Below are 228,879 nucleotides of genomic sequence, written 5' to 3' on the forward strand. Positions count from 1 at the left end.
TTTCCAGCTTGTTGGCATATAGGTTTTCATAGTAATCTTTAATAATTCTTTGTATTTCTGTAGGGTCTGTCATGATTTTTCCATTCTCATTTCTGATTATGTTGATTTGTGTTGACTCTCTTTTTCTCTTAATAAGTTGGGCTAGAGGCTTATCTATTTTGTTTATTTTCTCAAAGAACCAGCTCTTGGTTTCGTTGATTTTTGCTATTGTTTTATTCTTCTCAATTTTGTTTATTTCTTCTCTGATCTTTATTATGTCCCTCCTTCTGCTGACTTTAGGCCTCCTTTGTTCTTCTTTTTCCAGTTTTAATAATTGTGATGTTAGACTATTCATTTGGGATTGTTCTTCCTTCTTCACGTGTGCCTGGATCACTATATACTTTCCTCTTAAGACTGCTTTCGCTGCATCCAACAGAAGTTGGGGCTTAGTGTTGTTGTCATTTGTTTCTATATATTCCTTGATCTCTATTTTGATTTGTTCATTGATCCATTGATTATTTAGTAGCATGTTGATAAGCCTCCATGTGTTTGTGAGCCTTTTTGTTTTCTTTGTAGAATTTATTTCTACTTTCATACCTTTGTGGTCTGAAAAATTGGTTGGTAGAATTTCAATATTTTGGAATTTACTGAGGCTCATTTTGTGAGCTAGTATGTGGTCTATTCTGGAGAATGTTCCATGTGCACTTGAGAAGAATGTATATCCTGTTGCTTTTGGATGTAGAGTTCTATAGATGTCTGTTACGTCCATCTGTTCTAGTGTATTGTTCAATGCCTGTGTGTTCTTAATTATTTTCTGCCTGGTGGATCTATCCTTTGGGGTGAGTGGTGTGTTGAAGTCTCCTAAGATGAATGCATTGCAGTCTATTTCCCTGTTTAGTTCTGTTAGTATTTGTTTCACATATGCTGGTGCTCCTGTGTTGGGTGCATATATATTTAGAATGGTTATATCCTCTTGTTGGACTGAGCCCTTTATCATTATGTAGTGGCGTTCTTTATCTCTTGTTACTTTCTTTGTTTTGAAGTCTATTTTGTCTGATATTAGTACTGCAACCCCTGCTTTCTTCTCACTGTTGTTTGCCTGAAATATGTTTTTCCATCCTTTGACTTTTAGTCTGTGCTTGTCTTTGGGTTTGAGGTGAGTTTCTTGTAAGCAGCATATAGATGGGTCTTGCTTTTTTATCCATTCTATTACTCTATGTCTTTTGATTGGTGCATTAAGTCCATTTACATTTAGGGTGACTATTGAGAGATATGTACTTATTGCCATTGCAGGCTTTAGAGTCGTGGTTACCAAAGGTTCAAGGTTAGCTTCTTTAGTATCTTACTGCCTAACTTAGCTCGCTTATTGAGCTGTTATATACACTGTCTGGAGATTCTTTTCTTCTCTCCCTTCTTATTCCTCCTCCTCCATTCTTCATATGTTGTGTGTTTTGTTCTGTGCTCTTTTTAGGAGTGCTCCCATCTAGAGCCGTCCCTGTAAGATGCCCTGTAGAGGTGGTTTGTGGGAAGCAAATTCCCTCAGCTTTTGCTTGTCTGGGAATTGTTTAATCCCACCATCATATTTAAATGATAGTCGTGCTGGGTACAGTATCCTTGGTTCAAGGCCCTTCTGTTTCATTGCATTAAATATATTATGCCATTCTCTTTTGGCCTGTAGGGTTTCTGTCGAGAAGTCTGATGTTAGCCTGATGGGTTTTCCTTTATAGGTGACCTTTTTCTCTCTAGCTGCCTTTAAAACTCTTTCCTTGTCCTTGATCCTTGCCATTTTAATTATTATGTGTCTTGGTGTTGTCCTCCTAGGATCCTTTCTGTTGGGGGTTCTGTGTAATTCCATGGTCTGTTCGATTATTTCCTCCCCCAGTTTGGGGAAGTTTTCAGCAATTATTTCTTCAAGGACACTTTCTATCCCTTTTCCTCTTTCTTCTTCTTCTGGTACCCCTATAATACGAATGTTATTCCTTTTGGCTTGGTCACATAGTTCTCTTAGTGTTGTTTCGTTCCTGGAGATCCTTTTTTCTCTCTCTATGTCAACTTCTATACGTTCCTGTTCTCTGGTTTCTATTCCTTTAATGGCCTCTTGCGTCTTATCCATTCTGCTTATAAATCCTTCCAGGGATTGTTTCACTTCTGTGATCTCTTTCCTGACATCTGTGATCTCCCTCCGGACTTCATCCCATTGCTCTTGCATTTTTCTCTGCATCTCTGTCAGCTTGTTCATGATTTTTATTTTGAATTCTTTTTCAGGAGGACTGGTTAGGTCTGTCTCCTTCTCAGGTGTTGTCTCTGTGATCTTTGTCTGCCTGTAGTTTTGCCTTTTCATTGTGATAGACATAGTTTGCAGAGCTGGTACGAGTGACAGCTGGAAGAGCTTTCCTTCTTGTTGGTTTGTGGCCTTCCTCTCCTGGGAGAATAGCGATCTCTAGTGGCTTATGCTTGGCAGCTGTGCGGAGACAGGGCTTCTGCTACCTGCCCGGTTGCTATGGATTTTATCTCCACTGTTGCTGTGGGCATGGCCTGGCTGGGGCTGCTCCTCCAAAATGGTGGATCCCCGTTGGAGGGGAAGCGGCCGGGAGGCTATTTATCTCCGTAATGGGCCTCTGTGCTCCCTGTTGCCCAGGGGGTTAGAGTCCCCATAGATCCCCAGATTCCCTGCCTCTGGGCTAAGTGTCCTGTCCTGCCCCTTTAAGACTTCCAAAAAGCACTCTCCAAACCAAAACAACAACAGCAACAACGAAAGAGGAAAAAAAAAAAAAAAGGAAAAAACGCGCAATTTTCTTTGTCCTCAGGCGCCGGTCTCAGGCACCCGCTCACCAGTCTTGCTGCCTTGTTTCCCTAGTATTGGGGTCCCTGTCCCTTTAAGGCTTCCAAAAAGCACTTGCCAAAAAAAAAGTGAAAAACCCGCAATATTCTTTGTCCTCACGCGCCAGTCTCAGGCACCTGCTCACCGGTCTTGCTGCCCTGTTTCCCTGGTATTGGCATCCCTGTCCCTTTAAGGCTTCCAAAAAGCACTTGCCAAAAAAAAAAAAGGGAAAAAAGCGTGATTTTCTTTGTCCTCAGGCACCAGTCTCAAGCACCTGCTCACTGGTCTTGCTGCCTTTTTTCCCTAGTATTGGGGTCCTTGTCCCTTTAAGGCTTCCAAAAAGCACTCGCCAAAAAAAGAAAAAAAAACCTGCTCCGGTTTCTTTCCACCCGCCGGGAGCCGGGGGGAGGTGTGCTCGGGTCCCGCCAGGCTGGGGCTTGTATCTTACCCCCTTCGCGAGGCGCTGGGTTCTCGCAGGTGTGGATGTGGTCTGGATGTTGTCCTGTGTCCTCTGGTCTCTATTTTAGGAAGAGTTATCTTTGTTATATTTTCATAATTCTTTGTGGTTTTCGGAGGAGAGTTCTGCTGCTCTACTCATGCTGCCATCCTGTCTCCTCCCCCCTCAGTAGGTCTTTTAACACATTTTCTAACACATAATCAAAAATTATGAGGGGGCGGAGCCAGGATGGCGGCGTGAGTAGAGCAGTGGAAATCTCCTCCCAAAAACATATAGAGCTATGAAAATATAACAAAGAAAAATCTTCCGAAAATAAAGACCACAGGACACAGGACAACATCCAGACCACATCCACACCTGCAAGAACCCAGCGCCTTGCGAAGGGGGTAAGATACAAGCCCCGGCTCGGCGGGACCCGAGCGCCCCTCCCCCCGGCTCCCGGCGGGTGGAAAGAAACCGGAGCGGTTTTTTTTTTTTTTGGCGAGTGCTTTTTGGAAGCCTTAAAGGGACGGGCTCCCGTTGCTAGGGAGGCAGGGTGGCGGGACCGGCGGGTGGGTGCCTGAGACCGGCGCCTGAGGACGGAGGAAATCGTGCGTTTTTCCCTTTTTTTTTCTCTTTTTGGCAAGCACTTTTTGGAAGCCTTAAAGGGACAGGGACCCCGGTGCTAGGGAGGCAGGGTGGCAGGACTGGTGAGCGGGTGCCTGGGACCAGCACCTGAGGACAAAGAATATCCCACATTTTTCCGTGCGGGACCGGTGGGCGGGTGCCTGAGACTGGCACTTGAGGACAGAGGAAATCGCGTGTTTTTCCCCTTTTTTTTTCTCTTTTCTGTGAGTGCTTTTTGGAAGCCTAAAAGGGACAGGGACCCCGGTGCTAGGGAGGCAGGGCGGAGGGACTGGTGAGCGGGTGCCTGGGACCGGCACCTGAGGACAAAGAATATCCCGCGTTTTTCCCTGTGGGACCGGTGGGTGGGTGCCTGAGACCGGCACCTGAGGACAGAGGAAATCGCATGTTTTTCCCCTTTTTTTCTCTCTTTTTGGTGAGTGCTTTTTGGAAGCCTTAAAGGGACAGGGACCCCGGTGCTAGGGAGGCAGGGCGGCGGGACTGGGGAGCGGGTGCCTGGGACCAGCGCCTGAGGACAAGGAATATTGAGCGTTCCTTCCCTGCGGGACCAGTGGGTGGGTGCTTTTTGGAAGCCTTGAAAGGACAGGGACCCTGGTGCTAGGGAGACAGGGCAGCAGGACCAGTGAGCGGGTGCCTGGGACAGGCAAATGAGGACAAAAAAAATAATAATAATAATAGCGTGTTTTTTCCTTTTTTTTTTCTTTCTGTTCCCTCTCTCATTGTTGCTGTTGTTGTTTTGGTTTGGAGAGTGCTTTTTGGAAGTCTTAAAGGAGCAGGACAGGTCACTTAGACCAGAGGCAGGGAATCTGGGGATCTCTGGGCACTCTAACCCCCTGGGCAGCAGGGAGCACAGAGGCCCCTTACAGAGATAAATAGCCTCCCGGCCACTCCCCCTCCAACGGGGCTCCACCATTTTGGAGGAACAGCCCCAGCCAGGCCAAGCCCACAGCAACAGAGGAGATAAACCCCAAAGCAACTGGGCAGGAAGCAGAAGCCCTGTCTGCGCACAGCTGCCCAGCACAAGCCACTAGAGGTCGCTATTCTCCCAGGAAAAGGCTACAAACCAACAAGAAGGGAACCTCTTCCAGCGGTCACTTGTACCAGCTCTGCAAACTATCTCTATCACCATGAAAAGGCAAAACTACAGGCAGACAAAGATCACAGAGACAACACCTGAGAAGGAGACAGACCTAACTAGTCCTCCTGAAAAAGAATTCAAAATAAAAATCATGAACATGCTGACAGAGATGCAGAGAAAAATGCAAGAGCAGTGGGATGAAGTCCGGAAGGAGATCACAGATGTCAGGAAAGAGATCACAGAAGTGAAACAATCCCTGGAAGGATTTATAAGCAGAATGGATAAGATGCAAGAGGCCATTGAAGGAATAGAAGCCAGAGAACAGGAACGTATAGAGGCTGACATAGAGAGAGATAAAAGGATCTCCAGGAATGAAACAACACTAAGAGAAATATGTGACCAATACAAAAGGAATAATATTCGTATTATAGGGGTACCAGAAGAAGAAGAAAGAGGAAAAGGGATAGAAAGTGTCCTTGAAGAAATAATTGCTGAAAACTTCCCCAAACTGGGGGAGGAAATAATCGAACAGACCATGGAATTACACAGAACCTCCAACAGAAAGGATCCAAGGAGGACAACACCAAGACACATAGTAATTAAAATGGCAAGGATCAAGGACAAGGAAAGAGTTTTAAAGGCAGCTAGAGAGAAAAAGGTCACCTATAAAGGAAAACCAATCAGGCTAACATCAGACTTCTCAACAGAAACCCTACACGCCAGAAGAGAATGGCATGATATACTTAATGCAATGAAACAGAAGGGCCTTGAACCAAGGATACTGTATCCAGCACGACTATCATTTAAATATGATGGTGGGATTAAACAATTCCCAGACAAGCAAAAGCTGAGGGAATTTGCTTCCCACAAACCACCTCTACAGGGCATCCTACAGGGACTGCTCTAGATGGTAGCACCCCTAAAAAGAGCATAAAACAAAACACACAACATATGTAGAATGGAGGAGGAGGAATAAGAAGGGAGAGAAGAAAAGAATCTCCAGACAGTGTATATAATAGCTCAATAAGCGAGCTAAGTTAGGCAGTAAGATACTAAAGAAGCTAACCTTGAACCTTTGGTAACCACGACTCTAAAGCCTGCAATGGCAATAAGTACATATCTCTCAATAGTCACCCTAAATGTAAATGGACTTAATGCACCAATCAAAAGACATAGAGTAATAGAATGGATAAAAAAGCAAGACCCATCTATATGCTGCTTACAAGAAACTCACCTTAAACCCAAAGATAAGCATAGACTAAAAGTCAAGGGATGGAAAAACATATTTCAGGCAAACAACAGTGAGAAGAAAGCAGGGGTTGCAGTACTAATATCAGACAAAATAGACTTCAAAACAAAGAAAGTAACAAGAGATAAAGAAGGCCACTACATAATGATAAAGGGCTCAGTCCAACAAGAGGATATAACCATTCTAAATATATATGCAACCAACACAGGAGCACCAGCATATGTGAAGCAAATACTAACAGAACTAAACAGGGAAATAGACTGCAATGCATTCATCTTAGGAGACTTCAACACACCACTCACCCCAAAGAATAGATCCACCAGGCAGAAAATAAGTAAAGACACACAGGCACTGAACAACACACTAGAACAGATGGACCTAATAGACATCTATAGAACTCTACATCCAAAAGCAACAGGATATACATTCTTCTCAAGTGCACATGGAACATTCTCCAGAATAGACCACATACTAGCTCACAAAAAGAGCCTCAGTAAATTCCAAAATATTGAAATTCTACCAACCAATTTTTCAGACCACAAAGGTATGAAAGTAGAAATAAATTCTACAAAGAAAACAAAAAGGCTCACAAACACATGGAGGCTTAACAACATGCTACTAAATAATCAATGGATCAATGAACAAATCAAAATAGAGATCAAGGAATATATAGAAACAAATGACAACAACAACACTAAGCCCCAACTTCTGTTGGATGCAGCGAAAGCAGTCTTAAGAGGAAAGTATATAGTGATCCAGGCACACGTGAAGAAGGAAGAACAATCCCAAATGAATAGTCTAACATCACAATTATTAAAACTGGAAAAAGAAGAACAAAGGAGGCCTAAAGTCAGCAGAAGGAGGGACATAATAAAGATCAGAGAAGAAATAAACAAAATTGAGAAGAATAAAACAATAGCAAAAATCAACGAAACCAAGAGCTGGTTCTTTGAGAAAATAAACAAAATAGATAAGCCTCTAGCCCAACTTATTAAGAGAAAAAGAGAGTCAACACAAATCAACATAATCAGAAATGAGAATGGAAAAATCACGACAGACTCCACAGAAATACAAAGAATTATTAAAGACTACTATGAAAACCTATATGCCAACAAGCTGGAAAACCTAGAAGAAATGGACAACTTCCTAGAAAAATAAAACCTCCCAAGACTGACCAAGGAAGAAACACAAAAGTTAAACAAACCAATTACAAGCAAAGAAATTGAAACAGTAATCAAAAAACTACCCAAGAACAAAACCCCGGGGCCGGACGGATTTACCTCCGAATTTTATCAGACACACAGAGGAGACATAATACCCATTATCCTTAAAGTGTTCCACGAAATAGAAGAAGAGGGAATACTCCCAAACTCATTCTATGAGGCCAACATCACCCTAATACCAAAACCAGGCAAAGACCCCACCAAAAAAGAAAATTACAGACCAATATCCCTGATGAATGTAGATGCAAAAATACTCAATAAAATATTAGCAAACAGAATTCAACAGTATATCAAAAGGATCATACACCATGACCAAGTGGGGTTCATCCCAGGGATGCAAGGATGGTACAACATTTGAAAATCCATCAACATCATCCACCACATCAACAAAAAGAAAGACAAAAACCACATGATCATCTCCATAGATGCTGAAAAAGCATTTGACAAAATTCAACATCCATTCATGATAAAAACTCTCAGCAAAATGGGAATAGAGGGCAAGTACCTCAACATAATAAAGGCCATATATGATAAACCCACAGCCAGCATTATACTGAACAGCGAGAAGCTGAAAGCATTTCCACTGAGATCGGGAACCAGACAGGGATGCCCACTCTCCCCACTGTTATTTAACATAGTACTGGAGGTCCTAGCCACGGCAATCAGACAAAACAAAGAAATACAAGGAATCCAGATTGGTAAAGAAGAAGTTAAACTGTCACTATTTGCAGGTGATATGATACTGTACATAAAAAACCCTAAAGACTCCGCTCCAAAACTAATAGAACTGATATCGGAATACAGCAAAGTTGCAGGATACAAAATTAACACACAGAAATCTGTAGCTTTCCTATACACTAACAATGAACCAATAGAAAGAGAAATCAGGAAAACAATTCCATTCACCATTGCATCAAAAAGAATAAAATACCTAGGAATAAACCTAACCAAAGAAGTGAAAGACATACTCTGAAAACTACAAGTCACTTCTTAAGAGAAATTAAAGGGGACACTAATAAATGGAAACTCATCCCATGCTCATGGCTAGGAAGAATTAATATCGTCAAAATGGCCATCCTGCCTAAAGCAATATACAGATTTGATGCAATCCCTCTCAAATTACCAGCAACATTCTTCAATGAATTGGAACATATAATTCAAAAATTCATATGGAAACACCAAAGGCCCCGAATAGCCAAAGCAATCCTGAAAAAGAAGAATAAAGTAGGGGGGATCTCATTCCCCAACTTCTAGCTCTACTACAAAGCCATAGTAATCAAGACAATTTGGTACTGGCACAAGAACAGAGCCACAGACCAGTGGAACAGATTAGAGACCCCAGAAATTAACCCAAACATATATGGTCAATTAATATTTGATAAAGGAGCCATGGACATACAATGGCAAAATGACAGTCTCTTCAACAGATGGTGCTGGCAAAACTGGACAGCTACATGTAGGAGAATGAAACTGGACCATTGTCTAACCCCATATACAAAGGTAAACTCAAAATGGATCAAAGACCTGAATGTAAGTCATGAAACCATTAAACTCTTGGAAAAAAACATAGGCAAAAACCTCTTAGACATAAACATGAGTGATCTCTTCTTGAACATATCTCCCCGGGCAAGGAAAACAACAGCAAAAATGAGCAAGTGGTACTACATTAAGCTGAAAAGCTTCTGTACAGCGAAATACACCATCAATAGAACAAAAAGGAACCCTACAGTATGGGAGAATATATTTGAAAATGACAGATCCGATAAAGGCTTGACGTCCAGAATATATAAAGAGCTCACACGCCTCAACAAACAAAAAACAAATAACCCAATTAAAAAATGGGCAGAGGAACTGAACAGACAGTTCTCCAAAAAAGAAATACAGATGGCCAAGAGATACATGAAAAGATGCTCCACATCGCTAATAATCAGAGAAATGCAAATTAAAACTACAATGAGGTATCACCTCACACCAGTAAGGATAGCTGCCATCCAAAAGACAAACAACAACAAATGTTGGCGAGGCTGTGGAGAAAGGGGAACCCTCCTACACTGCTGGTGGGAATGTAAATTAGTTCAACCATTGTGGAAAGCAGTATGGAGGTGCATCAAAATGCTCAAAACAGACCTACCATTTGACCCAGGAATTCCACTCCTAGGAATTTACCCTAAGAACGCAGCAATCTAGTTTGAGAAAGACAGATGCACTCCTATGTTTATCGCAGCACTATTTACAATAGCCAAGAATTGGAAGCAACCTAAAGGTCCATCAGTAGATGAATGGATAAAGAAAATGTGGTACATATACACAATGGAATACTACTTAGCCATTAGAAGTGGAAAAATCCAACCATTTGCAGCAACATGGATGGAGCTGGAGAGTATTATGCTCAGTGAAATAAGCCAAGCGGAGAAAGAGAAATACCAAATGATGTCACTCATCTGAGGAGTATAGGAACAAAGGAAAAACTGAAGGAACAAAACAGCAGCAGAATTACAGAACCCAAAAATGGACTAACAGGTACCAGAGGGAAAGGAACTGGGGAGGATGGGTGGGCAGGGAGGGATAAGGGGGGGAAGAAGAAGGGGGGGTATTAAGATTAGCATGCATGGGGGGGAGGGAGAAAGGGGAGGGTGGGCTGCACAACACAGAGGGGACAAGTAGTGACTCTACAACATTTTGCTAAGCTGATGGACAGTAACCGTAATGTGGTTGTTAGGGGGGACCTGATATAGGGGAGAGCATAGTAAACATAGTATTCTTCATGTAAGTGTAGATTAAAAATTTAAAAAAAAAAAAAAAGAAAGAAAGAAAAGGGGGATTACTCCTTGACAGGATAAAACTATTGGTAAATCAAAGATCAACGCATGCTTTAAATATCCTTAATGTTGATCAGTTAAAGGGTGTCAGATGATCAGCTATGGAGGTACTCTTTTCTGATAATATTCCTTTCTCTTAATTAAAAAAAAAAAAAAAAAGCAGTTACTGTGTGCTGACCTCCAATGAGTTCTGCACAGTGGTATAGAGGGCATGTCAAAGTGTGGGCAAAGGGTCTGTTTGTTTCTACGCAGAAGATCAAGGCCTAGCTTGGATACCCAGAAAATGAACTAAGATACGATATGAGGAGGAGCTTCTGGCATCAGCACTCTCTGGAGGACTTGTGCCGGGGGATGATCATCAAAAAGCCTCCACAGGGATCCGGACGATGCTGCGGTTGTGGCTGCATCCAGCCCACCGTCTCCTGGACTTGCCATAAGAATGAGGAGAGAGATGTCTAGGCTGGCATGTGCATACAGTGAGACAATGAATTTGACCGGATCTGTACTGTTGGAACTCAACCAGGAGTTGGGAGGGGTGCAAGTTGTAGCACTCCAAAATCTCATGACTATAGACTATCTATGGTTAAAAGAACATATGGGATGTGAACAGATCCCAGAAATGGGCTGCTTTAATTTGTCTGATGGTTCAAGTACAGTTGGACAATATCCATCATATCATAGATAAATTTTCACAAATGCCTAGGGTGCCTAAATGGTTTTCTTGGCTTCACTGGAGATGGATGGTAATTATAGATTTGCTTTGTTTATGTCACCGTATTCCTATTATGTTAATATGTGTGTGCAAATTAGTTAGTAGTTTAAAACCTATACATACTTAAGGTACTATACAAGAAGATATGTCAAAGAAATAATCAATCCTCCCATGTTTCCTTCATATGCTACATCTATAGCTTTTCTTCTTCCTTCCTAATTACAACCCTTAAATAGAATTCGTGCCTCATATTGAATTTACCGAGTATCATAATTCCTCCAGGTGGTAAAGATACCTCGAGACAAGTGCTGGGCATAGAAGCCACAGGGCATAAATCTGCAAAGAAGTAAAAAGCTAACCTTTGCAAACAATATGGCTTCTCTCTCACTTACCAACTTTACATTTCCCTGTATGGCCACGGAAGATGACTGGTTAGCCAGAGACGGGTAAGATTCCTCAAGGGAGGAACAACCTAAGACAGGCACAGTCGCAGGGGGGCCATCAGGTGAGAATTTGGGGATCAACAGAGGTGAGTCTCAGATCCTCACCCACCCTGCTTTGAGAGAAATCTTCTGCATCCGTGGATGTCTTGCTGCCCTTGTCTAGCCTGGATTAATACTTAGTCCATAGGCACACACCTGATCATCTGATCATCTACATTTGCCTTCTTACAGCACTAAACTATGTTTTCTACCTTTATCTTGCATCTACCTACCACTTCAGCATTTTATTAAAAATAAAAATAATAATAATAATAGGAGAAATGTGGGATCAACATATAAATCAAGTACAAACATCAAACGAATATTCATATTTGACCTGATTGTTTATAGGTCATATTGCATGATCAAAACCGAAAGTTTCTGTGATGAATGCCCTTGTACTGTTCACCATGTAAGAATTTATTCACTATGTAAGTATTCGTTCACCATGTAAGAACTTGTTCGTTATGCTTCAGAAGATTGGAGACTGACGAGAATTAGGCTTGAGATGGATTAATGATTGTACATTGAGCGTTGACCCCCCTATACTGAATTTTATTGTTGTTAACAACCATTTGATCAATAAATATGAGAGATGCCCTCTCAAAAAAAAAATTATGAAAAATTTAGATGATCAAGAAAATTTCACCTATGATCAAAAGAAGAAATGGTCGGTAGAAACAGACCCAGAGGTGATCCAGATGTTAGAATCATCAGGTCCTAAAAACACAAGATGATTACTGTATTAAAGGGTTTAGTGGAGCACATGCAGGAACATATGGGGAATTTCAGCAGAAAAATCAAGATTATTGAAAAACATGAAAATGAAATGAGAAAAATCAAAGATTTGTTTAAATGTGATTTCAGCAGACTAGACACAGCAGGGAAAAAGCAAACTTGTAGACAGGTCAATAGAAATTACTCAAACTAAAATACAAAAATAAAAAGAGTAGGAAAAAATGGATAAGAGAATCTGATATCTGTGAAACAAAATCAAGTAGCATCTATAATTGGAGTTCCAGAAGAAGAGAAAGAAAATGGGACAGAAGACATATGTAAAGAGATAATAGAATTTTCCACAGTTAGTAAGAGATGTCAATTGACAGATTCAAGAATGATCACCTCCACCATTCTTTACTAGTCAAAGGAACATAAGCCTGCCCAAAGTCAGGGTGAGGTAAACATAGACTTCACCCCTTAATGGACAGGTTGCAAGGCCACACTGTATAAGAGCACATAGGATGGGAGATACTGTACTGTATCTTTGGAAAATCAGATCTGCCATAGCTAATGTCCTTTTTCCATATCATGCCTCCATGTTGCCCCTTTTTTGACAAATTGCTTTTTTTTAATGTACAGAAAAGATTAGAACTTTGGACTCAGTTATACTGGAAACGAAACTAAGAGACTGTATTTTGTTATATGGAAGAGGAAGTTTTATGTTTACACAATAAATCTATCTTTGTCCATAAAATCAATAGAATGGATAATTGAAATTTAATTTTTAAAAATTGGGGCTCCTCATACAGTTAATGATTCTGTAACATCTTACTATGTTGATAGATCGTGACCGCTAGAGGGGATGATGATTTAATACTATGGGTAACTTTTGAGCCTCTGTGTTTTATATTTGAAACCAACGTAAGATTGTATATCAACAGTACTTTAATAAAAAAAAAAAGTTGGGTCTCCTAAGCAAATTGTTTTTAAAGCTTTTAAATAGGAAGAACAAGGCAAAGTAAATCTAATCTGATTTACATATTATTTCTTTAATACAAGATGAAGTTCTAATAATTTAGGCAATTACTACACTTTCTTCTTCTCTTTTGTTTCAATATTTTTTTGAGCCACGGCAAACAGAATTCTTGTGCATTAGTCCAGCTCCTCTGAGAAGGAGACACCAAGACAGGTTTTGATATACAAGAGATTTATTGGGAGAAATACCTGTGAGGGAAAACAGGAAAGGATCTGTGGAGGCTGGAAGAGCTAAAAGAAAACAAACAATTCAGGTCTGATCTCTGTGCAGGAGAGAGGGAAGGAAGAAAAGGAGAAAAAGAGGTAAATAAGGAGAGAGGGAGGAAGAAAGGTCTTAGACTGCAGTGCAGTTTTAAGATTTGGCAAGGCCAGCAGAGGCTTTGAGCCAAAGTCAGATGTGGGAGAAATCTGGTTCCCCATCCACTCAGTGACCTGCATGTGGCATTGGGTGGGAACATCAGCACAAATGCAGTGATGGTTGTCAAAGTATAACATTGAAGCTGGCTTCAGTTATACTCCCTAGAATAATCCAAGTATAGTGTTCTCTGTGTCCTAAAACCGTATCTATAGTCACATCTCAAACCATCTTTAAATTTTTCAGTCCTTATCATTTTATCAGGGAAGGAAATTCCTTAACTTCAGCTGGATAATCCATTTCAGGTTTTAAATCAATATTTAAAAATTCTTCATGGCTTAGGTTTAGGTTGACATTATCTTAAATTCTTTAATTCTTTTTTTTCTAATCATTCAAATATAAGGTCAACTTTTTTTAAATAAAATTCAACACCAGGATTTCATTGTGTTCAGTCAATCGTAAGTAAAATCGCTCCTACGATATTGTACAGCACTGATAACTACCCTAACAAAAGACTGTCTAGATTTCTAATAAAATGTAAATGTGAACAAAATTATTTGATAAACATGAGCATTTGATATTCTATAAATATAAAATTGTTCATGTACAATTTATAGTCACATAAAATATCAGTGATATAGCAAATTTTAAATCACTTCAACCACAGTACACCTTGCCATAGCTAAAACAGAGTATATTTTCTTATCAAATAAGATATTATTATTAAATAAATTAAATGCCAATATTTATAATGTCTGTCAATGATTTATGCTAAAATTGATCCAGTTAAATTATTTCTAATGATGAATTTTTTTATTGCAAATTTTTATGGCCATCATTTCTCTGATATTCTTCTGTTTCCTGGGCAAATAAAGAACTGTAGAAACTTTCTTTTGTAATGATTTGCAATCTTTCAGATTCAATGAAGTGTGAGAAGGAAGTTTCTTGGCCAGAATAAGACAAAGAAGCTGATCAATAGCTGCTTCTCTCTTTCCAAGCCTATCTCTTGCTCTATTTTCTCTGTGCTATCCTTTTTGGTGTTTTGCCAAACTTCAGCAATTAAATACAACACATTCTTCCTCCTACAATAATATCCAATCTCCCTTGTGCTATGCAGGATGTTTCATTATTCATGCCAAGAACTTCAAATCATAATTCAATTTTAGAAAATGTTTTTCTTCCAATTACAAATTAAATTTCAAGTTTTCTCTTGCTTTTACCAGATTCTCTTTTTTCTTTCCCTCCATATGATGCCAATGATACTAAAACATGCATATATATGACTATCTTGTCATATGATATGGCACCGAAGCCTCAATTCTGAATTTCCATAAATGAATCTGATAGTGGCATATTCAGCTATTACTGCATTATATACAATTCCAGGGCCAAATGGGCAAATCCAGCTGAATGGCCAGACCACTGATCAGCTGACTTTAATGAGGGGGGACAATCAGCTTACATGACAGGATACTCTGGTCTTCTTTCTCCACATCTTCCCTTCCAATTGTTTTTTATTCACTGTCTTCACACTGTACCAATGAGATTAAAGAGTCAATTGATAATACTTTTAATGTTCCATCACACCTAAAAATACTATTTCAATTCTGAAACATAAGGTCTGAGTCTGTTCCCATTTTTAGTATTACAGATCAATATGTGTTTAGAACTACAGATCAATATGTGTTGTATTTATTTAGTCTAATGGCTACTTCAGCAAAAACATTATTTTTTTTGTATCTCAAAGATAATAATACTGCCTTAGAACATGTATATCAGAGAGCAATAGGTGAAAATGAACATGAGAAAGTGCAATTAAAGTGGTCAATTAAAGAATTTATTTAAATGAGCTGTCATTATGTTTAAGAAAACTGAAGGAAACCTGGCATTTATAAAGGTGACTAATGTTCTTAAATATAATTAAAAATGTATCTTTCTGCCCCTTCTCTATAAAGTTCATGAGTTCTAAACTTAGGTGAGATTGATAAAGTTTAATGCATCTCCTGGTGCACTGGAAATCATCCAAGCTGGAAGCTACTCAGGTATCCTTCAATACCAGAAATGGGTAACTAAATCATGGTCAATTAATAAAATGGAAACCTTTCCAAAACCTAAAAAGAACAAAATGCAGCTACCTCAACATGTGTCTTACAAACATGGAGTTGAAAAAAAGAAACCAGAAATACAAAAATGTGTATTGTATGATTCCATTTATATGAAACTCAAAAACATACATTTCGACAGTATTTGGAGAAGAATGTGAGAGAGTGAATCTCTACATAAAAGTGAGAGATTGTAAGGGTCAAGAGTCATGTCCGTGCGGAGGCGGGTTTGGAAATAGAGAAAGGGTGAGAGGGAACTCCTGGATGTCCATAATGTCCTTGGATGATCACTTTATAGTTAAACTGTAACAGAGTTGCTAAAGAAGAGAGATACACTTATATCCTTAAGTACCAGTAATTTGAGGTTTTACATTATATAAGCAGTGTTATACAGAAAAAATAGTAAAACCATCTGTGTACCTTTCAAACTTAGTTTCTTGCACAAATTTGTCTTTAGGATGGTAGTTGTTTATTTGGGAATTTCAGCTGATAAGGCGACCTTTGCCATTTCATTTCAGAGGGCTTTGTATATTAGCTGTTACTGCCATAAAGTGCCAATTGTGTTTTTATCATAGTAGTTTTGGCGAAGTCTACCAGTAACAATTTAGGGCAAAGAGACATAGTTTTTGGAAATAAAAGTGTTGTGGAGTTAAGTGATTTCCTGTTTATACAAGTTCAAATATACTGGAACATACTGTTTAGTGCTTTCCTGAAATAAGGAGCATGGTAAATTTTTTGAGCCTTTATGCACTGGTCATAAAATACTGCAGTTTCAATCTTCTTTCTCACTCTGTTGACTCTCATTATATTGAATTCTAGGTTAGAAATTATTTCTCCTTACATGTTTGAAGGTCTTTCTCTAATAAATTTTATCTTGAAGTGCTATTGAAAAGTCCAGCATCATTCTGATTTCTGATACTTCCTGACAATTTGTATTTTTTGTTCTGCTTGTTGGAAGCTTGTAGAATCTTCTCTTTGACCTCAGTGACCTGAAAATTTGGAGGAGCTCTTTAAGAAAAAGTATACCACAGTACAGAAAAGAAGAAATTAGGTACAAAAATAAGTATTTGCCTAAAAGGCAAAAAGAAACCCAAAAAGTACAAAATTTAAAAATTAATAATATTCACTACAAATCTCACAAAATTCCAAAAATAGTCATATACTTTTTATTAATTAACTGCCTTATATAATCCTATAATACATTTTTGGCTGCTTGTTCTTGGATCTCTTCTTTATGACAACAATTTTGTAATATTTTCCACAGAGAGAATGGAAAAGGTAATTGAGTCTTTCCTCCAGCTTGGTTGATTGAAATCTAGTTTTTATTATCAATAATTTAGATTAGCTCTTTTCCTCTTTACAACTTAAGAGTCATATAACATTTTCTTCTTTACAACTTATATAGTCACAATTCATTATTGGTAATGCTATATAAATTTAGAAAAACCTCTAATCTCCATTATCTATTTCTGCATAAAATATTACCCCTAAATTTAGTAGCTTCAAACAATAACCATTATATTATATCTTACATTTTTGTAGGTCAAGAATTTGAGCAGGGCTAGGCTGACAAGTTCTTCTGCTCCCTATGGTCTTGACAGGGTTATTTGGCGATATTCAGGAGGCAGCCAGGCTGGTGTGGAGGGTCCATTCTCACGTGCCAGGGTTCATTTAATGGGACATTCCCTCTCTGTAATCTCAGGCCCACTCCATGAGCTGAGAATGTACCACATGGTGGCTCAGTGCTCTAAGAGACAAGGTGGAAGCTGACAATTCTCTTTAAGACAGGCCTTAGAACTGGCACAGGCTCACTTCTTCTGTACTTACTGGGCAGAGCAGTCATAGGCCAGGCCAAATTGAAGGGGAGAGGAAATAGATCCAATCTCTTGATAGGAGTGTGGCAAAGATTGAGTGACTGTCTTTACTGCACCACTGTGATTCTTCTCAGTTATCTACTGCTACCTAACAAACTGCCCCCAAAATAGAGGCTTCAAAAGCAATAATTTGTTATCATCTCTCATGGTTCTGTGGCTTTTCTGGACCCAGCTTGACATTTCTCATGGGAGGTTTCTCATTCTGTTGCAATCAAATGAAGGCTTAATGTTGAAGTCATCTGAAGGTTCAAAATTGGTTGGACATTCAAATGGCTTCCTCACCACATGTGTAGAGCCTCAGGTAGGATGGCTGAAACAGGTGGAATGCAGGCCTCTCCCATGACTAGCTGGAGCTTCCTCATAGCATGGCAATCTCAGGGTAATTGGGTTTCTTATACAATGGATTGATTCCCCTATAGTACATGTTCAAAGAGATCCAGGCAGAACTGTAAGACTTGTCAGGAATTAGCTGCAGAAGTTCACCTATATCACTTCTACCACAATTTATTGATCAAAATCAGGTATTATGGTCAAACCAGATTTAAGGGGCAGTCTATACAAGGACAAGAACACCAGGTGACACTGGGGGCTATCTTTGGTGCCAGCTGCCACACCCTAACAAAATTCTTTCATATATGTGCTCTTCCTTTCAAAGCATTTCACAATCTATTTTACTCTTGAATTGACAACACTCAATTAAGTTTGCATTGGTGTCCATATGTAGTGAAATATTACAAGTTATATGTAATTCTGATATGGGAAAACATCCCTTTTGAGGAAATGTGTTTGGACAGAATCTCCGATTTATAATTTTACACATCTAATGATTGAAAGCATTTTCCAGAGTTCTTTCTGGCCCTGTAAATCACAAAACTTTCTCCATATTTGTTTTGTGTTAGGTTTGATAGGATACATTCATAACACATTATGACTTCTGGCACTAGACCTTCATGTTTCATGGAATGAACTGACACAGTAGCAATATGAATTTTCCTGGATGCCAATCCTACATAGGACTAGCTAAACTGTATATGGAAGATATATAGCATAACTAACTATAAATGGAAATTATTGCAGGCTTTATAACTGTATCACACTAAACTCAAACTAGATATATTCCCAGCTTGATTTACCATAAATGAATACAAACATGCTGACAGCCCCTACAAAGCCACCTGATAGGAGGGAGAAGCATGACAGGGAAAGTTGGAATAGAGACAGCTGATTAGGGTTAAAATACCTTGTTTGCAAATTTTACAAAAACAGTGGACTACCCAAACACATTGCTAGGTCTATTTATACATTTCTCCTCTTTCCTTGACCTTCACCCCTAGTCCCCCCACCAGTTCAGGATAGCTTTCCTCTGGCATGCTGCTATAAGTCTCTATAACTAGCTTTCTTACCTCAAGTTTCAGCTGCTTCAATCTATTCCCTATCCCACAACAGGAGTCATCATTGCAAAACATGAAATTGACTTGATTGTTATTCTAGCTTAAAATCCTCAGTGGCCATTTGTCAAATTCCTTAATGTGGTTTACAAGGTTTTCCAAAGCCTGGACCACACTTACCTTTCATCCTAATTCTTTTCACTGCCTTTCAAGCTCTTTAATCCAATCACACTGACTACCTTAACTTCCTGATATTCTTTTCACTCTGGGCCTTCCTAACTCCTAGGTCTGGGTTAGGACTGTATTAGTCAGACATGGCAGACTACACAGCAATAAAAATTTGACCATGGAATTCATAATTATAACAATACAAATGTTTATTCTTTACAAGTGCAAAACTGAAAGAACAGTTTTCCTCCATGCAGTGAACAGCAGCCCAAGCAGCTATCTTATCACACCACGGAGAAAGCTTGGAGAATACACACTTGCTCTTAAAGCCTCCATTCCAAGGGGATCCATGTCACTCCAGCTCACACTCCCTTGCTAGAATGAATCCAATTGCTGGAACAATTGGTGAGCACCACTAACAGGGCCACATTGCTCATCTAAGCTATTCCTATCACATCTGCCAACCACATCTTCACCTGTATCACACCTTTTGCCCAAGTTGCTTTCCTTATCTCTCTACCCTTTATTAATATGTAATAAATCCTGTGAGAGCCAGAAGCATGTTTGTATGGTTTAATATTCTATTCTGTCCTAGCATCCAGCAAATTCTAGGCACTCAGTGAATGTTTATTGAATGAATAAATAAGTGCATAAAATATTAACACTATCAAATGTCTATTACAAGGCTCCTAGCCTCTACTTTCCATAATCACCTAAATAAATTATAAAACTCATTAATATGTATCCCTTTACTTGTTTTTTATTAGACTCAAATTAGATCATTGCTTTCTTATGCTATTGACTCCATTTTAAGGATCATAACTTTGAGGCTGAAGGATCACAAAGGATTCGTTGGCTTTGTTTGAATTCCAGGTCCCATTTGATTTCTAGGCACAAAAAAGTTTCACTATTTTTTTTTAAGCAGGACTGAGTTGTTCAAACACTGCACATTTCAAAGAGAGGCTAATCTGTAGGACCACCCTTGATCAGTTCCTGGGAGATGACCAGAGCTCTTGGAATATGTTCCCTGGTAAGTGTCTTTGTATGCCTGAGGCCTTGGGCCATGCTGGTTTTATGGTGAATGCCCATTTTGTTATGGGCTTGGGAACACAGGAGGGACTGGAGTCCAGTTATGGTCAGTCACACTGAGATGTATGCTTACACGACTGACTTCCAATAAAACTCTGGACATCAAGGTTAAGGTGAGCTTCCAAGGTTTGCAACAGGGTGCTCATGCTGTCACACAGCATTGCTGGGAGAATCAAGCGTGCCCTTGTGAGACTCCACGGGGAGGGAACACCTGAAACCTGCACCTGGTTACTCCCGGACCTCTCCATGTGTACCTTTTCGCTTTGTTGATTTTAATCTCTATCTTTTCGCTGTAATAAACTGTAACCATGCATAAAATAAAATAGCTTTTCTGAGTCCTAGTGGATCATCAAGCCTGAAGGTGGACTTGGGGATGGGACCTCTAGCACAATATCTAATATACTATGATATCTGCCTTGCCAGGTTCTGAAGTATGTTCATTAGCAACTTGAGTTTCAGCAGGAAAATAAATGTTTTTTATAATTAACTTCTTTATAATAAAACATTCCCAGGCTGTTTTCCAGAGATACATACTTTTAGACCTGGAGCTGGTAAAGAAACTCACTGAACAGCACAAATAGAGAGTTTTAAATTATTCTTGCATTTCTGGGCAAGGGTTAAATAAACATCCAGGTCTAACCAATTATCTTGTGGCAAAATACAGTGAATTCGTTTATGCCCTTAAAAGTGATTGATACTGCCTTATTTTATTTATTTTATTTTTAGAAAATCATAGGAAATATGACCATTGTATTTATTCAAAGAAGTGGTTTTGACATGTTATGATATAAAAAGCACTGATTTGGGAATCTATAAATCTTGTTTTAACCATGGCTTAGACCTTACAGAGTCTGACCCTCAGCTTACTTATCTGTGACCTGCAGTGATACAACTTTCCAATACCTCATTAAGATAGAATGAAGAGGAACAGAGATGAAACAATGAAAAAAATCTGGAAACATTTAAGCAGTATGTGAATATGACACATTGTTATACATTCCCAATTCAGAAACAACAAAGCAATAGTGTCAATGTAGCTCATATGCACTTTTAAAGGAACTGCTTTTAAGTGGACCCTTTTATAATAGCTATTTAAATACTTAACAAAGAGACTCATGCTTAAAAGCTTAACAATTTTACTCATATAACTAATGTATACTCAAGTTGTTAACCTATAGGTCCAGTAGCACAGTTGGGTAAGGAAAGGCATTTTTCATATACTAATTTACAGCCCTGAAAGAGACTAAGATTAAACCGTAAAGAAAAAATCATTTCAATAAATCAGCAGTCAACACCCACCAATATAAATATTACTTATAAACTGAGATAAAAGCACTTGAAATTTATATTAGTGCTCAAATAATCCCAAATATGGCATAATAATGTAAATCATCTCATCAGGATAGGCTAGGTTATGATTTGGCAAAGTTAAGCCTAAAATCATATGCATTAACAAAACCAAACTTTGTTTCTTGCTTATGATGTTTCATCAGAGATGGCGGGGACTTCTGCTCTGTATTGCCACCCAATTTGGGCTGATGGAGGCTCTACCATCCAGTGATGTGAATATCTCAGTGTGAGGCATCTAAAGTTGTCATATCATGGGAAGGGGGAGAATGGCAAGCTTACACCTGTTCTTAAGTGTAGAAGTCACTCCTTACAGGTCATTTTCTGAAGTAATTATTGCAAGAGACTGTGAAGCCTTTCAGAGATACCAATATAGGTAGCATTATTCATCTTTACCACAGTCATCTCACGGGGTAATGAATCACTGCTAGTGTGATAATATGAGTATGAGAAGATTTGCAAAGCAGGTGCACTCAGAGTCTTCTCTAGCACCAAACTAAGTCATGGGTGCCTGGGTAGATTAGACATTGTACAGTTTTGTGTAACAGACGTATTGGGTTGGGCATCTGCACAGTGTCCATTTACTCCAGCTCCCTTCTCCTTTGCTAAAAGTATGCACTAATTTTCCAAACAGCCCATGTAATGCTAAGGAATCTGATCTAACCCTGTCCACAAGGATGTGTCTTAGATGGTTTAGTGGTCTTCCCTTGGCCACAGGCTTTGATTCAGGTATAGCATGAGAACTAAGTGGTCCGATTATGGAGACTCTCAGGAGTCTTGTTTGGAATATTGAGGCAAAAAGTTTCCCCTCATAGTAGGCAGATATAAAGCATAGAAAATACCATGATAAGGGAAACCAGCCTGAGGATGATGAAAACACAAAGAAGAAACAGCCAGTAGAATAAAAGGGAAATGGAGTCTGACCCACGGGATTTTGCCAGTCACAAAGCCATGTCCTTCCTCTAAATGTGCAGACACAAGAGCCAATGTATGCGTTTATGAGGGTATTGAGTGGAATATTCTCTTAATGTGTGACCAAAGATATTTTAATAGATTAAATGCCTAAGTACTGAAAATACCTGCAGAGGTACAACATATACAATAAATTCAAATATATGTAGTGAGATGACCAGTGAAACTTCATTCAAAGGTCTGGATAACACTAAGTTTATATGAGAGCACGTGTGTTTGTGATCTTAAGTGAGTTAAACTGAGAACTGCAGGAACACTGTGATGAGTCCCATTAGTTAGGGTTCCCCAGAGACACAGAAGAGGAGAGAAGGAGAGTGGGAGATATATTTATAGGAACTGGTTCAACAATTATAGAGGCCAAGAAGTCCCATGATTTGCTATCTGAAAGCTGGAGAACTGGGAAAACCACCGGTGTAATTCAGTTTGAGTCTGAAGGCCTGAGCAACAGGGGAGCCAGCGGTGTGGGACTGAGTCTCAAGGCCTGAAAATCAGAGTGGAACTAGTTCGGACAAGTCAAGGTCCATGTCTGAAAGCCAGAGAACCGGGAGCACTGATATCCAAGGGCAGAGAAAAGTGGATGTCCAAGCTCAAGCAGAAAGAGCAAATTGGTTCTACCTCTGTTGTTTTGTTCTATTCAGGTCCCCAACCATTGGAAACCACCCACCCACATTAGTGAGGGAGATCTCTTTACCCAGTCTACCAAGTTAGATGGTAATCTCTTCTGGAAACAGTTCACAGACACACCAGGAAACAATGTGTTACCAGCTATCTGGGCATTCCAGAGCCCAGTCAAGTTAACACACAAAATTAACATTCTTCACACTCTTTAATACAATAATCTCTTGAGCTTGCTTTGCTCTAATACCTTTCTTTCTCTCTTTAGCTTTTGCTATTGACTTTAGAAAGATTCTTGTTTATCTTTTCTTCTTTCAAATTCATCAGATTTCTCTCCACAACCCCACCCCAGAAGCCTCTGACTTGTACAGCAATATTTAAGGAGTATACATATTACTTTTACAAGTGACACCTACCAACAGCCCATACATTATAGAAGTTAATTTAACATTAACTGAAATTTATCACTGGCAAACAAAAATTTGAGAAGAAGAGAGTTAAAAATCAGCAGAACTTTATCTTTTAAATGTGGCTACTATTCCCTGGTATAAATTTTGAGGAAATAAAATTAAAAACAAAATCTTCTCTTAACCCAGAAATCCTCTCCACCAAGGTAATAAAGAAAGAAATACATCTTCTTCTTTTTTTTTACTTGAATAAACATTAACCCAGAATGTAATGTGCATCACAGGCAGCCCTCTGAGAGACTGCAAGAACAGAAAGGAATCTCACCTTTTTATAAAGTCAAACATGTAGCTATCATATGCATATTTGCAGGATAAATAATAAGTAGTTCTCAAGAAAGGACTTGGCAGCACCATTTATGTATCCCACCCAACTTTACCTGGTAATTGGTAGATCACTTACGTTAGCTAATCATCTTTATCAAGAAGAAAAACAAACTCTTCATATCTTTATGAGAGGAGGTAGTTTTGCAGCTTGGAGCAAGGTGCCCACCTACGGTAGGCTACCATCCTCCAGAAACTGGGAGATAGCAGTGCTATCTCCCTTGATGTTCACATGTCAAACAGATGGCTCCCAGGTCCTTGAGAAACACGTTCTGGGTCATGGAGCTGACCAAAGGCCAATCTATTATTGAAAACGATACATACACATCTCAAAGAGAGGAAAAAGTACTTTTAATTACAAGTTTTCTAGAGTAAATGCTCAAAGAAAAAGGAGGAAAAACTCATTTTTAACAGGGAGAATTGAGCCTCTTCTTTTTCATTTATATTTGTCCTTAGATGATTTTGATTTTATTTTGATTTTATTCGAGGTGTCCAAGACAAGTACGTGGAATTTTATTCAACAAATATTTCTAAGAGTGCCCACCATGTGCAAGGTACGTGTTAGGCAAGTCCCACATCCTTTATCCTTATTCTAAAATTTAAAAGCTATGAAAATTGTGGTTTTTTTTGTAAATCTAGTGTCTCCAAGTATAGCAAACTTGACCTAAACTGACATGAGACTGAGTATAATCTTTATTCCACTTGATGTGAATAATCTTAATATATCTTAATGAGAATTACTAAAGTACTTGAATACTGGAAAATATCCCAGCCTCTACTCAGTTAGGTTCAGTTATTGTGTGATTTTTGAAGGAAAAGAGCATTAAAATGTAGGACAGTGGGAAATTAGATTCAATATATATATATATATATATATATATATACACACACACACACACACATATATATAAGTTGCATTTTTGAAAAATATAATTCCAATTTATAGCCAGTTACTGGAGATCAAAGAAGTAGAAAGAAAAATAATGGAAAAGCAGACAGACTGAAGGAAAGGGAAAATACAAACATGATATATGTACATATGAGGTCAAGGATCATATTTGCTTCATTTTTTTGTTAAATACCCAGAATTTAGCATACAGCCTAATACAAAGTAGAAGGTCAATAAATATTTGCTTAAGAGAAACACAGGAGGAAGGACAGCTGGACGAGCACAGAAAATAGAAAAAGACAATCAGAAAAATCATCAAGGGAAAGGGAATGGAGAGAGACTGGCGATGGTGGGTGGGCAGAAGGGGAAGCCCACAGAACAGAGAGCAAGAGGAGACAGGAAGGACAGAGAGGGACCAGAGTGGCTGGACTATCAGCCTGGTGACAGCTCTATAGGGCTGAGAGATACTTCAAGGCCTATTATCTTTGACCTTTGAAATGCTAATTCATTGATTGAAGACTTTCTGCCACTTGATTTATACTTAAATTTTCAGCTCAGGGCAGCTCACCAGGCTGGAAATTGCTTTCGGTGTCTCCGACAGTGACTGCAGGGCCAAGGAGATGGGACGCAGTCCTGCCCAGGTCTGAGGCTGTGCAGCCTTTCTTTCGAATGAGTAAAAGATACCCCCGCATCTGATGTGTCTGCGTTTGAAAAGAGATGTGCAGTATTGCAATAGCACTGTTTTTTTTTTTCACTTGATTCTTTTTGTTTGGTAATGTCATCCAGGTCATTCCCTAGGGAGACTTCTGAATATTAACTTTTCAGATTACTCAGATCCTTAAACCTTCAAATTGTTCCATGGATGATGTTTCCCCTTTTGATGTTTCTCATTGTAAAAATTTGTTGTTCTTGTTAGAACCCCAGGAGATTTAATCTGTGCAATAAGGAAAAGCAACGACTGAGGTATAGGAAAAATATAGACAAAAGGAATGGTCTGTGAAGAAGTGATCATCAGTTAAGTGATGTTCACACTAACATTCACAAGAACAAGAGGATTTGAATGTAGGGTGAGAAACAATTTAATTTTAGCTTTTCCTTAGCCAGTAATTCTTAATTTGGATTGCTTATTAGAATCATCTGAAGTAGCTTTTTAAACATGCTGATTTCTTGGACTTACTTCAACAAATTTTGATCCAATTACTTCAGACTGGATCCTGGACATACATATTAAACACACACACACACACACACACACACATGCCCTTCTTTCCAGGTGATTTTTATGAAAAATCAGAATTGAGTACCTCTGTCCCACATGATCTGTTGTATTAGATACTATCTGTTATTACAATTCTCTTCTGAATTACACACGTGTAACTTCATGTGTTATTTTACTTCAAACTTAACTCTTGATATTTATATTCACCTCCCCAAAATTCAAGTTCATTCTTCTTCAATGTTCACCCTCTCCTCCAAGGTACCTTCTTCACTGCAAACAAATATCACCACTCACTCATGTGATAAACTTCCTGACACTTCCCTGTACCTCACGCTATCCTTATATTCAGTCGGGTTCTGCTGATTTTATTTCTAGGAAATCTGTCCACTTGTCTGTATCTCCACTGCCTTCACAGTGCTCCAATCCCCCTCAGATGCACCTGGGTTACCAGGATGGTCTCTGAACCATCTCCCCTTCTACTCTTGTTCTCCTACATTTCATCCTCCACGTAAATTTGTTTATGACACACTCTTGCTGAAGAGCTTTCAAGATCTTTCTAGAGTGGTGTGGTGGTTAGCAGGATCTGGATAAGGGAAATGGGGCAATACTAGCCAAAGGGTACAAACTGCCATCTTTAACATCAACAAGTTCTGGGGATCTATCTAATGCTTAGCATGGTGATTATAGCTAATAATACTGTATTATATACACCTCTCCCTCACTTTTCAAAAGTTCACATTGATTCTATGAAAAACCTACATTAGTATCTGTTTTCACTAACTGAAATAAATCTGAAGGGGATTTTCACTTTTGCTAAAAAGGCAAAATGTGAAAATTTGTTTTCCAGTGAGCCATTGTATAGGCAGCGCCCCCCAATTCCTTCCCTGGGAACTACACTCAGCATCTCAGCACAAAGCCATATATGCTCTGAATGTGTGTGAGCATCTATGCTTATCTCTATTTATTATTAGTTTCTATTTAATTTGAATAGTTGAATCATTTTTATATCAGAGTCCACTTAATGAAATATATAATGCTTCTGCCAGTCTTGTGCTGGCCCAAGGATATGTGCCAGATATTAAAATCATCAAAGAACAATCTACTCTTTTTTGGAGATCATCCAATCTTCTAATTAAAATTTTTAAAAAACCTACTTTTGATGGCAATCGATCAAAAAAAAAGTGAGCTCATAGTACCTACAACCATGAAGGAAAATAGCACAGGCATAATTTCTTATATCTCTGGCTTTAAGTTCAGTAGGCTCTAGAACTCACCATGGAAATTTCTGGAGACTTCTGAAGATATTACCCAGCAGAGGTACTCATAGCCTTCATCCTTCCAGGCATCTGATATGAGCTCAGTCTGCATGAGAACTTGTAAATTTCAATATATGTAGCATTTCCAGGCAGCAAATAATGCACAGGAAGCAATTTCAGGGCAGTCAATTAATGGAGTCATCCATATCTCATAGACCTATTTTCTGGTCCCAGAGGAGCCTTGCAGAATAAGACTCAGGTCATGAAATATCTGTAGGTACCAAGCACAACTGCAATTTAGGCACCATTATTCCCTCAAGGTCCCCATGAGCAATCTGGGTCTCTTTGCTTAACTTTCTGGGGTATCCCTACTGATAAATAGGTATAATTATTAAAGGTATGGAGGTATGAAGAAAAAAAATATTTTTGTGTGTTTTAATATATAGAGCATAGGCAAAATAACTATTTTCAATTTTTGTTTACCATTCATTTGTTAGCTATTATCAGTGTGTACATGATAATTACCCATTATTATAACATAAATCTCTGTATTCACTATTAAAACAATCTTATTTTGTTATTATTATTAACTAATATGTAGTCAGTGATTACTATGTGCCTGACAATGTGCTAAACATACTGTCTGCATTAACTATTCTAATTGTGACTACAATTTTGTGAGACTAACTTGCATAATCTTATATATGAGATTATTTGTATTAATAACTTTCACCTCATTCAATTGTGATGGCAAGCCTGTGAGAAGTTACTAAACTTTTGTAATAGGGGATATAATAATATTAATAAAAGAAGGCTTGGGAATATTGGTAACAAGTGAAAAGGTAATAACTGTGGTAAAACTTTAGATAAGAGCATTGTTTCAATGTCTTGTTTCAACTGTGAGAAGTTACTAAACGTTTGTAATAGGGGATATAATAATATTAATAAAAGAAGGCTTGGGAATATTGGTAACAAGTGAAAAGGTAATAACTGGTAAAACTTTAGATAAGAGCATTGTTTCAATGTCTTGTTTCAACTGTGAGAAGTTACTAAACGTTTGTAATAGGGGATATAATAATATTAATAAAAGAAGGCTTGGGAATATTGGTAACAAGTGAAAAGGTAATAACTGTGGTAAAACTTTAGATAAGAGCATTGTTTCAATGTCTTGGTAGGGTTAGATAATGGATCTTAAGTAGAACATAAGAATAGAACATAAGAACATCCTCTATTAGGATGACACTTAAAAACCTAAATATAAGACCTGGAACCATAAAACTACTAGAAGAAAAACATAGGTAGTAAACTCTTAAACACTGGCAGGAGCAATTTTTTTCCTGGATATGTCTCCCCAGACAAGGGAAACAAAAGCAAAAACAAACAAGTGGGAATATATCAAACTAAAAAGCTTCTGCACAGCAAAATACCATCAACAAATGAGCATACACCCTAATGAATAAGAGAATGTATTTGCAAATGATATTCCAATAAGGAGTTAATATCTAAAATATATAAAGAACTCACAGAACTCAACATCAAAACAAATAATACACTTTAAAAATGGGCAGAGGACCTGAATAGACATTTTTCAAAAGAATTCATATAGATGGCAACAGATACATGAAAAGACGCTAAACATCACTCATTGTGAGGGAAATGCAAATCAAAACTACAATGAGACAGCACCACACACCAGTCAGAATGGCTAGTATCAAAAAGACAAAAAATAACAAGTGTTGGAGAGGATGTGGAGAAAAGGGAACCCTCATGTACTTGGTGGGAATTTAAAAGGGCACAGCCAGTATGGAAAATAGTATGGAGTTTCCTCAAAAAATTAAAATTAGAAATACCATATGATCTAATAATTCTACTTCTGGTCATTTATCTGAGGAAAACAAAAACACTAATTTGAAAAGATATATGTACACCTTATATTGCAGCATTATTTACAATAGCCAAGATATGGAAGCAACCTAAGTGTCCATTGATAGAAGAATGGAAAAAAAAGTAATACATATATACAATGGAATACTACTCAGCCATAAAAAAGAATAAAATATTTCCATTTGTGACAACATAGAGGGACCTAGAGAATATTATGCTAAGTGAAATAAGACAGAAAATTTGTTTTCCAGTGAGCCATTGTATAGGCAGCGCCCCCTATAGATAAATACCACAGTATTTCACTTATATGTGAAACCTAAAACATAAAACCTATTTAAAAAAGCAGAAATAAACTCATAAATATGGAAAACAAACTGGTGATTGCCATAGGGGAGAGAGTGGGAGATAGACAAAATTGGCAAAGGGGATACAGAGGTATTAACTTCCAATTACAAAATAAATAAGTCACAGGGATGAAAAGTACATAATAAGAAATACAGTCAATAATATTGCAATACCTTTGTATGGTTACAGTTGGTAACTACACTTATCCTAGTGAAACACTTTCTAATATATATAAATGTTGAATTACTATGTTGCACGACTGAAACCAATATAATATTGTATATCAACTATACTTCATTGAAAAGGATAATGCTGATATTCTATTGTCTCAGTCATAAAAAATAGAACTTTATACTTGTGAAGCAAATTTTAGTTCCATCCTATATAATTTTCAAAACACTAGATGGAAAAAATAAGGCACAGATCCTAAGTTAGATTCTCTTTAAGACTCCATAAGAAATATAAATCCGACCAACAGTGAACTTAAAAACTTCCTTTAGCTATCTACCTAAAAAAATCATACTGAGATAATACATTTAAATATACTTTAGTCATGTAAATAAATCACAATAAATATAATCTCATAGTTTTAAAGATGGTAAATTCCATGGATAAGTTCAATTTCTAAGTTTTTTAATGGAAATAATGATAGATTTGTAAAATAAACTTACTAGAATTTTTATTTTGAAATTTAGGCATTTTCTTTAAGGGTGGTATAGCATGTAAGTATTCATATCTAGAAGTTGGGCTTCCATGACTTGCTATCTGTAAAAATTTGGATGGGTACTTTACCTTTGCTAAGCTGGCTCACCAGTCCTAATGTCAGGTTAATAATAGCTCTAACTTACAGGGTTGTTTTAAAGATCAAAAGAAAACTGATTATTTGGCTTTACAGAATTCAGAATTATTACTGAAATGACCATTACATTTGCCTAGTCACATGTACAGAAGCCTGTTAACTTGATTACTATGTTTTAATTTACTAAAGGTTTTAATCAGTTCTGAGTGGCAAGACCCCCAATATCGGAGCCTTTTAGAACACAGTATGGCACTGCATTCTTAATGATATTCACTATATTCGTCTTTCTCTAAAAGCAATTACTGTTCAATTATAGAATGCTCAATATTTTGACATCTAATCATAATTATCCTCAGTACTTTAAAATAAATGTTTATGTAAACTTGACTTCAGACAACCAGCTGAGCCACTTGTGCTTCACGCTCAACCTGGTGTATAGGCGGGCATCTTGGTCAGCTCAGGCTATTAGTATTAAATACCATGCACTGGGTGGTTTAAGTAAGACATTGATTTCTCACGCAGATCTGGGTCTGGGAATTCCAAGATCAAGGTGCCAGCACAGCTGGGTTCTGATGAGTGCTCTCCTGTCGGCTTACAAATGGCCCCCTTCTCGCTGTGTCCTCACAGGGTAGAGAGAGAGTGCAAGCTCTTCAATGTCTCTTTTTATAAAGACACTAAACCATCATGAGGGCCCCACTATCACGACCTCATTTCAAGCTAATTACCTCCCAAAAGCCCTGGTTCCAAATACCATCACATGAGAGCCTAGGACTTCAACATCTGAAATTGGAAGGACACAAACATTTAGTCTGTAACATTTGGCTAGGGCTGCCATGACAAAGTACCACACACTGGGCAGTGTAAACCATAGAAATGTGTTGTCTCACAGTTCTGGAGGCTGGAAGTCTGAAATCAATGGCAGTAGGGGTGGATCCCGCTGAGAGTTGTGCAGGAGAATCTGTTCCAATGTCACTTTCTCATCCTCTGGTGAGGTTTCCTGGCAACCGTTGGCATTTCTTGGCTTCTGCTACATCACCCTGATCTCTGTCCTCATCTTCACATGGTGTTCTCCTGTGTCTCTGTGTTCAGTTTTCTCCTTCAAAATACAAATTCGCCTGTGTTCGTATTGGATTAGGAGCCTACTCCATTCCAGAATGACTTTGTGTTAGCTTATTGTATCTGCAATGATCCTATTTCCAGGTAAGGTAACTTTCTAAGGTGTTGGGGGTTAGGACACTAATATATTGGAGGGGGACACAAATCAATCCATATGCCTAGTTACCTTTAAGATCTATAAAACTCAAAGATATGAAACATATTATTTAGCTCCCAAGTATTCATAGGCTGTATTATTTTTTGGCATTAGTATAAAATATTATTTAATATATTATGTGGTCTGTGTTTTCTTGTTATCTTCTCAACTATGGGAAATATTGGCAATACTGAAATAAAATTCCAAGCATTGTGAACAGAAAGAAAGACTCATTTATAAAAAAAAAAACAACAAAAAAACTGGATCATGTCATCTGAAAACACTTTACTAAATCAGATTAGCAATTTGCTCAGTTTCCTGGTATTTTACACTGGTACTTCCAGTGTTTAAAAGTGGTTTCTAAATTAGCTACTAAAAAGCATTTAATTTTGCATAAAGCAGCTTTCACTACAGAGCCTTGATTAAAAGTCACTATTTAATTATTTATGTATGACTCAGGGTATTCAAATAATTTAGAAGGAACTAGCGAGTAACACTTTACAGTTTGGGCCCACTGGCATCCAATAACTCAGGGTTAAGTTCAAAATACCATTCTGACTATCCTTTGGGTCTATATCCATTAGCCTTCAGAGACCTATCAGCTCATGCAATCTCTGATGAGATTAAAAGTCATGAAGATTCTGGAAGCATTCTGAATATATACTTGAAAGTACAGAAAATTATGAAGTTCAAAAGTTTTATCAGCTTACAGGAGAATGATTAGGTTGACAATACAAACAAATTCTTAAGAGCTAAATATAACCACAATGAAAGAAAGACTTGGTCATCTACTGGAATGGGACATCTGCAGCTCCTTGGTAACCAGGCAGGCTCTAGGGGTGTTGGAGTTCTCAGTTGGGTGACCTCTAGTCCTGGTCAGTAGCCTTAGGAGCTCTTAAAGAAGAGTTTAAGGACATGTCCATGGTCACCCAAAACAGTGAGCAAAATGAGTGACATGGGCACTCACCACTCCTGTTTGATATGTTGAGGATGCTCAAGAGGCATTCTGCCACTTTGTATCTACTGCAGTGGGCAGCTACAGAGGTCGTGCTGCTCATCATGGAAAAGCAACCCAGGATGGAGCTCTAGGAGTTGTAGTCAAGTAGCTCCAAGTGGGGCTCTTTAGGGGCATGAAGCCCAGAGGTGCAGTGGGGGCTCTGGCCATGTACAGCTTCAAATGAGAACCCAAATCTTTATGGTATCCTGGAAATCTTGGTTAAGTTTTAAATTTTAACATCTTCAGTATTACGGATGTTACAAACTTGCAAAATGAACATCATTTGGAAAACTATTTGATTTCTCTACACTAACTTAGTTCTGAAATATTTGAAAAATTAACATTTAATTTTTTGTTTTAGTTGCTCTGAAGATGGTAGACATTGACTAAAATTAAAAATTAAAAATGTATTGTTTGACTAAACTATGTTTTCTACCTTTATCTTGCATCTACCTACCACTTCAGCATTTTATTAAAAATAAAAATAATAATAATGAAGGGAGAAATGTGGGATCCACATATAAATCAAGTATAAAAATCAAACAAATATTCATATTTGACCTGATTGTTTATAGTTCATAATGCGTGATCAAAACCGAAAGTTTCTGTGATGACTGCCCTTGTACTGTTCACCATGTAAGAACTCATTCACTATGTAAGAATTTGTTCATCATGTAAGAACTTGTTCATTATGCTTCAGAAGATTGGAGACTGACGAGAATTAGGCTTGGGGTGTATTAATGATTGTGCATTGATCATTGACTTCCCTATACAGAATTTTATTGTTGTTAACAACCATTTGATCAATAAATATGAGAGATGCCCTCTCAAAAAAAAAATGTATTGTTTGGCCAACATGGATATGAAAAGATGCTCAACATCATTCATCATTAGGAAGTTACAAATCAAAACCACAGTGGTATATTATATATCACCTCACATCTGATAGGCTACTAAAAAAAAAAGAAAATAACAAGTGTTGGTAAGAATGTGGAAAAATTAGAACCCTTGTACACTGTTGTATAATGTAAAATGATGAGTCTGTTGTGGAAAACAGTACGACAATTCCTCAAATAAAAAAAAATAGAATGCCCATATAATCCAGCAATCTCATTTCTGGACCTATATCCAGAAGAATTAAAAAGCCAGATCTCAAAGCAATATTTGTAACCCATGTTCATGGCAGCATTATTCACAACAGCCAGGAGGTGGAAGCAACCCAAATGCCCATTGATGGATGAAATGATAAACAAAATGTAGAATATACACTCAATGGAATGCTATTTAGTCTTTTGAAAATGAAGGAAAGTCTGTCATATGCTACAATATGGATAAACCTCAAGGACATTACACTATGTCAAATAAGCCAGTCACAAAAGGACAAATAATGTATGATTCTACTAATAAAAGGTATCTTGACTAGTCAAACTCATAAAAATATAAAGTAGAAGGGAAGTTGCCAGGAGCTTGGGAGAGAGGGGAATAGAGAGTTATCTAGTGGGTATAAAGTTTTAGTTTTGCAAGAGGAAAATGTTCTGGTGACTGCATAGCAGTGTGACTGTACTTAATACTACTAACTGTACATTAAGAAATGGTTAAGATGGTAAATTTTTGTGGTTCTTTTTATCATAATAAAAAAATCTATTATTCAAACTCAAAATTGCTTGAGTGTAATGAATGTAAATTACATTTTCAAATGATTTTTTAAAATTTTGAAGCATTTATAGTTCTGAGATGATTAAAACTTAAATTTTCACTAAGCCTTCTGAGATCTATGTTTTGCCTCTTCCCTCTATGTCTGGCTGATGGGGAGGTGTGTACTGCTGGGTTTAGGTTAGCTGAAGTGATACGGCGTAAAATCCATGTTGTAAATAAAAACTTCAATCTTATTTTGAAATACTTGATATTTAAAAAGCTTGTATGGGCTTGAAATCCACTTGCTTCATCACAGAAAAACTTCAATGTTACAGTTGGCAATGCCACTAGATTCTAACATATAATTTCAAATATAGATTATACAGTAGTTGCAAGGATTTTTTTTCACTTTTAATCAGGAAATATTTCAAATATGTAAAAAAAGAAGAGAAATGCAGGGACAACTGAACACCTACCTGAATTTAAGGTTCAATTGCACATTACTAAGAGTTGAAAGAAGGATCACAAGACTTACAAAAATCCTGTGCTACTGAGGAATGAAGAATTTTATGTTGTGTTTGTTAAAAAACAAGAAAGTAGTTACTTGCAAAATCAAGTTTTACAAAAAGGCCATAGACACTCTTCTAAATTAAATGACTAATTTTAGTTTTTTCTATTGACTGAGTTGCTTCCAACTGGATCACTATGAAGTCACAGTGATCACGAGGCTAGTGAATAAATTCAACCTCCTAAGACACACTGTTTACAACTTAAAGTGAGCAAACACTATTCCCCCAAATAAATATTTTCATATTTCCATAAAACAAAGTAGTTCTAAGGTAACAGCACTTAAAGCACATCTAATAAAACAAAAATTAAATATAAATATAAAAAAATAAAAAATTTTATTAGGGGGAAGTTCCCTTCCCCTGTCAGTAAATAAAGATCCCTCTTTAAGATGATAAGGAACAGATTAAATGTAAATTTAACTTATTTTTTAAAATTGTAAATAAAGGCTAAATATTCTTTGTTCTTTATTTTTCTTCCTTATCTCTTTAAACATCGTAATGACTAGCCTAGTGGTTTGAGTTCATGGAGTCAATCGTTTCCACATCTTTTTATTTTTCCTTCCAGGTTTCACTTTGGGAATCTTTGTCTAGTGACTTCTTTTCCAGGTTTAATTAAAGCATCTGAGCTAATAATTTCTTCTTCCTCTTATATAGTAGTCCACCTTAACCAGCAGGGATACATTCCAAGACCCCCTGTGGATGCCTGAAACTGCAAATAGTACCCAACCCTATATATACTTTTTTTTCCTTATACATACATACTTGCGATAAAGTTTTATTTATTAACCATGCACAGTAAGAGATTAGCAGCAATAACTGATAAAAATAGAACTGCAACAATAAACTGTAATAAAATTAATGTGAATGTGGTGTCTCTCAAAATATCCTGTGATGCCATACTCATCCTTCTTGGGATGCTGTAAGATGATAAAATGCCTGTGTGATGAGATGAAGCGAGGTGAGACAAAGCATTATGACATAGCATCGGGCTACTATTGACCTGATACATCAAAAGGATGATCATTTGTTTAAACTGAAAGCTGCAGAAATTGAAACTACAGACAAGGGGGAACTACTGTAATAGGTCATTGTAAATGAGCATTATAACCAAGCTTGTTTATACTCTGATTGACATTTTGGTAATTGTTGTAGGTTGAATAATGTGCCCTTTCCCAGCAAAGGTACCCACGTCTTAATCTCTAGATCCTTTGAATCTTTCACTTTACATGGCAAAGGGGTTCTGCAGATGTGCTTAAATTAAGGATTTTGAGATGGGGAGATTATCCTGGATTATCCAAGTATATGTACATGATCGCAGGAGTCCTACGTGAGGGAGAGCAGGCATGCACAGGAGAGGCTGTACTGCAGGCTTTTGAAGATGGGGAAAGGGCCACAGGTCAGAGAATGCAAAAATGCAGAAAGCTGAAAAAGGCAAGAGCCTACACAAGGAACCCAGCACTGCTGACCCATTTTAGAATTCTGACTTTCAGAAAGTAAGATAATAAACTTTTGTGGTTTTAAACCACGAGGTTTCTGGTGATTTGTCATAGTGCCAATAAAAAACTAGTATGATTATCTATAAGCACTCATCTCCTTTGTGGACCCACATGCTGCCTGCAGTGTACTGTTAGGTTTGTGAGGTTACTGTTGCTTACCCCAGTGTGTCTGGTTACTGGCTGAAATGACGGTTAAAACCCTAGGTGAATGGTGTTGTCCCAGCTGCCTTATAATAAATAGCTAGGTTTCTCCTATGTGTGACTGACTACCTAAGATATAGATTAGAAAGCTATGCACTGTCACAAAAACACTAGCAAGTTAATTTTAAATAAGAGAAACAATCTAGAGGAAGATTTAAGAAAATGCCAATACCTAAGCCCAGTTAGTGACTCTAACAAGTTTTAACTGTTCTTCATCAGTTTAATCTAATTTGAGTTTCTTGTAAATGAGTAGGATAAACTCATCTTGAACCCTCACTGTTTTGAGACAAATCTGGAATTATCAGATCAAACTGATATAAAAAAAATGTTTCCCAACTGCAGTACTTTTATTCTCCTTAATTAAATATCGATTTTCTGAGGTTTTCTCTGATTATGCTCTCCCTCATTTGGTTCAGAGCCCAGATTGTCTATGGCTTGCTTCTGCTTCCACACACAGAATTAAGACTATTGTTCTGTTTCCCTTCATTCTCTAGGGCTGGATTCTGTGATTGCTTTTTTATTTTAGCCCTCATTTAAGTTCCAAGATAATAACCTCAAAGCTCTGTGTCTATGTGTCCATGTCCTCCAGTATTTTCTGATGTTCTGCCAAAATCCTGCTGAAAGATGGCCTGTAAGAGATCATATTTTTAAAAAGACAAGACATAAAGTTACATTTGGTCCACACAGGGTATTGTAGCTCTGGAGGCTAGCACCACCTCTAATTATTCCGATCAAGTTTCAAAAATTAGATCTTTGTAAACCTGTTTAATCATCACCTTTAAGTGCTTTGAATAAGTTGCCAGTAGAAGCAATATTAAAACTACCAGGTATTTTTAAGTTAAAATTACCAATGTTCGTAATTTTTCATTCTTCTTATCAACTAGAGCATAGGAAGGTACAACAGATTAAAGGTGTCTATAAGCATACAAAATAAACAGAGGCCTGATAACTGCTCCCTTCTCCCATGGCATATATTGATGCTCATTCACTGTGTGATATAATTTTGCGATATAAATTATGACCTAAGGGAATAATTCTCTCTTCCTCACAGCAGCGTAAATTCCCTGTCCTTTATCAATTCTTCTGTTTTTTCTTATTGTGGTGAGCATAGCTGCCTTCCTGATTAAGTTTTAGTAGAGATTTTTGTCCAATAATAATTTTTTTAAATCATCTTTTTCTTGCTTTTGCCATGATAGCTAATATCTGACAGAGATGGTAATCTAAAGTGAAGGAGGATTTCTAGAATCAGAATCTTCTCTTTGCAGCTGTGAGCAGTCAAGTTGAACTTTCTGCTCTATGACACAGGCTCTCCTTTGTCATCTCCTAGATCTCTAACTTTGGGGCAAATTGAACTCTACTGTGAGCCATTAACAATAATATGATAAATTGTTCCTAAAGTTAGCTCTCCAGATGTGGAAGCCACAGGGTTTTCTTTCAGGTTTTTCAAAGAGATAAATGTAGCAGAGTCAAAAAAAAAAAAAGTTTACTTCTAATAAATACATAAATGAACAAGGGTATGTATGTGGATTATGTGGCTATAGCTACAAGCTAGAATGCTGGGCTGGTCAATAAGTGCCTAAGAGAATCCATTGTCCATTGTTTAAGGTCCTGCTTCTGATAATGGCCGAGTAGTTTCCGTAAGACCAAACCCTCCATAGGTAACAATTATAAACTTGAAACACAATAGGAAAAACAATTACTTGAAAGCAATGGAGAGTGGCCAAAAATTAGGCAGACACTGGAGCAGGGGAAACAATGGGAGGAGTTGACATAATGTGTGTGTGCATGTGTTTGTCTTTTAGCATGGGGGCAGTTCCTGGACAATGACTTGAATTCCCCCACCCAGCCACCCTCTACCCACCTCTTATCAAAAAAAAAAATGGAAGCCACAATACAAGTGGAACGAAATATTTGAAGCACTGAAAGATTAAAACTGCAAACCCAGAGCACTATATCCAGCAAAGTGTTCTATAATAAAGCAAAATAAAGATATTTTCAATAAAAGTAAATGAAGATAATATGTCTAAAGATCTCTACCTCCAAAATCCTAAAAATAGGGGTTTTTGTTTTATAATGAAGAAAAATGATACCAGGTAAAAAAACTAAAATTTTCAGCAAAGTGGAGGGTCACCAGAAATGGTAAATAAATGGGTAGGTATGAAACATGGTTTTCTTTGTTTAAAAAATAAATAAACAAAACAAAACTGTTTAAAACCAAAACTATACTCTGGAGTGTATAATGTTCATAGCTATAACATATATAACAACTATTATATAAAGGATGGGGAGAGGGTAAATAAATCTATACAGCTATAACATACTTATACTTTATGCAAAGGATTACAATATTAACTCTAACTAGACTAAACATTTAAAATTGTCCATTATAATCCCTAGAGCAACCACCAAAAAGATAATATAAGGAGCTAGAAGACAATAGGTAAATTAAAATAGAATTCCAAAAAATATTCAATTAATTCTAAAAATAGCAGGAATGCATGGACAGAGGAATAAAAAATAGAGAGACAAGTAGGGAAAAAATTGTAGAATTGTAGATTTAAATCCAACTTTGTCAGTGATGGACCAAAGACACATTTTTAAAGGTAGAGATTATCAGGATGGAGATTTTTTTAAAAAGCAAGACTCACTTATGTATTGTGTACAAGAGTACAAGTGTCAATATTTTATATATAAAGACAGAGGTTTCAAGTACACAAATAAAAAAAATGTATACAGACAGTATGTCTAAAAAGAGTGGAAGGGCTATACCACCAGATAATGTAAACTTCAAGACAAAGATTATTATTAGAGATAAAGAGAGACAGTTCATAATGAAAAATTGGCCAATTCATGAGGAAGAAATAACAATAAATATGCATCATATGAAAACAGAGCTCCCAGATACATGAAGCAAAATTGGTCAAATTAAACAGAGAAATGAGCAGTCTAAAATTAGGGCTGTTTTTAATACCCCTTGCTCAGCAATTGATAAAGCTACTGGGCAAAGAAATCACTTAAGGCAGAGTCTCTGAGCAATACCATCAACCAACATGACCTCAGTGATATTTAAAGAACACTTAACCCATCAACTGCAGAGGACACATTATTATCAAGTACACATGGTACATTCACCAAAACAAACCATATGCTGAGCTATAAAACACATCTCAATAAACTTAAAAAGCTTTGACATCTACTGTGTATGTTCTCTAACCAGTGAGACTAGAAAGCCATAACTATAAATCAATTATAATAACATGTTGGAAAATTCAAATGTCTGGAAATATCAAAATCCACTTGTCCATAGGCCATTGTCATTGTTCGTAGTATTTCAGAAGGTATGCAGTATTCACATGCTATGATGTGAACCAGGTTTTGATGTGAACCAAAGATTAAAGATAAAAGCTTTTCTAAAATCCATGGAAAAACTTTAAAGTTTGGCCAAAAAAAGTTACAATGTTATTTTATCCCCAGCATTAATGCAGCATCAGAATTCTAATATCTTTGGTTACAAGTTAGTTAGCCTAAATGTAATCCTGTCTCGACTCTTATATGCATGTACACATATAAAATTCATTTTTTACTACTGTCACCCCTATGTTCCTCTTTATTATTAAGTCTATTTTGAGACACGCTGAGAAAGCATCTTCCAGATTCCATTGTATTTAGAAAAGCTGCTGCTTGTTACAACAAAAGCTGTCGCTGATGGGTATACTAGAGAGAAGAAAAAAACACGTTTTTCCCTTCACTAGTCAGGAAGAAGATAAGAAATTGAGAAAACCAGTTTTTAGATGAACTGTTACTTTGCATAAGGTGTCCCCATGCAGTTGGGAAAGAGTTTTTACTAATTACCAGCTGCTTTCATAGCCTGATGTGAGTCATATAGCTACAGGGCATCTTTTATCCTCTTAAATCAGGTAAAAACCACTGAAGCAGGTCAGATCATCTGGCCCCCAGAGATAAATTTCAGTCTCTGATCAGTCTTCAAAATAAGTGAAATCTAGGCTCACTAACACTTTATCTTGTGTCAAAGCCTGACCCTGCTTCTCTTCAAACTGTCCTCCTATTCTTATGTCTTTTGGCCATGTGCCCCAAGATGGTCTGACACCTGAAGCTTAGGTTAGGCCAGTGGTTCTTAAACCTATGCATGCATCAGCATTGCCAGGACAACTTGTTAAACGGTTTGGCCCCAGAGCTTCCGATTCAGCAGGTCTGGCAGAGATCCTGACAATGCTCATTTCTACCTAGCTCCCAGGTGATGCCTGTACTGCTTGCTAATCTGGGCTCTCCACTTAGAAAACCATTGGGTTTTCCTGTTCAAGAGGAAAGAGAATGCTAAGAAAAGTCCCAGAACTTACTGAACGGATTTTTTCTATTACAAGAAATCAAGACGGTCTGAACTGAGATAATACCTCTGAAACATACTTTAGGATTTCAGAGAAAAAAGGAGTTTGAGAGAGCTAGGGAAGAAATTACAGAAATACAGTAGCTTTTGAGCTAGTCTAAGCCACTGTCCCCTTATATGGAACTGCATTGCTTCAAAATACCTGTTACTAAGGGATCAGAAAACATCTAGCCCAGTGGTTCTCTGTGCGTGGTCACTGGACCAGAAGCAGCAACAGGATCTGAGGACTTGCTAGAAATGCAAATCCTCAGGCCCCACCCCAGGGGTATGTATGAGTCAGAAACTCTGGGGCTTTTGTAAGCAACCTGTAATTAACAAGTCTCCCAGGTGGCGGCTCCAATGCACACTCGAGTTTGAGACCTAGTGATAGAGCTCAGTGATACTTTCCCTTTCTGTTCCAGGATGGAGGAGGTAGGCTGAGAGGCTCATTGTTGGTCAGTATTATGTGATCAACACCCACAAAGTTCTGTTACAGAGCCTGCCTACAAGCAAGTATTTTTGCTTCTTTTGGAAACAAATAGGGATAGTGTCAGGATCATTTTATAAATTATAAACCTACATTTTATTGGCTCTGCTTCAGATTATGACAATCAATAATGATGTGTTTCTCTGTGGTGCATTAATCCAAATTCTAAGTAGCAGGCAGGCTGTGGTCCCAATGCTGACTTTTTTGAAGAAGGTATAGGAACACATCAGGATGAATTTATGATTAGCCCTTTAAAAAGGAATTCACAATGCATGTTTGCTCATTTATTCATTCAAACATTTACTGAACACCAGCTTCCTGTCAAGCTTTGCATTGTGCTGAATGGCGATCAGATATAGTTGAGTAAGATACAACCCACCTCCTTTATTGAAGACATAACAGACTGCAGAAGAATGAACCTTGGTAACCATCTGGCCCAGTGGTTCTGAGTGTGGCCCTGACACCAGGAGGATCTTTATCACCAAGAATTTGTCCTCAGAGAGATGGGAGGGATGGGGAGAGCTGTGACCTGCAGTCAATTTTAAACCCCTTGGGAGATCCTGACGCACACGCTGAGGTTTGAGAACTAGCAGTCAAGGCTATTTATATTTTACCTTTCTTAGCTCACTGAGAATCTGTTAAAAACAGTATTGCTTATAACTTTGGGTAGTGTGAACTGAGAAGTCGCAGTTTAAGACTTATCTTGTCCAGGCCCTAATTTTACAATTAAGCCAAGTAAATACTAACAGCTAAATGACTTGCTAATTTGCTAAACAGCTAATTAATCGCAAAATGGTGCCTCCAAGCTCAAGCCAACCAATTCCAAGTTCATCTATTTCTTTGCTTACACAGCAGCAAAAGCAAAACATAGGAGGAAGTACACATAGATGAAGCCATGGTAATCGATGATTTAACTAAAAAATCTTTCTTGCTCATATAAAATGGGGCTACTCTTTCAGAGACACCAGGAATTTCCTTTTTAGCAGTTACTGCTATGAGGAAATGCTTGTGTTCTAAAACTCTTTGGAAAACAGGTATGTGCCTAGAAATTCTTCTCTGTGCCCAAAGAGAATAGTGCAATATTTGGCCCATTAAAAAATAATGTGTTCATGTTTCATATGTTCTTGTTGAAAGAGATGGGTATCATTGTTGGTACATCAACTGTTTGCTTAATCATGGAGGAGAAAGGAAAAGGAAATAAAGGAAGTTGAATGAAAGAGGCATTAACAAAGTAATACTATATCCATCTACTTCAAACATAGGCAAAATGACTCCAGGCTGTCAGAACTCAGGATAATGACTTACATTGAGGGGGTAGGGATGGAGGTCAGGAGGTGGAATAAAGGGCTTCTGGGACTTTGCTAATGTTCACTTTCTTCACCTGATTGCTGGCTACACCGGTGTGCTCAATTTCTATTCATGCCATAGATAATCCATGTGTCTTGTTATACATCCATCAATGTTGAAACACAGAGACACACACACAAAAAACCCCAAGGTGTAGAGATTTAAATATATGGAGTTTTAAAAAGACATTTTTCATGGAAGAAATGTTTTACTCTGTGGAGAAAGTGAAAGTTTCAATGGCCAGGATTCTCACCCCACCCTGGTCCGCTTGCTCACTATACAGGTGTGGGGAATAGGTTGTTATTGACTCTATATAAAAGAGTTCCGCCAAGTGCTCTGGGCTGCAGGCTGCAGGCTGCAGGCTGCAGGCGAGCACAGGAAGGAGGGGTGGCAGCGCCAAGGACAGAGACTGAGACGGCTGCAGGAGAAGAGAGGCCCAGAGGCAGGGACCAGCTTGTTGCATGGAGACTCGCTCTGAGTGGACAGGATTCTAGTGATTGACCTGCCACGGTGGGAATAAAGTTGGATATAAACACTTTCCTGTCATTTTTCCAGTCTCACCAAATCAAGAGGGAACTTGCCAGGGGCTGAAGCTCACTGGCAAGACATACTCCCATCTATTCCACAGGCAGAGCGAGGGCCATGGCAGTTGAAGGGGCATCTATCAGGAGGGACCTTGAGGCCTACCTTATTTCAAAAGTAGAGTAGAAAGAAATACTTGAAATTAGCTCAGAGACAGAAAGGCCAGAGTTGCTGAATCAGCTGAAGTAGAGACAACACATTGGTTCAAACCAGATGATTCTATAGCCATGCAGGACCTGATGTATTTTCAGACTGCTGGTTTTCTTGGCTTGAAAATGAAGTATTTAAATTTTCCCCCACTTTTACAATTTTACAAGTAGGATCTGCTGAGTTTCAGTTTATTTATAAATTTCTTACTGAAATGATACTGCCTTAAACTATGCCAGAAATGGAAGTACAATGCATTTAAAATGTATAAATGCAAATTCAGAAAATAAGACAATGTTTTAAAAACATTCAAATCCTTTGACCCAGATTCCATTTCTATTTTTTTCTAAATAACAAAGATTTGTTAGAATATTTAAATGGTTATTTTTAAAAGCAGAAAGTCATAAAATAACTCATAATAAATTATGCCTCATTCATACCAAGAACAATTATATATATTTTAAAGTCATGTTTTTGAAGACTAGGTATTGATATTGTAAAATGTTATATGATACTATTTAATAAAGAGCAGGATATAAAACAGAATGGGCCAAGTTTTTAAGGAATTAAGCAAACCATATTTGTAAAAATATAAAAACATAAGATGTGCTCACCTCTGTGGCAGAATACTATGTAATGTTTAGTTTCTTCCAAAAGCTTTTATATTTTCCAAAATAAACATGTATTTTTAGATTATAAACACATTGCATGCTCTTTCTAAAGAAATTTAAGTAGAGCAAATAGAAAATTCTCCTCTCCTCTTCTCAGTCCTGCCCCAAACTTACACAGAAATAACAATTGGAAAATATTGTTCCTTCTCTATGTATTTGTAAAAGCATATTGCATACATAGCTTTCAGTAATGGAAAAAATATATTCGTTTTAACTTTCATTTTCCTTTAGTGACTTTTATGAACATTTTAAGGCTAATCTCATTCCCTGATAAGGCTTTATCATAACTTATTTGAGTAGTCCCTTTCTCAGAAACATTTTAAGAATGTGTTAGTACATTCCAGTCTTATCATTAAGTGATCATTGCACATATGTCTGTGAGAATAAATGAGTGATTTCTAGAATGGAAGTACTTAAAGAACATGCATTTTAAAAATACTATTTGTTGTCAAATTTTAACTGTAAAGGCTACGTGCAAAAGGAAAGTACCCATTTTTAACACACCACCATTGATTACTGATTTTAGTAATTCTTTCCCAATCCAGTGAATACATTATTTTACACATCGCCAGTTAACGGTAAACTTGAGAATCTTTCCATGAACTATTTTTATAATTAGGACAGCTTTTATTTTTAAAAAGATACTTGTCTTCAGAGAAATAAAGGGCTTTTGTCTTGGCGATTCATTATTAAGTCCTTGGTGTTTGAGAATTCCCACCCTTTTAATGCTTGTTTACCTTAAAATCATCATCTCAAATTCAGTTTGGAAAAAATATTCTGCACTAGAAAATGTTAAATATTTAGTATTCTATAATTGCCACAGTGTATAGATTAGAACTTCCCAGATGCGTATTCAATAGATGTGCCAGTTGAAAAAAGTTGTTTGAACTGTACATTTACATTCTCATTATAATTTGACAGCAGAACGTAGGAAAAAGAGCATAGGTGTGGGAATCAGATGGTGGGACTTCTGGTTCCATCTCAGTCACTAGCTACATGACCTGGACAATTCCGCGCTTTTCTAGGTCTTTTGGTCACGTTTGAAATAGTGGGACAAGTCAAATATCCTCTAACACGGTGCCCTTTACACTTTTTACTCATGATTTCTTAAAATGAAGGAAAAACCCTCTTACATATTGACATGCAATATTAAATAAGTATTAAATACTAAATATATAAATAAAACACAAAAATTGGCCTACATTATAAGCTGAATTTAAAGATATTTTATCTTTAAATACATTGTGAAAATATAATAGATACAGATTTAACTTACTCAATTCATGTAATATGCCTGCCATGTATCTTAACTGGTGGTCATCAATTATCAAATGAACTGGCCAAATTAATTTTTCAATTAAAATTTTTTCATTTTTTCAATTCAAGTAATCACATTATTATGCACTCTATGATGTGACTACCACTTAACTTCACAATTCTAATTAGAAGAGGTGGAAGGTAAGTAGGTAGATAATGACGACTCACCATGAGTTGATGACCTGGAAGAAATCAGAAACCTTTCCCCTCAGTTCCCTGCTTTTCTCTCAAAGGCCTGTCCTCTTAGAGCAATGCATGTGTAGAACAACTACAACTGTTCTGTTTAGTACATGTGGTGTTCATCTTCAGGACAGTGAACCTAGGGCAGACTGCAAAGGAAACTAGTAGGAGAGGAGTGCAAAACCCAACAGAACAATTATAGGAAAAGAGTCTACGTGTGCATCGGAAGTATGCCAGTCACTTCAGGTGCCCTAACACTCATTATTCTATGACTACCAATCATTCTTGGTAACAGTTATTCTGTCATTATTTCCTGTGTAATCAAAATGATATTCTCACATATGGATGATTTTCCAAAAAGATCTACTCAAATTGACATTTCTCTGTTCATTATCCAGACAGAGACCTTGACAGTGCTCTAACAACATGGGAAGAAAGGTATTTATCAAAGGCTCAGCATTTCAAAGACAGTAGGAACCCATCATGTTACAGATGTATAGGTATGTGGTCAAGTCATGGAGAAAAGATTTCCATTTCTTCTTGAAGGCAGATTGGAAACTAGAAAACATCTTTTGATACAGGATGATAACCTAATAATGATAAAATTCTTCATATACTTACCTTGGTGAATGTCATTTCCAATGTATCCTCAACTCTTATGTAAATAAAACATTTGTCTTTGATATTACCACTGCCCTAACAGCAGTAGGTCAGTCCTTAAGTTTTTGAGTGAAGAATGACCTAAGTAATAAAACTATGAGCTTTCCCAAACAGTTAGATGTTTCACATGGCAACTATTGAGAACAAGACAATTTAAAGAAGAAAATCACCTAGTTACAAATAAATATGAACAAACATCTACTTACATACATAAGATTTTTTTTAGCTCTCCTCTAAACTGGGAAGAAATAAGAGCTGAGGTAAATTTGAGAAGTGTGGAACTATATATTTACATAACAAATAATTATTAATAATATTACTTCATGATACTAGTGCTAAAGTGCATGTATATTTGGGCTGATTTCTACTTCACTACAAAGATAACTGAGATGTATTACTTATGATGATAAAAGGAACAGAGTTGTTTTTATAGATGATAAGAAATGCAACAACTAACATTTGGATAGAGGGAAAAAAAACCTAACACTGAAATGTCATCTGTGTAAGAAGTTATGCACAGTAAAGAAGTAAAAGCTCTTCAAATGTTAAACCCAGATTTTTAAAAAGCCATTTATTTTAAAAAACTGGTTTGTCAAATCACATACACGAGCGGATACACAACTACCAAAGTGGCCCTTTAATAGACACCAGTGGGGCGTTCACCACACAGTACCTGAAAAATACAGCTAAAAAAGAGGAGTCTGTTGAGTATTTAATTTCAGATACCTACTTGACTCCCCGTTGAATGGCTTTAAGTTAGCATATAGTGAGTGAGAGGTAGAGTCCCAAGTATAAGAGCTGATGCCTCAGGGCTCCATTTAAAAACAAAACAAAAACAGAAACCATTTCCCCCTCTGACAGGGGAAGCCTATCCTATTGTTTTTTTTTCCTCTGTGAAAACAGAAGCCAAGTTTCTCTTCTCAAATGGTTCAGCATTCCCAATAAAAGTGTTGTGTGGTAACCTAGGTATTGTGCTTCTCGAGCCATCTAATTTTCTTCCCCTTCTGATTCAGATTCTAGGAGAGAAGAAAGACAGAGGTCAGGTTTTATTCTGAGACTCCTTTCAATAATGTCATGGAAGAGTTTCTAACCTACTCCTCCCACTACAAATGATATTTTGCCTTAGGTATCCATTCACTAGGTAAGAGAGTCATACATAAGGGCAAAGAGAAAACTTTTTGACTTTTGACTTTTAAAAGAAATTTGCCTTCCTAAAAATGCAACATGCTTACAAATATTATTGGAGAATATAACTTATTTGTATACTTCTGGATTATCTAAAATAGACTACATGCTAGTTGGCTTCACTGCCATCCATTATTCTTCTAGCTTGTGTTCCCATTTTAAATACCAGTCAATTGGTAAAGGTGATACAAAAACCTATATAATCCCACAATGTGTGATTAAGCCTAATGTTGCTTTTTTTTTTCCTTTCACACCTGCTGCTTATTTCTTTCTCTTTGCCCTCCATTATGGGGATAATTTAAAAGGTTTGATTTTGTTTTTTACTATGTAGAAATATTCATGGCCTGATTTCACAAAGGCAAGGTATGTCTAAGACAAATGTTTGCTATGGAAGATACTTCAAGAAGTTTAGTTTTAGGAAAGCAAGAAAAATCTGTGGAAGAGGTAGGTATTTTGAACTATAATGAAAAAGTATTGCTCAATGGCCAGCAAAGTTAAATGGAATCATACCTTCTTCTGCATTTTGTAACCACTCAACAAATTTCTTCATCTGGTCAAGAAAAACACTTTTGCCTTTGGCAACATGTGCTTCTTTGTACCATTTCAATATTGCTTCTTCACTCAGCACATCAGCTGCAATTTCAAATCAGAGATCTGTTACTATATAAATGTCATATTTTAAAGCCACTCCAAGTTCTACAGTTTAACAGAAAGCAATATAAAAAGCTCAGTTGTAGAATACATGTCTGTAACTTACCAGAAGACAGGAAGCAAGCTCATTTCCATATAGCACACAATACTTTATCTTAGTAGTTAGCTTAGTACATACTTTAGGGATGATGACAGTCATACCATCAGACATGATATAATGCAAGGCTATATGCAAATCATTCATGGAACTTTGAAATCTTTTAGTGTTAATATGCTCATAGGAAACTGGGTTATTTTCTAATTTTGCAAATGAATCAGCAATTCCACCATTTAAAGCACTCTGTGTCCTGCCAACTCACACTTCTTGATTAAGCAGCAACCTGAAATGACTGGTCTTTTCAGGGGACTTACTTTCTTAGGAGATAAAAGGGCAAATGAAAAAAAAAGTAGCTATAAAATGATATTAACAATTACAGATGAGCTTCCTGGCTGTATCATGGGACCAATACACATATAACCCTAAGTTCTAAGTTTACTCTATTGATAAGTCACTAATTTATTTCTTACGGCATAAGATCCTAAATCACAACATCAAAGTTCTCCTTGTACTTTATTAAGAGAACAGACATATTTGACTTGTGGATAAAATGAGAGTTCCTGTGGCCAGGATTCTCACCTGTCCCTGGTTGACTAGCTCACTGCACACCTGTGGGCAATACATGGCTATTGATTCTACATAAAGAGCTCTGCCCAGTTCTCTGGGCGTGACATGGTGGCAGGGCTGCAAGGCTGCAGGGGAGCAGAGCAAAGGTTGGACTGGTGGCAGCGCTGAGGACAGAGGCCCAGAGGATGGCTGTGTGGGATGGCTGTGCAGACAGAGGTGCCCAGAAGCAAGGGGAGAGACCAGCTTGCTGCATGCAGACTTGCTCTGAGTGAATGGATTCTAGTGACTGACCTGCCACCTGGAAATAAAGTTGGGTATATCCCTTTCACCCCAAGAACGTTTTGCTGTCAATTTCTTTGGTCACATTGAATCCATAGCAAACTTGCCCGGGGCTGAAACCCATTGGCAAGACAGACTTCTTACAGGTTTCTAGTAAAAAGTGTTATCTATTAGCTACCTATCTACTACCTAGAACTCTAAATTCCACAAATATGCCTTGATACCCTCAAGAATATTTAATGTTATAAATAGTAAGGGAAATATAAAAATAATAGCCTGCATACTTGGCCAATGTTTTGTCTTTTGGGATCTCTGAGTAGGAAATCAGATGGTAAACAGATAAAAAGGAATTATTCTTGTCCCCAATACCTGCCCAATCCATTACAAATGCTGATAAATCACTCCAATGGAGGTTTTTTGCAATTAAAATAGAATTTTAATTTATGAAAATGAGATGATTTGATAGTTTTGATTGAAAACATCACTGACCTTTTCAGAACAAAAACCCTAAGTTTTTAAAAAATTAACGATTGGTACTTAGATTCAATTGAAGAAACTAAATCAACTAAAAATATTTTAGAAAATACAAGGTCTATTTTATTTATTTTTACCATGAAGTACACTACATTTTGCAAAGGAAGAAGGAAATTTGGATTTATTCATTTATAAGGACTGGATATCAAAATTATAATAAGGAATCCTTAAAAATTACTTTTAACTTTTAGTCTTTAGCTTCTTGTGTTTCCAGCTCCACACTCTCCATTCACAATGATGAAGGAACGTCGCCACCTTTAGCTATCAAAGCCTCGTTTTTGTAGAGGTGAGAAGAGACAGTTCGCAGCCTCAGGAGTGACTTGTTACTGTTAAGACTGCTTGCAGAGATTTTTCAAGATTAGTTCAAATACGGATTTTAAAAGTCCTTTTAAAATAATCTGTCTTTACAACACCTTTATGATGCTTGTGATTGAGATCAGTAATTTCAAAACTGTTTTGATCATGTTCCTCTATCAGACAATTTTGGGCATGTGTACCTAACATGTACATTTTTTGGTTTGTAAATTATATGCATGTACTACAGGACTATTATTAACGTTATAAACCAAACTACAGAATTTAAAATGTGACACACATGTAAAGGGAAATTCTCTTTTGCTCCTCCCCCGACTGCACTGTGTATGACACAATGTGCCAGTTGGAAAGCTGGTTTAGATTGCCGTGTAGTGACACTATTTGTCTCAGTTTTTTTCTTGGGAAGGTTGAGCGTTTATTCCTGGGTTTTACTGCCCCATAGAGGCTGAAAGAGGTCATGCAACTACTAAAATGCTAGTCAACAACCGTATTTGTGAGGACACTACATGATTCATAAAAATCAGATGCTGTCTACTGAAAGTCAAACAAACTGCAAAGTTGAGTTCTTAAAGAATCTAATTTATCATAAATACTTGCTGCAAAACTGAATTTCTAGTACCAGGGAGAAGTAATGAAAAAGGGGCAGAAGCTACTACACAGGGCAACGTACAAGGCAAGGTATGCACATCAAAAAGTTTAAGAAGAAACTCAGCTTTACTTAAGTGAAATGTCTAATCTAAAAAGGAACTCCTTGAGGGATGAAGAAGAGACAGAACCGTTTTTTCACTAAGGATAAGTGGGGAGAGAAGTGCATTAAAATCAAAGTGTGTGTTGGTATCTCCCAAAAATGCCTGCTAGCAACACAGAATATCACTAAAAACACACTAAGAAAAGCAGACATTCTACAATTGCACAGTGTCCCTCAGATTAAAATACACATGTTCCCTTCTATCTGGCCAGCTTCTTCATTATCTCTGGTCAAATACTTATGTCCCTTGAAAGTCTTCCCGTTTCGGCCTCCAAATTAGCTCCAACTCTAAGTTAGGTGTCTTTCTTGATATATTACCACTTCTCATCACTCTCTGTATGAATCTTACTTTAGCAAACATGGTGACTGTAACTCTTGGATTTCTTTCACTCTGAAACTCTGGAAGTCAGGGACTATTTTGTTCATCATTTCACTTCTCTGGTTTAACAGAAAACCTGCCATCTAATGTGCATTCAACAAGTGTAGAATGGCCAACCATTACCATGAAGAGAAAAGCTAAATAGTTTCAATTACAACTTAATTATAATTAATTATTTTTATAATTAATTATTATTATATATATTATATATAATTATATATAATTATAATTTTAATTCTATGATTATTGTAACTCGATTATAACTTAAAATTTAGGTTTTCATGAGGTTCAATGAAATAATATTGCTAAGAGTGGTTTGAGAACAGCAAAAATTTAGGTAACACTGGTTATTTAGATATTTAAGTTGAAAACTATGCTACCTGGAACAGGAGATTCAGGATTTTTATTAGGGCTATCACACAGAGGCACAAGTCAAAAATAGTTTACCATAAGAATGCTGGGAATATGTATGAAGAAGGCCACTGATCTTTTTAAAGAATGAGAATAAGAAACTTTCAGAAAAATTTACATGAGGGACAGGATTTAACCTAAGAAATATCTGTAAACAGTAAAACCCATAATAGCAATACTAACAGTTCCTGAGAAGATAGTTCGATATTTTTGAGAACCTCATGCTAAGAACATGGTACTTAGACTTAGGAAGAAGGGAAGAGAAATTCTTTTAAAAAATGAATTATGTGATATTTGGAGATTAGTGATCCATTTACTATTTTTCCTTATTGCCTCAGGAATATAAAAATATAGATTTTAGGACTGAAAGTGCATCTTTAATAGATGATCAATTACCACTTTTTTCTGTCATTGCTGAATAGCAGTTTATAGTTTATTCATTTTTTTCTACTTTTATATAAAATACTTGAAAATCTTTTAATAATGGCATTCATTTAAGTAATTAGGTTTGTCAAAGGGGACATGGGGAACTATGTCCTCAAGTTTCTGTTATCCCCAAGTTCTAGAAATATAGGGAAGATGTGTGTGTAATAGAGAGAGAAACACATTAAAATGGGAAAGGAGAAATGATTTCCATTATTTTTTAAAAATCTGCTTTAAAGAAAATGTTCCTGACAATAAATAAAAGGAATCCTTATCACTACATAAAAGAAGCAAACACAACACTATTTGGTATTTGTAAAATGTGCATGTATGCATGGAATTAATGATAGCTATAATCTTGAACATGTAGCGATAGCTCGTGGAATGTGTCACTTTGGGCATTCAATACCCTTGACGAGTGGTCCTGACCAACAGTCAAAACAGCACCCAGAATCCTGTTAAAATGCAAATTTTTGGGCCTAACCCTGGATGTACTAAATTAGAATCCCTGGGGAATGCGTTTTAATAAGGTCTCCAGGTGATTCATAAGCACCCTAGTGTTGGGAAAGGAGGGCTTTAATACACACAGTTCATCAAGCCTTTCTTGGCATATAAAATACAGAGCAAGAGCATCCAAATCTTTATAAAAACAAAATATTTGTCTCCTGGTGCACAAGTGTTTGTTGGATGAAATAAGGTCAAAGTAAAAACCACTGTTCAAAAATAGTAGGAAGGTAAATTCAGTGACTCTCTTAATAGTGGTATGGAATAATCACTCCTTAGGGATTTCATGTTTTCAAGAGAAAATGTAATCATACTCAGAAAAACAGAGTGTATGTATAATTTTGTGGTAAGTTATGAAGTTACCTAGAAAATGACATTCAGTTTTAACTTCTTGGTGACATACTTTAGGTTTCCATTTTTAAAAATTTCCAGATTTCATTTCCAACAATAATGAAGCCAGAATATAATTGATGTTGACACTTCTCTTCCTGTGTTCCCTTGGGCCAGCTCACACTTGCCACAGTCTTACTAACTTTAGATTCTTTAAAAGCTAATCACCTAGTTAATCAATGGCCTAAGGAAGAGCTAATGCCTTTTTTTTTTTACTTCTTGCTGCCCACTCCTTGGTTATTTTATAATTTCAGGTCCTGTTCCTTAGCATTTGCTGAAGAAGAGGAAGTAACTCAAAGCAGACAGTTTGCCAGCTGTCAGTAGTTGTTTTAAGCAGTACAGTGGGGAAGGATGTTGGCATTAATGGCTAAAGTCAGAAATTTGAAGGATTTCAATTCTGGCCACCTAGGTGCCAATACTGACAAAAAGCAGTTTGTTCTTTCGTCTGTGAGGTAAGTGCAATAGTGAAATGATAGGCTCCTGAAAATGAGGCTCGGAAGGAAACTGTGCTTTGGCTACTAGTTTATAAACAGTTTGCTTTTCTGTAGTGGAAAATACTGACCGCTCACAAAACAGATGTGAAACCTATCCCAGTCTCTCTACCAGTTTAAAATGGAGCCAGATGCGGCTAGTGTGGAGAGTATGACCACTAGCTGGGTGGGTCTTGCTTCTCTTTGTTGGCTGCTTGGGACCAGAGAAGGGTTGGTAATATGACCTGTAGGCTTGGTTCTGCTAGGTATCATTTAAACCCTCTTTTTAGGGCAGTGCTATCTCATGACCATGTTTAAGAAGACCTAATTCAGATCTGGCTAACTGAACTTCAAATGGAACTGGGCAGTCATCAGATTCTCCTACTGATATAAAATTGCACCAAATACCTTAGTGCTGAGAAAGTACTATATCACCCAAATGCTTGTGGGTGAGGTGTATGTATATGAAGAATCTGGGCAGCTGATAAAAACTCTTTGTGAAATGCTATTATTAAAACATTTAAAAAGTAGCTATTAATAATGTAAAATTTTTATATGCCAAATGATTAAATTAGCCTTCAAAATAGACAAATTAAAAAAAAGGAAAAGAAACATCTGGCTGGCATTAGTTTACACTTTAGTTTTTTTCTGATACTATGCCATTTAAGATTGCAGTAACTTTTGATGACCATTTTATGATGTTCACAATTTATCACTTCTGTGTTCTTTTCTTCCCCTCATAAAACTAAATAAACCCAGACCAAAGAATAGTCCAGGGTCATTTTTATATACTATAGATAAAGCAATTGAGATCAGTGAAAAGCCTGATAGTGTTCATTTACAAAAGGCAGTGCTGGTTGTCACGACAACCTAGTCCTTACAAGCACAGTGAAAGACAATAAATGTGAATATCTAAAAACAGCCATTTCCTTAGAATATAGGAGAACAGCTTGGTCAAATAGCCAAAATAGAGAGTAAAGAGTTAATTATTTCAGTAATTCTAAAGTAAGCTTTATGATACCTGAAAAGGTTAGAATACACTATATGTCACATTTAGTAATCGTCGTTATTAGAGCTACTCCTGACAATTCTAAAACAGAACTACTATTTTTTGAAATTACAGTCTTTTTCATCCTCCTTTCCCCCCTCAAAATAACAGCCAGTTATCACCAGTCTTCTGGAAATTTCCACCAATGAGAAATGCCCAGCAGGGGACTAATCAGGCTGGTTCCTAAGGCCATGAATAAATGGAGTTTGCACCGTTTCTCTGTATAATATGGCTGCTGCCCTAAATCTTCAAAGATCAGCATGAACCCCTGCCCTCCTCTGCCTCACCCTCTGGGCTGGGCCTCAAATTAATAGAGCCTAGAAACATGGTGGTGGAACAGGGATAGATACCTTTATAAAAGAGAACGACAATCTTCTGAAAGGCTTTCATGAAGTGGATGTTGTCGTAACAGTATTCCTGAATCTTCTGGAGGAGGATCAGCTCGGACTGGCCTTGGGAGCTGAACACAGCCAGCAGTGGGGCATATTGCTGCCACAGAAGTGGGGAGAAAAACCGTTAATTTTTGTGGGACGTACAGGGTTGAGGACACTTGAATCACAACAGTAATCTGGAGATTTACTCAGAAAACAGTCATTTTCAGGATTATCTTCATACTGCGATATTGTGTCCAATGAAAATGAATTCCTTATCCAAGCATCTTATCAAATTTTCTTTTCTCTCACTGTATCCTTTCAAAGAAGAGACCAAATATGGAATTCTGACTATACTGAAACTAACTGTTGTTCTCCTATGTCTGCCTAATGACACTGTGAAAATGAGACAAAGAGAGAGTTGTCTGGAATAGCAGAACCTTCAGGATTGGTGGAGGGCAGCTCTGCCATTACGAGAGCAGAATTCTCCTTCCCCAGACATCCCAGCCCACTCCCAGGGCGCCTTAATGGGTCTGTTCATATCTTTCCCTTCATCCCAGTTGTCCTTGGCTTCCAGTCACTGATGCACAGCCACTGATTTCTCTAAGACCTACTCAGTTAAACACTCAATTTCCTTGGACAAGCCTTCTTCATACAATTAACCTGCACAGTTTATGCACTGCCCTCTTTTAAACACTGAGAGTTACCTTTACTTTATATTCTACCTAGTTTATACTAGGTAGGTCTTTGACTTCAAGTCAAAATCTCTGAGTCCAAGTGTGAACTCTGAAGGCACGATCTAATTGTCTTCATACAGTTTTATAGGGAGAAGACAATAAAAACAAAAGCATATGCATCTATGCACAAAAATGTATAAAATGTGCAATTTACACAATCAGTTGATTTCTTCCACCACTCAGATACTTCACAAATTCTAACATGAATCTGAAATTTATTTAAACAAAAAGAGTCTCTAAGAATTTTTCTCATGTAGAATAGAAAGCAAAGCAATACTTACACCGTATTTCTCTTTATATACTGCAGATGTGACTATTCTGTAGATTTCCTGACACTGCTTTCAGAATTTACCCTTAGATATTTCAAGGGCTCTTACATTTTAGGCAGTGGCAGTATTTGAAAAGAGAAAAATTAGGAAATATATTTTTGGCTGAGTCTGGGCAGGTTGTGGTTAGAACCCATCTGTTTAGAGCTGCAGTTAGCCTGCAGCTGACACTGTCCCTTGTTGAGACCCTGTACCTTCAGATGCTTAAGGGCCTGCTCTGCCACGAGTTCTTCCTTCTTGTTCCACTCAACAGCATTCATTATACAGGTCCACAGAAGCCCAATCACTGCTGTTTCTGGAAGATCATTCCTCTTCATTTCTTCTTTAACATAGAGCACTACCTACATTGTGTGGAAAAAAGAGTCAGACAGTAACAGGCAGATGGGGAGTTCCCCTCTCACTGTGCCTGGTCCATAAGAGGTTTGAAGCAAATAAATATTCTGCTCAGTTCTTCCCTTCCTGGTACATATTCTCAGATTATAAGAGGGAGGAAAAACACAATGAATTGTTCTCAAAGCAGATTTATTTTTAGTCCGTAAATTAAGAGGCTTAGCTCTGGCCAGGAGCTACTGGATAATAGGAAATAGTAAAGAATCTTTGTTTCTTAGGAGTTATTCTTTTACATGCTGGGACCCCTGTGGTCGAGCAAAACAGATTACGTGAGTCAGTTTGACTTTCTGGGATTTGAAGAAGGGAACAGAGTTGTGAATCTTTAACTATGACCCTCAGCTTTAAATCTCTTAATGAATAATGTCATGGGTTTGTACAAGTCACCTTCTCCACAATTCATCCTTTAATTATTACTTCTGATGATCCTCATGCCCCATGTAAATAAACTGTTAAAGTGCGAAATCAACTTTCTTATATGATATGTGTCAATGTAGCAACATTCAGCAGGCTCTTTTCCCAGTCCTGAGCTGGTGGGGGAAGCTGCAAAGTAAGTAAGATGCCACCTCAGGCATCACAATCATTTTAGTTTTGTCTTTTTTCCCATGGAAAATCACATGCAAGTTCATGCTTGAAGAAATGTTATTCAGTCTATTGTTGATTATAACGCCATGAGACTCAGGAATATTTTTTGCTCTAATACCTCCATCTGCTGGACAGCATCAGTCTGGAATTCTCCAGTCTTAAACTATGTAAGGTGCTTTGCAGAGCTTAGCACATGCAGGGTGGTGAGGGCTTGAGACTTGAGAGTAAGTTGCAAAAGGAAAAGTCTCCTAATTTAGTATCTGGATTATCAAGTAAGAGTTTTTAAAGTTTGAATAGGAAGTTTTGTTCAGTCATGAATTAAAATAAAAGCCATAGACATATGAACCATAATGGTGCAAAAAAACGTAGTAGTTACATTATGGGTATATACAGCTATTGTGAGTAGGATCAAACAAGCCACTGGCCCAACTGGTCTTTTCTCAAAATGTGAATTCAAAATCAACCTTTCTTGTCTTAAAATTAAAATAGAAAGGAAGAAAAAACCCATATACAGCCTTACCCAATGATGCACAAAATACCCACTGTCTATTTCAAACATTAAGCAAGTATTCACCATAGTATGTAACCTGCAGTAGAATGGGGAAAACCATCATATAATGGAGTATGCTGATAGTGGACAGTAAATCTGTTTGACAGATGAAGTATTTTGATAATCATAGCAGCCTGGTAAAAAGAAGTTACTTGCATGGAAATAATCATTAATTTACAGAACAACTAGAGGATTCTAAATCAATACTTTGAAACTGAGCTAACTTAAACGGTATGAACAAGTGCATAAAGTTCATAACAATAAACAAAACAGGGAGGCTCTGTAAGGGAGGGAAAGCTCGTGCTACACAGTCAATGTTATTCCTCTACTTCATGTGTTTCACATGGCTCAGCTCGTGGTCTACCACCTCCTTGATTGGGCATTCCTGAGAAAGACGCTCCTGGAGCTCCTTCTGAAGTTCCTTCCTGGTGCCCAGGGACTGCTGAACTCGGAGGAAGTCGGAAAGCTCCTTCAGTCCTGCGTCAGTGAAGTACTTAGCAAAATGATCCACACTCTGTCTGTTAACTGGAAAGAGCTCCTGAAAGAAAAGAAAAAAGAGAGACTGTTATACAACAAGCTATTCAAATTTCAGCAAGCCTAAAGTACACATTTTTCATATTAAAATAGCACTTTGAATATCTCATATTTGGAAGAGAAGAACAAGGACTGACTTTCAAGAGAATAAATCTTGGGTATATATCAAGCATTTGCTAAGCACCTTCTAAAATAAAGTAATTTAACAAAGAAAGAGAAAAAAATGCTAGGTGCTTACATAAACCAACCTCACTCATTTTGAACCATTATTGGCTTTTTCTTTTATTTTCACCAAAGTATAGCATGTACAAATACAGAACTAAATTTCCTAAATTAAACATAGATAAGACGATAGCTTTGAATAACATTTAAACTGTTTTAAACTGACAAGAAATAATTGAAATCATTAATCATACTATTTTCTTAACTATGATTTAATAGACAAAAGTCCATTTTAATAATGCTAAAATGATTTTAGATAGTTAGAAAAATAATGACTATTATCTCAAGGACGTCTATTCACATTTTGAGAAAATGCTGCTATTATTTAAAAAACTAGCTCAAAGCTAAAGATAATTTTTGTTGTATCTGTTAAAGACAGGAGCTCTAAATTAAGTTCATGGTAAGATGTAATCTAAACCTACCCTACCAATTCTTTAGTTCATTATATAATTTGTTGGAAATTTTTAAAAAGAGCAATACACCGTGGCTGTTTTCATATTCTTACCTCATTTCCATTTTACCTTACACAGCTTGGCAGAGTCTCAGTAACACTTAGTCATGTTCTAATCCTGTATACCTTCAACACCCAACTAAGAAATTAAAGCAATTTTCAAAGCTCTCACATGTTTCAGACTGCTGCAGGGTCTAAAAAATAGATCCCAACTTTTATGATGTTTAGACTTGCATGTATCTGGTCAATAGCTCTGTGGCTTCAATAAAAATCTCAGAAAAAAGATTTGTAATGGGCTTGCCACCATGTACAGACACATACCGATGGCTTTTGTGCCATGACTCAAATCTCGATACTCTCTGTATCATCCTATAACTTCCTTTGAGTCATGAATTTCAAAATGTCAGAAGGGAGTTGATGAGATGAGTTATCTATCAAACACGCATCCCTGTTAAAGCAAACATTTCAACCAGACTGAAATTCTGTCACTGATATTTATTTTACCATTGAAGAAGTCTTCCACATTTGGGTATGTGTGGGGGGATGTTCTGGGAACTAATTTTTTTTGTTTCTTATATGAATCAAGATGTGGTGGGCTCTCTGCTCATAGCTGTAGAAAATAGAAAACTTTACGGGGGATAAGCTAAGTCTCAACAAATTTAAGTAGCTTGATCCAAATTATGCAGCCAGAAATATTTAAGGACTGTATGTCCCCAAAGACGGTAATTACGGTTACTCTGGGCCAGTATTCAACATTCAAGTTAGGGGCCTTCAATAGTCAATTAGGAAGAATGTGACCACGAAGTTTGATCTAAAGTTACGTTCAAAACAATATATCAAACGTATTACTGGCAGTGTATTTATGAACTATATCAAAAATCCTCATAAATGATATATAATGTATTGAAAATTATTATTCAGATTAAACTTAGGCAAAGTCAGTCTAAATTCTACCATGGCATTCACTGGCTTGGACCACGGTTTACATTTGTTAGAAAAACCCTACCCTGGTACACTTACAGGGAAACTGCTCCTCTGCTTTTCATACCCAAAATGTAGGTAAACATAGAAACCTAGTAAGAAGAGTTCAATGATGTGATTTTTGAAAATTTGGAAAAAAAAATGTGTTTCTTAAATGAAGCGACCTATGTAAGCTAACCGAGCTCTGCCTATTGGTATCTTTAAGGAATCACAGCTTTAAGAAATAAATGAGTCTTTTGTGGCAAGTTGTAATAGATTGCATCTTTGTTCCCAATAATTTGCCCCCACACTTATATTAAGTATTAAGAGAAGCCCTTCTTACTGTGTCTGTCGGAGGGGCTGGAGAAGCAGCCTGTGAATGGACTAACTTTTCTCACCCCACTGCCAGGCTTCTTTTGGTCAAGAAATAGTACAAGAGCTTCTAATGCACTGCAAGTGTTCACGTGAGTCTCCTGTCCTCTGCCATGAGGTCAAAATGGCCCAGAGAGGAGCTGCCCCTTCAGCCTGGGTCCCAGAATGAAAAGACATGCCAGTCACAGTGGGGCATAGCCAAGATACAGTTAATCCAGACTCAGGCACAAGAATATGTTCCCTTCATATGAACTTCCCACCTGCCAGAAACCTATGCTCTTATCTTTCATGACTTCTCCTTCCACATACAGGATCCACCCTAAGTCCACAAGAAAGTAGGTTCTATAAGGCAGAGAACTTCTCTACCTTGTTCTCTAATGGTGCTACAGCTTCTAGGATCATGCCTGGCACAGAGCAGGTACTCAATAAATACAGGCTAACTGCAAATTATTATGGGTGACAGACATTAGCTACAACCCAGCATCCAATTTTTTCTTTTTACCATATTCTTAAGACGTTAAAGACAAAAATAGGGCTATTTTATGGCAACCTTCAAGAGACAAAGGAATTTTATGTGACTGAAAGTACAAGTGTTTGCAATTAAAATTATTTTCAGATTTTCTCAAGCAAAAAAGTCAGTTTGGACAATTATCTCTTACACTGAAACCCATGCACACTGGAAGAGAAAAACAAAGACTAGGTGAAGAGAAGATGGCAGAGCTGGACAAATTTTTGACAGGACTAAAAAAGCAGTTTCACTTGGAGAAAGCTCTGTCATCTGCACAGCTGCTGCTTCTAGACAGAAATTACAGGGAGCAGATAGAAATTATAAGGACAAAATATTTTCATTGATTTTCTTTGAAACATAGAAAGATAGAGAAATAAAAATATAATCAAGTAATCACGGTAATGGGAGCTTCAAATTAACTACAATTAACTTGTTTTCTTACATAGTTATTTCCACAGAATCTTGATTTAAATAAGGAATCCTGTTTAAACTTTTATTTTTGTTTACAAATAACATGTATTTGAGATGAGTGCCATCCATCTCCAACCTAAGCCAGTCACAAATGTCTAATTAAGTGGGATTGATGGGATTTCATCATATTAAAACTTCAAATTTCTATAGTTACGAGTTACAAAAGAAAGTGTTAATGCTGATAAATGTAAACACTGTATCAACAAACTTAAAAATTTTAAAGTCCCTATGATGTTTTTTGCATTCCATTTATTTATATGACAAAGATTAAAATGGAATTCATTTCTATTTTTTATATACAGAAGAAATAAAAGGAACCATGCCTCAAGTCAACATAGATCCAGACATTTTACCAACGGGAGCACCAAGCAGACACCCTGTGGTCCAGATAATACTTACAAGCAACCTCTTGTCTAAGTTGGCTTTTCTCAAAGAAGAGGTAACAGAGTTGGCATCTTTTTCTGCCATCCATGCTTTGAAAAGCTTGACAGCAAAGGAGGCTGCAATGCCTGTTAAAAAAAAAACAACAAAATGTGAGAGAGATTCTTTCTGTTTTCCAAGAAAACCACTTCTGATGATGGGCAAGGCAACATCTCTCACTAGGTTTCCTGAGATGAGTAAATAATTCAGACAAGATTTGGTATAGAGGAAAAATGGATACATCTTTAGGCACAGTTCCATTATTACCATTACTCAAGAGACAACATTTTCATGCGAGGGGAAAAAAATGTTAAAACAATTTTTAAAGTCAGACTCCCTAATTCCAACCTGGCATAGCTGTAAACTTACTTATTTAACTTTTACTTTGGTCAAAACCAGACTCAAGCCCCATAATTTTCTAGTGTTTTTGCCTTTATTTCACCCTGTGGTTCGCCAATATTTCACGAGTGTAACAGGGATCCTGAGGTACAACAAATAAATCTTAAGACATAAAACTAAAATGTCAACATGTCCACTCATTTGCTGATACGGGATATCAGCAAAACGACATTAATAGTAATAGATACAAATAAAGCCGTAGATGAACATGAATCACTTACTTTACAATTTTACTTTGTATAAAAAGCTTTTTAAAATTTCCATGAGTTAAGCTATAAAGGTATCAGTGTTGTTTCCAGTTGAACTTTTTTCCTGGATATTTAAAAGTAGATCATCACAATAGCTATGTTAATCAAGAAACCAATCCATTACATATCCATATTCACATTAGAATTTATTTCCAAATAAAACAGATAACTAGTAGAACACTTCAAATTTGTGAACTAACGCTCCATTTACTAAATGAAAAGTTAAAGTGCAGTTGAAGTGTTAAACTGATTCTTTCTGAATTGAAGGCTTCACTATTTTAATTTTAATTTTGTCTATTTTACTTAACTTTGTACTGTTGGTGGTCTAAGCAGCCTCTATTCCCCTTTTCTGTTTCCTAAGAGAATTCCCGTTTTGCTCAGATCAGGTGACTTCTGATTAGTCTAAGTCCTGGCACCACTGCAATGATAGTTTAGAAACCCGAGCTGAAGCCCATCTACCCCTGGCAATCATTACAGGCTGCAGCTGGTCACGTGGCCTGTGTCAGCCAATCAGATGAAGGCAAGATAATTATCCTACATGGAGAACATATCCCAAGCTCTTCCACTGAACCTGAACAAGGACGTGTGTGTCATACTGTACCAGCAGACATCTGCTAACGACTGGGGAAACCATTCCTGGAGTGAGGTCAGTGCTATGAATGGTAATGAGGGAAAATCAGGGAAAGTACCTGGGGACCTGAGTGATAATGCTACTCGCCTTGAAGCCTAACCTACTTTTATACTTATTGTTACATAAGAAATCAATGTCCTTAAATGCCAATTTGAGTAACATCTTACAGTTTACTTACAGGAAAAGCATTCAACTGTATCATTTATACAAACACGAACTTTGCCCCATTTTCTTCACTTAAGCAAAGGAACTAAAAAAACTAAAAGTTGGCTAAGAGAATAAAACCTGTGATAGTCTGGAGAATTTTATGTTATAAATTTGCTGACAGATTTTAAACACTATCAATATTTTATCAAGTCAATATAAAATTAATATAAGTGTATGTAATTAAAAATACAAATAATAGTGTAATCTATATTGTAAGTGAGAAAAATAAAGAATGCTGGAACTACTAAAATCCAGGCTTAAACCTGTCACTTTGCATTAAAAGTGGTGCATAGCAGAAGATTTGGGAAATTTCTTCGTACTTAAGATTCTATGAGTAGGATGATCCCATACCGCTTGGTCATTTGTTGGGTGGGAGCTGGGGAAAAGGTGTAGTAATTTCTCAATCTTTTCCTATTTAGGAAGCAAGAGTTTAAGCCTCTAGTTTCTAAAATGATGGACTACAAGGAAAACCCATATGACACAGGCACTACGTCATTTCTGTAACAAATGTATTTTTCTTGTCCCTCCTCCCCTAACATTTTACTACAAGCATTTTCATACAGGAAAGTTGTACAGATTATATTGTGAAAATTCATATACCTGCCATCTAGATTCTGTTAAAGTAACTAATGCTTCCTGTTAACATTTTACCTTATTTTTCTGAGTGTAAAATGTCTCATAATACAAATGTGTGCATCATCACAAATTCTCTTCAGGAAAACACTTGAAATGTCCTAATATTAACAGCATACTAATAACAATCACAGAATATGAATGGTCATAAATGTGAGTTATTTTAAGCCAAGATTTACAGAGAATCTTTAAATAATATCACTTAACTCTCAATTTACTCTTTTCTCAGCTACAGGAAAACCCATCTCACTACAGGCATTAATGAGGCCAGGACTTCCTATTTGTAGGAGAAAAAAATTTAAATTCTAAGAAGAAACAGATGTTTTCACAGAAGCTCTTCTATTTTTAAGAAAAAACTCGTTGTTTTGTGTTGCATTATAACTTGAATATCATTATCCTCCTACAAAGAGCCCACATTTGTTTCATTCTTTAACCAAGTGATATATATATGCCTATCAAACTCCTAATGCCTTAAAAATTAAAGCAAGACTCTAATGGCAGCCATTTGGACTTCTTTCTAAAACTGAAATAATGAACATCTTAAAAATGTGATAAAAGTGAACATTCTAACACATGATCTTGAGAAGTAACAGTTTGGGAGGATGGTCCTAACCAGGGAAATAGACAACAGTTTGAGGGGCATTTGGGAAGTTAAAGGGGCATTTTCTATTGTTATACTAAATAGAGGTGGGTGTTCCCAGCTGGCATTTTGTGCCTGAGCACATAAATATTAAATTCCCATAAAACATGAAGAGTCCTGCACAGTGAAGCATTGTTCCAACAAAATATGCCAGTAGCATCTAACTTGAGAGAAATGGGTTGGGCCACATCGATTTCAGGGTAATTGATCTAGGCATTGAGTTTAACACCAAAAGTTCTATTTTATTTTTATTTTGTTCATCTTTGTACAGGTGTGCATATTTTTCTTTCTTACAATAAACATGTATGAATCTTCTTGTAAAGATACACACAGAAACTTAAATGGAGGGTGGGTAGGTAGTAGAGGACACTAAGAACTGGTACTGGTATTTTTCTAACTCTCTTGGCTTTTCCTTTTACATCTGACAGGTGAGGAAACATGAGAGTGATTACCTTCTTTGACTAAGCTGTCTGTGAAGAGACTGGTGAGGATGGTGGCAGGAAGGGTGCCATTGCCCAGCAGGATCCCCGACAGCATTGCTAACTTTGTCTGCTCTGTTTCGGAAAAGGCTTTAAGGAAGAGGAGAAGCTGTGGGTCAAACAAAAAAACCATGTCTATAAAGCAAAGGACTAAGGTAGGAAAATAAGCAGATTGTACATCCTTGGCTACATGATACACTATTGGTAGGTCAGATGCAAAGCATAGTTATTATTCATTGGAAACACATATGTATGTTCTATTACAAATTGGCTGTTTCTCTGTGCTTCTCTGAGTAAGACAACACATAATACTCTTTAAAACAAGGCTGTTGAGTGAGAAAGTGGTTTTCTAAATTCTTGATGCTCCTTTTAAAAGAACAAGATTCAAACTTGGGATTTCTGGGATCATGCAGTTTTATCAGTCTTGGTGCTGAGGTAATGGAAGATCTGAGGTAAGACTAGTTCCCAATAGAGAAAACACCTCTGATTGAGTTGGAAAGAGCAATTTTGGAGGGGTAATTGAAAAAATAGCAACCCTGGAAAGGTTAAAGGGAAGTGAAAGCAAGTGGATTGGCTCCACTTCCCATTCTGATTTCTAAGAGTGGTCAGCCTTGAGGAATATCCTCTTCCTTAGCCCTCCTCCATCGAGCACCCGACTATATTCCATGGCTACTTTCTGTTTCATCAGTCCATAGGCAGGTTACTGAGATCCCTTGGGCTCAGTATCACCATCCAGGCACTGCTGACTTTTTCATTACTTGGCACCACTGAAAAGTCGCTGGCATCAATGCAGGCTTAGTGCTTTAGTGCCAATGAAATTCCATGAGCTGTGTGCAGTGGTTAGGGCAGTATTCATCTACTAACCCCAACAGTTAAAGGATTATTACATTACAGGGGAGCTCTGTGTGACCCTCCAAATATTTATATGGTGAGTAAGTGGCAGAACTGGAATCAAATCAGTCCATTTCACTCCCAATTTATGCCTATTAAAGTCTCAGTGAATTAAAACGAAGTCACCTTTTATGTTCACAAGACAAAAGGCAGTGGGGGATTGAGATCATCAATGATTAAAGCTACTGGGAGCACCGGAAATGGGGTAGAGCAAAAACTGGCAAAATCATAGACACTTTATATCCATGTGACCTTTTCCCTGTTTAGAAAAAATGAGTATGATTCAAGTAGATAATGATAAAATGGTTCCCACAATAAAATTTTAATACTACTTTTTAAGTACATTAACATACTCATATTCATTTACAAATGCTCAATTATAACAAAATGGTATAAAATTTATATAACTCTTTTAAATTAATATTTGCATTGCTCAATTATAGTAATCAACATTAAAACCAGATACTGCATGTTCTGCAGAACCATCCTTAAAAAATTGGATATATTGTGAAAAATCATTCTTCAAAGTACACTCACCACATGAATGAAACAGTTAAGGAAGTTTTCAAGGTTCAAATAAGGTTAAGAGAAGAGAAGTCATGAGTGGTGTTATTAGACAAAGAGGTAAGATGTTTATGTGAATATGTTATATAATTTTTTTCATCATATTTATTCTTTTAAATCAAGCATTTGTTATTTTCTAAGCACCTAGAAATATAAAGGAACACATTTTTTTCTGTTCAAATTAAAAAAATTCAATGTTAGTACAAAATCTAACAAAGCAGAAAAAAAAAGTGAAAACTCTCCTCTCTAATCCTACTTCCTTAGAATCAACATTATTAACACTTTGATACGTATACTTTCAGATTTTTAAATGCAGTTACATGTGTCTACATATTCTACATGGATAATAGCTAAAATGCATTAGGTAGACACTTCTGAACACCTCGTGTATTGATACCTACCACAGCCTTGATTCTCATTTTACAGAAAAGTGAGCTGAGGCACAAAGAAAATTAACTTACCTAAGGTTAAACAACTACCAAATGGTTGCTCAGCACTTTGCTATTTCATTTAACAATTTATTGTGGACATTTTCCATAGTCAACTCATGAGGCTATAACTCATTCTTTAAAAGATTGTAATATCTCATTGTAAGGATAGACTGTAGTTTATTTAATCAGTCTCCCACCAAAGCACATTTAGGTTATTTCTCAACACTGTGATGAACAGCTGTATTCATACAGTTTTATGTACCCATGCAGAAGGATTCTCATAAATAGGAAAGTTGAGTCATGGAGAATACAAATATTTAAAAAAATGATTTTGCTGCCAAAATGTTCTTCATTATAGATGGAACCACTTTGTAAGTAGCAAAGTAGATGTTATGGTTCCTTTAAATCTGTGTATAAATTAGGCAGTTACCTAAAACTGGAAAAAACTACAAAACAACACACAAATCTGTAACAAGCCAATGTAGTGGCTGCTGTATATGAACACAGAGGTGTTATTAATCAAATATTACTGAAAGGAGGTCTTCTTTAATAAGGGGCTACTATTTATTTCATTTATATTTATTTCCCTAGTTACTGTTAAGTACCTTCTATGTTCTCATTTATTCCCACAACAATCCTAAGGTATGTAATCTTATTGCAGCTATTTTATAGATAAGGAAAACCACTGAGATTTACAGTCATACATTATCTCCAAAGATGTGCTTTTATCCCCTTTGCTGACCTGTATTTTCTAAAGTATTTTACTATTAGCTGCTGTGCTATGCTTTCACATGCTTCAACTAATTAAGTCACTGTATCTTGATTCTTCCCTTGACATTCTATTTTTCTTATATATTTGCAATCTCTAGTTTTTGCTTTAAGCTCTGCAAGGTCAGAGATCATATTCAATAAAACCATTCCTAGTTTATAGGAATGCTGTCCTATAGGAATAATGAAATTTAATATTTCATTAAATATAAATGAAAAGATCTAGGCTAATCCTATATTTCTTCCTATAGTTATTAGCTAATCTATCATATTCAATCAATCATCAAACATGTGTAGGTAAAATTTTTATCCTTCTCCATTTCCTTAAACAGATAAGGCATTACATTTGAATTTTACCTTTTTCATTTCATCTTCAAATGCCTTTTCCAAATACTTATATCTCCTGATGAGTTTATTGAAGACCTAAACATAAAAAAGAACCATTCAATATTATGTAAATAACTTAAAAAGGCAATAGAAAGTGATGCAGAAACTCACCATAACCACAACATTGATCTACAATAGTAAAAATGTGTAAACATGCTCAAACTGTGATATGAGAACTGTAAACATTTTGAAGGAGTTAGTATGACCTAGGGGAATAAAATAGGATCAAAATGCACATGCAGAATGAAACAAATTCATTTAAGAATACAGCAGGTGAGAAAACAAAATTAACTTGATGAAAATAAAATTAATATAATTTTAAAACTGAGATGTTGAGATTGAAAATAACTGAAATTAAGGGGGTCCATCCATATATCGCATGGATAGCAGATCTGATGGAGAGGAGAGCAGAGTTCAGGGGAAATTATGTGGACACAAACATGTTTTCAGCAGATGAACAAAAACTGGTATGATTTAATGGTAATAAAGGACAAACGGCTCTCCATAATCCAGTCAGAACTCTCCAGCAGGATCTGCGACTGTGTCAGTGGGATTCCAGAGTGTGTTCCCCCTAAAATTTACATGGTGAAGCCCTTACGTCTAATGTGACTACGTTTGGAGGTAAGGACTTTAGGAGGTGGTTAAACAAGGTCACAGAGGTATGGCCCTAACCTGAGAGGACTTGTAAGAAGAGCCCAGAGGAGAGATTGGGACTTGCTCTTGGACTTTCCAACCTCCCAAACTGTGAGAAATAAACTCCTGTTGTTTAAGCCACCCAGTCTGTGGTATTTTGTTATGGCAGGAGAACAGACTAATACAATATGTTTTTATTTAAACAGCAATTTTATAAATATTGGTTATTTTTATAACTGCAGAAATGATTTCTGAATGTAATTTCTTTCTTTTACTTCTACATGATATACTCTCATCTAATATGCTTATTCATTAATGTGATAGAGATGGAGTCCATGGCTAAGAATTCCCTTTACGGGGAAAGGGCAGGGAATTAATATGCAATAAGGAGAAAGAATACATTGTATTAAAATCCTACCAATTTAATTTCCAACTTATACTAGCACTCACACATTCCTTAACACAATTATTAACAGGAAAAAGCATTCTCCTTATCCAAGAATGATCATTCAAATCCCATGGTCAATGAATATTACAAAAGTACTCATAAATTATCTAAGTCCACTTAGATAACTGCTGATTCCTCAAACTAATCTTCACTCAAATACCCTTTCTGTTTAATTTTTCTCTCCCTAACTACACCATTGGCCAAGTTTTCCTGTCAGTATATAAGTTATAATAATTTTAAAATTCAGACTCAATAATGTATCAGTGTCTTTCCTAAAATATATATATTCCATATAAAAAAATAAAATCACTTGTAAAAAGAAACTATTCCATTTAGATATAATGAAAAGGCAAGCTCTCCACATATCTATCTCTTTAGTTTATGGGAACAGTAAAGTACAGATTTTTCTTTCAGGCCTTCTTATCTTTCTTCTCCAGTGGAACTCAAATAGCAAATAATATACCTTGTACTTGCATTAATTTAACCCTAGTAAGCATCCTATGAGGGACAGAGGGCAGGTGTTAATTATTTGGCAGACCAGAGACTGCTACTAAGTATCAGAAGAGAAACAGAATTCAGAAATTCTGATCCTTAATGAACTGTACTTATCTAATGTATGGAAAGGTGAGTGGCGATTTTAAAAGATAAGCTTTTGAACTGAGTATAAACTTGCTCAAGATGTTTGTGTTTATTCATATACAGAGTAAAAAGCAAAGTTTTATAGAGGACAGGTTAGAACTTGGCCCATTCAATCCCATGTGCTTAACCTTGGTCCATTTTCACTCACTCGGATGCCAATAATGCCAATGGGCCTTTTTCATGTATATACTCAAATGTTTATAACAAGATGACTTGTTGACCCACGACTGTCCTCAGAGTTTAGTTGGGAAAACTGACTTTTAAAAAGTCAGTGACAGAATCAGAATAGGAACACACCAATTCTAAATTGGCTAGTTATGACGCATATATGTTCAGCTTTATAAGGTAACATCTACTAGGTTGTTTCATTTTACACTCCTGCCACTTCTTGACCTTCTCTTTGTGGCCCAAAGACTTCTTATTTTTTTTCTAAGTCATCTATCAAATGCAAAAGGCTATCTTATGATTTTAATCAAAATTTCCCCAATTACTAGCGAGTCCGAAAATGTCTTGCTGTTTTTTGGGAGAATTACTTTTCTCTTTGAAATGCCTGTATGACTCTTCCCCAATAGGTTGCTTATCCTTATCTTATTAACTTACATCTTTTTAAAAAGCTAATCTGAATATGAATCCTTTATAGATTCTATGCATTTCAAATATCTTCTTGCCTCTCTTTTTATAGCTACACGATAGTCTAGTAATATGAACTACAAACTTTATTGGTACTCTGTTGGCTGGTGTTTATACTGTTTTCATCCTCTGATGTTAATTGTAAGAAACACTACGATACCCACTGGATGTGTGGCCTTGCCCACGGGCAAGCCTGCCAGCAGGACAAAGTCCCAGGAGCAGAACTGCTGCAGGAGAGGAAATGTGTCATTTTAGTTCTGAAAGATAGTGCCAAACTGTTCTCCCTAAAGGCTGAATCAATTTGTACTCTCGCCAGAAATTATTTGAGCATCTGAATTCCCACATTCTTATAGGTGAGGGGTAAAAAAAGCCTCTTACCTATGTGAAGTTTGAATGCCCACTGTCTTCTGAATGCAATTAAGTATCTTACCCTATGTTGAAGAGCTACACATTCCCATTTAAAAAGCAGAGTGCAGAATTTCTGAAATTATTGTTTCCCTAAATCCTGTTCAAGTGTTTCCCTTCTAACACAATGACCTCTCAATGATAGGCTCTACCTGAGCATAGTTTCGGATGGTTTCATGATCTTCATTTGCTGAAAACACACAGTGGTTGGTCATCTTGGTCTTGTCACCATCATCTATGCGTGTTCCTCCAGGGGCTGAAAAGAAAGGCAGTTACATAAGGACAATACTGACATGAGAAGAGCATTTGCAGAACAGACCAATTCCTCCACATCAAGGAAAACAGCAAAAGCAGATGTAAAAAATCTAAGAGTCACATATCTCAGAGAATGATGTGTATGTACAGATGCATACATGTATTTGCTTATGTTTCTAATATAACACAAGCCCATTTTATACTATCACCATGGTGTATGAGACTGTTGTTTTACATCCTTGCCTTCCCTAAATTCACTGTAAGTCTGGTTCTTTCCAAGTATATCCTTAACCATGGAAGCTAAGCAGTAACATTTATTAAGTGAACTTAACTTGATTATTCTCAAAGCAGTTCCTGATGCTTCCCATACCAGGGCATGGTTCACTTTTCAGGCCTGATAATATTTTGTTGGACTCCAGTTCAACATTGAAACTGCCCAGACCTGGCTCTTCCAGTGGATCTTGTTGGTTTCTACTTTAGTAGGTATTAAAACTGTTCCCTCTTCCACTAACCCAGCTATCCATGCAGGCTTGAACAGTGTACATTCTGATGTGTTACCATTTGTATTTGATCAAGTGGCAGCTGCACTGGCTAGAGAAGACGGTATTTTATTCTCCCTCATCCTTTTCCCCCCATAGCCTATGCATATCATGGAATAAATGGGCCAGAACAAAAGAATGTTTTTTCTATGACTCAACTTTCCACATTCAAAGGCTCCCCCTATAAGTTTCAGTGATGGCCACTACAAACACTGGATGATTAGGAAAGCAGATCAGAACACTAGGTATTTTTGGTTTTTGATTCACTTCACTGTAATTAGGGTAGAAGGTTTGAACAAGCCCTATGAAATATATTAATCTAATTAAGTTAGATTAATATCTTTAATATGCTTAAATATTTGTAGAGCGAATACTTGTACCAGTAACGTAATGTACGTAAGTATGTAACTGCCTTGATTTATCTTTAGGAGGGCTCCACACAGACAACTTTCTTCAGACTCCAGCATATGGTTTTATCAGTAATTTTTAGAAAAGTTAGCCCCTTCAGGAGTCTCTTTTCATGCAATTAATTTATGTACAAGATTTAACTAACCCTTCATAAAAACACAACCAACTGGAACAAAATTTTATTAATAAAATAATCTAAAAACTCTTGGCTAATGATTCCTATCAGATAGAAGCTACATAACTGAAAAATTTAATTTCAAAACTCTAGTCTAGAGGTAAGTTTTAAAATTGCACTCTTTTATAAAACAAAACATGTTACACTTTAATATTATTGCTACAGCTTGCATTGAGAATGTTTTCCCCTGATAATGGTTAACAAGTATTAATTGCAATACCTAAAATTTTTGGTGAGCCTACTGTTTTGCTCAAAGTAGAAGCAAAAAACAAGTACAATATTTCATACATCTACTCTTCAAAAGGTACAACTGAAAAACTGAGATGCTGATTGTTTCTAGAACAAGGGAAGAAAGTTAATTTGTTTGTGGCTGTAAGAAAATTTTTCCATACTTAATAGGTAAATGAAGTGCTTATATATAAAGAATGTGCCTGGCTGGCTTCATTTATTCTGTCATTCTGTCACAGGTCTGACCTGGGTAGGCATCTGGGGTTACATTGCCTGTGCCCTTAAGGTGTGCCAAACATGTCGCCCTACCCTCTTCTTGGGTGGCACGGATGTGGAGTGAAGGAGCAAAATCTGGGCTGCAGATTCAAACAATAGATATGGTAAGGAAGCTTTGAAATACTCAATGCAAAGCATATAAATAATTTACACATATGTAGAGGGAGTAAGTACGGAAACCTAGGAGTCATGTAACAAGTGGCACCCAGAGAAGCAGGGTAAAGTCTAAATGGTCTCATGTAAGGTAAGAAAGTAAAATCCTTTGAGATTGACAGAAGGATCAACAGTGTTGTCAGGGGGATATTAAGACCTGAAAAGGGTTCATATGACTAATGATTGAAGTCATGTATGACTTTGGAAGAACCAAAATTCACTGAAGACTATTCTTGCATGGAATTTACCAGTGTATCAATAAAAGTATATCATAATTAATGAAACATAAAGGGCCAATAATCACATAAAAAATGTTTGACCTCACTATCAACTTAAAATTTTTAAATATTTATCACTTATGTAATTGACAAAGATTTTAAAAACTGACAATATTGAGAGTACTTAACATTGTTATTGGTAAAAAGGAACACACGTTTTTTGATAAAATATTAATTAGAATATTTCTTTTAAGGTTTGGTTTTCTGTCTCTCACACAGACAGGTACATACAGATAGATCAAAAGAGGGGCCTGGCAAAAAATGGAACAATGTACCCAAACAGATATAATTGCTTAGAGGGAGGAATTAAAGGGTGGCTCCACCTCCAAACAGAAGATTGTATACACCCTGTCTTAAAGCAGGTTAGCTTAAGCAGTGTTTCTCAATGAAAAGCACCAATAACGCACTGGGCGAGGCAATTTTTCATTCTGTTCAATATCTCTTGCATAGCAAAGGAGTGGCATTACCTGGCCTCCACTCTCAAGTCTATGTAGCAACCAAAACACTTCCACATATTTGCAAATGTCCCCTAGGCAGCTGAAAATCACTGGCCTAAATGATCTGATAACATCTAGTGATTTATGGTTATCACTAGACCTAATTATAAAACTAAGTTCTAAGAAGAATTATGGAAGCAAAAATGTGGTTATGATACCTAATAAGCATTTAGTTATGCATACCATGTTCTTTAAATAGTATTCTGATGCTTTCTTTCCTGGTGTCTCTGCTTTGTAAGATATAGTCCCTATTTTGCTTTTTACCTATCTTTAATAATTTCCAAACTTCTTTCTTTAACCCTTTTATCTATATATTCACAATTATAAGAAAATTTTAAAAATTAGATTTTAACTAAGTTTCTTATTTTATTATCTGTGGATGAAATGGCATTTAACAAAACACTAGGTCTTTTTAAAAAATTTGTTGATAAAGTCGCATTTCAGTGCACCAAAAAAAAGGGTGGCATTCAAAAGAAAAGATTCTATGGCATTTGGGGGTTAATGACATGTACTGCAAGGATCTAGATGACATATATGAAGTTATACTCCCTGCAGAAATTACTCCTCCTATGTCTGCTCCAGAAACATTTAAGTATTTAGAGACATCCAGGAAAGTTGGCTTTTAGCTACAGCAAAGTGGCTAACTGTGCTGTAATGTCAACAAAAATCCTCAATTCTGTGCCTCTCTTAATGAATAACCGTTTCACAGCCATACTAATACCTTCCAAACTGTAATATAGGTAAAAATTGTAGAGACTTCCATTTGTATTTTTTTATCACTTCTTATAAATGTAAGCTTCTAAAGATTCTACCTTACAAGGAAATACTTCAATAGAATTGAAAGTACTACAAGAAGGTGCTATATTGCATGGTTTACCAAGCATGCTGCCAGCCACCAGGATATCGAAGAGTGTGTCTGCATAGCGACGATAATCTAATCTTGAGCCTGTAGAGTCCAGAAACTTGGCTACAGCTTCAAGGTCATCACCAGCTTCATTAAGTCCCTGGACAAGTGTATCCCTGAAGACTGTGGGTTCGAATTTCTCTTTTTCATCTAAAATCAAAAAATAAATTGCAAAAATATTCCTTTATTTATATAGCATATTCCCAAACTGAATCATGCATTTCCTCTGTTCACTGTACTTTATTTGTGAGATTATTTAAAGGTTGGTGGACAATTGAGTTTTTCTACTAGAAATCAAAACAGAAAACTTAAAAATATTTTCTTAACTGAAAAAAATTAGTGAGAAGACAGATATACTTTTTATATATATAGATACACTTTTGTAAAGCTCTTTTAACACCTGGCTTAATAGCAGGCAGATGAATTCCCATGTCTTCTGTACACAATCTGTTGTGGTATCACACATCCTGTAGCTTTTGAAAACTCTGCTGTAAACTCATGACAAAATGTGTGAAAGGGGCAAATACTATCCTAGATTATTATGAAAACAGTTTTGACTTTGCAGAACCCCTGAAAGGGCTTCAGAGGATTTAGCAATACAGATATTACGTAGCTTTTCTATCCACAGCTGACTCTAGAGAGACTTCTTGTCCAGGCCAGTGTAGAGCCAGATCTTGAACAAAGAATCATATATTTGAAAAGAGGTGAAGGTGTTAATCTCAATAAAAGAAGGGAAAAAAGGACTAGGTTAAAGGTAAAGGATCTGAGATTCAATTCAAAGGACTTCACCCATTTTCCCCTTATGGAAAATGAGTCTGGATGTGGGTAAAGGGTCAAACAATGAACCCAAAACTTCAAAACAAAAAAATTCCTATCATCAATATCTTTAGAGAGGTAAGTGGACATTACAACTGTAAAAAATAAGGAGGAAAGGAGTAGGGGAGTAGGAAGAAAAAGAGGAAGAGAGGGTCATGAAAAAAAATTTTCATGAATTAAAAAAAAGTTCTTGGAAATGAAAAACACAATATAAAAAGTTAAGATCTCAATGGAAGAGTTGAAAGAAAAAGCTGAGATATATCTCTTAAAACTAGAAAATAAGTGTCAAAGACTTAGAAAATAGGGGCAAAAAGATAAAGGGCAGACCAAATGCCCAAATAAAAAGCATAATAAAAAGACAATTAAAAGAAGAAGAGAAAGGATGTTACCTGAAAATTTCAAGAAAGTTTTGCAAAATAGGAGGATAAGAGTTTCTCAGTAAAGGGCTGTCTGGGCACCCAGAGCCAGGATTCAAAGTGGACCTACAGCAAGGTACATTCATTATCGGCAAGTGGCAGAAAACGGGGAATAAAGCAACCGTCTGAAGTTTCTGGGACAAAAAGCCAAATCACATATAAAGTATCAAAACAGAAGGACACTGACTTGTGGAACAGAAATATAAAAAACTGGAAGAAATTTCTTCAAAATTCTGAGGGAAAATGATTTCCAAACTAGAATTCCGGTAGTCAACTATCAATCAAGTGTTAAGAGCAAAATGAATACATTTTGAGGCATTCAAGGTCTCCAAAAACATTGCTGACATGCATTTTAAAAAATAAAAGCTATTGTGTATTCTATTGTATGTACCTCAATAAAAAGCATTAAAAATATTATTCACATCTAAAAAAAGAACCTATTGAAGCAGATGCTCCACCAAAATGAAAGAACTTAGTCATAAGACCTCAGAGAAAAAGAGAAAAAGTATGAGATAGGCAACAGTACTCTTCAGGATATAGCAAGGAAAGGACATTTCAAACATTTCAAGGTGACAGCTATACAGCTGGCCTAGGGAGCACAGAGACTGGGAGACAGGTTTTCAAGATTATGATGTGATATGATATGCTATATGATAAGAATTCCTCCAGTGTTATCATTGTGAGAATTCCTAACATGTTTATATTAAGAGATTGTTTACATAACAAAGGGAATGGTTAGGGTTGACTAGTTTTAAGGCACAGAAAACCAGGCAAAAGAAAAAAAGACAAACCATGAAACATATTAATAACCCAATAATCAAATGATATTTAAAAAAGAAAAAGTAATCAAATAACAGTTCAGGTGTGAACAGCATCTACAAAGTCAGAAGAAAATAACCCGAGAGAGCATTCTAGCTAAAATCATGATATAATGGAAGGATTTAGAAGGGTAAGAGGTCTGCAGGTGGGTGGGGGCAGTGAGAGGCAATCATCTTCTACAGCCGGAAGTGCAGCTGTAACACCTCCAGCAGAAAAATCAAGAAATGGCCACATCAGAATGCCTCGTGGCTACATGAATATAATACTAAAAGCCGCGGTTAAAAACAGAAAGAGCTCCTCTGGGGAGCAGACTTGCTGTTACTGTATCATGTCTCACTGAACTATTTATTCTACTGTTGAAACCATGTGCATGCGTTAAGTCTGATACAATTAAAAATGACATTTAAAAACCGGACAGCACCAAACTGGTTTGTATAGACTATGCATCGTGGGCTGCTAGAAGGCATGAGTCATAAGGGTTAACACTCCAGCATCAGAACCTGAGAATGGCATTCCCAGGACCAGAGTGATGCGGCATAAGACACCATAAAGAAAGAAGAAGATTAACTTGAACACTATTCGCCATGAGCAAGAGCTAAAAGCCCTTCTGATGCCATAAGCAAAACATTATGCAGCCAAGAACATGCAACCGTTGACTGCAGAAAAAACAGAATGAAGGTCTTGTTGTGTACAGGGGAAGAAGGAGAACAGGACCTCTGCTGGGCAGGAAAATAGACATGAGCTGGGTGGGAAGAGAACAAGGTCAGTAATGCCCCCTAGACAGGACTCAGTTAACCAGTTCAAACCAGAAAGCCAGAAAAGCCTCAGAGTTAGAGTTAATCAGTTAAAGCTCAAAAGGTCAACAGCAACTTGGCCTTGAATGTTTGGGTATTCCCCAGATAAAGGGAAGTATCTGAGCACAGCCCATGTCTTCACTGTATCAATTAGATCATTGTAAAACTTACTCTAGCCTGGTCAAAGGCCCACCTATAAACAGCATAATAAAGACAGGGAGATACCAGCTTAAAGCTAAAATTGCATTTTGAAAAAACCCAGTAGGTTTAAGAAGATTAACATATTCTTTAGCAAACAACAAACAAATAACTCTGCCCATCTTGGAGGAAGGGCAGACAGTCTTGACTGACATGCTACCAAACCAGGAAGCTGCTATGCTGGGAGGGGACCAAAGCAGTAAATTTCTTGTATTAGCTAATTTTGCAGAATTACCTAGAGGACTGAGAAGAAACTCAATGTCTCATCAAAGATACCTGGGACCACTAAACAAGTTCACACCCCTAGCCCTTTGTCACATTCCTGAAAAATCCTTAAAAGAGGGAACCCCCAACCTTTCAGGGCACTCCTCCCTCTGGGGTCGCCCACACTTTCGAAGGGTGTAACTAACTTTTTCTCAACCTTTCAGGGCACTCCTCTCTCTCTGAGGTCGCCTGCACTTTCTAAGTAACTTTGAATAAAACTTTTACTCTGCTTCACTACTGTGTCTCTGCTCTTCAATTCTTTGTTGCACGGGGACAGGAACGGAGGAAAATACACAATGCCTCTCTTCCAACACCTCTACAGGAGCTGGAGGAGGGGGAATGTGCCTCTGTGCAGGAGAAGCTCTGGCACTCAAAGGAAACGTCACCCTCTGCTTAGCCAAAGGGAACTCGCCTTCCCTTGGGGAAGAAGTTTTCTTTCCTGTAATATGAGAACACCAGAAGTAAAGACCACAGCTATTTATTAAGTCTTGTGACCAGCTTCCAAAATGAGTTGAGGCCATCCCCCCGATGACACTAACAACATGTATGTATGTTGACTCAGGTGGTAGAACAGACTGAAGATTTCAAAATTATAAATTCAAGGCATTGGAAAATATAAGTTGGTAAATAAGGTAAAAACCCAGACTAGGCTAAGCATTCATGCAAAAGACTTTGTTTTGAATCTAAAAGATAACTTAAAAACTTGTTTATTTAAAGGCTTTCATCCTCCGGCTATACTTTCCTGAGAGATTTGCCAAGGAAAAGGAAAGTAAAAGGAGGAAGACAGCTTATAATGGCCAAGAATATTTCAACAGTGAGCAATATTATGCTAGGTCAAAATGATCACTTATAGCCTCAGAATCTTAAAACATCTTGACGGCATGATAGGATTAACAATTCTTTTGCAGGCTGAAAACCTGCCGTCTGCTAAGGTAAAGTGTGAATACAGATAAATACAAAATTTCCCGACAAGAAAATGTGAAGAACACTGATGGAACTTGGGAAATAAGCCAACGTTTTACCCAAAGTTCTTTTTCATCTGAAACAACACTGTATATAATTTATATTTCATTTGAGGACAGTCTACAAAAGTACTAACAAAATCCTAATGAAAATATGCCCTTGCCTGCTTGGTTTCCATTTGGCGGGTCAAACTTCCTTTGAAGTGGGAAGTATATAATTAGGGTCTCAAATTTATACTGTGTTGCTGAATCACAAGTGTGACACTGAAGAGTTAGTCATAGTAGCCCTTATACTGACACAGAGAACAGGCCCCTTTCTGACACTGAAATAATGCCTATAATTCATCTCAACATATACCACTTTCACTGGTAACTAAGGTAACTAGAGAATACAGCATTTTTCCTATCATAACCTACAATCCTTTCTGAACGTCACTGAGGTGTACAGTAAATGAAAAAGAACTATCATGGGTTTTCTGACTATATACACAAACATATACATAGTTACATATATATTTCAACATTTAAAGGTTTATTTGATTAGTATCACTAATACTACTTACTGTAAATCTAACAGTGACTTAAAACAGCCAGCACAGACCCAAAGACTCAGGGAGAAACGTGAGTACACGGTCACTCTGAATGCCTGCAGGACAGCCTTTGTTTTTTTCCCTCTCCTGTTTTCATTGAATTTTTAACCTAATTTCTCTATAAAATTTGCAGGGAGGCCAATTCAGTTATTAAACATTTCATTTAGCTAAACCCAGTTATTAAACATTTCATCTAGCTAAACCTAACAGTGGCTCAGGAGAGAAATCTCCGCCCTTTCAGATTTCCACCAGCCACACTAGAAAACAATCTCTTTGGAGAAAATATCATAAACAAGACATGCATTATTTCATAAAGGAAGAAAGTCTGAAGGGAGTTCTTTATGACATGTCCTACCATCATGCTTAATTGTGATGTTAAGCAATTAAGAAACGCTTTTTGTATTGCGTTGGCATGGGCAGAACATTAGGTTTGCTAGGAAACAGTCTCAAACTGAAGACACATCTTCAGAAGACAGTCTATAAAAATGACCTTGAAACATCCTGAGTAGATTTTTTTTCTTAGCTACTACCAACCATTTATCTGAAGTCAGCCCCATCCTAACAGCAAAAGAAAAGCCAAAGCATGATAAATCATCAGGGGTAAATTCAGTATGACGAAGAGTAGAAAATGAGGTTGACTCCATTATCCTTTTTTTTTTTTTCCAGTTAGCAGTTTGGCACAAAATGCCTAGTGCTGCTTAAATCCCCAACAGACCTGAGTTATATAAATCTGGATCAGCTGACAAATAACACATAACATATATCTGGGTAGCCCTCTCTAAGTACTCTACAGGAACAAAACACAGGCACAACCTTGTCCATCACATGAATCAGAGGCAAATTAACTGAGAATTAGAAAAAACCATTCTGGTTCAAAATCTGAAGACTGACTCTTAAGAGCCAACTGACATGCTGAATCATGTCTGCTGTTGTGTAACACATCCGTGGACCATCTCTTGGCTTTTGAGCTCAGTTACCGTGAATCAGCGTCACACTAATAAAGCTGCTTGAGCTGGAGATCCAGGTTTAAGATTAACAGTTCCCCCAGCAGGCAGGCGATGGTAAACCTTATCTTCACCTCCCAGCTGGGCATATGTTAAATATTATCACATTACTAGGCCCAGCAATACCTTAACTGTAATGAGGCTTCTGCACTGTATTGTTTCTTAGTGATTAAGTCCTTTTGAAATCATCTGCGTCATTTATTTCCCCCAAGACTGTTTTGAACAATGAGACAATGAATGCGCATTGACTGTAACACCTTGTATTATATCAGCTTCCAGATTTCCATGGGGAAATGCCAAAATTTCAGTGGGGACACATTCGCAAGACGAAAATGTGGACGAAGGACAGAGAGATAGCTCATGCCTTTAGTGCACTTAGCTTTAGGGCATGAGCCGGAGATGAAAAAAATAGAAAAGGAAGAGCACAAGACAGAAATACTATGCAAAATTACCATTTGGGGTTACTTTTACGTTTTTAAATATTCATTTTTTAGTGGGAATGTGAAGCTTTCTAGCAGGTGGCATTTAGTTAAATTCAGCCTTACTGCTTTCTAGTGACTCTCGCAAATTCTTCTAATCCAAATGATTTGTGGTAGTGAGACTTTTTTTCTCCATGACTAGACTTGTTACTTAGACACAGCACTGCCAGAAAACATAAGCTGCCAGGGCTGCCTCAAAACTAGGAATGCCAAAGACATATAAATATAATCTGGCTTATCAATTCAGTAATTAAGTAAGGGACCATTACATGGCATTATGCTTCAAAATCAGCAATGAGGCCTGCAGAAAGGTAGTCAATCATTTATCTTCATACATGATACCTCCTTACATATTTTTCAGTAACTATCCTCAGTGCTAGTCAACATCATAATTTCATACTATATTTTCTGCTTAAAAACATTTCCCTATCAAGTTTTGGCTTAACTATTCTTAAATCCAGGAGGCTCTCTGTACAGTTATGCAAAGCTGATTAAATATAGAATGTTTTTAAATACTCTTAACTTGTGTAAAGATGGTAAGATAAACATAACATAAAAAGATTTCACTCACACAAAAATAAATTTTACCAGCAGTCATCAAACAGGGTCTATCACTACTCTTCCCACAATAAAATACACTTGAAAATATCACTACTCTTTCCACAATAAAAGATACTTGAAAATATCCTGAGTTTTAAAGATATTTAGGGCAATAAATGTATTTTGACTTCCTGAATTCTGAAGAGATAAAAATTCTTCAATATCTCTTTCCCTGATTTACTTTTCTGTTAGTTTTACCATCCTTGCTATCAACACTTAAAGAAAATAAAGAAAGCAAATATCAAATACAAATGCTGATGCCAAAAACAGCAAAGTTCATCCATTGCCTTTATAGCCTCACATGGGAGTAAGGCAACCTAAACAGATACAATTATCCTCATTTTGTAAATAAAGACACAAAGCTTAGACAAGTCAAGTGACTTGTCCAAAATCAAACACCTAAGTAACTGGCAGTTCTGAGGCTTCAATGCAGAACTTCAAGTTCTACATCCAGAGCTCAAAAGATTGGAAGTATCAGGGCTAGGTGGAAGAAAGAATAATTCTAATTCTTCTTCAATCTTATATTTTGGTTAGAACTTTAAACACACCCCACCCCTGCCGCCCCCTCCATACGCAAACTTATGATACAACCTACCCCTTTTCCGAGTTTTGAACCTCTGGCCTGTTAGCACTGGCTTCTGATGCTTATTCATAAAATTTCTGAAAGCAAAGAAAATAAACATCATGCATTTCAAATAAATAGTTCATATACAAATACATGCAAACAAGTATATGTTCAACCTCACCCATACTGAATACACTTTTAAAAACAAGATATAATTTTAACTGCTGAGCTGGTCAAACATAAAGGTTAATAATATCTAGTGTTGACAAAAGACAGAGGGAAAACAACCATAGACATAAACTTCAGTGTAAGAGATAAACTGGATTCAATACTATTGGGAAACATTTGGTAAATATCTATAAATATTTACACGTGTATTAATCTGTGGTCCAGCAATTCTAACTAGGAATATAGTGTACAGTTATACCCACACGAGCATGCAAATGTGTCTATGTGTAAAAATATTTAGTTGAAGCATTGAGAGATGTATGAAATAATGGAAAGTTAAATGCCCAGGAACTTCAGTCCAGTTAAGTAAGTTATAATAAGCCATCAAATAAAAAATTATGAAGCTTTATGAAAGAATGAATTAGAACCAAATGTACTGACTGCATTTCTTGCCCTGGCTACGTCTCTCACTATGTTCTCTACATCTACTTCTCTTGCCATCACTCGCTGTTCTGTAGCCACACCACCTTCTTTCTTCTTCAAAGGTGCCAGTGAAGGCTGCCTCTCCTGGGAAGGGTCTTTTCCCAGCCACTCACATGGCTTCTTCCCTGCCCTCACTCAAATGCCTCCTGACTAATGGGACCCTTGTCATTCTCTCTCTCCTTACCTAGCTTTGTTTCTCTTCCTAACCCTTGGGAGCATCTGCCGTTTAATTATGGTATGTTTGCCTGTGGTCTACTTCACCCATGAGAATATAACCTCCATATAAGTACAGACTTTGTAGGTTTTACTTAATATTGTATTTTTAGCACCTAAAACAATACTGAGTAACAATACTTGTATTTATTTAATAAATATCAAATAAGCTGTTGTACTGATATTGAAAGATGTTCAAGGCATATTGTTAATAGAAAAAAGTTGAATAAGAGTATAAAGCATAATTATTTTTGGTTAAAAAGGGAATATAAATAGTATTTTCTTTCAAGGAAAATTTAAGAAAGATGTAAGAAACTGTTAGTTTTTGTTTGTTTACCTCAGAGGATGGGGGTTTGGTATGAAATATTCTGTTGGACTTCATGTATAATAAAAAATACAAATTATCTTTGAAAAGTGAAAAACCTGCTCTAAGACCATTTACAAATTAAGAATAAGATACTGGCATGAATATTATAATCTAAAAATATGTCTAGATTGTTAAATTATGAAGACCAAATAAGATGTCAAGAAAATTATTTAATTACCTATCAAAGTTTTTTAAATTGGAAAATGTCTAGATTTTTTTTCAATACTTACACCATTAAACAATCAAGAAAATTTTCAGTATTCAAGAAAATTATTTAATTATGTCTGAAAGTTTTAAAAAACATCCTTGAGAACATGTTAAAGTTATCATTCAACTTATGTACCCAACCTTCTTTCCAACCATGATAGAAGAGATACTCCTACTTTCATATAAAAAACAGTATGTTTAGCATTTAAAACTTTCATAATTTGAAAAGTGAAACTAATTAAAAATAAAGTAACAAACACATAGGGAATTTTTTATTCGTGGTTTAGTAGACTTTTTTCAATCCTATAGTGAACTTAATGCTTCATGCTTTAGATATAAAGGCGACTAAGCCAGATTCCATGCCCTCAAGGAACACAGAGCTTGTTGAGATAAAATCCAAACTTCCACAATGCAAGGTGCCAGGTGAAACAAAACCAGAGCAGACCTAGAACAGGGGAGACAAAATGACTGAACGAGATACATGTATGGGACAGTAGCTACATATTAGGACTTACTGATACAATAAGCTAATGCCACAAACTTAGTCAATGAAATCTCTTTTTTTGACAGATGTTGAAAATAGAGCTTCTAAAGCATTATTTATATTCCTTGCGGAACTCTGACTCAGAAATTTCCTGTTGGCATTTTCACCAGATTCACTTTGGATCAGCAATCACTTTCCTGGGGCTCATGTAATGAATATGAATACATATTTATTCTTATTGTTTCCACACCTTCCCAAACACAAGAAATATTAGATAAAATGTTTTTGTGTGTAGCAAATAAAATTATCTGTTAAAGAGTTTGGGTATTATACTGAGATACAGTGCCCAAGTAGCCTGGAATTTCTCTAGTTGGCGAACATGCAAGGAAGGAGTTACTCTTTGCCAAAGAAGTTTTTATTTCAGAATAAAAAATATTTTTAAAATGTGAGCCCTCTCTGAAAGTTTAACTTTAGGATTCAGAATGTAAACACACAGAATTCCCTAATTAACTCCATCTTTGCACTCTGTTGCTATTTCTCTGCTAATGGAGAATTACCACCAAACACAGCCTACCTATAAGAAAATTGCTCTACTTTAAAAATCTTTAGTTCTGTTTATACTTTCTTCAGATCTAAAAGATAAAAGTTTAGTTCCTCGTAGCCTAGTTGTGTAGGCTTATTTTTCATTCCCGCATTACATAACCTATGTGGAAAACACCAGAACATGTAAACATAAGAAAGATTTTGATTTACAAAACACCAAAAATTAAAACAAACATAAACGCTCACCTACTGCTGTTGAAAAACTAAATGAAAGATAGTCTGCTCACCAAAAGTCTCTAACGTTTTAGCTGTTACTATTTGGAGCAGAGGCCTGGCTTCCCTCTAAATTTAGCTCTCTGTGCTACATTATAATCTGCTACAGTGAGGGTCAGTCTTTATAAGGCACTCACTGAAGACCTGGCGGAAGAGAAGCAAGGGCACTTTGACTAATAAGCTGTACTAACTTCAACCTGGAAAAGTCACAAAGAAAGAATAACTCAGACAGTTCTACCAGTCAATGTCAAAAGCTTACTTTTATCAGATTGCATTACAAATCACAAATTGAAATCAACTAAAAACACACAATTAAACAAAATCAACCTTCAACAGAATCCTCAAAGACATATTCACTGGGGTACAACCTATACATTATGATGGTTTAGCTTCTATTAAAAAACTGTAAATTAAACACACACAGACAAAATAAGCTCAATGTCCCCCCAAAACAAAATCCATAGTTAAAATAAGTATTTAGAAAAATAAGTATATAAAATGGCAAAAGAAAATGATTTAAGTAATTCACGTCATGAAAGAGACATAAATTTCTTAAATATTCCACAAGATCAAAGATCATAAAAATAATATGCTATCAGTTGCACACTAGAATGTTTGATTAGTGAAATAAACATTTAAAAATAAATTCCTATTTAAGTCTAAATTTAAAGGTTTAACTGAAAGATTTTTCAGTCTAACATACTAGATAAGTTTCACCCCAACTCAGTCTAGTCATCTAACTGTCCTGTGTCCTTTGCAAATTCCACTTCTGACTTGCAAGCAGACTCTGGGTCCAAATATGACAATGGGCTAGCACAGACGGGCCTCATGGTACCTGTGTAGTAGTTCTGCCAATTCATCAGCTCACTTTGAGTAGGCTGACATCTTGCATGTTGTCTTGCCTGGTATTCTTTAATTCTCTCCATTTTGGAAAGAATCTAATCTACCAGAGAAGGACTTATCACCTAATTGTTCCTATGAGGGGTGGCTGTTCTCAACTAGCAATCCAGAGGTTTGGCCTAACACTCTGTTCTTAACTTCTGGTCTGGCTTATCTTTGAACTGTGATAACCTGCCTTATATAACATATTATACTGTCAATGTATGCTATATATGTAAAAATCATTCAAACAACCTCAACTTTATGAATATGTACACTCTAAGGTCGGGTCACAATCTTCTTCTATAAAGAGATAGGAAAAAGTACTTTAGGCTTTGTGAATCACATGGTCTTTTTTTCAGCTACTCAGTTCTGCTGTTGAAGCCTGAAAGCAGACACAGACAATATGTGAACAGGTGATCATGACTGTATTCCAATAAAACTTTATTTACAAACAAATGGTAGATTAGACTGGGCCCCTAGGTTGTAGTTTGCCAGAACAGTGTATCCAATAGAATTGTCTCCTATAGTGGAAATTCTCTATGTCTGCACTAATATGGTAGCTACCAAACATATGTGATTGTGGAGACCTTGAAATGTGGCTAGTGTGGCTGAGGAACTAAATTTTTACTTATAATTTACTTCCATTAATTAAAATTCAAAAAATTGACATAGCAAATGTGGCTATCATGTTCAGTAACCCAGTTCTAAAGCACTCCTTATGGCCTAACACACTCAAATGAAAGGTGAAATAAAAAGGTAAAAATATATCCAAAGAAGATGATTTTTAAAAGAAATTTTTTCAAAGTAACTCTGAGGAGCATTTTGCCCATAATTCAAAACCATGTCCCCATAGTGGGAAAGAAAATTACTAAACTTTAAAGTAAAAACTCTGTATGTAGTCAGTATTACTTAAGACAATATAAAGAAAAAACAGAACAAAACATTTTCAATTCAATTCTAAGGCAATAAAAATTACAGGGCAACAATATCATTCCCAAAGTATATTATGTTTCAGAAACATAAAATAACTCTAGCACACAAAACTTGCAATGAAATTGAACCACTTTACTGCAACATTTTCATGAAGTACTTTATGTTCAGTTACAAGTTTCAAGAATTACCTTTTATTCTATATTCCAAATGAGTGAAATAATTAACCATAAAAAGAGCAACTAAAAATTGTCCATAATTATGAACTATTCTCCTTTCCACTAAAGCTAAAAGTGTAAGGACAAACATCAGAAAATCCTCTACAGAAAGTTGCTTATCAGGAATCATTTGGGAGTTAACACTGTGACATCATTCTTTCAAAATAAACAAAAACAATTACATTGCTCTCTAAAAGCTTAAATCAGTAACTCTAAAACAATACACTAAATAGGTGCCTATAATAATGCTGTACAATTTGTTGCCCAGAATAACATAAGCTTGTTTAATATTCTTATCATGGCTTTGTAACAGCCTCTCTATAATCAAAATCATTCAGCCTCTACTAAAAGCTTCATTATCTTATCTCTCCTAGCAAATTCAATTAAGTTTTAGTTCTTGTAATAATTGTAAAACACATTAAAAATTTAAAGTAACAGATAGCCTACCTTTAAAAGAAAAATGTTCTAAATAAAATCAAGTATTTCTTTAACACAAAAGTATCACTGTTATATTCATATCCCTTTCATTCTTATCCTTAATAGTAAGAAGAACAAAAATATTTTTCTTAGCGTGAAACTACAACAGTTTTCTCCTCAAAACTGTACAATTATATTTTCCAGCAAGGGACATTAATAGTAGAAACTTAAATTGTGCTCAGCAACTACCTTATAAAGAAAGAATGTTCAAAGCCCAAAGGAGTTGTGTAAAAGAGCACTAAGAGTTTACAAAGTTCATCTAAATCATCCTTAAGAAGATAAAATGGCATCAAGGCAAAATTTGTATAGGAACATTAAAAAAACTATTTCACATCTTAAACTTCTTAGCCAACCTGATTTCTGAATGCTGCCGTTTCGCTTCCTTTTTAATAAAAATAGAAATATTTAAAAAATTACATTTTAAGTATCAACGTACAACCTATAGAAACAAGACAATTACATAATCGTCACTTGTCTCATCTCAATAAAGTTATTTTCAAAAACTCTCAAGAGGAAAAAACTTCAGAGTATGAATTAACTCCTAAAATACTTTCACTCTACTCTACTATATGTAATCTCTTACAAGTTCCCTAGGGCATACACATTCCCTTCTCTGGGGGCTTCCACTTTCTCCGGATGTACTCTCTCCCACATCCTTCCCTTCCCTTAACAATGGACCAGGCTCATTCATTTAACTTTACAGATGGTCTAATCTTGCTGATGTCACTCTCATGTCTCTCAACATTTTGTTTTCTAAAAGTCTGAAGTTAGTACAATGTAATACTGCACACATTACATTGTATTACATTGTACTAACTTCAGACTTTTAGAAAACACATCCCTCAAATATAATGTTTCATGGTATTTATTAGCAAAATACCCTAAAACCTCTATTCTAGAGAAGTTAGAACGCTTAGAACTTTTGTCTGCAAGACAACAGGACTGTGGTAATGACTGCATACTTACAATATTTCAAACCACAAATTCTGAGAATTTAGAGAAAACGATAGCATAAAACATGGAAATGTCCCGTAAGTAACCATCTGGCTATGGTTAAAATATATTTACTAATTTATCAGTATTGGGGGGTGCTTGTAAGGGATTGTACTAGGTCTCATTTTGGGGGTAGTTCTGGCAATGTCTGGAGACATTTTTTATTGTTATACCAGGGCAGAGAAGGGGTGCTGCTGGAATCTAGTAGGTAGAGGCCAGTGCTAAGTGATGGAATTTGGTAGGTAGAGGCCAGTAATGCGAAGTGAAACAATGCGTAGGAGATCCCCCACAACAAAGGATTATCTGGTCCAAATTTTCAACAGTGCCAAGGGTGGAAAACCTTGCACCTCAGAGTAAAAAAATGGTGAGCAAAACCAGAGATGGTCCTTGCCTGCTCTTGAAAATTGTGCACACAGGTGTAAACATACCAGAGCAACAGCCAGGCAGACATTTCTGAATGATTTTTTTTCTGTCTGCCAAACACTGATGTTAATTTTAGTGAAAACAAATTTATCACTGAGTAGCTTGTCAAAACTAAAATCAAAAGGGCAATTAGTATACAAATGCTTTCTACAGTCTTTGATAGTAATTCACATATTTCTACATTGACAATTTTACATTCCCTAACAATCAGGGGGAGGATGGAGAATAGGTAACAATGTAAGATTTGAAGAAGAAGGTAGGAAAAGAGGAGGCTGAGCAGCAGCAGATGAACTTCCTCAACTTTAGGATACTGCAGCAGTGAAAATAAAAGACAAGAAGGAAAAGAGGAATTTTAAAATGCAATATGATTGAAAAATACAATTGTTTAATTTTTATGAGTTGGAGAAAACAATGTCATGCTAAGTAGAAACAGCATAAGAACAAATTCTATATACATGATATGATCTTAGCTAAGTAAAATATACTGCCATTTAAGAGTGGTCAACAAGCAATGAGTTCAAGGGGCATTTTATTCCTCTTACTTTACTCATCTGTATTTTCTGTAAGAATATGTAACTTTGATAATTAGAAAACTGTACCTGTTTAAATAAAAATCCTTAACCTCTTCTTCAGTTCAAACCAATCCACAAGGCACAAGTAATATAACATTAGTGCATAAAGAGAAATATGCCACAAGATCTAAATATCATTTCATACAAAAATAAACCAAGATTTCTTGGATAAAAGGCTGATTCCAAGATTGGAACAGGGAAAATTCAATATTATCCTTGGACATCTTGTGTCAGAAAATACAGAAGTGCTTAAAAGAAAGGATCAAAATAGATCAAGTGGCACAGGAACCACCTTCAGGACAATTCCACTGGAATAACTTGGAACAACCTGGGACAATTTTGAACAACAACATAAGGGCTGCAATGAATAATAATTCATCGAATAGAGAATACACACATCATAACATTGATTTCAGAGAAAGAAAATTTATTAGTGCATGAGGGAAAGGGAAGTAATTGGGCAGAAGTGAAACTTTTCCCTTCAGTAGAATGCCAACTAATATGTCAAGGAGGAAGCAGAGTTTAGAAATCACCATTTTGCAATCACTGTACCAAAACTTGATTCATGCAGAAATCATCAATGTATGCTCAATGTACCCTGATGGTGATGGTGGTGTGTGTGGGCATGTGTAGACGTGCTTGATAATCAATATTTACATTGCCTCAAAGTACCTTCACATAAATTTACAAAAAGGAAAATAGTAACTACACAGTGGAGAAGCAAGGTAACACCTTCACCAAGAGACAAAAGATATCACATGTCTCTAGATGTTTTACACTTAGAACAAGATATTTTTTTATGTGGTATGCCAAGCAAAAATGCATGACCTGAATCTAATCATGAGGAAACAAATGCATGTCTAGGGACATTCTCCAAAACAACTGGCCTATATGCTTCAAAAATGGTAATATCTTAAAAAAAAACCACAATGAATATCCCAGAACTGTTGCAGATTAAAGGAGAACTGAAAGGACATTACTAAATGCAGTATGAAATCCTGGAGTAGATACACACACACACACACACACACATAATATTTTTGGGACAATTGATGAAATTGGATTATAAGCTTATCATTATACTCTATTACTACTATATTGTATATTACTATATCACTGTAAGTATGCTAAGCTCACTGAATTTTATTCATCTATGCTAAGTCTATACATCTATGCCAAGTTCACTGAATTTTATTACTGCACTGTGGTTCTGTTGTGGTTCTGTAAGAGAAGTATCTCATCCTTAGGAAATATACATTGGCAAAAGAAGGGGCCAAGTGTATGCAACCTACTCTCAAATGGTTTAGAAATAGAAGTGAATACATATGCATAGAAAAACAGCAAAGGCAAATGCTGGGAGTAAGGGATGAACTTAGGGAAGAACAACTAAGAGAGCCAAAAAAGCCCTGAAGCCTTAACATGGGGATTTTGTATTTCCCAGGACTGTTTAGAAATAAAGCTTGCCACAGAGAGAAATACCATAACTTTCCAAACCCTTCAGAATTTGATCATCTGTGAAGAAGGAAATAATGCTTCTTTATTGATTGTATATTCCAGGTAAACAAAACAAAACCCAACTCTTGATTTGAAGATGCTTACATTACATAACTCTGTTTATTTCCTGTATTTGACTGTCCTGTATACAATACTAAGACAAGTGCCTTTACCGTTACGTTAGAGGAGGAGGGTTTCTATTTTGTCGCATACACAGACCACACAAAACCCTTGGTGTAAGGAAGTTATGACCTGCTTGGCCATGTCCTGCATTTGTACTATTCCTGCCATGGAAATAGTCTTCTACACTACAGTCTTATTGAGGAGAGATTCAGAAGTATATAAAATGAAACTGAGTATTATTAAAGATCACCACCATGGAAAATATAAAGTCAACAGCAATAAAAAAACAACAAAAATGTGTGCCTACACAAAGTAAGATGTGAGGTTTTTAAAGATGGTAAGTTCTAGCTTCTAATAGTTCAAGACAAATATCTGAAGGCAAAGTTATAATTCCTCAACAGAAAAGGTTTTTAAAAATTTAGGTAAAAGAGCCCATTGTTTTTCCTATATATTTAAAAAATATTTATAAAAGCAAAACACATAAATACAAAATGTTATATAGTAATTTACTTAAAAACATACATTACAGAATTTACCAAATTTTTTCCTTCACCAAAGGATAACTATAAATTGAACTAATAATGGTATTGTTAATCAAATCTCCTTTTGATTAATATTTTAATGAATCTGTTCTTTTATATAGTGTCCAAAGGTAATGAGTGTAGTTTGAAACAATTTTTTAAACATTTAGAAAAACAATTTAAAACACTTACTGATTAATTGAGTTTTCAAAGAGTAATTTTATAATTTCACAAGGCTATAATTTGGCAGGTTCATGTCTACCAAAATATGGTTTTATGTTTCCATTATGTTTGTTTATATCACTGACATATTGTCATATATATATGTGTATATTTATCTATCTATCTATATATATATATAGATGTACACATATATTATAATGCATATCACTTGACTACTTGATAAAGGTATGAAAACATTTTTAGTATACTATATAGTCCTCCACTCCTTTTTTTTTGGTGCATACATACAGAAAAATTTTTTTAATTGACTTCTATCATCTTTTCTATTATCACACCACAATAAAACTTTAAAAAATTTCTTGCATTAGAACTTGCAGTTACATGACTTAATTCAATGACAATCAAGTATCTTTCTTTTAAAAACCATGTTTTCTAATGCATCACTTTAGGCAACCTTTCTTGGAGACAGAAAATTCCTTGAAATTTGTAAATTGTAGTTTTAAGCTCAGAAAAAATATGATGGCCTCTATTTTTTGGCTCTTTAAAACTGTAAAGTACTGGAAAAAAAACCCCACAGTATAAGAGTATTAAGTGAAAAATAAAATTCACTGCCCAGCCCTTTACTTCTGATCTCATGTCCATGGAGTGGAGACCCTCTACATGAAAATACAAATTTAATCCTTTCACATTCTCTTATGTATCTTTTCAGAAAATGTCTGTGCACACATGACAATATACATACAAGTGTATGTGTGTGTGTGCATTGAGAAAATGACTTGAACATTTATGATGAGCACCCAGTATATGTCAGACAGACTGTGTGTTATCAAACAAACCATCAATACATGAATTGTAACAGTTGCGCTACTCTGATGGGGGAGAATGATAATGGAGGAGGCTCTGTATGCTTGGGTCAAAGGGTATAAGGAAATCCTTGTACCTTCCTCTTAATTTTGCTATGAATCCTAAACTGCTCTAAAAACAAAAAAAAGAAGAAGTCTTAAAAAGATTAGGCAGGGAGTGGTGTCAAATACCAGAGAGCAAGTCAATTTATTAAGGCCAATTTTGTGTCAGATGCAAACTCTGATCAGATGTTTACGACTATTGGTTCAAGTGAGACATTAGAAGATAAAAGTTATTATCGTGAGGGGGATTAAAGTGTGCTCTCTTTTCAGCATTTTAATCAAGGAGAGGAAAATAGACTTTTTTAGAAAAAGAATAACCCCCTAGACTGGTAACCAGTGGGAGGACTTTGCTATGGAGCGACTGCTTAAAAAACATGGCTACTGGACCTCTAGGAAGCTCAGAGGTGGGGGTAAGCAGGAATCCAAACATTTCCTCACTTGAGTTCTCTCCACCAAGCCACTCCTGCCCCACCAACCCAGGAGGGAACCAGCCCAAGCCTGACTGCCAGAGGCAGGTTATAGGATTGCACACAAACAACTTCCCTACCATACACCTGTCTAATTCACAATGAGGAGGGCATGAACTGGACAGAAATGCCAAAGCCCAGCCTAGGGCTCCAGTGCACTGTTGATATGGGACTGTACTCCCTAACGCAATTTCACAGGAGTGGACCAAACACACTAGAATTAAGACAGAAACCATCCAACCAAGGGACCACAGTGCAGAGCCATACACTTCCTCAAGTAAACTTTTAAAAGGTTCACACACCCCGAGAATCATCCATTCATATACATTTACCAAAGACAGGTCTGGCACTAGTCAATAGGGACATAGTAGGGACTGATCAGACAAGCTGCAAACGAGGTGCTCACTTTCTAGCAGGTGGAGGTCTGCCTCAAGCCATGCACAGAAATCTGGGAGGGTGAGTTAAGAATTTTTAACGGCCTTTGGTATGTTAAATTACATTACAAGACACACTTAAGTTGCACCTGTGTTTGTTTTCATAATAAAATGTTTTAAAATTTTTAACTTAAAATTTGTATCGATGAAGCACAGAACACTTCAAAAACCATAGACCTAAACCCAGATCCTCATCTAACACTCAGATAAGGCTCTGAGATGTCACACTGCTTGCTTGAGGTCATGCATGCCATTCTAACATTGTGACACATTAGTGATCAGAGCAGAAAAATCCCTGCCCATCTGGAGCTTACATACATGAATAGTCAGGGCCAGAATCAGTCTAAACTCAGTGCACTTTCCAAAGAGCCAACCACAGTCGTTGTAGTGTCTTGGGTAATTATTTATATGATTCTCAAAAGGCAGCCTTTTCATTATTTGCCTCATAGGTTTTATGGTTTAGAATTAGATAAAGTAAAACATAAATATTCATTTTAAAGTCTAGTTCAGCACTTGGAAAAATTTAATTAGCATATGTCACCTCCAAAATGTTGAATAGTTCTCCATGGAGTTCTATTAAGAAAAAAAAACATTTATCTTTAGTGAGAGGATTTAACAAAAATCCTACCTCTTAGGGACATGTAAATAGTAGGAAATTTATGGCACCAAGGTTTCTAGTACTACAGGAGCCAGTTATCAGATTGTTTCCTGCAGAGGCTCAGCTCTAACAAAAACACAATCTTCATACTCCTAAACACCAGTGCTACATCCCTTCCCTCTAGGCAGCAGTTTCCTCTGTTCCATCAACATGGGGTTCTCCTTCCTGTTTATAATAACCTCATTCTATTAGCTTGTATACTGAGAAAAACATATGTCATGTTCATTTCTCTTTTTTTCTGAGAAATTATCACAAATCCAAGAAGCTGTGGGGGTTAGTTTGAAAAGCATTTAAGTGCTTTCTGTGAATATACAAAAGACGAAGTAGAGCATCAAAAAATGGCATACCCCACAGTGGCTTATGCTACATTCTCCATAGCACTAAGAGTTAATGCCCCGTACTCACCTCTGCCCAGTGGTTTCCTTGAGATTTACTTGGAAGTTCTCATCTATAGCTTCCACAGATTAATTACTGCTTTCTTACAAAACACTGTTTCCATAATTAAGACATTTAAAGTTAGCCAACAAATTGCACTACCTCTATTATTAATGTGGGACATTATTCTTTCTGATGTTATTACATTACTTTATTTTTTTGACATAAACTACAAAAAATAACAAGATACACCTGATATTAAAAATCAAATAAGTATAATGAAAGCATTAGGTATTTGTCAAGAGAATGGTTCATTCAGTGAGTTACTTAAACCTTCATTTAGATAGTTTACAAACATGACTATCAGAACATTTTTTGGCATCCTTTACTCAACAAATGCCAAATTTAGAATAGGCCAAATCATTCCATTTGGCATTTAACTGCCCAACAGATACTTGCTGAAGAGACCCATGACCTCAAAATATAGACATCAGAGCAAGCTAAGAATTAAAAGTATTTGCGTATACCTTGCTAATATTGGTAGACTTGATATTTAAAGAAACAGAAAATTTTCTAAAGCATCGTGTTTTTTATCCCCTAATGGATACAAAAAAAATGCTGCAGAAACTCCTAATGCAAATTACGACTCTGCGTTAAAATGATTCATATTAATCTGAATATTAAAGCCCTGAGTTGTGTTTCTCAAGTTAAACTGTTTCAGCAAGCAATGCCTTAATTCCATCCATCAATAAAAGTAGCAGGGAAAAAAAAAACCAGAACAGACCAATTGGAAAACAGTCAAACTGAGAGAATAACAAATCCTAAAATTCCTTTAAGGTACAGATTATAAAGAGGTTCCATGAATTAAATGTTTAGATATATTTCATTTGCAAAATAGACTTCACAAAGAATTTCCTACTCATTTTGTTTTCTAGCTGTTTTGGCTGTTTATATTCTACCTATTTTGAATAACTTCAAATCATTTTATGTTCAAGGGCAAAATATGCTAACATGTATATGATTTTCTCTTTTACTGTTTCTTTTTCTTTTCAACTTTTCTTGCTTTCACCAATTCTGAAGACACTGGCTTGTAATTCTCAACTTAGCTTTAAACATGTGATATTATATTTTATAAAATTACTTGAGAGCAAGAACATATCATAAAGTGTGCTTTAAAAAAGTTGATACTGAGGGAAGTATGCCTTTGAATGAGATCATTTCTACTCCAGTATGGTTGGCCATAAAATTACAGCCAATATTTATTTTATAAATATCTATAACACATTACAATACTTTATAGACTTTTTTCTTAGGAGTTCTTCTCCTTTGAATGCTCTGCATTTTTCCAGCACACCTGCCCAAATTCACCAATCCTTCCAAATGCTTCAAAATCTCACTTTCTCCAAGAATCAGCCCTCCCACTGGGCTCCGTCCTGTCTGGAATCCACACTGGTCTGCATTGCTCTGATTGGGAACTGGAGGAGGCTGTGTGAGAGGAGGTCACTTGAGCTGAGAAGGATTTGAGTAAAATTTGATATGCAGAAATGTGTGGAGGAGGGCATTCCATAGCAGGAAGCCTGGTGGGTGGGTAAAAGAGAAACAACATTGTTTCAATTAGAGCTGAAAGATTGGCAGCAGCCAGACAGCCACTTGAACAAGCCAAAGATTATCAACTGTGTCTAACCTAAGCAGGACAGAGCTTCAGGGTGATTACATTAGTCTCTATTGTTTCAGAGGCTGGCCTGACTCCTGCAGGCTAGTGTAAGCCTCTTGAGGACAAAGATCATGTCTTGTCCTTTTTGATTCATTGAACATAACAGATGCATACCAAGATCTTTCTTATTAATATTAAAAACTTAATCCTGAGATATAATTATGAGAATTACATATTTGAGGAAAGAGTGTCTTTAAAAATAATTTTTATCTTCCAAAAAGTAGGAGGATAGGTTTATGGCAAATACTCATGTCTATACAATTTTACTTTGAAATGATTCATCAAGTAATCCTCTAAGTGTGTTATTCATATATTTCCTAACTGTAAAAACAGACAGAATTGGTCCTAAAAATAACAAGTAGTTTTTATGTAATATCAGGTATCCTCAAGGTTCTTCGAAGTCACCCTGTAATTTGGGTGAGTATCCCTGGTTTTAGATATGAAGAAACTGAAAGCAAAGGGGGATTGCCTCGGAAAATAACACCTCATCAGGAGGCTGGAGCCTTGGTTTTCCTAGTTCAACTCCCAGGGATATGGCTGTGATTGGCTGTGGCACAATCCATAATCATTTCCTACGAGGTCAAAAGAGGCTATTTAACCAGACTGTTTTACTCCACAATCAACAGATCGGGAAGAAATTCAACACAGAGGCTAATGAAATGGAGTTTTAAGGGCTGCTTTGTCTGACAGGTCTAACACAATCCCACAATAGACAACCAAATGACTAGAGAAAAAAACATACCAATTCTAGCTTAAGGTATGAACTGGGAAAGCAAATGCTACTTTTTCCTTTCTGATGCAGAAATAGCTTTCTATTTTTAATCATTGAAACAGTTTTATTTTATTCAGGTAAAAAGCACCAGCCTGGAGTTTTAAATTCCATGGCAGCATAGCTAATAGAAATCAGAGTTGAAGCTGGATATATACTAACGTGTGCTTCCAGGTTACTGGGCAGTCATACAAACTGACCACATTGTCTGTGGGCACTGTGAAGACTTGGCTTTGAAGCTTAATTAAATATTCTTTAAGAACCCTTCAAAGTCTGGGAAGATAGGTTAAAAAGGATTCAAAAAACATCCATCATAGTCTTTGGAAACATTAATATTTAGCAAGTCCAAAACATAATTAAAGAAAATCAGTTACAAAGTTGTAAGAACCCAGAAAGTATGTGTTAAAATAAGCATTTGGTTAAGCTGACCCTGAATAAGAACCTTGTAGGCACAAGTCCTGAGTTTGGTCCTGGTTTTCTGACATTAATGTACTTACCCCACAATGCTGATATTGCTCACCACAGTTCGGGTACTCTTTTTTTTGGAAAGGCTTTCTGTCTTGGTTTATGAGACAGAGAAGAAAATCAGTGTCTCTACTTCATTCACATCTTTGATTTTTCTCAGTTAAACTAAATATATTCACAGCCCTTGTTCAGGCTTGTCTGCAAATTACTCTGTCAATTTCTAAATGGATGAAAATTACCTGCCAGTAAGATATTCATAAACCTGTCACACAAGCCCTGAGTAATGCCACCTACCTTCAGTTTTGTGGAGAAGTTAAAATGGGATGTGAACAGTTTATGGAAACACATTGTGCCCAAGACCGTCTTCTGCAGATTTTGGTGTTTTAACATTTAAATGAATAATTGCATACAACAAATTCCAAGTATGTGAAAAGCGCATTTGGATTCATATTATTTCTTATGTTTTGCTAAGTAACATCAACAATTTCTTTGAGGCTGTAATACTTCCTAATTCTCCTTTTTAAAAGTTTATTAAGGAAAATTTCAAGATAGCTAAAAGTAGAGACGACTGTATAATGAAGTCAATGTACTCATCACCCAGCTTCCATCATTAACAACATAGTCAATTTTGTCTCATATACACTCTTAATCAGTTCCTGTCCCTTACTGCCACAGAATTATATTGAAGCAAATCTTGGACGTCATATTATTCTCTCTTTAAATAATTCAGTATCTATCTGTAACAGGTAAGAGATCTTTTAAAATGTTAACTGAAATATATTTTTCAAACCTAAAAGGAAATAAAATTCCTTAATATCACCAAATACCCACTCAGTCAAAAGATGTACCTGAGTCTGAGAAAAGAAAGTCAACTGTCAAGGAAAACATTACCCTGAAAGATTTAATACACAAAAATGAGCTATTCCCCTGCAAGTAAAAAGAAAACAACAGTCTTTTAAAGCAGAGAACTGGAGGTCTGGGGCTTTAATGTGGGAAATCCAGGAATAGTATGCAAACTCTGTAACATGTGCATACCAACAATTTTTTCTTGGTTGACAGCATTCATCAGAATATCAAGAAGCTTGAGACTGCAAACATTCAAAGACCTCTGCTCTTGGTTATGTTTGTGTGTGCTCAGTGCCACATTGCCAGGAAGGATTAGTCAAGCAGGGAAAACAAATCCACCTAAAATAACTTAGAGATTTAACTGAATTCAACTCAGCAAGGGCTGAGCATACATGAGGTGCAAGACAGTGGGTTACAATTTTGAGAAACAAAGCTAAATTAGTCCTACTTAGTTTATAGTTTAGAAGGAGAAGGGGTCAAGCAGATTAATAACTATTGACAGAATATCATGGAAAACGTACCTGCTTAGATATTCCCATGGGGATCCAGATGAAGAAGCAATGATATGATGTTAATTCAGGGATGGAAGGACACTATGGTTCACGAAGATAGGAAAGAATTAGAGGGTGTCTGTAACTGTACCCATCGACTCCTGTGTAAAGATTTTTACTTATCTTCCTAGCTGACTGAGGGACATGAATAAATTGTTCACTAGTGTCTGTCCTCCCCTCACTGGATAGGGTGGGAGAGGTGATGATGAAAACTGGAGGGAAGAGGTTACATGAAGTACCATTTTAACGATAAGCTGTCCGTCAGCCTGGGGAGGAAAGAGAGACTCAGTGAAGAGGGAAAGGAGGTCATTCCAGGAAGAGAAAAGCAGGAACAAAGGGGTGGAAATTACTGGCATGTTAGGGAACTAGCAGTGAGGTGACCTTAGAGTCAATTGTGTGGGAGCGGTTGGCTGACTGGAAATGCCGGCTGGGACAGAAGTTGGAGTCCTCCATGCCAGAGGAACCCATTGACAGGTTTTAAGTGAATCAGTTCTGTCTTTAGAGACAATGTCTCATCCTTCAGTAGATCATGAGTGCTCAAAGTTTATTGAATTGGTGGAACCTTGAATTAGCTGAGTGGGGTGAAGTGAGAGAAGCAGGCTACTTAGGAATCCATTGCCAACAGACCAGGAAAAGTCTAACGTGGCAGTCATAGAAAAGAGATGAGGGGGCACATATAAGAATTTTGGACACTTCAGAAGTTATTATTTTTAAAAAGGTGAAGAAAGAAACAGAAGAGAGAGACCAAAGCATCACAGAAATTTTATGACACAGTGTGGACCAGTGTCTTGGTTGTATGCTCCCATTCCTGTTAAAAAAAAATAGTGGAAATACACATGGAAGCTATAAACCCATAAAACATCTCAGGAAGGGTATGAGAGAAATTGGTTGTAGGGCATGGAGAAGGGACTAGAGAAAGAGGTAGGAGAAAGACTTTTGTACCTCTGGCTGGCTGAACCACATGAATGTATTGTTAGTTAAAGGAATGTGTAATTTCCCCCTTAGAAAAGAGTGAAGAAAGAAAAGGTTCTAGAGACAGACATAGGTTCCAGCTCTGGCTCTGATTCGTTCTTACGGTGAGGCTGTAGGCAAATTAACCTATTTTGGTTTCTGTCCTCTTATTTTTATACAGATAAAATTGGCTAATTCCTGGGTCACTATAACAACGATTAAAATAATCCTATACAAAACATCTGGTAGCTATCTGGCACAAACTAAATGCCCAATTAAGTGGTAGCTATTTTATTATCAACAAAACTTCATTGATAGGAATACATTCTTAGAACAAGTTCCTTGATCTCGTCTAAGGTATGCTCATTAGCTAACCTTATTCTTACATTAAATATTTACACTGTACAAAATGATTATTGTAATCCATCTGATGAACACTAACCACTTCATACCTGTTTCTAGAAATTTAAACTTAACAAAAATCTTTATTTGTGTTTTTTGGTAGATGTTAGTTTTTGTTTTTACATGGCATTGACTCTAAATTTAAAGTCATGTACTCAAAAAGGACTAAATACCAACCAGGTGCCATAAGGCACCAAGCAAATAGATAAGTTGCTATCCTCGAGGAACTGACAACCTCAGTGAGACAAACAGGTGTGACCTTCAAGTAACCATGGCCCCAATCTGGCACAAGAGATGGAAATACTGGCAATGAGGTACCCAATTCTGGCCATGCATCTGCTGTAGTATGTTAAATCACATGTTAGAGAGGTTACTTCGTGAGTATTTTCTTAGGTTTGTGGGTCTGCACAATACTGTTTTAAATCATGCGGCAGTAACAGTATTCTGAGGATTACAAAAGATCGGTCATTCTCAAAGCCTTACTACTTGTTGTTTTGAACAGCCACATCATTATTAAAGCATCATCAAACAAAAGTTTCTTTGTTATACATTGAGATGAATAATTTCCAGCCATTTTCATGTGAGATGTTCTGGCTCAAATCTGCCCCAGCCTGTAAAGATGAAGCCTTATAAAAGAAAACAGCTGGGATTTAGGGAAGATTTTTGTTACATACAGGAAATAATGATAAACATCTTTCAGGATTTCAGAAGTGTTGGTAAATGCTTCAAAAAAACAAGTCATAATAAGGCCAGAGGAAAATGCATTGCATTTAATACAGGACCCTGTGGGGAGAAAGAGTGGTGAGGATGCTTTACAAAATCATCTAGATAATTATTCAAATATTTCTCTTTGCAGCAGATGGGTCTTGGGAGAAATATCAATACTAGTCTGTAAAGAAATAACAGTAAAACGTAAACACTAATTTTCAAAGAAGCTTTCATTGATGCTGTAAGTATGTTTCAGATGCGTGCCCTGGAATGAACCGAGTTCATATTAGCAAGCAAGTCTTGTTTCTCAGCCACAGGGGGGTATACACTTGTATTTACCCCCTAGTTGCCTATGGTTGAAGCTTGGGGCCACATATTATAGTTGAATGAAGATTGGATTAAGAAGCTAATCCAAGGCTATATATAGACAGCAACGCCAGTTTAATCTCCGCCCCCTTCCCCTCCACTCCCTATTTCCATAAATCTCAAAATCTGAGTTACAAAGAGGCTGGGAACTCTAGCAGAGCGAAAAGGCCCGTCCTCCCCTTCCCCCCAGGCCATCTCTAATAAACGAAGTATAAGGGCAAGTGTAAATTGCTTCCAAAAATCCTTAACAGGCACCATAGGGCGATCAGATCCGGCTTTTTTTTACAGCTTCCACAGGGGCCAGAGATGACAAGTCGTGTTTGTGTGCTGGGGAGAGGATGGGGGTGTTTAGAGTCTCGCCAAAAGAGAACCACATTCTTCCGAGACTCTCCTCAGGCGTTCACCTTGCTAGTAATCGGGGGCTCGCCTCCTCAGCCCACTCACTTCTCGCGCAGAGCCCCAGCCCCGGCCTTCCCGGGAGCCGCAAGTGGCTGTGCCACGCACGAGACGATGTGCACCCGCCACTTTCCACCGCGTGGCCCGCCTCCGCCCGCTCGCGGTCCCGGTGTCTCCCCGGGCAGCCACATGCAGCGAGTGGCGCGGCTTCACTCGGGGGCACTGATCTGCGGTGAAAGTGATGGTAACGAGGCGGAGGAGAGGCTTCCCCGCCGAGAGGCAGGAAGCCACCGCGGCAGGCACATGCTTCCTCCAGGCCAGCTCCCGCCCGGGTGGAGCGCACGGCGCGGGGACTGCCGCGGTTCCTGCCGCCCTCCCGGCTCCCCCGGTCCCACCTGGGTCGCGTCTCACCTGTCCGAGGAGGGAGCGGCGACGCGCGAGGCTGGAGGCTGCGGCGATTCCGGCAGCGGTGGCAGCAGCGGCGGTAGCGACGGCGGCAGACAATGGAGGAGTGAAGGACAGACACATTGACATCGACACACGGAGCCCGGCGCAGCCCCGCCTCCCGCGCCTCCCCGCCTCCCGCGCCTCCCCGCCTCCCAGCCCGCCCCCGGCCGGGCCGCGTCACTCCCGGAGACGTGAAGGGGTGTTGCGCGAGCCGGGGAGCTTTGCATGCCCCGAGCAGCCGTCCCTAGACATAGCACTTCCATACAGAGAATTTAAATACTGCGTGTCCCTAAATACCTGAGCCTGACAGGATAAGTCAGGGGAGAGAGTAAGAGGAATTAGGGGCCCGCCCTCTGTTTCTCTCCATTTGGTTTGTCCTTCCCAGGCTCTCCAATGGGTGTCTCTCGAGGCTGCTCCTGCAGCTCCTCCTCCCCTCCGGGCCAGTGAGGCGCGGGGGGCGGTGACTGCTGCTGGGCTTGCGGGGACCGCCGCCCGGCTCGCCCGAGCTCGCCCGCTGCTCGCCAGCCTGCAGAAGGGGGAATTCGAACGCTTCCGCAGCTGGCTGCTCAGTGGCCTCGTGTCAAGTTGCCCCACTGCGACTGGCCTTCCTAACACAGACACGTCCTCTCTTTTTAATACTTTCAAAGAAACAATAACCTTCAAGCTGGCGGGAGCAATGGTTCACTTAAAGAAAGGCGAGCTGACCCAGGAAGAAAAGGCGCTTCTGGAAGTAATCGGGAAAGGTACGGTGCTGGGCTGCTACGGGGCGCTGCCAGCCTTGCCGGGGGGCGTGGCGGAGCCGGCAGGCACCCCTAGCCCGGCTGACCCCTGTCTGCGGTTTTGCGAGGTTGAACAGGGGAATTAGCGTTTCTGCCTTTGGTCTGGGACCGGTTGCGGGGACGGAGAGGTGGCGAGGGGGGAGTACTGCTGGGACAAGAGAAGAGCTTGCAGAGGTTCATCTAACTCAGTTTTTGGAAAAGTACACATTTTCAGGCCCTACCCCGAATTATGAGGGAGCCCGATGTGTGTTTCCCAGGATGTGCATTTTTCAGGACAACTAAGGTGATTTTGACCACTGTCCACCTTGGCAGCAGGTGGCCTGGTAGTTTGAAGTTCTTAGACGGGTGTCCAAAGGGCTGTTTCGACTTCCGGAGGCCGAAAGATGTGGATCCTTTGGCTGTGCCCGCCCCCTCTTGCGGGTGGGGGGAGCTCCTAAGGAGAAGGGTTCTTTATAAGGGTACAGAAAGCGGTCTGTAATTTGCTGCATTGAGGCTGCTGCGTCCAGGCCTTCCTGGCTTCCTTCTACAAGCCCCTGGGCCCCGCAGGAACCGCAGAGAAGCTTAGAGGTTGGCGAGGCTTGCACACCCCTGGGCGCACTTAGTGCCGCTGCGAGCTTCTAACCGCTCTTCACGCTTTCCCTTGCACTCTCCCACCGGGTGTCCCACTTCCGCCGCTCTGGGCTGCAAGGAGGGAGACGCAGGCCCCGGGAACAGCCAGAGGCCATGTTTTCCCCAAAGTCCCTGAGTGGACGTCCCAGAAGAGTTCCCTGCTAAGTCCCGTTACTTGGCAGGTGACATCAGCGTGACTATGTAACTTCTACAGCAGCGTCACGGGCGTGGGGATGAGGATACGTGGGACTGCGGGCATGGTTGATATGGTTCTTTGAAAAAGCTCAAGAATGACATAGCCATGTCTGCCTTCGAATGGCAGAGGGTCCAGTCATTTGGAGCATAAAGGCTTTCCAGTTTCTAGTTTTCTATCTAAATAGCGAGACTCAGATCTGGACCCCACAGACGTTAAGGTAAATTTATTCTTCATACTGACAAGGAAAGTTGAAATGTAAAGGAGAAAAAAAATCGGATTTGGACTCAGCAAGTGCTGATGACAGCCCACCCATCTGAACTCAGCAATTATAAGTCAGTCACAGCTGTATTTGACATGATAAGTGTTCTTTGCTCAGCCTTGTGGGACTCTGAGTTGGTGTTTTTATTGTTCATTCTTCATGGTTCTTGCACACCTGTCAAGGCAATTTTTCAGTTCTGCCACTTTCTGGGTAATTTCTCCCTGCCTCTGGTGGCTCTGGGATTCAATTCTGCAAGTATGTGTGTCCCAATTGTGTGCTAGGTACTGTGCTTGGCAAAAGGAGACAAAGGATCAACTCAGATTCCACCAAGGATGCAATTCTGTTTTTAAACAGTCCAGAGCTATCACATTCTCTCAAAAATGTAAGTCAGGGAGCAGTTTGATAAAGTGAGTTGGCTGAAATGGGCAGGTGGTCAGTGGCAGGGGGATCCTTCATATATTATTAGGTATCCACCAGTTTTTATTCTATGGATTAAATGAAAGAGAATGAATATGAACTTAGTGTGGTTAATGCTAGTATTTCTATACCCACATCGTGCATTTGTGCAGATACTGTTTCCCCAATTTAACTGGCCCAAAAAGATGATACAAGAATGAAGATGGATTTAGTATGTGATACATTCTTGTCAAGTGAAGGTCTGTGGGACACACTATATATCCTTAAAGAGTAGTAATGGGAGATAGGAGAAAATAACTATAGCTAAAGCTTTATTGAATGTTATTATGAGCTAGACGTGATTAGCACTTTCCATGTCTTATGCCTTTGATCTTTATTAGGAAATATTTTAAGCCACAACATTATGAGACAGCAGGAGATGGTGGCTAACCATGCAGGTCTGATTTGGAATCCCATCTCAGTTCATTAGCTGGTGATGTGGCCTTGTGCACATGATGGTTTCAGAGCTTCAGGTTCTCTGGGTGAAAAATGGTATCCACTTCACAACATCGTTGTGAGGGTGAAATGAGTCAGTATACGTAAAACATATAAAATACTGTTCATGTGGGCTATTGTGGTAAATATAGTAATCTCTACTTCACATACAAGGTAACTGAGGAACTGAGAAGTTAGATGACTTGCCCAATGTCACACAGGTAATAAGTGCAGAGATTTTATATGGCCATAGTCTTCGAAATATGCTGGACTGAAAACAAGCTAAACTAACAAGCAACAATGAAACCAGCACATAGCAATCCAGAACATATTCACTTTGAGAGGCTATTTAATTTCAGTAAAAACATTGTCATCTCTCAATTAATTTCAATTTTAAATGGTTGATTTTGTAGGTTTGTGTGCGTTGAATTTATGAAATAATTTTGGTTTATTGAGTAGAAGTCATAAGCAAAGTTTATATTTGTAATCATAAGAAGTGTTTTTTTCTTAAGCATGTGAGTGGAGTTCTTAATTTTTTTCCTTTGGGACATTCCTCAACTCTGAGAAACATTAACAATAAATTTTCTGCCACATGTGGCTGTTATCTTGGCCAGTCTGAGAGAAACTCAGCAAATTTTTGAGTGTCTCCCTTCTGCCAGTCACTCACTGCCTCCAGAAGTTAACAGACTATAAATGGGATTTATAATCTAGAGAATACTACACATTACTTCTGGGCACTTTTAGAACACTCTTCTTCTGAGTGAATTCACATGGCATGTATTATATGGATGGTATATTTGTTAGCAAGCTAAGAAGTTCCAGATGAAAGAAGCTGTTTCCTACATACCCATTTAAATTGCAGTTAATGACAGCACCCATTTCACAATATTTAAGAAGAGAAAATTGAAAAACTGAAGCATATTTAGCTGGTTTATATTACTTGTAGATTGACCCTTTCTCCTAAGTTCTGGTATCTATTTCATTAAGCCCTGAGGAAGCATTATTTCAAAATAAATGACACCTTCTTCCACTAAGTTTAAGTACCTGAAATTCCTGAGATCACTGTTGCTGACTTAACAAGAAAGTTTTGTACTCACTATTTTCTTGTCTTTCATTATGTGTGGGAAAGGAGCTATAAGACAGGCTCGGACAATAAGATTTATTCAACCAATTTTATTGAAGCATAATTAAAACACAATCAATGGTGCATATTTAAAGTATATTCCAGACCTTCTATAGTTTCCTACTAATGCTGTTAATTAGGAAGGTCAAATTAAAAATTGACACAAGATTTTGCTCTTCTATTTTCCAAAATTTGTCTTCATTTGCTAGAAGCTCAAACTGTTGCAGAAAAAAATCCTCATCCTGGTCCCTGCATTTCAAAAGGCTAACTGGTATTCAGTGGTATGTGTGTACATGCCTCATCTTTTATTTATTTATTTGTAATTGCTCCCAGATGAGACAGATTTAACTTACATTGTTGGCCACTGGGCTAAACCTTTTATAGAATTATTGGCTTGTTTTCTAAAGTGAGCCAAATGTTTGTGATTGTAATCCCCATCTTCCTAACATGTAGCAAGCTTTGACATGCTCACAATCCCTATAGAATTCTTGCTTTACTGCATAAACATCGCTTGATCATATGGAAAATAACTTCAGTTATTCCACAGTGGATAATAGGATTGAGCTGAAGCACCTCTTGCAAGTGAAATTGGTGTGGGGGAAGTTTTTGCTGTTTTAATTCCTCTGTAAAGATGTTTGAGAAAGTCTTTCTAGAGAAGCCACAGATGGGGGTAAGGTTCCATGTAGAACAAGCTAACAGGCTCATTCTGTAGCCATTCAGCCAGTGATACCATATGCCCTTAGATGGAGTACAGGTTCAGAAAAATATGCTGTTTACAAAATAGCTGCTGTTATAATGAAGGGACTTGTATATCACTCATTTGACAATTCTCAGCAGAGCTAGTTCTCTGTCAGTCTAGGAGACATTTATCTGTCTCTGGTTGGTGAGGGGCAACTAGATGACTTGCCTAGGGAGCAGGTCAATCTTTATTTGAGAAGCATGCCCATCTTTATTCTGCATTCCACCTTTAGCTCTAGAAGACTAGCAGATTTTAGCACATTCTTTTACTAATTTTGAATTTGAAGAAATACTCCCAGTTGAAGCCTGCTCCTATTTTATGTCCTTTCAGAGAAGAGGCTTATCTCATTCTTTGTCCCTGAGAACATTGAATTTCATTGTTCTCTTCCCTGTCCAACCAAAAATTTTTTGGCAGAATGTGCAGCTGACTCTTATTAAGGTGAATAATAGCAACATTTTCTTCTGCAATTACTTGCTTTTGTCACCGTGCCTTACAGAAGACTGGAAAAACCTGACAGGTATGGCCTAATTACAGCTTATTTCCAAATTTACAGAGGACGTACCTTCAGAGGTCTCTCAATGCGGAAGTCTGAATACTGACCATAGGGCTCTTTTGTATAGTACCAGGCTTTAAAGATACAGTTACCTAAACATTTCCTAACTATGAATTCTCTTATAAGCATCATTGATTCACAGGGCCTAATGGTGACAAAGTATATAAATATGTGCTCTATTTTGAACTACAATTATAAAATTGACTGCAATTTAAGCTGGTTGGACTAGGTACCCTGTAAGATTTGTTTCAGTATTAGGAGTCTTATTTATGCTTTGTGCTTATTTTATTACTGCCAAAAGGAAAATTTAATATACTCTAAGGTCAGTGGAAGTAAAAACAAGATGGAGCTATTTTAGTTTGGATAAATCTGTTCTTCTACATAATTACTCTGTGGAATAGATAGTATGTGATTGATGCTTTATTTCTTAACAACCTAACCTGACTATTCTTAGTGTTACTGATATGCCTTTAAAGTTTGTTTCCTTGATATCTTTTTTTATTTTCTAATGATAATCTTACTTTGTATTTTTTTTTTTTTAAGGTACTGTCCAAGAAGCTGGAACACTATTAGCCAGCAAAAATGTTCGTGTCAACTGTTTGGATGAGGTAAAATTATAAAAAGTTGAATGAAAGGCTTTACTTCCTATGAGAATAGACAGCATATAAAATCTAATAGTTGTTTTCTAGCAATTTGTGCTTAAGTTTTTCAAATCTCTAAAACAAATATAAGTAGACAGGTCACAAAAGACAGCAATGCATGTTTAATTTCTTAAATTATCAAATAAGTGTAAATTAAACCAAAATCATATCTCTTTCTGTGAAGTGTGGGAACCATTGGACTATTTATGTGGATTAGGTATAAATTAGCATCACATTCTGGAGAAAATTTTAGAATATATGTCATTAGAAATGTGTGTACCTTTGATCCAGCAATTCTACTTCTAGGGAAAGTTAAATGAACCTAGAGTCAACTTTCTATAACAATTACTGTCCAGAATAACTTTCTGAGATGATGGTAATGTCTATTCTGAGCTGCCTAGTATCAGCCATTAGCTATATGTAGCTTGTGACTACTCTGTTATACAGCACAGTTCTAGTGCTAGAGAGTTAACTGAACTTCAATTTCTCATGCAGAAGGGGAAGGGATTTTGTTAACCCTTTGCCCACACATGAGGAGCAAAATTAATAGCAGATAAAATAATGGTTAAAGCAAAGAAAAAAAAAATAAGATGAAGTCTATTTCTCACAGATTAAATTAATAATCCCCCCAAAACATACCAGTTTTAAGCCTTTACTTATAAGCTTAGAAGATTTGACATTTGTTAATAAAAAAAGAATTCAAAGGAGAAATTTGTAAGACCACAGCAGCACCTTTCAGCACCTTTCAAAGTAATTCAGGGAACAGAAAATTTGAATAACCTAATTAATAGTCTATGGACTATGTATAGGAGAAAAAAATAGTACATCTCCTTTTTATATGGAACATTGATAAAAATTAGTCCATATACTATGGCATTTTATAAAGGAAGTTTTAGCTAATTGTAAGCAAGTTCATCAAATGCAGTAGACTATATTGAAAATAAACAAGAATACAATCCAAATAATAAAACATACAACCTGAAATTGTTTTAAATTCTAAATAATTCTTGTTTAAAAGAAATACAAGTAGAAATTGCCTACTGTCTAGAATAAACACAATATTTATCAAAACCTACCCTTTATCAAAAACTGTGTTATGTGACCAAAGTGATATTCAGAGGAAATTTTGTAGCATTTGTTATTGGACTTAAGAGTAAGGTACACTCACAGCACAAAGAAATAAAAGGCATCCAGATTGGTAAGGAAGAAGTTAAACTGTCACTGTTTTCAGATTACATGATATTGTACATAAAAAACCCTAAAGAATCCACTCCAAAACTATGAGAACTAATATCTGAATTCAGCAAAGTTGTACGACACAAAATTAATACATAGAAACCTGTTGCATTCCTATATAATAACGATGAACTAGCAGAAAGAAAAATTAGGAAAACAATTTCATTCACAATTGCATCAAAAAAATAAAATACCTACGAATAAACCTAAGCAAGGAAATGAAAGACCTATACCCTGAAAACTACAAGATACTCTTGAGAGAAATTAAAGAGGACACTAATAAATGGAAATTCATCCCATGCTCTTGGGTAGGAAGAATTAATATTGTCAAAATGGCCATCCTGCCTAAAGCAATCTACAGATTCAATGCAATCCCGATCAAAATACCAACAGCATTCTTCAAAAAACTAGAACAAGTAGTTCTGAGATTCATACGGAACTACAAAAGACCCCAAATAGCCAAAGCAGTGCTGAGAAGAAAGAATAAAGCTGGGGGGATTATGCTCCCCAACTTCAAGCTCTACTACAAAGCCACAGTAATCAAGACAATTTGGTACTGGCATAAGAACAGACCCATAGATCAATGGAACAGAATAGAGAGCCTGGATATAAACCCACACATATATGGCCAATTAATACATGATAAAGGAGCCATGGCTATACAATGGGGGAAAAATAGCCTCTTCAACAGCTCTTGTTGGCAAAACTGAACAGCTGCATGTAAGAGAATGAAAGTGGATTACTGTCTAACTCCATATACAAAAGTAAACTCAAATCAAAGACCTGAATGTAAGTCATGAAACATAAAACTCATAGAAGAAAATATAGGCAAAACTCTCTTGCATATAAACATGAGCAACTTTTTCATGAACATACCTCCTCAGGCAAGGGAAACAAAAGCAAAAATGAACAAGTGGGACTATATCAAACTAAAAAGCTTCTGTACAGCAAAGGACACCATCAGTAGAACAAAAAGGCATCCTACATTATGGGAGAATATATTCATAAATGACATATCTGATAAGGGTTGACATCCAAAATATATAAAGAGCTCATGTGCCTCCACAACCAAAAAGCAAATAACCTGATTAAAAAATGGGTGGATGATCTGAATAGACACTTCTCCAAAGAAGAAATTCAGATGTCCAACAGGCACATGAAAAGATGCTCCACATCACTAATCATCAGAGAAATGCAAATTAAAATCACAATGAGATATCACCTCACACCAGTTAGGATGGCCAACATAGAAAGGACGAACAACAACAAATGCTGGTTGGTGAGGATGCAGAGAAAGAGGGACCCTCCTACACTGGCGGTGGGAATGTAAATTAGTTCAACCATTGTGGAAAGCAGTATGGAGGTTCCTCAAAAAACTAAAAATAGAAATACCATGTGACCCAGGAATTCTACTACTAGGTATTTACCCTAAGAAAACAGGATCACAGATTCAAAAAGACATATGCACCCCTGTGTTTATCACAGCACTATTTATAATAACCAAGAAATAGAAGCAACCTAAGTGTCCATCAGTAGATGAATGGATAAAGAAGATGTGGTACATATACACGATGGAATATTATTCAGTCCTAAGAAGAAAACAAATCCTACCATTTCCAACAACATGGATGGGGCTAGAGGGTATTATGCTCAGTGAAATAAGCCAGGTGGAGAAAGACAAGTACCAAATGATTTCACTCATTTGTGAAGTATAACAACAAAGCAAAAACTGAAGGAACAAAACAGCAGCAGACTCACAGAACCCAAGAATGGACTAACAGTTACCAAAGGGAAAGGGACTGGGGAGGGTGGGTGGGAAGGCAGGGATAAGGGGATTAAGGGGCATTATGATTAGCACACATAATATAGGGGGGTGGCACAGGGAAGGAAGTATAGCAGAGAAGATAAGTAGTGACTCTATAGCATCTTACTATGCTTATGGACAGTGACTGTAATGGAGTATATGGTGGGGACTTGATAAGGTGAATCTAGTAACTGCCATGTTGCTCATGTGAAACCTGAGCATAAGATTATATATCAATGATACCTTAATAAGAAAAAAAGAAGAAATGAATTAAGGAAAATAGAATAGAAATAAAAAAGTTTAAAAGCTATCAAGCTCAAGCAATACAAGAAAAAATAAAGACAAAGTTAAAATTAAATATGTCTGTGCTTCAACGCACACCGTTAAGACAGTGAAAAAATAGTCCACAGAATTGTTTTACAAAGCATATCTGATAAGGGGCTTGTAACTAGAACATATTAAAAATTCTTACAGCTCAATAATAAAAGAAGACAAATAATCCTGTTAAAAAACAGGCAAAGATCTGAATAGATACTGCTTTAAAGAAGATATGCAAATAACCAATAGGCCCATGAAGAAACGCTCAATATTCACTTGCCAGGGAAATGCAGATCAAAACCATAATGAGCTTAGGATGACATAGTAGAAAAGATAGTAACAAGTAGTGATGATCATGTGGAGAAATTGGAGTCCTCATACATTGCTGGTGGGAATGTAAAATGATGTAGCTGTTACTGGAAAACAGATTGGCAATTACTAAAGTAATTGAATGTAGAGTTACCAATATGACTCAGCCATCCTAGGTATATACTTAAGAAAAATAAAACATCTGTGAACACAGCAACTTGCACATCAATGTTTATGGCAGCATTATTCTTAATAGCCAAAGGTGGAATAACTTTCTGTCCCTCAACTGAGTGGGTAAACAGAATGTAGTATATTCATACAATGGAATACTATTTAGTCATAAAAAGGAATGGTGCATCGATATTTGCTTCAATGTTATGAACCTTATAAAACATTTTACCAAGTGAAAGAAGCAGTCATAGGAGACCGAGTATTACATGATTCCTTTTATAGAATATGTCCAAATAGGCAATTCCATAGAGATAAAAAATTAGATTATTGGTTGCTTAGGTTCTGGAAAAGGGAGAAGGGGAATGGAATGACTGCTAATGGGTATGGAGTTTCTCTTAGGGGTGACAAAAATATTCTAAACTTAATTGTAGTGATAGTTGTACAGCTCCGTGAATATATTAAAAGTTTAGTTGTATACATTACATGGATGAATTGTATGGTGTGTGTATTATCTCAGTAAAACTGTTAAAAAAGAAAGAAAACATAGTTATCTATTTAAGATAAAAATACTAAATGCAACATGGAAAGTATAGCAAGAAAATCATATGTATAAACACCAAGAAACTAAGAGAGAACATAGCTTCAATTATAAAGGAGAATGTCGTAACTTTTTTGTTTAAGCCAATACGTTTGAAAACCCATAGGAAAGTAGTAACTTCCTAGAAAAATTAAAGTGCTTATGTTCATCTCATACGGAAGTAGAAAAACATGATTAAGGAAAAATTGTGTAAATGTATTTAAACGCCTACCACCTTGTAAAGCTGCAAATCTGAGTAAGCTTTACAAAACCTTTAAGGATGAGTTAATTCTCATTTTATACTGATTGTACCGTTTTTTCATAAAAAGATGGGAAGGTACTTTATCACCACTACTTTGTCACCTCTACTAAAATTTAAGCACCAGGGACCTAGACTGGATGGGCATAGAATGTCTTCATTGCTATCCACAGTGCATAGATCTGTGTCTGACATACATTAGGCACTCAATGAATATTTGCTAAATGAATGAATGCTGTATTTAATAATATAGAATTATAACATAATAGGCTAATATTGATGAGTTCTTGAAGAATTATGGCCAAGAAACATTAGTTATTTTTAGGGTCATTGTATCTAAAGAATTGTAGCAGCTTGTTTGATAAGACTTCTTCCAAGGTTGTCTGGGGGCAATGACAAGAAGGTGAAAATTTTTACTTTTGAATTTCATTAAATCTAAAATGTCACAGATTTTAAGGCTTATTCAGATTTCAGAGATATTGAAAAATGTGGGGGAGTGGAAATGATGGTCATTTGGAAGATTCTAGTATTTGTAAAGCACAACTCAATTTCAGAGAAGTTAAAATATGAAAATGAAATGCTTAAAACTGATGAATTATATATAATAGTAGGGTAACATTTTATGAAATTTATTACTGTGTTCCTAATTTAAGCCCAGATGCACATTAGGTATATTATTTTTCTAACAGATACAAAGTTATTCTGTATTTATAACTAGAACATGACATTTTAATTTCATTTAACTAATTTCTTTTTTAAACATTTTAAACCAATTAAATATTTTAAATACTCTAGTTGTGGGATAGGTTTACTGGGTGACTGACTGCCTTCCTGTACTGTGTCCTTCCTCCCTGCCAGGCTGCACACTAGCTTTTTATGTACAGATTATATTATCCATAGGGACTGTAAACTCTGCGGGTTAGGGTGGGGGAGTTATATTTTCCCAGCCTGGGGCAAAATACCTTTGAAACTGAAATCAGTCAAAGGGAGAAATGAAGTGGGAGAAACCGGTTTATTGTTTAAAAGCAGTTATCCACTTCTCCCCTGTGTCTGCAAAACAGGACCCCACCCAACCTCTAAGGCCCAGGTCTTCCCTTGCTCCCCACTAATCACCTATTGATATGGAAATGTTACTTCTCTCCACTCCTTGGATATGCCTATTGATATGGAGATGCGTAAGGCCAGGGAAGAGATTCTGGAAATATTGCAAATTTACTCACACCTGTCAAGAAATTAAATTAGGTTCCATGTACACATAAAGTTGGATAATTCATTGGATATGCACAGAACATACAGAGACTAAACAATGCAGCCTAGTATAAATACTACTAACCATTCGTCCAAATGCATATAATCATATGTAATTATCAAAATATAAATATAGTTTAGGGAACCACTGTTTTAAAATGATAGTACAGTACACATTTCCTGCGTCTTGTTTTTCTCATTGGCAGTAATTCATGTCAGTGTCTCCAAATCAGTAGATATGAAAGGGCAAGCTCCCAGATTCTATTTTAGCCAATTGAGACCCGGATCCTACCTCAGTCAATTGGGACCCAGATCCTATTTCACCCAATTGGAGCTTGGTCTCTCTCCCCTCCAGTCAGCAAGAAGTACACCCACCACCCCTAGACCCTGCCAATTGACCAAAGCCATGACTCATCACCCCCCAACTACCCCCAGGCCCAGCCAATCAGCCAGGGCCACGGCGATCACCCACCAAACCGCCCTGGAAACCCATAAAACCTTTGTTCTGGGGAAAACGCGCTCTCTTTCTCTGGTATCTTGCCACTGCGTTGGTGTAGATGAGAGATTGAGCTCGAGCTAGCTCGAATAAAGGCTCTTTGCTTTTGCATTGGTGTTGGCTCCTTGGTGGTCTTCTGGGATTCGAGACTTTGGGCACAACATTTGGGGGCTCATCCAGGATCCCAGAGACCCCCCAGGACCCCCAACCCGGAGAGCCCTGTGCCAGCTAGTGAGTGCACTCAGTTATCTGTCTGTCTGTGTCTCACTGTTTTTGTTTGTGAACAAGCCTATATAAGCCTGTAGGAGCTCCAATCTGTATCAGGGTCGGCATTGACTTAGGCAGACGCACTGGCAAGTCATCAAACAGGGGTCTTGGGAGACGTCCCTTGCCCCTGTCTGGAGGACGAGGTCCTCATCTGTGAGGAAAGTCAGCTGCTGCTGCAGTCCAACAGGCCCTCAACTTACTTTCAGGTTTGCCGCCGTGGCAGATTCTTCTCTGTAGGCGCCTGTTTGTTTGTCGTGTTTGTCTTAAGTCTTGTTGACAGAAGAAATGGGACAGACTCAGACGACCCCCTTCTCTCTCATGACAGACCATTTTTCTCAGACTTTAGGGAGAGAGCTCACAATCTGAGCACGGATGTCAGGGAAAATTTCATGTTTTCTGCACCTCCGAGTGGCCATCCTTTAACATTCGCTGGCTGCTGGAGGGAACATTTAATCCAACCACTCTTTTACAGGTTAAAGATATCAGGGAAAGAGCTAACAACCTCAGTGTGGAAGTCCAGAAGGGTCGGTGGCACACTTTTTGTTCTAGCGAGTAGCCAGTTTGCAATGTCGGATGGCTGCCAGAGGGAACCTTATCATTATGTCTCAGTCTGTATGTTTGTGTGTCTAAGTGTGTAAATGAAAATATCTTTCTACCTCTGGATGGTATTAATGAAATTGATTTAAAGACAAGCGCTTGTGAAAATTGGACATTCTAAAACTTCCAGAAAATCTGATAAAAAAATGTTAAGCATTAATGCTAATTTGGGTTTGGCTGAGGCGTGCATGTCCTTATAGTTATCAGCTGCCAAAGTTTACTTAAAGTCATTTAAGTTGATGTTACCTGTTAAACATTTCAAGAAGAGGCTTAAAGAAAAGCTTGACTTTGTCTAATGTTTAGTAAAAGTTTTCTAAGTAATCTAGCATGGTTGCTAAAAATAGGTAAACAAGTGTAGCAAATAAGCATCTTAATAATAATATTGTATTAATGTATAACAGTGTGTATATATGCAAACAGCCTTAGAATTTTTGTGGTAACCAAAATTTTTAAAGTTTGCTACGTTATATAGACATATTTTGTGCCTAATAAAAAATTGTAAAGCACATTTCCAAAAATGATAATACATGTTCATAGATGTATCAATCTGAAGAATGCTAGTGCAACAGTTTACCGTGGCCTATTTTTCAGTGTTCACTGAAAGTTAAAGTATCAAATGATTTTAAGTTCTAATGAAAACTACTTAAATAAGGAAAACATTTCTCTATGCTAAAAGATGTATGTTTTAATAAGAGAAGGTATAAAGAATGAAAACTCGTCTGCATGCTAAAGAGTGTGTTTTTTGATAAAAGAAAGTAACTTTGTTCTAAAGTACAGCTATTTATTTAAAAGGGGACAGAGAGACAGAGACAAAGAGACAGCAGCAGTGTGGTGCAGCAGCATGGTGCCTTTTGTTGTGCCGGATCCACTCAGCCTGTTGCTTTGGGGGAGGGTCAGGATGTTTACAGATAAGGCAGGATAAACCCAGGCAAGCCCCAGGCAAGCCCAGGCATAATTCTCAGCAGTTTATGTGCTTGGGACCATGGGGCAAATGAAGAATAAATTACTAGATTCTTACAGATATAGTCGTGCTATGTGAAATTAAAGCAAGTGAGTCTTGATATCAAGTGCACAGCAAAATTAGAATTTTGTTTCCAGTTAAAAAAAAAAACAGTTTTCTTTAACTGTTAGTCTGCTCTTAATGTTGAAAGATTGCAAAAGGTTCTCTAATTGTATTATCAAAGCAGTTTCTCATGCTTAAAGTCTCAGTGAGTTCCCAGAATATTTTTAAAAAATGAAATCTTAATATTAAAAAGACTAAAAGCTAAAGTTCGTTAACAACTGTGTAACCTTTATTTACCTTTGAAATATTTTGTTATCATTCTGCTTAAATAGATAAGTATTGCTTCATAGCAACCTATAATTCTATTTAAGCAAGTGACAAAAAAAAAATTAAATGCAAAAAGATGCTTTTTGAAAGGAAAGGAGTGACACACAGCAGCAATTCACTGGAGAATTCCGCTTTATTAGGGAAAGGTGCTGGGTTATATAGGAAGGGGCATGGGGTGATTGTGGTGTTACTTCTACGGGGCTGGTGGCTATTGGCTAGGTGCAGGGATTGGGAGGGGGGCGAGAGGTGATTGGGCTTCAGGTGGCGCCGGCGGGAACTGAGGACCCCTGAAGAGAAGCCAGAAGTTCGCCATCTTACTGGTGGGGGCCCTTCATTCCCCCCTTTCTCCTCTATGGGGTTGTGGACGTTGCTTTCTCTCTGACTGCTTCCTGCTGAACGGGGGCAGAGAAGGGAGTAAGGGCTTGAGGACTGGGAGGAAAGGGTTGATAGGACTCCCCACAGTAAGGACGAGTAGGTGTGGACTTCTTCAGGTTGGAAATCAATGAAGGTTCCCTGTAACCATAGGTTGAGGACTTGTTGATTCTAATGGTGTTGCCAGGAGGATACCAGTGCCAGAAGCCAGGTGTCTGTGGACATTGTTTCCAGGAACAATTTCCAGTGGAGAGAGGGGTCTATCTCAGCATGTGGTGAGGAGGTTACGTGAGGGTGAGGGATCTTCTATGGCCAGAAGCTGATAGTTCCTGAGTAAAAGCTGGTTGAAAGTTTGATTAGAGATCTTTCTGACTTGGGATTTGATGAACTTTATTATACAGGGTAAGAAGAGACAGGCGAGAAGAATGATTATTATGGGGCCTGCAATGGGCCAGAGCCAGGTAAGGAGGGGGTTTGTTAGTATTGAAGAGAATGGGTTGGAATTGGAAGCAGAGTGGAGGCTGGAGGGAAGGTCGGTGAGTTTGGTGATGTCAGTTTCTACAATGCCAGATTCGTTGATGTAATAGCAGCACTCCTCTTGAAGGAAGATGCAGGTGCCACCCTTCTCGGCTGTAAGCAGAGCTAAGGCCCGCCGGTTTTGAAGGTTGACTTTAGCTAGCGAAGTGACCTGTCTTTGGAGAGAGGCTAGGAAATCGGCAGTGGATGTCAGGGCTCCCTCAAGTTTGGCATTGAGATCTCTAATTGCCCATAGAGAGTGACCCAAGGCTCCCCCTGAAAATCCTGCCCCAATGGCTGAGGTGGTCAAAGAGATACCGACCATGATGGGAAGGAAAGCAGCCCTTTTTGTGCGCGAGGGCAAGGGAGGTTGGAGCTCAAGAAATTCTGCCATGCTGTAAAGTGTAAGCTGTGGGATTAGGGTGACGAGAATGCAGGGTGTATCGGAGTTGGGAGGCAGTGAGTTGAAAAGACTGCCATTACACTAAAAGAAGTGTCCTGGTTGTGTAAAAGTCTTAGAGCCGGAGGTAGGGGTGTAGATAGAGAGGCAGTGAAGTGCGCTGGAGGGGGGTGGAGTTGGGCCTACACAGTGGTGGATGGTGAGATTATCTGCGTATTCTGGTTCCCATAGGGGTATGTCTGCCAGGGGGTGGAGGGATTGTCCTGCATGGAAGTAGTTGGAAATATTAAGGGGCACGGCGGCCAGCAGTGGGCGCTGTAGTGATGCACACAAGAAACAATTGGCGGTGTTGAGGGTGTGGTTGAGAAAGATGGTGGTATCTTGAATGAGCTGGAACTAAGAGTAGGAGGAATAAGAAGATGAAGAGGCGCCGTCAAGAGTTTGGATAATGACTTTTTCGGAATGTTCGATATCTGATGCAACTTGAGAGATCTGGGAGTGAGAGGGAACATACTCTCGAGAGATATGAAGGGTACCATGGGGGGTTGAGGACCCCCCATAGTAAACTGAGGCTGTGACTCCGGCGGCCCATCGAGAGTCCCAGGGATCTGGGATTGATAAGGAGAATGAGCCGTTGGGATATTTCATGAAACGGTTGGAGGAGTAATACTGTGGGTACTGGAAGTTACTCATGTAGTGAATGGCGCAAGACCAGTAGGGACATCTCCCGTAGGTGTCTGGCCATCGCCTGCAATAGGCTTGTTTTTGGTCATAGAGGAAGCAGAGGTAGGGAGAATAAGGGTAGCTGCTAGTGAACACTTCGGGGGAGGGAGGAAAGTGGACGTATAAAGGCTTAAAGCAGCCTTCCAGAGGGCAGTCTGATGTGGCAATGAGGGCAGTAATTTTTGTTTGATGCTGTGTGTAAGTCTGTCTGACTTTGAATCACCACACAAAGGAGGCTGGGGTGGCAGGGAAGACAATAGAAATGAGGAAAAAAAGCAAGAGAGCAGTAAAGGAGGGAAAAGTCATGATTCGGGTATGGATGGCAAAGGGGTGAACGGGATTTTGGAGGAAAGAGGACAGTAAGGTCAGGAGTCTGGAGGGAGGGAGAGTCCGTAAACTTTTGTAGGTTAAGAGATCTTTTAGGTGATGTGGGGACAGAATGGTAAGGGGCGCCCTGAATATCAGTTTATGAGCTTCTTTCTGCAAGAGCTGTCCAGCAGCTAATGCCCGTAGGCAGGGGGCCCATCTCTGAACTGTGGGGTCTAATTGCTTGGAGAGATAAGCTACTGGGGCAAAGGATGGGCCATAATATTGGCCTAGGACTCCTAGAGCTTGACTGGACCTCTCATGAATGTATAATAAGAAGGGCTTCGACAAATCAGGAAGATGGAGAGCTGGAGCTTCTACAAGGGCTCGATGGAGCTTAATGAAGGAGTGTCGGGGTGAGGAGGATAATGGTTCTTCAGGGGAGCTCTTGCTGAGGTCGTATAGGGGTCTTGCTAACAGGGAGAGGTTAGGGATCCACGCTGTAAAATACTCAGCCAGGCTTAGAAAGGAAAGGATTTCTGTCTTGGTTTTGGGAACGGGCAGGTCAGAGAGGAGCCGTTTTCTGTCTAAGGTAATGGACTTTCTTTGTTGAGATAGGAGGAATCTGAGGTAAGTGACAGAAGGGGAAGAGATTTGAGTTTTGACAGGGGATACCCGGTAACCTCTGGAAGCTAGAAGGTTAAGTAGGGAGGCAGTGTCAAGTTGAGACTGTTCTCACAAGGGACTGCAGAGTAGAAGATCGTCCACGTATTGTAATAAGGTGGACTTGGAATGATCATGATTAAACTGTTTGAGGTCCTGAGCTAGGACCTGTCTAAAAATATGGGGACTATCTTGGAATCCTTGTGGCAAAACTATCCAAGTGAGTTGTTCAGAATGTCTTGTGTATGGGTCCGTCCAGGTGAAGATGAAAAAATCTTGGGAGGAGGGGTCTAGAGGGATAGAAAAATGGGTCCTTGAGATCTAGGACTGAGAAGTGGGATGCCGAGGCAGGGATCTGTGATAAAAGGCTGTATGGATTTGGAACTAAGGGATGGATAGGGACAATGGCTATGTTGATGAGGTGAAGGTCTTGGACAAGGCGGAAAGATCCATTGGTTTTTTTAACAGCTAATATGGGAGTATTAAATGGGGAGTGAGTGGGTCTGAGGTAATGTTTGTGTAAGAGATCTTGGATGATGGGTTGGAGGCCTATGAGGGCTGAAGTGGTATTGGGCCTGACAGATATACTCAGAGAGGTCATGTAATTTGATAGAGGCAGGAGGACATAGAGCCATGGAGGGGCTTGAGATGTCCCAAACTTTGGGATTTACAGGGTGTATGAGGGCGGAACCAGAGCTTTCATTGGGTAGAGGGGGGTCATCAGCTATAAGGACCATCAGAAAGGGAGTACTGGGGGCTGTGGGAGTGGATATAGTTATGGAAACAAGGAGAGAAAGGATGTCCCGTCCTAGTAGAGGGATGGGACACTGGGGCATAACCAGGAAGGAGTGGGAGAAAGGTATGGGATTGTCTAAGATTGTGCATAAAAGGGGGGTGGGTTAATGGGGAAATCTGTTTACCTCCTACCCCGACTATAGGAGTAATAGCAGGCTTGGTAGGGCCCCGGTATTCTCGCAAGACTGAGAAGGTGGCTCCTGTATATAGGAGGAAGGAGATGGGGCGACTGTCTACTATTAAAGTAACCCTGGGCTCCTGTTTGGTGATGGAAATGGTCGGGCGAGAAACCCCTGGGCCCCATCAGTCTTCTTCTGCCAGCCCCACTACGGTGGGCTTAGGATGGGGGTTGTTCGTCCAGCCTCCCCTTTGGGTGGCTGGGCAATCAGACCCCCAGTGGCCCTTTTTGTGGCATCTGGGGCATGGGGTGGTAGGAGATCTGGGGGAGGGGCACGCCCTTGATGAATGTTGTTCTTGTCCGCACTTGAAACAAGCTCCTGGGGGGCGCTTGTTTGTAGAAGAGCGCCCAGGTTGTGGTTTTATCAGCTGGGCCAACATTTGGAAATTGGCCTAATCAGCCTTTTGTTTACGGCGTTCTCTCTCCTCCTCCCGGTTATGGAAGACTTTAAAGGCCACTGTTAGGATCTCAGTCTGTGGGGTAGCGGGGCCCTGTTCTAACTTTTTGAGTTTAGCTCTAATGTCAGTGTAGCTTTGAGCTAGGAAGTATGTCATAAGGACATGTCTTCTGTCAGGCGTTTCTGGGTCTAGGCTGGTATACTGTAATAGGGCTTGAGTGAGTCTGTCTAAGCTACGCCCCAGAGGGGGGGATAATTTTGGGAGGCCTTCAGGACTGAGTCTGAGAGGGACTGAAGGGTTCTGGCTCAGTCTGTGGGGGAGTGATGCGGTCCAGCTGCGCCTAGTCGAGCAGGTCTTGAGGTGCGGAAGGAGGGCGAAGAAAATAAAGAAAGATAGAAAGAACTGGGAGGGCTGACGCTCCCACATGTCGCCAGCCAGCAGCCCAGCTGCTTGCCTCTGCCGCTCCAGTTGGGCTTAAACTCACAACTCTGAGGTTAAGAGTCCCATGCTCTACTAACTGAGCTACAGCAGGGCTCCTGTTAGTTGCTTATGGAATGCATAAACAGAATGTTCTTTGTTTTCCATTCCTGCCACATCGGCAAGTAGGGGAAGGGCATAGCTAGAAGCAGGGGCAGTGTTTTTACACATCTTCAAGGTCTCTCTATTTTCAGAGTGAGGAGTCTTGGCTCATCTTCAAGGACAAGATATGTTTTTGTGGACAGATAACGTTCAAGGACTGCACCAGTTGTTCTCAAGCTTGTGCTTTTTCATGCTGCGTTCGGGGAAGGTGCTTTCTCATTCTCTCTACAAACATGTGAGAAGACAAAGGCGGTCTCTAACAGGGGAGAAACAGGTGATGAGGGCAAAGACGGAGGAGGCCCCTGGGACGTAGTTAAAGGGGGGCTGAAAGGCTCAGGCTAAATCCGTGGGGGATGAAGGTGGAGGAGGTGAGATGGGGGAGGAGATGGTGGGGGAGGAAGGGAGAAAGGCTGTTGTAGGAGAAGAAGGGGAAGGGAGTGAACGGGAGGCTTCTGCTGGGGCGGTGGCTTGCAGGCTAGGGAAACTTGGGGGTGGTGGGAGGAGGAGGAGGTGGAAAGCTTTGATATAGGGAATCTCCTTCCATTTTTTCAGGTGCTGGCAGTAGTTAAAGAGATCGCGAGTGATGTTAGGATCAAGAGTTCCCCTGCGGGCCATTGGTTGTTATTGTCTAGGGGGTATGTCGGCCAATCTTGGGAGCAGTATTTACGGAGAAGTTTTGGTTTTATATCAGGTGTCAGGGATAGGGTAGCCAGATGCTTAAGCAGGCATTCAAGAGGTGAACTTTCAGGGAGGGATGAGGAGGCTCCCATGGTTAAAGGACAGAGAAGGAGACAAACAGGGGAAGACAAACGGAAATCCTCGGACCAGAGGCAGACGGCAAAGAGACAAAGGGTGTCCCCGATGATCCTTGGTGGTCTGCAGAAACTCGTATACGAGTCAGAATTTCTTAGGAAGTGTGGGTCGTCACCCAGACTTCCCTAAGAAGGCAGAGTGCCGGAGTCACGAGGTACCTAGTGCTAGGAATTTTCGGCGGACGGAACGGATTTCGGCAGACAGAACGTAAGGACGAAGGGGGAAAAGGGAGCGTTATCATCCACAAATGAGTCACCTCGTTTATAGCTGTTGGAGGAGGGGCCTGAGGGCCTGTCGCAGCTGTGAAGGCCTGAGGCGGGGTTTATGTCTGTTGGAGGGGGGCCTGAGGGTCTGCTGCAGCCGTGAAGGCCTGAGGCGGTGATTTATGGCTGTTGGAGGGGGGCCTGAGGGTCTGCAGCAGCTGTGAAGGCCAGAGGCGGCAATTTATGGCTGTTGGAGGGGGGCCTGAGGGTCTGCTGCAGCCGTGAAGGCTTGAGGCGGGGAGAGTTCCCTCCTCGTCTCCGAGCGTCAGAGCCTTGCCAGACAATCACAGTCAATGACACTGTGATAGCTCGGGGAAGAGTGGCCCACTCCGGGGGAAAACTTACCTAAAGGCCAGAGAGGAGTGGTGAGTGTGATGAGCCAGCGCCGGAAAAAGAGGACGAGGGCAAGCTGCTGCTGGTGTCGGGGGGAAGATGGGGCCCAGTTGGGGTGTCCCATCTCCTAGGTTTCGGCACCAATGAAAAGAAAGGAGCGACACACAGCAGCAATTCACCAGAGAATTCCGCTTTATTAGGGAATGGTGCTGGGTTATATAGGAAGGGGCATGGGGTGATTGTGGTGTTACTTCTACGGGGCTAGTGGCTATTGGCTAGGTGCTGGGATTGGGAGGGGGGCGAGAGGTGATTGGGCTTCAGGTGGCGCCGACGGGAACTGAGGACCCCCGAAGAGAAGCCAGAAGTTCGCCATCTTACTGGTGGGGGCCCTTCACTTTTACCTCTAGTTAACTCTGATATGTTCCAGAGATCCCCTGGAACATATCAGAGGAATTTTTTCTCATTGGAGAAAGTATTTGACTAATTTGGCTTATTTATCTGATATATATATATATATATATATTTACCAGGAAAGCACTGTCAAAGAGAATGATGCTAAACTTTGTTACTGAATGTTTTGTGTTACAGAAATATCTAAATTTTCTTATATCAACTCTTATAGTAAGTTCTCATCAAGTCTTTAACCATTGTCATTTGTAAGTCTTTTGTCATTTATAGTCACTGTTTTATTATTCCTAAACTAGTAAAGAACTAGATTTCAGCAGAACAGGTATTAGTTACATAAGATTACATAAACTAAAGAAAATGATGTTGTGTCTTTTTGTTTCAAATGTTGCTGATAAAGTGTTTTAAGCTTGTTCTCTTAAGATGACAACAGTTCAGTAAATGACTATCTTTGTAAGCAGAATTGAAACATTTATCTTTCTCTCTACCTGATCCTCCAGAATTTAAAAACTTTCAGTGACTATTTGTATATTCCATGGCAGTATGTTTATTTGCACAAGTTCAATAAGAATCTGCTTTCCTTGTAAGAAGACTAATTAAAAACACTGATTATACTACCAAGGCTTTGACTGGAATGTCATACCTGAGAGACATGTGCATAAACTCAGATATGAAGAACTTTAAGGAACTAAGATTGACTTTATAAAGCCAACAAAGCCCCTTAGAAGAACTGGCCTGGTACTTGCTTACAGAGTTCCCAGCATCCTTACCAGGTGAGTAAGGAAGGTCACTTCCTGGCAGGTGCTGGAACCTCAAGAAGAGAAGAATTCACCCAAATCTACAGGTACTGAAGGCACAAGTTCATGGCAAGTCTGGCTTGGCTTTCTGGCCTCAAGAAGCCCTTAAAATTCAATCTGAAATTCCTTACAAAAAGTTCCAGCAAAGCATATTTAAAAGAGCCTGTGTAATCAATTGCTCTTCTTGCTGCACTTATGCAAATAATCAAGCCAGCTGTTAATTATTTTCTTAACCTGTTACTTCTAATAAAAATGAGGGTGATTTTAGAGAAAGTATTGTTTCAATAACAGCCTTATCCATACTAAATCCTAATACTAGTCATTGGGACATAAACTAGATCCAGAATTCCAGCTTCTTCAAAATATCTAACTATGTTTTAGTTTTCTCCTGTCATTGCAATTAAAATTTTACTATTTCTAGTTCTCATATTCAACCATGCATTCTTAATCTCATCAAGTTTGTCCTTCCAGAATGGAAAATCCAACTCCAGATGTTGCTACATAACCTAATAACACAATTTGTTTTATCTTGCCTAGAAGCCACAAAACTGCAAATAGTAATAGAAATGAAACCCAGAATAGAAGCGCCAACCTTCTGAGGCCCTCTCAACTGACCAGTGATGGAGACCTAGCTGCACCCTTTACTGCGCCCCCTTCTCAGCATGAAGCAACCAGAGCGGCCATCGCCCCTTTTCCCTAGCAGCAGCTAGAGTCTCTATCTGTAGAGGGGAAAATGAGACAGGGACCATAGGCTTAGACAGAATAAAGTGAGAGCCTCTGAAGAAAGCAAGGCAGGATATTTGCAATCAGAGCAATGTAACTACATGCTGGAAACCCCCCTCCTACTAAAACTATGTTGAACATTAAGCTCTAGAATCATTCTTCAGTGAGATCAGTTAATGTTCCCCAGATAAAGAAGAGTAGCACATGTTTTATTATGCTAATCATTTGTAATCATGTATAGGATTCACTTTAGCATACTAAAAAGCCCAGGCCTATGTGCTGTCTTTCCTCCTTCTGATCTATGTAATTTTGCAAGCTGAGCAACTGACTTAGCATGCAGACCCAGCTGTAGATGGCATAGTAAAAGGCAGGATTCTTTAGCAAATATACAATATCTCAGCCCACCTTAGAGGCTGGGCATACAGTCTCTTAATGTGTGCCTGGACCAAGGCACCAGTGTCCCAGAGAGAAATCAAGGCAGGAGATTATCTTTAATCAAGGACCCCTTGCCATCCTACTCCTTTTACTAACCCTTAAGCCCTGTATCAACAGGCTGGTCCAGATTGTCAGAGACCACATGGGGGCCATCCAACTGACAGTCCTCCTTGCTCAATACAAGCCCCTAGTAATCTTGTTACTCCTGCTTACCTGATAACTTATTAAAAATAGAGTTAATACAGTCCAGCTAATGGTGCTAAGACAACAGTATCAGCCTTTATCTCCTTACAACTGCAAAACCTTATTAGACCCATAATTGGGTCCCTTAGGATCCAGAGAAAGGGGGGAATGAAAGGGCAAGCTCCCAGATTCTATTTTAGCCAATTGAGACCTGGATCCTACCTCAGCCAATTGGGACCCAGATCCTATTTCACCCAATTGGAGCTTGGTCTCTCTCACCTCCAGTCAGAAAGAAATACACCCACCAACCCCAGACTCTTCTAATTGACCAAAGCCATGACTCATCACCCCCCAACTACCCCCAGGCCCAGCCAATCAGCCAGGGCCACGGCCATCACCCCCCAAACTGCCCTGGAAACCCATAAAACCTTTGTTCTGGGGAAAACGCGCTCTCTTTCTCTGGCATCTTGCCACTGCATTGGTGTAGATGAGAGATTGAGCTCAAGCTAGCTCAAATAAAGGCTCTTTGCTTTTGCATCAGTGTTGGCTCTTTGGTGGTCTTCTGGGATTCGCAACTTTGGGCACAACAGATACAGAGGAATTCAGTAAATAACTTTTCAATAGGAATTCAGTCAGTAAAGGTGAACTTTATTCAACTTTCTCCTTGACAGGCATTCCATTTCTTTTGAGGTTTTTCATTAGATTTTTTTCTTTAATGAATGTGTATCTCTTGGTTCATTGTTTCCCCAGAAACTAAGTACATGTGGGGGAGATGAGAGCCTTGCTGATCTGGGTTCTAGTTTCTGCCCTGGCCATTGTACTAGTTATGTGAGGTTGAATAAATCTTCTCTGTATCTGTTTGCTAATCTGTAAAAAAAATAAAAAATAAAAAGGTGATTGTATGTCCAGGGAAAGGAAATCCTGGGGCAAAATACCCCTAAAAACCAAAATCAGTCAAAAGGAGAAATAAAGTTTAAAACCTGTTTATTGCTCACAAACTGCAGTCCAGCCCATCTCTCCTGCTCAAGCAGCCACAACACCAGCCCTCCCCCTCATCTCTCAGGTACAGATAAGCCCTCTGTTGCCCAGGTAATTACCCATTGATATGGAGATGAACTTCTCCACCCCTGAGGAAAGATGCAAATGCACTAAAGCCTACTTATTTACACCTCTGATCCCCTGTTGATATGCAGATGCCCAAAGCCAGGCAAATTCTGGAAATGTTTCAATTTTACCCACAATCCACCCCTCCAGAAATCTTGCCTTACAATTTACTCGATCCCCCTCTTCGACAAATCTAGTAACATGCAATAGCAACAGCAATAAAACCTTGATAATCCTCAAGCCAGAAGATTCAGCCTATGCAGATTAAGTACATGTACTTTATAGCACAATCTCTCACTAAGCACAAAATACGTTTCTACACTTGTTCACTCATTCCTAACAATCATGCTAGATTGCTCACAAAACTTTTACCAAACATTAGGCAAAGTCAAGCCTCTCTTTAAACATTATTTTCTTGACAACAGCAACACAATTATAATTCTCAAGCCAGAGGATTCAGCTAGGTCACTTTACAGCACAATCTCTCACTAAGCACAAAAATACGTTTTTACACTTGTTTACTCATTCCTAACAATCATGCTAGATTGCTCACAAAACTTTTACCAAACATTAAGCAAAGTCACGCCTCTCTTTAAACATTATTTTCTTGACAACAGCAACACAATCATAATTCTCAAGTCAGAGGATTCAGCTAGGTTCAAAGTCCCATGCAGATTAAGGCCAAAGCTCGTCCATTCCAGCCATCACAGGGCAGCTGCAGCCAGGGGCGTATCCAGGACACAAAGAGTGTAGAAGCAAATAACCGTAGTTGTCGGGGGCCAACTTGCTGTTATTACAGGAATACATAGAAGGCCTGCTTCCAGGCCTTTTTCCCCAAGGTGCCAGAAGAGCCAGCCATCACCAATCCATGTGTTGAAATGTCCAGGGCCATGTCCATTTTACTCCTAACTGCTGCACCCATCCTTGTAACACATGTCAAATAAAGTGGGTACCTCGATCGCTCTCAGTAACCAGCGACCGACCATAGGCTGCAGAGAGATGCTCTAGGCTCCTCTTTGGTGGTTTGCTGATCTGCACAACATGCAGGGCACTCCTTCCGGGCTCGGCTGACTTCTTCAAAGGTGAAAGACAAGCCACACTGATGGGCCCACATTGTCTTTTGAGGTGTCTATGCCACACCATTCCATGGCCTTTGGGTCCAGTCTTGCACCCACCCTGCAATGGGATAGGAGGTTATTACCTTGGTCGGAGCTGTTCCGGCAGTGGGCTCTGTAGCCAGCAAGGCATGGTACACAGCAGCCAGTTGCTTCTCTGTCAAGGTGACCCAAACCTCTGCTCCTTTCCATGGTTGTGGCCAGGCTCCGGCCGGCAGCAAGAGCAGCAGCAGCGGCAGCAGCAGTAGCCTTAGGCTCAGGCCACGGGCCGGGGTCAGCATGGCCAGCAGTGGTGGTGGAGCCTCCACGACCACACGGGTGTAGACACATGTCTCTCAGCGCGAGCGCCACTTCTCCCCATCATTTCTAAGGATGGCCCTCCCAAAGGTTGCACCCATTATGACAGGTTTCGGGTTCACAGGAATCCTGCCAACTACGCCAATTGTAAGTCCAGGGAAGGGAAATCCTGGGGCAAAATACCCCTAAAAACCAAAATCAGTCAAAGGGAGAAATAAAGTTTAAAACCCGTTTATTGACTGCAGTCCGGCCCATCTCTCTCTCCTGCTCAAGCAGCTACAACCGCAGCCCTCCCTCTCACTTCTCAGGTACAGATAAGCCCTCTGTTGCCCAGGTAATTACCCACTGATATGGAGATGAAATTCACCACCCCCCAGGAAAGATGCAAATGCACTAAAGCCTACTTGTTTACACCTCTGAACGCCTGTTGATAAGCAGATGCACCAAAGCCAGGGGAGAAAACCTGGAAATGTTTCAGTTTTACCCACAGTGATTAACCCTCATTTTTCCTCAGCAGTTTATGGAAGGTCCAAGTGGGAAAGTCAATATAAAAATACTTTACAGATAATAAAGATGAATTGATTAATTCATGTTTCTCATATGCTTTTAATTTAATTGAAGAAATTTCTCATGGGTAGAGGAAAAGATAAGTAAATTAATACATTTTTCCTTTCTATTAAAGAATGGAATGACTCCTCTAATGCATGCTGCTTTTAAAGGAAAACTTGAAATGTGCAAATTACTTTTGAGACACGGAGCTGATGTAAATTGTCATCAACATGAACATGGATACACAGCTCTCATGTTTGCTGCGCTTTCTGGTGAAGTTTTAGCATTTATTCTAATATATTAATATTAGTGACCTATACGTACTTGATATAAGTACATATATATTTTTAATTGAATGTATTCATTATAGTAACTTTAAGTTCAATATTTATGGAAAAGAATAGTGGGAAGTCGTTTTTGAAAAGTTGTAGAACATACATTATATGGTTAATTTGGTGATCTTCTTAGATATTTAAATAAGTTGAATCTTTGTATTGATAATATTTTCTATGTAGTGAGCTGGATCTATTATTCTTTGAAGTTAGCTCCTTTGATGTTCTGTCTTTGCTTTTTGAAGTAGTATGGAAACTTCTTGGTTTTTCTCTTGAGAAAACACCTGCTCTGATAGAGCTGTCTGCTGCACTGTCATTTATGTACTATATATGATGATCTATTTGGAAACTTACTCTGATTCATGTCGCTTATGATTTGCTGAATAAAGGCAATTGGGAAAATTTTATCTAAAATTTAGTGGAGTTACTGTAATTGTTGCAGTTTTTAAGAAAATGAAGATGTAATATAATCTCATACTTCAAAAGTAGTAATCTCTATGTAATCCTGGAACAAGAACATTTCTAAGCATGATATAAATATTGAATTCAAAAAAGACAACATTAACCAATTTGCTTACATACAATTTTAATATTTAGTATACTAATATAGAGTTAAAATACAAATTAAAAGCTAAGGAAAATATTTTTTACGTGTTGTAAAGGGTCATTTCATTGCATGTGAAAAATTCTTATAAGTAAATTAAAAATGACAAATAGTGCCATAGAAAATTGGATAGAAAACTGAAGAGAGAATAAAAGAAAGACAGGTGGTGAATAAACATATAACACCTTCACCAATTACCAAAGAAATACAAATTAAAATAATAAATTATTATTTTGCACTTACTGTATTGGCAGAGGTCCCAGCATTGCCATGGGAACTGCACTTTTTGGGGGTATGAATATCAAAGTAACCTTCCTGGAAGGCAGCTTTGCTTGATGCATTTAAAATATGCATAACCTCTGATCCAGCAATGTTTTCCAGGAACCATTCCTAAGGAAATCGAAGTTCAAACTTGCAAAAAGTAATGGAAAATGCTGTTCACTGAGTATAGTTTATAAAAAAGCAAAATTTGTTTGATTCTATTAGTGATAGAATGCAAAAAGAATAAATGCAAATGGATATTTAGAGAGAAAAAAGTATAGAAAGATAGACCCCCAACTGTTAGTAGTTATTTCAGGGCCTATCAGTGAGGAATGGGATGGGTTAGTAGATATTAAGTAGAGACTTCCATTAATTTTCTCTCTTCAGCTTTATTTTGATTTTTTTCATTAGTTTTGACTTTATACTCAGCATTATCCTTAGAAAAATGTATTTTGTTTTGTTCAAAAAAATAAAAGGTGATACTCAATTCCATACCAGTTTGTATTGGTGGGTATGTTTTCCAGAAAATAAGGTTAATTTCTATGTAGGTTCTTGTAGCATTTTACTCCTTACTGTAGTTATGATTTATATTTTACAAAAGATAAAAGCATCAAGATGGAAACCTAAAACTTAAGTGGGCAAAAAAAAAAAAAAGGCACAGATAATTTAGAAGGGGGTGTTTGAATTGTGCATTCCTTAATATTAACAAATGTTTCCTTTTAACCCTAGGTAATAAAGACATCACATGGGTAATGTTGGAAGCTGGTGCTGAGACAGATGTTATTAACTCTGTAGGAAGAACAGCAGCTCAGATGGCAGCCTTTGTTGGTAAGTTTTTATGGCAATTTTATGTTAGGTTGCACCTAATATTTCCTACACAGAAAAAATAGCCACTTTGCTTCTCAGAGTACAAATACCATCATGTTTATTTTTAAAAAGACAAAATGTTTACAGTTACTAGGTTTTGTCTAACTTAATGAAATACCCAGTGACACTTTGAAGAAAATAAGTTACTTTGAATTTATGCTTTGTGAGATACAAAGAATGGTTGAGGCCATTTTAGTTGCAGTCAAATACTTAAGACTATGTTTTTTTCTTTCTCTAAGGCAAGTAGCTTAACCTAATATTTGGAGTTAACAATACTGGGTTGAAATTTTGGCTGTGCCACCCAAAAGCAGGTTACCTAATTATTCTGACCTTAAGTTTCCTCATGGTGATATAGGTACTTGGTATTGAAAGGATTAAATAAGATGATAGACTTAAGGAGCTTCATATATAGCACTAAATAAATGCCATCAGTTACTGTTGTTAATAAAAGCAATAAGGCAATTATTTCATAGAAAGGAGCATTAATAATAAGAGTCTGCTGCTTTGTTATCATTCTCATCAACCCAAACCATTTCTTATATATGCCCAATATTTCTTGGTATGTTAAACCTGTTACTGGACTTAATGTAGGGAATTTAAAAGACAGTGGGAGTGAATATTTGATAATTGGTATTTTGGCCTCACTGAATTGGCAATTAGAAGAGTCCTTTGATAGAATAGTAAAGATACAAAGGTCTGATTCATTGGAAGTACGGTAAGTGGCCTTGCTAGGACTAATAATTCCTTGCACAGTCTTTATACCAAGCATCACTCTAGGAGCTTTGGTTACAGTGTGGACAATACAGAGGCTGTTCTTGCGTTCATGGCACTTAGAGGCTGATAGCAATGATAGGCATTGTGAAAATATAATCCATGGAACAACTTAAGGGTTGCATAAAAATATGTCAAAGAGAGGGATCATCTATCCTATTCTAATGGGATTTTAAGAGAAATTACATTTAGAGTGATAGTGGGAATTATTCCAATATCAGGAAAAATAACTATATATGTTTTGTTAAATTACATTAAATTATCTTAAATCTAATAGTAGGTACTGTTCAGTCACTGAGTCACTTTATGACAGCTCTCTGAGAGCAAAACCCTTATTTTAGTTCAGTTTCAAGAGGACTGAGAAAGGTGTGACCTTGCTAGGGAAACTTCAGAGAAATATTTATCTCCCACAGTTAAGGTTTTCCCTGGTTGCCCCCAATTCACCTCTAAGCTAGTTTTGAGGGTGTATAGCAGGGAACTAACCCTGAAGTAGGAATCTTGAGAGTTGTATTTTAGTTTGTGTCTGCTGCTAGTTAGTTACCAGCGCACAGGCAAATCCCTTCACCCCCATGGGCCTCGGTTTTCTGATCTGCACCATAAAGCTGATGAATTAAATGTGAAGTTCTGTTTAACTCTACAAGTTTTCATTATGTCCCTGGTGTAACAAAATAGAGCTCAGATAGAGGTTAGGTAACTTTGGCCAGATCATGGGGCTGGAAGTAGAGGAGCCTATTCTTTCAACTATTAATACAATGCTCTTTCCTTTTTCTTAACCCTACTATATTAAGAAAAATCTAAGGTAGAAATTGTCCACAATCCCATTCTAAAACAAGAATAATGTTTTCATTCCATTTTAATGTATTTAGAATGATTTCATAGATGGGTAATTACTCCCTTTTAGTTGATATTCTGTTTTTCATTAGTTTTTTAAAAAATTAATCCTCCCCTCTTATTTTCCTCAAGCAGAACAGTATATATATATATATACCTATGTGCACACACCTGCAAGATTCTTATAGTCTTTTAAAAAACTGATCATACATATTAGATTCTTTTTACCTGTTTTCTTCAGTTACCAGCATGCTACGGAAGTCCCTCCCATCTCAGTAGGTATATATCAATTTCATTATTTCTGTAGCCTAATATTCCTTGATGTAGATGTACCATAGTCCAGTTAGCTCTCCCTAATTGATAAATTTTACAATCTATCAATTTTTTAAAAATCACTTCACTACCAATAATGTAATAATGGCCCTGGATCTTATATTTTTACATGGTAGTGCTTTAAAATCATATTCCCAGAAGTAAAATGGCTAAGAGGGGATTATATATTTAAATTTTAGTGTGAGTCTAGATTGCTTTCCAAAAAGGCATGACAATTCACATTCCCATTAATATCCTCAACAGAACTGGGTGTTTTCACTCTTTCATTTTTGCCAAAGATGGTGTATCATGAATTTACTTTACCCTTGCTATTAATGAAATTAAACTCTTTCTGTTGTAGGGCATTTGTATTTTCCTTCTGGGCATCTGCTTGTATCTGTTAACTCATTTGACCGTTGGGTTGTCTTTCGTATTGTTTTGAGAAGCTTTAAGTGTATTATGGCTGCTAACCCTTTGCCTGTCAAATGTGTTTCAAGTATTTTACCATCAGCCTTATATTTCTTTTGACTTTCTGGGATTTGCCATAGAAAATATACTTGAAAGTAATTGTAGTTTTTTTCTTTTATAGCTTCTGTGTTTCTTGTCCTGCTAAGAGAGGTCTTCTTGACCATGGGTTAAGTAAATGTTTTCCTAAATGTCCTTCACATATTTTTAAAATTTCTTTTTTATTGTACTTCTAAAATTAGTTTTTTTACAGTTCATGTCCCCCTAGACATATAGTTAATAGTAATGTTATTTATTACGTTTATTAACCATTTATTAAACTGCACAACATTTTCCCACTTGAAAATGAAATACCACTTTGTGTTAAGTGCAATACTCTGATATACTGGCATCTATTTCTGGATCTAGGACTCTGCCACAGATTTTTTTGGTCATTTTCTATAATACCATATTGTTTTGATCACATTGACTTTAAAGTAAAATAAGAGTCCTCCCAGTTATTCTTCTTTAAATGCAACCCCTCTTACCCAAGTCCTTTCCAGTTCTTGTTGGATATTCATTAGATGGTTATATTGTTATCTGCAGAGAATTGATATCTGTATATTGCTAAGACTTCCCATCCAATCACATAGCATGCTTTTACATTGTTTTTTTTTTAACTTGTTTTTGGTTCTTTGATATTTATTAGATTATTCCACATCAGTCCTTTCTTTTAGAATCTATTTAAGTAAAGCTACCTTATTTTAAAATTTTTCTGAGTAATTTGTAGTTATTGCCCCTATTGTAAGGAGAGTTTGTACTACTACTCCTCACACTGTCATTTCTAGCTGGTTATGGGTAATAAAGAAAAAGCTATTGATTTCTGTTTCTTTCTTGTCATTTTATTAGTCTCCTGGGTTTTATAGATATTCAATTTCATTTTATTTTCCATTTGAGTTAGTTTCAGGATTCAAAGAATAATAGTAGCTATAACTGGCATGTCTTTTTTCTGTTTCTAATGGAAATATTTTTAGCTATTCACTTTTAATTATGATATTGCTATTGGTTTTATCATTGCATAATGCCACTCTTTGTCTTGGTTAATTTTTCAGATCTACTTTTTTGTGATATTATAGCCATTCCCAGTTCCTTGTTTGTTTTTCACATTGGTCAGTAATCTCTCTTTCCATCCTTTATTTTCAATCTTTATAATTTCATTGTAGTAGTGTAACTATTCCAACACCTATGTTTATAAACAAAGGTAGGTTCTGTTTTACAACTCATATCTCTCTCTCTTCTAACAGATATTCTGCTTATGCATATTTAGTATAATTGCTGATAAACTTGAGTGCCTTCCTCTTCTGCCTCACTTGTTAATGTCATTTTCCTTGGGGGCTGTTTTTGCGTGTGTGTGTGTGTGAGCATCTGCATGTATGTGCTTCCTTACTGTGACTGGCCTGGTCCTGTTAGAGGACCTTTACTTCTCCTTCTATTAACTTGGAAGGCAAGAATGTCTCTCCTTCCACTAGTGCTTACTTGCCTGTTCATGCCACTCCCGGTTAAATCCGTATTTCTCAGTATGTCTAAAAACAAGAACAAAACTATATCCTGTGCTTCACCCCGCCGGGTGCTGTATTTGTCCATTTAGCAACCCTTTTAAGATGAAATCCTTGCAGCTATTTACTTCTCCAGATTGTCCGTTTTTGCCTTGCTGGGTTCCGTGGCCCACGTTTCCTCCTTCACCGCTTCCACTAGCTGTGAACTTTGCTGAGAGACCAGTGTTTTTCATACTAATGTTATTAGGGTGTCATTTATGGTGCGGTACTTCTTGCTCAGTACTCCTCACACGCCACAGCATAACTTCACAACTGTGCTGTTCCCGTCCATTCACATGAACTATCTCTGCTGCCAAGGCCTGTTGTCCACTCTCTCTTCTCTTTGCTCCTTTTTGAGATCTCTGACCTCATTCAGATTTTGGTTACAGGACCTTCTCAGATGGTATGTAGATTGGATATTGTTTGAAACTCATCATAACCTGAGACTACCTTTCTTTTGGAAATGTGAGTTATGTCTTGGCTAGTTTCATGATTCTTGTATCACTGTTCTTTCCTATCATATTTAGAAGTTCCTCTAAATCCTCGTTTTGCAAATGAGAATTTGATTTGTTTTCCTTTGTAAACTTTTCACTTCTCATTCTGGAAGCTTATTTCAATTTCAGTTTATCCTTGGAAGTAAAGCATTTTGCTAGGCTGTGTATACTTGAGGGTGTGTTTTCATTAATCCTGCTTAGGACTTAGTGAGCCCAGTCAATTTAGAGGACTGAAGTCCAGTGATAGTAACCCTGAAGCAAAATGATGCACTTATTCCCCTGCCTCAATGGCATTTATTTTCTATATTAATAGTACTCTTTTATTTTGTTGTATGTATTCAGAATTCATAAATTAAAAACCAATAAAATTAAATATTAGTTTCAATTATAAAAATTTAAATATAAACTAAGTAAAAACATATTTATAAAGATAAACTTTAACTATATGTAACACTGTAATATAAATGATTAGATTAGTTAAAATAAAATAACAAAATAATCTAAGCACTATCAAACGAAAAAGGTAAGTTTTGAAAAAAAGTATTTTGTTTTACCCTTCTCACAAAAATATAATCTTAAGAAACCCCTAGTCCTGTGACAGTGTCATTGTTATATAGCCAGTATTTTGTACAAATATTTCCAACTGCTAATAGAGTCATTTCTGACCATACCAGGTGGGATACTGATGAGGAGGATAAATTTACAAACTAATTCCATATTTTCCTCTGACTCCTATATCCTCAAATATGCTTAAGTCTGTTTTGATATTTTTAGGAGCTATTTTAGAATACTTTTTTTTTTCAATAGGAGTGCTCATCTTTTTATTGAAGCTGGGTATAGATTGTGTTTTAAGGAAGCAGTCTAATTTGTCTTCATTTTATCTATTTTCTTCATAGATAGTTGCCAATTCCCACACACAGTTATCTATGTTAATTTTGAAGCTGTCATGTTCATATCCCACTTGCAGTAGGAAATTTGATTGACTTGTTTTTTCTCGTTTCTTGAAGATTATGAAGATAGAGATGATTGTTTCCTAAACAAAGTGCCTCAGATTTTTAATATATTTATTACTGTTGATATCTCCTCAAGACATCTATATGGAGTTTTACAATTAAAAAAAAAGAGAGAAAAAGAAACTGGTTTTTTGGTACTTAAGAATAGTATCTAATATAAAAAATGATAATGTGATCACTACTACAACTTCCCTTCAAATCAGTGATGTGTTCTTCATCTACTTCATCTTTTTGTTACCATTTTAGTTCCCAGTAAAAGACAGGATGACCTCTTCCAGTTTGTCTATTACTTTTAAAAATTTGAGTCTTTCTGCAGTACATAGGAATCTGTTTACACACTCTGTAGTCTGTTGGATTGAAGTGTTCTTGTTTGGCGTTGTGGCTGTAGCTTGGCTGTGGCTGTGGTTGTGCTGTCAGGACAGTTCCACTGAAGGAGCCATCTGTTGGAGGCATTGCATAATCTTCCAAGTTTGCTGGATCCCCTGGGTTCCTTTGCTCTGCCTCTCACAGTCAGGTAACGCTCACGGGGTCATGCAACAGTGGAAGGAAGTGCTATGATCTCTAAACCTATGGACCCAGGGCCAACCAACCAGTGGGTGTTTCACCCTCCTCTGAGACACACGTGGGAAGCCTTTCCTCTCTTGGGTTCTTCAGGAGCTCCCAGACAAGCTAAGCCCTCTGCCAGCCTCAAGTGCCAGGGTCCACTGGGCCCACAGTGCATCCCCACTGCAGTCATCTGCTGTCAACAGGATCAAGTGGACAGTCCCAAGACCAAACACAAGTGGGCAGGGACCACACAGGCCACCCAGGGCGGACCAGTCCCTGGGAGCCCCAGTGTCTGGATCCTCCCCCCAGGACTGTGCACTGCTGGTCGCTCAGCCCTAATCGGGCAGGCAGGAGGAGGAAGTCTCTCCTCTGGAGATCCCAGAAGATCCTGCATCCACAAAAGTGCCTTGCAGGTTCTGCCTGCTTGCCCAGAGTGGACACTTCCTTACCCCAGAGAGGTCGTGGAGAGAGAGCTGGGAATGGGGAGGCGACAGGAACACACAGTCAGGCCACCAACTTGGCCTGGGAAGGTTTTGTTTTCAGGGAACCATGTTTTACCTCTAGAAATGTCTGAGAGAAGTGGTGCAGGAATCTGTGAGAAGCCCTAATGTGGACTCCAAGCTTACGGGAGCAAAAGCTTTTTCTCCTAATTCATTTTACAAAGAGGCACAAAACTTTTCTCAAATTCCAGGGGAGAGGAGATTAGCTTAATAATAGGAAAAATAATAGTAATTATCCTTATATAGAATAAATTTTTATTCTATAAAGAAAGCCAGATATGATGAGGGAAGAACAATCATTGTGCAAGAACAAACATTTAAATTACAAGCAACTTTTATAAAATATTTAGGGTAAGTTATAAATTGAACACTTTTTTTGTAATCCACATGGATGTCATATGTCTTGTGGATTCAGTGTCTTTAAAAGCAGATTATGTCTTCACTTCACAAAGCATGCTTATAAATGTTTCCCTAAATATTTTACCTCTCCTCCTTCTCACTCTCCTTTCCTGAAAATTAAAGATAATGCATGTTTACTTCACAAGAACACAGAGCAACAGAATAAAAAATTGGAAAATCTCTTATTTTGAATAATAAAATAACAAATTTCCTATTTTTCTATTAAAAGGTCAACACGATTGTGTGACTATAATCAACAATTTCTTTCCTCGAGAGAGACTGGATTATTACACTAAAACCCAGGGACTGGACAAAGAGCCAAAACTGGCCCCAAAGTTGGCAGGCCCTCTGCATAAAATTATCACCACGACAAATCTTCATCCTGTCAAGGTAGGGGACTCTCTATTATATTTGCTTTTTATTTCAACATTGCTTTGGAGTTTAAACGGCTTTGGCTGTATAGGACCACAGTTGTCTTGGGTCGGGTTTTGTAGATGTAGAGCTGGTCGATACCATGAAGGAGTGCTGTCCGTTTAAGCCTGAAAGAGAGTGAGAGAGACTGGCAAGGGCAGGAGGAAAATGCCGGCAGAGGTGAGTTCAGCTAAAGCCCGGCTTCCACCTCATCTCCAGCTCCCTGGAGCCCAGGCAGAAGAGCCAGGTGTCTGGGTCCATCAGTCTGTTGTTGGCTGAAGCCTGTCCCCAGAGGGAAAGGACTGCCTCCTGGGGTGGCTCCCATGGATGAAGGCTTCCCCTGGAGAAGGTGGCAGCTCGGAGCCCGTAGCACCAACCCTCCTGGCAGCTGGGCCTGGTGCACAGGCGTGGTAAAGAGGATCCGGTGGGGCACCAGCGGCATCCACCACAGTAATTAGCCTTCCAGGAAATGTTCTGAAATGTACTCATGAACACATTTTGTGATGCAACCAGCTGTTTGACACCTTTAAAAATATAGTTCTTAAGTATTAGTCAAATCGTGCAGATTTTCAAATGTTGTAGACCAACCCTCAAGTTCAAAGGGCTTAACTGGGAAACTATAAGAGCCATTCTGAATTATACCCACTGCTGTTCTCTTCGTATTTTTGCATATAGCCTTTTTGCTTTTTTTAAATCAATTCAAATGAGTATAATTTCAGCGAGTCGTTACAGAAAACTCCATGTGTGCTGCAGTGATGTTATCCTTTTACAGATTTCAACGTCTGTCATAGATCTTCATCCATAATATATAGATGTGATAGTAATTCAGAAGTCTTTAGTGAATAAGAGAGTAAATTGGGTCAAAAACTGAGGGTTTTTTGCCCCTTCAAAAGGTGTTATTACAAGGTAGTGAAATAGATTTCCCTAGAGGTCTATTATAAAAGAAGAATCTGTGGAATATACTGAACACCATTAAAATAACTGGACAGTTCTCATAAAATGCCTCTTTTGAACACTAACATTCCTTTGAAGATACAAGTTTCAAATTGTGTATACTCTTATCACTTTTAAATGTATCCTTTGCATACAGTCTTTGATGCTCAAGAAACAAATAAACTAACATAAATATGCTTGTCATGTGGCTGTTCACCCAGTTAATTTTATGGGCCATGCAGAGAGATGGCAAACTATCATATCTTTCCTATATGACAGAAAAGGACAGTGTAATCTGTTTTCATTTTTCAAAACTCAAGTCTTTTACTTAACATTCTGAAAGAACTGCTAGAGGCAAGCCTGTGGTCCTAAGTAGACAAAAAAAGAAAGTCAGCCATGAATCACATGTTTGTATTTCTAGTGGAGCATATATGGGACTTAGAATTGAACCTTTAGAAAATATTTAGCCTCTTCTGGACCAGTGGTTCTTTTCCTCACAGCACAGGCTGGCTAGGAGAGAACTCACATAAATAGCAGCGACTCCCCCTCTGTGGCACTTCTTCTCTCAGGGGTGGGGCAGGAAGAAAGGACTTTTCCCAGGAATACAGTATTTCTCAATGTAGAGAATATGTGTGGTGTTACAAGGCCAGTCATTCTCCCTTTAGCCTGAACATTATCGGATATTCTGGTTTAGATTGATCAGGAGAAGTTCCTGTATTTTGCTGGTTTACTGTCTTTTATATCTATATTTCCACCCCTTGAGATTGCAGCAATCTTGATTATTGCAATATTGAGTCTGTGGGGTAATTTTTGATGTTTACATGGAATCTAGTCTCTCAGGATTAAGTGTCTGAAGAATTATTGTACCTCTAAATATCTTATCTCCAAAGATGTATATTTGATTAATTAGATTAAGGGCATATTTATACAGGCAATAAGTTATTAAGATTTGTAAACTGGCAAGCCTACATTATACTTTTTAGAGTGCTTGGCTTTATTTCATGATTATAGTTCCTTCTTTCATATCAGACCTTGTAGGTGTAATTTTTATAGGTATAAATGATTTACTCATGTGAAAACCTTTCTTTTATCCATGCTTCAGATAAAAGCAGCCCAGTTGCTTTTGTGGAGGTCCATTTTCATTGTCTTGCCCCCTTTCAAGGTGGCATGCTCCTTCATAGAACATATGAAAAAGTAACCAACAGCCACTCTAGAAAGCCAAAGACCTTTTAAAGTAAACACAGAAACCCTCCACAACTCACCTTTTTTCTACAGTGCATCCAACACAATGGCATTTGCGTAAGATCGGGTGGCTGCTATAGCAATAAAAATGTTTGCTTTCAGCAGGGATTTGGGGAATTGCACCAGTGCCAGAGCACAGAAGTTACAAAAGAGAAAAACAGAGTCACAGGAAAAATTAGCGGAGTTGCCCAAGGGGTCTCTAAGTGGTCAGCAGGCAGATGTGGGCAAGTGATCCTGTCTGTGATTATTAATATGATTTTTTTAGACCAGAATTTTTGACTTAATAACTTTTTAAAGGAGAGTCTTAACAAATAAAAAAGCTCAAAATGCCACTGTATAAACACATTCTAAAGTAGCCATTCTTTGGGAGCTGAGATATATCTGTCTTTTATGCCTATAAAAATGTATTTCTTCCTCCTCAAAAAATGATTAATCTGGGTTCTATTTGATATTTTTAGAAGAATTTTTTACTTGTGAATTTAAAACTTGATGCTTTGACTATAAATGCTGTATATAAAAATATTGAGCAGACAGCTTCAAATGATTGAAGTTGACAGAAATATAAGCAGGTAATTAATGAACCTTTTCTGCCACAGGTTAATTTTTGATATGTGCAATGGCAGAGAAAGTTGTTGGCGAATTTACCAACAAGGACTCTGATTATACTTAATCTCATGAACTCTAATAATTTATTGTATTTTGGGTAGTATGTATCAATCTAGTAGTGTCAAAATAAGAAAAATCATTTTAATTTCACAAGGACATTTAACCTATGTTAAATTTCCAAGTAGGAGGCTAGGTACGAGTTCTACTTAAGTTAACTTATCTTTCTTCATGTCTAAAGAAAAAGATCTCATTCATGAAATCTACTATTTTTTGTTTCCTAACATTTACATTGCCTGAGGATATGCAGTTAGCTCCAACCCGTAGGTTAACAAATATTGATTTTCTGCTCTGCACATAGAACACCCTGATGGTGCACACATGTTTACATTACTGGCATGTCACCATGGATTTTTACAGCTACCCTATGCAGACCTACTTTAGGTAATCTACCCTATAAAAAAGCCAATTGAGAAAAACACTCTATACTCTTCATTACACTAATTTTGAGCTTATATAAGAAAAGTGTGGGACTCATAATGTATCTGATTTGATAGCTCTAATATTTCTCCTTTTAAAGCTATTTTGGCTTTCCTCTTTGACCTGTTCTCATTACTATATGTGATTAGAAGCATATTATGAAAATTTCCACAGAGAAATGTAGTTAATTGGAAAATAATACACCTTTTATTTTTAGACTTATTTCTTTAAAAATCTCATTTCATTATAATTAATAAGAATTAATGAGAATTGTAGTTCTAGCCATGAAATTCCCAAGCTCAGTAATGTTAATGAAAAGTACTGATTGCTTAGTGATTTGATTCATATATAAAAGGTGTGTAAATATGTCATGTTTATCTTTAATAGAAGTGCTTTTTACAGAGACAGTAAAACCATGACTCTGAATGTCATACCAACATCCTGATTTAGCTAGATGACAGACCCCATGATAACAGACATACAGAGTTAAACAGATTCTACAGTGTCTGGGTCCTTCACTATTAGTTTTATGACTTTGATCAGTGTTAATTTGCATTCTAATTTGGATTAGCATAATAAATAAAGGACCATAAGAAAGACTTTATTTGGTAATCCTTGAATCAACTAAAACTGACTACCTAATTTGTATATGAAAAAGTTTTCCATGGAATTTCTAAGCTCACTGGAATTTCTTCTAGATTGTGATGCTTGTAAATGAGAATCCTCTGCTGGCAGATGAAGCAGCTCTGAACAAATGCTACAAGGTGATGGATTTGATTTGTGAGAAATGTATGAAGCAGAGAGACATGAATGAAGTATTGGCTATGAAAATGCATTACATCAGCTGTATCTTTCAGAAATGTATTAGCTTCTTAAAAGATGGAGAGAATAAACTGGACACTCTCATCAAAAGGTACTGTTTTTACCATGTCATGTATAAAATACACTCAAATGGATAATGTCTTATTATATGAAGCCTCACTGTAGGTTAAAAAATTATGCATTTTATTTAGCAGTGATTGTTACTGTTGGGCTCACATTTGATCTGTAAGAAACAGGGACAATATTATCCTTAGATTAAGTGATTAATCATCCTATACTCTTTACAATGATGCTTTTGCAATCCCCAGTTGTAGGTGAGGAATCTGAGGTCTGGAGAGGCTAAGTAGTGTGTGCCTGATCATAGAGCTAGAAAGTAGCCCAGTTAGTTCCCAATGTGAGGAGAGGTTGCTGCTTTGGATTCATAAAGGCCCTCGTATCTCCATGACTGTACCTGAGCGAGATGTGTGTTACCCTTGTTCTCTAACCACCAGCAATCAAATTCTCCTATAGTTTTACTGAAATAAATGAACTATGTCAGAAGGGTGTGACTCCATGAGAATTTTCATTCTGTGTATAAATAACTGACCTGGTAATAAGTAACAAGCTAACCTGATAACAGTGTTTAGTGTTTTGATGGCAGGGGTCATGTCTGTAAATATGCCCTAAACCTGAGGAGGCCAAGCCTAATGTGCAGAGATAATAGCAATTTGAATTGAGCCCATCACCATGATTTGGAGAGACAATGAAAATTTTAAGTATCAAAGAAACTAATAAAAGTTCATGGGTTCAGCTAGAAATGCTTACTGATTCACCTCCAGTTACTTTTCACAAAATGTCTTTCAGTTTGTTAAAAGGCCGACCTTCTGATGGCTTTCCAGTATATCAAGAAAAGATCATTAGAGAAAGTATCCGAAAATTTCCTTACTGTGAAGCTACTCTCCTCCAGCAGCTGGTGCGAAGCATTGCTCCTGTTGAAATTGTAAGGCTGATCATAACTAAGTAAACTCTATCAGTAAGACCTAATTACTGTATTTTGTTCAATTAAAGGAAAGGTCTCTTTTGCATTAATAATAATAAAGAAATAATTATTTATTATTTTAGGAAATTTTCGGGAACAACTGTGGAGAGAAATATGCCTGTTAATTCTGTTTCTATATTATCCATTTCCCTTCTTTAATCCTCTTCTTTCACTTACATAGCTCGTGGTTTGACATGCAGTATTCCTCTGTGTCAGAATGTATATGGAAACTTAACATTTTACATTCCTCTTTGAATGTGTAAACATGGGTACACAGCTGCTGTGTAATACATACACACGTGTAGCTTGTGAACAACCAGTTGGGAGTTCTGACTAGCTGAAAGCAAGAACTAATAGTCTAGGTTAATTATTTCTGGTCAGTGGGTATGTTGAAGGTATGAGTCATTGGAAAGCTCATTGTACGTTCTGGTAAACAATTTCAAAGTATTTCCCAGCTTCTTATGTTCTACATTAATGTTTCTGATTATAAATTTTCCATACTTGAAAAAATTCCATTTGTACTTCCCACTAATGGGAAGTAAATTTTAACTTTATTGTGTGTCCTTAAAACTATTTATTGTCTGTTTATCATATAGTTATTTAAGTAGTATTTCATAAGACACTTGCTGCCCTCTCTACTTTGAAAGGTTTTTGTTCATCTCATCTAAACCAGTCATGCTTTTATACATTTCAATCAAATCTTTTATCAGCCTTTGTCTGTTAGGCAAGAAATTGATCCTGATACTAGTCCCATCCATGGCCTCCTCCCTCCCTCTGGCATATCAGTTCTTCTCTGCCTCTCTAGGCTGTTAAATCATTCTCAGTATGAAAAATCAGGACTAGAAATGGGTTCCAGGTGCTCCTTTATACATGAAGACTTTACCTATTCATAACCATGAAATAAGACTTGAGCAGACAAGATGATCTCATAGAGTCCATGCTTTGATTTATGCATAAGAGCTCTCTTTGATTTCACATAGAAATGCTTTACCCTTACTTTTTCATATACTTGGTTATTTGGTATTTAAGCTTTTGAAGATTAAAGTTAGCAAACTATAAGGATGGTTTATCAATTATGAATGTGTTTTGGCTGTAAATATTAAATAATTTAGATAGGGTTTATTTATTCACATTTACTCAGTAGCCCAAAGGTAGGACGAGAAGATCTGGCACTGTGGCTCAAAATGGATTGGAGAGAAAAAAAAAAATGGATTGGAGACCCAAAAACTTTCCTATTTTCCCACCCAGTATTCTTTAACCATATAGATTACCATACTCATGCTTATGAACTCATGGTTGCAAGGCATCTCATGCTCTTCCTCCAAGCTCACATTCCTATCCCTGGCAGGCAAGAAAAGGAAAGGGTCCATAGGTGGAAAACATGAGCTCTCCTAGAAACCTGCAGCCTGGGCCCCATGACCACTCTTGGCCACACAGGCCTCAGCGGAAATGAGTTTTTTTGGCTGGTCAAAACCCTGCTGCTCTGAACAAAAGTATACTTCTGTTAGTAAGGAAGCTGGGGGAATGGGTATCAGAGAAGTGATTAAGTAGTGCCTGCAGTAGGGTATTTCCAGCACTAAGAAGTGGTAACTGGCAATCCACCTTAAATGGGGGAACCAGAAAAGCTAAAATAGCCTAGAGTATTTAAAGAAAAAGTTAAAGCAGGTCAGTATAGGAGTCAACAATTCATCTTAACCCTGTATCATAATGTAGTTAGAGTTCATGGAGTATAATGGTTAATGTTTATCCTAGTGATCTCTGAGTCATCAAAAAAAGATTTGTCAGGAAAGATAAGATAGTATTTAAGACATTTTACAAAAATTCTCTCTTTAAAAACTTTTGTTCTTTAAGTGTTAACATATTCTTCTCTCTGTAAAATTTTATCTATCTGGAATGCTTGTGGTTGTGAATGTCCTCGATAGCTGCTATTTATTGCCTAATTGGTTTGGTTAAGCTGCAAGTTCTTAAGCCTCTGAAGCAGTGCTAACCTCATCATCTGGTGAGTCTCAGGGCTGCTGCCACGAGGATCACTTCAGGCTTTCTGATGATGCTGACTGAGGCCTGGGCCCTCCAGCAGAGTTGTTTGCTTCCCTCTCTGCTTAGTGCTATCTGCTTTCTGTCTTGTCACAAAGGAGTTGTGAGGCATGGCTATGTTTAAGCAATGTTGCTTCAGCATTATAACAGATTTTACTGTGGAAGATGTTTTGCTTTATCAATCGACAGTGCATATTTTAACTTGTGGAAGACTAGCTAATGTCTCTGATTTTATAGGATAAATCGAATAAAGCATTTTGTTTGTTTTTAGGATGAATGAATATCTTTCCATGGAAGGTGCTCTGGTGCCTAAACAGATTTCTTACTTAATAAAGTGGATGACAAGATTTTGTATAAAAGCTAGTTGTTGCCCAGCAGTGAAGATAGGTTCCATGGGGTTAGTCAGCTGTACCATCAGTTTTTTTCTCTGAAACAGTAGTTCATATTAATAGCCATGTTCCTAGCAAAATGCCTTTTAGTTTTATCTTTGGTTACACCACAAAAATAGATTATTTTTATGTGCTCTGATTCCCACAAAAGGCCCATTATGGGGGAGATTTTGAACATGTCTCAGGCATTTTTGGAAAAAATATTTGAACATGAAAATGTGATTGTTGTAAAGTCTACTGAATATATCATATTCTGTTGATTTGTGGACCATATGGATGTCTGATCTAATATTCTACTTTTGAGGCAAAAGAATTACATAAATTAGTAAGTCTTCAGCCTAACACTAAGCACCAGTAATTCCCCAGCTTTTAGTATGTCCCAGAATTACCAGTAATAATGCCAGGTACATGGACCATATCCTGAGAAGTCTGAGTTGAAAAGGTGTGGGATGGAGGTATTGATCTGAATTTTTAACAAGTTCTCAGATGCACACCAGCATTTGAGCACAACTGCCATAGACCTTCATTCCTGATGAAATTATTAAATATTTAGCATCTGAGGTTTAATTTCACCTACGTTTTTCTCACCATTATACTACCTTCATTCTAAAAGTTAATTCTTAACACTTTAACATGAAAAGAAACACAGTCATTATTTGTTTGCAGAATGAGCATGACAGTTTCAAAATGAGTGCTACTTTTAAAACACTTCTTAAGTCTTTTGAATATTTTGACTACCTTGATTACACAGAATAATGGTATAACGTTGTTCAAAGGTGATATTTGTAAAGCTCTATTAGGTACAGTTGGTAGGATAATACTAAATATTCTTAGGAAGGAAAAGCAAATGCTGAAATTAAAATTAAAATTATGAAAATGGGCAAAATTTTGTTTGGGAATAAGGAAGTAAACTTGAAAAACTCACAGCAAGAACTGTTAGGAGTAGATAAGTAGGTAAGTAAGCAGATTGGTCTAAATAAGTCTTGACAGCATCATCCCAGTCAAATAAATATTTACCCTTAGAATTTTTGTGTACAAAAATTTCATAAGCCTCTTCAGCAGCCCATTCTAATTTTTAATTACCCTATAATAATAATTTTCACACTTTTGGTTTTTCATAATACCCTGATGCAATTGCATGTATGTCTGTTCAATTGAAGAGTTTGGTACATTTCACTGGTAAAGGTGATAATTTAACTAATAGAATTGCAGACCCACATCTAGTAAGTAGTTTTAAACATGTGGAGAATTTAAAACACTTAAATTGCACCAATTTTTAAGAATTAAGATACTTAAACCTTTGTATATGTCCTATGACTTTTCCCACAGAATAAGTATATATATATTGTCTTGATGTCGACTCTCAGAAGAAAATTCCACTCTGAGTTCATTGTCCTGTATCTTAAATCTTTGTGGGCTTGAATAATCCCAATTGAATAAATCTTTTGTACTAGAGGATGGTCAGTTCTTTTTAACTATTTGGATCCATGACTTATCTCCTATATATATATATATATATGTAATTTTTTTAATATACTTTTATTATTAGGTTGTCACTGATATACAATCTTATGAAGGTTTCACATGAGCAACATTGTGGTTACTACATTCACCCATATTATCAAATCCCCCATACACACGTCATTGCAGTCACTGTCCATCAGCATAGTACGATTCTATAGAGTCACTATTTGTCTTCTCTGTGCTTTACTGCCTTCCCTGTGATGCCCCCTATATTATGTGTGCTAATCATAATGCCCCTTAATCTCCTTCTCCCTCCCTCCTCAGCCCCTTTCCCTTTGGTAACCCCTAGTCCCTTCTTGGAGTCTGTCAGTCTGGTACTGTTTTTATCCTTCAGTTTTGTTTTGTTGTTATACTCTACAAATGAGGGAAATCATTTGGTACTTGTCTTTCTCTGCCTGGTGTATTTCACTGAGCATAATACCCTCTAGTTCCATCCATGTTGTTGTAAATGCTAGAATTTGTTTTCTTCTTATGGCAGAATAATATTTCATTGTGTATATCTACCACATCTTCTTTACCCATTCATCTATTGATGGACACTTAAGTTGCTTCCATATCATGGCTATTGTAAATAGTGCTGCGATATACATAGGGGTGCGTGTGTCTTTTTGAATCTGTGATCTTGTTTTCTTTGGGTAAATTTCTAGGAGTAGAATTCCTGGGTCAAATGGTATTTCTATTTTTAGTTTTTTGAGGAACCTCCATATTGCCTTCCACAATGGTTGAATTAATTTACATTCCCACCAGCAGTGTAGGAGGGTTCCCCTTTCTCCGCATATTCACCAGCATTTATTGTTTCTTGTCTTTTGGGTATTGGCCATCCTGACTGGTGTGAGGTGATATTTCATTGTGGGTTTAATTTGCATTTCCCTGATGATTAGTGATGTGGAGCATCTTTTCATGTGTCTGCTGGCCATATGAATTTCTTCTTTGGAGAAGTGTCTGTTCAGAACCTCTGCTCATTTTTTAATTGGGTTATTTGTTCTTTGGGTATTGAGGCATGTAGTTCTTTATATAGTTTGGATGTTATCCCATTATCAGATATGTCATTTATGAATATATTCTCCCATACTATAGGATGCTATTTTGTTTTACTAATGGTACCCTTTGCTGTTCATTTGATGTAGTCCCACTTGTTCATTTTTGCTTTTGTTTCCCTTGCCCAAGGAGATGTGTTCAGGAAAAAGTTGCTAATGTTTATATTCAAGAGATTTTTGCCTATGTTTTCTTCATGACTTACATTCAGGTCTTTTATCCATTTCGAGTTTACTTTTGTGTATGGGGTTAGACAATAATCCAGTTTCATTCTCTTACATGTAGCTGTCCAGTTTTGCCAACACCAGTTGTTGAAGAGGCTTTCATTTCCCCATTGTGTATCCATGGCTCCTTTATTGTATATTAATTGGTCATATATGTGCGGGTTTATATCTGGGCTCTCTATTCAGTTTCACTGACCGAGGGCCTGTTCTTGTGCCAGTACCAAATTGTCTTGATTACTTTGGTTTTGTAGTAGTGCTTGAAGTCAGGAAGCATAACCACCCCCCCAATACCTCCAGCTTTATTCTTCCTTCTCAGGATTGCTTTAGATATTCAGGGTCTTTTGTGGTTCCATATGAATTTTAGGATTATTTGTTCTGGTTCATTGAAGAATGCCATTGGTATTTTGATAGAGATTGCATTGAATCTGTAGATTGCTTTAGGCAGGATGGCCATTTTGACCATACTAATTCTTCCTATCCATGGGCCTGGGATGTATTTCCATTTATTGGTGTCTTCTTTAATTTCTCTCATGAGTGTCTTGTAGTTTCCAGGGTATAGGTCTTTCACTTCCTTGATTAGGTTTATTCCTAAGTATTTTATTCTTTTTGATGCAATTGTGAATAGAATTGTTTTCCTGATTTCTTTCTGCTAGTTCATCATTATTATATAGGAATGCAACAGGTTTCTGTGTATTAATTTTGTATCCTGCAACTTTGCTGAATTCAAGTATTAGTTCTAGTAGTTAGTTTTGGGGTGGATTCTTTAGGACTTTTTATGTACAATATCATATCATCTGCAAACAGTGACAGTTTAACTTCTTCCTTGCCAATCTGGATGCTTTTTATTTCTTTGTTGTCTGATAGCCATGGCTAGGACCTCCAGTACTATGCTGAATAAAATTGGGGAGAGTGAGCATCCTTGTTTTGTTCCTGATCTTAAAGGAAAAGCTTTGAGCTTCTCGCTGTTAAGTATGATGTTGGCTGAGGGTCATATGCGGCCTTTATTATGTTGAGGTACTTGCCCTCTGTACCCGTTTTGTTGAGAGTTTTTATTATGAATGGATGTTGAATTTGGTCAAATGCTTTTTAAGCATCTATTGAGGTGATCATGTGGTTTTTTTCCTTTGTTTTGTTGATGTGGTGGATAATGTTGATGGATTTTTGAATATTGTACCTTCCTTGCATTCCTGGAATAAATCCTACTTGATCATGATGGTTGATCTTTTTGATGTATTTTTGAATTCAGTTTGCTAATATTTTGTTGAGTATTTTTGCATCTATGTTCATCAAGGACATTGGTCTGTAACTTTCTTTTTTTGTGGTGTCTGTGCCTGGTTTTCGTATTAGAGTGATTTTGGCCTTGTAGAATGAGTTTGGGAGTATTCCTCCTCTTCCATGTTTTGGAAAACTTTAAGGAGGATGGTTATTAGGTCTTCACTAAATGTTTGATAAAATTCAGCAGTGAAACCACCTGGTTTAGGGATTTTGTTCTTAGGTAATTTTTTGATTACCAGTTCAATTTCCTTGCTGGTAATTGGTCTATTCATATTTTCTGTTTCTTCCTGGGTCAGCCTTGGAAGGTTATATTTTTCTAGAAAGTTGTCCATTTCTTCTAGATTATCCAGTTTGCTAACATATAATTTTTCATAGTATTCCCTCATAATTCTTTGTATTTCTGTAGTGTCCATAATGATTTTTCCTTTCTCATTTCTGATTCTGTTTATATGTGTAGACTCTCTTATTTTCTTGATAAGTCTGGCTAGGTATTTATTTATTTTGTTAATTTTCTCAAAGTATCAGCTCCTGCTTTCATTGATTCTTTGTATTGTTTTATTCTCAATTTTATTTATTTTCTGCTCTGATCTTTATTATTTCCCTCTACTGATTTTTGGCCTCATTTGTTCTTCTTTTTCTGTTTTCATTAATTGTGAGTTTAGACTGTTCATATGGGATTGTTCTTCTTTCCTGAGGTAGGCCTGTATTGCAATAAACTTCCTTCTTAGCAAGGCTTTTGCTGTGTCCCACAGATTTTGTGGTGTTGAATTTGTGATGTCATTTGTCTTCATATATTGCTTGATCTCTGTTTTCATTTGGTCATTGATCCATTGATTTTTTAGCAGCATGTTGTTAAGTCTCCATGTGTTTGTGGGCTTTGTTGTTTTCTTTGCATAATTTATTTGTAGTTTTATACCTTTGTGGTCTGAGAAGCTGGTTGGTACAATTTCAAACCTTCTGAATTTACTGAGGCTCTTTTTGTGGCCTAGTATGTGATCTATTCTGGAACATGTTCCATGTGCACTTGAGAAAAATGTGTATCCTGTTGCTTTTGGGAAGAATGTTCTGTAGATGTCTGTTAGGTCTATCTGTTCTAATGTGTTGTTCAGAGCCTCTGTCTCCTTACTTATTTTTTGTGTGGCTGATCTGTTCTTTGGAGTGAGTGTTGTGTTGAAGTCTCCTAAAATGAATGCACTGCATTCTATTTCCCCCTTTAAATCTGTTAGTATTTGTGTCACATACTCCTATATATTTTGTATGGAAAAACATATACACAGAGAGGTATTTGCCATGTCTTAGGTAAAGTTTGTGTAATCTCTGCTTTAATGATTTTGTCTCTGCTTTTGACAATGTTCATGGAATGTTATCTCTGTAGTCTTTCCATGGTTATTTCAGAGCATTTTTTCTCATCTTCCCACCCACTCTAGGGTTCTGATCCTACTGCTTTCTCAGTACTTACCCAAGCCATCACTGGGCAAGTGGGTTTCGTGGATGTGGAATTTTGCACTACCTGTGGAGAAAAGGGAGCAAGTAAGAGATGCTCAGTGTGCAAAATGGTAAGAATGAAGTTCTTTGAAGTTCATTGATATCCAGTTTAGATTTCATCCAAGTTGATATTTGAGTTTTAATATTCTGAAAATATAACGGTTGACATTAGTTTTCTAATAAATTCTAATATAATCAGATATAAAGCATTACATCTAATACTTAAAAGTAATTTTGGAAGAGGACTACAAGATAGATGTAGTTCTGTGCCCTATCTTCTGCCAGATTTTTGCCTGCTCTCGCTTCTGTGCTGACCACACAGAAAAAAGAATATGAATAGACAAACGTGAGAAAATAAAAGATTATCAATGGAGGATGGGAGCTGAAACCTAAAATAGGATGATTCATAAATATGCAATCTTGAATCTTTTAGTTGACTTTAACTGCAGTCTCTTCATAGCTCTTCCTTGTAAAACTACAACTCCCTTCTGACTATGGCCAATTCTTAGGCTCTCTGGACTGTACTAAACACTTCTGCCAGAAGTATTTTCATAAAAGACATAACTGATTGGGTTCTCCTCACATACGACTACCACCCACAGGCAGTTGTCTGTACATTCACTTTACCCTACAGATAACGTTACTTGCCTGTAGTTCTGAAGGTTGACATTCCTCAGCATATTGATAAAACCTATCACATTTTGCCACATGAACTTCTCTACCTTCATCTCCTTGAATCACTTACTTCTCTGAGCCTCAGTTTCTTTATGTGTGCAATGGAGCTAGAGTTGTGGAAATTACTCTAATGTTTGTTAACTATAGCTATATAAAAACACTCCAAAATTCAGTACCTAAACCAATTACTGTTTCTCCCATGTGGTTGTCTGGGCTCAGCTGGGGCATGTCTTCTCCATGTGTCTGTCATCCTTCTTGGACCAGCAGGCCAAGCTAAGCATGTTCTCCTAGTGATGGCAGAGGTAAAAGGGGGCAAGTAGGACCGACCACATGAGATCTCCTGAGGTCTAGCCTTGAAATTGCCATGCTGTCTCATTCCTTTGTCCAAAACAAGTCCCATGTCCATATTTAGTCAGCTCTCCTCTCCTGCAAAGTTATTGCTATTCTTGAATGTATCATTCCATCTCCTCCTCCTGAGTTTTGTACAAGACATTCCCTCCATTTGGAATGCTTCTTTCCTAATTCTCTGTCTGCTGACTCCCTCCTTCCAGAGTGAGTCACCATTTCCTCTGTGCTTCAACTGCTGTTACATCCTGTACTGTATATAAATCATGTTGTTCAGTGTCTCCCTCTCTATGCTGTTCCATCCTGCTCTTTTTCTACCATAGCTTCCTCTGGGACAATAGCTATGTCTCATCATGGTGCAGGACCAGTGCTGGCACATAGTAGGTTCTTAATAAATCATTTAGAGTCTTTGGTAGATTGTTATATATCCATTATTGTTATAAAGTATAAAGTAAAAATACAAATATAAATAATGTACATCCATACATCATGGTTTTAAAATAAAGTATAAAAAACTTGTACAGCATAGTTCTTGGTTTAATGTCATAGTTGGAAAATCATGTAGCCACAGCTCTTGAAATGAAATAAATCTATGATTGCTTTCAGGTGATATATTGTGATCAAACCTGCCAGAAAACACACTGGTTTGCACATAAGAAAATATGTAAGAATCTAAAGGACATTTATGAGAAACAACAGCTGGAAGCTGCCAAAGAAAAGAGTGAAGAGGAAAACAGTATGTATATAAAAACTGAGCTCACACTGCTTCTTATTGAAAAGGGAAACGACAGATTTTGACACAGGGCCCACAGAAACTGAATCTTCTCCAGAGACCAAGGAAACCTGGGGTGACCAATGTGAGAGTCACACTTACATGTGTCCCTAGTTTGAGTCACTGGGATCATGTTTAAAATATGAACAGCTTAGAAGTCACTGGAAAACAAAGAGACATATATAATTCTGAGGAATATAATTTATTCCACATTCTTCATTCTGACTCATGAAAATACCCTGGGGCTCCAAATGAGTATTCACTTAACTTCTGCTCACAAAGGATTTTAAGGTTTTTGAATAAGAAATAATTAAATTTCTCCTAATGGTTACCCAAAGATTTTAAGGTTGGGAGTCTTTAAATATCTTAACTTACAAAACTGTGTGAAATCACAAAGTACATTTGTATAGATTAAACTGCAGATCTAATGAACAGGTGAAATTTCTACAAGCAACCAAGGCAGAAAGTTCCAAAGTATTTTTCCTCTCCCTCCCGCATGAGGTATATGACTCATTTTCACCAAAAACAGGGAGTTGCTCCAACAGTGACTCACATATTAGAGAGGAGCACCACCCCCACTCCTATGCCCCCTGCAGGAGAGTTCATAATATCCTACACTCCGGGGAGTACCCAGAGTTTGAGAAAGTCACTCGGGCGGCTCTGATAGAGCACTGCCACCATTACCTCTCAGGGCACCATGTCCCCTTTACCACTTAGTTGAGAAACACTATTAGTGGGATCGAATGATTTATTTAAAATTAAATTTTATTAAGAAATTGTTGGAGAATAGTCAGGCTTTCTGACTGCCATGCCTTCTCCTGTTTTCTGGACCAAACTTTTGTATCCTGTGTGTTGAGAACAGAGGGAAACAGCTGGACATGTACTCAGCAAGTGGGAGAATAGGATTGTTGGAAGAAGGGGAGTTCCCCATTGTCAAGCATCAGCATACGCCACACACACTAAATGTTACAGACACTCATTAATCCTGGTTTCAGGGCCTGGTTAGGAGCCAGAGGCCTGAGTTCAAATGCTCTTCTGCTTTACTGGTGGTGAAACTTGGAGCAAGTTACTGCACCATTTTCTTCTCAGTTTCCCCATTGTTAAAATAGTGATAATAATCTATCTTGTATGGTTGTTATGAAGATTAAATAATTTAATGCACATAAAACACTTAGAAGAGTGGCACATAGTAGGGACAAAATTATTGTTTTTGTTTTTTTTGTCAGATGGCAAGCTTGATGTCAATTTGAATTGCGTTCCTGAAGAACAGGCAGAGGCTGAAACGGGAATCTCCCAAAAGGATTGCGAACCGAAAGGCTCCGTGGAAGGGGAGAAGGAATCTCTTCAGAGTGCTGCTGGGCTGGAAGACTTACAGGACGTTCCTGCAGGTCCACAGGTATCTGAGGAATAAAAGCCAGAGCAAGTGCCAGCGTGTATGGTCCTCACCCTGGCAGGTAGCTGGAAAACTCCTGTGACTGTGTCCTCCTTTCCGCATGGCAGCTGCATGGCACCATGACAAGATTCCACATTCTGTAGAATAGATGCTTTCAAGCAAAGCTCTGTTTACCATGCCCTAATTTCCTAGTGACCTCTATTCTATAAGTGCACAGATATCCCAAGGGAAACATTTTTATTTCAAAATTTTATTTCAAAATTGTATTTCAAAATTTCAAAAAATTCCCTTTTTAAATCCAGCTTTCTAGCTATTGTTCTCAAAGGAAAATACATTCCCTTAAAGAAGAACTATAGGCTCTATGGAACAAAGGGGCCAGCAGAATAGGTATAGGAGAGAGGAGATTTTCAGAAAGAAAAATTTTATAGCCACTGAGATGGGTAATTAAAAGAATCATAACTTATATGTGAATAAAATGCATATAAATAGCATTTATAGTATGAGGTTCTGCTTACTAAGATGCAGTGAAATGAAGAAAAGTTGTATGGTAAAGGATCTTTGCCATAGTTCAGCTAATTGTAGTTTTACATAGAAATTATTCCGAGTAGTCTGAACTTTATATAGTTCCTGCAGTGACGTTTTAGCTACAGTGTTTGTACCTTCAGAACTCTCCAATCTCCCCACAGGGACTAAGGCATAGCCACAGTGACCTCAGCATGTGCATTAAGAAAGATGTCTCATGAAATTTTTTATTAAATGATGGCTGAACATACTGTGTCCACAATTATTATAAAACCAACTCATGTGCCATATTCCACTTGAAAGGCTTTTATCTTCCCATAAGCTTTTCATGTGTTGCTTCCTATCTAGAAACTGATTTATAGTTGCCACTTGTAGAATGTCCTGGCGTCCATTTTTAGTGTATGCAGTACTGACACAGAGCTCGACTGTGATAGCTGACCATGGTGGTGTGTTTTGGTTTCTTGTGTTGATTGTAAAATAAACTGTGCCTACGAATGTAAACCAACTACCACCTTGTTTCACAGTTGATTGCTCTGAGGGGGTGGCGAATATTAGAGAAAGATTAGACAACTTGAGAAATTTTAGGAGACTTAGCAAATATTGGAGAACAAAATAATATTTTTAGTATGTACAATCAAAAATCAAAATGACTGGAATTCTCACCTCATGTACACACATTCCTTGATCTTCTGGTTCTTCTCTTCCTTACACTCAACTGCTTTCATTTCATCCCCAACACCTGTGTCTTCTGCACACCCTATACCAAACTCCAGTTAGACTTCATGCGAGTAAATTCAGTGTTGGGGTTTGCTGGATAGGAATTCAGCAGACAGCTTTTACCTGAACTTATCATGCCTTCTCTCATGGAGGCATCTCATCTACACACTGATAAACATTCCTCCTTGGCTAGTAAAATATCCTTCCAGGCAGTCCTCTCCCACAGATATGTTTTTTAATTGAGTTCATAGATTTTTAGTTTTTTTGTGTGTTTGTATTACCATCATTCTGTATTATCATTATGGTGCCTGTTTTTGGATCCCATGAAGGATTGTGAAGAAGCAGAAGAAAATAGGAAAATTGAGAGATGTGGCAATGTAGAGGTCATTTCTCCTTCTTTGAAATGAATGCTAATTTGAGTTGGAACTCTAACAGAGCTATAACTGGCATAAACAGTAACTCTCACTGGACAAAAATTGTTGATATCACAATTTTCCATGGATGTATTTCAGAGAAGAGGTGGTCAGAAGAAAGTGGAGTTGGTTCTAATTATAATTTCTTCCTTTGTCATAAATAATCTAAAATAGAAGTTTCCATTGTAACATCAAAACAGGTGGTCATCCTGATCATTCTTTTTTTCTTTAAACCATATTGAATTCTTTTCAATATGCTATCAGGAAAATATTCTCAAACAATAGTCACATTATTTCAGTATGTCTTCTACCTAGAGCTGATGTATTAGGATATTAAATTGGTTACGAATTTACTAGGAAATTTGACTCTGCTTTTTGATTCAATAGGTAATAGCAGCTAACACTGAAAGTTCCTCTATTGTCCCTGAAGTTATCTTGTTTAATATGCACAGCAACCCTGTGAATTAGACTTTAATGTTTTTATCCCCATAGCACAGAAGAGGAAGTCTAACCCAAAAGTGCAAAGCTGGGACTCGGTGAGGTCTGCAGTTTTGACTGCTACATTGCACACTCTTAATATGCTACCTTCACGGTAGTACCTCTGCAGATATAAGATAATAGAGCTCAGAAGACAAGCCATTGTTGTACAGGGTATTACTTTGGCCACTAAAAAGATGGATTTTAGTAATCCGTCATGTATATGAGTTTGCTTGAGTTTTAATATTATTAGACATTGAACTTAATAGAAATTCTTAAAGTAGATATTGTTGCAGCATTTTATTTTCTTGGGATCCCATCTCCTGTGCCTCTCCCCCGGGAGCTGTACACCTTCCAATTCAAGTGGTTTTATGATTGCTGCTAGTAGGTGGTGCCCAGTCAGAGGGCTTCCCAGGGATTTTACATTCCTCAAGCTTAAGAGTGGAGGTGTGTGGTGTGTGTGTGTGTGTGTGTGTGTGTGTGTGTGTGTTTCCCTTGGGACAGTGATAAATGACAGAGTTCCAGAACTGTTGTTGCTGACATGTGGAGGCACCTGGAAGAATGCAGCCATTGAGCAGACACAGGTAAGGGGAGAGGGAGGGACACTGACCTGAGCCCACTGGGCTCTCACACAGTCTACACTGGATTTATGTGGTTTGGTTGCATGAGCAAATACATTTTCCACTTGGATTTCTAGAAAGTAGAACCAAAGAATCCCAATTGATATAACTTATAACAGCTAGAAAACAAATGGAACCAACATTTAAAAGTTAAATATAAATATAGCTAAAAGAAAGCTGAAGGCATATAATCTAAATTTTTGGAATTCATATGCCATCAGGAAGAAAATATAATAGCAATTTAAGTTTTGAATTAGGTTGTAGTTATCATTTTGATTGGAAAGAAAACCACTAACACAAGGTGTTGTGCATCTCTTTATCAGTGTTTATTTTAGAAAAACATTTGCTCAAAATATTACAGAGATTAGTGCATGCTTATGTAAACTGATAATATTAAGGCGTCGTTTTCATAGACAAAAAGCAAGGTATTAATTTAGTAAAAAGCAAATTTCTTCTTTCTCATAATTACTTTGATAGATAAGGAGAAAATCTTTTTTTCTTCAAAATGTTGTTCTAGCAGAGTTTATAGAGCTAATTTTCTATATCCTTTAAAGATCAAGTTTTTGTTTTTTAAATAGATGAAGACATCTTTTTAAATAATTATAATTTGTCTAGATAAATCAGGTAGTGACATAATTGACCATTTCAAGACAATGTAGCTAGCTAGTTCATAAACTCATATAAAGTTACTTAATCCCAGGATGATCCCAAATGGGTAAATGACAATTATTGAACACTTACTTTGAGAAAGTCACTCTACCTAACACTTTACATATATTATCTAACTTAATCCTCAAGAGGCTTTGAGTTAACTATGATTATTATTTTAAAACTTTAAATAATTTAAAAATCAGAGAGCTTTCCTGATTTGTTTGAGTAACATAACTAGGAAGTAGAAGAGCTAAACTAGGTCTGACTCCAAAGCCCCAGCTTTTAGCCACTACCCTCTATGGATCTGTATATTAGTATTTGCAGTTTCCTAGTCACAAGCTCTGATGAATCCTAAAGTCAATATCCCTTGAGCCAGCTTGAGTGGGTCTCCATTGTTTAAAACAAAGAACTTAATTAAAGACACCCTCTCAATGTGTGTTCCATTTTGGTAGAGTTTTAGGTTACTGAAATAAGGATCATATCTTCTGTCTTGTGTTTCTCCCAAATGGTATTTACTACAATTTCACTACTGAATGAAATGATACTCACTTCACTCAGTAGTCAGGACTTCCTTATTGAATAGAAAATACCCAGTAATGAGAAGTGCATTTGAAAGCAAATCTGTTTCTTCATACGAATGAAACAAATTTCCATTCGCTCTCTAAAAAGGAGATTAAGTAAAATCTATTAGCCATGTTTTTGTAATGAAGTTTTCATCCTTTTCAGTGATTGTGGGGTTAAAAATAAAGTACCAGCCCAGATGTGGAAGCGCCCGTCCCAATTGGTCCTTCTCTAGGCCGTGGCGGAAGAAAGGACCGGAGGGGCTAGTGGCGACTAAAAAAAAAAATTTTTTTTTTTGGATGCTGTCTTCACTAAATGAACTGGCTGAGAAGCAGTCAAGGAGAGAAGAGGGATGGAGAGATGAGATGTGTTTACTGATTTGTATAGCAATTCCAGGATGTTCTCTAACAGTCATGTATGGCAATTATTCAAGGGCATTTAAGCAAATAGAAAAATTCCTATCTCATGAGTGAAGGCATAGTTTTATCACTTTACCCAAACTCAACATAAACTGAGAACTTGGGAGTCATATTCTTGATCAAGTTGGAGCATTGCTTCCTTCCATATACAAGCAGAGACTCAAAGATATGGTGGAAATATCAGAGCTATCAAAACAAAGTGCTACCGCTGCAGCTTGGCCAACCTCAGCCTCAAAGATTAGACACTGGCCTTGAACTTCAATACCTGGAGGCTTCTTCCACTCCAGAAGGCAGCTCGAATAAAAAACCCAAAGCTCCCAACTCAAGTGCAACATCAAGAGTCAACAAATGAAACATCCTATGAAGCTGATGATTTAATTCAAGAAAAACAATGGATAAAACACAAATGAACATTGGGTATTATTAAAAATCCTGTGTTCTAAAAGCTCACTGTAGAGATGGAGCTACAGAGTACAGTTCAAAAGTTCAAATAAAAACAAAAAGAAGTGGGAGAATCTCCCAGGAAACACCGAAGAGACTTGCCCTTGTTAAGTGAGAAGATGCAGGTTTATATTAGGGTCACACCAGGAAGTGGGTAAGCACAGGAAGCATCTCAGCAGCCTCATGGTGGAATGTGATTCACACTACTTAAGTAAAAAGAGGTAATGTTCCTGAAAAATTTTTTTTATAAATAAAAAAATAAAGTACCAGACTACACTTTCTTTTACTATTCCTTTAGTGGTTTACCTGGAGATTGCTGCATCCCATCCTCAATTTACTACAATCTAATTCAGAATTAAAACTGCCTGTTAAACTTAGAGGCCAGTTTAGATCTGGTCCCAAACACACCGTTCCCATGATGAAGCGGATTGTTCTGTGCCCACCTGCTGTTCTCACTCAGTGGGTCTATAGTGCTCAGCTCATGATGAGCAGTTCCAGTCGGTGACAGTCAGGTTCTTAGTTCCCGTGAGGATGGGGGCAGTAGCATGCCCAGAACTGCTGTTTGAGCAGTGACTAGTTCTCTGCTGAACATGGTAAGGCCTTATTCAGGAACCCTTGGGACCACACTGTGACTCGAAGCTTGCCAGACTTCATAAGGCATTTTTTTTCCACAGATAATTACAGCACCATGGATTTTGCTGGGTTATTGTGTTAGTTATCTATTGCTGTGTAACAATTACCCCAAAACTTACCAGCTTAAAGTATCAGTAAGTTTTATCTCACATGGTTTCCGCAGGCCAGAAATCCAGAGGCAGCTTAACTGGGGATTTCTTGCTTGGGGTTTCCCAGGAGGGTGTGGGGAAGCTTTGGTCCGGGCTGAGGTCATCAGGTCATCTGAAGGTTTCCCCGGGTCTGGAGGATATGCTCGCAAGATGGCTCCTCATGCAGTTGTTGACAGAAGGCTTCATTCCTCTGGCTTTTGGAAGGAATCTCAGTTCCCCACCACCTGGGCCTCTCTCTGAAGGACTGCTTAAATGTCCTCATGACCTGGCAGCTGGCTTCTCACCCTCCATCCAGGAGAGAGAGAACAAGGCAACAAACAGTTCAGTTCTTTCCATGACCAAATTGTGGAGGCCACACTCCATCTCTTTTGCCTTGATATCAGCCACTCACCTTCAAAATCAAAATCTCTGCTTTTTCTTTTCTCTAGCTGTACCTTCTGCCAGGTACCATACCTGAATATTTAGACTGTAGATGTGCAGAATCCTAAGTGTCCACAGGTGAAAGGAGAGTAAATTCTTAGTCACAGTTCACTGTTCTCTCTAGAGCTTTCAATCTCTTGACTATTTTGATTTCAGCCCGATGTCTGTAGTGTATCTGTGTTACAGTGTGATGGTATTTAATTACTATCAGATAAGGGAGAATGTCCCTCTCCTTTTTATTAGCTTTGCATGTAGCAATGCGTTTGAGTTACCTTAATGTCCAGATTTGTGTCTCAGCACCAGGCAAGCTTTTCTGGTTTCTCTTTCCACAAGCAGCAGAGTTCTGGCTAGGCCAATCTCAGATCATGAGCCCGCACCCAGAACTATCAAAGGCCTCCAAAGGAGAGAATAAAAGGCAGTAGACCAGATGCATAACTTGTGACAGCATCACACCATGGAATATTACACAGCAGTGCAAGTGACAGAACTATTGCTACTAGCAGTATGAATGAATTTTACAGTGTTGAGTAAAAGAAGCCAAACATCAAATGATTAAACTTCTGTGATTCCCTTTATATGCCTTTCCAAAAACAGACACAATTTATGGTTAATTAATCAGGACAGTGATTACTTTTGGAGTGGGTCATAACAGGTCATAGGACTGGTGGAAGGAATAGGAGGCATTTAGAATGCTGATAATGGTCAGTTCCTTGATCTAGGATGCGAGTTAAATGAACATGTTTATTTTAAAAAAATTTATTGAACTAAACACTTAGAATTTGTGTTTATTCTGTATGCATGCTTCTTCAACAAAAATAACATAAAGTGTAAGAATTATTTTTCATTCTTGGTGTTTCTGCTTACATTTAAATGTTCCAAATAATATATAAAAATATCTAATATGCTGAACCACAGAAAAGTTTAATACACAACAGACAAACACTAGGATGTAGAAATATCAGGGGCTATCTCAGTGTAACTGTAAGCATTTGAGCAGGTTCTGCACCTTTCTCTTGAAGGTATTTTTCCTCTCTTGTTAGAACTGTGTCCCAGTTCAGAAAGGTAATAGCCATCGCTGATCTCTTTAGGGACCTTACAAAAACAGCATCTTCTGGGTCATCAAACACAGTTCTGCAAAAATAGCAATTATATCAGAAAAAAACCCATTTAGACCAAAATGAATTTTTAAGTAAATAAATGCCTTGTTTTTCTATTATTTGTAGTATAGAACCTCTAACAAAAACTTTTGGGCCCTTCTGACAAATGACTTTCAGGATAAGTAGTGCTAGTTTTTATTATATATATTACTTAAAAAATAGAGTATTTGAACATATTAGGTCTTACACATTCATGTATTCCTGTTTCAAGACCAATGTTAAGTGAGATGATTAAAATATTTGTAGATCCCAAGCATATTAGTATCTTAGGTACATTTTACTGGAAAGTTATTATTTCTCTACATTATGGTATATTTTATAAATGTGCATGGGAATATTTTTCAACACTGAATCCAAACAAAAAATTCCTATGTGTAAAATTTTAAAATAATGATAATTTTTAAATTCATTAATATTCATGAAGTTGAAATATTTTTTATAGTTTAATGAAGTATTTGTTTTTGAAAATGTAAATTCCCATGACTATAAAATGTTAATCCAAATGGCAACTGCTCTCACTGAACATATTTAGGAGAATATTAAACAAGGAAGGTAAAGGCCCTCATTTGTAATTTGCTAATAATTACAAGGAAGCTGGAATTTATATATATATTGAAACAGACTTTCATTTATTTCAGGTTATAATATTAAAAACCTAAATATATCAAATATGAATACATAGCTTGGACTCATCACAGAAAACAACAGTTTTCCCATCATATTTATCAAATATGAATACATAGCTTGAACACATTTATCACAGAAAACATAACAGTTTTTCCTGTTTATTTAAGAGTTAGTCATTTTTTTAACTTGTTAAAACCTATTTTGGAAATGTGGGTAAATTAGGGGCCAATACAATTATAAACAATGATAATAAAAGTAAAAAGTCAAATCACTTACTTGTCTACATTATTTGCAAATGCAAAATCTAAAAAAAAACATTTCTGAATTAGTATATTTCAAATGTTTATTCAGCATTTAAAAACAATGGAACAATGCTGTAAAGGAAAAGTCTAGAGCATAACTTGCTCATTTTGGAACAGTCATTTAGATGAATAGTTCAATCCATCAAAAATGCCTTGATACTAACCCAAAACTGAAATTTTCTCTTATATGTAGTGCCTCAGGTTTTCCTTAGATTTTGAGGTAAATTCTTTAATACAATATGCATCTCAAAACTGAGAACAGTATGCTTAATCAACTTAGTTACCAATGAAATCCAAGTGGGAATTTCTGTAATTAAGATAATTGAAGTCTCGTGCAGAAACTGATCCTATTTTTCAGATAGCACATGCATCTATAAATGCACTAATAAACCAAATGAGGGGAAATATTCAGCACAATTTAAACCATTTGGATTCTTGGCATTAACTTCAAAGAAGTAGAATAAACAAATCCTAGATCACAACAGTCTACATCTTCCCTAGCTTTGGAGCTCAAAGGCTAAGCCTGGATTTCTTATGGTATCTTCCAGACACTGTCATTACTTGGTTTATTCCTCTCCAGAAGGCCTAGTGCCAAGCTACTGATGGAATGTACTAGCACCTGTTAGGCCACCAAAACCCACAATGTGAGCTCTTGCCAATTCACTAGCAGTGGGGGCACACAGCCTTTGCCTTAGGAGAGGAGTTCACAGTATCCGTCCCTTCACAAATGGCTAACCCAAGTCTCCCGTGCCCTTTCTGATCTCTCCAGACTATCCTCTTCTGTATTTTTAACTACAAACAGTATATATTTTTCCCATAATGAATATAAACAAGAAAACAGTAAACGGTGGGATCTTCCTTTGACCTTTTTCAGTTCCCTTTGTCAGATGTATCACTAGTCCAGGTTTTTTATGTGAGCTTCCAGCTTCCTCAGTGCATACACACATGCACTCATGCACATAAAGAGATTTGTTTGCTGACAAAATCCAATTTTGTCTTTACTCTGCATTTTATTACTCCATGATATATATATTCTTAATACTTTATATCATGGAGTAATTCTAAAATGCAATAAATAGTTCATATCCATGAATGTTTAGATTATTTGCACTTTTTGTTCTATTACAAAAAGTGTTTTCATTGAGCAACTTCATACATGTATCTTTGTCCTTGTGTGCAAATGCTTCTGTGGGAGAGAGATGTCAAATTCAATTGCTGTGTTCAATGGTTTGCACCTTTTATAGACTGATAGATACTACCGTATTGCATATGGTCATCCAAGAAAGTTGAACCAGTTTACACTCCCACCAATAATATATAAATTGTGTTCTTTTCTCCCCTCATCTTCACTAACTTTTTTAACTTTTGCCCACCTGCTGGATGAAAATGGTATCCCATTGTTTTATTTTGCACTTACTTACTCACTAGTGAGGCTGATCATTAGACATCACGTTTACTTCTTTCTCTAAATGTCTTGTCCATAGCTTTTGTCACATTTTCTGTTTGGAGTTTTCAAATTGGTTTATAGGAGCCCTTTGATGTAACAGGCACTAACTTTTGCTTATGTATATATTGTTAACGTTTCTTCCAATTGTCTTTTAATTTTTCCCCATATTATATAATGGTTTTCATCTTATGTGGTTCAATCTGTCAACATTTTATTTTAATTGTGTTTTGTGTCAGACTTTGACCTTCTTTACCTAAGGATGATAGAAGTACTTTTTTCTAGTACTTTTCAATTCTTTTACATTTAGATATTTACACTCTCTGGAATTTATTTTTGAATATGATGTCTCCATTACAAAGTAGTCTCAGTTTAGCACTTCGGCCTAGGAGTGCTGCATGTCACAACTCCAGGGGTCCCCAGTCATTGTTTTCTGTATGTGTGGAGCCTACTGGACCTGTACAACGTGGTAGCTCTGCTGGCTGCTGGTTTTGCCTCCATGCGTCCTTCTGACCCTGCACAGCTTTCTCAATTGCCAGCCTTTGTCCAGATTGCACATGGACCTCTGGTACTGAGGCTTCCTACAAAGTAGTATTTGGTACTTGCTTTCCTGGGTGTGCCTGGTGTCATGGCTGCCCAGAGCCAGAGGTGTCTTTGAGGCCTGGCTTCCTGAGCCTTCAATTACCCAGCTCAAAACTTTTAATTTTCTGTTTTCTTTGGATTCTCCCTTGTTGCTTTGTATCTGGATTCACTCACTGGGGTGAACTGCTATTTGTTGAATAGTCTGCCTGATTTTCCCGTTTGGTTTTTGTCTTCTCTGTTCCTGAGAAATACATGCCTCAGTTGCCAGGCCCAGATTCTGGGACACTATTCCCCAGCCTGGTCTCAGTACCTAGAGTTCTGTCTTGTTTTGGGAAAAGAGCAAGTATGATAGAAATCCAGCAGTTTCACTTTTAGAACACTAGGAGGTACTTTAAAAGTTCATTAGTATTTTCATTTTAAAGAGCCCTCAATGTCTTCCCACATTCAGGTAATTACTGGGAAATCTGAAAATGCCTGCTTCCTAAAGGCCGTATAAAAACCCAGGGAGTTTTGGTTCTTAGAATATTGGTTATCATGCAGTAAGTACTAGAGGCATTAGTGCGAATAGGTGCATGCCATTTAACCATTCCTACTTGATAAGGATGGATAGCTTGAGTTTGAAGAAACTTCAAGTTGACTTTGCTTCTCAAGCTATTTGAATATAATTGGTTTCTTTCTAAATTTAAGGTTAAGGATAATAAAATCAAAATGTAGTATTACAATTGCCTTACAAACATTTTCAAGTATACTTTCTTTCCAATAAAATAATTCAGCATGCTAAATGTGTATGTCACAGTAAGATAAGATTTGTATCAGACAAATGTAGAAACTATAAAACTCCAAGGTAAACATTTAAAAAACTTAGGGAGTCTTACTAGTTTCATTATAAATATTTGGCTATTAAGATAAACTAAAGAAAACCAACCTATGGGCTAAACTACTTTTCAGTTGCTATAATATAGTGGCATTTTGTGGAAAATGAGTAGGCTGATTATAACCATGCCACCTATTCTTAGGAGTTAACATATCTTTGAATTAAGAAGAAAAACTTTCAAATGCAAGAAAATACTCTTCCTTGCCTTTCTTCCTCTGTTTTTTGTTTTTGGAAGTTTGATATAAAAAGCAGTCAAGAGAATAAAAGGAAAATAGTTTTTCAGCCATCTGGTTGCACCAAAGAAATGTAAAGAACTTAAGGCAGTGACCAGCAGTCCTCCTCACACTTGTAACAAGGCGAAAAACAGGGTGGCCTTACATTGTTTGTTATCGGATGCATCAGCTATTTTTCAGACGATATTTCCTATACTGAGATTCCTTTCCACAGTATGTCTTACTCCCACTAACCTGTCATCAGTCAGGTTAGGCATCAGCTCTTAGATGAAGTAAAGAAAAGCTAAGGAAGTGGCTGACTAATAATAGGACAGTTCAACTAATCATGCACTTGATATGTGTCAGATCAGGTGTTCAATGTTTCACATGCTAAGCATCATAACAGCCAGAGGAGGATGTTTATGCCTCTTTTAAAAATCAGAAGCTGAGCCAAATTAATGTCCAACATAAAATTTCCAATTATTAGTAGAGCTGGTGTTCATACCTAGGAGAATATGATTCCAAAACTTGTGTTTTTGCCTCGACACTGGCTGTTTTCTAACTGGAATATGCATCAGAATTTCCTGAAAGACTTGTTACAAGGCAGCTTTATGGGTTCTATCCCTGGGCTTCTAATTTAATGTATCTCTTTTGGGGCAAGAATTTGCATTTGTAACAAGTTCCTAAGAAATGCCACTGCTACTGGTTTGGGTACCACACTTTGAGAACCACTGCTCTACACTTTACTTCTCTGCATCCAGAACATGTCCTATAGGTTTTACTTCCATTCTATGGAACATAGAGGGGAAAATGTGCAAGTTAAGCGACACCTTGTAGAAACAATCATACAAATCGATGCATTCTACAATCTAACTGGCCTGGTACCTTCACAAAGTCATGGAAACAAAATTGGAAATTTATTCTAAATTGAAAGAGACTAAAGGGTCATACTATCCAAATATAATTGAGAATATTGACTGGATACTGGTTTGAAAAGCAGGCATAGAAGCCATCTTAGAATTTAATACATTAAATAATACAAATAAACTAGTTATTTTTCTTAGGTATGGTAATGGTATTATGGGTATATAGGAGAATGTCCTTACAGGCTTATTTATTTAGGAATGAAGTGTCATGATGTACTGAAACACTGAAGTGTCCTAATGCTACTGAAACATTTAAGTGGTTCGGTAATATTTTGATGCTGCCAGTTTACACTGAGGTTGGGGATGGCCAATGAGATGTAAGTAGAAGCTTCTGAGGAATCCTGTTCTTGAATAAAAAGGCAAAACCTTATATATGGAAAGTGGTGAATATGGCAGAGTATTAATAATTATTGAAGAAACATGGGCATATGTGGGTATTTATTTTAATATTCTTAAAACCTTTTCTTTGATAGAAAAATTTTACATTAAGACATTGAGGGGAAAGTCTTGATTTTGCACTCATTTTATTTTCCTCTTGCTCATTCTTGGACAATTTAGCTAGTTGTAGATTTCTTGGTTGAGTATTACTTTTTCTTAGCATTTTAAAGGCATTATATCACTGTCTTATGATTTCCACATAATTGTAGTTGGGGAGTTTGTTGTGAATCTACAAATTATACTTTTGTAGGTAATCTACATTTTCAATTTTAAGATCATTTTGCCTTTGTCATGGATTTTTGTCACTATATATCTTTTATGCCTTCATATTAATTTTGGTGAATCTAAGGATTCATATCACTTTTCAGATTTGGAAAACTCCCAGCCATTATCCCTTTTAAGATAACTTTTTGCCTAATTTCTCTGCTTTTTTTTCTTCCAGGATTACTAAATTTATACTGGACCTTCTCTTTTGATGGCCTCCTTGTCTCAATAGCCAATTAATATTTTCTATTTCTTGCTTTCTCTGTGTTGCATTCTGGATAATTTAAAAATTATTTTCCTGTTTAATATTTTTCCCTTCATTTATGGAAAATCTGGTTCTTTTTCAAATGTATGTTGTCTCTTTGGCAAAGTGTTATTGTGAGGAAAAGGCTTTGTCTTTGCACCTTTCTTTCATCCCTCCTTGTGATGCCTGGTGGTAATAGCAGCCACCTTGTAACCAAAAAGCACAGTAAGAACAGAGCAGAAGATAGATGTATTTTTGAACATTAACCCTGCTGTGTGAGAAAAATGAACACCTATTTACTTAAGTCTGTACTTGGATTTTTGTTGATACAAGAAATTAAAATCCAGTTAATGAAACATTACTGAAGATATTCAAGTTATACTCTTACATGTCAACTGTGTATATAAGTACAATAAAAATATTAATAGTGCTTATTTCTGGGTAGAGGAATTGTAGGTGATCTTTATTGATATTTTTTCCACTTTACCACAGTTCTAATTTGGTGAAATTGCCCAGGGACAGTGGTAATAATAACAGCAGTATCTTATTCACTGAGCTCACTATACTCTGCTAGATACTAAGGTAAGGACTCCAAAATAATATCTCATTATTATCACATTACTATTTAACTTAATATACATAAATGAAGATGAAAATTGCATATCACTTTCTTTATACTAATGAAATTTGAAAATTTTCACCATACAAGTACTTAGTTTAGTGTAAATTGCAGTTATTACTGTTATAATCAAATTACCCGAAAGTTTAAGGAGTTTTAATTTCCTTTTTCAAAATACCTGGAGGTACTTTCTGGGCTGGTTTTTGTTTAAATGTTGATCTAGGATCCCAAGAGGCATCTACTTTTCTTCTGAATGCTATCGATTGAGCAATATGAGCCTTTTTATGGTTAAAAAGGGTAATCGTTGATCTTCTTTCTTTTTCTGTAACTTCTGATAAGTGTAAAACATAATGTTATTCCAGAGCATTATAAATGGATATGCAGAGTAATTCAAAATAGAATTGAACACTCAAAAATGTATTTATCTGAACTATGTTATATGTGAACATCCTGTCAAAACTACTTTGTGAAGGACTATCACAGTTATTTCCATAATTTTACAAGTGCTCAATATATGTGCATCATGTCACAAGGCACAGATCAATCCCAGTACAACCCAGACACCATCTAACACATCACCATGGATGACTGAAATCACAACTGTGATACATCCTCATTAACAAATTAGTAATAAATTATCAAGAATGTTCAAACTTGTAGAGATAGGGAGGTAAGTAGATAGATAGGTAATAAAACAGTTGGGGGTAAAATAGGCCTCCAGAAATGTGAAATGTTAATGCACTGAGATTAGTTATTTTTCTGGCTTATATAAATCAGACATACTAGTTCACAGTGTCTAAAGATACTTTCATAAAGAAGTCATCATTGATGATAAGCTTATATATATATTTTTTTACAGAATTCAAAGAATATGACTTTTATAATTTAAATGGGCCTTAAGAGATTTAGTCTTTCTCATTTCTGAAATAAGAAACTGAGGTTCCAGGGCATAAGTTATTGGCATCCAACACATTACTGTCAAAACCAGAAGCAGAAGGAGACCTATTCTCACGCTCAGATGGCCTTCCTAATATAGTGGTCAAGACATGAATTCCTAAACTAGGGCAAATTTCAAAGAGCAAAACGTTCAAAAATGTAAATACTTGAAAACATTTCCTTACAAAGAAAATCATTTTCAAAGATATTCAACATTTTTAAGGCACTGAGTTATAAGACTGCTTTTCAAATATTTCTCTGCAAGAAAGAGGTGTCCTTACGATTTTGGTCAAGCAACTGTACTCCTGGAAGGTGGTATATTACGTATAAACGGTACAGGTTATATTGGCACAGTGGATTTTGGTAGAGACCTGAAAAGAAAGAATCCAAATTAAGAGGCCAGATTTTGAAACTGGTTTCTTTTATCGCTTGATAAATATGGAAAACTACAGGATTAATAAAAGGTGTAAGGTTATGTAAAGCTCTGCTTCATAGATCAAACCAATGGTTTTATTAGACTCTTATTTACTCAGAGAAGCACTTATTTTCCTATCTGTTACATTGATTCAACAACTATTTTCTGAGTGCTTGCTATCTACTAGGAACTGTCATAGGTGCTTGAGACATATTTTGACCCAAATCTGCTACAAATGAAGGAACATGTCCATAAGTTAATGAGCAAAGGAAGAACTAGATATCAGTGCTATGGGGGTCTTGACACTGCTCTTTACTAAAGTATTCACTTGGTTCTCTTCTTCCAGTCTCAGAGGTCACAAGGGTGCCTGTGTGGAGATGGGTAGAGATGGGGCAAATGCTCCAGTATAAGTCTTCTTCCTCCACTTCACAGCATGGGGCAGAGTTCAGTGTGTAAACGCCAATAGTGGCTTCATATCTAAGCAGGAGCAAAGCTGGGCAGGTGCTGATCTGACATGTTGTCTCTCTCTGGCCAGACACATATGGCTCTGATTTCCTTTTTTTTTGAGAGGTCATCTCTCATATTTATTGATCAAATGGTTGTTAACAACAATAAAATTCTGTATAGGGGACTGACTCAATGCACAATCATTCATCAACCCCAAACCTAATTCTCAACAGTCTCCAATCTTCTGAAGTATAACAGCTCTGATTTCTTTTGTGAAGGTGCCATGATACCTCCTGAATCATGCTTTCTAATGGTAGCTAGAGATGGAAGACGTGCAGATACAGAAGAGCTCCTGGCACTTCTCATGTCCCATCCCTTAGACATCAGCAACAACGCAAAGTTGTGAGGGTTTTATTTTCATAGAAAGGGTATGTTCCCTACTCTTCCCTAGATAATATTAAACAGGATTACATCAATGCAGTGTGAAATAAAACTGATGATTTCCAGTTGGATATCTTTAGCTATTGGGGCCTGTTATATGCAATTTCTAGAGAATACTTTTGAAAAATAAATACATCTTGTGTGGAGAACCACTAGATGGCAGCAGCAGAAAGAGCTCCAGCTATTGTACAAATTAAACGAGGCTCATTTAATGTACATGTTAAATTTAGGAGTATTGCTGTAGCATTTCACTATATAATACAAAAAAGGTTTAATAAAAGCATGAAAATATTAAGCATTAGAGACCTAGAAAGTCATAAAGATTTCTAAAGAACAGTTTGCAACATAAAGAAGATAGGGGCATGCTTAAAAGACAACAAACTATTTGGATAAAAACTGAAAAGTTAATCATCTGGGTATTTTTTCTTTGGGCAATAAAACATTCTGATATTTGTCATATAAACACAAACTTTTTTAGCTAATAAAATTATTAAAAAGAGATATTCCCTGTGGAAAACTTGAGCTTTAAAGAGAGTTAAAGCGGGCAATGGAAGACACCTGGTGCATAATAAACAAAAGTTACAAGAATGAGGAAAGGCATAAAAGAAAATGCACAGTCAGGAGCAACAAATTTCAGAGGAAGGAAATATGTATGTATTGGGGGAAATGAGAGGAAAAATGGCATGGAAAATTTTCAAGATTTCCTAAGTAACAAAAATGGTTTGAATTTTCAGATTAAAAGAAGAAATTTAAAGTGGTAACAAATAATTCTAAGCACAGGAAGAGAATAGAATGGATGTATATTAAACCAGTAATAAGAACAGATTTAAGATCCGCAGGGATCATGCATTGTAGTTTGAGGCAAAAAGAGAAAAGAACACCCTTCAAGGATATAAAAGCAAAACAATTGTTTTTAATGAGAGTTTAGGAGGGAGAAAAAAAATCACAAATGCTTTCGTGCAGAATATGCTCTTTGGTTCCTGTCTTGGAGAATCACATCTGATACCTCATAATCCTATCATACATTATAGACCTGGGAGCAGAGTCCACTTCTGCATGTGATGTTAATGGAAAATGTATCACCATCTTTCAGTGATGATTCCTATTGGTATAACCTTCATATTCCCATTCCCCTCTGAGAACATTATTATTTCATTTCTTTTCTTGGCTTTTTCTCCTAGTCCTTAGTTAACTAACTCCTTTCTGTAAATTTAAAGACCTCTCTCTTCAGCTAAATAAAACACCAAATTTGGATTTACTACTATTACATTACTTATTAATTAAATACTATTAAGGTGATTCAATACTAAAAACTCAATGTGTTTATTGTGGTTCACCATTCATCCCATCCTCAAGTAAAATCTAAGTGACAGCAAGTCAGAAAACTGGCTACTAGCCCAGCTTCTACTTAAATTAACTTGAAAAAAATGGAATTAAATAATTTGAGAGGCATTTCATCTTTTTATTCTTCACTTTTTTTCTCACTCTTAAATTTTAGAAAGAAGCAATCTTATTTTCAAATGTCTTCCCCCCTCTTCCATACTATTAAGCATTTAACATTTTGGATTTATTAGTTTTGGATTGATGCATGAAAATTACCATACATTAAATTTCTAAGATATGAAATCAGTTTCCTGTGTCTGAAAGTTCTGAAAGGCTTCCATGATGTATCGGTACATTCTTTTAGAAACTATGAAGTGAAATTGCTTACACTTTCACTTTCAGGAGGTTAATACTATTTAATCCACCTTCCCTCTAGGCTACTTATAGAGTACACCTCTGTGGCGCCAGCACTGTCTTGCTTATCTTAATTTGGGATTCTGAGTCTAAGTAATTTACATCTACCCACTAATATATCAAAATGTCTCTACTACTGCACAAGCTTGAATTACATGACTCACATGTATGAAACTATTTATGACTGAAACTGAAGAGAAAAAAGTATATAGCTATCTGAATAATTGGCTTCAGTTAATTTTTTTAAACTTTTAAAGCAAAATTAAAAATTGTCTTTTAAATGAAGCTCAATTTTCTAAAGCCACTTTTGAAGAAGGTTGATGTGATTGATAATGGATCAACCTATCCATTTTAATAGATGGAGAAAATGATACAGAGAAGTTAAAAACAGTTATATTCTGTGCCTGTATCAGGATGGCCTGTGGAAGAAGGAAGTTCAGCTGTCAGTCAAGACACTAAGGTTTTGAATTTCTGGTTCAGGTTCCGTAGTAAGGTTAGCATCTCCATTATTATCACCAACTTATTTTAACTAAAATCTGTACACCACTGCACATGACATGCTTGTACTGAATATGGAAATCACCTCTGATTTTTGAAAGGCAAACTTGGACTCAAGCCGGGAGGGGTCAGAACTCTCTCTTCTTTAGGACAAAAAGCAGTGAGACACCCCCTGCCTTTCTTTATTGGGTGGGTTCTGTTGGTTGTTAGGGAGGGGTGGTCCTGCCTTGAGGGGCTTTTCTGGTCAGGAGGCTCATGTGAAGAGAGCACTGCCCCCCCTAGTCCCACCCTGATCTCCCAGTGTCCCTCTTCAGCCCTTGGTTGTTTGCTGTCAGCAGTGGACTGGGGCCAGTGAGGACCAGGTGAAAACATTTAAGAACAAGATCTGTAGAAGAGGGAGACCCTTTTTTGAACGGGGCATTTCCTGTTTCTAGTGGTGAACTCTTAAGGCTGTGTGAAGAAGCAAGTCTTAAAAATTATGGAATACAGGAATTTAAGTATACTTTCCAACAGTGGAGCTCAATCAAGCATAGAGACAACGTGAGAGAAATGAGATAAGCGTGGAGGAACGGGGGAATGTTGCTGGTCGTGGTGGTGGTGTTTTTTCCCCCTCGGTGCTGGGAAAGAGGCAGGGAGACCTGAAAGTTTGTGAAAGTTGTCAGCCACGCAGTGGGTCTTTGACACAAGTACATCTTGATTTAGAAAGATTTTGGAGGGAAGCAAAGAGGAAAATGGAGCTGGAGAGGAAGGGTGTGGAAAGGTAGACCGCCTGGAGAGAAGAGGTGGGGCCGTCCTGACTCAGCCTGGAAGTCAGGAATTCCAGTTTCCAAGACCTCACACTGCTGCTGAGTTTAGGCCTCCCTGAAGCTCCCAGCCATGTGTCTCCTGGGCAATCTCTTGGCAATTCTCCTCATAAATGCCAGTGGAGGGTGCAATGGTGAAATGGATTAGTTTATCCTCTGGGCTATTTTCTCACCCTCTGGAGAACTTGTAATTGAAGTGGAATAATAGTAACACTTCAGCATTTTGTAAAATTTTACAACTTGTAGAGACAAAAATTTTAACATTTGAAAATACATGTACTTTTCAGTTCAGCTGATCAGGTGACTCTAATCTGTGACTGCAAATATGGTTCATAGAAACTTAATCTGAGGACATTAATACACAAATATAATTAGTAGTCTACTCAGTGCAAACATTTTTTTCCATATATCTTTAACCAAAATGGGGCAAGAGTTCAAAATGTGCATATTTCCTGCCACCAGTTTTCTGAAAATGCTCTTTTTGGGGGGTAATGGGATATGGCATTTTGTCCATTTCAAAAAATAATCCCAGTATAAGAATCTCAGAACAATTATAGTTATATAACTTGAATTACATCACTATGATTTTAAGCACAGGCCATTTAAACTGTTGTGACAGGTAATGATATGGACATTATACTACCAGAATGGCCTAACAGCCTTTCAGAGAACTAGAAAAGTCATGTCTGTAACCCCGACCTCAGGGCTGACACAATTCTTTGCTCATGTACACACTTGACAAGTGGGATGTGGGGAGGATTTCAGACTCCACTCATTCCTGGGCCAGGCACCTTTGTTCAGGGCATAATCCCGTGGGCTATGGTAGCAGCAACCTTGATTCATTTACCTCCAAACCCTGTACTGTAAACTAGGCTTGCTTAAATTACTGAGTTCTTACGTTTAGCAAATTATCCCCTTAATTTCACAGCAAGTGCCTTTAGCTCTCTAGAAAATTTATAAAACTGTATGCTCCATAAAGGTCCAGATGGGGTCTTTCTTACTCACTTCTGCGTCCCCATCTAGTAGAGTGTCCCATAATGAAGGCATGATATTTAATGAATGAATAAATGATAAATACTTATTGAACAAATGAGTGAATAAATAATAAATTAAAATAGCAAGGCATGAGTCTAAGCTTCAACAGTCCTTAGTAGTTTGGTTAAACTCTTGAGTCTTGCATTTCAACTATTGAAGAGGGAATAATTCTAATCACATCATAGGTGTGCTGTGAAGATGTAAATAATATAATATGAAGGCATTTTCTCAATAGAAAATGACATTCAAATGTGTTATTATAATGATTATTTAAAATGTTAGCTGTGTATTTTAAATTTGTTTACTACTTAGCAGAATTTATAGAAATGTGTGCATCTTAATTCATTACCTCATTTTCATAATCCACAAGAAAACAATTTTTGTTTTTGTTGTTGCTTCAAAATGACATTAATGTAAAGAAATGCTGTTAAAAAATGTTTTACAGAGTTAACTTAATATTTGAAGCAATCCTGAGAGGTAACAATTAGCCCTTATTTTATCTTATTTTTATTTTTATTTTTTATTTTGGTACCATTAGTCTACAATTACATGAGGAACATTATGTTTACTTGACTCTCCCCATCACCAAGTCCCCACAACATACCCCATTACAGTCACTGTCCATCAGCCTAGTAAGATGCTATAGAGTCACTACTTGTCTTCTCTGTGTTGTACAACCCTCCCTGTGTCCCCACTGCTTACATTATGTCTGCTAATAGTAATGCCCCCCTTTTTATTCCCGTTATCCCTCCCTTCCCACCCATCCTCCCCAGTCCCTTTCCCTTTGGTAACTGTTAGTCCATTCTTGGGTTCAGTGAGTCTGCTGCTGTTTTGTTCTTTCAGTTTTTTTCTTTGTTCTTATACTCCACAGATGAGTGAAATCATTTGATACTTGTCTTTTTCTGCCTGGCTTATTTCACTGAGCATAACACCCTCTAGCTCCATCCATGTTGTTGCAAATGGTAGGATTTGTTTTCTTCTTATGGCTGAGTAATATTCCATTGTGTATATGTACCACATCTTCTTTATCCATTCATTTACTGATGGACACTTAGGTTGCTTCCATTTCTTGGCTATTGTAAATAGTGCTGCGATAAACATAGGGGTGCATATGTCTTCTTCAAACTGAATTAGCCCATTTTATAGTAAAATAAATGTGAGTGTTCCTATCTAGCATCACCTACAGTCCCCCCATCCCTGGGCAAATGCTAATCTACCTGAAAACAGTTACCTCTGTGTTGCTGTGTTGACAGATGTGCCTATTCTGGACATGTCATGTAAACAAAATCATATAATATGTGCTATGTGATTTTGAGGTAAAACCAAAAACCAAAAACACACTCAAACACATAAATCTCCTTTTGTCACTTTTCATCATTTTCATTGGGCATGCCATATCATTGCACAAAAAAAATTTTTCCTACCTGCTGTTCTTTCAAAAACATTTTTTAAAAAAGAGTAAGACCTAGTCCTGTTTTCAGGAATATCTAAGTATTTTAGTTGTAAACATTGACCTAATTTAAGTGTCAACAATGAAAACCATGTCCTATGTTATTACTATTTTAAGTTAATGGTCATATAAAAGTACAAATCCATACTTAGGGTCTTCAGATTCAGCATTCCCTTTAATTCCTTGACTGTTGCATTGATGTTTGTTAGCTCATTATGGTGTAGGAAAAGTATATGCAATGAAGGCAAGTAGTGCAGGCCTAAAAAAAAAAAATTTTGCAATATTTTAAACATTCTGATGCTAATTAAACATGCTGACTAAAGAAAAGCAAAGAATACATTATAGCTCTTGGAAAGGAGGAATTATTACTAATCATATTGTGAATTATCATTATGAATACAACAAAACATGAGAGTTCAAATAATTGTGATGTGGAAATGTAAGTTAATTTCTTTTCAGTTATTGTAATAATGTTTGTTTGATTTTAGAGAAGTTATTTTCTTCTTGTTTTGTTTTATTTTCCAATGTTACTTAGATTTATAATGCCTGTCAAGGGCAATAATTTGGTCTTATTGTAATAGCAATAATCAGTAATTTCTCATTTAATTCAATACCTCTCCCTAAATTGCTCAACTACATATTTTCTTTATACAGTAAGAAACCAAATATTCATATTATTTCTGTTGATTTTAAATTGCACATTTTCCCATATTTTTAAAAGGAGTTGAAAGTGGGTTGTGCCTTCTTGATGGCTACATTATAGTTTAATTGGCAAGAATTTCTTTCTTCATGTCACATGAAATCATGGTGGATCTTAAAATTTATGACATTTTGATTTCATAATACATGATATTGAAGAAAAATATTTTGTGTGCTGTGCCTCTTCATATTTCATGATCACAGTACATCATGTACTTTTGTACCTTGCTTGAAATTGTCAGCATAGTGATTATTGCTCATAAAATTAACTCAGAGTGAAAACAGGAATTTGGCTGGTAATAATTATAGCCAGTAAAAACATTAAGACTATGTATATAAACTTGTTATATTTATTAATGCTCCCAAATATTGTTAAAATTTGCTTCCAGTGTAACAAGTTTATGTCCAGCTGTGCAGTACAAAAGTAAATTTATATTTTAAATACTTTTTTGTATTTTGAATAACATACATAGCAATATTGCATTAAAACCATAATCAAATACACATTTCTCAAAATGAAATAGTACCTAGGGACATTTAAAAAAATAGATTCTATCACATATTTTCAACAGAAATGTTAAAACAGATTGTTGCATGCCATTAGCAATATCATAGTTGAACTTTATTACTTAATTGAAAATCTATTCAATCAACAGAAAATTTAAAACATACCTTCTATCTCAAATATTGCATTGTTGTTTAGATATAGTTCTGTCAGACAATAGTTTCTAGTTAGAAATTTTATTCCATGGAGCTGAAAGTGAGAGAGCACAATATATTCTATAGTAATTACTCATAAAATTATAATAAGACCATACAACTTTGATGTTTGCTCTTATTATTATTATTCTTTGTGACCTTTTGATCTGAGTCATGAGTTTACATCTGGATTGTCTTTGAGGACAGTGTGATGAAAAGGATATTTTCAGCTAATTTAGGACACACCTTTCTTACCACATCTCACCAAACTCCCTGACATGGTTTTCAGTGTCTCTGCAATCTGGCCTAGCCCTTCTGCTCTAGCAGCTTCTCACAGGTCTGGTTCCATATAGCCTCACTGGATCTGGCGCCACATAGCCACTAATTCACCAGCAAATATTATTTAGTGCCTAATACATGCCAAGGGCTGTCTCAGATACTGCTGAAACCATTTGTGCATTTGTGTGTGAGTCATGATTTCTCTGCCTGTATGACTTTCTTCCTGGTACATTCCCGATTATTCTTAAAGATCAGCCCTAGGCCAGCAATGCATATCAAACCATGCCTGAGCAGGCTGCCACAGGAGGTGTCCCCTGCTCCAGAGAATGGTTGAAACCACCCTTTGTTCTCCTTGCATCTCAATACTGTCTTCCTGCCCTGTTTGACCTGCTTTTTGTTTTCATGAACTTCCACCTGCTTCTAGTACGTGAGTCTCCTAAGTAATGGTCTGATTTTCAAATCTTTCTTTATGCTCCAGTCTATGAGCATCCCCACTTCTCTAGCTCACTGTCCTCTGATAAACAGATCTCCGCAGTGTAGCTGAGAACTCTGTAGTCTGAGTAGACACAGGGGCAGCTCTGCCAGGTCAGGCCTAGTGCTAACAGTTCATCCAGCCACTGGGCCAGGAGAAGGCAGGGCACCACATCATCCTGTTACCTCACAGCTCAATTGTTTTTAACAAGGCCTTCCTGATAACCCCCTTGCCCATGAACCCTCATTTTCTCGACAACTCTAGCACTTCCTTTGAGTTATGTAATTAATTATTTAATCACTAGTTTTGTGTCTTCCTTAAAGGAACCATATTTCTACAGTATCTTTTCTTCCCTACCTTCCCATTCTCCTAATGATGTGGTGAAGTTTCATCTTACTTTTAAGATCAGATAGGAATTCAACGTATATGAATCGGAAATAGTCAAAAGCACTCTTGAAATTTTTTCAAATGAACCATTAAGTAGTGTGAACATGATATGGGATATTCAATTCTAAACTGAATGTCAGAACAATTTGTTACCCTGCAAGGAAAACCCCATTTTAAAAAATATCAATTCTATAATCTTAATAAAATGTAACAGATTTGTTTGAATTATGAGGAGACATAGTAAGAGACATAGGAGGGGACAGGTATATTCTAGAAGCAGCAGGTAAGTTAAATATAAGAATCATAGCTTTACTAGTTAATACAGGATCTAGCAGGTAGAATACTTTCATGAGTTATTGATCGAGTGCTTACTAATTTATAAACACAGAAGTATATGCTCACAGTTGTAAATTAGTCTTATATGTTTAATTAAAGTTTATCATGGAACTATTGTTATCAGTTAACTGGAACTGTTTTGCCTTGAATGGAATGATTCAGACAGATGTGAACCTATCTGATTTAGTGAGTTTTTGGAAATTCTACTCATGCTCTGCCGTATCTCAGAAAATCTATTTTAGATTTGTATCCAAACTTTGCAAACTGGTTTCTTTAATGAATCTTCTTTACACTTTTTCTCATATTTGCAGCATTCACAAATTATGAAGCTATAAAAGGCACATGTGCTGCTCATCTCATTGTTTCACAGATTCACTTCACCAAATCATGTCAGCATTCATGCAGGAGGACCACTGATGATTTCACCACAGCTTTTGTTAAAAAGTCACGAGAGCAGCTGTGTTTCTCCCAGGCAGGACAGCCCACTCAACACCAGGAGCAGGTGGGTGGGTCTGGTTGGTGTCCTACCCCTCTCTGCTCTTCCTACAGGCCTCCCGACAGCAGCTCACTGCCTTCTGTCCTCCTCTTCGTCACTCTCTGATCTGATGATAGATGCACCAGACAGCAGCGTCGAGATACACCACTGGAAACCATGGCTTTTTCTTCTCTTCTCTTCATGTTGCCTGCCTAGCCACACACTAACAGAACATTACTAATTAGTTGAGCCTCTAATTTCTCTTGCATTACTCATTAGCACAAGAAGACTACTAAAAACTCAACAGTTTCGTCTTGATTATAGAACCATATTTTTCCCCAGAACATTAACATCCTTGGACTGTGATCACTGGGATTTGCACTGTCTGTTGGGGTGAGATGGGTTGCAGGAATTGAGTGTAAAGAGATAAAGCCAGGTCATGAAGAACCTAGGGAGCTATTAAAATATTTTGTGCAGAGGAGCATTATTGCCCAATTTTATTTAAGAAAGAAAATGGCAGGGAAGAACATGATTTAGGTGAGATAGTAAGTATAGTGGTGGGAGATGAATAAGAAGGGTGTTATACTAATCGAGAAGAATGCATGGTAGTCAGAGTAGAGTAATGACGGTAGGAGGAAAGAGAAGTAGAAGAAAGTGAGAGGTAATTCCATAATTCCAAGAATTCACAGGATTTAATAGACATTGCAATATAGCAAGTTGTTGGAGTAAAGATCTAGCAGTAGGAATTGGAAGCTATGCTGATCATTCTCAAAAGCAAAGCAAAATATTATTATAATTATCTTTTTAAAACAATCTACACTATTGATTCAAGGGCTGCCATAGGATTTATATGAAATGTGACATTTCACAAATTGTGTATCTTTAGCTCAAGGCTTGGCATGTAGCAAGTACCCAATAACAATAGCTATTATTAGTAGTAGTATTTTTTTTTTATATAGCTGAGAGCACTAACATTTAATGTAAAGCACTTACAAGTAACCACTGATGTACTAGTATGGAAAATTGTGTATCAGCATGAATTTGAAATTAAGGAGGCATTTTTTTTTAGAACAGGTTTTCTCAACCTCTACAACTATTGACATTTTTGGCCAGATAATTATTTATTGGTGGGGGTCTGCCTTGTATATTGTGGTATGTTTAGCAGCACCCCTAGTTTCTACCCACTAAACGCCAGTAGAACACAGACCCAACTGTGACAATCAGTGTCTCCAGACATTGTCAAATGTCAGCTTGGAGCCAGGTGGGGGAGGTTGCAAACTCACTCCTGGTTGAGAATTGCTAATTTAGAGTCAAGGGAAAGGGGAGAGTTGTATTTACTAAGTGCTTTTTATGAGCTGGGCCCTAAGCTCGATGTTTTCACAGACATTCTCAAATATGATCTTTACACTAGTCCTGTGTTGTTTTGTTCCTTATTTACCTAGCGGAAAACTGAGGCTCAGAGAAGTTACAGATTTCGCAAGGTAACAGAGCAACGATTCGAACCCAGTTCTGACTTTCAAATAAAAAATTGGCAGATAGCACATCAAAATTGGGTTAATTAATTTGGAGAAGCTTCTGTATAAACCATCTAGAAGATATTAATTTGAACGTACTTTGAGGTAATGAAAAATATTGGTTTGAGTAATGGAAAATATTGAGTAATGAGAAATATTCCATAAGTTAATTTTTTCTATTATTTCAGCAATAACCAAAAAACATGTTTAAAATGCAGCCAAAAATATTTGGCATAAAATGGAGAAAAATAGAACTATAATTATATATCTACATCATTGTCTGGCATGCAGTAAGGCTACATCCTTTTTGTGCATTATTACTGAAATACTAGAAAAAAACAATTTATGGACTATTTCTCATTGCTCTAATATTTTCCCCTACTCAAACTAATAATATTTCCATTACAACAAAGTATTTTCAAACTAGTATCTTGTGGCTGCTGTATATACCAACTTATTTAATCTTCACAACAAACTCATGAGGTAGGCATACTATTATTACCTTATTTTAAGCAATGAAACTGAGGCACAGAGAGGTTGAGCTATTCAAGATTACACAGCGAGTATATGGTGAACTGAAGTCTGACCCAGATTTCAGAGTCCTTTCTGGGAACCACTACATTTTATTACCATCCATAGTAGGAAGCTGAGATATTGGTCAAGCTCTTTTCCGGACTCAGCTTGAGTCATTGGCTTGATTTGTGCCACCCACCTGATCTATTCTTGATCTGTCAAGTGATATGGATTTCTCTCAAAAATTGCTGCAGCCTGGCTGGCCTACCTCAGGCTAGCTTTGGGTCTCAGGCACTGTCCTAGCCTCTCTCCACTCCACAGGGAGTTTTCCTCATGTTTTTGCAATGACCTTCCTGCAGAACCTAGATGGATACTTATGGCTGCCAATCAATCCAAAGTACAAGAACTGCCCAGGAATGGAGCTAAGCAGCATTGTATGCAAGTGAGTGCACTTGCTCCTGGCTTCCTCAGCCTCACCTCTTTGCAGTCCTTTTCCTTCCCCTATTAACCCTGAACACCCCACACTTGCTTTCTCCTTCTCTCTCCATACCCATTCAACATGCTCTAGAGTCCCACTTCTGTAGATTCATTTTAGTAAACATATTGTTGACAAGGCTTAAGATAGACATTAAAAAATTATTTCTTTTAAATTAGAGGATTATGATCAGTGACTCTAATTGTTGACTTTCAGGTCAGTTTGAATAGATACTGCGATCTGAGAAAACTTGCTAAATGTCCCTCAAATTAAGCTCCAAATAACTCGCTAAGACACCAACTTGTAAAATCAGCTTTAGAGACTATGTTCACTAACTCCAAATAGTGTCATCACTATAAAGGATGACTTCAAAAAGCTTATTATTGTGAAACAAGACCACAGAACTCTAGACTTGGAATGGAACTTCAGAATTATGCACGAGATTGTGTAAGTGAGGAAAATGGCTTCTGCTTAAAGGTTTAGATTGCACAACAGATCTAATTTTTTTCCATACAAAGAATTCATATAAAATGACAGTAAAACAATTGTTTGAGAAGATATATATCCATAGAGACAGAGAGAGCAGAAAATGAGATGACAGCAGTACAACTTTTGGAAGCTGGAAAGCATATGGTCTAGTGGTAATAGAACTAACATAAATAAGAAAGCCAAGTTCTAAACCAGAACACCACCTGATATATATATACCACAATATTCTAAAAAGGCTTAATGACTGGAAATGAGGGTAAAGAGGAGTGGATTAAGTAAGCATTACTGGAAGTTTTTAAAGCAGCAATTCTATGCCTCAAGGTTGTTCCCAGTAGAACCACTTGGCAACTGGACCTCTCCTACCACCTCAAAAGATGAGAGGTTTATTCCCTGGGCAGAATAAAAGAGTTCCTGTATAGATAGACTGAACAGAGGTAAAGATAAGAGGTTCATACTGAAAACAGGAAGATTTAAGAGAAGGTGTGCACACTGGATGTTGAGAGCTCCCAGTCCTCTTTCTGAAGGTCGGCTGTCAGAATGCTGGCAGCAGGTCTTTATCTATCAGGCAGGAGACTGGGTAAGGTTTTTCTGAGTGTTCTGATCACTTTTGAGGGGAGACTAAAATTACTAATATCAGGATTTCTCCCTGAAACTGCCCTGCCTGAAAACCTATAGTGGACAGACCCCACTCATACATACATACTCAGTCCTTCCAATCAACATTGTAGGCTCACATCTTAAATATGAACAGTTAGTCAAAGATATTTGAGTAAAAATTCTGGCATGAAAAATAGAGATGAAAAATGGTAATAAGATTAACTTAGAGATAATAGATATTATATAAGCAGTAGCAACAATGACAAAACTTATTATGCTTGTAGAGATTAGATGTCCTTGGAACAAGAAGAAGGTGCTATAAAAATATATATGTAAGTAATATAAAATATGTTATATATTTTAATATAAAATATATAATTTTATTATATATAAAGTAATATGATAAACCTTTAGAGAAAAAAAGAGCCCTTGGAAGAGCAGACATTTAAACATACTAGGAGAGTTGGAAAAGAATGTTGAAGAGTCTCCCAAGAAGTAGAGCAGAATGACAAAAAGAAAAAAGAAAGAGAAAATAAAAGAAAATGAGAGGACTAGTTGAGTAATTCAATATCTGCATAGTAGAACTAAAGGAAGAAATCAGCTATATACTTCAAGAAAATTTCCCCAAGCTGAAAGATGTGTTTCCAGATTGAGTATATTCCCCAAGCTCAGCACAGTGGATAAAAATAGACCCACAGCAAGGCACACCATTGTGAAATGTCAGAACACTGTGCTCCAGACAGGAAACATGCACATGCGTGCATACACATACACCCCCCCACACATAGAGCCTATATTCAAGGATTAAGACTCATAATGGCTCCATGCTTTTCAACAACTACACTGAAAACTAGAAGACAGTGGAGTGATGCCTTATCTCCAACCTAGAATTCTGTTAGCTGAACAAACAAAAATACCGTTCCCAGTGTAAGAACTGAATAAACAGAATTGCAGGCATGTACAGTCTTTAAAAGGTTATCACCTGCAACCCTTTCTCAGGAAGCCACTGGAGAATGTACTTCAGAAAAATGAAAGACACCTACAAGAAATAGGAAAAAGACAGAGGGAATCCCCAAGTTGGTGATGAAAGATGACTGATGTTGTGCACTGGTGCACAGGCAAAGTCCAGACTGGAGCGAGTCAGAAGGTTCTGGGCAGACCTTTCCAACAAGTGAAAGTAATTGAATGCACTGAATACATGTGGTCAACTGGCAGAGAGTTTGGATTGAATAAAATGCTGGTGGCAAATAAAAAATTAAATTGCTAGGGTTGAACAACAAATGCCACAGATGAGTGGCTTTAACAACAGAAATTCATTTCCTCTAGCTCTGGAGGCTTGAAGTCCAAGATCAAGGTGGTGACAAGGATGTTTCATTCTGAGGTTTCTCTCCTTGGCTCATAGATGGCCATCTTCATACAGTATCTTCACATGATCTTCCCTCTTTACATGTGTATGTTTGGTGTCTCTGTATTTCAATCTCCTCTTCTTATAAAGACTCTCCATATTGGATTAGGACTCACCTAATGACTCCATCTTAACTTCATTTCCTCTTTAAAGGCCCCATCTCCAAATACAGTCCCATTTTGAGGTATTGGGGATGAAAGATTCAACATATGAATTTTGTTTGGGTTCACAATTCAGCCCATAACAAAATGCTAATGAAAAAAATCAAACAAATATAAAACCCAGGGTAGTGAGGAAAACATAATTATGGAAAAATAAATACAGCTTAATACATGATCTAACTCTGAAGAACATAAATTATTGTAACAATGCAACTAGTGAATACTGATTTAACCAAAATTACAATACAACCACATCAGGGGACAGAGAATGGAAAGTATGCATGTGTATGGAAAGTACGGAAGTGGGGTCAGGAACAAGAAAGAATGAAATCTTATCTCAGTGGGAACTTAGTAGCTTTTGCCCGCATTAGAAAAATCAAGAGGTGGAAGCAATATCAACATGTGACTGAGATATTCTGACAGAAGATTACTTAAGAGAATTTAAAGTTGCATCTGTGGGCTAGCAAGTGAGGACAGAGTGTGGGGAAATGTCGCTAACTTAAAAACTAGCAAAATCTTTAAAACTATTGTAATACCTATATAGCTGTTTTAAAAACAAAACAATGTTTTTTTAAAAAAGAGTGGGTCCTTAATATTCTTTCTGTGCCTACTGTGTGACACTTTCTTTGATCAGTACATCACACATGCCATCTCATTTCTTTACCACAACAACCCTTAACATAGCTATAAAGAATAAATACTCTACGTATTACGTAAGAGGAAACAGAGCTCTGGAGAGATTTTGTGATTTGCTAAATATCACCAGCTGATTAGTGGCAGGGCCATAATTATATCTAGCTCTCAGTTCAACATAAATGTATTAATATCTACTGTGTTCCAGACTCTGCAAGGAATCATTTATGCAGATATTGGTGCTATTTTTATGATCTTCATCTTTCTAAACACTATCTAATGAAATGTGGGACATACTTGTCATTATTTTTTAGCTGCCCAGCATCTACGCCTCCTTCCCACAATTCAAGGAATTCATCATCTACTAAGTATTGGTGGGAATCAGAACCTACTCCCCATTAGGCAAGATACTTGCTTTTCCCGACTTCCTGATAGGGAGGATGTGGACCCATGACTAGGCTAAACCAATTCTGATGCATCCCCTCTGAACTTTGAATCAAGAACTAGTGATGCAAAGGAGGAGACAGTTCAGAGTTGATTTTGATGGTGACAGAGGTGGGGCCAGCAGCATTTGGCCCTGCAGTGGAATGTGGCAGTGGAGATGGAGTGGGTCCAGCAGCTGGTGTGGGCCACAGGGAAAGCAGCAACCAGGCTGGGGCTTCTATTGACTGGGAAGTCAACAGTGTTTGCAGAAACCATTTTTATGACATGGATTTGAACCTGGCTTACTCTGATCCTGAGAATTTGCTACACTTGATTCTTAAGCTACCTATTATCTACCCACATCTTTTCAATATATTCTTTTCCTGCTTAACTCAGCCAAAGCATGCTTCTGTTAAGTGAACTTCTGTTACCTTAACTAGCACCTATGCAAAGAGAAGTTCAACTTGGCAGACCTAACTATGATGTCAAACAGAAACTGACATTTGGAATGAATAAACAGTTATAGTGCTAACAAAATATTATCAATTTACCTTTCTCAAAGTTATAATTTATGATCAATTATGTGTCATTTGTGATTCATTTATAAAATGGAAATATATTTATGACAAAATGCTAAGACTTTTATTTACTCATTCTTCCTCCATTCAACAACTGTTTTTTGAGTAGCTACTATGTGCCTGGCACTGTGCTAAGTTCAAGGGGTAGAGCCGTGAACAAAACAGACAAAAAAGAAGAGAAACAGTACCTCCAATAAGTAAATTATATATCATGGTCTCAGTTGATAATAAGTGCTCAGGGAAAATATAAAGCATGGAGATTGGGAGTGCCAGGAGGGGAGGTGGTATTATATTTTAAATGGGTTGGTCAGTGTGGGGCTCATAGAGGAGGGGACATTTGACAATTTCTAGATCTATTTTTGGTTGTCACTTCCGGGGAGGAATCTCCTGCGATGTAGTGGGTAGAGGCCAGGGATGCTGCTAAACATCCAGAAGAGGCCAGCACAGCTCCTGCAACCAAGAATTATCTAGTCAAAAAGTCAATAGCACCAAGATTGGAAAACCTAGGAGCAAAGACCCATAGACCAGTGGTTAAATGGTATGGTGAAATTCTGAAAAAATTCCATAATTATGTGTTATTTAAAAGGATAAATTATTGCATGTTTGAATATTGAAATCACAGTATTTCCTAAATTTACATAAAACTCTAAGTATTAGTTGGGGAGAATTTGAATGAGATACATTGAATAATATAGGAGAAAAAAATTTTCAATATACTTCCAGGATCCTTAAGTCCATTTTTATGGTGTTCCTGTCTAATAAATGAAAATAATTCATTTCTATCTTAGTTTAAAATAGTAGAAATCTTCCTTGGTCCTTGGATGTGGCTCTGCATAATCAAAAAAAAAAAAAAAAAAAAAAAAATAGTAGAAATCTTAAAAATAAAACCTACAGTTTAAAAATATTCAGGAATACTTTATCCAATACAAAAGTATTTCTGTTCTCATGTTGTCCTCCTGTTCCATGAAGTTTTGTAAATGTCCTTTTCCAAAAATAGGTCACACTTTTTGGTTAAATAATTTTAAGTCATAACTAGATACATAGTGTACATATCTATGAATTTCACAACCATGCAGTGAAACCTTATTTAGGTTATTTATGTTGATTTACTTTCTTAAGGAGGTTTTTAAATATTTGGCAAAATATAAGTCTTTCAACAAAGTTGACATAAGGGATAGAATTAATGTTGCCCTGAGGTAACAGAAACACGTTAGAGCCCAAATTATATGGAATGCATGTTAGTTCACTTTATTCTTTAATAGCTCTTATGCTTTCCCATGGAGTTTGTGCCACTGTAAATCATATTTTGGAACTAGATATGGTATGTATAAATGAATAATGAATATGTATATACATAGACCCAAACCCAATTGGAGGAACCAAGATGCCATGATACAAAGGATGTTGTAAAGCTACCTGAAAAAAGTACTGTCAAATAATTTTTTATTTAAAAAGTGGCACATTAGAAATAATTATTTCAGTTTCCAAATGTAGTTTGCTAATTGCATACATCACTGTTGCTTCCTTAAATACATAAAGTTGTACTATTTACTAAACTTTCAGTATTTGCTGAAGTTCTTGGAAATAGGAAAAAATAACATTTTAATGGCATAGCAAGCTCAAGACTTTTCTTAAAGCAATTGTGCTTATTTTAATATGACCATATTCTAGTCAGTGTGGAAAATGTTGTAAGTAAGTATTTCAATTGTTTTTTAGATGATGTACTTTATAAATAATGACTTGGCAGAAGAGGTATTTTTATTAGGTTTAGTTTGTAAATTTGGTTCTTCCTACATGGCAGAAACTCTGATTCCATTTTGGATAGTTGCTTGTTGAGGTGTTATACAGGTTTTCATTAAATGCTTACACTAATTGAAGACAAATGAGATAAACCAAAGTACTGCTCATTGTTCCAGAAATAGAAGGATACTGGTATGATGGCACCAATATTATGAGCTCATTATTAAATCTGTATAAAAGAAAGATTTTGAGGTAATGAGCCAAAACACTGATCAAGTGCCATTTGAAATTATAAAAACTAAATCACTTAGATCACTGTCTGAGCAGACTCAACTTCTCATGAAACGTTGGGAAGAGTGACCGTGTGGACCAGAATTCCCTCGGTCAGGGTCCCCAGAAGGTGAGATGAGGAGACTCTTTAGGAAGCCTCAACTAATATACTCCTAAGAGCAGCTGCCTCCCGTGAATCACAGTGTGGAGTTAGAAAAAGGGGACCCTGAAAGGGAAGTAAGGCAGAACTATTGAATGTCTATGCAGTACAAGAACAAAACAAGCCCTCAGAAGGGATAATGAAGGAACCAGGGTTACCTGTGCAAACCTAGAAGAGCTAAGGCATTGGAGGCCCTTAGAAACAACTGAACCTATTTATTTTGCTAATAACAGGAGAAGTGCACACCCTTCTAGCATGTGAGGCTCCAAACACCAAACTAAAGGCTCAGCTGCCCAAGACTACTACTTTCGCTCATTCCATTCCAGGCAGTGCTCAAATGCACTGTCCTCCCCAGAAGCATAGGCATTCCCTCTGCCCTTCTTAATCTTATCGTTAGAGCAGGTACCATCACCTTTATTGTTATATCCATCTGTAGCCTAATGCAAGTACAGAATAAGCCACATCAGGTACAATACTTTTGGCTCCGTGTAACTTCTAAGCTCAACTCAAACTGGCCCGTAAAGGAGAACATCTATTATCTCACATGCCAAAGATGATCCACAGGTGGTGAGTGCATCAGTCTTAGCATCTCAGTGAGTCTCAGGGGGTCTACCTTTCTCTACATGTTGGATACATCCTCACACTGGTAGGATGGCTCCTAGCTTCATACTGAGACGGAAAACATCCAGAAGAAATGAGGGACCTTTCTTCTCTTGCTGTCTTTTAGGAGTAAGGAAGCCTCTCAGCAGGTGTCTCTATGTCTTCTTTACCACAAATGGGTTATGTGCCCATTCGTTGACTGGCCACTCACAAGGAGGGTGGTGTTAATTTTGATTGGCTTAGTTCAGGATCCACCCTTTGGGACTGGCAACAGGGCCACAGACCTAAATAAAAGGGAGAAGTATGTACCCAAATCCCAGCCCAGATTCTGCTGGAGAGGTAAATGGAGAGAATGGATATCGAACAGCCAGCCAGAAATGTCCAGTATGTATACTTCAACAAAATTGTTGACTGAATAAATGAATAACCCAAAAAAGTCATGTTCATTTTATTTTATGACTTTGTGCCTTAGTTTTTCCTAAGTAGAGAGGAGGGTAGCCAAAGATGTTCACAGTGTAAGAACAATGCTGGTCATAAATTTAGATCATTGTTAACAAAATGTTACAATTCTAAATACTTATGTTCCTATGTTAATGTTGACATTTTTCACCATAATTCTCCATAGCATTTCTATACTGGCATAACTTCTTAGTGGTCAACCAAGTTCAATCTAGATTTTTTTAAAAACCTAATAATAAAAATTTTACATATGAATTTTAATGAACCAAAATAACTAATATGCCTTTTAGAGTTTTGGATTCTGAATAAGACTTTAATTTTTCATAGAATGTGAATACTCAAGCAGTTTAGCAGTCAGTCAATCAATCATTGATCAATAGGAAAACTCACATTAGCTTATTCACTTATCCCATGACCACTAAAAACTTATGTTGGGCATTATATCCTTTCAGCATTATGTGGACTAATAAGTCTGTTTTTTAATGAACAAAGTTAAGTGATGGTGATTTGGGGAATAATACAGTTTGTTGAACATAAATAACCAATCACAAGAAAATTCAGCTGTTTGTTGCATTCCTTTCCCACCAGCCCTGCTTCAAAAACAGAAGAAAGTCATATAGCTGAATAGTTTGGAGATGGGACAGTGTCCACTACCAGAAAGCCAAAAAACGTTACAAAATGCTCACTAGACCTCTCCCTGTAGACACATTGCTGAAGTTTGTACATGCTCTTTCCTCCAAAACTGAACACCACTAAACACCAAAAGCAGCACACATGAGAAACGAACATTAGTCACTTTTGCCTTGCTTGATGATTTCCATCTTGTTCTAATCAGAGGTTGCACACTGTGACCCAAGATAATTTTTGGCAGAGTTTAAAAGAGTTTTGAATTTATATGCCCTTAGGTGGTACATGCTCTTTCCATTCAGTTGTTAGCTGCCTGGGTCTTGAAGGTATTTGTGTTTTTTCTCCCAGAAATTATTTCAAGCTTATGAAACTTATACTTACACTTAAAACTAGAAGCACTTTCATTTTCCATTTTCTACTTAGTTGGTTAAAAAAAAAAAAAGACTGAAAATGATGCAGTGCAGCACTGAACTACTTTGATAAACCTGGCTGCTTAGAGACTCAATGCTGTGAATCTAGACAGCTGCTTGACAAGCAGACTACGGCTGAAAGCTCAAATTATTTTTTTTAATCAGCTGGCATTTGAAAGTCTAAATTCAAAATGTCAAGATTGGATCATCAATTTATACTGAACAAAATACAAGCTGTTGGAAAATAAAATTCTTGAAAGTTGAGAAGAAGTAACTGACTAGCTAACTGTAATGACTGACGTGTGAATTTCAGTTCAGCACTGTGCTTTGACGTGGAGAGAACTTGGAGACCCAGTCAGTCCCCTCTCTGGGGGAGGCAGCGAGAGGACTCCCCCTCTTAGACCCGAGCCTCTAAGAGAAATTTCAAGGACCACACTCGGTGACCTTGAAGAGTTTCCCTGCTGTTGGACTTAAGAGCTTGGCACTTCCTGAGGCAGCTAGAGCGGCTTGGGTAGCAATTGGGAGGTAACCAACCCCCTTAGCCTCTGACCACAGGACAAAGGTGTGTGAGTTCTGGGAACTGCATTGTGGGATCATTATAGAAATGTTGAACTTGGACTTTACAAGGAATCTTGTTCAAGAGGGCAGTTTGCCACAGCCAGGAGACCCTCAGTTGTTAAGAACCATAAAAGAGAAAATAAGGTGAAGGGAAATCAGGAGTGGCTATTGAATAGGAATTAGAATTGAAGAAACCTAGCAGGGGAGCTTCTGAATAACTCAATAAGAGAAAAAGTCAACTTTATACATCTATGAATACCAGAAGGTGCAAGTCAGATAACTTTGTTTTTCCCTTGCCTTTCCTCTACCTCCACACCTCCCCATTCCTTACCAACCCTGGTGAAGACTGGGGGTAGAATGAAAGGGAAGAAAAACAACCAGCTGTGCCTCCTAGCTATTAAAGAAGCCAGGTGGCCATCTGCAGCCAGCCCTACCTGGGTAAGGGCGGGGAGGTAGGAGGATGTCTCACTTATCATGAGCACTGAAAATTGATTGATACAGTCACGTAGGTGTTCTCATTTCTGAACTGGGGCTATAACTAAAATACAAATGGTCTGTAAGATTCCAAGTTACATTAAGAGATTAGGAACATCATGAGACTGCCCAAATGCCTTTGCAGAAGCCTGGGAAGGAACTGCCTCCACTGAGCAGTTTTGACAGGACCTAAGAAACAAAAGTAAAGTTCTAGTAGGATAGCATCTCACAAATTGTGCTATTCAATATACTAGTTTATATATAACATATAACTACATCTCTATATAATAGTTTCTTAATTAAATATTTAAATTAGGAGTATTAAATATTAATACTTTTAAAGATTAGCTCTATTAACAACATGAAATTAAGATAGTAATTTAATTATAGAGCCACTTAAAGATAAAATATACTACCTTGTTATGATGTAGCCATAAGTACTTTAGTTTTTTAAACCTAGAAAGATCAATAACCTCTGTCAGTTCCCTGGAAAAGAAAAAATAAATAAACAATAGCAACAATTAATTCTTTCATGCTTAAAACAGGTCATATAGTATGACTTTGGAGTAATTGAAAAGGCTTTGTTCTTTTGAAATTGTTGGCACATCTACATGCTAATTTCTCAACTTCCATCATTAAAACTTCATTCATTTAGATTAAGATTTGGTCAGCTACTTAAAGCAAATACATAAAGGAGAATGTTTTTCACAGTAGAAATTTATATTTCAGTATGACTGAATTTATTGGGACCTTGATTAAAAAATGTTTTACTGGGAAGAGGGAGGAAAAAGGAAAAAAAATAAGTTCAGAAAACACTGGATTCTAAGAATGCAGCAGCCCAGTTTGAAAAAGGCATGCACCCCTGTGTTTATCACAGCACTGTTCATAATAGCCAAGAAATGGAAGCAACCTAAGTGTCCATCAGTAGATGAATGGATAAAGAAGATGTGGTACATATACACAATAGAATATTATTCAGCCATAAGAAGAAAACAAATCCTACCATTTGCAATAACATGGATGGAGCTAGAGGGTATTATGCTCAGTGAAATAAGCCAGGCAGAAAAAGACAAGTATCAAATGATTTCACTCATCTGTGGAGTATAAGAACAAAGAAAACTGAAGGAACAAAACAGCTGCAGACTCACTGAACCCAAGAATGGACTAACAGTTACCAAAGGGAAAGGGACTGGGGAGGATGGGTGGGGAGGGAGGGATAAAGGGGGGAAAAAAAGGCGGGGCATTACGATTAGCAGACATTATGTGTGGGGGGGGCATGGGGAGGGCTGTACAACACAGAGAAGACAAGTAGTGATTCTATAGCATCTTACTACACTGATGGACAGTGACTCTAATGGGGTATATTGGGGGGACTTGGTGATGGGGGAAGTCTAGTAAACATAATGTTCCTCATGTAATTGTAGATTAATGATACCAAAAAAAAAAAAACCCTGGATTTACAGGTAAATGTTGGAAACGCAATTGGCTTCTGCTTCAGGTGTCTGTAAGGTTCTTACTTTGGGGCTCTACAGATCTTGGCCAGACAGGCTATGACATGGAAATTGCAGTACACCAAGAGACAGAGTCTGGATAAAGTGTTTTATTCTCCCTTTGTTGCTTTAAATATGGGTTTGAATATATCCCATCCTTCTTGAACTTCTTGAGAGTGCAAGACTCTCGCTGTGCAAATGGTCCTGAGCCTTGTTGCTGTGCAGCTCACTCAGCAAAGGGACAGACATGTGGTGTGGAGGGGGTGCTGTCCACAGACAGGGCACATCTCTGAGGATGCTGGCTCTTTGCTGTGGGTTGCAATAAGCAGATCTCTTCTATTTCTCAGGGCTAAAATTGTAGGCTCAGGCCAGGTATTTATATGTTATGTATCTATCTATCAAACACATAGAGCACACACTTTGAGCCAGGCATAAAACCTGAACAGTTTTACCTTAATCCTTTCTCACTTAAAAAAAAGAAATTCTCAGATTAGCCCAGACTATCTTGTCCTGTTGCCATGCACCATTAGTCTTTGAGCACTTCCCCACAACAAAATATTCCCAGACCCCTTCAAAACAACTTCTAATAGGAGGTTTACACATATAGTGCCTTCTCTTCTCTCACTGTAGCTGTAACCTCTTTCTGGGAAGGAGCATTTAGACCCTTATGTGCCTAAACTGCTGCAAGGATCACTAATGATAGCATGTTAGCTTCATCTGTTCTGATGAAAACAAAACAATCATTACATAGTAGCAGAGAAACTGAAGCCCCCACTTACAGGATTTCCCCAAGGATTTCCCAGAAGAGTTATTTTAACATGTTAATGCTTTAAAATACCAACTGTCAAATTACTGTCATTAATTTTCTTCCACTAGTAATATTGATGCTGAATTTGCTTCTATAAGACAATGTAATAAAGTGATTCACATTTAAGGGGACTTCAACTCAAGTCAGAAGGGTCCATTCTGCACATAAACCTGTCCTATATCAGTAATGGGTTGTTACATTTTAAGGTGAGGCCAATGTAAGATAAAAGAGGAAATTCCACTAATGATGTCAGTGCTTCATGCTAAAAATAATAGCACCATTGTCAGCGTATGGCTTCTCCCTGATTACGTGAGAAGACATTGGTAGGATAATTTCATTTTCCAAGGGCAACAGAGACATAGGCAAATCACCCAGTTTAGCCAGTTTTTTGGTGTCTGGACTGTGAAATATTGTTTTATACCAAGGGGGATTAATGGTAACTTACTTAGTATTCTTAGGATATAAAATGTGTTGTCATTTAGTTAAGAAGACCACTAATTACCTACTGACAGAAGATCAATATTTCTAATTTTTTCTTGTGTTATAAAGCTTTTCTTATTAGCTACTCCTACCTTTGTGATCAATACAGTACAGTTGTTAAAAATCATTGAAAAGCTTAGGGATGCAATCTTTTGACCACATAAAATATTCATTTTTATTGTAAAATGAACCTCTAGAAAGGTTCAAAGTATGACCATAAGTGTGTCAGAATTATCTACGATACCTGTTCCATTCTAAAATACATGTTTTTAAAAATCTTAAATTGGCCAGGTATTTAACCCTTACTACCAAGAGATTCAGGGCCATTACAAGATAAATGTTTTTCTCTGCACTAATAAACTGAGAGATTTTCCTACTTCCCAGTGAAATCAATATAAAGGTCATTAGCTAGGGGTTTTGGTATAACAGAGGTTTGAATTGTAATATGGGGGGCATTATTCTCTAATAATAGTGATAATATTAACTGCACCAATGCTCATGGAGCACTGATGGTGTGGCAGATACTTTCCCACCTTCTACTAACTCATATCAGCTACACAATAGCCCTAGGAAGCAGGTGGTGTTGTTATGGGGAGGCACTGGGGTTGCCAGATAAAATACAGGATACCCAGTTATGTGTGAATTTCAGAGAAACAACTAATGTCCCAATGTGATGTTGGACATACTTATAGTTAAACCAAGTTTATATGCATTTGTTTCTCCAAAATTCATATTTTTGCTAAACCTGACAACCCTAACAAGGAGGTGTCTGACGTACCCAAAATTACCCAGCTGGAAGAGGGAGAGCTGGGATTCAAACTCAGCCTGGCTCCATAATCTTTGTTTTTATCAATTTCAATACCCTGTCTCTCCAACAGAGACTGTGGATGCTAACGAGCAATGGTTAAAGTGTGGTTCTTGCCTATCTAGTCCTTAGGGGAAACAAGGGAAAAGAACACTCGAATCTTGGAAGCATCATATGATGCCCTTCTATCTCTTCCAGAAGGTACACTTACTTTTTAGAAAGGAACAGCTCAAAGACATCAGCATCCCTCTTGTGGCCACATATCTTTAGTTGATCTTCAACAGCCTGATAACATATAATTAATCTGTCAAGCCACATTCCACTGAGCAAAATTGCTGAGACACATGCAGTCAATAACAATAATGTCTACACGAAGATCAAAAGAAAGGTGACTATGGGGTCAACCATACTAAACTGATAAATTTCAACACTACAATTACATATCATTTAATCATTTTTGTGGTTGAATTTCATTATCTTTAATCCTGGGCACAGGTGTGTAAATAATTTTTTATCAAAGACCAAAAGTGGATATTGCACATATATTCCAAAAACAAGTTTTCATTCTCTGTGAGGGGGAGTAATTTGGTATTTAAATATTCCTAAATATTCCTTCAAACATGAAGAATTAATATTTGGTAGGTTTTCTGTATTTACAGAAGACAATATCAAGGTTGGAGGTGGAGGGAGTACACCATAATATACATTATCATATAGGTGATTGGCACCCTGTAAGTTGTCAATGTCAGATGAATGAATGAGTGAATAAATATCATTTTCCTTTGCAAAGGAACAGTCTTCATTTTCCTGAGTCCCTAACATACTTGCACTGTGGGAAGTTTTGGTGGAGAAGAAGCAATTTTTATTCCCATAGGCTTTGTTCTGAAAATACACCTCCAACAACAGCTATTTAAGTGCTTTGCTTTTTCTACTAAAGGTCCTTTGCTAAATTACAAAATAACATTTATAGGCCACATGGCCTAAGATGATATGGAAAAACTTAAGCCCATCTATAATTTGCCATGAAGGAGTAAAGCTAATGAGACACAACAAAAGTAGAAGGTACAATCGTTGCACTCCTGGAATCTGACAAACATTATCAGAGTCAAAACAATCACCAAATTTCAGCTGGGATTTGTTGTGGGTGGGTGGTAAGGTTGTAATGTCAGTGATTTATGAGATTTTGGCAATGGTTTCATTATTTAAAAGAGGAATTTAAGAAGAGTTAGATTTTATGGAAGGAATAAATATCTAAAGACATGAGGAACGCAGATATCCCAGAGATGGATAGCAGCTAATTTATATCCCAAACTTCCTTTGTTACCCTGTTACACAAGCTGAACCTTGGAGCTTAGAGAATTCACTGGCTCAGGTATAGGCATTTCCCTGAGAGTACTTTATGAACCTGATAAGCAAGCTGAATTTGGGTCTTGAAAAAATCCATTGGCACAGGCTTAGACATCCACATTCGGATATTTTAACTTAAACATCTAAACTATAAGCTTCCACAATACATAGTCAATTGCAACTTTGCCAAAGTGTTTGGGATGTTAAAGGCCAACTGAAATAGAATTAAAATTCTTCAGCTATCTATTAAAATTATAAATGTGCTTGTACGTTGATTCCAACATTCCACATTTGCACTCAGAAAAGCATGGATGCATACACACTCTCAAAAAATGTCAATATCATTGTTCATCTCAGCATATATTGTCTCTAGTTATGAAATATGCCCACTAATTGGAATATGGGTTAAATTATGATGTAATTTCACAATGGAATACTGTGCAGTAGTTTAAAAATACAGAGAGATGGATGTATAAATGCAGAAAGATATCCAAAATATATTTTAAAGTAAAAATGCCATTGGCAGTATAATGAGTAAGTGTAATTATATTTTTGTTACCAATGACACTTATGTGCATGCAAAATGCACATAAATTTGTTACAAAATTTAGCACTTGAGATCATGGGGGACTTTCTAAGCAATACATTTTAAAATAATGTTTGAATGTTTTATAATGAACACATATTAATTTAGTACTAAGAAATTAGTATGAACTGAAAATTTTAGCCATGGTGTGTAAGGATTTAAATCAAATTTTAAAAAGTAACTGGAAAATTGAAACATCAGTATAATAGGGAAATCACTGTTGTAATTAATTATTTATTTACACAGCTTTATATCATGGATTCTTTCCAACCAAAAATTTCATATGAATCTGGTAACAAGTATTAATATGAAAGAGCCAAAGAACACGAAAACATGCCAGGAAGTTTCAAGTTTCAGTGAATTCCTGTGAAACAGTTCCAGCTCCCAGTCAAAACACAATTTCACGAGCAACAGATTCCTTTTATCTAAAGAATCACAACATGCATTCTTTCCCTGAATTGTTTTTTTCAGCTGTGGTGAAGTATACATAATATGGATAACACTATTTTAACTGTACAGTTTTATGGCATTAAGCATATTCATATCATTATGCAACCAGCACCACTAACCATTTCCAGAAGTTTTTCATCTTCCCCAAATGAAAATCTAGACCCATTACACTATCTCTCCATTCCTCCACCCCTGGCAATCTCTGTTCTACTTTCTCTCTCTCTGAATTTGACTACTACAGGCACCTCAGTTAAGTGCAATCAGACAATATTTGTATTTTAGTGATTGGCTCATGTTACTTCATAATGTCTTCAAGAATCATCTCTTGTGTCAGAATTTGCTCCCTTTTTGGGGCTGAATAATATTCCATTGTACATCTAGATGACATTTTGTTTTCCATGTATCCATCAATGGCGTCTTGCCAATGTATTTCAGCCCTGGACAAGTTCACTATGGATTCAATGAGACCAAAGAAATGACAATGGAACATTCTTGGGGTGAAAGGGTTTATACTCAACTTCATTTCCATGGTGGCAGATCAATCACTAGAATTCCACCCATTCAGAATGCCATCCACTCAGAGTGAGTCTGCGTGCAGCAAGCTGGTCTCTGCCTCTGGGCCTCTACCCCCGCATCAGTCTCAGTCTCTGTCCTTGGTGCTGCCACCACTCCAGTCTCATCAGTGCTCTCCTGGCAGCCTTACAGCAGTTTTGCCCAGAGCACTGGGCAGAGCTCTTTATATAGAGTCAATAACAATGTATTGCCCACACGTGTGTAGTGAGCTAGCACCAGGGCCAGGTGAGAATTGTGGCCACAGGAACCTTCACTTTATCCACAGATGGACACTTGGGTTACTTCCACATTTTGACTTTTGTGAATAATGCTGCTTTGAACATGAGCCACATTTGAACAGGTATTTGTTTGAGCTCCTACTTTCACTTCCTTTGAGTGTATGCTCCAAAGTGGAATTGATGGATCATCAATAATTCTATGTTTTTTGAGGAAATGCCACAGCATTTTCCACAGCATCTGCACACAATAACATTCTTTAAGTTGAACACTTTTTCAATAGTAGGTCCAAACAGACCATGTTGCCATTGAACCACAAACTACTGAGTGCTTCCTTGAGGCTGTGACTAGTTTAGTCTGTGACCAGCTAGAAAATGTAGCAATGAATCAGGTAAGGTGCCTGACCTCTATGAGCAAGCCTTTAAGTAGAAGTAAGGGACATACATTCCTATAAAAGAAGGTTGCAGATGTTAAGAGCTTTAAGAAGGATAATATGCCTGGTATATTCAGAGTAAAAAGAAATTACTCAGCCTGGGAACTCTGAGATTTCAAGGCAGGACTGGTGATTTGGTTGGGTCTGAAAGGGTCAGGAGAAATTAGAAACAAAATACTGATGGATGGATGTTTTAGTCAGAGAGAACAAGTACACAAGAGAAGAATCAAGGAAGAAGGTGTGAAATGTGTAGGCTGTACAGACTTAGACCACAGTGAAAGGTACATGACGGCAACTGAGAGACATAAAATAAAATGGTGGTTTGGGGTCTTATTATTTGTGTTAACTTTGAAATTTAGGCTCAGAAGTGTGTACTTATTTAGTGTAGTATGCAAACCAAACTTTCATAGGCCCGAGACCTCAACTGAACTTAAAAGCACATATTTTATTTATTAAGGTATCACTGATACACAATCTTACGAAGGTTTCACATGAGCCACATTGTGGTTACTACATTCACCCCTATTACCAATCCCCCACACACACCCCATTGTAGTCACTGTCCATCAGCCTAGTAAGATGCTATAGAGTCACTACTTGTCTTCTCTGTGCTATACTGCCTACCTGGTGACCCCCTACATTATATGTGTTAATCATAATGCTTCCTAATCCCCTTCCCCCTCCCTCCCACACACCCTCCTACCCTCTTCCTTTTGGTAACCACTAGTCCCTTCTGAGGGTCTGAGTCTGCTGCTGTTTTGTACCTTCAGTTTTGTAAAGCACATATTTTATGTAATAAGTAATTTAAATAAATTTTATATAAGATACATACACATATATATGTAATCCATATACTAACCACATGGTAAATCAGTGCAACAAAGTCCAACAAGGTTCTAGTTTTCCCCATGACAACTACATCAGTGCTCTTAATATCAAATTATTTTGAAGAGCTTTGTCCTCTTTTGGAGCCCATGCTTTGCTGGTACTCTAAAAGAATGGGCCTAATAACTACTGGGTAATTCTGTTTTGGACTCAGTTCTCGGACACTCGGCATCAGAGCATTGTTAAACTGGAGAAAAGAGGTGACAAGCCAAGGCCTCAGGAAAATGACTGTAGCCTGAGGTGCAGAGAGAACTGCAGACAGGAAGCAAGGCTGCCTCTGGTAAATTAAGGTAAGAGCTCATGAGCCTTGGGATAGTGGCAGGTGGGAACACACAGTGAACAGGTAGGATGGGAGGTGTACAGGGAGAATTTGTGGGAACTGGAGGCAGAGACGAAAGGCCAGCAGAGACACAGGTGGTTATGAAAATGTCATGACCTGATGATGAGCCAGGGAAGGGAAGGTGAATTCAGCTGAGAAATATAGAGGCACAGGTGGAACAGGCATGTCAGGCGTCCATGGGAAAGCTGCAAGCCCACCAGGGGATCTCACCAGAGATGTACAGCCCCACGAGTCAGGTCAGTGCAGAGGAGAGAGTGGCACCAGGTAAGAACATTGTGAAGTATTTATTTCTAGAGAGGGGAGGAGGAACCCAAGCCTAGACAGGAGACTGGGGAGGGAATGGTTCTAAAGTTAGGAGGAGAAACAAAAGGACAGTGGGAGCCCATGGGGCTAATTCCGGAAAGGTAGAACTTGAATTTGCCATGTTGCATAGGGTGGTAGAGGATATTACTCAGAAAAGGTGTTGAATTTTGGGGGGTAATTTCAGTTGCCTGGTGCATGGTGAAAATCAAACTAACTGGTTAATTTTAAAAATTAACAGAAAAACAAAACCAATCCAACACGGGACTGGGGTGTGGAGAGTTCTAGCACAGGGAGGATAGCGGCAGCTTCCTCCGCGGCCTGATGCCTTAGAATCTAGACACAGAGGGGAAAACAATGTTCGAACGTTGTGGGATTATTAAATCCTAGGAGAAAGAAGTTTGTACCAAAATCTAAAGAAAAAAATAACCCTCTCTGACAACGTACTATTGTAATGATAAATTCCAGTACCTACGTGCAACACTCGCGTAGCACAGGTTGGTTAGGACTTCGTGTAAATAGCTTTGAATTCAGCCCAGAGCTCGTGGGCCGGCTCAATCCTGGGAGCCCCAGCCTTCCCAGACAAGTCCGAGAACTCGAGAACACTTCACTAGCTCCATATGTGGCACAATGTCAACCTTTTTTCCCCACTCAAGTACTCGTTAAGCCATTATCTTAACTGCCCTATCTCTGCTTGATTTGTTCATCAAAGAACCTTTTCTTTTTAGTGTGTCCATTTGCACTTTGGGGGAACAGCATTTCAGGGTTATGTATCTCTTGGAGAGTCAAGCCCCCAAATCCATGGCTTTATTTACCTAATTTCTAAACTGCCATAGACGTCTGTGCAGCAGAAGGGGAAAAGACAGTGGAAGGCTGTCAGTCAGTGTGCAGCCTGGCAGCCCCCTAACCTTACCCCGGAGACTGCAGACCTCCAGTCCCTGAGGAGGGCCTGGGGTCTGTCATCTCCCCACCCCTCGGCCCAGACCCGGGGGCAAGTATCAGGTGGGCCGGGGTTTTCCCTAGGGACCCGCGGGGCTCGTGGTCTGGGGAAGGGGGCGCCGCTCACCTTGCGGCTGATCTCCAGGGCAGCTTCTGGCGCCCTTGTTACGCTCTTCGTGCGTCGTAGGAAGGCACGAGCCGGATGGTTGGGGTCCTCGGTCATCAGGACACCACAGCCAGCAATGATCCCCTCAGCCTGGCCCGCAGCTCATGGTTCTGTTACCAACACTTACTGCAACCTCGTCGACTAAAAGCCAATTCACACTAAGGAAGATTGAAAGCAAACCCCGACTTTTGTGACGTGCATGCGTGTGGCCCTGCACCACCCACCACGTCATACGTCCAACACACTCGGCAGTCACCCAGTAACAGTAATTTCGCTGATTTGAGATCTGAATATCAGATGTGTCTGGTGACCACTGGCCCTATGTGAAGCAGGGGTCTCCAGAATCCTAGTGGAGCTTGAGGCAAAAGGTAAAAAATCCAGTACTGCTGATTCTGTCTTTAAAATTTGCCATTTTGCTCATCATGGATGCTTTTGCATTAATTTTGACTTTCTCTAAAAAATACATTGTACAAAATATTTATTTTGACTACTGAATTTTGAATGTCCCTTAAATTTTTGTACTAAGGCCAGCACCTCATTTGCCTTACCCTGGACGCAGTCCTGGGATGGAGATGAGATGGTGGTTTCAAGGAGCCCCAAGAGCGCAGGTGCACAGAAAAATGCAACTCTTTGCTGACCTTATTGGCCAGGAATAAGAACATGTTGGTCAGTAGCTGAGAAGTCCTTCCTTTGGCAGAAAATGGGTAAGTTGAGCCGCTATTTGTTGAGTCTCTTCCAGTATGGATTTTTGTTTAAACTGGTTGCTCCCCTAGCATAGGCTATCTTATGATGTTATTTATATGAGTTTGGTTCTCCTCTAGCTTGGGTAATTTTGGAGGCAGGATTCTGTCTATGCCATCACTGTTTTTTGCCAGGGCCTAATACACTGCATTCAGTCAATGCTGACTCAGTTGAATGAGTTAGTTTCTTGGCTCTAAATTTGAACTTGAAATCTAGGAATTAAATGCAGCTTTTTGAAATAGGTCAGGCAACTTATGTACAAAAATGCTGGTATTGGAATAGAGCATTCATAAATCTCTCAGTGAAGAAATCAAACATGGCTATTTTAGTATTTCTGAAAAGTATTTGGGCCTGGTTGAGGTGGGTTGGTAAAGTCCTCTAATTTATCATGAAGGGAGGAATCATGTGAGAACTATTGTTTAAGTCTTTTTTATCCCAGAAATCAGTTGAAAGGAAAGGTCCACTGAGAAAATGCATAAAATAATTTATTGGCCTCTTAGCTCCCATATTTGCTGTGCATATGTGTTATAGAATTTCAGATATCATTTAAGGATATGCTACAAAGAAAAATGGAAATGCATACTAATTGGTCAATTATGTACATTACACAAATGTGAGTTTTAGATCCATATGCAAAATATTTTCAGAGAACATCTTAGTGAAGTAAACTACCAGCCAGTTAATTTCTGTTGAAATTATATTTAAAAATTTAATCCATGATTTATTTTTAAAATCTTTTTTACTTTATAATGATTAAAAAGAGAAAAGATCAATAATATTGTAATTAATTTTGTATGGTGGCAAATGGTAACTACTTACTGTGGTGAGCATTTTGAAATGCATATTATTGTTGAATCCCTATGTTGTACACCTGAATCCAACATAATATTGTATATCAACTGCATTTCAATTTAAAAAAGAGAAGAGAAAAAACCCAAAAAATGAAACCCAGTTTTGTTCTTAGGAAAGGAACTCAGAACCTCATTTATTATAAGGCCTTAGTGTGTTCCCCTTTCAAGAAAAGTTCACAGTTTAACTGATCATAAGGACTAAAATAATGCAAATTTAATTGTGGACTGTCAAAGATGGAGGTTAGTGAAGGCAGTTTTGGGAAAAAAAGTCCTTCCTAGACATCCTAATATTGGTAGTATAAAATTTTTACAAAAGAAGTATCCTTAGCAGAGTGGGCACAGAGAATTTTTACCTCCAGGAGGTGGGATTTTAGCCTGAGGAATCCAGCCTGAAATTTAAAAAATTCATGTTAAATGTATATTCTCTTTTACAATCGATCTTGTCTTAATATAAAAATAAAGTGGTTCCTCATAACTCTCCTCAAATCTTTGAGTAATATTTACATTGATGCAAGACACACAGTGTTTATCTGTGGCTTTACCCCCCTGGCATGCTGCCATTGCCTGCAGGAGTATGCATACCCCAGTTTGAAAGCTCTATCATATCATGTATATGGGTTTAGATAAGAAGAAAGAGCCCGTGTTCCAAGTCAGGGCATGTGGGGTTTAGTCTCAGCTCTGGTATTAACTAATTGTTGCCCACCTTCAAGTTCTTAATGTCTCTGGGCTTTAGTTTCTTCAACAGTAAAATGAAGAAGTGGGTATTTTAGTTTAAAAAATCTGTTTTTATTTATACTCTCCTAGACTAGTAGTGTGTATTATTTACAGAGTAAAAGGTTCTTGTTGAGATGTTGACATATCATTGTTTTTAAGAACAATTTTCCAGTGTAAAATGTGTGGAAAAAAATTGTGCATGCGATGGTCATTATTAAGTCTATATAATTTTTAAAATTATCTTCCTAATTTTGTCCTGAACATTTCCAGTGATCATTCTAGATATTATTTTTCTGAGTGAAAAATATTAGATAAAATAATCATTATAAGCCATTTTTGCCTGTATAGAATGAGCATAAAATAAGCAATATATCAGTCACAATCAAAATATATTCTTATATATACATACAAAAAGATTAATCTTTGTTGTGATACTGGATGACCAGAATATCAATGTTTTCATTGTTATAAGTTTAGGTAAAATAGCATACCTTGTTAATTGACAGCTACAATTTATTTTGTTTATTTACATAAAATGAAAATAATAATGGAATATTGAGAATTCATGGAATTCTCCATGAGTCTTTCATGTTACTACAAGTCATATGAGAAGAGGTAATGACTGTCTTTGTTCAGGACTATATTTTAAAGAATATTTAGATAATGAACAGGCTTGGAAGATATAGTGTCTACTTCTAGAAAGGGTGAGTGTGTTTATTTTTCTACTGCACAGCATAATAATGGTAATGTCTCCCTCTCTTACAATAAAGATAAGGTCAGGGACAGATGGTAACTACACTTATCATGATGAGCATTTGGTAATGTGTACAAATCACTCTGTTGTACACTTGAAGCTGATATGTCAATTATATCTCAATTAAAAAACAAAAGATAAGGTCAGGTAAGCTTACTGGCCAGTGTAAAGGATTTGGTTTCCCTAAACTCAAGATTTCTCTCCAACAACACACACCACTGTATGGGGCTACATTACATGGCCTACTTCGCATTGCCCTCTGGAAATAGCAGCTAGGGTAGCTGGTGCAAATACTGATATTCTACCTATGCTAATAATGTCAATAATAAACTGTCCTTAGTTTTTGAGCCAGAAATCTCGTATCTTCTGCCAACATTTATAAAACTGTGACTGGCTACCTTTTGCTTCTGCTTGCGTAGGTTTTATTTTTTTTAATGAATAAATGTATCCATATAATTTGTTCTTCAGCTTTCCTATTTCTCTTTACCATGTCATGAAATTCCATCTTTTAAAGTCAGCTACTGAACTGAGTTGTTGCACTGTGCTCCATTGTAATGTATCTTATGATTTATTTACTCATTACTCTATCGATAGACATTTATGTTGTCCAGTTTTTAGCTATGATAAACAATGCTGTTGTAAATAACTTGTGCTCCTGGGTTAGTATTTCATTAGCTGAAATTCCTCAATGGTATTAATGAGCCATATATAAGAGTGTCCCTTTCTCTATAGGATATCAGTCTCATCAAATTTTGCCAGTCTAACTGGAGAAAGGTTTTGTTTTCATTTCTGTTCGTTTAGTGAAGTTGAGTGTCTTTTCAAAGCTTATTGGTCATTTGTAGTTTTTTCTGTGTATTGTCTTTTCATAACAATTGTTTAGCTTTTAACATGCAAATACAAGTAACTGAAGCCCTGCAAGCTAGATCCTGAGAGTTCACCAGTTACTTCTTGAAGTTACCCAATGGATTGCTTCAGGTCATCTTGCAGCATTCTGTCTTCCCTTGCTCTCCTCTCCCTGGCTAATGCCTGCTGCCCTTCAGACTATTTAAGTAGACTTCATTTCTCTATTGTCAAAGTATCCTTTTTCTGATCTCCAGGATTCCTGCTCAGGATTCTTTCACCTGATGCTCTAAATGTTGCCATATTTTGAATTATTAGAGGGGTGGTGGGTTCTGAGCTATCAGCGAAAGCATCAGTCTCTTCCCAACCCCAAGACACACTTTGTCATCAGGGTTCTGAAGGAACATTCCTCACATGTAGTGTTTTTTTAAACTCTCAGGAAAGCAGTCCTTTACACTTCTTCCTTACATACCTGGTTTCCTCTCAAAATTCACAAAAATTTCCCAAATACCTACCTGATATTGGAACAGGAAATGTTTCAGGTTTGGAAATATTCCTATACTCTCTGGGAAAGCCAGAAACTTCTAGACAGACCCCCAGATTACCCAAATAATACAATTTTTAATTCCAACCTTATGCCATTACACTGTGACATCACATTTTCTCCCAAGAAAAATAGGGCCCCTGTGTCAAAGCTCTGTCCATACCCCCTCATAGCCACCATTTGACTGTCCCTTGGGCCTAGAGGAGCACATGTGCGTTAGGATTCTAGTCACGTAGTGTGAAAAAGATGACGGAGCAAGAGGTCCAGATGAGCCCATCCACTTGTCCCAAGGGGTGTGTGGGAGCAGCAGGGGGTGAATTCAGAGAAAGACCTGAGCAGGGGCCTCTAAACCATGGAACCTAGGACAGAAGACCCCTGGTCTGAAATTAGAGATGGTACTGAGTGGACAAGTCATACAATGTATAAAAATTAATTTCCATTATAGGATTTCATTGCATGATGTCATTGAAACTACTAACCCTTCCCTTGCTTTACTCAACTTATATCTGACAAGTTACCGATAGAATTTTATACTAAGCTGACAGAGGAGTAGTGTGAATGCTTGCAGAATGCTGCATTTTGTCACATATGATCTAACAATCAGGCATTTGAAGCATAAGGTCTCTCTGTAAGTGTGTGGTTACATAGACCTCCTGGTTTTCACATCTTGTGGTAATTCCCCACCCCTGCATAACTAATTATGCTATATATGTAGATTAATATGTATTATATGTACAGTAAATATATATATATATATCCAGATCACTATGTAAAGGATAAAGAAATATATGTATATATATATATAGAGAGAGAGAGAAATATATATATCACAAATATAAGGAATGGCCAAAAAACTACATTTCTATAATCAAACTCAGTCCTTCTCAAAAGAATTTTTGTCTCTGTCACCATATCTAGTAAAAATTTGACACCATTTCTCATCTTGACAATTTTCAGGTTAATATTTAAAATCTGGAAAGATAGATTTACTCTTGGAATGTTAGCTAACATGCAACCACATGTTTAAATATAAAAATAAACTCAACTCTTTTATCATCATAGACACTAATTTAGTTGAAGGATAACTTGAAAAGCATATTAAACTACAACTTAATCTAAGTTGTGTTGACTTAAAAAAATCCTTGATGGAATGAATACTATTACCAAGTCAATAAATATTTTTCTCATGTTTATGAAAAGTTTTTCAAATGCACTTTATATTAAAAATAGCAATGGGACAGTTTAAAGCACTGTTATTTTATAAATTTGGTTTATTATCTTGGGGTTCAGTTTCACCTCTATCAACATATGTTTTTTTCTGAGACTTTCTAACTCAAGAATCTGGAACTGCTAAAATTCTCTTCACACTCCTGTAATTTTGGAGGTAAATTTCATAATGAGGACTCAGCTTGGAAGTCATTTTCCTTCCTGGCCTGGATTAGTTTCAGATCACTGTTAGCAGGTGCATCCAGGATTCTTGGGCACCAATTCTTTGTTGCTCCTATCTATCTACTCCAGTGGCAGGGAGAGACCCCCCTAACTAGCTCCAGGAAGCCCAGGTTACCATGTGTGGCCAGACTGGGACCATCAGGCCATTTAAAGAGCTCTTCTCACTGCATGAGAAAGCTATTATAAATGACCTGACATCTTCCATTTATGCATTTATTCAGTCAGTCAGGCACTGAAATTAACTGCATTCCTGCCACAAACCATACATTCTGCCAGGGATTTCGGGCTATAAACCAGATACTCTCTAAGTAATGGGAGTTAGGAAGCAAAACAGCCTGGGCCTAGGAAGCAAATACAACTGGAGTATTTGGTTCTGTTCACTCTTTGCTGGTGCTCAAATGGAGCACTACAGATGTTACTATTATTTGCTTAGATCCTGAAGAGTTTCAATTACTTTTGTATATAATTCCAGACTATCTTACTGACCACGTTAGCTGTGCTCTTTACGGCCTCCTTTCAGCAGCTAGGTTCTTATTAATGATGCCTTCATTACCCTCTTTCACACAAAGCAAACTGGAGAGAAGGGTTCAATAATCATTTTAATTAGAGGCACTACATGTCAGAAAGTAGTTCAAAAGAAATCTTTATCAGAAACCATACAGAGACACTGAGAGGTTTTTGCATTGAAAGTTTAATACTTGTAAGGTTTTAGACAATAATTTTTGTTTCATGAGTTCATCTTAGATTATGACAGAGAAATTTTGTTCCATAATTAGGGTACTCTTTTCAAGAAACTTGGCAATTTCCCTTAAATTTTGATAGGGAAGATAGGCTCTCAGTAATTTAAGCTCTGCCCAATTCTTCACCCTTTACCCAGTGACCTGGATAAAGCAGGAAGCAGAAATCAAGCTAAAGGCCACCAGATTCCTACTGCTTGTACAGGATGATGGCTGTGGGTGGCTTTGCAGGCATGGATGATTAAAAGTGGGTGTGGGGAAAAGGGAAGGAGAGAGAAAGAAGAGAACAGAAAGGAGGAGGAGGAGAAAGAGAAAAGGGAGAAAGGAAAGAGGGGTGAAAGACAAAAGGAGACAGAGAAGACAGAGACAAAAAGAGAAGAGAAAAATAGAGAACTGATAAGAAAGAGGAAGGAAAGAAGCAAGGAGAACAGACGTACTGTGATTAGGAATTGTGTTGCTTTTTGATCCCCAACATCTTTTGAAAAGAGAGGTCCTTCTTTTTGGGGGGCAGTGCTTCATGCCCAATCCTGTGGCCCAGCAAGGCTGATAATCATAGTTCTCTAAACTCTGGCCTTAAGGGTGGGCATGTAATCCCAGACAAGCTAAGCAGAATAATTCCTCCTAGGCTAAGGGAAAAGGAGTGGCCCATTCCTAGTGGTTAAGTTTTGTGGTGTTAGAAATAAACTAAAATTGTGTGCTGCCTTATATCTAAAACTGGAAGGATATAAAATGACCTAACTGCAAGTTCCCATCCCTACTCTGTTCCCACAGATAAGATCCCCTAGCCAGGCAACCATCCTTATCAAACGGACCAAATGCAATTACTGCTTGTCCTTGACTAGTAGGTTTCAGTTCCCTGTCAGCCCAGGATTATTCAAACAATCCACTTGCACACCTGTGTGGGAACCAAGGCATCCCCCCACCCTTGTTTCTACAAACTCTCCGATGTTCCCTAGTTGTTCACTCTGCTCTAGAGTACAACCCCTCTGTGGCCCTGCATGGCATTCAGCGGCCTCCTGCCCTGGGCTGTGAGCAGTGGCGAGTAATAAAACTGCCGCCAATCTCATCTCTCCACTGTCAAGGTATCTTGTGCTTGGTCATCCCCTTAAGCCTGAAATTAAGACAAGCTATGATAAACTTGGTGCTGCCAGGCATGTTTCCAGCCCCGTAAAGGAGTAGGACAAGAACAAAGCCAGCGCAAATGAGAGAGGGAGACCTGTGCGCTGAAGAGTTCCTGGCTCCAATCACTACTGAGGTTCTCTGCCTTTCCTACAGTTTTCCCTCAGTTTCTCTGTTTTTGATTAGGTTTCTTTTAGTGCCATTTGAGAGTTTAGATGGATTCAGGTAGCAAGGGAAAATAGTGGGAAGAAGGACAAAAAATGAAAGTTGAACATGGTAATTTGGAATAGAAAGCCACTAACGGTCACCTCAGTATTTATTATTCAGTAAAACCAATGGTATTTGGTGGCCTTTATTCAGTTTGCCATTAATACCTTCATTAATGGCCTTTTATTGACTAAGTATGTAACTATGTGACTTAGATACTCCTTTTAGGATTAGAGAGTACATAGCAGGAATAGGACTCTATTATAGTCCAATATCTTGAAGAAGGATAAAAAAATTCAAGATATATAATAATAAGGTATATTCTGTAGTGGGATAAGGAAAACATCATCTGCCTAAAAATCCCCCTGTGAGGAAAATCAAGTATTAAGAAATTAGACTATAACCTATCAAATAGTATTTATATTTAAAAGCACTAACATTCTTTTGAAGGCCTACAGTTTTCCTGTCCAGAGGATGAGGATGTCTTAAGGTTGACATGCTGATGGTCTTTAAAAATTTTTTTATTGAGATTGAAATGAAATTCACATGACATAAAAATTAACCATTTCAAAGTATACAATTCAGTGGCAATTTGTGTATTCACAATATTGTGCAACTATCACCTCTTATCTAGTTCCAGAACACCTTCCTCACCTCCAAAGGAGACCACATACCCATTCAGCAGTTGTTCCCCATTCCTCCCTTCCTCTAGCCCCTGGAAACCAGCAGTCTGCCTTCTATCTCTATGAATTTACTTGTTCTGAATGTTTCATATAAATGAAATCATGCAATATGTGGTCTTTTATGTCTAGCTTCTTTCACTTAGTAGAATGTTTTGGAAGTTCATACATATTTTAGCATATATTATGAATTGATTCATTTTTAAGGCTGAAAATAATATTCCACTGTATATATGGATATACCACATTTGTTTATCCATTCACCTGTTGATGGACACTTGAGTTGTTTCTATCTTTTAGCTGTTGTGAATAGTGCTGCTATGTACATTTATTTACAAGTCTTTGTTTGACCACTTGTTTTCAGTTATTTTTGGTATATGTCTAAGAGTTGAATTACTGGGTTATCCGGTAATTCTGTGTTTAACTATTTGAGGAACTGCCAAACTTTTCTCTACAGTGGCTGCACCATTTTACTCCACCTGCAATGTATAGGGGCTTGAATTTTTCTACTCATCAGCATTCATTATGGTTTCAGTTTGCATTTCCCTATTGACTAATGATGTTGAGCATCTTTTCATGTGCTTGTTGGCCATATGGGTGTCCTCCTTGGAGAAGTGTCTGTTCAAGACTTTTACCCATTTGTTTATTGTTACACTTTTTGGTTGTTGAGTTGCCAGGGTTCTGAGTACTAGATCTTTGTCAGTTAACATGATTTGCAATTATTTTCTCCCACTCCGTAAGATGTCTCTATAACCTGATGATTTTCTACAGACCATTTCTACCCCTTCTCTAATTAATGTGGCATATAGAATTTTTCCTATGTGTATCATTATTTAGTATTATTTTTTTCTACTTTATCCTCATAATGAGAGATTTGATTAATTAGTTAGAATAGAATCTGCATGACCCACCTCTGTGGTCACAGTTTTTGATCTAAAGATGGGGACTTAAACTTAACTGGATCCCACAACCCTAGCTATAATGATTGGTCAATCATACAAGCCAGGCCAATCAGAATCCTTCCTTAAAATCTTCATTATCTTATCATTAAGCTGTTAGTGCGTGAGCCTAGAAGCTGCCATCAGCCATGTTTCTTTCCACAAAGAAAGTGAAACCTACAGTAGAAGTAAATAAAACTAACGTATAGAGCAAGAGAAGATCAAGTCTAATGGTATTTGAGTCCTAGGTTCTAGCGAGCTTGCTTTCACTACAATTTGATCATGCAAGTCAAAATACTTCCCTTTTAGTTTAAGCTGATTTGCATTAGATTTCTCTACTTTAAATCAAGAGTCTGACCAAAGTCAGTTGATATAATATTATCGTGAGGGTGTACCTGATGATATCATGGCATTTTCACATGTAAATGTGATTTCTTCGGGTCTGTATCCTGCTCACACTTAACCCTAATTTTTACTATAACACTTTCCCAGTGTTTGTGTCTATTGATCTCCCTGCCCATACCCCCCACCAAATTAAGAACTACTAAGAAAATGTGAAATTATTTCTAGTATAATTGTTTTTTCTGTCTCTAAAAATTTATATTAAAGTTATTGGACAGCTGCCAAGAGCTTGAAGTACAGCTGCATTTTGTGAATTCATTAAATATCACAACCCTGTGAGCAGCTTCTATCAGTAAGTGGAATGAATGTTATAAAAAGAGCATTTACTTAAAGGAATGTGTTGTGTAATTTAATGTATGCTAAATGTAGGTGGTCTAAGAACTATTTACTGCATTCCTCCCTTTACTCATAAACTTCTAAAATTCTGTCACTAAAGTGTGAATACCATTCAACAAAAGGAAGCCAACTAAGCTCTTTACATGATATTATTTTAAATAATCTTTTCTATATTTTCTAAGTCAGATTGTATAGTTAGTTAATCCATCTACCTATTGTAATGTTAGGTGGTGAAAAATGCTATACATCCTGTCTTTATACATTCCTTTTCAATTTCCTTTTGTTGACTTTTGTTATATTTTGTATCTTAGCTTTAGTAACTAGGATGTCTTATGGGTGAAGAAAATCCCTTATTTCCGATCTTTGTCATTTACAAATTAGTGACTCAAAGTATTACATGCACACTCCCATAATTGTTTATCTTGGTGTGGTTCATGGTGAATAATTAAAATTATTCTGTTCTTTGACATGATCTCTTGGCATTTTTTGGTTCTGTTTCTCTAAAAGTTCAGGAATTGCCTGTCAGAAGTTCCTTGACAAGAAAATTTGCCGAGAACTTTATTGAATTGGTAAATTTGACAATTTCTTTGCTAAGAAATTCTAGCTTCTATAGCTTAACTTCTTACCCCACAGCTATGTTTTCTCTCTCCCCTCACTTTTTTAATATAATGTTCTTATTTGAATAAACTATTTTTTATTAACTTCACTTTGTTACTTAGATATGGATCACACCTAAACTGTATAGCTACGGTAACATAACAAATTCACATTTTGTGTTAATTAAGAACATTTAAGATGATTTATTTAACAGGTGGAATGACCCTGAGGCTCTTGTCTGGAGCTCCACGTAAGAGAGACCCACTAGGAAGCCATAAAGTCTGGCTATGGCCTTTTCCTTGGGGAGCTTCTAAGCCCCGGATCATATATGGTTTATCTGAAAATGAGACTAGTTGTTGTTTCCAATAACCCAGAGTGGAAGTCCCTCTGATTCATCATGCTCAGAACTACCAGCAGATTAACTGGCAGTGGTAGGTGCTAACTTTGGAGTAAAGGATTGTTATCAGGATGTTTTCTATTACAATATCAGGACACTAAGCTCTACTTGTTTAAACAGTAAAGAAATATCTTGCATTCATTAACAAGAAGCCCAAAGGGAAAGCAATTCTAGGCTCCAGTACAGGTCTAGATCTCTGCTAGTTTTAGATCCTACACTCCTCTAAGTTGGCTTTTTTTTCAGGTTGCTTCCCCCATCATAGGACACAGTAGAGGTTCCAGGTTTCACATCCTGTCGTGTACTCACTGAGGGGACAAAGAGGGCTTTCTTTGACTGTCACCTGACAAGAGAAGAACCCTTTCCAGAAACCTTTCCCTGAATGCTTCCTTTTGTTTCCAGGCCAGAAGACAGTCACGTACCCACCTAGAATCCATCACTGGCAGGAGTGTGGTATTTCTATGACTATTAGACAATCAAGATCTACCCTGAGACTAGCAGTTCCCCAAAGGGAAAGGGTTAGGAAGGGAGAAAGGGATTAAGGGGCATTACGATTAGCACACATAATATAGGGGGCTCACGGGGAAGGCAGTACAGCATGGAGAAGACAAGGAATGATTCTATAGCATCTTACTACGCTGATGTACAGTGACTGCAATGGGGTGTGGAGGGGGACTTGATAATATGGGTGAATGTTGTAAACACAATGTTGCTCATGTGACACCTTCATAAGATTGTATATCAATGATACCTTAATGAAAAAGAAAGATCCACCCTGAGCAGCTGTGCCAGGATGCCCTGCTAGGGGGTCTCTTACCTCATTTAGCTCAGAAGCTAACAGTCTACACCCATCTGCTTGTGCACCCATGTGCATGTCCCTCTGCCTGTCAGAGCTCCTACACCTCCACAGGGGCATGCTCACCTGGCTTGAACTCTTGACACTGCACCGTGTCCTCCCACCTCAACCCTCCATCCTGTGGCACTGCTCCAGGAGTGCACTGATGCTCTGACTTCCCGCCGTGTGTCCCCTCCATAAATGGACTCACTTCCTCACCCACACAGCCATGTCCTCCTTTGTGCCAGTAAGACTGACTGCTTACCCAGCAACAGTCTACTCCATCAAGAGTTACAACCTTGCTTAGATGCAATTTTTATAACAATCTACTTAAAGACACCAGTAGCTATGTACAAAGTAAAAAAGAAAACAATGAGATGTCTCCACTCACAGAAGAAAATGAGTGTTGTCAGAATAGAAAGCTGTGATGGTGTGTGCACATTGTTGCTGTAGTATATATAGCTAATATGATTTTCACAAATTAAAAATATATATAACTAAGCCCCCATCCCACCAGCAGTACCTCAAGTTACAAAAGCAGAGAACAGCAATCTCAAATGACATTTTAACTTTTTAAACTATGTAGTGATACTCATCAATTGGAAATATAAATCTAAGAATCTGGTTCTCTTTTGTCAGTAATGAATTGAAAACAGAATAGTTGCTTTTTTACAGTTAATGTCTTGGTATTTCTAATCAGTCCCTACCATAATTGCATTGTTCCTGCCCCAAGAAGATACCTTAGGATGGCAATCCATCATTTATGTGGCTGTATTACCTGCAAGATTTCCACAGCAGGCTCATTTTTCAGGTGAGAAAACTGAGGCTCAGAGAGTTAAACAACTGGTCCAGGGTCAGACAGCTGATAAGAGGGACAGGCAGGACCCACCCCTAAACAACCCGTTTCCCATGCCCTTATACTCCACAGTGTGTGCTGATCTGGGGGTGCATGCAGGATACATGACTACAGTGTTATCTTCAGCAGGAGACAACTAAGAAATAATCATAGAGGAGAAAGGATTTATGAGCCATCCATCCTGTGGAAATTAAACAGCTGTTACAGAATGATGCAACAGAGTCACATTTACTGATGAGGAAAGATGTTTAGTTTATCATATTTTTGCTGTAAAAACTGAGTCAAAACCAACTACACATTATAAAGAGTGTTGGTATAAACCTATAAATGACTGAAGCAGGGTGGAAAGATACCAGACAAATTGTCCACAGTGTCAGTCTGGTGAGGAGAGCAGAATTTGGGTTGTAGGAAGAGGAATCTCAGGGGACAGGAGTAAGTCAGCACAGTGCAGAAAGGGGTCAAACAGTCCAGCTGAGGAAGAGGAATGCCCAGGAGGTCTATGCTACCCAGAGGCTGGAGGTGGATTTCACAAGCCAGAGGCTGGGGCCTCCCTGTCTCAGCTCCATGCAGGCGGGTCTGCTGCCCTAGCCACCTCCGGAATGATGTCAGACATACCTGGGCCAGGCAGACTCACCTAGATCCCTCATCTTTTTAACGTAACAGGCACTGTGTGCCTACCAGCCCAGCCCAGGTAAATGTTGAACCGGCCCATGAAGTGTCCCGCACTAGAAGGAAAAGCTCAAGGGGGTCCAGGAGATTCAGGAGTCCCTTTTGGAACTTCTATTGGGGACTGAGCAGCTCTTTGTCATGAATGGTCCACTCAGAGCATCCAGTCCTGGTTTCTGCTTAACTCCCTTCATGAGAAGCTCAGGGGGCTCCATCACAAGCTAGGAAGGTGGCTGATGCTAGGGGTGCACACAGGCATGAGACTTGGCTCTTGGACTGGACAGATTTCCAGCCAGGGTTAATCTGCCAGTCTGCTGCCTTTAAACCTTGTGTCATTCCTTTAGAGAGGCCATGTCTTCTTCCTAACCATGAGTAAGGACCAATATCCAGGATGCAGAGGCAACTGGGTAAGGCCAGGAGATGTGAACCCCTCCTGTCGTAATGGCTTCTATTTTCATACTGGTCACCATATGATGTTACTTGTCAGCATGTGAGTGACACTGGGCTTCCCTGATAGACTCAAACTGCACAATGGCTGGATTCTGTCTCCATGCAGTCCAGATGCTGGGCCTAGGATCAGAGGGAAGACTCAGTATGGCCCCCGAGGCAGCTCCCTAGAACTGGTCACAAGGTCCAGAGGGAGAGTCCTGGGGTCTCGCAAAGTAGAAAAGTGCTAACTTGGCTTTTTGTGGCTAGATATGTGATACTGGGCATGGTCTATGACGAGATTTGTACTTGAGCTTAAGACATTATGGGTAAGCCTTTCAGCAATGTGAGGAAGTGGTTCCTGCACCATTCTAATATATCTGAGGAATCATTTGACTGTGGGAATTCTTGGTGATTTTTGAAATAATGAAGAGAAAGTTTACCACAGTCATTCTGATAAGAAATATTACTTTTAGTTGTCTTCTGTCTCTTCTCACTTCTCACAAGAGTTCAATTTACCCAAAATATTTATTCAAAATTTCCTATGTGACAGGCACTGTTTCAAGCCTTAGGGACACATCAGAAAAAATAAAGACAAAATTTCTTATTCTCATTAATGTGACATATTAGTAGGTACATCTCAGTTATACAACATATCTATATCCCTCAGTATTGCCATGAAAAACAAGAAAAAGTTGCCTCTCAATGAAGATGTGGTACCATTTGAGCAGCTTGTCGTATATCTGGTCCTCTGTGCACATGGTTACATTGTGCTTCTTTGATCCCTTCTGATTGAGTGGGGCCAGGTGACTAGTGATTGGCAGTGAGTTGTAAATAGAAATAGTTCAGGTCACATTTGGTGAGGAGCATTTGTATGCCAGTGCAAGATCATCCAGGAAATTTCTTTAGCTCTGACATGAAAATGGGCAACATTTGAGATGGTGGCTGATTCATGAGTCTGAACTCCTGAATGATCACCATAAAAAGAAGCTACCTTCCTCTTACCTACTCCTAATGGACACAAAATATGACTGAAACATTTTGTGGTGTCAATCCTCTGAGATCTGGGGGAGGAGGCATTATTTTTACTGCAGCATAGCTCAGCCTATGCTCACTGATACAACATGTTTAAAGGAAAGCAAAGTGAAGAATATTATATTAGGACCTGTGAACAGTGAGGTACAAATTATACTGGCACAGAACAAGTAGACTGATGATAACCAGGCTTTGTAATGTGCTCCTTGCACTAGAATGAATTAGAATCATCTAGAGAGGGAAAGATGGAATCCTACACAGTGATCAAACTAGGCTGGAGAGACCCAGCTCCTTTTTGGGGGCAGCCACCTTCAAATGCATGGTGGGTCTGAGCAGGGAAGAAATAGGAGATGGCGCATAATGTATTTTGAAATAGAACTAAGAAATATTTAAAGTATTAATAACAACAAACTTCTAGCAAGATTACTTCTATATTTATTCTTATTGAACAATAGATAAGGATTATATTATGATTTATTGAGGCAAAGATTATCGTTCAGTAAAAAATCCAAACAGTTTAATGTCTCATAAAAGTGGCACACCTTAGGACAAGGTAACCCAAGCTCACCTTGGCAATGTCCTTCCAGGGTGTGCTAGAGGTCAATGCATTACACCGTAGGGATGTATCAAGATACACTCTAGGTTAGTTCAGCACCCACTTCAACCCTTACTTGCTTTTCCTGTCTCCCCCTAACATCCTTTCTTTCCACCCACATTCCTTTTTTTCTTTGCGTTTTGCATTGTTTAGGTCCCCTGAATGCCACGGCTGTGCTTACCACCAGGTGGACCGGCATGCTGTACAGTTCTTGCCCTGCTCCTGCTCACTCTCAGCAATACCGCCCTTCCTTGCCACTTGTGTCTGGGCTCTAATCTCAAATCCTTGCCTCTGTCAGGAGGATTTTCCTAAACTGGATGACCTCATTTTTCTGCTGCCTCCACAAGAGGCCCTGCGCAGCCTGAGGCTGCTGCTAGATCTCTCCAGGACTCCTTGCTGTGACTTACCCATACAGCTTTGTTCAGTATTCACAAGAAATTAGTTACTCAAGCTCTGTACATTTAGTGAAAGCTCCTGCTTGCCTAAGGAGGCCCACAGAGGTGCTGCATGCTCCCTAAGCCGGAGGTCTGCAAACCCCAGACGGAAGTTTCCTTATTTCCTCTCCTTGATCTTGTTTTGGATCCAATAGACCATCTCCTTGCTTTATCTGTTACAGGTAAGGCAGACTCTGCCAACTATCTGTCTGGGCATGATTCTAAGTTTCTATGCCTTGTAGTGGGGAAAATGGTGAGGTTTCAGACAGTAGAAGTTGGCTGTGGCTCCTACATTCATTCGGCCTCTGTTTCTCACCCTTTGATGCCCTGGGACCTCTTGTTTCTCTGCTGTCTGCTATCTCCCTTCCTCCACCACCATTAACAGAGGAATCTCAACTTAAAGTTGGGAGGTGTGGTGGGAGGGACAAAATACAGAACATCTCAGAGTCTCTGGGGGTGGGAAATAGTTTAAAAACAACTTCTACAATTGGAAGATTATTGTGCATTTTTAAAATAAGAAACAAAAAAATATGCTTTTTAAGAAAGTTATGCTCAAGTGACTTCATATTGGTTACCTACAGAAAATCTTTAAAGTAACTTATTTTTCCCAAAATGGGTTAATTTTGTTACTGTTCAGTGTAAAATTCCTTACTGGGTTCACATTTATTACCTAATAGACCATCAAACTCTTAGTGTGCTTTTAAAGGATCCCACTCACACAGTATGTTCTCCATGTAATTTTTCTTTTTTTTAAATCTATTTTATTAAGTATCATTGATATATAATTTTTCAATGTATTCACACGTAGGGACCTAATTTTTAAAAATACACATTTTAAAGCTGATGCACCCTTCATTCTATTTTTTCCCCTTCATGTGCCCTCCCTTATCATCATTGCTCCTAATGACTTTTTTCTTAACTACTTTTAATAAAAAATTTCAAACATAAGTACATGTAGAAAGAATATCTTGCTGATCTTGTTTTATGTATCTCTGCATACTTTTTAGAGTGTTTTTAAAACAAATCCCAAATACAACATTTCATCTTGGTTACATAACTGTAAAAGATAAGGACTCTTAAAATTTTGAACATAACCACAATGCTATCAAAAAAACTAAATACTTTTAATAATTGCCCAATATCATCTAATATTCATTCCATGTTCAAATGTCCTCAGCCATCTTAAAAATGTATTTTTACAATTGATTTGTTACAGTTAGAATCCAAGCAAGGTCCACAATTAGAATTTTGTTAATGTGTCTCTAAGTCTCTTTAATCTACTTCTACTTGCTACCCTCCCACATTTTAATATCCTTTAGTTGTTGAATAAATTAGCTCTTTGGTCCTGTCTAAGGTCCTGTCTTCTACATTTGTTTGCTTACTTCCTCATAATACTATTTATCTTGTGCTTCTATCACCTGTATTTTCCAATAAACTGGGAATGAGACCTATTCAGAGACCTATATTCCAGTGCAAAAAGCTAATTTTTTCAGGGAGCAATACTTTATAGGAGGCACTGTGTACTTCTTATCACATAATTCAGGAGACCAACAATGTCTTCTGTCCTGCTTTTGGTGATACTAAGGTTGATCAGTGGATGCAGGAGTTGTCAACCAGAGCATCCCACTATAGGGTTCCCTATCCACCTTTGACCATAAGGTGTTACCAGCTTGTGGTGTTTTGTCTAGTTCCTTTATGTCACTAGGGATGCAGAATGGTGACTTTTCTTCTAGTCTCTCTGCACTTACTAGCTGGAATTCTTCTATAAATAACTTTTTATTGTCAATGATTTAATTACCCAGAAATATAGTTTCTACAGAGAAAGCAGAACAAATGCTTTATTTTTTTTAATGTATTGATTCATTTTCAGAATGGTGGATTGGTACTAGAAACCTCTAAGGATGACCAATGATTTGTTAAAGATTTATTATGAATTCATGGATTCTCAGGTATATCAATCCATTGTAGTCATTATTATATTTTAATCTACTATCATTATAATTTGAATCACAGGACATGAATCATTCCCAAATTTTCTTGTTTAGTGGGGATACACAGATAACACAGCAGAAATTCTGAAGGTGACCTGTATGATGGACTATGGAGGACATGATAGTTGTTTTATGTTTGGGTATGGTAAAAGACCATGGTAAGGTTATAGTAAAAGGTGATATATGAGTGTTCACTGTAAGATTCTTTCAACTTTATTATAATCTTGAAGTTTTCCACAATTAAAAAAATCAAAGACTTGTATTTCAAAAAATAAAATTCACTGAAATGGACCAGTGGGACTGCATCAAACTAAGAAGCTTCTGCCTAGCAAAGGAAGCTATCAACAAAACGAAAAGGCAATCACAACAGGAGAAAATGTTTGCAAATCATATATCAAAGAATTTTAGAGAACTGACACATTCAATAGCAAAAACAAACCAAACAATCCAGTTAAAAGATAGGAAGTGGAGCTGATTAGACACTTTCCTAAAGAAGACATACTGACAGCCAACAGGTAATGAAAGGGTACTCAACATCACCAATCATCAGGGAAACATAACTCAATATCACAAAGAGATTTCACCTCACACCCGTTAGTTGGCAAAGAAGTAGAGAAAGCAGACCCTTGTGTACTGTTTTTGGGAATGAACATTGATGCAGCCCCTATGGAAAACAGCATGGAGGTTCCTCAAGAAATTAAAAATAGAAATAACATATGATCCAGCAATCCCACTTCTGGTACATATCCAAAAGAATATCAAAGGGATACCTACATGCCCATGTTCACTGTAGCATTATTTCACAACAGCCAAGGTATGGAAACAACTTCAGTGTCTGTCAACAGATGAATAGGTAAAGAAGATGTGGTCATAGAAACAGAGTAGAAAAGTAGTTGCCAGGGTTTGGGAGGCGAGGAAATAGGGAGAGATTGGTAAAAAGGTGCAAACTGTCAACTATAAGATGAATAGGTCTGAAGAGCTAATGTAAAACATGTGACTATGCTATAGTTGATAACAGTATTATATAATTAGAATTTTCTGAGAGAACAGAATTTAGATGATCTTCCCCTTTTCCCTAATAAAGATGATGATGATGTCAGCTGACTGGATGGGGAGAATCCTTTTAAAATGTATAGCAAATCACCACAGTGTATACTTTAAATATCTTACAATTTTATTTGTCAGTTATGCCTCAATTAAACTAGAAAAAAAGACTCACTGAGTGAACACGTTGGAAGTTACAGCATCACACAGGGGAAAAAGGAGGTAAGGAGTTTCTAGATTTTGAGTATAAAGGGTAATGTATATCTTTCCATTAGAACAATGAAAATTTTAACAGTGGCACTTAGCTATAATTTCTGTTGACCTCCAATATGCAAAATTTTTCTCAAATTAAATCAAGATTATTTAGCTGTGCAGGGATAAAAGAATCTTGATTTGTTTGAGAAACACATTTTGAAAAGTTATGATGAAATTTAATGGGAAACATACTTGTATAGAAGTTTGGGCATAAGTTTGAAATTGATCATCACATTGTTTGTTTAGAAAAGAAAACATAACATTCAAAGAATATGTTGGAAGCATTGGATTTCTTCACATGAGAACACACACATTGAAAATGATCAGGATTGAATAAATCACAAATTACAAACTAGGTTTTTGTTTCCTTAAAAGTGTTGAGCTATAAAAATATGCATGTATTATTGAATATACTAAAAATCAAAATATTTTTGCATGGGAAATACTTTTGGAAAATGAAATATGAAATAATAGAAACTTTTATTAGTAATACTCATGACTAACTTTGAAATTGTTTGACAAATGGAAGAATGAAATGACAGATAAATTACAGCAAGCCAAATATGTAGATTTTAAGTGGTAGCCTACCATTGCTTGCCTGGGTGGTCTCCCACTTCCCAGAAGAGGGAATTGCTGAGCTTCATGATAGAGTCATGACATACTCGGTACCTAAGGGGCCTTTGTGTGTGGGGAGGGTGGAGGAAGGAGGAATAACTTTTTTAAAAGTCATAGAAGGGGGTCAAAAAAATCATGGAAGAAACTTTGTCAGTTATATAAACCAAGCAATTTACCCCCAAGAAAAACCACACCTAAATTCTTCCAGACAGATTAAAATCTCCAATTTCCAAAGACCTCCTGAGGAGTAATTTCCATTTCCTTACTTGAGTATTTAACAGATTTCACTCTCAAGAGCACTGTTCTCTTGCCTTTGCTAAATCTTTCATGATACTGCCAAGACTTTTATTTGTTCTTCTAATCTCCTCTGCAGGTAAGGAGGACAGCTTGCTTCAGGAACTCTGTCTGTCTCTCTCTTCCCTTGGCCCTCTTTTCTCTACTTACAATTTCCATTCCTTTAAGGCAGGAATTACAAGTGCCTTTAGGGGTCAAACAGATAATATATAGCTTGTAGGATTTTAGATTGTTGGGAGTGGTGGCAAAGTGGAAAACCAAGCTACTCTAACAGCATTTAATTGCATATTCATTATGTGCACTGGTGAGACTAAGCCAACTATGACTTTGGGGTGAATTCTTCTTGAGAGAGGCCCACTTACATCCTTGCTTTAGGCCTTCCTAAAAGAGTAGAACATGGTAGCAAGGTTGCATTTGCCTGTATATACAAGTGAAAAACCAAGGCTTAATTTATCTCTGGTGAAAGATGTTTCTTATCTGTATTATCCAGTACTATAAGCACCCTTATTATGATATAATTTTTTCTGGACACCTATACTGTGCAATATACACATTAGCTCCAAGACAGCTGGTCGCACCCTTGTGTGCTACCCCTGTATAAGCACTGGAGCACTGTGGAAGTGATGGTGTGTAACTTCTAACTTTAGCTCATGTTAAGTCACTGCAGCTTTCCCTTTGTTCCTCTGGAGGAAGCCAGCACGTTGCTGTGAGGATCCTGACACAGCCCTGTGCAGAGGATCTGAGGCCTCCAACCAACATCCAGCACCAACTTGCCAATCTAATTAGTGAGTGATCTTGGGGAAATGTATCCTCCAGACCCAGTCAAGCCTTCAGATGACCATAGCACCAGCTGGTCTCTGACTATGACTAAATGCAAGACTCCGAGTGAGAACTGCCCACAAGATTCCTGAGTTCTTGACCATGGACAGTAAAGATACAATAAAGGCAGATTGTCATTTTGAATCACTAAGTCTTAGAGGCAGTTTGTTAGGCATCAATAGAAAACATGACAAGTAGATTTGGTAGACTTAGAGTCCTAAATCCAAAACTTCCAGCACCTATTATGTAAAACAAGTAGAACAACTAATCCTGGTAGCCTTTTCTTCTCAGTTTCTTTCTTAAACATTTTTTTTCAGCTTTATTGAGAAATAATTGACATATGATATTGTGTAATATTAAGGTATAAAATATGATTTGATACATGTATATAATGTGAAATTATTACCACTGTAAGAGTAGTTAACCCATCCACCACCCGCATATCCTCTCAGTTTCTTTGGTACTGGGAAGCAAGATGTTTTCCTTCAAGAATGTGGAGTTAAGAATAATGTAGAAAACAGGATGATTTTATGTGGGTGCATACCACATTTTTTCCATACTTTTAATGATCACCTATGTGACAAGAACTTGTCACCTATATCTAATAAGGAGAGTTTACTCTGTGGCAGCACTATGCTAAGAGCTCTACCCGAGTTATTTTATAAATTCCTCACAATAGCCCTAAGAAGTAGCCACTATACTATTTTTGCCAGTTTGCTGCAAGACAACTCTAAGGAGCTGATAAAATAAGCTGTGATATGAAAAAGTGCTACAAAATGCCAAGCCCAGAATAGCTCTACAGATCAGATATCACAGTTACTTCAGTTTTATGAATATGAGCCTTACATATTTTTCAAAATTGTCTGCAGCAGCGTAGTCCGTCAGTCGATGAGTACATTTGAGCGGGTGTGGTTTGTGCCCCTCCCGGTGAAGGCTGCCTAGCAGCCCGTGAAGGTAAGCCTCACAGGTCAGGGAAGGCAGGGAGCCCAGCTGCCGGAGGGCTCCAGCTGCTGTGGCCCGCAGCCGTCCTTGTCCTCTCCGCAGCCGTATTTCCCTTGAGCTGTTCCTGCGCGGGACTTCCCTGAAGGCTTGGCTCCCTGGGCCACGCTGAAATCTGTTAAAACTGCACTGCAGTCTGACACTCTCCTCATCCTGTCTCCGTGCCTCTCATTCACCTGTGAGCAGATAAGCGCCGCGGTCTAACAAGCACCCCCCTCCATGCATCTCCCACGTTCCCCTCAAAAGTGTTGTTGCCCTTAATAAATGTAACCCATAGTTGGCCCTGTCTTGACATCTGCATCTTAGAAGGCGTGGACTAATGTGTCCTGGTAGCTCACGAAGCCTCTGCAATCACAGTGCGATAAGAAAATGGCCTGAGCAAAAGCCTAAAGGTACTTGTCACTTATATCAAAAAGTAAGTGATCTGTTGTACCATTTTGGTTGAGCAAATCTGGGGCTGTACAGAATCAAATAAAAGATTATTTTTGGAGAGGTTGAGCCCTATTAGTAGTAATAGAAGTGTTAGAAAAATAGAAGGTCAGAAAAATAATGATGCATAAGTGTGGGTATAACGTGGTGTGCTGTGATTCTAGATCCATTCATTATCTAAAGAAAGACACCCACATGTAGAGATGCTTTTGGTGTCCTGCTTCACCTGCCTTCAGCCGATCTCTGATTTTAGCTGGGACAGGGGTGGACAGGTCTGGACAAGCTCAGACTCAAGCCAACAGCATCCCACCTCAAGCACATCTGGGTTGCCAGATTTAGGAGGGGAAAAAAAAGGTATGGGATGCCCAGCTAGACTTTCAGCAAAATAGTGAATAATTTTTAAGCGTACGTATGTCTCATGTAATATCTATAATAAAGAAGTATTTACTATTTATCTGAAGTCCCAATTTAACTGGGCATCTTATGTTTTACTAGTACTTCTAGCCAGGAGGGTCTCAGCTTTGCTGTCTTGGAGCTTTCTCTGAAGTCGCGGGAGCTCTCTCAGCCTCCGCACACACAGCCCGATGTGAGAAGGAGTTAACGTGCCCGTGAGTAACCCTCAACCAACAGAGGACTGGAGCTGGGAACCAACGCCCAGCACCTGTTCTTCCAGGGCAGCAGCAGGCATTCTGGTTCTCAGGGGTCCCTGCAATACTGAGTCCCTGTTTTGTACAGCGGCAATCTCTAATGCATGCCTGTACTGGCCTCTCTTCCTCACTCTATTCACTCTCCCTGCTCCTTCGTTCCTGCTTTTTGTGATTGCCCTTCAAATAAATGTAAAGCCATGTCTTAGGAGCCACATTTAGGGAAATCTAAATTAAGGCAACATATTTGTGGATAGAGACAAGTAAAAGTATAAGCAATCCCTTTCCCCCAAAATAATTCCAGTAACCATGAATTTGAAAGACAGGTTTACAGTAATAAATGGTTACCTAAGTATATGGAGATATAGTTTTAAATTCTAAGTAAGTAAAAAATTAGGCAACTTACCTTTCAGTAAGGGTATTGTGCTTATTTGACTGCAAACAAAATAAACCACTTACTCATACTAGCTTATAGTAAAATAAAAATTCTCATGAAAACAGTAATCCTCCAGTAGGAGAGAAGTGAGCAACTGAAGCTAATCAAATCCATTTTCTAGTATATGTACTTCAAAGGCAGTACGAGTTTTGTTTAAAGAGGTAATAGAAACATAGTGTAAGGTCATCTGTAGTGGATGCGAGAAGTTTGTGATTATTAGTTCTCAAGCGCTTCTGGTCATCAGTATATATATAGTGATACAATTTAAGAGTTACATTCGTTTTTGGCAGACAAGCATTTCATCAACCATAGATTTCAAGTACTTTTAGAGTGCAAGCTTCTACATAAAACAATCAATCACCTTATTTTGGCTCTTTGGCAGAGACAGCCAATGACTTGTTCTGTCATGAACTGAATTCATATATATTCACGAGGCACAGAGAAACACTTCATTGTTTCAGATTGTTTTGTTATTTTAGAATAAATCATAAAGACACCATCCCACCCATAGCTGGTAAGGAAATATTTGTCCTGTGATCTTCACCTTTGTGGTTTGCAGTGTTTTAACTTGCACAGTTTAGCCCACATTACATTTTTTTTTTACAGTAAGCTTCATACTTTTTTAAAAGCCCTATGTCTCTCTTACCTGTATTAGTAAAAACTGGAAACATCTAAACACCGAAATGGCATGTGTCCTAAGTTAGAGTGATTTAATTTTCACACACAGTGGGACTCACGGCAGAATGGTAAACTTCATACAGGCAGGTTCTATCCAGGCTCTCAAATTCTATCAATCTTCACCTAAATTCCATCGATCTTAACTTTTTCCCTCCTTCATTTATTTGTTCAGAACCTTCCAAGAATCAGTTATAATTGCAAAATTTTGTATCCTGCCAGGATGTCTCTGGGAACTTCAGTAAGAGTAACCATAGCACCAGCAGTATGAAAACAACTTGCTGAGAAAGCTATTTTAACACCTCTGAGAAACAGGACAAGAGGAGCATATTTATATTTAAAGCCATCCAAATTCCTCACTTTGCCTTTCCTAATCACTGTAATGCTATGCTGGTAAAATCTTGTAAAGTTGTGGGAAATAAAACCCAGAGACAAGGAATCCCAGAGACATAAAAGCCATTGAACAGTTTTAATCGCCACAAACATGGTTCTCAGAAAAGACAGTTTATTAGCTCTTCCCTAAGAATTATGTTTTCAGCAACAAGACTTGAATCAAACATTTACTGTCTTGGATTCTAACAATGGTTATTTGTTTAGGTGGCACAGTGCCTATTTAGAACTTAGTCAAATTCCTGCCATAGGGATCAACAGTGTTTAAAAGGACAAATGGTAATATAAACGTGGCTCCACACAGAGTTGGAATCAGAGTACTTGTGTTTGAATCCTGGCCCTGGACTTATTAGCTGCCAAAACTCAGACAATTTATTAATTTTTAACCCTAGATTTTCTCATCTATGTAATATATATGATAGTATTTATCTCAGTATGCTAGGCATAGAATAAAAATCTGTAACTTTTAGCTATTATTTTTACTTTTATTATTATCAGTCAGTGTACTTAGTCAAAGATTAGAATCCACCCCAGCTAGATTAATCAGAAAAGGAATTTATTAAAAGAGGCCATGTGACCCATGGATTCTGAACGTAGGAGGGACAGAGAAGCAGGCTTGGAAGGGACATGAAAAGGACAATGCCTAAATGACAGTGTCCAGGCTGCTGAGGGACACATGCATTGGAGCTCACACAGGAGATACATGCATTGTGGAGCCCAGTGCAAAATGAAAATCTGAGCCCACTTATTCAAAAAGTAGGAACATATCCATTAAAGACACTAAAATATAGAGCTTTTTCCCTTTTCCTACAGTCTTTCTTACAACAGGCCATGGTTTTTTTTATTTGCTATTTATTTCATGCTGTCCTAAGTAAAGAAAGACTAAAATTAAAAAACTTTTAGTATGAATTTTGTCATCCCTCTTTATTTTGTACAATGTCATTCTTAAATTCAAATACAAGAGCATTTACCTCATATGCAGAATCACTGAAATTACCACAGTTCATATATTATGGCTTGTACATACATGGCTTCTTCTCAGCAAGAGAGTAGAAACACTGCACAGAACTAACTCAACTTTTTATTTCACTTCTTGATATGTGGGCATTCTACCAATGTTCTCTCTACCTTAGGTGTACTGATAAGGAGAGAAGAATGGGAAAGAAAGAAAGATTGGGTGGCTCTAGCACTTTCCTTCTATGTCATCATCTTCAGTGTAAAAGGTCAGCTGCTACAGAGGAATAACACAAGCAAACAGAGCTATGATAGGGTTCACTGGTTGGTCACATTTTTTAGAATAACACTGCCTTTATTCTATTTCAGAAGCAAGTCCCGGTTCAAACCGGACAGTGTGAGCTTTTGGGTGTGGCTGTCAGTGCCCCTCACCCCCACCCCTATTACTCCATAGTTGATGGTAACATGTTTACTTTGTACTTGCTTTGAGACTTGCTGACCTCATACATGTCACAGGTCTACTAGAATGCTTTGCTCACAGGTCCACAAATGCTCCACATGAGTGGGCAGTAAGGAACTGGGGCAGATGCATGTACTGTGCAAAATATTACATTTAGCATAATCTGGTTGGGGTACACCTTAGAAGATTTTACTTTTAACCCAGGAAGTCATGTGCTTTACTGTCTGGATATACTTTTCCAAGAAAGTAAATACTAGTGTCAGAAAAGACATCTACTTAAAGAAACACATACAGGCTGCATGAGACTCAGCAGAAGAAATGTATAGACAAATTCACCATAGACCTGTTAGGTGCCAAGAGCTGAAGGACAGAGGTCATTAGACATAGTATTTTGCATTGTCATGATCCAGAACTTAAAAAAAAAAATCATTGTTGGAAAAATTTTCAGGAGTTGAAGCCATCTGTGTTATTCCAGAAAGTCAATTTGATGGAGAAATATACTTTGTTGCCCAGTTCCCAAGGACCTTCTCCTGTGACCTGTCAGCAATATAGACCCTCAGTGTGTACTGATGAGCTGAGCTGACATCAAGAAAATGCCTCCCTTCAAATAACTGGAGTTGAATGTAAAAATTCATCATGATAACAAGGTGTCTATCCTGTATTCTTGAAGTTCCTTTTCAAATTTGTTCTTCATTCTATTTTAACCTTGTAAAAATTTGTTCTTTAATTTTTAAGACAGGTTCATGTTGGTATGTAATGTATTTCACTCCATCAGATATATTACTCAAATAACTTATGTGAAGAATTTCTTGGCTGTAAGATTGTTGGAATATTAATCTTTCTGTTTTATTTCACTATTATAAAAGTAAAGGCCTCATATTCCGAATCCAATAACAAAATGTTAAATCAAGTCAGAAATACATGATTCTTTTTTTTTTTTTTAGCGCCAGGAATTTAAGCAGAGATCTGAAGTGGGATGAGATTCACAAAGTAGTAAATACAGAGGAAAGCAATGATCTTGGCTTGCGCTGTCTGATTCGTGGTCTGGCAGAATGTTATACATGAGCTCAGTTGCTGCAATGATTTTCTGGTTGTGACCACTGGCTGTCACTTCTAGCATAGCAGAATCATGTCAGGGGGAATGGAAGAAATGAGCCTCACTTCTTACCATGTTCTCCCTCATACTGGCAGCCTCCCTCTCCCCCCATATTAGATGAGCTGAGATCACCACCAGGCAGCCCAGGGCAGGGCAGACCAGCAGGGACGGGCCAATCCCTGTTCTGCAGCCAGATACACCTCCACAATAGTACTTTTGGCTCGATTCTGGACTCCTACAAAGGAATCTGGCTCTGGCAGTGGAAGCTGAAGAGGTGAATAGGACCCTACATGATTCTTTTTTATGATAGATTTAACATTGATAAATGGGATTCTCTTTACTAATATTTATCAATTCAGATGATTTGGGTGAAATTATATGAAACAAATCAATGCACACTGAGAGTCAACTTTGTTATTCTATCTCTGGTATGTTTTTCAGAACTGAAGTAAAAACTTATTGCTCAGTAAATATTTGTCAGGATGAATGATTCTATGGGTAAGTTATTTTGACCATTCTAATGAAGATGTTAACCCACCTCCTAATAGCTAATAGATTTAGGTAAAGAAACTTCCCCAAAATAGATTTCCCATTTGGGGTTATTAGCATTTTCAATTCAATTTTAAGAAGTTTTTAAAAGAGATTAGATCAAGATATTAAAGAAAAAAAGAAGAAGCTTCTCTGGAAAAGTGGTTGTTTGGGTGCTTTTCTGAACTGAATCTTGGGTTATGCAGCACAGCCTGAGGCAATCTACTAGTTCTCCCCTTCATCCGTAGCAAAAAGTTCTCAGCTAGGCTAACGATGGCCCAGAGTAAATTACAGGGGCTCTTCTGAAGCTAGATGTGACCAAATGTATTTTAAGACCAATGAGATGAGCAGAAATAATGTGTACAATTTAGATTGTGTTGTCAAGGGTAGGAGAATAAATATTAATCTCATACAAGTCATTGTGATTTGGGATTTGTAGTACATACAGCCAAATCTTTATTCTAAGTAATGCAATGCCCAAGCTAGAATGTATTTGGAGACAAAACTGTGGTAAGAACCCATTAATTTTCCAGTGAACAAATTAATGTAAGGAGGGAGTATTTGGCTTATGTATATACACACACATATATGTATGTGTATGTGTATGTGTATGTATGTATTATAATATTTAAAGACCTATCTCCCAAAATAACTTGCTTCAATTCTGTACTTGGTTTTGGAGCTCCAGTTTTCCTCAAGGGTCAAGCCCTTTCAGAGTCCATCTCTGGCCCTTCTGAGGGCTTGAGTGCCAGTCAGGTGGTCCTGAAGAGCTTAAAAACAATAAAAACAATAAAGTTGATTTTTCTATACTGACATGGAGAGACTTAAAGACATTGTTAAGTAAGAAAATCAAGTTTTAAAATAATGCATAAAGTACAAACCCTTAGATTAACAAGCACAAAAAGTAAATTTATGTACAGCTTAGTATGCATATAAGCAAACTCATGTGGGCATGTGAATGCATAAATTGTTTGCAAGGAAGTATGGAAATGCTGTCAATAGTAGTTACCTCTGCAGAAGGGCATGC

The 228,879-nt window shown here is 37.6% G+C and overlaps 3 protein-coding genes and 1 long non-coding RNA gene across 7 annotated transcripts; 2 read left to right on the plus strand and 2 right to left on the minus strand.

Annotated features, from left to right (window-relative positions):
* Positions 1-46,768: 46,768 nt before the first annotated feature.
* Positions 46,769-101,491, minus strand: BZW2 (basic leucine zipper and W2 domains 2). 2 transcript variants are annotated; one of them, XM_037003631.2, is made up of 13 exons: positions 101,335-101,461; positions 98,071-98,142; positions 81,393-81,457; positions 73,829-74,005; positions 70,295-70,398; positions 67,358-67,423; positions 64,320-64,455; positions 61,089-61,198; positions 57,539-57,709; positions 55,844-55,990; positions 54,566-54,704; positions 47,910-48,032; positions 46,769-47,230 (listed from the first exon to the last, which is right to left on the minus strand). In XM_037003631.2, exons 3-13 carry the CDS (start codon positions 81,448-81,450, stop codon positions 47,202-47,204), a joined length of 1,260 nt encoding a protein of 419 aa, XP_036859526.1. In that variant the 5' UTR covers positions 81,451-81,457; positions 98,071-98,142; positions 101,335-101,461; the 3' UTR covers positions 46,769-47,201. The 2 variants fall into 2 exon arrangements, with proteins under 2 accessions (XP_036859526.1, XP_017519302.1); XM_017663813.3 differs by lacking the exon at positions 98,071-98,142 and having other exon boundaries at positions 101,335-101,491.
* Positions 101,492-101,806: 315 nt separating this feature from the next.
* On the plus strand, positions 101,807-155,197 carry ANKMY2 (ankyrin repeat and MYND domain containing 2). Its single transcript, XM_073238744.1, has 10 exons — positions 101,807-102,113; positions 107,063-107,127; positions 127,853-127,991; positions 129,646-129,744; positions 136,918-137,078; positions 141,056-141,270; positions 142,023-142,158; positions 150,106-150,234; positions 151,790-151,919; positions 153,182-155,197. The coding sequence occupies exons 1-10, from the start codon at positions 102,047-102,049 to the stop codon at positions 153,364-153,366; spliced, it is 1,326 nt and encodes a 441-aa protein (XP_073094845.1). The 5' UTR covers positions 101,807-102,046; the 3' UTR covers positions 153,367-155,197.
* A 4,327-nt stretch (positions 155,198-159,524) lies between these two features.
* LRRC72 (leucine rich repeat containing 72) lies at positions 159,525-200,273 on the minus strand. Of its 3 annotated transcripts, none has more exons than XM_073238746.1 (9): positions 200,035-200,273; positions 194,050-194,123; positions 190,672-190,711; positions 176,194-176,275; positions 174,971-175,081; positions 168,278-168,367; positions 167,239-167,391; positions 161,432-161,459; positions 159,525-160,502 (listed from the first exon to the last, which is right to left on the minus strand). In XM_073238746.1, the coding sequence occupies exons 1-9, from the start codon at positions 200,128-200,130 to the stop codon at positions 160,337-160,339; spliced, it is 840 nt and encodes a 279-aa protein (XP_073094847.1). In that variant the 5' UTR covers positions 200,131-200,273; the 3' UTR covers positions 159,525-160,336. The 3 variants fall into 3 exon arrangements, with proteins under 3 accessions (XP_073094847.1, XP_073094846.1, XP_073094848.1); XM_073238745.1 differs by having other exon boundaries at positions 190,672-190,741; XM_073238747.1 differs by lacking the exon at positions 161,432-161,459 and having other exon boundaries at positions 160,333-160,502; positions 190,672-190,741.
* Positions 200,274-200,312: 39 nt separating this feature from the next.
* LOC140849901 (uncharacterized) lies at positions 200,313-226,983 on the plus strand. The gene is made up of 3 exons (XR_012132266.1): positions 200,313-200,441; positions 200,600-200,777; positions 223,165-226,983. It is a non-coding gene; the product is annotated as an uncharacterized lncRNA (long non-coding RNA).
* Positions 226,984-228,879: the final 1,896 nt, after the last annotated feature.

The sequence above is a fragment of the Manis javanica genome, chromosome 6, assembly GCF_040802235.1.
Source record: "Manis javanica isolate MJ-LG chromosome 6, MJ_LKY, whole genome shotgun sequence".
NCBI lineage: Eukaryota > Metazoa > Chordata > Mammalia > Pholidota > Manidae > Manis > Manis javanica.

Bases quoted from the DNA above. Each gene is read 5' to 3' on its own strand.
- BZW2 (XM_017663813.3), bottom strand. From the start codon at position 81,450: ATGAATAAGCATCAGAAGCCAGTGCTAACAGGCCAGAGGTTCAAAACT. The intron at 61,199-64,319 runs GTAATCACTCTC...TTTTTTTAACAG, and splicing joins AGACAGCTTAGTCAAAGAAG to GCATTGCAGCCTCCTTTGCT. The intron at 55,991-57,538 runs GTGGTAGACCAC...CACACAATGTAG, and splicing joins AGGAATGCCCAATCAAGGAG to GTAGTGCTCTATGTTAAAGA.
- ANKMY2 (XM_073238744.1), top strand. From the start codon at position 102,047: ATGGTTCACTTAAAGAAAGGCGAGCTGACCCAGGAAGAAAAGGCGCTT. The intron at 127,992-129,645 runs GTGAAGTTTTAG...TTTTAACCCTAG, and splicing joins CATGTTTGCTGCGCTTTCTG to GTAATAAAGACATCACATGG. The intron at 150,235-151,789 runs GTAAGAATGAAG...GATTGCTTTCAG, and splicing joins GATGCTCAGTGTGCAAAATG to GTGATATATTGTGATCAAAC.
- LRRC72 (XM_073238745.1), bottom strand. From the start codon at position 200,130: ATGACCGAGGACCCCAACCATCCGGCTCGTGCCTTCCTACGACGCACG. The intron at 168,368-174,970 runs GTATGGATTTGT...CTTTCTTTTCAG, and splicing joins GCTGAATCTGAAGACCCTAA to GTCTCTACCAAAATCCACTG. The intron at 161,460-167,238 runs GTATTTTGAAAA...GTTTTTTTTTAG, and splicing joins AGCCCAGAAAGTACCTCCAG to ATTTTGCATTTGCAAATAAT.